Raw genomic sequence first — 236,251 nt, forward strand, 5'->3', positions numbered from 1 at the left:
AGAAGGCGAAGAGAGCAACGGAGATGCCCGAACAGAGAGAAGAACGCCTTGCCAAACAGAGATGCCAGAGTGCCGAGCGTAACAGACGGCGCATGGCCGCCGAGATGGAGCCCAATGTCTCTCATTTCTAAACATACAGTGACCACAACAAGCTCAGCCAGGGAAGCGTACCTCTCGCTACGTATATCCTGGCACAGTCGAGCTAAGCCACTGCCAACTTTTTTTTTAATGTCCTTGCTCAATATACGTTTTTGAACTATTTTCCGAGCAACGACGTTTTCAGAGTAAAGTGTAGGGGATATTCTTATTCACCTTCGAACTTCGAGGGTCAGGCAAAGTTTTTAGCTGCCATTTGACTCAGGTCGTGTGGTCGACCGGGAGAGATGACAAGAAATAATAGTTACTCTTGCTGCCATTGCTGCGAGTCGTCTAGTTTGCCACCCGGTTTCCGCCTGTCCTGGCGTCTTGCGCTCGTTAGGTTAGGATCTTTGGCGCCAAAGTTTCGCAGCCGCGTTGCGGTCCGCGTCGGTGGCCATGTTTGGGAGATTGGATTGCAAGACATTTCGTCAGAAGGAAAAATGCAGATGGTCCGTGCTAGGTGGTTATCAGTCCATGGCTGACAGCGACCTGAGTAGCCCATTCAATGGCCCGGGTTTGAACGCCCAGGTCTGAGCTGACCAACACGGCCTCCCATTGCTCGAGACCAGGAACTTGTATTAGATTCCGGTGGCGGCTTTTCTTTGCAATTCCACAATATGTGATCGGAAGTGGCTATTTCTCCAAATAGTGTACATTCCGGGTCGTAATCACTGGGATATAATTTTGATAGTAAGTAAGCAGTCATTAAGGATCGTGTCTAGAGTCACCTCCAGGAGTTTTGCTCCTTATCTAAGGTTTTATCTGGAGGAGGGAAGATCCTCCTTTCTAGTTTAAAATGGTTAGTAATGTGATATGATGCTAGGCCGTCCTTTGAGAAACTCTCGGCAACTACCGCGTCCCCTGCTCGGCTGACGAATACTAGAGGTTTGATGTGTGCCGCTTCGTTACCAGGATTCCCCGAGTGCGCCGGGACCCATATCAACTCAATAATTCTGCCAAAGTTGTTTGTTTGAGCCAATATGTTCATTGCTGCCTGAGAAATTCTGCCCCTCACATAACTGCATTTGGCGAATTTATAGTCGCTTAGTATAGTATCAGCATTGGTGTTAATGATGGCAAGAGCGATAGCCGCCTCTTCTGCCGTTTCTGAGGATCTCGTTTTAGTAGTGCCGGTGACTAACAGTCTGCCTTGCATGTCCACCGCCGCTAGTGCAAACGCTTGTTTCTGTGGACATTCTGAGGAATCTACATATATCGCTTGTTCATGTTGGCTGTACATTCTGTGTAGAGCTTTTACCCTAGCGTTCCTTCTTTCCTCGTGGTGATGGTTTATGGAGGTTTAATGTCCCAAGGAAACTCAGGCTATGAGGGACGCCGTAGTTAAGGGCTCCGGAAATTTCGACCACCTGGGGTTCTTTAACGTGCACTGACATCGTACAGTACACGGGCCTCTAGAATTTCACCTCCACCGAAATTCGACCGCCGCGGCCGGGTTGAACCCGCGTCTTTCGGGTCAGCAGCCAAGCGCCATAACCACTGAGCCACCATGGCGGATTTCTCCTCGTGGTGAGCAGGATGCATATTCTTAGGTGGCTCAGTGGTTAGGACACTCGGCTAATGATCCGGAGTACCGGGGTTCGAACCCGACTGCAGCGGCCGCATCTCTATGGTGGCGAAATGCTAAGGCGCCCGTGTGCTGTGCAATGTCTGCACATTAAAGATCCCCAGGTGGTCGAAATTATTCCGGAGCCCTCCACTACGGCACCTCTTTCTTCTCTTAAGCCTCTCCTTTATTCCTTTCCTTATGGTGCGGTTCAAGTGTCCGTCCGTCTATATGTGAGACAGATACTGCGCCATTTCCTTAGCCCAAAACCAATTTTCAATTTTAGGTATTTATTTATTCAAGTTACTCACAGGCTCATTTTACATAACAGCATTATGTGAGTGGGGCAGTATACACATGAATTCAGAAAGCATTAGAGCGAATCAACGATTGAAGAGAAACGTTATATAATAGTTAGCAAGAGAGATTCAGCAGAATACAAGAAAATTTAAAAGGCGTTATACAAGCTTCAAAAATGCGGCAAGATAGAAATGGAACATGATTTTTCACTTAAGTTAGCAAGGGCACACTTTCATTCATATTATACAGCAGTAAAACTCTTTTCTGGTAGAACCACATAAAACCAATATATTAGGCGATTATGGTGCTTATCATATCTCGAAACATGGCAGGATTTCTGGTGTTTGTAACTTCGTCAGGAAGGCTATTCCAAAGGCTTATGGCACGTGGTAAGGAAGACAAGGGTTTAGTACGACCAAAAATACGCGTAAAGCTGTTTTAAACAGATTGTGGAGGCGATGTGATGTACGACATGGCCGTGACAAAGGCAGAGTGTGACTCTGAACACTGAAAACCATTTTATGAAATAAGCAAAGGAGTGCAACTGTACAATGTGATACTAAACATTCAAGTGATAGAGATAATACCTGTGCTACAAGGGCATTTCGAATGCCTTCCAAACGAATGTCATTCGACTCGACTGCCAAACCTGCGCTGCTACACGACGTTTTTAACGGCATTTGGTTCACATGACATTCGAGTCGACGGAGCTCCGTGGAGACATTCGAGATTTTGGAATGCCTTCGAGGCGCAAGCGCACTACTCTCTACCGCAGCGTCTTCGCGCCATAGGTGGCAGCATAAGTTTTGAAGAGCAAATACGTTCGTTAAACAATGAAATTCTAAATACTATTTATATACACTACACAGATCTTTTCCAGAAGTTTTGTTAGCAAGCAAATATTTACCGCATACTCTGGAACCCATCATAAGAAAGGCAGCCATTTTGGCCCGGTGCCAGTTTTTTCACTTTGTGCTGTTGCTTTTGCTGTTTTGTCTTTTTATTTTGTGTGCGTGTGCATCTGTGTGTACATTTTAAGTGGGCTTTTTTTATTCAGTGAAAATTATTGCACTTTTTCGTTTTTTACGACACACGCAGGAGATAGAGCCGAATGTAGCCAACAGACTGCACACAAAAAATGGCAGGGCTATGGGCTTGGGCCTCTGTTAGAACAGAGGCATTTAGTAATGAATTAATAGTAAAATTTATTAGAAATGACATATTACTTTTAAAAGTAGCAATTTTATAGCGGACTGTAACTATACAAATTAATTGTTGCTGCTATATTGTTTAAAACAAAACTTGACGGCAGCAGCGCCCCTGTAGCTTGGAGGCAGAATTCTGAAGCTTTTGAATGCTTTTGGAATAGTCGTGTAGCACCGTGCGTGTCCGTCCAGTCCGAATGCCATTCAAAATCTCGAATGCCGTTTGACCCGAATGTCATTTCAACGTACCCGTGTAGCACAAGTATAACTTGATGTTAGTGACGCTGGAATGGCAGTTATAATCGCGAGCGATGAAACGTGCGGCACGGTTCTGTATGGATTCGAGGCTACGTGTTAGATATACTTGGTGAGGTGACCAGATGGGCGATGCAAATTCGTTGCGGACGAACAAATGACTGGTAAGCCAGTTTTCGAGTGTCAGATGGTGCACCATAAAGATTACGTTTTAAGTATCCGAGAGTGCGTGAAGCCTTAGCTGTGATTTTATTTGTGTGTCGACCAGGAAAGGTATGCAGTAAGATGAATGCAGAGATATTTGTATGAGGACGCTGTTGTGACTTGGTGCCTGTTGAGCGAGTAGCTGAAGGAGGAATTTGATAGCTTACGGCTGAAAGTCATTAATTTACACTTATCAGTATTAACCGTCATTAGCCACTTAGAGCACCAGTTTGTTACATGGTCTAGATCTTTCTGTAGAGCAAGATGATCAGCTGGATTAGAAATTTTACGGTAAATAATACAGTCATCGGAAAACGGATGTTAGAGGTAATGTCGGTTGGCAGCTCGTCAATATATATTAAAAATAGTAACCGACCGAGACCACTGCTCTGGGGAAGACTGGACGATACTTCAGAAAGGGAGGATGAGCAATTATTTAGACAGGTGAATTGTTTGCGAAATGAGGAAATTTCTAATCCATGATAGTGTTAACGAGTCAATATTTAACGAGGAGAGTTTCGTAATTAAACAACAATGTGCTACCGTGTCGCACACCTTAGACAAGTCAATGAATATACAATCAGTCTGCTGGTTATCATTCATGTTAGTTAGACAAAACATCGTGAGTAAATTCCATGAGTTGTGCATCACACGATAGTCCTTTTCTGAAACCATGTTGATGAGAGTAAAAAAAGCTGTTTTGTTCAAGATGCTGCGCAACGTTTGAAGCAATGATATCTTCAAATAGCTTACACGCAATACTTGTTAAAGATATGGGTCGGTAGTTACTGATATTACTTTTGTCCCAAGATTTGAACACACGGATGAATCTGCCAATTTTCCAATCAAACAGAAGTTCGCCTGTAGAGAGACACTGCTGAAAAATGTGACACAGCTAGGATTAAGCTACTTGAGTTTAAAGTTAGTTTAAGGATCTTGGCATTAATTCCATCTGCACCAGAGCTAGTGGACATTTTAAGGTTTTTTATTAATGACTTGACACCTTCAACGGTCAATTCAATCGGGGGTCATATATCTGTATTGGTCTTCGGTGGTGGCGGGAATTTTAGAATGTTCTTCTTGGGTGAACACTGATGTGAAATAATTGTTGAAGATGGTCGCACTTCTTTCGTCAGAAATGAAATTTCTGGCATCCTGTAAAACGATGTGGGCCTGCATGTTAGCTGGGGAGATAATAAGCCAGAATTTTCTCGGGTTGCGGTGCATAATAGATTGAAGGTCATACGAATAAAATTTATGCTTCGCTTTACGGATGGCACGGCAGTATTGTTTTTCCCATCGTTTCTGTTGCAGTTGCAGCGAGGGGGATCTAGATTTTTTCATTGCTTTGGATAAGCGCTTCTTTTTATTCCTAAGTGAGAGGAGTGACCTGTGATACCATGACTTAGAAATGTTGACCCGAAAAGAAATTTGGGGTATATGAGCAAACATTAATTCCAGCAACTTTAAACATGGTCCAGTTTTCATTAACAATACGGGAAGAAAAAGTAGAAAAGTATGAGCAAGAAAATCCCTGCAGACCAGTGTTAATGGCACTGCAATCCGCTTTTTTATAGTTGAAGATGAGCTTAGATGTGAACAGCCGTGTATGGGATGGGACGTCAACTGTAAAAGTGAGAATCTGATGGTCACTGAATCCCTCACTAGTAGATATGGTGCTTGAGTTTTCGGGGCATGACGTTAAAACGAGGTCAAGGATATTAGTTCCACTTGTAGGTTGGCTTACTAACTGTGCAAGCGAAAAGTCCTAGAAATGGTGCTTGAGTTTTCGGGGCATGACGTTAAAACGAGGTCAAGAATATTAGTTCCACTTGTAGGTTGGCTTACTAACTGTGCAAGCGAAAAGTCCAATGTTAAGTCGATGAATTCTTTGGAGCAGCGAGAGCTAGAGATGAGGTTATGCCAGTCAATGTCTGGGTAATTAAAGTCGCCCATCAGAAATATATTAGCTTTGGGAACTTTGGCTCTAATGGCAGTGAGGCTATCGCGCAAATGAGATATGGAGACATCAGAAATTTCTGACGGTCTGTAACATGTGCCTATTATTGAGTTAACGAATGATGACTTAAATGCAGATCCAGATAATCTCAAGAGGACTGGGTAGGTTAACGAGATGAGATGCAATGTGTTTCCTGATGGCTATTAAAACACCTCCTCCCCTTTTGTTTTCTCTATCTTTGCGGTAGATCACGTAGTCGTTAACATCGGGCAGTACTTCAGTGTCGGAAATATCAGGGCTCAGCCACGTTTCAGTTAATGCTAAAATATCACACTCACTATTTTCTAGGTACGAACTTAGTTCAACACGTTTAGGTAGCAAACTACGCATGTTAGTGTATGATAACTGTAATAGTGACGGCGTGTGTGTACGACGTGAAGAGTTAGAATGATTTATTGTACCAGCCATCATTTCCCATGCAAGCTATCTTGTCGATCGGACTACATTCCCAGATACAGCGTCAAGCACGTAGGTGGTGTCACCCATGCGCAGTTTCTCTACAGTAAGTTTATACGATGCACTCTGTGGCTTCTCACACTCAAGTAGGCGTTTTCTTGCTATCCGTGTTTTCAAGGAAAAATCTTCTCGTACAGCATAACCTATATAACCTATATCCTTGAATTTGGGCCCCTTTTCCGGAATGTGCTGTTTGTCTTTGAAGTGCAAAAAATTCACAATAATTGGTCTGCATTTTTCTTCTAGGTACTTTCCAAGGCAATGTGCATGCTCTATTTGAGCCGGCTCGGCTGCTCCACCAAGGGTTTCCGAGCATAGGTTTATTACTTTAGTCTCAGCGGATGACCAGGTTTTGTCTGAGAGGTCAGGTAGGCCGAATAAAAGCAACATGCCTCAGTAACATGCTAGAAAAAAGCTGCTTCCATACTGTACAAAAAAGCTTTCTGCAGCAAGAGCAAAGACTAATAAAAGCAGGCTTTCCTGCACATGTTATCAAAGGTGTGTCTGAAAAGCTTCTAAAAAAAAAATGAAAGCCAAACCTAAGGTGATGGAAGAAAGGAAGGACAAAAGAAAGTGTGAAGTTATGCCTTACTTGCACGCACTTTCACACAACATAAAGAAGGTCGCGAGTAGGGACGATGTCGATGTAGTCTTCTCAGCCCCGCGAAAACTGGCCAGTTTGTGCAGAAGAATTGACGACAGGAAGAGTAAAATTTCACAGTGCACGATCAATCTGAATTCAAATACGTCACCTGTGCCACACAGATAGTGTACTGCATACCTATATCCTACGGGAATATGTACATTGGGCAGACTGGCCGCTGTCTTAACACCTGGCTCAGAGAACATGAAAGGAAGCTTTCCACAAATGACAGGGTGAATTTGCCTAAACATTGCAGGAAGCACAAATGCACTCTGCTCTTCAAGAAGGCTTCAATTTTTGGATGCATTAAAACTAAGAGTCAACGCGAAATTCTAAAGGCATACCATATCGCTAAACAAGCAGATCGATGTGTGACACGACGGTTAGTCAGATAAAGAAATTAGATTTTTGAACTCCTTAACATAACGTGTCGCACAATGATTGCGGTCCTGATGGTCATCTGTGATGCTGCAATCTACCTTTTCTTGTAAATCTACCATGTGTGAGCAAGCGTGGTTTGATACTGAACGGTATAAATGTGATCATTTCTGAAATAAATGCAGTCGATAGTCCAGCGTCGTCCTGTGTTCCTGTTGTGTGTCTTCGTCTTTTGCGCTGGTTTTCTTTCTGCAATCATGTACCGACGCGCCCAGCTCACCACTATACTGATTCAACTACTCTATTAGCAACACCTTCCTATCCCAAGTTATGTCGTACAAATAACTCGGAATTCAGCTCACCCCAGATCTCTCACTGTCTTGTCACATTGCAGCTCTCTGCAACAAAGCGTCGAGGACACTGGGTTTCATACGCCATAACCTGTGCAACTCTCTTAGCTCCGTTCGTAAGCTCACATACCTAATTTTTGTACGACCCCAGCTGAAATTCGTCTCATCTATATGGTCGCCCCATCAAAAATATCTCATTAAACTGCTTGAGAGTATTCAAAACAGAGCTGCCCGGTACATTGTTAGTAATTACAGTCCCCTCGCCAGTGTCTCCCAGCTTAAAACCTTTAATTATTTACAGATACTCGAAATTCGTCATTCACTTTCACTCCTGTGTTTATTTCATAAATATGTTTACATACACCCCTCGTTTCTGCCTCTAGAATAACCTTTCCGCTCCTCAGCACGCTTGAATAATCATCTCAGCTTCAATCGTATATATGGCAAAACTCAATCATCTAATTCGTCTACATTACCTAAAGCAATCAAGCTCTGGAATGATCTTCCTGACAACATAATCTCCTGTCCTAATTCTATAGAGTTTAAAACGACCCTATATATGCATTTATCCCTCTAGTACTGCTTCAAATGCTTTTCTACAGTTTCAGTTGCTTTTATATTGTTCTCTAATGTACCACTGTTTTTGTTTGCACCTTACTACTACCTCTTCGCATATTCACAATTCGCAATTTTTTCGTATTTTCTATTGTTTTGTTCAGGTGTTATTTTTGCTCCGTTTTAAATAATCTGTGTTCGTGTTTTATTGCCTTGTACCACGCGTACTGTGCCGTTATTATTTGTTATTTCTGTATATTCCTTTTTCTTGATGGCCCCCTCAATCAATGCTCTTCGTGGATTGTGAGGTATCAATAAATAATAATAATAATAATATATGCTGTTTTGCTTGAATTATTTTGCGTTTTCTGCATTATTTTAATCTTTTTGCACACTCAACATACCTTATGACGTTTTCTGCATTATTTTCATCTTTTTGCACACTCAACATATCACATGACATATTACCGAAGATTAGTAAGTTCGTACTCCCGAAATAGTTAAAAACTGGCTTTAACTGTTTTGACCTGCTGTTAACACCATGAGGACATAAGAACCAGGTGTTCAGTGAAAGCACCCATTCACTACACAAGCCCGAGCACGGCTCAGGACCGTCAGTATACAGGGCTGAGCCCGGCCGCGGCCCGGCAGAAAACTGCTCTACCCGGCTCGGGCCCGGGCTTTCAGGTAAGCTTGAGCATGTGCAGTGCTCTAATTGTTGTTGCACAGGATGTGAAACCACCTATCTCCTGCTGCCGTGCCTCACCCACATTGCTGGCCGGTTTAGGTACTGTTATGTAGTACGGTTCATGCGCATGATGAGCTAACAATCTGATCATGCATACAGCAATTACATACAGAGCGTGAACCCAACTGAACAGACAGGAATGCAAAATACAGGGCGACAAAGCAAAAATCAAGCTCAAGTCCTGGACTTGCCCTTTTTAATTTCGAAGCACGCAATATTGCCTCTCAAAACAGTTTATTTTTGGATATTTTTGGGCTACATACGATTTTCCCATCTGGCTACGTTTGGGCTACCTTTCCGTATCGTTTGGCAGCTCATAAGTGCCAGCTTCCAGTTCGCACCCTACCTGGTCGCCCACCCTAGGAGGTCACCTTAACAAGCAAAAATGCGCATCAGATAACTGCAGCACGGTCTGGCATAGGGGGGAAAAAGGGAGTAGTGATGCACAGCACACACCGTTCTACGCGTTCTATGCGCGGCACCGGCGCGATCCACAGTCCACCGGGTCGCATGTGCCGACAGATGGCGACTGAACATTATTGTAATTCAGGTAGTGCCACATTAACATATGCATTAGCTTTATGGCATTATTTATGTAAGGCAGGGGTTCTCAAACTGGGTTCCGTGAGCACCCACATTGGCCTGTCCCCCCTTTCAGGTACACTTCTGGGGGGCGTGTGCGAAACAGACGCAGTACCTGGTTTGTTAAAACTCCTTTTGGAGCAACAGCTATGGTCTCGTTCCTCAGTTTCGAGCTGCTGGAGTGGGTGCTGTCCACAGCACAGACCTTGGCAGTGCACCAAGATGCTGCACGCCAGTAATGGCGCCGCATGTTTATGTTTTGGCGGGAGTGTCAGGGGCGGTGGCTCTCCCGGCGAACTTGGCAGCGTGCCAAGACACTGCCGCAGCCTGTGGGCATATGCTTAGAACACCGGCAAGATGATGTGGAAGGCGCATGGCGGACAATGCAACAAAGGCGAACGTGTACTCATGCGCGTGAAAGTGTGGGCCGCACCGCTGAGCCCAGACGAGAGAAAAAAAGTGTGCGCGTCTCATGAAGTGTTTTCCCTGGTTATTCAATGGCGCCGGCTGCGCTGGGGCGATGTTTTGACGCAGGGGAACGTTTGTCTTGTGACCGCAGTTTTCTGCGTTCTTATCTTGGGGTTAGATGTATGATTACGAGCAAGAGATGGGCACCAAATAAAAAAAAAACTGCTGAAAGCAAGAACACAAACATGTACAAGAGTGAACGAAAAAGGAAAAAAAAATGAGCACAAAGGGTCCATTCACAAGGAACATGGACAGACTGTGACGACAGACTGTGATGGGGGGGGGGGGGGGGGCGGGGGGGGTCCTTGAGGCAAAAAGTTTGAGAACCCCTGATGTAAGGAGTTCCCCAAAACTCATCTGCCCTAAATCCAGATGAATAAACATGGGGCGCATTAATATCACAATAGTTAATGCCTGCCGAGCTTAACGCTAAGCCACGAAACACCTCAACTATTCATGCATATGAAAATTCATGACACTATAAATTAACCACAAAATTAGCCACCTTTTTATTTCCAACCAGTTAATGTAGCAATTAAAGTCAATTTGTGAAAACAAAAAGATGCTCTATACAGTAGAGCCCACATATATGACGAATGCTCGCTTATTACAAACAAGTGCGGTGCTACCATCAAATTATGCATTATGCCAATAGCAACTAGTCTCAGAGACAAAAAGCTTTGGCCGCACCAATCTCGTCTCAGCCCACGCGACACCACCACGGAAAGAACATGTCAACCCAAAAAGCAATCAAAAGAGGGCATTGAAACAGTAAGTGAATGACGTCCAAGCGTGCACCGATGGGCTACAAGGTCAATCATTGACTGTGTGTTTTCCAGCTGTGCAAGCACCCCAAGCAGAAGTAGAAGCAGAAGCGCGGTGGGCGTGAGATAGGGGCAGCATCGAAAGCGAAACTACTGCACATGGTAGTGGATCAACAAACAGCAACGATCTGAGAAGTCTGAATGCCTTGCTGAATATGTGGTGTGCGTCGCCTGCCCAATCCGCCCCACCTTTTCTGCTGCCACATGCAGGTGGCACCAGATTGCAGACAGTTCAGTTGATACATAGTGTCACAAGTGCTGCGCTACTTCCGTCGCTGCATGGAACCAGGAATGATAGACGAAGGTGTTGCAAACTCACTTGATCAGACACATGCAGGTTTGTGGCTACACGTCGTTGATACATAGCTAGCCAGATGTTTCCTTGGATGACTACGTTAGTGCGCAAGACATCACAGAGCTGTGTGCTCTGAGGAAGCTACTGCATGTCAAGTACGAGCCCTCCCCTACCACTAGGAATCTAATATGGCCGACCTGCAACCACAACTAGTTATACCCTGTCACCAAAGCTGATTGTTGGTAGCAAGGGCCTCGGTGAGGAGAATATGACCGCCCTGAAGAGCCTGGAAAGCGCCGCGGCGGAATCTGCTTTCAAGTAGACACGCATAACACACTTTTTAAAGAAAAAAAAACAGCACTTTTGGCGGACTTAATATTTTTTACTGTAATACCCCCCCCCCCCCCCCGTCATTTTTTTCCATTTTTCCCGCCTATGGGTGGCAAAAGTATACCATTGCCTTCGAGCCTTTTTATTTATTTTAAGATTGGATTAAGGCTGTTGTACGTCAGTGGTGCAGGCAGGGGCTTATTATTTTTCATTCCTTTTAGGTTGCCCCAATCTAACAAATGTAATAAGGACTGTCCGCTTACTACGAACATCAGATAAAACGGACAAAATCTGCGTGACCGTCAGGTTTGTAACAAGTGGGCTTGACTGTACACTGTAGAACGAGTGTCATGTTGGTTTTTTGAAAGTGGTGATAATGCTTGAAGCACATTTCTGTTCAACACAGTATTAATGAAACAGATAGTAGTCCCCACTTTCACATATGCTTTCCTCAGTATCTAGTATACCACGGAAGAATGGCACGTATGGTTGTCTTAATCTTTGGCAATAAACACTTGCACTATAGCTGCACAGCATAGTGACAGCATGGTATGGCATGGGTGGTTTAAGATTCCAAAGCAGTATGTGGACTATGTGAGATGTCATAGTGGAGGACTCTGGGTTTTTGCGCTGTGTCCCCATCAAATTGTAGTTGCTGACCTTGGGCTCAGCCCATCCAGACAAGGGATGTGAGAAGGGATGGGTGGTGTTTGACGAGTGAGCACCTTATACCCATAGCTATCTAATTTTTGAAGATGAAAAGTTGAATTACCTTATCTACCTAGCTCTTTTTGGAGATTTCAGAAACTACTACATTAAACTGGATTGCGTATGTTACCAAAAGCAGCAAAGCACTAAGGAAGGATGCTATGCACAGTCCGGAAATGAAGCAAGTATTTCGAAACTACCCTCACATGGTTCTCTGAGAGGCAACTAAAAGCACAGTCATGTTGGGGCAATAAGCATTACTTTTACTATCATGCAGCACCCACAGTGATTCAGGCACAACTCTCTGTAGCAACTTAAATACAAGCCTTGGATTCAGTTGGTTATATTTTAAGCTATGGTGAATGACGGTCAGTGCTTTTACAGAGATGGTGGTGGTATATGACCAGTAATGACGCAGTAGACTGTCCTCTGTGTAAACTGCATTTTAGCTCTGATATAGCAAGATGCAAATAGGTTCCTTAGCAAGGAGGAAGCAAGGAGGAAGGAAGAACAGTGGGACAAAAGGAGGGGCAGCATTTGTGTGCCTCCATTCAGTCTATTACTTTAGCTGTGTTAAATTTCTTTGAGCTATGTGCCAACTGGACTATGTCAACACTCTTTTGACCTCCTAGCAAGTCCAAAACATCTTTCCCCATTGCAAAATGCCTTTTGTTTGTGGGTATGCCATTGTGGCCATTACTTGAGGGATGCCACAACACAGATTTATTTTTTCAAAAGTACAAATAAAACAACAACTAGGGAGTGGATGTGGGCCAGTTTGTTGCTACCCATAACAAACAGTATGCAAACAGAAGTGAGTGAAAAGGATTACGCAGCACCTACATTGTCCTTTCCACTGTGCTGTTACAACGTTGCTTGCAGTTATGTGAAGTAATTAGAAACACTACAGCTGCACACATTCTGTGCGTCCGAGACCTCCAGGCTGGCAGGTGAATTCAAATCATATCCATAGCAATCAGGCATGTATGTATGCATGGTTGGGATGAAAAGAAAAAAAAAACTGACTGCTTACATCATGACTGTCTAGCACTAACAATTGACACCTTAACTACCACGCAGCCTAGGTGTAGCACCAAAGGGTCAGTTAAAACTATGCATTGCCAAGGCATCAGGAGGGCCCAATCTTAATGTTGCGAGGTACATGATGTCGTAACCCATGAAATGCCTCCAGGGGCCGAATTACAGATTAATCAAATGCCTAACCTCACAAACAGATCCATTAGCACCACCCCAATCGGTCGATATGTCTGCCAGCCCATGCCAGCCAACAAGGGGGGGGGGGGGGGGGGGGGAAGGGGGGCTTTGTGATTTTTCTGCGACTGTATTGAAATTGTGATCATTCCATAATTTGGCCCCAGGTGAGCCTGACAGGGTACCTGGCCAAGGCTTGATGTGGGTCATAGTACTTTGAAAGCAATGCAGACTACAACATAGAGCTCACTGCCCCATTTGTAATGACTTCTGAAGTAAAGCACATGGGGTATGTGTGCCTTAAGCATGACACCATAAAATACTGAAACAATTACGGTGTGAACCAGAGATAGAAAACAATGATTACCATTTACTGTCAGCTGAAAAGACGATGGAATGTCGTCCGCCATGCTTCTGAAAGAAAATGCACTTCTCATGAATAATCACGCACACAAAGAGAAAAACCAACTGCAACACAACACCGGAACTGCCAGACTGGCTTCAGATTGGGTGCACAAGAGCGAGAGAATAAGAGAACAGAACTGACATTTCATGGATATGCTGTAAAACAACACTTTTCGCAAACGCTCTTTATTGCTCACAATATACGCTGATTCAGCGCAGCAAGCTGGGGAAAGATGATGTAAAAGAAAAGTGAAACATTCAGTAAGCTAACAAACTGGAATAATGCAGAACTTTACGATTTGCTTGGCCAAACCCACGCTTGATGATAATACGCCTCCCGATTCGTAAAAGCCGACACAGCCTTTCCCCATTCAATTGTGCCAACCACCACAATATGCAACAGAATATATTATGAAATGCAGATGCTACGCATGATCTGACAGCAGAAGGACCTGCATAGAGACTGCGCCTCATTCACGTAATTACGCGAAAAAGCTGGCACGTTACTGCCATGCACGAACCAAGGGGCACACAGAGTGCGCAATGACAAGCATTAGATTACAAGAGCAGATACAATGGAAATGAACAAGCGTACTTCGCGTAAAACAGCTCGACCCTGAAACAGAGCAAGCAGCAGTCAGCAGTGCGTGCAAAGAAAATTCCATGACGAACGCTTACTAGACGGCAGTCTTCTGTATGGTTTGATAAGGCGCACCGAACTATGAACTCGACAGCAACCGCTAGCAGAACCACTGTTTAGACGGTAAAGTGTTGCCAGACCTTCATTAGCAGCAAGGAGTGCACTTCCGCAGACATCTAAATTCCTATTTAAGAATGTCCGTGATGAATGCTGACCCCAACTCATGTGAGGAGCAGCACCAGTAGCAGACGAGCCGCGTCCCTTAGGGGATGCAAGCCGTAAGGGCGGACAGGCAAATAGGCTAACATGTCGCAAAGGAGTGAAATGAATCGCTATGCACATGTTAAAACGACAGAAAAGCGCACATAGGCCAACAGTTCTTCGAGAAACAGCAAAAATTTGCAGCGAGCGAGCACGAAATGGTGGCAAGCGCTAAACCGCAAAATCTCCAACGAAATCACGTACCTTCTCGATATCGCGATAATGGCGTTTCTTCTCGACGAATTCGAGACAACTGACAATGACGTCATTACATAAAATTCGGTTTTGTTTTTACAAAACATAGAGCAGCAGAGAATATAAATAACCATAATCATTAAAAACGCTTTAGTTAACCTTTAAAATGATTCAATTGTATTTTGTTGACAAGGTTGTTTTTTTTGTTAACACGTTTGTGTACATACAGACACCGAAACTGTAGCTTTTATCCAATGCCTCCTGAAGAACAAGAAGCGATTCGGTGCAGGTGGGCTGGAAACGCTGATTGGTCGATGGGATGCGCTTCTCCGTGACGTTTTTCTGCTTCTCCCTCGTTCTCAACCGGACGTGGGTTCGCCGCGCCTCTCTCGGCCTGTCCCTAGAGTGCCTATGGAATCGCTAGGGCCGGCTGGCCGGCCGCCGGGCGTGCGTGGTCTGCGGGCATTCTCTTCGTGAGCGTAGGCGGCGGCGCGCGCGTTTCGGAAGCTGTCCAGGTATGGCTTTTTTTTTGCGTGGTGCGCTCGTCGGCGCAGCCAGCTGAAATTTCTGTACAGTTCTTGCTTCCACGACATTGCGACGACCCCCAAAAGGCGCTGACCCGCGAGAAATCGCCAGCGACATAAAGGTACGCATTTTATCTCAAATTTCGCTTCATGAAGTGCTGTACCGCTTACCTACATGCCTTGCGCATTCCAGGACCTCGTTTTCCTGCTGCAGGAGCACGTCGTGCTGGTGTTCAAAATTTTGCAACTCCATTACGACGACCCACATAAGGTGCGGTTTGAGGACCGCCGGCGTCGCCATCTGAACCGCCGTCTGACAGCCACGATGAAGCGCTTGTCTGGCGTGCACGTTCTCAATCACGAGGTAAGGGTTGAACAACGTTTTCGCAAGTTTTCTCGTGCAGAACTCGCCAAATTGCGGCGCTTGTAACGTAACTTTTTTTGCAGCATCGTTTCCTGGATGCTTCTGGCGAGCCGATGCTGTCCTTGTTTGCCGCAGACCGGGGCATCGACCAGATGTCAAAGATTATCGTCGCGGCCCTCGTCAAGATCTACGGACCAGGGATAGCGTCGGCTTCAAGGGCAAGACCAGGAGAGGTGTACGTCGTGCACCGGTGTCGTCGGTGCGGAGCCAAAGGGCACAAGACGGACCACTGCTGGGCCTACTGCTCACCGCGCCGCCACGCCGCTGCAGGTCGCGGTTGAAGTGCTCCTGCAAACGGCCCTTTTTAGGGCCACCTCATTGTTTCCTGGCAGATCGCGAGCGTCCCGTTTCGTGCCCGTATTCCCTCTCTGTCGAAATCGACGCCAGACATCAAAATCGCGCGGTGTGAGCTAGTAAATCGCTGGTAGAGACAAAAACTCGTGCTTGTATACAGACTTACCCATCTCCAGTGCGCCTTTGTTTATTTCCGTAGGCACTACTCGCGCTTTGTAGAAATCGACGCCAGCCGCGAAATTTTACATGTTAGACCTCGCTACAGCATTAGCGCAGCGTGCCTTCGTCTCTTTACGTTCTAACTTTTATGCAGCGCACCTTTGTTTGCTCGTTACTTCTGTTCTTTTCAGTCGTTTCCTGAATCCGTCCAAAGAGCCGGGCTAAATGGATGATTATGGAACCACATGGCGATTGCACTGCATACAGCACGACTTTGGTCCCTGTGTTTTTAAATAAAAACATCAGATGTCGAAGGTCATGGTCGTGTCCGAGGATGGCTTCCACAGCTGGGGCCTAACCATAGGGACCGCACACGCTTTGTCGTCGTTGCCAAGTGGAGTGGCCCAAGATGGCTGGCATCCTTAATAAAGATCCCTTCTCGGGGCCGCTTTAGTGTTTCCTGGCAGATCACGCGCTTTCCACCCTGTGCACATGCTCTCATTTCCAATTAAAAAGGTCCTTTAATAACAAGATGTTGCATGGTACTTGAACAATAGCGGCTACAATGACAAAGGTGAAGAAGTGCTGGAGTTACACGGAAATAAAAAAAGGTTGGGGGTGCCCACATAACAACCTGAAATGGTTTTGGACAGGACTTCTAGTTAATTGCATTTGGAAGAGAAAGACAAGGTTTAATTTTGCAGTGTAAGCTTGCTTCTCTAGAATGAACAGAGAACGTTGCCTCGCACTGTTTGGGCCACCTTCCTTGACCCCATGAAAAAAAAAAGGATGCCTCTGGGAAACTATTTGCGGAATTTCCGCCCCCCCCCCCCCCCCGCCCCTTGATTCAGAAGGGGAAGGGGGGGGGGGTGACGGCCTTTTCTTTGTCGGGCTCGGCGTGACGCACGATGGACAAGACGGCGAAAGGAAGGGGGCTGTCAGTGACGCATGTTCCACGCTCTTCGCTTAGCCAGCGTACAAGTCCCTTCGACAGCCTGAAATGCCTTCGGTGGGCATCGTCACGCATGTCGAAAGGATTGTCATGCACGTGCGACCGCCGATAACATTCCTTGCAAGCTTATTCATTGCCGTGAAAATCGGGCGGTGAGCATTTCTGGTGCGAAGTGAAGGAACTTAGTAAGGTCTGCAAGGAAAGACCTTACGCAACTTCACTGGGGCATAGCCGCCTTTCCGAAATTAACCGTGACAAGTGCCTAGCTGTCTTTGGATTCCAGCGAAGTTGCAGCTGTACCTCCGAATCCTCCTCGCCCGTTCCCACGCGGCTTCGCATGCCATGTCGCCATGTGCGGTAAAAAGAACAGTTTGCAGAGTTTAAATGGTTCAAGTATGAAGCTATGCAATGAAGCCAATTACAGACTTCTGTACAACAGCTAGAGGAATTTCAAGAGCATGCTGTGTGATGGTAGTCAAAACTAATGCAGTCAACTATTATTTCGTATTTTTTTGACCAAACAGACATGAAATGTCTTAAGATGAATGTGTACCAAACACATCGGTGCATCAGTTAATTGTGATGCGTGAAAAAAATTGTACTAACATATAAATGCCCATATGTCGTCATAATCAAGAATACTGAAGAATTAAGGAAAATAAAAGGGTTTTTTTTTGTTCAGGCTCACACACCTGCTACAAACATCTTTATACGCGTACGTAACAATTTATGACTCTGTAAGAAGCATTTTGGGTAAAAAGTACAGTATGGCAGAAAGGACTCTTTAGGAAATGCACTGTGTAGAAATAATAATAATAATAATAATTGGTTTTTGAGGAAAGGAAATGGCGCAGTATCTGTCTCATATATCGCTGGACACCTGAACCGCGCCGTAAGGCAAGGAATAAAGGAGGGAGTGAAAGAAGGAAGAAGAGGTGCTGTAGTGGAGGTCTCTCTGTAGAAATAGCCATACCAATTTCATGTGATCGTTCGATAAATGTAACAAATACCATGCAAACAAGCTCGCTGCATAGTATAGTTTTTTTGCAAGTTACTGGTTGCAGACCGCTCTGCAGTCACTGGACTGTAATTGAGTAAGTACTGCATGACAGTGCATGGATTGCACAGCAGTTGCTTGTTCATTTCGTTTACCACCATCATTTGTAAGAAGGGGCCATTTCTCATATACATGTGTTTCTCTGCGAGTGTCGTTCTGCGCAGCGAGCGTTCTTTTGTGCCCGCATGTGTGCTTTCGGTGCGGGAGGGCGTCCTTGGCGGCACCCTCCGTTCTGCGAACGGACCGATGGGCGCCCGCTTCGTTAGCTTATTGGTGTGGTCGTTAGGGCCGCGGGAAATGCCGCCGCTGCCAGAAGTACGAACCGGAGAGCCGTGCGGCGTCTCCTTTCAAGTGGACCCATGCACGTGTGCGCGTGAGAGTGTGTGTGTTTGTGTGTGTGTGCGCTTCCGGTGCACTGCAGGTGCGCGGTAGCCTGCAGCGCTTGGAGGCGACTCAGTCAAGTGACAGACGACAAGGAACCCGTGAGAGTGTATGTGCGATGCTATTTTAGCTTGTAAATAAGTTTTCGTAAATATACCCTTTTGTATTTCCTTCACATGAGAGTTTAATCGTTTCATTTCTTCAGCGCGTATTTGTAACATTAATTTAATCTTAAGCCTCATTTCAAACACAATGAAACAGGACGTGTAACTTTTTGACATGTTCCTTTTTGGCAGCCTCTAAAAATATTTCCGCATGAATGGGCTAGCTTAATTGTTTTGCAGCAATATAACCACGGCACTGCTGTAACTTGCAACATTTTCAAATTGTGTGAGTATCACTGCATGTGAGGGGTCACAACCATATCCTAGCTGTTTCTTGAAGGTCCCGTTGCTTTGATGGCAATGCTTGGACAACCATGACCATCTTCCGCATTCATGCGTACAGGGTATGCCCATTACGTGCATGCCTTTCTACCTATTAATGCCTTACAATGCAAACAGACAACAAATAAAAGGAAGAGCACAAGTACAGACAGTGTTTGTAGCCCACACTCTTCTTCTTCACGTCAGTAAATGTATATGGCACATACCCACGCGGGGGGATTTGCCAAGGTACAGTGGAGATTGCCAATGAAATATTTGCACGGGGAAAAAAAAAGACGTGAGGCGGCGGCGTAGAAGACTGAATCAGGATAAAAATTGGAAAATTCAATAAAATTTAAGAAATATGAATTACCGAGAATAGAATCAAGCATTTTAGACATGCAACCGAATTTTGTATGCAGCTAACAAGGTGACCGATCAGTCGCACTTATGCGATCATGAAGGTAGCCACAAACACTGCTTAACGGGAATTCCTTGGCGCTCGCACCGAACGAGAGAAGAACTGGAAGAGATAGAGGGAGGCCTAACCTCGAAAGAGGGACCTCCAAATACTGCTTTCCTTGAACTGCGAACCGCCGGCGAGAGAGGAGAAAATGACCTATTGTTTCAACTTGCCCACATGAGACACAAAGGTTTGTCGCAGCGAACCCGCATCGGCGCAAGTATAAATTTAAGTGAGGGATTTTGCATCGCAGAAGCGTAACTGACACCTCGCAACGCCTTGATTTACACCACTGGACATTCCATGGGTAATTTAAGTGGTGAAAATCCACGGTATTGAGCAACGGATCACTCAAGCTGGCTGAAATATGTTGGAACCTCTGGAAACGTGAAGTTTCCAACATAATGAGGTGAAGGACAGGAAAGATTACAGGAGCGCTGAGAGCTGACCTTGCCAATAAATCAGCCACCTCGTTAAAATAAACACCCGAATAGGCAGGTACTCAGACCAAGTGGATCTCACGCACTGTGCACGGAACATAAAACCTAAGCGACCAATTCAATAACGATTTTCCGGAATTTTGGAGACTAGAACTGAAAGGCAGTCTGCAAGAATGAGAACTTAAGCTACATGCCTGGGAATTAAGAGAAGAGCCAAAATAACCAAAAACTCTACGAAGAATATAGGAGTATAATCAGGGATACAAACAGAATAGCTCCAAGCCAGATCCTGCGAATATATCCCAATTGTAATGTTTAGTAGCTTCTTCTGAATTTAAAAGTAATGCTACTACTTTGAACTTTAAACTTTGGGGGTTCGAATAATAGCTGATAAATCACAGGGGGACAAAAACTGAATAACGGTAACAGAAACTTTGGCTATATTCCAAGAAACATTACAAATGTCTTCCTTCGACGACTCTTCTTCCCGCACTGCCCCGTCCACCCGTTTTCTTCAGCAACTCGTTGCAAGGAGATCAGATCAACTTGAAGCGGAGCTAACAAATTCTGCGTGAACCTAACTTGCGGAAGCTGATAGCGTGGCCAATGCCTCCCATGCCTACTACGGATGGAATCAATACAAAGTCGAAGAAAAAGTATACCGCAGCACACATGATTGGAAGTGAAAGACGAATTTTGTTGATGTTGTTAGCCTATCAAAAGATGGCACATACCTACACTGGGCGATCAGCCAAGAATCCGGTGGCTATTCACCTGTACTCAGTTAAAAAAAAGAAAGCCGCGCGGGAACGCAATACTGGTGGATGTGCTGAATTTCAGGAACAAACGTATCGTGCAACAAGTAACAAAAATATTCGTGAATCAGATTTTACATTGCATAATGAACCATGACTGCACCAAAGCAATAAGATATAAGTGAAGCATTTCGTTGCTTTCGTGACAGAAATGAGTTATGAGGTTTGTTGAATAAAAAAAAGTGATTTTTGATGGCAGCCAGCATGAGCCATTTAAAGTTATAGCTCAACATTAGTCACATCTGATATAGATGACACGCATGCTTTGAAAACAAGATAATGTTTTTCTTTTTTTTATGAGAAATGCACAGGCAGTTTCAAGGCTTGCTTCACAATTTCATTTCTGGCGTATACACAAAGGCATGCCTATAAATTTTTCGTGTGTTACACCAGAACCAACACTACTTAAGTTGGTAAATCATGTTCATTACCTGGGTGTCATTAATAGCAAACATATACTAATGCTGCTAATCCTATAGAAGAACAAACAGCGGTTTTATGAAGACGTTAAATAATACGTGATACTGCATGTGTCCATCAGGCAATGAACTGTGCGGCAGTTTCAGTTTCTCTTCTCTTATTTTCAGTTTCGGTTGTCTTACTTTCAGTTTCGCTTCTTCAGAGTTTCAGTCACATGCATGTCTCTTGACACCACGTATACGTGACGCAAGAAAAGTGGAGGGGGGGGTTCGGCGGAAACTTGGCGTCATCATGACATCGCTCGCTCCGGTGTGTCGTTCGATCTTGCATCTACAATACAACAACGTGTCGACGAGGTAAACAGTTACTATGAGTTGCACGGGATCTTACGCCCCCTCGTACATTCCTGGAAACACCGGGCCAGTCACCAGTACCATGGAACCAGTGGAAGGCACTGTTTTCTACCTACTTAGAGGCGTCTGGCCTGAGTTTGCTGCAACCCGGCGCAAAGCCATGCCTTTGCAGTCGCGCGGCGTCGAAGGTCAGCGTCGTTCCGCAATTAACGCCTCCTGCCACGAGCGCAAAATGAAGGAGCAGGGACCTAAATTAATGGCGATTTCCACTGGTCGTGCTGGAGCAGCTTTTCTTGCTCCGCGACGACGAATTCGAGTTCAACTGGTCGACCTGGACCGACAGCGCGAATTCCGCTGGTCGATTGGAGCAACTCCGTTCCAACGGAGCTCACAAGGTTGATACGCCGACCAGTGGCGGATCTGCTCCGAGGCGGTTTGGGGCGCTCTTTTGCGATTCGAGCGCCTCACTTCAGATCCACCAGTGGAATTCGCCATAAGTGAAGTTACGAAAGGCGAAGATAAGTTTCAAACCGCGCTCAGCACTTGCAACCGTCTGTCCTCAGCCACGACGGAACGCTACCGCGGTTCAAGATATGTTTACAGAACCCTGGCGAGCCTGTCAGCTGCAGGTTTACATTGCTCAGTTACGCGAACCTGCGTAGAACTGCGACTTCGACAATTCCGTGAACACTGTTGTTCGTGATCAGCTCGTTTCTGGCGTTGCGTCGGACAACTTCATAGGATGAAATTGTTGCTCGAAGGTGCAGGGCGAACCGGGAAAAGGCGATTAATCGCTTGTACGAAGAGGCACTTTTTTTTTAAAATTCAGTGGTCACTTTGGCGATGTAAAGTGCGCGAGGCGAAAGCCTTTCTGCGCCCACTGTGGCTGCTTCTTTAAATTTTTATTTAATTATTTTTAATTTTTCGCTTCTGAAACTGCATTGTCACATAAGTTAATTTTTCCTTTTTATTTTTGTTTCTTTAAAATTGTTATTTATTTTTATTTTTAACGTTTCGTTTTGAGCTATTAATTTACTTCACAAATTAATGTGTAATTACAAACTAATGCGCAATTTCTAATCACCAATTACTTCTTAATTGCTAAGACTATATGGGTTATATCAATTATTATACCATTGATGACGTCATAGTGTGACAGATTTCGCGGACGGATGGATAACGAGAGCCATTAAAGGCTTTCGCTTTAAATGTTTGCATGAAGTCGCCTATAGGCAGCTATTGGCTCTAGATTGCAGTTATTCGTTTCGGGCCCCTGATTATACACCTATATTCGCTGTTCATTTTCTAGGGGTTCAGTTGGCCCTATAGATAAGGTCTCTTGCATCGTTACTGATGTCATTATACTTGCTGACGGCCTTTCTGTCCTGACTCACTCGAAGGCTCGAAGGACGCTCTTCTGGGCCATTCTCTAAGATTTTTCATTCCACTACATGTTAAAGAAATGCGCTTTCACTGGATACCTGGACACTGCGGCATTGATGCTAACAAGACGGCCGATTTTTTAAACAAAATCTGCGCTTTGTGGGCCTGTGGTACCATTTACTCTAAACACTGTGCATTGACAACAGCTTGCTTCCAATGGTTCCTGCATCTGCATTTTTTCAGTCATGAGCCTCTTCGTGCTGCAGCGGATTTTCAACATTCCCTTGGAGTGTGCGCTTAAGTAGTTCATGGCAATTCGAGGTGTCTATGAAGTGGGATTCCAAATGTCCCCACTTTATAGACAATGATTCCAAATATGAAGTGGGATTTCAAACGGTCCCACTTGTTTTCAAGTGGTGCCACCTCAAAACAAGTGGTTTTAACAAGTGGTCCCAATTGTGGTCTCACTATGCAGGTGTTGTTGAGCCTCTGCGCAGGCTCTTGTGACACTACGTTGCTTTCGCTTGGGACTCTGAGGCAGTTCAAAGCTTTCATGAAGTGAAGCAACTACTTTCAACTTGTGACGTAATGCACTTGTTTGATCCGGCTCTACCAGTGGTCGTGATCACAGATGCTTAATTCAGAGCATGTACTTTCTTTTAACTTCAGATACTACAAAACGTTTGCAAAAACTGCTGGGTCAATAGCCGAAGCTAGTATAGGCCCAATGTACACATTTGTTATTACAGCAACAGAAGATGCCAACATGAAACTTGGTTATAAATGATCAGTGAACAAAGTATTAGCAAGCAACACTCAACAGCACAGGGCCTAAGACTGACCCCTGGAGGCACTCCAGCACACACAGGCTGTCGAGATGATTTTAAGTGTTTTATGTGGAAAAATTGTTTTCTGTTAGTAATGTAGCTTGTAAAGAAATCAAGAGTGGAATCCCTAAAACCATAGTGCTCTAGCTTGTGAATTAAAATGTTATGATTAACAGTATCAAATGCTTTCTTTAAGTCTAGGAACAAGGCTGCAGATATTTCATTAGCTTGTGAATTAAAATGTTATGATTAACAGTATCAAATGCTTTCTTTAAGTCTAGGAACAAGGCTGCAGACATTTCATAATTATGCAAAGATGAACATAACTCTTGAGACAATGCCATTACTGCTGTAGATGTAGACCTGTTATTTCTGAAGCCTTGTTGACAGTGAGATATGATTCTAGTTCTCTCCAAGTAGTCATTTAGTTGCTTTCCGACAAGCTTTTCGAACACAGTGTTAATGATACTCAAAACCGAGATTGGACGGTAACTGCCTGAATCATTACTATCCTTGTTTGTGAACTGGTATAGCTGCAGCGATCCTCAAAATATTTGCATAAATACCTTCGTAAACTGCATGATCCATTATTATTGATAGGAGTGGAGCAAGTTGGTGGATGTTCTCTTTAATGCTCTCAAAGTAATCCCGTCATGTCTGGTTGCCTTGTTTGCAACGAGTTTTCTTGATTGCTGTGATGTCACAATCGGCAACAGCTTGCGGTAAGAAGGTGTCATGAACACAAGGGTCATTAACAGAGCATGGTAGATTAGGGATATGAGCTACAAACTCAGGGCCAATGTTTGTGAAGGAATTATCAAACCTATCAACTGTGTTTTCATCAATGTGTTCAGGAACTACGCGCTGTTTTTGCTATGTGGCCCTAGTTACTATCTCGTAATACCCACTTTAACGCTGAAGCATGCAATTGCGTGGTGGAATCCTGGAATGCGATCCCCTCGTGTTATCGTTATTGTCTTGTGGACGTGTGCGCCCGATGAATAAAGTAATATCAAAGGTATTGAAGGCAATGATATCAGTGCATTTTTAAGGGAGCATGGTAGGGTAACCCTCCACCAAAAATCAAATTTGGAATTTTGGCACAGAAAAATCGGCTACACTATGCGGAACAGTCCTGCGGAAGCGCGGCCTCGAGCGCCCGCTCAAAGCGGTTTAAATGAAGGCTACAAGGGTAGACGTGCGGGCTAGTTGGTGCTGCAAACTTGTTTTAAACAGCGCAAAAGACACGGACACAGGAGGGACACACAAGACACACACAGCGCGGTTCAGATGTCGCGCCGAAATGTGCCGCGCGCCCTGGCGTGTAAAAGTGGCAAGTGGAGTTCGGAGGCCGGTTTGTTTATTGTTGTTTTTCGCGGTTTTCTTCATTATGGCGTGTTTTTTTTGCTTGTGTGTGTGTATGTATGGCAAGTAAACGGTGCATACTAAAAGATAATGTATTGTTGGAAATATTTACTTTTATAGCAGATATGCACCTAGTGGTGCTCTTGTAGCGTGTTTCGTCTTTGTTATTGTTTGCATAGGTCGTGATCGCTTATGCACCTTTTTCGAACCTCAAACGTAGTACTTGCCCAGAAGATGGCACGATCAAAAATGGCAGATGGCAAATGGGGCAAAAAGAGAACATTAAAAAAATAATCGCTTCACTAGCAAGAAGGACAGTGGTAAACCGGCACGATAAAGCGCAAGCTTCACGAAACCTGGTGAGAGGATTGGTGGTGATTCCTTCGATGTAGACGGCTCAAGTACAACTGGCTACGTCTCATCGACTTTTCTCTTCCCTGCAGCTTCATGCAAGATGTTGCTGTGAACAACATATCTAATACACGTGCAGCAGGGGATTCCTCCTTTCTGTTTTGTTCATACGCTTCGATCAGTGATTTGATGCTCCCCTGCTCCACGTGTTTTATAAATACTGTCGAAAATCGTACTCGAATATAACAACTTCGAATTCATCAATCAACACTATTCACAAATTAACGGCACAGCCATGGGTACAAGGATGGCCCACACCTACGTCAACATCTTCATGCATAGTAATAAGTCTAAATTTTTGAAAGATTGTCCCATTAAGCCCACCCTATACAAACGCTACTTGGATGACATCTTTTTAATTTGGACTGACACACCTCGTCCACCCCAACATATCTTTCACTTACACGTGCGCCCACACCACAATTAACTTCCTAGATGTTGAGATTTTGGTAAACGAAAGCTCACTCACCACCAGTAAACCGACGGACCGTCAACAATACGTACACTTCCAAAGCTGCCATCCTCGTCACTCTAAAACAAGCATCCCATACTCTCAGGCACATCGATCTAAAGGAATATGTTCCCAAGATGAAGACTTCGTAAAAAATTCCAAACGCATGCAAGAAGTCCTCATTAAGCAGCGATACCCGTCGCCATTGCCGACGATGCCATTCAAAGGACATCTAAACCCAACCGAGAGCAAATACTGGAGTGACGTCGATACAGCGAGCAAACAGACCATCAGGCAAATCTCGTACTCCCCTTCACCAGTAACCAGCCGCCTAACGTACGTAAACAAAATCTTCAAAAAAACATTTCAACATTCTCAAACAAAGCGAGCTAGCGCCTCGCCAAAATTTTCACTGCTCTCCCTCATGCAGTCTACAGACGACCGAAAAACATTCGAAACATTCTAATACACTCAGTCACATAAAGAGCCGGTTTTGGGGTGTCGACCTTGTGGAAAAAGTAGATTCCAGGTCTGCAAACACATTACAAACATCAAGCTGTGAAATAAGCACAGCTTCAGGATTCAAATGGAAAATTAATGACAACTCTGATTGGGATTTCTGCAACGTAATATACCTCCTAGGATGCAGTGTGTGCAGTACGCAGTACATTGGGCAGACCGTTAACTTTATACGAATTCGCTTTAATAACCACCGCGCGCATATTTTATCCCTACCTCCCCTTGTTAAAACACATATATTAATGAGAAAAACGACCCATTTGATGCAATTAAGTTAACAGTCCTACAGGGTGGGTTCCACAACAAAGAGATCTCGAGCAACGCGAGTCGTACTTTATTTACAAATTTAATAACAATTCCTCACGGCATTAATGAAAGTCCGGGTGTATTGACCTCCATCGCCCCTTGCAGAGCCAATGCTGACCTTAGGAATTCCGGCGCGACAAACCTCGGTCGTTTGTCGCCAGCGGCATCTTTTTCAAGCTTCGCTGCCCGCTTACAAAAAGCTCTGAATTCATCCCCCACCCCTGTCTTGCCAGTTCGACGCACCACCTTGCCGAGCGGGGTGTAATTGAAGAACCAAGAACCCTTGATGGGCACAAAAGAAAAATACTAGAAAAAGGAGAAAGAAATAAAGAGAAAAAGAAAAACGCTTTGTCCCCTGCCGCCCAACGAGCTTGCGCGGGAGGCCAGCCCGGGGGAAGAAAGGAATAACGAGGGGAGGGAGGGCATCCGGGCCCTCAAAGCAACAATAACAGACTTTGGCGGAGTCCCGGAGCAGATAAGAATCATAGATGCATGTACTGCCCGTGCCGCCGGCCAAAACGAGCAAACAAATAAACAATAAATTCAGACAGGGCAGGAGACGTTCCAGGAGCGTCTTCGGTACGAATAGTGAAGGCGGAATCAGCGGCGCAGTTAGCTTAACTACACACACGTGCACTGTGCATGAAACACACACACAAAAGAAAAAGAAAAAAGGCGGCAAAACATACGAGTTCGCGAAAGTGTCCTGTGGGGGGGTAAAGGTGAATGGCAGGAGCATTTAATCAAGGGTTCTTGGTTCTTCAATTGCACCCCGCTCGACAAGGTGGTACGTCGAACTGGGAAGACAGGGGTGGGGGATGAATTATGAGCTTTGTGTAAGCGGACGGGCAGCGAAGCTTGAAAAAGATGCCGCTGGCGGCAAACGACCGAGGTTTGACGCGCCGGCACTCCTAAGGTCAGCACTGGCTCTGAAAGGGGCGATGGAGGTCAATAAACCCGGACTTTCATTAATGCCGTGAGGAATTGTTACAAATTTGTAAATAAAGTACGACTCCCGTTGCTCTCTTTGTTGTGGAACCCACCCTGTAGGACTGTGAACTTAATTGCATCAAATGGGTCGTTTTTCTCATTAATATATGTGTTTTGACAAGGGGATGATGGGTAGGAATAAGATATTTACTTATGCAAGATTGACTAGCTATGCGCAAAAATTTCCGTGTTTCAATTTTCAAAACTGCGAACTTTGACCGCAGCGTCCCGGACAAATAATTCCAACTCCCGACCGCGTTTTTAAATTCATTCTAAACGGGGTACGTGTTTACTGGTACCTGCAGTGGTCGGCTGCGCAACTATATATATAAGCTATCGCGTGCAGCTGTCATATTATAAAAGAAAATCCGCACAAAACAAAAATTACGCAGCAACGGGCTGTGGCGAATGATTGCGCGCAATATTTTTTCGCGGGTTAGTGCTAACGAACACTTTTGTTTTAAATCACGAGAGTTGTATCAAAAGCCTTTATATGTCGTCATTAATTACGATAGGTACGACGACACAGTGAATAGGAGTTTATATAGACTGTCGTCCTTCAAAGACCCAATGTTTTTCTCCTCCAAAACGTCGTGCAGAAAAAAACCGGACCGCCAAATTTTGACACGGTTGTACGAAATTTCTGCACTAACTAAAGCTATGAGTGTAGTCTCCTGCATGTAGAGAATGTAGAATACAAGGAAAAATTATAATATGTATGCTGTAGGTCAGGTTCATAGTCCTACAGCACTCGATTGTAAATGCAGGCACTCGACGGAGCGCTGATAGACGGGCGTGGTCACCTGTGGGCGCATTTGCGTGGCTTTGCATGGATAGTACGTGTTTAACCTCTCAGGTCTGCAAAAGCTGTATCGGGTCCGCCAGGCAGTGGCGATTATAATAAATGCACAATGAAGCGCGCCGTTCGAGCGCACTAAAATAATACACCAGCAGTTCAAGGATATCATATATAATAAAAATATAGAAACGCGCATGCAGTGTGTGAAAGCGCGGCGCATCAGGTGCGCTTTTTGAACCCGCGCGCGCTGTCAAAAACGTGGGGAATTCCGAGAAAAACCTAGGGAAAATATCTCTCTTCCCAACCGGACACGACGTCATTAAAAGTCACGTGACTATGACGTCACGTGACGTTTTAGACGTGACGTCACATTTTGTTTGACCAATCAGCGTTTCCAGCCCACCTGCACCGAAACGCTTGTGAAGAACATGCCTGAAGCGTCTCGTCGACTTCTATGGGCCCCTAGATCGCCTCACAATTGCGCAGACTGCCCGCTAGGCGGCGCTAAAAGATGAAAAGAGCTCTTGGGGTGTGGATAAATAACAGTGTTGAGTATCTGACAGAGCATGAAAAATATGTAATGAATAAAGCTAGTAGGAATGCAGCTGTCATGAAAAATAGGGCACTGTGGAATTACAATAGGTATGAGGTGGTAAGAGGGATCTAGAAAGGGGTGATGGTCCCTAGCCTAACCTTCGGGAATGCGGTCCTGTGTATGAGGCCAGATGTTCAAGCAAGGCTGGAAATTAGGCAACGGGGAGTAGGGAGGTTAGCTTTGGGAGCACATGGCAATACACCAAATCAGGGGGTACAGGGTGATATGGGATGGGCGTCTTTCGTGAGCAGAGAGGCTAGCAGTAAGATAGCATTTGAGGAACGATTGAGAAGGATGGAGGAAAAGCGGTGGGCTAGGAAAGTTTTCAGATACCTGTATATAAAGAATGTTGACACGAAATAAAGAAAGCGAACTAGAAAATTGACAAGCAAATATCTGGACAGCAGTAAGGGGGCAAATCAGCATTTATCGGTTAAGAAAAAGGTTAAAGGAACAGAGAGAGCGTTGTGGAAATCAGGGATGCTGACCAAATCAGCACTGGGAACATACAAAATTTTTAAGCAGAAAATTGCCAAAGAAAATATCTATGATAATTGTAGGGGAAGTTCTTTGCTGTTTGAGGCCAGGACTGGAGTTTTGCGGACTAAGACGTATATAGTCAGGTACCAGGAGATAGACACTTTGTGCATTGCGTGCGGAGAGGAGGAGGAAACGGCTGAACACTTGATACTTTTCTGTAAAGGGCTTCACCCTACAGTGGAAGGCAGCGGGGCTGACTTACCCAAGGCATTGGGGTTTAGGGATAGTGAGGGGAAAGTGGATTTTAAGAGGTTAGAAGTAACCAAGCGAAGGTTATCTGATTGGTGGCTAAAAGCAAGACAGGAGTAAAATTTCACAAGACATGGCTAGGTGGCTTGAGCCACCGCCCGATGTAAAGGGTTCAGCCGTATCCATCCATCCATCCATCCAGCTTTCTCTCCTTGTGTGCTTCCATCTTCTTGTTTTTTTTTGTTGTTGTTTTTTGGCCGGGTGCTCAACCTAGTGGTGCCCACCCGTTACAAAGGGCAAGGCCTCAAGTATCTATCTATCTATCTATCTAGCTCGATTACTGGAGCTAGAGCTAGCTGAGGTGCGAGTAAAGCTAAAAGAGAAAAGATACAAACCCAAGAGTTGGTGGGATGAGGAGGTCAAGAGGGCAATAGAGAAGCGCCAGGAAGCGTCCAGGTAACACAGATATTCCAAGAACAGGGGGGAACCAAAATCCGAAGTAGACAGAAAATGGGATACCTTCATAAAGTGTAGAAGGGACACATCCTATTTGATCAATGAGAAAATTAGAAGAAAGGGTGCCCAATGGATGTCAAAAGTAAATAAAAAGGATAGAAAAGCAGCCCAAAAATTCTGGAAACATCTAAATGCAATGACTAATAAGACTAGGCTAGAACAAAGGTTTATTGTTACAGATGAGGGTATTCAACTAGAAGGGGATGAAGCAATAAAACACATAGGAACAAAGATGACGGAAAAATTTGCAGCAAAGCATGTGGTACATAATTTATCGAAGGAGGCTGGACCGGTTGCAGCAATAGCTTCACTTGAGCAAGGAGAGTGGGAAAGGGCAGAGAAGAAGGTTCCTATAGTGGCATATCAACAGGCCCAGATGGTATCCCGATTATGTTGATAAAGAAGTTAGGACCAAAATCCAAGCAAACATTAATACAGGTAGAGAACAAAATGATAGTGGATGAGAAAGTCCCCGATGAATAGCGATTTAGAATGAACATTATATATAAGGGAAAGGGAGACAAAGCAGACTTAACTATCGTCCCATAACAGTGACATCTGTGGTTTACAGGGTGGTGATGCATATTATAAAGGATAGACTGCAGGCTTGGGTGGAGAACGAGGGGGTGTTGGAGGAACTACAGAATGGGTTCCGGAAACAAAGGAGGTTGGAGGACAATCCATTTTCATTGACGCAGCGTATAGAAATTGCGGAAAAGGAACACAGGCCCCTATGGCTAGCATTTCTGGATATTAGGGGAGCCTATGACAACGTTACTCAGCAGCATTTGTGGGACATACTGGGCACATTGGATGTGGAAAATGAAGTAATTAATCTTTTAAAAGATATAGAGGTAACAGAGTGCTCATAAAATGGGAAAAAAATGTATCAGGGCTTGTAGAGATACAGCGGGGGCTTAGGCAAGGATGTCCTCTGTCCCCTTTGTTGTTCATGTTGTACCTGCAAGGGTTGTTGTTGTTGTTGCCTGAAAAGATGATGGCACATTACCCACGGTGGGGGATTGGCCAGGGTTTGGTGCAGGTCCAAACAGGGACTAGGCTTCAAACTCTCTTTTTTCAAGCAAGGGGAATGGATTAAACAGACCTTACCGGGACTAATATACGCGGACGATATAGTGCTAATGGCTGACAACAAGGAAGACTTGCTGAAGTTGATAGACATATGCGGTACAGAGAGAGATAGATTAAGGTTTCAAGTATAGGAAGGAAAAATCTGCTGTCATGATATTTAATGATGAGGGCGGCTAGCATAGAATACAGGAGTTCACGCTAGAGGTAGTGGATGAGTACAGTACTATCTTGGGGCGTGGATAAATAATGGTGTTGAGTATCTGACAGAGCATGAAAAATATGTAATGAATAACGCTAGTAGGAATGCAGCTGTCATGAAAAATAGGGCACTGTGGAATTACAGGTGGTAAGAGGGATCTGGAAAGGGGTGATGGTCCCTAGCCTGACCTTTGGTAATGCGGTCCTGTGTATGAGGCCAGATGTTCAAGCAAGGCTAGAAATTAAACAACGGGGAGTAGGGAGGTTAGCTTTGGGAGCACATGGCAATACACCAAATCAGGGGGTACAGGGTGATATGGGATGGGCATCTTTCGAGAGCAGAGACATTAGCAGTAAGACAGCGACAGCGGCGGCTGCGTTTTTATGGAGGAAAAATGCTAAGGCGCCCGTGTGCTGTGCGATGTCAGTGCACGTTAACGATCCCCAGGTGGTCGAAATTACTCCGGAGCCCTCCACTACGGCACCCAATTCTTCCTTTCTTCTTTCACTCCCTCTCTTATCCCTTCCCTTATGGCGCGGTTGGACCCAACATATATGAGACAGATACTGCACCATTTCCTTTCCCCAAAAAACCAATTATTATTATTATTTGAGGAACGATTGAGAAAAATGGAGGAAAAGCAGTGGGCTAGGAAAGTTTTCAGATACCTGTATATAAAGGATGTTGACACGAAATGGAGGAACCGAACTAGAAAATTGACAAGCAAATATCTGGACAGCAGTAAGGGGGCAAATCAGCAATTATTGGTTAAGAAAAAGGTTAAAGAAACAGAGAGAGCTCTGTGGAAAACAGGGATGCTGACGAAATCGGCACTGGGAACATACCGGACCCTTAAACAGGAAATTGTCAAAGAAAATATCTATGATAATTGTAGGGGAAGCTCTTTGTTGTTTGAGGCCAGGACTGGAGTTTTGCGGACTAAGACGTATAGAGTCAGGTACCATGAGATAGACACTGTGCATTGCGTGCGGAGAGGAGGAGGAAATGGCTGAACACTTGATACTTTTCTGAAAAGGGCTTCACCCTACAGTGGAAAGCAGCGGGGCTGACTTACCCAAGGCTTTGGGGTTTAAAGATAGTGAAGGGAAAGTGGATTTTAAGAGGTTAGAAGTAACCAAGCGAAGGTTATACGATTGGTGGCTAAAAGCAAGACAGGAGTAAAATTTCACAAGGCATGGCTAGGTGGCTTGAGCCACCGTCCAATTTAAAGGGTTCAGCGTTATCCATCCATCTATCCATCCATCCATCCATCCACCCATCCTAGCTCCGCGCCGTGCTGGCCGGGCAGTAGGAAAGGCTCTCCAAGTGTTGAGCCCGTGCGTTTTCGCGCCTCACTACTGTTTTAGGTCCAAATTGTGCATCTCTTGACTAGCTTCATTTATTTACGTCGCACCTGAGCGAATGGGAAAACCAGACTAATGGAATGCAAGGCTTTTATAAGCATGTGGACAGTTGCAAGACTGCGTGTGACACTCTCTAGCGTGTTGTCACTGTTCAAGTATCTAATAGAATGTGTAGGTTTCAGTTACCTGATGACATGTGAGTGAGCAAGAATCCAGCCGGGCATCTTATCAGAAGTGTGCGCCAGTCTTCGTTCTGGCTGCAATACTTATACCCAACACCTGAGCAGACGTTTGTAGTTATACTAGTAATCTGCCTTGCATTTAACAACCTTCCCACTCAGTTTCTGCAGGAAACCTCGAGCCTAGCATCCTCACTGCCATTTTGTACGCAGATGCTGGCCAACAAAGCTGTCCCAGAGGCACACAGGAGATTGATGATAAACTTCTAGATGCAGGCAATGACATATAGATGAGCAGCAGACGCAATGCTTAATTCTGAAAATACTGACATACCATTCCACTTGCACTGTAGCATCAAGTGACAGGCAGCTAATATTCTAATGGAGAAGCTTGGATCATTCTTAAACCAGCGCTAATAATTGGAAGGCGCAGAGACAATACATACACACGAGCGCTGTGCACGTCTCGTCTGTGCGCCCTCGTATTGTTAGCTGTATAGTTATGTAGCAAAAAAAAAAAAATCGCGCGTTGAAGACGGGCTGTGAAAGCTGCCGGCATTTGCTTCTAATGAGCAAAAGTGAACTCAAGCCAGCAGAGTTCACTCGTATGAACGACAAAGGTGGCTTTCTGTATCTCTCTGCAGGGCCCCCTCTACACATTGAAGCTGACCTGCAAAATACTTACACGGCATGCTTTAGCCTCCTATACAGCCACATGCATACAGTATCCTTGATATTGTACAGGTAGTTAAGGCAAAAACGGAGCTTAGACCTGGCTGTCCTGGCCGCTGTGAAAATGTGGCAGCCGAGCTCACTGCTGTACTGCCTAGCTATTACTGCTTTTTACACAACAAAACCGCTTTCCATTTTTGAATAACCGGAAGTGTCAAGATTCTAAGTACCAGAAAATTACTCGGAGCGCTTAGGCCTGCAAAGCACCTGCTAGGGTGAAATTCCATATAACATATAATTTCGGCTGGTTACTCGAAGAATGTGCCTGCCAGGAAGCCAAGATTTGCTATAATTTTTCTTTTACAAATGTTTGCACTTACGCTGCAAGGCTCGCCTAAAATTGGAGTGAAAAGATTTTTAATTGTGGGAAAAATTTTGTGAACAAAATGCGTTTCTGAGGCCGCTGGGCTGCTTCAGGAAAAGTAATTTCCGTACAAGCAGATCACTTGTACAGTGCTCTCACAGATAAATCACTGAGGTAGCTCACAATAGTCGCATGTAAACAAAATTAGCTCAGTAAGAGATGGATCTACAGAAATTACATCTACCAGCAAAACTATGAGCATTTCGCATTGCCCTTTGACAGTAGCAGACGACACAGAACAGCGCGATTTTAAGCAAAAGCTTCACTACGCTACCTCGTAACGATTTCGCGGTGCTTGCGGTTTTTACCTTCAAGTGAGCCAGAGGTCAAACTCCTTATCGCCAGTGTGTCCATGGTATATGTGAGAGACAGTTACTATGCCACTTCCTTTCCTCAAAACTGGTTCGGGCGTCCACCGTTATATGCGAGACAGTTGCGCGATTTCCTTTCTTCAAAACGAATTTCAAAAACCAATCTTTAATTTTCTTCAAAAGCAAAGCAAAGGTGCATAACTGGCTCCCTCGGACGGTGGACACTTCAGTCGAGCTTTAAACTAGTGGCAGTAGTGACAGATATGCGTTGCATGCGTTGGCATTCACAGCGTTGAAGCAGAAATGCGGCACTGAAGCTATAGACCGTCGGCGTTCTGTGTTCATTGGCTCTAGGCTTACAATGCTCCAGACTCCGATGATTTTGAGAAAGGAAGGTACATAACTGGCTCCCTGGGGCAGTGGACGCCTCAATCGCGCTTTCATGTATGTGGCAGTGGCGGTGGGGATAGAGAGATGTGGGCTGCATGCATTAGAGCTGACAACAATGTGGCAGACACGCGCAACTGCAGCAATAAGCCACAGCATTCATTGGGTGACCAACCTCTCGCAACCAACCATTAATTTAACTGCCATCTGGCAGGGTGGGCACGTTGCCTATCCAGTATGTGGAATGTACTCAAGGTTAGAGGCCAAGCTGAGTCTACTTATCCGATACACCACAGCTTTCGCTCTCTAAGTTCAGCAGTAGTTGAACCGCAGCTAATTTTTTCACCATCGCCAAAATGCTCAGAGGCACGGTGGGGAAAAAAAGGTGCCTAGGAGGTTACACTGAATTTAGTTGAAGCCAATGGCATGCAGGTTTCTTAACTAGGGGCGTAATACACCCCTAGTAGCTCACCGGCCCATGATGCTTTGAGCGTCCATGGTGGCTGAGGTGCAGCACCGCCAGCTTTTCCTTTAGTTAATAGTAAGAAACTCTATGGCCGCAGACGAAAGACCTTGGGAAACATGGCATAGTAGAGCGCACGCTTTGCCAACCGAGCGAAATAAATATCCGAGTGGTGTCATATTCCGTATCACAGAGAACTTTAAAAAAACAAGAAGCGAGACTTCATCGTTGCGGACGATGTCGGCACTAGCTTGCCAAGCTGTCCAAATTTGCTCTGTTGAATCTTTGGCTCGCAGATGATTGCGGGTTTCCATTCTACAAATAAAAAAATATTTTCCGCAACATTCAAGAGTAGGGTTTTAATGGTAGGGTAGGGCTTTAACGCAGTTTTTTTTATTATGCCAATATGCCATTCAGCGTAAGAGGGTTAAAGAAACATGTACACGGTGGTGTCAGCTATGAGTGCCAACAAGGCCCGGTATTGAGGCCGATGGGTCCAAATTCGAGTGACCGATGGTCGGCTGGGGTGAGGGCCCTGAATGCTGAGGTGTCGCTTGCGTGCGACGCTTGCATTTAACGCAGTTAAACTGAGTAGGACGTGCGAAAGCACTTGAGGCAACACCACCTCAAAGGCAACCACATGCAAGATCTTATCGTAAGCCGCGCGTGGGGAATGGGGGAGGGTGCCAGTTACATGCATTGACGGAGCAGTTGTGCAAGGCCTCCGCCGCTGGTGATCAGTCAAAGCTGGAGGCTTTACACACACTGTGGGGCTTTCAGCTTTGCCAGTGAAGTAGTGCTTTCGCACTAAAATATATGACATACGTGTACCATATTCATAGCACCTGTACTAGTGCAAATTTAAAGAGAGGGAGTTTGACAAGTACTGTCCATTGCAAAAAGGCAAGAGCCACAGGCCAGCTTTGGCTCATGGTGCTTATTTTCTTGCAACAGACAGCACATGCAAAACCATGCGGTTATATCAAATCTTATTTCAAATCAATCTGCATCTTTTAGATCAACAACTTGGGTTTCATCCCGTTTGTGTTTTATGTACAAATAATGTACCACCTTTCCCAAAAGTTCCCAGGCCAATATGCCAGTAGTCATGAAGTCGCAAGCACATTTTGGTGAAACTTTGGTTGATTTTTTCATGCAAGTTTGCGAGCTACATCAGAATTCCTCGACATATTTCATACAAACTGTGAGTGGCAGCAACCACTGCATTGTCATACAGTCAGCCTTAGCCAAGGAACTTTTGCAACAAATAGTACACATTAAGCTCTGAAAAAAAAAAAAAAGCTTGCAGCCTTCAGTTGAATGTGCCGATCTGAACAAGCTCTAACACCCAATCAGGCCCTGCATATTCAACTTTTATAACATGACCACTTGTGAAATATGCAGTTAATCTGTGCATGCCTTATGCAGTGTCTTAATATCTGGCATGATAAGAAAATACCACAAGATACCAAGTCAGGAACTTTTACTCAATTTTGGTACATAGAAAAGTGTTCCGAAAGACAAAAATACCAGATGTTACCAGTAATGGTAAGCAAACCTTTTAAGTAAAAAATAAGTGAAAATGTTTAATACCCATGAAACATGGAATTGGCAATGTCCATTGAAGGTTGCAAATCAGAGACAATGAACAGATTTACCTAGAGCTATGCAAAAGGTATATCATATAAAACAGTATAAAAATGTCTTTTAATAAGTGCAACAAGTGACAGATACAGGCATTCTTAACAACATTCAGCAGCACTTCATTTAAGTGTTGCTGCAGAAATGATAAGCAATTTCCATACAAAGCATGCTTCTATGTTCAGCTATGTTCAGGGTGCAGCACACTTGAACCACTTAAAAATTTCAAGACACTTCTAAGCAATCCAGTTTCCTTGGAATGATGAACTTACATATGCACAGCAGCAAGAATATTTGCAAAGACATAATTCTTTAAAGGCTGAAATAATATTTGTTGCACCACTGTCAACGGGCAGCTTCGGTGGCAATTGAGACGATCGGGATCAAACTCGATGGAGATCCGGCATTATTGCAAGGCCAATTTGATCATTATTAAGCCTGATTCTGCTAGATCTCAAGGCTGTTAGCCTGCAACGCTGCCCTTGTGCTCAGGAAACAATCAAATGCAAAACAAAAATGAAATGTGCCGAAAGGTGCTCAATAAAGGCTACAAAATTTTACAAGTTTTTATTTTGTCCAGTGCAATTTGATTTTCGATATTGCATTTACACTCAATGCCGCCCACCTGCCTGGGCAGTAAGCACGGCAAGCCCGTGCACAGGCCTGCGGTACAGTGTTTGGTGTGCGTTTGTGATTCCTTTGTCAGAAAACAGGAATGGGGTTTTTTATCAAAAGTGTTTTCGATTATTTTTCCTTCATTACAAACATATCTGCTTGCCACAATGTATACAACTACGTGGGCGTGCAGTACCATCTGTCACGTAGCAGGCTTACTCGTCAATCAGGACAAAGTAGGAACGTGCAGCAGCAATGCACATGGAGCATGCTCGGAAACTTCAATCGGGATCAGACTTTATTGAGAATTGAAGTGCTTATGTAACAGCAGTATTAGGGCTAATTTTGGGCCTCTTTTCTATCCTGACCGTGTGCTGCGCAAAGTTAGCTTCAAGTTTTCTTACAAGAACATCTTGCGCTAAGTACTTTAAAACAGGCAATTTTAGTTGCTACAAAAAAACAGTACAACTGCCAACAAATTTCATGGTGCTCGAATGGGGGTAATGATAAAAAAAAATGACAATGCTAAACGATCATTATATCCTCATAATTCTGAAAATTATAAAACGGCAAGAAATAATTTGAATATCTCAGCATGCCTCCATGATAAAACACAATAGACTCGTCAATATCACATTACCACAGCACCAGAACAGATAAACAGACTAAATTAACCTAAATGCCATCTGGTACCAAAAAACACACTACAGGCACTATTTGTTGGCACATTAATGTCGCATGTAATTGATATCCTGCAACATTCAGTAGTAAATGCAGCGAACCCGGTGAAAAGGCACATGCTCAACTTCATTTTCATGTCGCCTACGGTAGTCCCAAAGGCAGTAGTCCACCAGCACGGAGTTAATTTCCGCAGAAGGCAGCTTTCTTTTCTTCAGTTCTTTTCGGACCAGCTGCAAAAGACAACACTCATCCTCTGTAGAATTCATCTCCAAGGTTATCAGAAGTTACATTACCAGTACAACTTACCAAAAGCATAAAAAAAATTCTACACCTCTACACTGACCATAAAAATCTAATGAGGTCGATAGAAGTTATTACAGAGAAAGCATTATCAGGGAGGTCTTTTGAAGGCTATGGCGCAGCTGTCATTGTGGTATGTCCGTCATAATTGAAACCCCATGACATCATCCCTGAGCAGTGAATGTGACCCAGGTCTGCGATCTGTCTAATATGCATGCTGGCCAATGGGAAGTGAGCCCTCCATGCAAGGGCGCAGTTGTCTCATTCGCCTCTTTGCACTAGGAGAGGGCAAAAATCTAAGGAATTTTTCTGTGAAAAGGAAACAGTTCTAATGCACACACAATTTGGAAAGCACGTGCCTGCTGAAATTCGGCACGAAAGAACACACGAACAGAAATAAACCTTTCCATCAGTCAGATCATTTTTTTGGTAAAACAGGCAAGTTGAAACACACCACAACATAACAAAGCCCAGAAAACACAGACAAAAAACAGTTTTAATGCTTTGCAACATGATTTGGACATAAAGCAACACATACTGTTAAAAGACAACATCTGACAAGCTGCTCATATGTAAAGTGACTAACGCATTCATTTTAGTACATATGACAACATTTTGCCAAACACATTTTACCTGAGAATTGCTAGAATCTTTTGTTTCCTCTGCGAGTGTTTCTAGCAATTGCATAGACTGGCCGGCAAGAGAAGGAAAACAGTGAAGCAACACTGATTAGAAGTGGCAGTAAATGGAATCAAGAAGGGCACAAGAATGAAATAGAACAGTGCAGTGATGTCTCGTTGAGCAAGCAGGGTTTGTCTTACTAAAATGTCATGACTAAAACAGAACACTGCCAAATAACATTGCTGTAAAGTGTTGTTCATTTTCGTCTTCATACTTTGCTTAGTTCTTTGTTTATTCCTGGTGGCATGCAGCTTTATCCCTCTACTAGCTTTACGAAACATGACCAGGTTACACAGGAAAAATCATGATGTTTCCAAAATGTTTGAGACAACTGTCAGTACTTCAGGCATCTTATCTTGAAAAGTTGCTGATACCTTTAAATTGAGCACAGCCAGAAGCAAACAGCATTCCAATCTTAAAACGATCACCAAGCGCACTTGCTGTTATTTCCACCACTGAGCTGCTCTATTCTTTGTGAGCACAAGATTGCCCTAATAAAGTTTTCTTGTTTGACGTAAGTCTAGCCGTCTCCCTCCTGGACTGCCTACCGTCACCACTATGAGACAATAAATCATAACATCATAATGTTCACTGGAGTTCTCTCAATGCCCCTTTTAGCAGGCACTAAAGTAACAGCAGCTGACAGTGCCTGACAAAACAGTATGGCGTACGAGGAGTGCTCACCAAGGTTTGCCTCCTGGGTTATAAAGAAAAACAGGAAAGAACAATTAATTCAGCACTGGCAGTAATTATAACCAAGGGAAACACAAGAATAACAGAACTGAAAACTTTTGTATTCAAATAAAATTTTGCAATGCCTTTCCCAGATGCACATCATTCATCAACATAGCCACCACCAGCAGCAATGCATTTCTGCCACCAGCACACTTTTCTCTGCTTGTCACCATAGAAGAATGAGGGCACCTTTTGGAAGACACCAGAGGTAAAGCCTGAAGTTCAATAATCTTGGCTGTAAGGTGGGTGAGCCAAACAGAAAACCTAATTCTTTTATGATGGGATGCAGAAACTAGGACACCAATGGCGAAACTATATCGTTGGTGGAAAGGACTTTATTGCAAAATGATGAACTCCTGTTAAAGAAAAGACCCAAAACATTTTGAATTTACCTTTTTCAATTCCATCATTTATTAGAAATGTTACACACCAGGAAGCAAACCTTACTCAACACCCTTTGTACAAGTAAGAAATGGTCCACTAAAGCTAGGGTATTCTAAATTAGAGTGCCTCTAAGGCATCTTGTGGCCACATGCTGCACATATAATATTTTGCTCAACATAAAACAGGTTTTTTTTTTCATTTTCAGACATCACCATTGGTTGTTCCTGCCTCTAATAATGCCATAGTAATGGCACTTTAAAGGGGACCGCGGCTGTGAAAGCCCCAAAAATGGCCGAAAAATTGATTTTTTGATAGCTATCGTAGCCGCTTGCACGCCTCAATTTTTTATGCTGTCCCGAAGTTTCATTGCTGAAATCAACTGGAAAGTACCCTAAAAAAATTGTTTCATGACCCACGGTGCTATGCATTACGGGGAAATGCTCAAACAATAGCCGTTTTCTGCCATTATGGCTTTCTTCCTAGATACTCACCTTGCATAGCAGATTTCATGACTGTGTTAACTATATTGACACTGTCTTGTTGCAATCCTAGGACCACAAAGCAGGTCAAGAAATTTTTTTTTTTTTTTTCAAATATGTGAATTTTAAACTTCTTGTATGAAATTATTTTCCTAATTTAGATATGTCAATAGACACTGCTTTGCAAAAGCTTGAAACCAAAATTTGTGTCTTGCAAAAAAAGAAAAAATTACAAGAATGTCTTGACCTGTAACATGCCAGTAGGAATGCAATGAATGTTTAGCCAGCTTTATGCCACATTTTTTTAACTCTGCAGTCTTTTCACAAGATTAAGAGGGAAAATATACATTAGAAAACAATTTTCTGCAGGTATAACAGTGAAATAAACTTCTAATATGCTCAAAAAATTTAATGTAAATAAACTTTTGCTGAAAGCCGCATCACTCCTTAAACGCATCAATTTATCTGCAAGAATATCCAAGTGATATTGTTGTAAAACTGCGATGCAAGCTTCCCTTACACACCGACCATTCCACTACACAGAGTGATTTTTTTTTAACATTTACAGGTTTTTATTTTAAAAGCTGCGAAAGATACATTGGCGTGGTCTATTGAGATGGATTGTACAGCAAGGCAGGCATTATGCACAGTCTTTGTCAAAAGTTTAGAGCCCAGAGGGTTTGCTTTTAAGCCACGTAATAAGGCTCCTGTAGTAATCGTGGAAGGCCTACCGATTGGACGTGGCAGAAGCAAAAAGCTTCCTACTTTCAAGAGATTATGATCACTAAGGGTGCATTACAAGCTGCACAGTGTGGCTCAGAAGCAAATCCCCTGAGCTCTAAACATTTGATAAAGGCTGTACCTCATATGGATCAATAATTAGACAATTAAATAACTTAAACTAATCAACTTTTTTATTTTTCATTTTGGGGGAAAGGTTAAGTTGCAAAATTTATGGCAGTCAACATCGAAGGTGTTTTTAAATTTTCTTAATCGGCATTCTGGTTCAAAAATTGGAGAGGACACTTAAGTTCCGCCTTAACGGTATGAGGCAATAGTGTAGTGGGTTAGGCTTTTCATTCTGAGCAGTTTGACACCTTGGAATGCATTTTCCATTTTTTCAATTCTTTCAATTAGTTAATTTATCAGTTACACACACTAAATTTTCTTAATTTCCATCATCAAGCATTGGATTTTCATTCTGAGTATTTTGATACCTTTGAACCCATCCTTCACATTTTTAATTAATCAATTAATTACACTGATTTAATTAACACACCACCACCTATCACACATCAATCAATCATCAGTCATTGGAACCACAAATTACCACGGTACGATTTTTTTTTATGCAGCCCCTGATTATTTCTGACATGTGGTGCCGACCACTACTGCGCTGACGGCTTTTCGACCGAACGAGCTGTATACACTACCGCATAAAAAACTGAACGTCAAAATACACATTTGAAAGCTTATTGAGTTGGCTTTCACATGTTACCTAATATTAAAGCGGCTTTTTGCATGTGGTATCAGCATCAAAATCAAGTTAACTTCTTCTACACCTTCAAGTAAACCAACTGCGGCTCTATTTGAAGCATAAGAAGTGCAAGAGATGCCAGTTGAGCCAGACAGACAGTGGCGACATCGCTGAGTGTGGGCTTAAGTGCTAACACGCTAGAACTATCAGACCTTTCAAACTCCCCCACTCGGGCCCAGTCCCCAGCCCATGCAGGCCACATTAGCACAGATAGTGTTTTCTCATTCACCAGTGCTCTCACTGGACAGACTGCAGACCTGAACCACATTCATTCATTAGGGGAGACTGATGGAGGCTCTGCAATCTGTGCTATGTTCATGTGACATTATAAACCCTACAAGCCGTCCATAACACGGCGGTTACTATAAACCAGTGCTCTACATAGGGACGCAGTATTCTGACAAAGCCATTAACTGCAGCACAACTCGAGCAACACGGTGACGAATCAGACATGTCACACATACCATAATAGTGAGAACTCAACATGCATTAGCAATAATGCGCATATCAAATATTTTTTCTATGCATAAGAATACTGTGATAAAAGAACTGCAGTTTTTCCCTCTGGGCATCGCAACCTGTTCTATGATCAAAAACATGCAAGAGTGGACATACATAACTTGACATCAGTGAACATAAGAACAAAACAGCAAGTTTTGATGCTCTGAGGTACTTCACAGCATTTTATAACTGCTTACCTCACATGCATGAATTGTTGCTCCACGGATCTCCATTTCCTCTTTACTTCCATTTTGGAAAAGGTTTCCTGTTGGAAGTTACATTACACCTTATTATGTTACACCTTATTATGAAACTTTGAAGGGACACTATAGGGGAATAGTAAGTCTGCTAAATTGCAAAATTAGTGTCCCAAGATTGCAAATAAGTCATTCTGATTGAGAACAAAGTTTAGACAAGCCAGAAAATTATATGAAAGTGGTAAATACGCAGCAATAACCCAACAGAATTCTAATCAAGTGGATTCATCACCAGCTATGATTAGTTCCTCGCTTTAATTCCCATGCAGCACTATGTTGATAAGCAAGTAACATCGAAACAGCAGGAAAAGAGTATGGAGAGTTCTGCCAGTGCCAGTAACCAGGCAACAGGATTTTCTTATGAGCCGTATGTTGAAACCCTTATAGCACCGATGAAGACCAAAAGGTTTCGACAGGTGAGGGCAAGCGTTCTCCTCACCTTCCACAGATTTAAAGCTTAAGGGTGCCACAAGTGCTGCACTACACAGTTAAGAAACACAGTCCGCTGCCTGGTTAATTTTAGGAAAGACAGTACAAGAATGCAATGCATTGCTTGCTTCACATATAGACTAGATGGCCTGTGTAAAGCAGTCATGCACAGAAACTTAATAAGTGTAAACCAAGCACAAGCTCATGGGGTCATTCGTTCTGTCTGAATGGTCTTGTGCTCTCGTCATACTCTCTGAATGGTCATTTGTTGTTAAATATTACAATGAATGGGTATGTAAAGGGTAGGCAAAGCAGTTTCATTTTTCTTCATTTTTTCTGATTTGCTGAGGGTTTCGAGGATTCCACGCTATAAATATGACATAATACTGCTCATGTTGTGTATGAGTGTTGATAAATTAGGAACACTGACACTTAATTTGTAATTTTCTCAGCATTACAATTAACTTTTCATGCAAAAAGAAATGCCAGTAATGTTCCCAAAGCGTAATCTGTTAGACTGGCTTAGCTTCTTTTTTCCAATATTTCTCCTTGGTGTGTATTTATGATGTCATAAAACAAACGCTTCCTTGCATCTTTTCCACTTTCACCAAAGGATATAAAGAAATATTTTAAATTAACATTAAAGCTTAAAATGAATAGCCTCCAAGGTACCATTCGATCAGAAGTGCCAATCTAACCAATATTGTGTGCTATAGCACAACATGCCTTTACACAAGGTTCTGCCCTATCATTGATCTTTTGCATTTTGTACCTTGTACTTTATCCCTTGACCATTATCCATAATACTGCCAATTACTGGACCGGAAATGAAAGCTTTGTTCAACTGGACACATCTGAGACACTGCAATCAAAGTGCAAAGGTAAAGTGAATGTTTTTTTGGCCAAATCCACCTTTTCTCTTTCGATGTTCATAAATTTTTGCACTTAAATCTATATACATTTTGTATAAAAAAAGTTACAACTGTACTCCCGAGCTTTCCACCATTTTCACTTCCATTAAGCAAGCAAACCATCCCTAATTGGGGCACTTCTGGTGGAAGAAGGATTCAGGTCTTTATAAAGTCATGCTAGACATGTGGAGTAAATGGGGAACAAAGAGATGCATGAGAACTCACTGCAGAGCCTTAAATATAGTGTGCTGATATGGAGATATTACAGAATAGTCTGAGTTTATGTTTTGACCATTTTATGATTTTGCTGCATATTTTGGCTACTCAGCAAGGATTCTGAACCGTAGTAACTAGTGTGTGTCTAAAAATCTCAAAATCAAATTTTATACATATGCTTTTTAACACAGCGTTATCAAAACTTTGACCCTTCACTTTACCTTTGACCTTTCACTCACACTACAATATTCATGGGAGGGATATAAATTCATGTAACAATAATGGGGATGACTGCGCTCTTGTCACAAGAAATAGGTTCAAGACTTGAGCAACATGGCCCAAGTACAAAAAGTGCAAGTTATGCTTCAAGCACTTTTTCAATGCTACCAAGACAGGACCATAAGAAAACATAAAATTCACCTTTAGCAAGCAAGGCAGTCAGGCGTGGAGAGTAACGTAAAGCTCCAAAGTAGGCAAGCACTTGAGGCACACGGTAGTCGGCAAATGCGGTTAGTGTGCCTATGTCCTTGAATTCACCCAATCCTTGGCCATTAAAGCAGCTCCAGAGGTCAGCAACAAGAATCTGAGCCCGTTTGTAGAATGACACTGTATAAGTTAAAAAAGAATATGCCTCATTAGCAATTATGTACGGTTCCCAAAAGGCAACAAGGGCAATCTGAAGAATAGAGGTAAAATTGATGAATTAAACAGCACTGCACTAAATAGAGGAAAAAAAAAAAGAACTGATCCAAATATACAAGTACGGTACAGAAGGGCAACAAATGCTCAACACAGCTATAAACCTAGCCCATTTCATGAGCGCTCAGTAAAGTTCAAACAGTTTCATGATATAAAATACAACAGTGAAAAAGCATTCATGTAGTCCCCTTCTCTTATCTAGCGTTTAAAGCCGTTATCTCCAATATGCAGACTTCAGACTTACTAAACTGACTTAAGTTCTACAATTTCATTATTGCAAACTCAAAAAAAAATAGAGGCAATATTCCCTGAATATGTACTTTCACGAGAAAGTGTATTCATCACCTGCATTGCTCTGGTTCCTTATACAGAGTGTTTCACCCAAGACTTTAGACAGTGTTTAAAAACAGCTTTATTGAGCTAGAACAGCGCTTTTTTCGGCATAGCATTGTCAGCGGTGTAGTATATCAGAAAACAGCTAAGACGTGCTAACTACCAGGCTGGTTAACCAATACTGAATAGTTGACTTTTTAACTATTGCTGTTAGGCCCCTTAATTATTTAGAGGTGTGTAGCCCACCATAATTAATATCCACATTAGTTTTAAGAATTTCAAAAACGCGGTAACCCTCGGCGCTGTGGGCAAACAAATTTAGGCTATTTCAATGAGTTACATGCACCACAGAGGTTGCTTTGCCTCCAAGGTTCTCAAAAGCACATATATTTTGGCACGATGTTGACAGAATTTGTTGGGCTACAACGCCAAAAGTTACCGTGTTTTCGAAATTCTAAAAACTGATATGGACATTACTTAAGGTGGGCTACACATCTCTCAGTAATTAAGGAGCCTAAAAGTTTGGTTTGGTTTGGTTTATACGGGTTTAACGTCCCAAAGTGACTCAGGCTATGAGGGACGCCGTAGTGAAGGGCTCCGGAAATTTCTACCACCTGGGGTACTTTAACGTGCACTGACATCGCACAGTACACGGGCCTCTAGAATTTCGCCTCCAACAAAATTCGACCGATGCGGCCGGGATCAAACCTGCGTCTTTCGGGCCAGCAGCCGAGCGCCGTAACCACTCAGCCAAAGCGGCGGCAGGAGCCTAAAAGTAATAGCTTAAAAAGTTAACTATTCATCATTAGTTAACTAGCCTGCTAGTTAGCACATCTTAGCTGTTTTCTGATGTACTACACTGCTGACAATGCTATGCCAAGAAAAGGCGCGCTTCTAACTCAAGAAGCCTGTTTTTAAAAATTATGTAAAGTCCTAGGTGAAGCGCCCTGTAGTATAAAGCACCTCAGGGAAGCAGAAGCAAGTACAACCATTAGTTACGGTGTGATTCGAAGCCTCTTCATGCAGAAAGCAAGGTCATGTATTCAGTCTACTGTGGTAGAAGGTACAATGTGTCAGGCTTAAAGTTCGAAAGCTGCACATGGGCTATGAGAGACGTTGTAGCAGAGAGCTCTGCAGAAATTTTGACCATCTCGGGGGGTTCTTTAATGTGCAATACCATTGCAAAGCACACGGGTGTTTTTTTTTTTAATTTCTCCTTCATTGAAATGCAGCTACCGTTGTTAGGATTTGACGCCACATCCTTAGGCTCAGTAGCCCAAGCACTACTGCCACTACGCCACCACGGCGAGGTTGTCTACTGTATGGTAGAGCTTTTACAATACCACTTCCACCTTGATTTCACACGCACGTGCGCATTCAGTTGCTGCAAACAGACTTTGCATGAACGCTGGAAGAACGTTTTCCTTTAGCTAAAATTGTAAATGAGCCTCTATGAAAACAGCACATACCACAGAGAAAACTTACTGCTCTTGTGAAAGCAAGAGAATCCTTCTCGTGGTGCACTAGAGGCCTATAGGCAACTATTCCATGATGACAGCAGCACAGGGAAAGAATGAGTCACTAAGTCATGCAGCATATCAAGCATCATAAGAACTCTTTTCTCTTAGGAACAGCAACTGTGCTCTAGTTGGGAGTAGTGTAGCAAATTATACCTTAAATGAAATATTAACCTCATGATGAGGACAAAAAACTGCCCTTTTACTAGCATTTATGTTCTTCGTTGCTCTGACCACAACTAACCTTTAACACATATTCCCGTGCAATCGTATCTTCAGAGCTGTCGTTTCCTTCAGGCTCTCACTTTGAGCAGAGCGCTAGCTGCATTAAGCTGCCTTGACACTACAAATGGCCAAAGCTTGCCACATGAAACTGCCAACAATGCTGACATTCCATGGAGTTTGATCTGGCTGCACTTCAGTTATGAGAAGCATCAGATCCCCATGTGTGATATTTAAATTAGCACACACACAGCAGGCTGTTTTGATCTGCAGTGCTGTCCTTGTGACAATGAAAAGGTGCAGAAGAAAAAATATCTTCACAAATAGCGCATTCAAGTGCTTTACCAACATGTGCTACCTAGGAATTCAACTGTCAAAAATTCCTAAATGTAAGGAGCTCAAAACAAATAAAATTTTTTCAGGAACAAACTGTCAGCCTTGGCAGACATCAATTACTATAAAAATAATTCTTATCAGGAACACAATTAACTAAAATATAATAATTATGTTTTAAATTAACACAGTCTGGTGGTCAGCACGAACGGGGAGTTCAAACCCATGGACAAAACAATGGCATTCTCCAAATGCCATTCTCCAAAGATCTGCAGCGTGAGAAAATCTGGTGCTTATTTCTGCACAAAACCGAAACTGGGCGCATAAAGTGCACAGGAAACTCCAGCACAGGAACTTGGAAGGAACACAGGAACAGGAAGCCCGAAGTGCACAGGAACACAGCATCTGTTAATGACATCTTGCAGTGCATGTGGTGCCTAATTCGAGCTGTCTGAGCTATTCTACCATGTCATGCACTTTCATTTCTTTTGTTTTGCTGCTTGGTGTAAGAAAAAGGACAGTCACTGCCAACAGCATGGTCGTTATTTTTGAGATAGATAAAAAATGAGATGCAGACGATTTAGCAGGGTTAGGCCAGATGCAAATTAGGCGCACTCATACTTCGGTATTCACTTCGGTTTCAGTTTGAAGCTCAGTTTAAGAAAGCAATGTGATAATGGTGTGTTCTGCATACATTGCACACGAATGGAAGTTTGTGAAGATGACGACGTCCAAAGCACAGCACGAGAGACTGGCAGTTAAACATCTAGGATGTTTGGCTGCAGTGACGACATAGTGGTTGAATGCAGTGGCCAGCGAAGCCGATCTGTTCATGCCACCGCGGGTTCAAAACCCATTTGCTGCCATAGAGTGTTCTACCTAGTTGGCCATAAAGCCTGTTTGCTGGCAGGGTGCCCACAACCCAGTGGTAAGGTGGGCCACCTTGCCACAGGCATCGAACAGACAAACATCGGCAAAATATGAGATTGGGAATTTAGCGCCAGAGCACTAAAAGAACGTGCATGCTATGGAACAATATAAACGGCAGTTCGAATTTGGTGCTGTAGTCACTGCAAGACGTCATCAGTGGATGCTGCGTGAGCATCGAGCTTCCTGAGCAACTGATGTACTCAGTTTCAGTTTTGTGTGGAAAAAAGTGCTGGTGTTGCATGTGCTGCAGAGCTTTAGGGAACAACTTTTTTCTTACTTTCAAAAACTAACATGGCATCATCTTGTCCAGATTTTGAACTCCCCATTGGTACTAACTCCCAGACAATGATGTTGATTAAAAAGTTAACAAGTTAAATAACTTAGTGCTTAACTTGTTTCATAGTAACCGATATCCATCGTGACTAACAATTTATTTCTGAAAAAAAAAAAAAAAATCATTGGCTTTTAGCTAGGGGCTAATCCTGAATTATCGTGCACCAGCATGGTTAGCCCTTGTTTTGCACGATTTACCTTGACTTTCTATAGTTTTGCTTGATTTTAACTGGCTTCCCTTGGTTGATATACCATATGATGTAAGCTTGCATGATGTTGCACCATTTTAGACTTGTACTGCAGTAGAATTGGTCATTGTCTACATTTATAGATCCCTGGGAGTCCACATACCCCTCCTGGTGCAGTAGTGCAGCGGTTAAACGACACGCCACTACCCTGCGAGCAACCCGGGTCTCACAATCCCACCAATGGCAGCATCTGCCATCAATGGAGCTTGTGGTTCCTAGGGACGAGCAACCTGTCTCATAAGCTCCATTGATGGCCACACCTACCATCAATGCAGCTTGTGAAACTCAGGTTGCTCGTCCCTAGGGACCTCTCGCAACTAATCATAAATGCCACCTGCTATGGCGGGCAGTTTGCTCACAATAGAGTGGGCAGGTTGTGATGACGTCACAAGGTTATGTGACCTAGGTGGCCTACCTGCCACCCAGACAGTTGGCACCCAGCTCTTCGGAGGTACCAGACAGATAATGGCTTTCCGGCCAAGTGAAAGCCCTAATGCGCACTAAAACTCTCCAGTTTTAGCAATTTTTGAGAGAGTTCACTACGGTGTAGCTTATGTATAAGAGCCGAAGTTTTCGGTTCTTCATTTTTTATTTAATTTGGCCAACATTTTAGGTGCTTATCTCAGAAAGCATTTTTCGCACTTTTTTTTGCAAATATTATTTTCTACAGGTCAATTGCAACTTTTCTGGGGGAGATAAGATCTGATATTCCTGCTTAGGTTTTATCTAGGTCTTTTTGTCACCACAAGCAGTCTGCCGTACTTGGAACTGTTCTTGCAGAAGTACTAAGTGCTACCACCCACAAAAAAAAAAAAGCAACGGAAATGAAATGAGGTGCTGTCAAAAAGAAATGAAAGTGTGAGCTTACAGCTATAAACTGGGTTGTGATATGAGTTGAGCGAGAGCGCAGGGCATAGTGTGGTCTGCGTTTTATGCCAGCAATGGCACTGTCTCTGAACTGTTGTGGTAACCAGAACAGCACCGCTTTTCATAACACTTGTGCATAGTTTCACTTCAGTGCCCTTACATGCAGTAAAGAAACTTATACCCCTGTCAAACGGGCACACTAAAGCCACTTTGAATTAATGCTCCTTTACGCTCCCAAAGGAGCACTACTTCAAGGGAGTTCGTTCGTGCTACACGGTCGCAGAACGACTTTCACAAGAACTTTTTAGCGCCCTCATCGGCGAAAAGCGTTATTAAAATTGCAAACCTCACTGCACATGTAAATACATAGAAGTCACATTTTTTTAGTAACTTAGTTTTATAACTGTATTATGTTAAAGCAATGCAATTTTAACTGCAATAATGACATGATTTTCCAAGTACAGAGCATAACATCACAGTGCTGGTCACACTCAGCCCAACACGCTCGTATATCTGGAACGAGAGTATGGCGTGGTGAGACTGCCACAAAACAAATGATCTTTTATTTTAAAACACCACTAATCTTATGAAGTGAATTTATAAAACGGAAATTGAACGTTTCTTTTCTCAATTTATTTATGCTGTTAACTCGCTGGGAGAGAGAGTACTCCCTTGAAGCCTCAAAGGACGAACTCGAGCTGCCTTGTTTCGAAGCTTCTTTGAGCTAGGTGTCCTTTGGCGCGTCCGTGTGGCAGCGCGCGTTCGTCCTTAGAGTAATGGAGCATTAGTTCAAAGTACCTTTACAGTGTCCGTGTGACAGGGGTATTAGTCAGCCAAGTACTAAGCCTGTGATGACAATGGACAAACAGCGCTTTTGCCAACAGACGACAAGGGGGTGCGGCTTCCCGGTTTGCAGAGGTACGTAAGGTAACAGACAATGCATCAAAGCGCACAACTGTATTAATCAAACAGTACCAATGTCGTTCCATGCGCCTGGTTTCCGTACTTTAAATTTTTCCTTTGAGTAACTCCTACTCAGTAGCCAACAAGCTGCAATGTGCCTGTCAAGGATATTGACCTTTATTGGTTAAAATCAAATTTTGAAATTTTAATTCAGCATACTTTTTAGGCCTGTGTGAATAATTTGATAATTTCTAATATTCGGTTCAATAGCAAAGTATTCTATATTCAATTCGATCTGACTGTTTGATATTCAAAATCTCAAAGTATTCGTCTTGAGCAAATGTTTCTGGAACTCTTCCTTCGTGTGGTTTCGGTCAGCGAACCGCCTACGGGATGGCACCGCGACCGTGCTATTAAAGCTCTGACTACACGCCGTGTGCCTGCGCTCCCATGCACATGCCGGAGCCGGTCTGCACATTCTCGTGGCAATAGGCACGAGCAGGCACAAGTGCGGCGCCCAGATTTGTACCTGCTAGGTGTCTGTGCCTGCGCTACCCGCGGTGTGCACGCACCGGAACCGGCACGGCGGTGTTCATCAATAGGCCTTTCCAATAAGGGCTTGTTGGGCGCTGCCACATTGCTCGCTGGCCTGTTGTATACACCCCACCCTACCACAGTGGAAGCAGCAGCAGAACTGGAGCCCGAGGGGGGGGGGGGGGGGAGGTTCAACATCCTCCTCGTCCAATGTAAAGGCCTATATATAGAGATTTAGCACAACGCCATCTGTTTCCGTGTGCATGCACACCGATTGGTCTCGATGGGGCAGGCGTGCAAACAGCTTGCCGGCGCCTGGTGCCCCGTGGCATCCTCAGGGCAAGCTGTGCACGGCAGTGGCTCCCCGTGGAAGCGTATCAAGCCATACTAGCAATCCCTAATCGGAGCAGCACCAGCGAGTTTGACAAGGCTTCAATGCACCCTTTCTTCTTTTCATGTAATGGCCTTGTGTATTAGGAAAATACGTTTTGGAAAAAGCCTATTCTACCTTGGAAAATGCCTACTGTAAAACTAAAAATTTTTCATGTACCAGAAATACTCAAAATATTTGCTTCGAAATTGTTTTTTTCAAAGTTACTAGTCGATTCGAATTCCCTTCAAACCAAAAAAGCACTACTTGCACATGCCCAGTGCTTTTATCATTTTTTAAAATTTAAACCAAAAAGTCCAATCCCTACTTATGTATTAATTTCCATTTATTAGCAAGCACAAGAAAGTGCTATTTTACTTGATGACTCAAGGGAAGTGCAAGACATTTAAATGTGAATACTTAAGAGTAATACATGCTCCTCCAATTCTGTAACTGCCATCCTTCAGATACTCGGAATAACTAGTGTCCCCAGCATGAAATGCCGCTTGGTACTTTTGCCTCATACTTTTCATTTAATTTACGTCCTACAATACTCAAATGAACACTTCAGGTGTTTAACAATGATGTTGCTGCATTATTACACATTTTAGTCCAGCTTCATTGTTTTGCAAATGTGTCGAAATGTTAGAAAAATATGTTTCATAGAAATCGATATCGAGGTGCATCAAATTTGCCTCTATATATCGTCATATTTTGTGGCTCAATTCTTATTAAGGAGAGGGACAACGCAGTGAACATCTGCGTTTGGTCATTCACATCCTACTAACCCCACTGTGAAAAAATGTGAAATACTCGGCCAAGAATTCATTTGGAAAATTTCCTTAGATCTAATAAACTGGGAAGATTTATACAAGCCAACACCAAGCTTCTATCTGAGAGCTATGCCCTTAAAATGTTCTGTTATGGCTTGCCGATATTCATCTGCATATAGCCACTGTTCTCCTTGGTATTATCATTGATCCATAGCAAGCTAAGTGGATGAACTGAGTGCAAATTAGAGGGCCCAAAGCTAAACTACCCTGCAAGGCAGCTAGGGCAGAGCTTTTCAACAAATTAAAAGACAAACCTTTCAAGCCTTCAAATGTTCCTTCATCTTGGAATGAGGTGAAGTTTTTCACAACCATCCTCAGCAGCACTTGGCACCATTTATTGCACTCCCGGATGCAGTTAGCAAACGATCCATCATACATCTGAGTTCAGGAGTGGGAGAGAAGAACTTTAGACTCATCACAGGTCAAAAGGCTAGACAATCGTGCTATAAGTTAAAAATAAATTAACCACCGTGCCAGCAGAAAAGTAGTTCGCTGCCTAACTGCACACAAGGTTACTTAATCTCAGCTACCTATTTGCTTTTTCAGATAGTTAAGAGATGGCAGACGGTGGAATATTAAAGCTGGTTAAGTAGTCTTTTTATTAAATCAAGAGGTTCTTACATAAATAGTATTCAGAAATTAAGCAGTTTAGATAAACCACCCATGCATTGGTGCAAAGCAGAGAGGAATAAAAATTAAAAGGATTTAATGCTTGCGACTGTGCAGTAATGCAGGATACAAAATAAAATGCATTTCTTTCCATAATAACAATAGTCATATTGAAAAAGCCTGCAATCAATCACGCAGAACGAAACTTGTCGAATGAACAAATACAGAAGCAGGTTAGATATCAAGAGGGCAAGGACCAACAGCACACTGATGACGTGACTGGTGCTCCTGGGAAGCATCTCCCATTGTTTGTTCTTCCCCTTTACTGTAGCCTGCCATAAGCTGCCAACTATCAATTACCACTATACCTAAACAGTGTTTTTAACCCTGTTTGTTGCAAGCCAGTCTAAGTCAGTGCATTTGTTCAGGTACAATTTCATTCATCATGATTAGTGCAGAATAACAGGTGTGAGAATCTGTGTTATTCAGCAAACACCACACGACACAGATGTGAACTAAATACAAAGAAAGAAAACCAACAGAACTACCTACATATATTTACAAGATTAGTAAGGTGAGTATTAGGTCATCAGCAGAAATTAGAAATCAGGCACTTTGAACTGTTCCACAAGACCTTGCCACTAAGTCCGGAGTCTCCTGCAGTTTACATGCAAGCTGCATTGTTATGCAGTGGAGAACTACTAACTTTTGAAGCTATCTGTGTCCTTTTCTACCAGACTGTAGGAAACTAATAGTTTTAAAAGCAGGTAACCTGTTTTTATTTCAAGAACTGTAATATTGTTGGCTCAACATCTTTTTGGCCTTACTGACATTATAAAATAGTATCTATGCAAAACAAAGCAGTCACAAAAAATTGGCACAAAGCTCTAAAATAATTATGACCACAATAATTTACTCAGCGTGAGCAAAAGAAACATAAAAACCATAAATTATTAAGAGAGAAAATGTGCTCCAGCATAGCTCACTTAACATGTCTCATTACAAAAATGTGCACATGCATAAGAGACGGCCTGAAGACACCCACACTAGACAATACATGGCCCCACTCTTGCAGAACTCTATGTCTTTCTTCAAGCAGAGGAATATCTGTGCTTGTGTCTGACCGAAATATATGCTGCACTTGCTGCAGGGAAATACTGCGGCAGAAGTCAGCACTGAGGATGGGCACACCTTCCTGAAACAGGCAAAGCATATAAGAAAAGTAGAACTGAATACATACAGCAAGAAGTACACATTAAATAGGGTGCTTTAAAGGCTTGCAACCTTGAGTCGACAGCAATATCAGTTAAAAATGTTTTTATACATCAAATGTACATACTCACGTCCAGGTCCTTTTTTTTTTTACTTGCTACTTAATTTGTATTTGATCAATAAATATGCACCAGCAGCTGCTACTAACATCTGCACAAAATAATGTGGCCCACATTGCCACTACCATATTTTTTCTCAAAGAATGCCATAGTTTGTGCTCAGATTCTCTGCAGGAGTCTAGTAATGCTACTATGCCAACAATCTTTCGTAAAATATGATTGCAGAGTAGATACAACAAAAATCATGCAAACTGTGACTGCTCCCTATGATAAAGCAACTCTTCATTACCGTGCAAATGAAGTGCAGAGAGCCAAAGTGATTGCAATGCCATTTACTTTTTTATAGTCTAATCTTGGCCACACAGTGATTGCATCCCCATTCACATTTTTCCAGTCCTACATTGGCCAGCTTCTACTCAGTCCTGCCTTTAGTACCCTACAAGTAAATCTTTGGCAATAGCAAAGAAAGTGAATGGTGCTTGAAACAATAAGCTTACCTCCAAAGCACGAGCCACAACAGCACACAGCGAGTAGTAGCCACTGTGCAAAGCACCATTCCAGCGCACTGCAAAGTACTCTGCGCTGTTGTCTGCCCAGAAGTTAAAGTTCAAAGCATCGACGAGAAAAACCCACTGAGCAGCAGTATCATCTGCAACCTTTGGATGCAAAGGGTGGTCCCGCCAAGCATGAGTCCCAACGAGTCCTCTGTTGTAGCAATCCAGTACCTGCAACGGCCACACCCCAGAATTGTATACTAAATTTTGAGCCAGTCAATAGATCTATTTTTATAAAAGGAAACTTCAAAAAGAAACATCTGGAAGACAGGTAAATGAAAATGTAAATAAAACAGTTTGAGAGCTGACCACCTGAAATGCAAAAGCTGTTGGCTCAGGTTTGCTTCCTACACAACTAACAAGTCAAACTTACAGTGAAGAAACAAATAGGCAACATGCATGCTAAATGGGCTGGCACAAACAGCTTTCTTATATGCAGGTTTTAACAGTAAATCATGCCAAAGTTCAAAAGCAGTAATTTCATCACTACAGTGGTTCTGCTGTTTACGCCCTCTGCAAAAAGCTGGAATATAAACATCACTGCATTATGAAGAGTGCCTGAAAACCAATTTCATTCTGCTATGCCTAGGGTTTGTACTTGTGTACTCTAAGAGTGACTATGCCGTACAAGCCTTTGCTCACTCAAGAAATTTTCCACAGTAGGTTTTCTGAAGGCATTCCTAAAACTGGAACATTTCACTAATAGAAGTTTTGGAGTGTCAAGTTAATACTAAGCCCCCAGTATCCTCTGCTGCCCTCCACATTTCGATGGAGGCAAAATACAAAAATGCCTGTATACAAGATTTTGATGCATGTTAAAATATTTAAGAACCTTGAAATCAAGAACAGCACTTTACACCACCATGCCCGACTGCTCTGCATGTTTCTTCAGCATGTAAAAAAAGCTTGATATGAATTCCAAGTTTTAAGTCACGGTTAAGAGATCTCTCAAGCTTCCGATACCACTTGCCCACAAGCTTGAACTACTACTAATGAACTTTATAAATACAGCCCATCGTTTTCAGGCTTGTTTTTTTGGAAGTCAAGGGGTGAAAATTAGGAGCCAATTTTTTAGTTGAAATTTAGGCCCAAATCGAGTTATTCAAGATTATGTTCCATACTTCATTTTTTTAGTAACTAAGAAAAAAGCTAACCAACCAACTGTTAGCGTGCATGTGTGTGAAAATTAAGTGCTATTCTTTTTCTCACTATTTTTCATAAACAACCTAGAAATGAGAGGCTGCCCCAAGAAATGATTTTGCTAAATCAGAGCTTTTTTTTTCTAATTAGTTATATTGCTGCATAAGTTACCATTCCCATGTGAAACACCTCTGCATCTATGCAAGACCTGCCGGCTTTTGTTTGCACACTGCAAGAGCACTGAACGCTACAGTAGCCACTGTAATTGCACAACTTTCGAGCATGGTGTTGTTAGGTGTATAACACTTAATATAGTGATACAATTAAGACATCCAGTCAATATTTGCATTCTGGCCTTTTGCTTCAAAACCATAGTTTTAGAACTTATCCACAGATTAAGCCACACCATGAATAATAAGCGTTAAAGGAAGACCAAACTGTTAACAGTTACCTGAAAACACTACTTAGAATTGCTGCAAGTCATCTGCTAGTTTCCATGCAATGCCTTCAGCTCTGTGCACTGACATACTCCATTTTTTTGAAGCTCCATTTTCTGGGCATATATAGAGTTTAAACTTTTCTTTTTTTTTTAAATAAGCTTAGTGTGCAGAAGTCAAGGGACAGAATTATACTTGAAAATGAAGCACCCTATTCATAAATTAAGGCGTCATAATTTTTACACACCCACATTAGAGATGGCTGCTATCTGCGACACTGAAATACATGAGCTTGACTTCTTTTACCGTGTGGAATCAGACCATCATAATACTCTTCACAGATTTTGAAAAAATGATTAATGCTAACTGGGCTGCAGTTCTCACTTGCAGATTCATTCTAATCAGATATTTTTCCATTTCACAGTTCATTATGTGCATTGTTACAATTTACCAGAGTTACAGGACTGCCCTGTTACACACATAAGAAAGCTTTAATACAAATATTACGCCACCTTTCGCAATGATGTGGCAGACAGTGAAATTTTTCTTACTGCAAAAGTGCATTGCAGGCACTGCACACGAGATTTCCACCTATTTTTGCATCGGCACTGCGAACCTCACCTGGGTAACAATAAGCATCACCAGTGTCTTCAAAAACATACACGAAATGCATGGCCACATTAGCATTCACTGCATATAGACTTTGCAGGTAAGAACACTGGCTATCCACGTTAGCCAAGCTTCAAAGAGTATATATCTGATGAGGAAGAAGATAGCTGTGACAAAATACAGGGGTTTCTACGGGCATTTGATGTTGAGTTTCTGCAAGAGTTGCAGAAAGTATTTGCATGCGTACTTGCATATTTAATGAACTTTAGTTGAAATAAAAAGGCATCAGAACTATCTTACTGTCTCAACACTGCGTTCATAGGTGTGTATGCTCATAACCCTCCCCAACCCTGCCCATTCCTGAAACGGCATAATAGGGCTCGAAAGGGGGCAGTATGCTGCCCTCCTCCTGTGTTTTAAACTCCTGTATGCTCCTACATTTTAAGCTATGGTTGGGCTAGTAGATATAAACCATATGACATACATGTCCATAATTGTGTTGATGGAACTTGCTGGGTAAATATGCTGTCAAAGAACAGCGATTGGAAATTAAATGATTCAATAATACATAGTATGTTATTTGCAAATCCACAATGCATAAATCTGTATGCATATTAGTGCTGCACAAAGAAAGGCTCAAACAAGTAAGCAACTGTAACTACTCACTGTGACCCTTCTGCTTGCGAGTGGACACATTTTAGCACTACTGAAAGCACCTAAGTCTCTATGCATAGTCTACTAGCACCATTCTGGCAGCTATGCTGAATACAAGCTTTTCTTCTATATGCTCAAGACACACATGGCACGCATATGGCGTATATTACATAGGTCGCGGGTTCGGCTCCCACTGACGGCATATGGTTGTTTTTTCTTGTTTTCTAATTACCATTAGGCGATAAAATAAATACAGTATTAATCTCCCATTGCTCAACACCACAAATTAAAGAACAAGAATATAAAAATTCCTCAATACTCTTATGGTTTCAGTGTCTGTTGGCTTCCTTCATAGCGACTGTTCCGTCGATCAGGGAAAATCGAAAAAAAAAATTATCTGCTTAACCGCCCGTTCCTGCGCGCTCAAATTTCGCGTAGAGGTGGCATTTTTGGCGGTGTTTTATTCTATATTACGTTTGGGTTGAGTACTTGCCCGATTCGTAAGCATGTCATAACGAGCCCCTCATTTTCCTTCCTTTGTCTGCTCAGTGTTTTATATAATCGGGTTCTTCTGTTATTACGCGCATATTACACCTAATACCTGATAAGGGGCACTACTACTGGTCTCGCTTATGGGAAATAGGAAAATGCACGCTTCTGACAGCTGCCCAAGCGCTGCAAGACTCCAAAAGGAAGCCACAGCGTCATATGTGTGCCGACTAGTCCCCGAGCTCGTATACTGGTGCAATTCGCGCTTGTTAGTTTTGCCCCAAGCGCGAACACATATATCGAACCATGTATAACGTGGGCTTAATTGTATACTAGCACTACCTTCCATTTTAATGTGAAATTACTCGCTACATGACAATGCAATCACACTCACCACATTCGAAACCTTGCTGATGCCATTGGGATCAATGGTTACATCCCTAGCGTTCTTGACAATCAACTCCGCCGAGTCCTTCGGACTTAGCACGCTCATTCCTAGAAAACAATGCGATATTTAAATGAAGTATCTCGACAACAACCAACAAAAATGAAAATGGCGGCGTATACTATCACTTGCTTATTGTCAAAGCACGTGCAAGGCGTGTGATGAACGCCACCACAGCGGCACTGCCGAGCCTTCGTCCTTCGTTTCGAGCTCTTCGGGGAAACAAGTGCCCAGGCTGCGTAAGGAGCTCTGACCTTTTACCAGTTTTAGTACGCTCAAACCGGCAAATATACTGCTTTCACGCGTGTACTACCCGCACCACTTCTGGTGCTACAGAACAGAACTCTGACAAAGCCATATGCTGACGATGGAGCCCCTACATTGGTTGCACGCAACGCACGTGACGAGCGCTCCACGTGACTGCAGCGATCCAGCCGCAGTCAAGTCGACAGGCTGATTTAAAAATGGCGGCGCGCAACCGGCGAGGCGGCGAGGGGAACCACAACAATCCTTGCGCAACCACCGGTGCACGGCGGCAAAGGGCAAGCGTCACGTGACGGCGACGTACAATAACCCGTGAGGGGGTGAATGTCCGGCGGTCACCTGTAAACAGTTGCCCCGCGGTCCGCCGGGCGGCCCACGATACCGCGGCGGTGGCGGCTGCTGCGACCCGAGCCCGGAGCGAGCAGCCAGGTCAGTGGCCGTGATGCTGTCGCGCAGGTGTTCCTACGTGGCGCGCTGGCTTGCCCCGCTGCCGCCGCGATGACCCCGTTCGCTGCCGGCTAGCCATGGCGCTCAACTTCTCGGGCGACGACTACGGCAGCTTCAAAGGTCGCCTGGGCCGCGGCTGCTCGTGGACACGCGAGGAGACCCTGCTCCTGCTCGACCTGTACGAAAAGGAGCGGCTCACTGACGAGCGCGCCGACTTCCCGCCGCACAATACGCCCAAGTACCAGAAGGTGCACCAGGCCATCTCGGGCTTCCTGGGTGCCCACGGCTACAGCAGGACGCCCATGCAAGTGCGCGAGCGGCTCAAACGGCTTAAGCGCGACTTCCGAGAGAACCGTCACGGCGAGTTCACCGACCGCGTCGGCACAATCCTGGCCAAGCGTGCCGCGCTAGGCGCGCCGGCGTCTCCTCCTAACGGGTCTGTGGCCGCTACCGTCGCCGGTCCGCAGAGCTCGCCCGAGCACTCCCTCGAAGCGTGCTGCCCCGCCGTGCTGGTCAAGACGGAGCTGGGTGCGCCCGAGCAGCCTCAGCAAGGTAGTACACTGCGCAAACCCAGGACTGATTGGCAGCCACTGCCTATCGCAGGGGTGCGAGCGCCCGAACCCAGCGGCAAAGTGGAGAAGCAGCGGCCCACCCTTTCCGAGGAGCAGGCTGCCGAGCGACCGGCCGCATCGAGCAACGGTGGCCCGCGCGCTCGTAAAAGCCTCCAGCAGCGGGTGGTGCGCCTCTTGGGTCAGCTGCTTGCCGAGAGCCGGCGACAGACGCAAGCGGCCGAGGCCTTCCAGCAGCAGCTCCTCTACCAGATGCACCTCATCTCGTGCTCCCTCCAGGTGTTGGCTGCAGGCAGCCCCCAGGGCCCGCTCAAGCGCGACGATTCCAGCTGACCCTTTTCTCCGTCCACTACTGCAAGCAGGGGCCCGGGACTACCTCTACGGGCCAATGGCCAACACTAACTGCGTACAGGGTTTCTAGCTCAGGCCAGCTGCCACCCTCAAACACAAGTGTACGGAACTGCAGCCCAACACCGTTAGTGACTACTGGCACTTGCCTCGTCGCCAACTTGGCAGAACACTAACTGGACACAGTTGGTAGGGCTGTGCGCTGCAAGGCAAGATGTGAGCAAAGAGGGTAGTGTGCAGAATGTTGCATGCAAATGGAAGCTGTGTTCTGTCCTCCGTACTTGCATCCATTATAGTGCATAAGTTGCACTCCCACAAACCCTTTTGAGCTGTTTTTCAGTTGGCACACGTGCATATACCTCATGGTTCTGCTGTTTTAGAATGCAGTTGTCATCTCTTGATAACTGCATTTCATGTTTACTGTGAGGCAAAGCTTGAGCCATTACAAAACCTTAAGGTGAGGTTGTTGCTGTTCTGTGGTTTATTATGAATATCTATTTTTCTTAAACACCTGGGATTGTATGGAGGCAGAAACCAGTTCTGTGGAACTCTCGGGAGATGTGACGCCTTCTGTGTATAACAGCGCCTTGAAGAGAAATGTTATTTATGGTCAGATGGTTGGCAAGACTAATATTAGTATATGTCTGCATATATACATTATATTTATTGAGGGGCAATACTAAGAAATGCAGTTTGTATTCATAAATCTGTGGTGTATTTTTAATGCTATTTCTTGAGCAACCAAAGGAATAATTGCAGTGCAATTGGAGAAATAAAGCAAGTTTTTACATTTGTTGTACTTGTTATTATAAATGATTAACAGAGCTCATATCGATGATGATATTGAAAAAAATCTGGTTGCATGGCTAAAAGAATTACAAGCGTATAACAGGTTGAACAGTGTCTGCTTAATGAAGATAACTGGTGCCTGATGCAAGACTGCTTAAATGTTTGAACATCTGATGTCATCATTGTGCCCTGATGTTTTGTTTTTTTTTTGCTGTCCGGACTTGCAGCACTGAAACATATTCTGCTTAAGGCTTCTGCATGTAGTCATTCAGACTGGCCTGCTGAGGTGGTACTTGAGTTTTAACCCAAACTATGTACTGCCTTCCCTGTGGTTGGGTGAAACGCAGTGCCAAGAACTCTTGCTTTGTTTCATGAAAAGTGGTGCAGTTTGATGCAAGGGGTTGGTGCTCCAATCATGCTTTTCCCTTCCTGCTAACCAAGATTGTTGCAGCAGTTTGACTCAACTGTAAGCCGACATGAATAGCTTTGAACAGTTTTGCTTGCAAACGGTTGTCATTCTTAGAAGCCTAACAGGAGTGTTGGAGATTGTGATAGGTCTTTTCACATTTAAAAGGATTGAAGTCGGCAGGTGTTCCAATATTATGCTTGCTGTTCAATGTTCTACCAGGCTAGATTCAAATGTGAGCAATCCATACGCAGTATTCCTCCAGCATGTCGATCAGCATCAATATGTAACCCGCGCCATTTTGGCTATGGAGTTCGGCTGCTGAGCCCAAGGACGCGAGATTGAATCCCAGTCACTACAATTGCATTTCGATGGAGGCAAAGTGCAAGAACGCTCATGCTCTGTGCAATGTCAGCACACATTAAAGAACCACAGGTGGTCTAAATTAATCTGGAGCACCTCTTAGCCCACGTGCAGCTTTGGGATGTTGAACTCTGCATATTATACCATTGTGCAATCAGTTCGAGAATACATAAGAACCTTTTGCATAGATCAATGAATTGCATTAGTCGCTCGCTCATGCTGAATGTAAACACTCGAAAGTTAGTGTTTTGGTCATGGGTAGTGTTCATGTTTGATTCCAGCGTGGTAGTGCTTAGTGCTTTTCTCTTTTGGCAGTTTAAGCTGCTGTGGCACATTATGGTACCTAGTGGTAGTATAGAACTGCTACTGTCAACATTTGGCCCATAGCTGAAAATTTAGCACTGGAGCTTTTTGGACAACATATTTGAAGAGCTGTTGCATTGATGTCCATGCCTGAATCTGCAATGCAGGTGTTTTCTTTTGTGTTCACGCATTTGCTGCACACTTAAGCAGCCTCCCCTTAGCATGGTGGAACACCATTATCTTATGTTAATACACGAAAAATGGCATTGCTGCGTAGTTCCTAGAATGAAAATGCCTGAAGAGTCGCACCTGTGACAGTTTCATCTGCTTGCAGTGAAAAAAAATTTTTCGAGTATAATTCAAGTCTTAAGTTACCATTGGACAACTTACCAATTATCTATTTGCTCATTCCTGTTGAGAGGCAAAGACCTCACTTTCTGTTATAACTTGGAGAGCTTCTTGCAAGTAGTTCTGGGCAATGTGGTTTTGCATGAATTAAGGTAGACTAAAGGCAATTTCACCCATTGTTTATTTTTTGCCAGTAACTGAAGTGGGTTCTGCACCACTCCTACTTTTTATGCCCATTTAAATGCTATTCCTAATAAGGTAAGAACCTTGAACTCGGCTGTTTGCATTTCCTATGCTTAAAGTTGACTTTAGTACATCACCTGCGACATTGTTACAAATGTCCGTATGGACAAGTTTCTAGTTTTACTCTCGACAGATGCTGTCTGCTTGGCAGAACTTCATCACGCTGGCTTAGCTAGCTAACAGGATGAACCACTGCTTAAACCAGCGTACTCATGCTAACATGGTCAAAATGTTGTGCAAGGTACCGGTATGTCACATGCTATAGGTCACATTGATTCGAGTTGCATGTAATGGCATTTTTTTTTATGAAGTAAAAAAGGGCTGTCTGAGTGGTATCAACCATTTATGATTGATGCCACTATGCTTCCTGGCACTGCTTTTCTGAAAACAAGGCTGAGCCATGGCAGAACTCAGAAGATTGTGTTTTTATAAATTCATCAGCCATGGGAGCAAAGTTGTCACATTACAAGCAGCTAAAGGAACTAATCATAATATTGCATGTTGTATTTTTGAATCCCTGCATTGGTTCGAAATCTATAAAAGTGGCTGTTCATGCTTAGAGAAAATTTGTCTTGTGATGGCAAACATAGGAAGTCAGCTGATTCTACAGCAGACTCTCTGTGTCTGTCATTCATGTAGGTTAACCGTGGATGCATCAGCATTATCGTTTGTAATCAATTGAGCTACTGCAGACAGAGCTGTGACAATATTAGTGTTCAAGTTGGAAGCCCCCATCCCCCCAGACTTGATAACTTTTAATTTAATTTTACTTTGCTGTGCTCAGCAGCAACCATGCATGCTGCAGGTGGCGAGCTGCTGATGTGCTTTTGGATCCATACTTATTCTTTATTCTGTCATTTGTTACAAGTGGCTAAAGTGGTCCAAACTGTTAACTGAACTTCCTCTTATCAATTGTTGTTTCAAAGCATAACAGAATCATCATGGAAGTTTGCTTTGACAACATAACACTTGAAGTTTATTCTCTGATCTTTCGAAATGTGTTCAAATCTTTAGTTACATACCCTACAACACTCACCAGTACTTTTCCATTGCATGCACCTGGCATCCCATCGAGGCAATTACAGATGCATGCCGCTAGCTTCAAGTGTGCCCCAAATGAACCTATGTCATTTTCCACTTTTGTTGAAAGCAAGCTGCTTCTAATTTGTAGGTATCACTGGTGTACACTAGTCCATCTCATGGCCTGCAGTTAGTTTTTGAGGATGGTGGCGATGGTATGATTTTAGTGGTGCAAGAGCAGCTTGGCCAAAGAGCACCATGGCTGACATGCTTTTTGGTATGCATGATCAAGGTGAGATCACAGACCCATTCTACCAAGCACTCCATCCCAGGGAAAACAAGCACCGTGCCCAGGGGAAAGCCTGCATGCATTGAAAAACAAGTTTACGTGGTGGCATTGGACATCAAGCCTATCATTTCTCGCATCAGAGGTGGATGTTGAAACCACTAGGCCAAAATTGTGGTCAACTGCCACTGACACAAGTGCCCTTGCCTAGCCAAAGTTCCATGCACCCTGCAAAAGTTGCATCTCTCTCTCTGTGTCTCCGTAAAACATAACAGATGTATTACATGAGTGAGGATTTTCTGCTGGCCTAAAAATTTATTTGCTTTGTGAGAGGTAAAGGTTCACAGAAAGTCATCTTCCAGTGTACTGGAATGCAAACGTTTGTTGATTTGGCATTTTGAAACTGCCTGTTCATGTCTTCTTTCCAACAGAGGCTAGCCCTGTGTAAGTACAATTATGGAAAACTACTTGTAGACATAGTTGTTTCGCAAAGCACTGTGTGAGAATGTGAAATAAGATGCCATTCTTGCTTTTGCATTACTAGCCACCACATTTCACCTCTGGGCTGTAGTAGCTTAATCTGTATAGGTGTGCTGGTTACTTACCATTTGAGAAATACAAAGTGATCAGTCATGAATTAGCCTCCAAAATACCCAATAGCAATCTGCAGGAGTTATAATCACCTGTAAAATGCCCTGGAAAGTAACTGTGACACGATTTAATGGCACCTCAACAGAGTCCTAAAGCAAACTCTTGGAAAGTAGAAAAGAGACTTTCTGGATTTTGCAAATGAAGTTCTGCAAAAACAGCGACTGTGAATTAGTTTCTACTGTAGTTGCCGCTGGCAAAGCTAAAGGTCAAGTTTAGTTTTATTTTGTTTGGAAACCATGCATCATTAAAACTGCATAGGCGAGGTGGGCTCTGTGCAACATACAGTGTAATGTGTTTCGCACCACATAAAGGTGAACTAAACGTGATATGTATGAGGTGTAGATTAAAAAAAAAAAGAATGTCGATCGTCGCGAGAAACGTTAAGCCCGCGAAGTTTAAATCAATGCCACGTAACAGCTTGCCTGAACGCGCCGAGCACCGCCGCCGATTCTTCAAAGATAGAGACACAATAACAGTGCTCTCAGCATAGATCTAATGAAGGGGCTCGCTTTGCGTTTTCTATGCTACCCATGATAGGCCTTCGCGCTGGCGCTGTATCCGAGATACAGCGGGAACTGATTTCTGCTTTGGCAGTAAAAGCGAGATGTGCCATCAAAACGAGGCAATAGTTAAAACTGTCCTATTAAACTTAGCAAAAAGAAAAGTTTGTAATATTTCGTCATTACTCTCATCCGTAGTGCTGACCTTTTAAAGCAGAACTGTAAGGATGCTCTCGCGTGCCCGGCTAAGCAGACGTACAGAAGTGCCGCTGGCAGCGCAATTTGTATGGTCCGTTGTGGCGGTCTTCTTGTGAAGCTTCAACCGAACTGTTCGCACGACGGTGCAGAAAGCACACTCCACAATCGACTGAGATGAAGAGCGTCAAGAAACGAGGACGACCTAGAAAACTGCCTGGAGAGCAGAAGAAAAACTACCGGCCGGTCTCCGCAACTGTCCGGGCAAGGACCGTCGATGTGTCGAGGCGCGGTGGCGACCTCAACCAGCTCACTGCCGCACTTGATATAAATATAAAGACTGTCCGGTCGATTGCAGCGACTCATAGAAAAGAGGCAAGGAAACGCGGTGGCTCAACCCAAAAGTTCGGCCAGACTGTCAAGAGGGCTTTGTGCGACATTGTTGACAGCATTTCTGCTTCGACACTCGATGAGATTAGAAACGCCCTAATTGAGAGGTTCCCGGAGATTCAGATCAGCAAGTCCACTGCTGATCGCCTTCTCGACGGGCACGGCTACACGCTTAAACTTGCAACGCCAAAGCCAGTTGAAAGAAACCCGATTGACGTGAAGCGCGACCGCAGAAATTACGCGCAATGGCTGCAGAACCAAGGAACTGCTCTGGCCCGCTACTATATGGATGAAACGAACTACGATGTTTGGTGCGCACGAAGCTTCGCGAGAGCCCAGCGCGGCGTGCCAGCTGTGCGACTCGTGCCAAGCACGAAAGGCGCAAACCTGAATATCTTGGTTTGCATGTCGTCAGAAGGACTGCTCCACTACAGCATAGTGGCCAAAGTTCACTGGGCCACATTCAACGACTTCCTTGCCGAGGCTGCGCGGAAAGTAAGCAAACAGGACCCCGATACACAGGCAGTGTTCATATTCGACAAGGCGCCAGCGCACAGCCGCGCCGAAAGTGCAATCCTCGCTGCGGAAAACTACTCTGAGAGGCGGCTTCCTCCATACTGCCCGTTTTTCAATCCCACAGAAGTATTTTTTTTTTCAAAATTAAAATCCTCCGTAAAAGGCTTCCTCCGTGAACAGGAACACGATTTGCTGACAACCCCAGCGAATATCACAAAGGAAGCCAATAAGCGCGCAATGCTGGCCAGTGCCGCGGAAGGATCCTAAAGCAATTTAATGCTTAAGAGGGCACCGCATACGACAGCCACAACTTCACCTTCGTGTCTCCCGCGCTGAATTGTAATGACATGTGACATGGAACACGCAATGCAAGGCGACCGACACACGTCCACTGTGAACTCCAATTAAATCATCCTTGGCATGTAAGTAATTTCACTCTCTCGGCTAACGAACCAGTCCTGCCTCGTCTCCCACGAATAAATTTGTCCACTTCCGGAGCGCATGTTGAGTCATCAAATTCTCATGCAGATGAATATATACAAGATTTACAAAAAAGGTGAACTCCTGTAAATCCATGAAAGGCTAATACTTCACACTGACGCTGATTTTTCGGCGAAGTATTCTGGATTATTCTGTCTGTAAGTCATTCAAATCATCCACTCTGCGCCGAACCGGCAATACCTGTTGTGGAACAAATTTGTCTTGCTTCCACAAAAATGCTGTGGTGCAGACCTATCCACAGTTTATTTACTCTCTGAAAACAGATTAGTTTCATAACAAGCATACTAGGATTGCAAAAGTGACGTGTTATGGCGCACGACACCACACGTCACTTGGTTCTGCAATTCTGCAAAAACGCATCGTCCCTAGACAGCCTTATTACTCTGAAAAAAAAAAAACGATTCATTTCATACCAATCTCTCTATTGACGCTAATATGCCCATCATGATAAGTTGCTTAATGTCACCTGACAACTCGTAAAGACGATGCGAAAGTGCTTGGGCACATCGATAGAATTATTCCGCACGAAAATCCGATTATTTTCACACCTAACATGATAGGGTTGTCAAAGTGACGTATCGAGATGCATGATACTGCAAGTCACGTGACCCCGAATGACCACTCGGCGAAAATGAATGATCTTTACGACAGCCTTATTCCGCACGTAAAACCGATTTGTTTGATACCCAACTTTATAGGGTTGCCAAACTGACGTGTCGTAATTTTCGATCCTCCATGTCACGTGACCACGGCCGATGACTCGTCGAAAATGTATCATCTTCACAACAGCCTTATTACGCTAGGAAAACAGATTGGTTTGATACCCAACATCATAGGGTTGTCAAAGTGACATGTCGGGATTCACGATCCTTCAAGTCACGTGACCACGGATGATGACTCGTCGAAAATGTATCATCTTCACAACAGCCTTATTACGCTAGGAAAACCGATTGTTTTGATACCCAACTTCATAGGGCTGCCGAATAGACTTGTCGTGATGCATGATACTGCAAGTCACGTGACTCCCGACGATGACTCGGCGAAAATGAATTATCTTCACGACAGCCTTATTCCTCTCATAAAACCGATTGGTTTGATACCCACCTTCATAGGGTTGACAAAGTGACGAGTCGTGATGCATGATACTGCAAGTCACATGACCCCGGGTGATGACTAGGGGAAAATGTGTCTTCACGACAGCCTTATTCCGCACGTAAAACCGATTCGTTTCATAGCCAACTTCATAGGGTTGCCAAAGTGATGTGTCGTGATTCACGATACTCCATGTCACGTGACCTCGCATGATGACTCGGCGAAAATGTATCTTCACAACAGCCTTATTAAACTGGGAAAACCGCACCGTTTGATGCCCATCACTGGAAGGTAGCAATAAAGTCTCGTCATGATTAAAGTCGATCCATGTGACGTCACAGCTCATAGTGCCGCATCAAAAGTGTTTTCGACCTAACGACAGCCTCATTCCGCACGAAAAACCGATTCGTTTCATACCCAACATCATGGGGTTGCGAAAGTGACGTGTCATAATTCATGATACTGCAAGTCACATGACGCCAATTGATGGCTTGGCTAACTCGTATCATCATCACGACAGCCTTATTACACAGGGAAAATCGATCGGTTTGATACCCATCACTGCATGGTTGCCATAACGTCCCGTCATGATGAAAGCCGCTCCTTGTGACGTCACAACTTGTAATGACGCGGCCAAAGAGATTAGAGTTAGCGATAGCGATAACGTTGCAATAACGACTTGATGTGATGCATGATACTGCAAGTCGCGTGAGACCGGACAGTGGACTCATCAAAATAGCTGTGTGCAAACGATAGCCGTATTATCCAGGGAAATTCGATACCAATGTTGTTGGGTCGCGAAATTGCCTCCCCTTTGCTGAAAGTCACGTGACTTTATAAGGTGGGAAGAATTGCACATCTTTGTGCAGTTTATTAATGTCATGTAGGAACACACTTAATGGGCTAGCTAAAGGTGTGTCGAAGTGATAGCGTCATTACATTCGGCATAACGTTTCGTTCCATACCCCTCATGACTTCGGTTGAGAATGTGGGAAGTCAGGTTGCAAGTGATGCGAAGTCATGTGAGTGGACTATCGGCTGATCACAGGGAGTTTATCTTAGTCATCACCTTAGAGTGAGTCGCTCATCTTATCATGATAATAAAGGTGTGACATGTTGATGCGAGTTGCTGGACACCGCCGATGCATATCTGCAATATGCTTCGGGCTCCCCTTGTACTTCGATTGATGTGGTAGGTGGTATAAATACCAGGCCCTTATTTGTTATGATTAAAAAAGTTATTACTTGCTCATTGAGTGTCTAATGCTTCGTCAGTAACAACTCATCGACAACGCGTCTGGGATTTTTAGACCGTGTTTTAAGTTTGAGCGGTCTAGTGTGAGAATGCATGAGGATTAAATTCGCTGGCGTTTGGATTAAATGCTTTGGCGCTTCGATTAATTTCTTTGGCGCCTGGATTAAATTGAGTGGCACTCGGATTAAATATTCTGGCGTTTGGATTAAATTGAGCGGGAAATACTGTGGTACATTATCGCATTAACTAAGCATCATATTCAATAATAAATATCGACGTCCGGCGCGGTTGACGGTTTATGCCTGAAAAGATTTTTCTTCTTTTTCGACCACCCTATATTTAGGTATTTTTGAAAGTGGGACACATACTTTTGATACTTTATTAAATGCATACTGCACCAAAGTACCAGGGAAAGCAAATGGAGGAGAATAGACACGACAGGGCAAAAAAAAAAAAAAAGTGGCGCAATGCGACCGACGACGAATGTGTGCAAGACGGGCGGCGTGGTCGTGTTGGCACAATGCATTTCTTGACCTTTTTTCGTTGAAAAAAGTGGGTGGCGACGCGATTTTCCTACAAAAAAATTCTAGTTTTTGGGTAGCACAAAATGAGATAGAAGACGTCTTCAAAGCAACTATCCGAAACGAAACAAACGGCTACAGAACGTTCGGAGAAGATAAGTTTTGGGCAATGTCCGGGTCAAAAGACGACGTAGAATCCGTGTCCTACCCGCCGTCAAGAAACTTCGAAACATGGACCACTAGCAAGACCTTTCCCATGTCCAACATTATTGGACAAAATATTTGAGTATTGGAAAGCTGTAATGTATTGATATGGAAATATTGAAGGTAATGGTCCATTAATATGATATGTAGCAAAATCTTTCTTTTTCAGTGTTTCCATCGCTCGCATCGAGCAGTCAAGACTGCCATAGAAAACTATGGCAGAATTATATGTGGAAAAATGCGTTCAAAAACTCTTTCATGTTCAAAAATGCTTTTATCCAGAATTGTTTGGTATGATACGAATACAAGCAGTTTAGACGACGTCTGCAATGCGGCACCCTTTTGGTGCACGCGAAATGAGAACAGTACTATTTATTATGTTCAATAAAAGATCACATCCAAAACAAAATGCCCAATTGGCAGTACCCGAGTTGAATACAATTTTGAATGGTGCAGCAGAGTAAAAAGAGTGTACCTAAAAAAATCGTATCACCATCACCTGACGCAGATGAATTGTGCAGCAGAATAAAAAAAGGAGCATTACCACACGAGCTGCTAAAATCCCATTGGGAATCTCGTGAGACCTGCATGCTATACATTTACTCCATTCGCGTTGACACATGCATGTATGCCCACGCCCGTAATGTCGTGAAACAAGCAGAGCACGACTTTTACCGCCTCTTTACACAGTGTTGGAGGGGCCCTTGAGTAGGCTGACTCGTTCAGCACCGCAGGTCCCGTCCCCGAATGACGTCGTCGGACTCCGTTAAGAAGTCCGACTGTACAGAGGGTTTATTTACATTTTTACAGGAGTAATGATCACAATGGAGAATGATCTTCACTGCACTCGCTGAGGATTTTTATACAGTTCTTCGTCCCTAAATTCCCTAGGTTGAGGACGCCCTCGCCGGGTGGGAGTGGCCTGAAACTTGCTTTCTCGTGCACAAACTCGCACCGCCGCACATAGGGACACGCCCCCGTCACATGTCGTGCCTGGGAGAGAGGAGGATGCCGGGGTACTCGGGTCGGGAGCGATCCGCTAATACAGACGGGTTGTCGCTGAATGTAATAGCACCTCCGCGGCCCGAAAAATCTCGAATGGCCAGCGTTGACGACCGCTGGGCAGGAAGAGATGAGGCTGGAACCGTGCTGAAGTGTGGCTCCCAGAAATTACGTCCAAACTCGAACATTCAATAAAGGAAGGCGTCAGCGGACTGCTCCCCGCGACAGTGCGCCACCACACAAGCAAGCGCTCGGAATTCGCCAAAGAACCACTAGGCTTCTCCCATTTACAACAAGACAGTTAAAAGAAGTGCGTTTAAATTTGGGTTAATTTTGTGCCGACAGAGGGCGAAATATCCCCTTTTGAAATCGCCATAGCCGGACTACTCGGAACAAAGATAAGAAAAAAAAACACACACATACAGGAGGAGAACCCACTAAGTTCTCCCGATTACATCAATCTGCTCAAGCCATCAGCATTTCCGTGCAGTTTCTCCTTCTTGTAACGCACCGAGAAATTGTACTGTTGAAGAGCTGGACTCCATCTGAGCAAGCGACCATTTTTGGGGGACATCTGTCGCAGCCACGTTAAAGGACAATGGTCAGTCTCAAATACAAACTTTGCTCCGTACAGGTAACACGACAACTTCTGTGCCGCCCAAAATAAACATGCGCACTCTTTTTCGGAAGCGCTGTACGCTTCCCCTCTACAGGTCAGCTTGCGGCTGATGTACAGAATCGGGTGTTCTTCATGGTCGTAGCCAACTTGGCTTAAGACAGCACCCATCCCTCTACCACTGGCATCACACTGGACTATAAACTCTTTCCCATAGTCAGGGGTCCTGAGCAAGGGTCGGGACATGAGTGCTTCCTTCAGGCTCTTGAAGGAGTTTTCTTTTAGCTCATCCCAACTTACGTCAGTAGGTGCTCCCTTTCGCAAGGCGTCAGTTAAGCGACTAACCCGCTGTGAGTAGCTAGGAGTATATTGCTGGTAGTACCCAACTAATCCCAAAAAGGAGCGAATGTCCGTTTTCGTCCGTGGCTGCGGCAATGCTGCGATCGGGGCAACTTTTAATTCGGATGGGCTCCTAGTTCCCTGGCCTACAACGTGGCCCAAGTACGTCGCATGAGCGCAAGCAAACCTGCACTTTTCTGCTTTCAGTGTCAGGCCGGCCTGTCGCAAACTAGAAAACACGGTCTTTGGGTGTTCTTTCCAGGTTTCCGAAAAAATAGCGACATTGTCTAAATAAGGGAGTGCAAAGCACTGCATGTCCCTCAGTACGATGTCCACGAGTTTCGAGAAGCTGAAGGGGCCATTCTTCAACCCAAAACTAAGCATTAGGGGATTTGGAGCCGGCACGCTTGCCGACATGCGCCTCACGCTGCTGTTGCACATGCAGGTCTTTTTTACGCTCGGAACCTCGGCTGTGCTCGGCCCGACAGGACAGGCGATGTCCCCTTGCCTCATCGAGCCTTTTTCATCGGCCGCGAGCGGTTGGAAGCTGACCGTCGTGTCGACCACCGTCGACAAGAGGGGATCGCCGGTTATCAACGTTTCCAAGCTTCACTCGGACACTGATTCCATTGACTGCGACCCACCAATCTTCTTCGAGCATCAGGAGCCACGTGACTACAACCAAGCCTACTTAAACCCGCTGCGCTTTGGCTACGTGGGATTTGGAGCCGGCACGCTTGCCGACATGCGCCTCACGCTGCTGTTGCACATGCAGGTTAGTTACCGCTATTCTATTGTGATACGAGAACCTCTGTATGCATTGCCGGCTCCACCCACGCCAAGTGCTTTTGTTGGTCGTAGCAGACGAGTACGCAAACTTGTATGTTGCAGGCAGTTTCGCCTGATTGTGAATCGGGTGTTGTACCTGGTGCTTCTACTGCTACTTTCCGGAGATATTGAGCTCAATCCTGGCCCTCTTAGTGAATGTCAAGTGGAACTGCTTAAGAGTTTACAAAGCGGTCAGGCAGCTATTATGGCTAAGTTAGATAACATCGATGCGAGGATCGCTAAGCATGAAGCCATCATAGGGGATATAAGCAGTAAACTTGACAAAGCTGGAGGACAGATTGACGCTCTCGACAAAGTGGTTATTGAACAGGCTAATGTTATTGAACACTTAACGCGAGAGGTAAAGGATCTGCATAGCAAGAATACCGATCTTGAAAATCAAAGTCGGAGGCAAAACCTTGTCTTCTATGGCGTTAAGGACAGCAACCAATCAAACATGGGAAGAATCTGAGAACCTAATCAAAAGCATCTGTCAGTCAAGGCTAGGGATCGAATTGAAAACTGTACAAAGGGCGCACCGTGTCGGGCGTTTCAGTGATAAGACTGCACGACCTATAATAGTGAATTTTGCCGCCTATAAAGAGCAACAAGAAGTCATGAGTTGCGCGAAAAAGTTTAAGGGTTCTGAGTATAGCGTGGATCAAGATTATTCAACAGAGACACGTAATGTTCGGAAGCGACTGTGGGAATACGCAAAAATTCAGGAGGCCGACAAAAGCAAGATAAAACTAAAGTACGACAAACTTATTCTGAACGGAAAGGCTTTTATATGGGACAAAGAAAAGCAGGTGGTTGTTCCCGCCATGAAACGATGACGCCCCATTCATCCAAGGAAAAGCCTCCAACGAGATTTAGTTGCCGTAATCGTTAACTGCAGAAGCATTGTAAATAAAGTCGATGAGTTTGCTGGACTTCTAGAGTCTGTAAAGGCAGACATAGTATTTGGTACTGAATCATGGTTAGATGCATCAATCAGGGATAGCGAGGTGTTTCCTAAAGAATTCATTGCTTACCGCAAAGACAGATCCCGGTTTGGCGGGGGCGTCTTTCTGTTGGTGCATTCCTCTTTAAGATCATCATTACTAGATGTCGATTACAATGATGTTGAATCAATATGGTGTACACTTACGCTGCACGACAACTCGTCATACGCTGTTGGATCATTTTATCGCCCTCCCGGTTCTGATCTGAGCACTTTGCAATCACTTTATGAAATCATTTCCGAGGTTTCCCAAAAACCGATATTGCTCGGGGGTGATTTCAATCTGCCGGATCTGCACTGGGGTGATGGCATGTGTGTAACCACAACAGGTTGTGGAATCGATATAGAAATGAAGAGCATCATAGATACTTTTGGCTTAGTACAGTACGTTCAGGAACCAACTAGGGATAAAAATGTTTTAGATCTTTTCTTTTCCAACTCTCCGGATCAAGTTAATGCTGTTCATGTTATTCCAGGCATTAGTGATCATCAGGCGGTCATTGCATGCATGAAAGCATCGCATAGTAGACAAAAGAAATGTGAGTCAAGGCGAGTCTTTTTTTACGATAAAGGTGACTATGCTAGAATGTCCGAAAAATTACAAAATCACTTGCCCGTTTTTGAGTGCTTTTATGATGAGTGCGATATTCATGAATTATGGCGTTTATTTGAGCAAAAACTTTTTGAACTGAGGGATGCACACGTGCCAAGTATAGATTCAGCTAGACTGAAGAAACGCAGAAAGCCGTGGGTGACTGCCAGTTTGATAAAAATGATAAGGAAAAGAAGGCGTGCGTACCTCAAGTTTAAGAGACCAAAACGTGAAGATGACTTCAGCAGATTACTTGTACTAACGCGTGAGCACAAAGAAAAACTAAAAACTGCGAAAGAGGAGTACTTTAAAACGCTGGACGTTAAAATGAAGAAAAACCCTAAACTTTTTTTGGCACTACTTAAGGGAGTGTGGAACAGATTCATCTGGTGTAGGTGAAATCGTTTATAATCAACAGGTCATCTCAGGTGACTTAGAGAAGGCAACGTGTTTTAATAATCACTTCAAGTCTGTTTTCTCCCCTAACCATATCAACAGTCACCAACATTACACAAGTTATGCGCCAGCAATGCCGCCAGTCGAAATAAGTGTAAGAGGGATTCTATCGCTCCTAGAGGATATAGATGAATCAAAGGCCTGTGGTCCCGACGGCATATCACCCCGGTTGCTAAAGAACTGTGCTTATCCTATCTCACAGTATCTATGCCTTATTTATAAAAAATCTTTGGATACAGGTCTTTTACCACGACTGGAAGATAGCTCATGTGGTCCCGATTCACAAAGGCGGATCAAGAAAGGATGTATCAAATTACAGGCCTATTTCTCTAACATCAGTTTCATGCAAAATTTTTGAGCACATCTTATACACAGAAATAATGAACCACCTGGTAAAGAATGATTTGCTGATGAAGGAACAACATGGGTTCTGGAAAGGTTTATCATGTACTACTCAACTTGTTGAATTTTATCACGAACTTGTATCTGAAGTTGACCGCGGGGGCCAAACAGACTGCATATTTCTGGATTTCCGGAAAGCGTTTGACACTGTGTCACACCCACTCCTTCTCTATAAACTAAAAATGTTGAATCTGGACACAGCTGTTATAGTATGGATTCAGAATTATTTGCTCGGCCGCCGCCAACGTGTAGTCCTTAATGGTGTATGTTCAGATTACGTTGATGTGACATCAGGGGTCCCACAGGGGTCGGTCCTGGGGCCACTCCTGTTCTTAATCTATATAAATGATATTTCACTCGGTATCTCCTCAAGTATACGTCTGTTTGCAGATGACTGCGTTTTGTACAGGAAAATTAACAATGCCAATGACGTCGTTCAACTCCAAACTGACTTAACACTTATCCACGATTGGTCTCTGAAATGGAAAATGTCTTTGAATACGGAGAAATGCGCTCATCTTTGTTTTTCACGAAAAAAAATCAAAGTCCGAGCTCAGTATCGCATAAGTAATGAATTGATCACACAGAAATGTACTTACAGATACTTAGGTGTTATACTAACGGATGACTGTTCCTGGAATGCTCACGTGGATCATGTGGTTACCAAAGCCGGTAGGGCACTAAATTTCATACAGCGGAGTTTAAGGTCTTCGCAGCCAAACCTCAAGAAAACTGCTTTTCTCTCTTGTGTTCGACCTATCATTGAATATGCCTGTATTGTATGGGACCCTGCACATCGGGTGTTAATTGAAAAACTTGAAAAAATTCATAACAGAGCAGCAAGGTTCGTCTTGGGCAGGTACGGGCGAAGGGATAGTTGTACAGCAATGAAAAAAGCATTGCAATGGGAACCACTCGCTTCCCGTAGAAGAAAATTGAGGCTAAAATTGCTGTACTTAATCGTTCACGGAAAAACGGGGATTGATTTTGAAAATTACTTAAAACAGCCCTTTTACGTTTCTCAACGACATGACCATTCCCGTAAAATTAGAGACTACCGTACCAGGACGAACTTGTTTGCAAATTCATTTTTTGTTAAAACAGTGCAACAGTGGAACCGGCTTTCCGAGGAGCAAGTGTGCTCTGCAAGTGAAGATGTATTTTTTGCCAATCTGTAACCCCCCTGCTATAACGCCTTCGGGCAAATGCGGGGTAACTCTTGAATAAAGAAGAATAAAGAGAGGTGCCTGCTTCGACTTCGCAGCAGCGGCGGCGGCGGAAGCATTTCGTCCTGACACGTGCGCTTGCTATCTTTGCAGATCGTTGCTGGCTGGAATCGCTGACAGTTTCCTGACCGCTCTTATCAGCTGACTACTCCGGATCATCTGAAAAGAAACGTCATCAAGAGTGCCGCCACCAGGGGCAAAGCCTATAAGAACAGCACTGCGGACCAGCGATCACTTGGCAGCAGCGGGGGCGGCGGAAGCATTTCGTCCTGACACGTGCGCTTGCTATCGTTGCTGGCTGGAATCGCTGACAGTGTCCTGACCGCTCCTATCAGCTGACTACTCCGGATTATCTGAGAAGAAATGTCATCAAGAGTACCGCCACCAGGGGCAAAGCCTATAAGAACAGCACTGCGGACCAGCGATCCCTTGGCAGCAGCGGGGGCGGCGGAAGCATCTCGTCCTGACACGTGCACTTGCTATCTTCGCAGGTTAGACACACTTTTGCCTTATGTTCAAGTCACGCTAATTGCGCTGCCCTGGTTGCTGCCCTTGTGTTTCCTGTTCTATTTCCTAACATGTCGGAATTTACTCGGTTCCGTGACGAACCGCGAAAAGAAATGAATGAATTCAAAGGAAAGCATGAGCGTGAAATGAGAAAGGAAATAAGGGAATTTAAAACTAGTTTGGAATTTTGCAATAATGACCTTGAAGAGCTAAAGAAACAAAAAACCCAACTCCTAAATGACAACAAAGCTCTCAAGGAAGCTAACGAGGCACTGCTCAAAGAATGTGAAATGTTAAAAAAGAAAACCTCGGAACATGAACAACGCATGACTGCTTCAGAGCAGTACTCTAGAAAATGCAATCTAGAGATAAAACCCATAACAAAAGAGACAGACAAAGATCTTTCCAAGACCTTGAGTCAAATCGGCGAGCTGATAAACGAACCGATAACCGAATCAGACAATGCATCCCGGGAAAGGATCCAAATACAACTCCTAACGTCATTGTGCAGTTTAAGAACCGTTCCAAGCGCGACACGGTGCTACAAAAAGCAAAGAAAATGAGAATTACAATAGAGGATTTCGGGTATTCAACCAAAACACCAATATACATAAATGAACATCTCTGCCCTGCTCTCAAGTCCCTGTTGAGTAAGGCTGTAGCACAGACAAAATCCACAGGCTGGAGCTTAGTTTGGACAGTTGGCGGAAAAATCCTGGCAAAGAAAGACGAATCTACAGTGAGCATTCGAGATGAGCAGGATCTGGCAAAAATTGCATGAGTAAGCACGCCGGGTGCTTCTTCGTTTTGTTTTTAGCATGGCAGTTTTACCCCGTAATGTAAACGCTGTAAAACACTCTTACACCGATGCATATCTAGCCTGATTTCATCTAAACATTCGGTCTGCAAGACACAAAGAAGACGAACTATCCGTCTTTCTTGATGATTTCAGTTTTGAATTCGATGCCATGTTTTTGGCTGAAACTTCGTATACACGCACCACTGAAGTTTACAAACGAGACTGCTACCAAACCTACTTCCTAAATCGGACATCTAAACATGGGGGTGGAGTGGCAATACTAATGAAACATGCTCTAAGCTGTGATATTATACCCGAATTTTCTTTCATAAGTGATCATGTAGGATGTTTAACAGTTGTGTCGCGAAGAAATGTTCTTTCAGTCATGTACAGACCACCGGATTCTTCTGTTGATGTTTATATCGGTCATTTAGATCACTTGCTGAATTAGTCAGTCAAAAAAATCTTAACCTCATTCTCGGTGGAGATCTCAATATCTACTTATTGAAGCCATCTCCTGCTCAAATGAGGTTTGTATCAACGGTAGAGTCCAGTGGCCATCTTATATTAACCCAAACTGCAACCCGGGTCACAATGCAAACTGCTGTCCTTCTTGATATTTTTGTAACCAACAAAAATAGTAATTATGTTTTCTCCGGAGTTTCATGCTGTGATATTGGTGACCACTACCCGATTTATGTACTTGTACGAGGCATCAAAAAGCAAACAACTGGTTTACTCGCTGTGAAAAAAACACAGTGCATCACACCCGTGACCCTTGAAGCGTTTCGTTCAAGTATTATTAACGAAAGTTGGAATGATGTATTTTCTTCCGATGATGCATATGAGCTATTCATTTCTCGTTTTAAGTCATTATATCATGAACATTTTTAAGATAAGGTGATCAAGAAGAAATCGTAAACCTTGGATCAACCGCGAATTTCTAAAGATGATTAAAAAGAAATCCAAGTTGTTCAAGAAATTTATGAAAACAATGTCGCTGGCTGATCGACAAAGATTCAAAGAGTATCGAAATAAATTAACTACTCATTTAAGAAATGAAAAAAAGTATCTGCATAACGAGTTTATGAGCGAAAATTGCGATGGAAGCGCTCAAGTCTGAGTGAAAATAAACAAACTACTCGATTGCAAATCAAGTTCTGCGGGTGTTGCTAGTCTTACTCTCGAAGGTCATAAGGTAGAAAGAATCGAGCTTGCAGAAAAGTTCAATCATTTTTTTAAGGATGCTGTTTCACAAAACATCCCCCCGAAAACTGTAAATCCCAATATAAAAGCCAATGATCACAGTGTCTTTTTAGTACCTACCAATGAAAATGAAGTTTGCAGTATTTTTGCCTCCTTAAATAATGGCAGAGCTTTTGATATAATTACTTGTGAGCGGTTATTTATCTCTTGGCTGGGGATACTTTCTGGGCTCAAGTAACACGGCTTCTGTTAGTGGATTGTAGCAGATCATTGGGCGCCGCTAATACTTTTGTTCTATAGTAACATTCTCGGAAAATGCAATGAAGAAAACCCCAATAACTTTCAAACAAACAAAAGACAAACAAGAAAGCAATGGTTCGTAAATGCGCTTGCGAATGATTTTGCTGACGTGTGACAAACCAAAGGTGAAAGGGGGTGGGGGAAGCCGTTTTTACAGGCGACGAGGAAAGCAGCAGCTGCACCATGGAATGGGAGAAGACATTTCCTCCTCTCGCTGGCGTGGATGATGGACTAGTGGCTGCGCTGCATGGGCATGGAAACGAATATATTTCTTTCATTTTGAGCGCGTTTTAAACCAACATGATTTTCTTCATAGCATACGTAGGTCCCAGATCAGCTTTCCGCTCGAGTATGTCTCCCTATTCGGATTTATAAATACGTATAAAAACTGCAGTTGCTCTGCTCGTGCACTATTGCGTTGTCGCGCATTAAACAAAGAATCAAACCGGGCTTCCACGGATATGGTTGCTATCCAAAGATGATGTCTTCTTTCTTCTGTATTTACAAAGGTGCCGGCAAATTTCCGTGGCATTTATGCACAGACAATATTGTTTTTTGATGAGGCTTAATGTCAGTATAAATGGCGACTTCAAACTGTACTTGCGCCAGCGGAAGAGGACAAGAAAGTGATGTAAAGAGATGAAGCTTACAAATGAAGGATATTTAAGAGGAGCCGATTCGTTGGCCGCATTATGTGTATCACTGGAAGACTCATTAGGTAAGAAAAATTAAATCTGTTTTGAGAACTATCCGGCTGGCGACTAAACGCTAAACTGAATCATTACGCGCGAGTATTTGCAAGAATTCAGAATGCATGTTCTTTGAATGTATGCTATATATTGTTGATTTGCATCCGGAGCGCCGAACGTACCATGCCACAATTACTGTTCCACTGTATCAACACTGCAAACTCTGTGGAGCGCCCTTCTCAAGTTGCTGTTTACACAGAAAGCATTCGCCTCGCTTTAAATGTGAATGAACATTCACTCGCACAACGGGCGGCCTGTAAGTTTTTCCCGCACCATCAGTGCGCGCGACTCATCATCTCGCAACTCTTCCGCTAATTAGGCCACATGCTGCATTCTTCCAAGTAGATGCAGATTGCTGGTCACTGGCCAAAGTCAATGACCAGCAATCTGCATCAACATGATTCCTGACCAGACGGTATGCCGTCAAACCCTCGACTACATTCTTCCAAGTAATCGATGCTCATCGCGGCAATCTTCCATCGCAATTCACCCGTGCCTCAAGACCGTGCTCGCCCTTATAGAGTATTGCCGCGAAGCTTGCTTTTTGTCTGGAACCTGCTGCTCTCGCTCGCGGGGCGAACTTTTGGCTCAGTCACCCCCCGGCGCTGCTTCGCTTGGGGATCTTCTTATCGCGGCAGGCACGCCGCATTATCAATTTTCTGGGACGCGAGACGCGACCAGAGTTATCTCGATTTTTCCTAGCCTCGCGCAAGTGTGCCTACTATGTTCTGGAACTTTCCTTGCCGCCTTTAAAATCGAGCACGGCTAAGAGCGGCGGGCATTCTGTTAGTCGACGACCGCCGAGCACGTTCGCTGCTATCGCCGCCGCTGAGTTTTCAGAGCTGTTCTTAGTGGGCGTAAGCCAGCCTATTAAAGTATTCTCTTACGAGCTGCTCTGTGCCTTCCTCAAGACCGGACCCCAGTCGGTGCTACGTGACCCCGGCGGAGTTCCCGTCACCACCTCGTGACAGTATGCATAAACGTCTGGTGCACCTTGCTATTCCTGTAATTACGAAGAATGCTGGTATATCATTGGCTGCTCTCCAACAGGTCACGTTGGAACGTCTGCATTCCAACCACAGTCGCCGCATCCACGTCTACACAGATGAAGAGATCCCGGCGAGGTCCATGATCAAAGTGATGACCTACCACACTTCCTCAACTGGTGCGGAACTAGCTGCCCTTCGGGCTGCAGTTGAGTTCATCAGCCAATAACCTCCACAAGAGTGGTAAGTTTTCACTTATTCCAAATTAAGCAGCCCTTCGAGGCCTGCAAGCTGCTTTACGCCGCGAGTCGCATGAACAACAAGGCTGCAGGGATTCGCGAGGTGTACCACTGCGTAATATCGATAGGTCATATCATTTTTCAATGGCTGCCAGGACACTGCGCTATCAATGGAAATTAGCGCGCGGACGAGGCTGTCCGATCTGCCCACAATGACGGACTTCCCAAGTCTGTATTCCTATATCAAGAGTTGAAGCAGAGTATGAGCTACGCAGGTTGGCGCTGGAGCTCACACTTTCTGCGTAGAACACTAGCCAGTTTTTCAACCGTCGCCTGAAGGCACTGGATCCTGGACTGCGCCTTCGTCTTCCCCATAATATACCGCGTCGCGAAGCAACGATGCTTTACCGTCTGTGGCTCGGTGTTGCATTTACAAAGTAATATTCGTTCCGGATTGAGATGGCCGACAGCCCTGCCTGTGAAAGACGTGGCTGTGATGAGACAATTGCACATCTCCTGTGTGAGTGTCATGCTTTGGCGACCGAAATAATTAAATACGCTGCGTTGTGCCCTGGACCGCCTCGATCCTCGCCCTTTAACAGATGATAACATCCTGGGGACGTGGCCACGGCAATCGACTGCCCTCGAGGCCTAGGCACTGTTTATATAGCTTTCTGAGAGTGACTGGCTTGAGAAGCCAGCTGTGACAGTGCCCCTCGCCCATTCCCTTCTCAATCTCATCATCCCTCTTCCCCAGACATCCTTCCGGTTAACATCCCTGCCTTCCCTCTGCCTCTTTATCTCTGTCTCCCCACTATCCATTATGATTGCACCCATACATCTCCTCTCGGCTTATCGGTTTCTAAGCACACCGACGAGGTCACTATTGACCATCCCATGGCAGAGTTGCTGGCCTCAATAGATCGCCTCAAAACTAACACTACTCCCGGACACAATGGCATACTCAACTCCTTGTTCTGCAACCTAAAAGGGAGTGCTTTACAGACCGTACTTGATACTTTCAACCAAGTGTGGCTTTCTAGTCTTATGCCGGGAGAGTGGAAACATTCTGTTCCAATACCCAAGTCGGGTCAGCCTCCAGTACCTCTCTCGGCTCTCCGCCCTATTTCCTTCACGCCTACAATGTGCAAGCTTAACACATTCTCGCAGCTCGCTTGTCATCGTGGTTGGAGTAGTATGGTCGTTATCCCCAAATCGGTTTCCGCCCACAAATCGGAACGAAGGCCGGTCTTGCTGCTTTTGTTACTTCGGTCACCATTATCCTCACGGTCACCTGTGCGCTCTATCCCGGCCACTGGTAGTGTACCAAGCACAATTTCGTCGTCTCACCCGTAGACAGCGGGACTCTCTTGAAGCTATCAGTCATGAGGCTACGCGCGCCATAACATATATCCACCGTCTTACAACCATACCCCTGCTTCAGGAGTACGCTGAACTCATCGACCAGCGTGAGGCAAACAGCTAGAGCTCGTAGACTGTCTCTTCCACTTCATCATTTAAAGATACTCCCTCCGTGGTCGTACCTTCGGCTTACTGACAATCGTTCCACTGTTTCCCCACCGGTATCAGCTGCGCATTTATACCTCAAGGGGGCCTAATGTATACCGATGCACCACACACTGCACAACGGGGAGTTACCGCTGTCTACAGACCCTTCCCATCCTCGTCTTAACTCCTGCGCGACATATAGTGTGGATACGTGTACCCCTCTGGCACTGAAACTTGAAGCTAATTAGTGTCATTGCTTCCCTTCCGCTCGTACCCACATTCAGCATACCACGTATTTACCCGAATGTAATGCGACCACGATTCCAACGCGAAGGCCGACTTTGCGGGCGCGTAAAGGAGGAAAACGAAAGAACGGGAATGGATTGTGAGGAACGATGGCGCAGTATATACAGAAATATGAGTAGAAGTTTACGAAACAAAACTACCTCAACAAATGGCTTTCACGCGCCCTTTCTGTTTCAGGAGAGCCGCGCAAAAGATTATCCGATAAGACCGATACGAAAACAAGTGCGGAGCCCCGTCGCGCCATCACCGCGTCAGAGGCGTCGTAAGAAAATTGCTGGCGGTGTAACATTGCTAAGCACGCAGTATTGTGCGAAATCAGTTTTGTGTAGGTGCACACCACCGCCACGCACCTGGAAGAGCGACCGAAGTGCCCACTGACCCAGGGAGCCAGTTATGCGCCCTTACTTTGCTCAAAATCAACGGAGATCTACAACATTGTCCACGCCAACGTCAATGAACACAGCGAGCGCCGGCGGCCAATTGCTCCAGTGCCGCGTTTCTGCCAAAACTTTGTGCACGCAAACGCATGCAGTACACATTTAACTGTCACTACCGCCACGTAGCTCAAAGTGGGATTGAGGTGGACAGTGACCCAGGGAGCCAGTTATGCGCATTTCCTTTCCATTCTTCTCTTGCTGGGCTCTAGATAAGCGTCGTTGCTCTAGGCGCGAGGCCATTCCGATTGTTAAGGAAATGACTCGAGCACCGCAGCGCGGCAGACTACACTGTGGCGGATTCCACGCTATCTCATTCTGTAGAAAACGCGACAGCGAAGGTCATGGACCGCTTGGTGGAATTTGTCACTGCATGCACCTCTCAGGACATGATGTCACAGAATTCCTCTCAGATGTCAGCTGTGGATCCTGCTGCAGCTACCGCTCAGAGTGTGGTCAGGACTTCTATTTCTTCAGTGCAAACGCAAAAAGAACGCTAATTTCCAACTTGCGCCTGAGAAGTCTCGGCTGGTGCAACTGTTCAGTGTGTTCACGTGGTGGAGCTAGATGCTCCAGCCCAAAAACGTAGCCGGTCTCCTTTGGCCGTCGCTGGATCGTCTAGCCTTCAATCTAAAACAGAAAAGAATAATTTAGGCACAAATGTTAAGCGCAGCGGTCTGGAAAAGGCAGTTGCTGCCGCAGATCTCTCGGCAGAATAGGGCCTCTAAAGGCGCGCTCACACTAGCGGGAAGCTTCCCACAGCGGGACAGCGTCAACGTCGACGCTGCCTCGCAGCTCCTCGGAATGGCGCTCACACTGCGCGCGTTTTCTCGCTGCGGTTGTCTTGGAATGTGGAGAGAGGAGGCGCTGAGGGAGGACCCGAACGAGCAGAAAGAGAAGGGGATAGTCACGTGACACCAGAGAAGACTGGAAAGCGCGCCCTTTTCTTGCGTCGTCGTCTTGATCGTCTGCTAGCTCTCCTCCCGTCGCCCTTTTTGTCTCGAGGATGACTGGTTCGAACGATGAGCTGTTGGCTACGGTAATCGTACTTTATTTGTTTGTTCGCTGCTTCTGCACCGTCTCAAGTCGCATGTCCATGCTGGCAAAGCAGCCGCCTCGAGGATGACTGGTTCGAACGATGAGCTGTTGGCTACGGTAATCGTACTTTATTTGTTTGTTCGCTGCTTCTGCACCGTTGCTTCTGCACCGTCTCAAGTCGCATGTCCATGCTGGCAAAGCAGCCGCCGAGTGCCCGGCCGACCGGACGCGCGCAGCCTCCGCCGACGGGGTCACTGAACTTGCACCGACGTCACAGTTCACGGTCGGCGCCCACTGGCTGTTCTCGTCAGCGGCACGGGAAAAATAGGTACCGGACCCATCGCTCTGCGGGACGGCACAGCAGGCTGTCCGCGGGAGAAAAACCGGCTTGTGCGGGAAGCGGGACGCGGAAAACGTCCTGCGTTGCGCGTTTTCCCGCTAATGTGAGCGCGCCTTAAGAGCATTGCAGTGGAACTGTCGTTCCCTTCAATCAGCTCACACTGATTTAATCTGTATTTAGAATCGAGTTTTACCCGACGTTATAGCGTTTCAAGAAAGATGGTTAACTAAAGAAACAAAATTTAGTGTTTATTTCCCAACTGGAGTTCACGGCACGCGTTCTCTGGATTCTTTATTCTCTGATCGCATGCGTTGCCGGTCGGGAGTTCAGTTCACACCACTCCACATGGGCATTTCGAACGGGTCGGTGAGGCTCTCGAGTGTGGGACTGGACCAGTGTAAATAACCTAACCTGTACGAACTCGGATTTACCAACTTTTTTTCTGGGCCCATTCACGCTCAGTATTAGATTTAAAGTTCTCTACCCCAGGGGTAACATCTTCCTGCTGGACTCCTGTTGACTCTGCATCTGATGACTTTGATCGGCAGACTCAGCTGCTTCTTAATAAATTATAAGAATTTCAAAAGCGCACTCACTACATAACTAACAACCGTGCCGAATTTATCTGGTGAGCGCACGGGGCATTTGCTCCGCTATAAATCGAGCACGGAAGCAATCGGAATTTATAGTGCGGGCTGGTAAGGGCATTTCTCCGAATCCTTGCTGGAAATCTGAGTGCATACAAGGGATTATAGGTGGCGGAACAGGCTGCCATTAGCTCACAACATTCCCTCATCTGTGCTGAGGCCTGCAGAACTTCCAAAGCCATTCGATGAATTTCCTAATGATCTATTGGAGCTTGTAAATTACTCGATTAGAACACCATGGATTCTGAATGTCTGGCGTCTTTAAAAAGTTGTCCCTGTGCTTACAAAGCAAGGCAAATGGTTTGTCTTAGTCAATATTAGACCAAATTCTTTGGCCTCGTGTGCTGTATGGACGAGTGTTACGTTCGAAGCCTACCGCAAGGTCACCTGAGCACCGGAAATGCGCGGTTTCCTCGAGCCAGCCTGGGTGCAATGGAAGAACGTCATTATAATGAACGTTCACCCTCGACTGCAGCTGGTCAGCAGACGACGTGGCAGCGAGACTTTCTCGTGCAGCAACGTACGGAGAAAGGCCCGGAGGGCACTGCATGAGAAGGGCCACCTGCCCCGGCGCAGCGAAACAAGTGGTGGCGACACGTGCACAGTCGTCGCCGGGGTCTAAAGGGATCAGCGCTGGTGTCGCGCAGTTCGACAACCCCCCGTGTGCCGGGCGGGGCGCGGTTCGAGTGTCATGCGTGAAGGCTTGGCGGTTGTGCTACTCCATGGCCGATCTCGAGGGGGCGCGCGCGCTCCCCTCGAGACCGGCCGTGGCTACTCCCGGGTGGCCGTGGCTACTCCCGGGTGGCGCCATGTGGCGAAAAATTGGCGGAGACTCCAGCACTGAAGTCATTGCGCGGGTGCAATACGCGAAGGTTCGCGCCTGACCTTGGCGGAGACGGGGCCGGCGGCGATGATAACAGCAGTGAGGGCAAGACAACCTCTTCTCAGAATTAGAGAACACACAGATGAGGGCCAGCTGTGCGATATGGTGTCACCTGTGTGGCGAGGGTGTTGTGCATCCGATGTTGATTTGCGGCCATCTCCTATGGAAAGAAGGAAGGTTGTCGGAGGGCGGGCGTCGCCGCCCTGGAACTGAACATCGGACCCTATTGGTGGGCATTGTTTGTGAAGGGTATTTAACCATGTAGCATGTAACGATGAAAGGAGACTTTCGATTCGTATGATGACGTGAACGAATAAATTTCAACCTGTAACCCGATGTTTGTCTGGGAAGCCTCTTCCACGTGCCGACAGATAGAAAGAACATATGGAACATATAACTAAGAGCCGCGCCCTTGATTACCCAAAAGATGCTGCTGAACCTCTGTCAGATTGGTTTTATGTATGGGTGCTCCGTATGGTGTGCGCATATCGACCTAGAGAGCCGAGCCCGTTTAGCTCGCCGCCTTCAATATGCTGCGCTTGTTACTATTGGCGTCAATGAAACGTAAGACAGTGCAAAATATGGACCCTTGATGCTCAGACCAGAAACCCTGGGCTTGCCAAGATACTTTGCGCCACGGGTGTCAGCATTCCTGACCGACAGAGAATTTTATTACTGTCAACGCGGGGTATCTCCAGCTAAATTTCGTCAATCTAGAGGTGTGCCCGAAGGTGCATTTCTTTCCCCGATGCTTTTCAATCTCTTACTCAGTTGTATTCCGACCACTCCTGTCGTGACTACGTACGTGTATACAGACGATACAGCTTTCTTTACTGCTGCGAGTGACTTTTATGGTGTTTACATGTTGTTGCAGTCATATTTAAATGCCTAGAATTAGGTTTGCGGTGTGATATAGTAACGCTTCAATTTTTTTTTGAAGCGATGTTTATTACCTCAGGGCATAAAAACTATGAAGTGAAAGATGAGTACGATGCTTAAATAAATAAAAAAAGTTGAGCTGATCTGCGTTAGTAATTGCATGTATACAATGTTTACCTATTATTTAATTGTGGTTCTATTTCTATACCACAACCCATAGGGTTTTATTTGCCTACCAAATTCGGTATACAACTGTCCCCGGATGGGTGCCCGTTGTTGTCGGAATATATATATATATATATATATAATCTATCGGAATGTATAGCGGTGGGACAGTTTTCCTACCGGTTTTAAGATATGTTTTGGTGAGGGGGGAGGAAGGGATGAGAGGGCACAGCCAATCTTAATAGCCGCCATATTGGATTCGAGAAACGGAAACTATGCCACCAATTAGTCCCCTGACGTCATATGCACGTAGTTCCACCTTTATTCACCATATTGGACAGTGACGTCATAATCGGCACGCGGTAGGTGGGTATTTCTACAATGCTATTGTAGATGGCGCTACAAGTTTCAATGCGAGATGCGCTGTTTTCTAGTTGCAGCCACAGGTAGTGTTTTGATCTCAGGGTAGTAGGAGACCTCACGAAATCACAGAACGTGAGTAGTTGCTGCCACAGATGGCGCTGTGATCAAGGGTGGTAGCAGGCCCCATGAAATCTCGAAAGGTGATGAGTAAGAGCTAACCCTTTTAAAAGGAAGGTAAAAGATTTATGCTAACCCCAGCATCTGCCATCACTACGGCGGCACCTGAGCTAGGGCAGCGGAAATAAAGGATAGCAGTCAGTTTGAAGTTAAATGAAAGATGTGAGGGGACAGTAAGAAACGATAGAGAGAGAGGTGATAAATACACTATTAAGGAAAATAAAATTTCTGACAACTAATCATAGATTATAGAAGAATATCGACTAAACAATGGCCGGGGAAAGAAAAAGCCAAAACTGCAATTCCCTCGACTAGCCAAACATTTGGGAAAGGAGAGGTTGCAACCGAACACACAGACAGCACAATTACCACACAATTTCCTACCCCACAGAAGTTACTACATTCCTAACCTTGGTATTTGTTTTCTCTTTCGCGCAGGTGCATGCGAGACAATCATATGCCGAAGGAACGATCACTCAAAAGGTCATCTGGTTCTCTACCGAAAAAAAAATATAGTCGTCAAGGGGGTAAGCACTTCATGGTCACTTGATTCTAAGAAGTGCCTCTCACTCATGCCCGAAGCCCTTTTGGCTTCACACAGGGACTCCGGAACTTTTTTGGGAGTGGGGGGGCAAGCCTGGTCGTGTTTCTATGTCGTATTTACTTATGTATTTATTTTTGTGTCAATATTTTATAATTATAATATTCTATTGTTATTTATTTATGTTACATTTCATTAATGATAATGTTAATATTATCATTAATTAATATTATTATTAATTTAATGAGTAATTTCAACAGTATTAAATTTTAGATATTTGCATTCTTGCTTATTCTGCATTATCATGCACTTTAAAAATGGTTTGAAATTTCTGAAGTTCCCAAACCATGCGCAGACTAAGCAAATGACCCGTTCGAAACGAAAAACGAACGGGTGCGAAAGCTGAAAAAAGTCTTTTATTTGTTTCTGCATTCGCTCCCACAGTAAGGTAAAGCTTAGGCACTAAGTACAAGAATATTCCCACGCATTGATGAGCTTCGTGGCTGGTATGACAAGGGGGTGTCGGGCAGGAGAGGATATCAAAGGAGGCCAAAAGTTGCTGTTCGTTGTGCCGTTCTGGACACGAACTCTTTCATAATGACATCCAGTTGCAGGTCCGCAGCTTTCCTCTTGTGCACGTGCAGCAGGAGAAGGTGCGTCAGCCTCCTCTGCGTCATTCGATTGCGCAAAAATGTTTTTACTCGCCTCAGGGCACTGAAAGAGCGCTCTCCTGAAGCAGCTGACGCAGGTACAGAGAACACGAGTTGCAGGTGCCGTACAACTTGATCCATCATTTCACGCATGCCTGCAGACTTCCCCTGTAGAATTTGCAAAATGCGTTCGCTTGCGGCCGGGCCCTGGTCACGCAGGAGCGTTGGGAGAAGCACGAGTTGCGCTGAAAGTCTACTGGTGTCAAAATCTGCAGCGTGTGCTCCTAAAAGCTCATTTAAGTCGTGTGCCGCGAAGTTTCGGCCTCCAGCAGCGTCAGTCAGAATGCGCTCCAGACTAATCAGCTGCTCCATGCCAGGCTGTTCGAATCGCCTTCGGATCTCGCTGGTAATCCGATCGATAGCGGCAAAAAACTCTTTTCTATGTAATGACTTGCAGTCAAGCGCTGCAGGCTCCTGAGGCTTGTCTGTGAATTTAATCCTTCTCGGCGGCTGCGAGACTCGGGGCACTCGAGGCTCCTTTAGCCCTAACTGTGTTGCTCTTGAGTGCGTCCGCTGCCATAGGACGCCAAATGCGGCGTCAGACCGTAGCCTGTACAAGCTGTCACAAAGAGCCTCTTCTGCCTCTTTTGCTCCTGCAGCGCGATAAACTGGGCGTTGAAGCATCCTCGCTAGCTCCTCGCATGGACCAAATAGGGCTATAGAAAGGTTGATGCCCAATAATGTTTCGAACTTCCCCAATACTTTCTCATATCCTTTCAGTGCTGTCTTGCTGGTGCCAATGAGAGAGCTTTGAACTTGTACCAGTTCCTGCAATGTCGCCTGCACCCTTTCATAGTTCTCGATAAACCTTTCCATTGATTTCACTCTTACTGTCCCCCTCGTTGGACACAATGGTAGCAAAGTGTTCGGCCTGGAACAATCCTGCTCATTGGCATCATTACCCGGAGGAAGGACAACGTTCGAATAAACAGTCTTCCTGTTTTTAGATTCGAGTATTGCATGGGAAACATCCTTTACAATGTTCAGAGCATCGCCGACAACCTCGCAGTTCCTTGCGACCTCCTGGAGTGCCAAGTCTAGACAGTGGTTACTGCAGTGTACAAATATTGACCGCGGTTCAGAGTCCGTGATCCTTTTCTGCACGCCGGTAAATCTGCCTGCCATATTCGCGGCCCCATCAAAACAGTGCCCCCTTAGGTTATGGAAGTCCAGACCTAAACGCAAAATCATGTCCTTCACGGCTCTATACAAGGTCTCAGCTCTACTGTCTGGTGCATTGTACATGCCAAGAAATTCCTCACGAACTTCCAGTGCAATCCCATCTACCCACCGCACACAAAATGTGAACGGCTCATTCCCTGTTACATCGGTAGTGCCGTCAGCGATTATCCCATAGAAGCGAATACATCTGACGTCTCTTATGATGCCCCGCTGAACGCTGTGAGCCATAATTTCTATGAGCTCGTTCTGTATGTCGCTGCTCAGCCATCTATCTCGCTGCTCCATCCATCTCTTCAAAGCAGGCACGTCTTGTGATCGTTCATCTAGCAGATCAAGAAGGTTTCCGTCATCCTTTGTTTGCCCTTGCAAAGCTTGGCCTGTGCGGCATAAGTAGCGGACTGAGCTTACTATAGCGCGCAGTGCCTGCCTGGCTTCCTCTTGCTGTCTGCTGCTGTGTTGAGATAATAGCTGCACTACGTGCATTCCTTTTTCTCTCGACAGTTGGCGACTTGCGGAGACGCAGTGAAATTGGCTCTTCTCGTGGCACTGAAACTTTTCGATAGCCTTTTTCCAGTTATTGAAACCAGCGCGAATAAAACATGGTTCCACTCCTGCAACGGTTCCTCCTCTTTCTTTGAAGGCTATGAGGCACACAGTGCAAAAGACGACGTCGCGCTCATAGTCGTACGACAACCATGTGAATTTCTGGAACCATGCATATTTACAGGACCTTCCGGTTTGGTTGCTTGGAAATTTGTAGCCCTTGGGAGGCAGTGATGGGACATCCTGGGGCGAGTCGTCGCGTCTTGCGGTTTCCACCGGAGCGCAGGCGCCGGAATTCGATGTAGTCCGGTCCAAGTCTGTTGTGAAGGAGGGCTCTCCATCTAGTACAACCTCTGCTGGGTTCTCTGCAATAAGTGAGATAAAAGGAATTCTTAGCCGACCACTGTATGGATCTTTTATTTTTATTATCCCTTCAAAGAAATAGTAAGAGAAGTTAAAAAAATGCATCAAGCGCTAAATGTTCATGAACTGCTCATGAAGAGCATGGTATAAACAAAATATTGCAAAGACGTACCGTTAATACTTGTTGCTCCTATCGCACGGTCAGCTGGCTGACTTTCGTCAGAATCGTTTCCCGCTGCCAGCCCGAAGACAAATACAAAGGGGCATTAGAAACATATCGATAAACAAAATGGCGACAAAAATGTGGCGCAATATACCTTGTGAACCCTCAATTCCAAGGCATAAACGCTTCTGTGCCGGCATGAAGAAGTTGTCGATCTTCTTTTGAGACCCCGGCATCTTCCGAGGCAACGGCATTGTAAATCTGCAGTTAAATCAGCAGGCGGGCGCACGATAAAAAAAAAAATGCTTCCACTTGGGCGCACGCTGTACACAAACAAACGAAAAAGAAGCGGAGCTACGCGCACAGCAGCCCGCCGCTGTAGAAAAAAAAAAAAGGTGCAATAAAAATGAAACGCGCCACTGTTAAGCCCCCTAGGCTAGCGTAATTTTTTTTTCTCTTTAGTCCCGCGCCTCCTCTCCAGTGCGGGCGTTCTACACTGTGCGCGCGCACACGTGAGCGTAAAGGAACAAACAACCACAAACAGAAAGCGCAACCGCGTGGAAGCGTAGCATGCTGGCACTGCTGGCCTCTGTGTCCAGGCTACATTCCAACCAGCATTCAATCAGAATGAACAACCAAAATTGTTGGTTACCACGTGTTTTCAACCCTTTCTCAAGACAAAAGAAAAATAGAAGAACAAGATTCCTTTTCTACGCCCGGGGCGCGTCTCTGCGCCTACACGCACGTGCGCTTCCCACGTTCGAGTCAACGGAAAGAGGAGGGGGGTGGGGGGGGGGGGGGGGGGGCGCAAAGCCAGCAGACCCCACCCCTGTCAACCACGCTCCACGGTAATTGCATCCCCACTTGGTCAAAGTGCAGATATGGCGGCTGTCTGAGGTTGTACGCTCCTCGTAGAGCATCTGTCGACGGCTGCGTATTGGCATGGCGGTGCGGCGCCCCTGACCCTCGCGAGCTGATCTCTTCGTACACTCTTCGTTGTTACTCGCTCGTCTGGTGGAGACATTGCGGTCGGGTGTGATGAATGACATCGGACCTTGTCTCTACAACCTCATCTTCTCCCTTGCGTCCTTTCCGTCCCCCTGTTCCCAGAAGAGCACGTCCCGCCACCACCGTAGGGTCAACAACCTGTTTTGTCCCCAAGAATGGGTCTCTCTGGCTAGCCGACGGAACAGCGGCGCTCGCCGCTCCGTCTGAAGCGCGTCGCCTGGCGCCCGCAAAAACTGGCGCCACGTGCATTCCAATGCCCACGTAGCGAACTTAAAATAGCCTCTCAAGGTCCTTCGGTATCATCAACAAATATAGAAATCTTTTACCTGTCTGGCTTAAAACATTCCTGTACTATTTGCTTATAGAATCTCGACTCCAGTATTGTTTGTTAGTTTGGTGCACCACGACAAAACAGAATACTACTTCATTCCTCTTTGTAAAAAAAAAAAAAAGGCGATTCGTGCCATTTAGTGTTTAAGAACTGAAGATCACACTTTGCATTACTTAGTAGATTCCAAAGTACTTCGTTTAGAAGACATAATTTTACTTCGAACTGCTGTGTTTGTTTCCAAAGAAATAAAGTCAAACTTGAATTATTTCAATACAAAAAACATGACGCATACTCCCTCAGACTCACACGCCCTCATACTCATACTCAGACTCATACTCCCTCAGTTTTTAATCAAACTCCCGTTCATTACACCTTATCTCAGGATTTTAAAACTATTCGTTCCTTTAAAAGCATTATTAGACTTCACCTTCTTTCAACTGTTTGTACTTCACATTTGTTTTAATAATTCCTATTTGCTCGATGCATTATGTTTGGTATACCTGGCACTATGGTTCTTTGTTATTTTTTGCATTATTCAAGGAAAATTTTCCTTTTAATAAATGCCTTGGTTTCTATTTTAAATTGATACATGTATCTTTCTTTTAAACATTGCCCGCAGTGCTGCTGCTGCTGCAGTAAACGTATCTCTGCACTTGATATTTCCACCGGGTGGTGCACGAAAGCACCCGATGTCAGAAGCCCCGTGTCAAATGCCCCGCGCCGAATGCCCCGCTGCATTTGCCCCGTTTTCAAAAGCCCCGAGTTCAGAAGCCCCTGGCACGATTGCCCCTTTTCAAATGCCCCTTTTAGTGTTGAGAAGCTGTCGGCGAGGATGGTGTTTTGATTGGGAAGTGGTGGCTTTTGTGTATTCAATGGCTTTGATGATGGCCACAGCCTCGGCCTCAAAGTTAGAGCTGTATTCAGAAAGTTTAAATAGTTTATACTGTGTGATTCGATTCTTTTTTTTTGTGAGAACGTTATATGCTAGGCCACAGCATGCCTCTGTTTTCGATCCGTCGGTGTAAATATGCAGGTCTGGTGGTGTAAGGGGCCCGGAAGAGTAGTTGATTTTGATGCGTTGCGTTGGGTGGGTGAGGTGGAGGTCCGTTTTCGTGGTGATGACTGAAGGGGGGATAGTGAGGGTGTCGTTTGTAAAGGAAGGGTTGTTATTAAGGGCGTTGAAAAGTGCGTTTTATCTTTCGAATATTGTGAATGGTGGGTACGTTTGTAGTTTCCTGCGCACTTGTGATGTTTGTTTGTACCAGACTTGGAGTACAGAATGAAGCGTTCAGTCGCCCTGGTGTAAACGTCCTTTAGGTGTTTTGGTGCCATACCTCAAGTGTGTCCTGTGAATCGGCTGTGGTTAATTGTTAGTGTTGAGATTTTTTTCTTGGATTCGTTGTGAGATAGGAAAGGAGAGTTTAGTATATTTAACTTTTTCAATATATCGAGGATATATTGTTTTTTTTTTCAGGGGGGGGGGAGGTTACATTTGTTTCCTATGATGGGAATTTGGCATTTGTGTGTGCTGAATGATTTGTTTGTTTGTTGGCCATCTCTGTACTATGTCAATATTCTTTAAAATTATAAAGCACTAGAACTTCAGCACTTATCGAAAATTCGATTTCAGCGTAAGCGGTCGGAAAGTGAGGAGGGGGGGGGCGGCGCCCCCTGGATAAATGTTGGGGGGGGCGACCGCCCCCCCTGCCCCCCCTGTTCCGGAGTCCCTGGCTTCACACACATGTAGACCGCCATACCTTCTTCAAGACGGGTTATGCCCTTGACCACCTGAAGAACACAAAACATCCCCTGCAAGATGGGGAGATGGGGACAGGACTGGTCCCTTTGTTGGCGACGCGCTGACCACAATACAGCGGCTGCCGGACAACACCCTCTAAAGTACTTAAGCCCCCCCTCCCTCCTGAGCTATGTCACGCAGAAGAGGCCTACAGAAGTTCCGTGCAGCACGTTTCGAAGCTACGAGCGATGTAGTTGTGTTGAAAATGAGGCCAGGAATGTATACAATGGTTAACCCCACCTATTCCGGGAAGTCGGAGTGGGGGACGACGGCGACAGCAATGCGATCGGTTCCGCATAGACACTCCTTTGATTGCCTCGGGGAAAGCAAAGTCGTGGCACGTCGCGACATGCTTCCGAACGCACTTTTTTTTTCTGTACCCTGACCGTGCATGCAGTCTGCTTTGCGCTGCGGTTGTGTCCGCCAAGGTGCTGTGCTAGTGCCTTCATTGGAACGGAACGTGGATTACCCTGCTGCCAGGATATGCCTAACAAGTGCTGCCTGCCCAGTTGCCGGATTAATTTCAAATCATGGGACCAAAAACCACGTTCTGAAGTTTCCCCGGGGTGAAGAACAGAACGCCTGGATGAGGGCTATACCACGAGCAAATTTCGTGTCACCGCACTCCAAGGTAAGACGTTTGGAACGTCTCCAATCATAGAGGTTTAGTATAGCGTACGCAGACATACGCAAAGGCATAGCGTACGCTATAAAATAGCGTGCTTCGTACTGCGCATGCGCCAAATGCTATTCCAAATCGAGGTTCAACGTACGTGCGTGTTACGCTATCTCTCGAATTTAGCGTGCGTGCTCTTGCGTACGCTAGAAAAAATAGCGTTGTCAAGACGGCGGCGCCCATGTCACCCGCTTCGGCGAGAATTCGTCAATGTTATTGGGTTTTTAGGCATATTCATTGCCTTTAAATGGCACACGTGATATTCGCTTTGCCTCCCCTCGCCAACAGCATAACGAATGAGGGATAAACTCGCCCAATTTTTTATTGTGTGACGATTCCGCCGTTCTTAACCCTAACAAGACGCCGCTGACTGTGGATTGGCTTGATTTGGATTTTTACGACAAGGCAATCATAGCCTTTTCGAACTAGTGTTCCTGTATATGCTCCCGCAAGCGGGAACATATACAAGAACGCTATACCAAACGCAATCGTTTCGGCGGTAGGCAGAAGTGTCCGAAAGACCTCAACATGACGTTTTTAAAACCTTGCTCGGTTCAATTACCTGAATGAAATTAGGCCTTGACTCGACTGAACTGGTGATGAACTGGCTATCTACGCGCTACGATTTGGATAACCTTGGCTAAGTGCAAAAAGTGTGTCACAAAAATCTTTCTTTTATATTTTACCACCAGATGGCGCCACTGCGGCCAGCGGTATCGCTTTTGGGTATTTGCGCTTGTACAGTGGCGACTTCTCCACCGTCCTACACGGGAGGACGCTTTTTCCGGAGCTCCAGCGACTATGTCCGAAGCTAAGTGGTTTTTGGTATTTCCGCTTGTACGTGCTGTCGGCACTAGTTTTAAACCGAGTTAAGGGTAGGAAGGCTAGCAGAAGTGTGTGTGCCGAAGGTTTTTGTGTAGGAATTTTGGCAGGCTTTTACGATGCGTAGTGCCGAAGGTTTTTTTCTGTAGGAATATTGGCGGGCTTTTACGTTGCTATATGCGGTACAGAGGGAGATAGATTAGGTCGAACGTTTAGTGCGGAAAAATCTGCACTCATGATATTTAATGATGAGGGCGGCGAGCATAGAATACAGGAGTTCACGCTAGAAGTAGTGGGTGAGTACAAGTATCTTGGGGTGTGGATAAATAACAGTGCTGAGTATCTGACAGAGCATGAAAAATATGTAATGAATAAAGCTAGTAGGAATGCAGCTGTCATGAAAAGTAGGCCACTGTGGAATTACAATAGGTATGAGGTGGTAAGAGGTATCTGGAAAGCGGTGATGGTTCCTAGCCTGACTTTCGGTAATGCAGTCCAGTGCATGCGACTAGATGTTCAAGCAAGGTCAGAAATTAAACGTGGCGTAGGGAGGCTAGCTTTGGGAGCACATGGCAATACACCAAATCAGGGGGCACAAGGTGATATGGGATGGGCGTCGTTCGAGAGCAGAGAAGCTAGCAGTAAGATAGCATTTGAGGAGCGATTAAGAAAAATGGGGGAAAAGCAGTGGGCTGGGAAAGCTTTCAGATACCTTTATATAAGGAATGTTGATACGAAATGGAAAAGCGGACTAGAAAATTGACAAGCAAATATCTGTACAGCAGTAGGGGGGCAAATCAGCAGTTATCAGTTAAGATAAAGGTTAAAGAAACAGAGAGAGCTTTGTGGAAAACAGGGATGCTGACGAAATCGGCACTGGGAACATACCGAACCTTTAAACAGGAAATTGTCAAAGAAAATATCCATGATAATTGTAGGGGAACTTTGTTGTGTGAGGCCAGGACGGAAGTTTTGCGGACTAAGACATATCGAGTCAGGTACCATGAGATAGACACTTTGTGCATTGCGTGCGGAGAGGAGGAGGAAACGGCTGAACACTTGATACTTTTCGGTAAAGGGCTTCACCCCACAGTGGAAAGCAGCGGGGCTGATTTATCCAAGGCATTGGGGTTTAAGGACAGTGAAGGGAAAGTAGATTTTAAGCGGGTAGAAGTAACCAAGCGAAGGTTATCTGATTGGTGGCCAAAATCAAGCCAAGAGTAAAATTTCATAAGTCATGACTAGGTGGCTTGAGCCACCGCCCGATTTAAATGGTTCAGCCGTATTCATCCATCCATCTATCGTTGCGTTCGGTTTGGCGTACGATAAACTAAGTGTTTATGCGATTTCCACCGTAACCTCCCGCTAAATGCGTGTGTATAACGCACGTAAGCGCTCATACGCTATACTTAAAATCTCTAATAGTTTCTTCTGAAAAATAGGATTCACTTAGCGTTGCATTATAGAAAAGTGTTTGTAAACCAGGAATCTTGTTACAGTTGTAAGCAGCGAATCCAGCACTTCATGAGAGCTCTCTTGCCAAGTTTCAGCTCCTATTGAAGCAAAATTGAACTTCGCTCTAGATTTGCGAACTTCACTCGTGCGAGAGCCCTGCCACATGGACGAGCTTGCAGAGAGCACCACAACTGCGCCGCTTTCGCACAGCCACAATCCCAATAAAGTTTCCAGAATGCCCGTCTGATCTTTGTAAGACATGCACCTTAAGGGATGTCCTCGACTCGAAGCGAACGCGCCTTGAGTATGCTGCTTTGAAAAAAGCGCTTGAACAGTCTGCCGAAGTATTCCGAAAAGAGCAGGAAGTGGATAAGATTCTAAACTTAACAGGATATGAAACCAGCAGGATACATTCTGGCATATTATCTAAGGAAATGAACGCCTTATTTACTGCACATATTGAAGAACAGGCTCCAGGCATCAAATATCCAGCTGCAGTAAAAGCTGACTTTATCATGACAGTTTACTTTGTAAAGACGCCGATAATGAAAATGGGCACCAATTTCATCATTCCATCTGCAGCAAAACAGCAAGAAATCGGCGGTGGAGTTACTTCCAGCTACGGTAGAGCTAACTCTACCTCAAGTGACAGCGACTGAGGGCCTCTTTTCGTGACGTCACGGGAGGGGTACTCAGGCTTTGCGCCGAGTCCCCGTCGGGCATCCCTCTGAGCCTAAGCGCCACAAAAGCGGCCTTCCTCGCGACCAAGAGACTGAATGGCGCCATGGAAAGTTCAGCGAGCTTCACATCCACTTACATGTATGTCTGAATGTACAAAAGTGTGCGTTGGTAATTGCCCGATTTGTTATCAGTTAAACATCTCACTTGCTTACTGGCATCACATGATTCCACAAGTCTGTTCTGTAAAGTATCTCTGGTTATATTTGACATCTATCTCTCTCTTGGCGGTCAGGTTGCTGCGAAATGGGCTCGGACGGTCGGACTGCTGCGCAGGCTGAGCGACCACGGCTGAGGTATGTGCAGACACGCTCTTCTGATGATTTACAGAATGTATATCCTCCGCACTTAATTTAGAATTTGGCTGCGTTTTGTTCACTGGAGCGGCTGCATACAAACTGCGCCCTCTTCTGCTCTTAAAGCGAGAAGCACTGCGTCTCTGTTTGGGACTTCCAAAATATGTGGCCAACATGTTCTGTATCTTGAAGCGCGGGTGCTACCTCTTATCGTAAGGTTTCGCCTTCGTGGCAGGTATGATGATGCTGGGTAGGCGAACGGGCTCGCTGCAATACCCGCTCCCAAGTCCTCGCTGTGTTTTGTATACGACCGCCGGCCGTGTTCTTGCGTTGCATCGTGCGCTGTGCTTTCCAATGCCGCAAGTGGCCTTTTCTGGTTTTATGCCCATTAAAGGCTTATAGAAATACGTTGTTCCCGCCGCTCTCAAGGGCCTAATTCTGTTGCATTTTATTTTATTGCTCAATTTTATTCTTTGCCATCAGTGGAACGTACGACTGCAATGAGTAGTTTTTTCTCTGTTTTATGACTCGGGCTATGAGAGACGCAATGAGTAGTGTATACCATGGTTGTTATATCGGATGATTATGAACCGTCTCGTAAGGCCCTGAGTGATGAAATGCAGACTGCTCTTGCCAAGAAAATATTGGAAATTCAGTATGAATGTTGCACGTACAGCGATGCTCCTGGTATTCTTGATACTTTCTTTGACTATTATTGGAAGCTCTTTGGGGGTTGCTGGGGGCAAAAGTGGGATATCAGATAACAGTTACTTACTCGAAGCCTTTCCTCAACGTGACGATGAGCTGTATAGTGGAGGGGCCTATCACTTTGGAGAGAATTAAATCTGCCATTACTGACCCGCAGGGTGAGAAATCTCCTGGCCCAGATGGTACTACTAGCGAGTCCTATAAAACATTTTCCCCTTGCCTTGCGCCTGTTTTGAAGGATGTTTTTCAGGCATCCTATGATGATGGTTTTTTGCCAGCCGCATTTTATTCCGGGCATACTATATTAGATCCGAAAAGCAGATACCGATCGGTTGAAAACAGTTGAGGGATATCATCCAATTTAGATTACAAACCAATGTAGGCTACAAACTTTTCGCTAAGGTTCTTTGTGGTCGTCTGCAGTTAGTTGTCGCTGACTTAATAGGCTCGCATCAGGTCTGCAGTATCAGAGGCCGCAGGATCCAAGCGCATATTCATATTGCACGTTCGGTATTGGAGATAGTATCAGATGAGACTGGCTAAGCTCTTATTCAGATTGATCTTGCAAGAGCATTGATAAAGTCCGCCACTTTTTCGTGTTTGTGGTCTTAGAGCATGCAAATATTGGAGACGTTTTGCTAAGGGACTATGGGGGTTATTCTTGTAGTAGCTCAAAGCGTTAGGAGCAGTAGTCGCTCTCTAGCACCAGCGTGCCAGCCCTAGCAGTCAGAGCTGTGACCCCCAACTCGCGGTGCGGTAAGTCGCAACCACGGCGGGTTCGGGCCAGAGGGGACAAACACGAGTATGCTACTCCGATGAGCGTTTATTGTTCCCGAGCAATACGAGCAGCAGCAAGCAACAAAGCAACCGCCGCAACGAGGGAGTGTTCCGCTCGCCTACGGGGGTGAAATGCACAGAAAGGGTGGAGCGCACACAAAATGGTGGGGGAGGAAGGTTCCGCTCACCTCGCGTGGCTCCTCGCTCACGGCCCGCGGCGGTCAGTTCACACACGGTGGCCGGGCGATAACGGCAGCGGTCTCCGTGGCAGATCTGCATCCGCGCGGCTCCCGTCAGAAGACACGCGGGCCCCGGGAGAACCGCGCCTTCTCCCGGGATGTGGAGAGGAGGTCTCTCCGTGATAGGAGGGGAAAGAGGGAAAGTCTCCGCGGCGGCGTCGCAGCGGGGGCGCGAAAGGAAGCGGGGGCGGCGTGAGTGCCCTCCCTCGCAAACCTCCCGAACGGCGCGCGCATAACATCGCGTGATATAATTACGCGCGGCCGTTACTATGGGACAGGGGATTCGCGTGTATCCCCACAGGGCATAAGACTGTGATATAAGGAATTCTATACAAGGCTAATTGTTAGCCAAGAGCTAACTAAACTTATACCACTGAAATCATCTGTTCGCCAAGGCTGTCCATTATCGCCTTTGTTATTTGTCCTATATCTTGAACCTCTTTGCGTCAGTATTATTAACTGCACAACTATCCGTGGTATTTCCCTGGCGCAATGTGAAGTTAAGGTTTTAGCCTATGCAGATGGTGTTGCCCTCTTTTGTTCTGACAAAAAGGGTGTGCTAGAGGCATTACATTTGACCGAACAGTTTTGCGAGGTATCACGTGCTATTCTTAATCTAGATAAATCCAAGGGGTTTTGATTAGGTCATTGGAGTACAACGCCAAGTCATTATGGTGGCATAAGCTGGGATTGCGGGACCCATCACTACCTAGGGGTTCCTCTTCACCAAATTCGCAACAGTGGCGCCTACTGGGATTCACAGATAGTCTCCGTGATGCGACAAACCCAGGCTTGGATGGGTAGGGAACTGTCAGTGTTTCCTCAGGCTCAAGTCCGCAACATTTTTTTTATTTGCAAAACTTGCCTATACACTACAGGTGCAAGGAAGAAAGTGCAGGTGATGCGCAGAATACTCAAAACTTCATATGGCGCTCCCAATGGAAGCCCATGCGTCGTCACAACCTGTTTCTTTATCTAGAGTTTGGTGGAATAGACCTTATTTCGCGTTTTTTTTTCATATCGGCGAATCACCCTTCTTAGTAGCTGCGCTTATGTGCTCATTTGCCTTTCCTATTCGCACCAAGTGGACAGACTGACTCGTGAGGGGCCTTTATGGGGATTACTTAAGGCAGTTGCTGACACCTTCAGTTTTCTCACAGTGCGCTTTGTTTTTAGACTACCTGTATAGCCTGTCCAGAAGGCAGAGGACTCAGGCACTTGCAGAGTATTTGTTCCCTGTACCGTTGTATCGGCAACCTTTTTTGAAGTTTCTTGACGCCAGTGTTTCAAAGCGTGTCAAGCGAGTGTGCCTTTCGTCTGCTGCAAAAACGTTCTTTAAACTGTACACACATCGATGCCGCCTTTCAAGGCATGGCTTCATGCTAAGGAGTTGTTTGTGCCATCATACGCAATAATTCTGGACAGTCATTACATTCATCTCATTTAGCGCAAAGCACCCGCCAGACAAAAGAAAGGCACACACAAGACGAAACGCGGGTACTACTCATAAATGATTTATTCAAGGAAAGGACAAAGCATATATGCGGTTCGCTGACCTGCGCAGACGCCACATTGCAAGGGATCTTGGAAATGAGCACGCAGGAAGTTAACAGACGAGGCGTGAAAGAAGCGATCTTTTTATCGTAGAGAGCAAGGGAAGCACCACTGACTCTATCTTGTCCCGCTTTCCTGATAAAATAAGCCTCCAAAGTTTCGCGATCGTTTTTTTTTCCGTTCTTCTGCTTAGGATTCTTACGCAACGGAAACGCGGTGTCCAATCAGTGCAAGCAATGCAATGGTCCACAAGGTGCGTGCGCTCATTATTAGCAGCATCTTTTCCGTGTCCCTGAGTCGGTCGTTCACACATCGTCCCGTCTGGCCGATGTACAATTTTCCGCAGGACACGGGTATCTCGTACATGACGTTGGTGGCACAGTTGACGAAACGCTTTCTATGCTTATTCATACAGCATTGCTTTCTGTTATCGCAAGTGAGGCGACTGATCAGCTCCTGAGCAAGCTTCTTTCACACCTAACTTCTTGCGCGCTCATTTCCGAGATCCCTTACAAGGTGGCGTCTGCGCAAGTTAGCGGACACATGTATGTATGCTTTGTTCTTTACTTGAATAAATCAGTTGTGAGTAGCGCGCGCGTTTCGTCTTGTGTGTGCCTTTCTTTCGTCTGGTGTGCGCTTTGCACTAAATGAGATGAATGTAATGACAGAAAACCAACTAGCCCATCAGTTGGCTCTTCTGAATTCTGGATAAAAATATTTTTCAACGAGAAAGAGTTTGTGAACGTATTTTTTTTTTCGTATAATGTAAGATTTGACTATAACAATCAATAGATCCGCAGATCTCCCATCGCCAGGCTTTGCGTTTTTTTACTATTAACGTTTTAGCTACCTTCAAAAGCGTTCCCCATTGGTTTTATGCGGCAGTCTTAACTGCTCGATGCAAGCGGTGGGCAAACTTCAAAAGAAAGATTTCGCTACATATCGGAAGAATGGACCATTATGTTCAATAATTCCAAATCAGTACTTCACAGTTATCCAATATTCAAATTTTTTGTCCAAGAATGAACATGGACGGTGAATTGTGGCGTGTGCAATACGCCAGAGACCTTTGACCTTTGTTTTATTTTGTGCAGTGGTGCTATGTTCTTCATCACATTTCCGATGCGCCGATTCCGCTCTCGGTACGTAAGTGCGCCGTCTCCGGTGATGACATTGTGACTCCGCTGTTTCGGCAGGTGTTGATCACTGTTTGTGGCTTGAAGCTTCCGTTGGTCGACCAATGCGACACTTTTTTTTCGCTTCCCGAAGTTGGCGGCCGACCTGCACAACGCATCGACAAGTATACGGGAGTAAATACGGCATAATGTGCTCTTGCCTCTGCGTAATATTCGATGATCACTTCTATTATTGTAAAAAAAAAAAAACAATCGCGTTACATTCGAGTTAATAGGGCAGTTCACCTCTACACCTGCTACCTCTCTGCCCTTATGCCCTTAAACAGCTGTTCGGCGCACATTCCTACTTACACAATTCATTCATCAGTTCTGCACAAGGTACCCTTGCCGTGTGTGTATACACTGTATTCGCAGCGATGCTAATGATCCACATAATATTCACGTGGATATTATGACACACCTTGACACAGCAGACGGCGACCCGCCACCTTCCCCCTTCCCCCATATTGGTTGCCGTCCCACTTATCCGAATTACAAGCTCTGTGCCAGCGAACACGCGCTCTAATACCTTCGTGTTCGCACCCTCTCCGACGCGCCGGATTCTGGCAGGGGTGGTTCTGACCCCTTCTGTATGTCATCGGTAGTGGCCTTGGACGATTGTGGATTTGATTTCGTCGCCTCTGCCTTTCATCCTCGAAGATAAAGGACGTCTTTGCTTAGTTCAGTCTTTCCTTTTTTTTTATGCTGTACTGTGATGCCCTTTACCCTTGGCCTTCGGATGCTGTTTCAGAGGGCATACGCTAGCCGACACACTAAGCAGCGTTCCGAGCCACCGTTCAGGCGAAAAATCGCCACTTTCAGGGGCAAAACACTGCGTCAGAACGCAAAGACGCCACATGCGAGACGCCATGCTGACGCGGTCCGCCGTCCGCCGATTAGGAACGCAGCTAAATAACGCAGCTAAATAGCACCTTTGTGCTCTCTGGGCACTGCCACATTGCGCACTGAACTGTTGTGAGCACCTCGCGCTAGCACGGTGGAAGCGCTAGCGGAACCGGTTTTAGACAGTCTAGAGAGGAGGTGTTTCGACAACTACCTCGCCCGATGCCAAGGTCTTACCGGGAAACAACGTGCACGATGTTTTGGGCATTGAACGCGGCCAGGTACAGGAGTTACTTTCAATTTTTCTCCCAGCGCCCACTTCATTGTTTTCGTCCCGTCACATTCGCGGCCGTTCACGAAATCCGCGTTCGAGAGTCCTGTTGTCTTGGCGCGCAAGTGCATAGGCATCTGGGATTTTTTTCATATTTCGCGCACTTTCTTTGCGACACGGGAAAAAGTAATCTCTAGCGCACAGCAAACTAAATCTTATTAATCAGACGTCGGAATTTTCGCCTGAAACGCAGCAGCTTAAAAGTTTTTTTTATAGTTTATTTATTCAGTCGAACTAGAAAAATGTTTTGACTTTCTACATATAGGGGTCAAGATGCAGAATTTGGCTGCACCTATTATGCTATGGTGTATTTTTAAACTTTGTCTAAAGTTGGCTGACACAGCTGGTGTATATTGCCTGTACTAAAGCTTTAAAGTGTTAAAGGGACTATGCAATAAATTAATTGAGATTACGTAAAGCAGACGAGAAATAGGCATTCGATCACTCGTCACCCCAGTGCAAGAATTTTTGAGCTAGCATCAACAACAGCGAAGATATAGACGATTAAAAATTACGCTCCTCCTCTCCCCCTCAACTCGTACACGAGGAGCGCCAGAAAAAAAATAAAGAAAACAGCTCTGGGACTGGGCCCCGCCCATAAATACGTCATCCGCTGACGTTTATTTTGCAACTTCCGGTTATCGCTCCTAGCCCCCCAGCAGCAGCATCGGCGGCGTGGCGGCATCTTTCCGGTCTCTTCGCCTTCCTGGATTGCGGCGCGCGTCGGGTTTCTTTGCTTGTCATCTGTGGTAATTAGCAGTAATAAACCCGGACCTCGAGGTGCGACTGCTCGCTTTTACGGCCGCGATGGGCATCGAGCCCTATGCGTGCGCAAGAGCCGTGCGAGTGTCTCCGGAACTCCCGACAGAAGGAGGCGGCAGAGGAAAATTGAAGCCATATGCGCGAAGGCAATGCCCTCTGGCTCGCGCTTGCCCGAGAAGGTCGCGCGGCGGCACGAGCAGACGATTTTCACGGCTACCGGAAGTGTGTCCGTGACGTCGTGGCTGCCGTGGCTCCAGCGAATGAGAGCGTGTGGTGGCCTGGCGATGTCATTGGTAGTGTGACGTCTTTCTTCCATGATTTTAGTTCCAAAATCGGTCACTACGAGCCCACCAATCGGCCCGAGAATTTTAAAAAAACACGGTTTTTAAAAGTTCATAAATTGCCGGCCCAGTTCTGAAGTCTCATACTTGGTGTGAATGCTTCTTAGCATCATTTCTAAGCATTGAAAACATTTACAAGTGACTTTTTATTCGTTGCATAGTCCCTTTAAAGAGTTCATTTTTCTGAAAGTACCTGCTTGAAATTGAGCTCAAAGCCGATCTACAATGACGAGAAAAATGAACCCACATTCAGGAACCGTGAATACATATGCTAAGTGTGAAAAGCAAACACGCTGCCCATGGAATCGCTGTGCTATTCTTTGTTGAATCAAATACACACACAGAAAAGAAATGTTATAGTTGCCACTGAGGAGGTGGGTTCATTGGTTTGGTTAACATTAAAGTGGTAAGCATTTGGATGTTTTGATAAGCAAGTTGCTCTGATGTAGATGGCAGAGGTCAGCTCACCAGGTGTTCCCAGAATCACTTCTCTTGCAAGGAAGGTGCCAATTAGAAGGTAACATTGGGAAGATAAATTCAGCTCTGTTCAGCAGCCTGCAGAATAAGTGAAAAATATTAGGTGAACCAAAAGCACAGTTAGGTGCGCCTGAAATGTCTAATCAGCAGTTGGAAGCCAGTAAGACCAGGCCACGGCAGGGGGTAACAGTACAGGCAAAAAATAAGCCAACTAAAAATATAGGTGCATATATCTTTGTCAGTGGCATTTGTGCATAGTCCACTGATTCGCCATAAACTCAAGAAGCCACCCGATGTAGGCCTTAACAGAAGCAAAATTCAAACAGCCTGCATAGACACAGAAAGCCATGAAAACAATAGACAATCTGCGAAATGCGCAGCGACATATCTCTGCGCTCCGGGAACTAGCCCCGCAATGTTGGTTCGCAAGAAACCGCTGCCCGGCAATGGTGGCTAGCCCGGCGTTGGGTAAAGACGGCTGCGCTTCGTGTGAAAGGCAAAATGCCGATGCACTGTTGCGCTATATGCTATGTATTCTGCGAAGAGGGTTGGCGACCTGTCAAATTTCTGCGCGATATAGCCCAAAAGTAGCCAGATGTCGGCTCATAAATATAGCCAAAAATATAAAGACCCTAAAACTTCACACATTTTATTTGAAACGTTTATTCGGATGTCTGTTGTGAAGGTGAAGAATTGGGATTATTTACAAAATGAACGCAAAGTAACCAAACATCACTCAGTGTGCATTACGGCGGTAATGAAACGCGCCAAAAAAAACCTCTGATGGTATAAAGTCCTCGCAACACTTGCCATTTCCCATTAGTCTAAACATGAAATGCAAGATCTCAGAGGTTCTGCCGACATTCTGTTCCGCAAGTCAGTTTTTGTTAGAGCGACCTGGCTGAACACTCCAACTGTAGCATTGTGCACTGGCAGCGTGAGCAATGAAGTGGCTAGTTGTGACAGCTACAGAAACAGGCTGACTGCAGCGCTGTTTTTGGCACCCAGGACATTCTTCTAAGATACTGTAATGGAGTCGTCGCAGAGGTCATTAACCCTACAATGCAAAATACAATATTCGGGCTTCACAGGGGAAACAATAGAAGGCTGAATGAACTTGGCAAAGAGCCGCCGCGGTGGCTCTGTGGTTGCGGCGCTCGGCTGCTGACCCGGAAGACGCGGGTTCGATTCCGGCCGCGGCGGTCGAATTTCGATGGAGGCGAAATTCTAGAGGCCCGTGTACTGTGCGATGTCAGTGCACGCTGAAGAAACCCAGGCTGCTGAAATTTCCGGAACCGTTCACTATGGCGCTCCTCATAGCCTGAGTTGCTTTGGAACGTTAAACCACATAAACCAAACCAACTTCTCAAAAGCCTTGAGAACATCAAACGACAACTTGTTTATACTGTTGCAGTGTACGAGGTGGAGCCCGCCTAACAGATCCAAGAGGCGAATCAGCCGGGCCAGTTGGTGCATGACCAGAGAATTTCAAAGCGATAAAGATGGGACAAAGTGAAAGGAGACGCACACGCCAGCGCTACTGACAACTGAAAGAATTTCATTGCGTCAAGAACAATATATACCCATGGGCAACGGCCACTGCATAAAAAGATAAAAACAGTAGCAAGGTTCTGTGCATGCTCATCCATCGAGGAATCTAATCTATTTTCTTCTCAGCGTTAAGGAGGGCGCGCTGACACAGGTTTTCCCTCTGCAATGAATAAGATGGGCTTCATACATTTCGCGCACACGCTGGTGCTGGTACACACTTAGAACCGTGCTTTTGTCAATATTGCAGTGCGCTTGCATGTGGTCACGTGGTCAGGTAGGTTTTTCTTCCTCCTTCTTTTAATACCTTGTTGTTCTCCCGTAGCCTATCGTTCAGGCAACGTCCTGTCTGCCCCATGTAAGATGACCCACATGATAGTGGTATCTCATACAGGACTTCTTTTTTTCAGTCAGCGAACTTCTTTTCATGTTTCTTTTCGCATTGTTTTGACGATGGGCGATCCTTGTTTGCTAACTTGCGAAGCTTTTCCAGCTTGTTGGAGGCAGCCTTGTTGGGAGCATAACAAAGCCTTAAAAGAAGGCGCAAGAAAAAAACCCTACCTGACCACGTGATCACATGCAAGTGCACAGCAAACATTGACAAAAGCACGGTTCTAAGAGTGTACCAGCGTCAGCGTGTGCGCGAAATGTATGAAGCCTATGTTATTCATTGCAGAGGGAAAACCTGTGTCAGCGCGCCCTCCTTAACGCTGAAAAGAAAAGAGATTAGATTCCTCGATGCACAGAACCTTGCTACTGTTTTTATCTTTTTATCTTATGTTTTTAAGCAGTGGGCGTTGCCCGTGTGTGTATATTGCTCTTGTCGCAATGAAATTCTTTCAGTTGTTAGTAGCGCTGGCGTGTGTGTCTCCTTTCACTTTGTCCCGCCCTTGGCGCTTTAAATTTCTCTTGCCATATAACAGTTTCACGTTTTATGGAAGCGGCTCCAAAGGCTCACTTGCCACACGCGGCCAAAAATGCACGGCACCGCTGAAGAATGGTGGTCTTGTCCTCGCTGAGGGAAGACTTTTCTAAGGCGTCACAGAGGACACTTCCCAGCTGGCAGGCTCTCAAATGCATTAAATTGCTTACCGCTGCGCATATTTTTTGCCAGCCAGCGTAAACGTGGCGCATTTGGTACTTTGGGACGTAGTGTTTCAATAATTATTAAAAATTTGAACGTCGAAAGCAAGGGCACAGAATAGCTCAAAGATAGCCAAATAGCCTACCAACAATTTTTGCCGCCAAAAACAAATTCAAGTAGCCCAATTTGGCTATTTACAGCCCAACCTGGCAACCCTGACTACGACGCGTGCGAGAACCCGATTCTGGTTTACTATTTTTCTACTGTGTGCGAACGTTTTAACGACACCAAATGGAACGCGAGGTATCGCGATATATCACGTGTAAGCGCGCGCCGGCCCATCTACAGCTTTCGCTTTCTGCGCTGATTGTTCACAAAGCTTAGTGGGCGATTTGTTTTCAAAGCGCAACATTGATCAGATACGATAGCAAGGCGGGCGAGTTGGTGATACATATTTGAAAAATTACAGCGCGGAAAACGGGGACTTCAAGTGTAGAAAACACAGGACAAGCGCTTGATCAGAATATTTCTTTTTTTCTCATATCAGAAGAGGAGCCAATTTCGTGCACTTAGTAATGCTCTGGCACTGCATGGTTGATCGGACGCAAACGTATCGACACGGACTTGAACGGCGAAATAGACGGGACAATTTCTTTTTTTTTTTTTTTTAGCCGACGTGTGCCGGTGTTACTCAGGCATCTAGTCAGGCCGCAGAGAAGAGCTTTCATTATTTACCTGCAAATCGTGGCTATATAAACACTCGCTGCGCTCCGACTACAGGCACCGATCGGCCGAGCCGTGAGGTATATGTCCTACAATGCACTCAAAGAACCATGCGCCGATTGCAGCTTAATTCTCTACGCGTTAAGTTGCCGATTTCTCCCGTGTTCAGTTATTTTTAGAGAGCTAGCAAGGCTCTCTTGACCGTGCAGCTGTTGCAAGGTGCCAGGCTCTATTTCCTTCAAATGTCGTGCGATTGTAGCCGCATGTTATGCGCGTTAATGCGCCCTTGTGATTTAGCATACGCTGTGTATAAAAAAAAAACTGCTGGTGGTTTAGCTCTGGTTAACCCTCGTCGAAAGCGAAAAGCTGCATCTCCCTGTCTGCGTTTGTCGTCGAGCGACTGGCGGTTTCCATAGATAGCCATACAGGCACAGTAGGCATTTTGTTTGTTTGTTAAACATCTTACTGCTTCTTCAAAACGGCATTAAAGGCGCTCACACAAGGCAGTGTATATATTTAACGTAGCTTCGGTGATATGTACAACTGTATTATTGCTCATTGTATGCGGAGATATGGAACCAAATCTGGTTCCAACCGACGCGCAAACCCTGCAGATAACTTCAGAAACCAAATTGAAAAAGAAATTGTTTTTTTGGGGAAAGGAAATGGCGCAATATGAGACAGGCGTCATTTCCTTTTCTTAAAATCAACTTTCATTTTTCTTCGCTTTCGGCGTCTTCGGGTGTCCACCGAGATATGCGAGACAGGCGTAATTTCCTTTCCTTAAAACTTTCATTTCGGCTTCCTTTCCTTACGGCGCGGTTCGGGCGTCCACCGAGGTATGACACAGACGCCATTTCCTCGTTTGACCTCTAGCTACATTCAAGGTCAAACCTGCGGCCCCGCTGGCGGCTCGAAAAGCCGGCGTAGTGAAGCTTTTAGCTTCAAAACTGACATGCGAGTATCGTATTTCTACAGGCTTCCAACAGTCGATATCCACGCGATGAAATTTATCCAAAAAATGGAGGTTCCTTTTCTAGCCATGCGCGCTTTTCATGGCAGCAGGGATTGTCACTACTACATCGTCAGTAGGAAACCTTGCAAATATGCGCCTGCTTTTCTCTTGTTAACATCGAGTGTGCACTATCCGTTGCACGTCTTCCGCTTCGTTTAAAACGCGGCGCTAGAAGCTAAGCCAGCGAAAATGAACAAATGAAACTGTGCCGGGCTGTGCAACGGTGACATTGAAAAGCGTGGATGTGCGTCGCACATCATAGGTGAAGGGATGCCTGTCCATGTGCGATTATATACGGAGCTGTGCGCGCAGCTGCGAGCGCCGGAGCGCACGAAATTTTCCCGTGCCACTGAAGTTGCCCCAGGCCACGATGCTGCAGGCCAACCGATGCCTAAATGCACATATTACAACGACAACGGCCATAGTTCGACTTTTCTGCGCACCTCCCAATGCCGATTATTGCCATCGTCAGCGCCAAAATTCAAGCGAAGCAGAGGACGTGGTACAAGCATGCTGGCGCTCACTAAACGACTAGAACTTGGCGTATACATTGGGAAACGATGAGCGGCATAAGCAGTGCAGCGGCTGATTTTGAAATTTCACTCGCGAGATTCATGACAGCTTCGTCAATGTCAAGAAATCACTCTAAGAAACGACGCACCTGATCTACCGCACCAATATTTCCTGGGAAGCGGAAGCTGCAAGTGCGGTGTGGTGTTGTCACACCTCCGATCAGTTTCGCATATCGTCTATTGCAAGTGCACTGCCTTACCATAAATGCAAGTTGAGGACGTTTGCCTTTTGTGTTTTGTGACTTGCCTGGAAAAAGAGGTGCCTGTCGGGAGTCTGCGACAAAATTAGACGAAAGAAAAGTGTGCACTCGCACAACCACTCGAGCTTTGTCTTGCACACAGGCTTTCTCTTACCTGCACGATGTGACTGCGACAGAAGTGGTGCACCTTTGCACCAAAACATTAGCAGAGACGCTCCTGTCCTCGCATCACTTCAAAACACGCCTGAGGAGGGTCAGTTAGGGCACTGAAGGCAAGCGATCACTTGCAATACTACTGCACAAGAAGCATTAGTCCAAGTGCTCACCTCACAAGTGGGACCATCTCCAGACCCTGCCTTAAAGATTGCATCCCATTGCTATCTAAACAATCCAGTACAAGGCGCCGCCATTTTGCATGAAGCTAGCCAAAGTCCTTGCTCTTCCGGCCAACACTAGCAGTTCTAAAGGTCAAACAGACAATGGGGCTTGCACGTGGAAGCAACGGTAGCAAACAGCCTACGCCTATTTAAGAAAGCATGAAGTGAAAGCAAAATAGTATCAGCTGTGAGGAGTGCTTACCACAAGTTCAGAACACCAGGAGGTCCCCTGGCAGCCACTGTTGAACAGCCTGTGCCAAAAAAAAAAATTACTAAGTGGAGCAGCTAGGGACAACGCCAGTTGTGCACAGTGCAGTGGCTTACCATAAAATTCAAGGAGCCCTGCCTGCCAAGGCGCCACTTCATGACATCGTCAAACAGCCGGCGCACATACTGAACACAACTAAATAGACTGTCTCAGCGCCGGAGCTTTCAATTATAATGAAACCAAAGCTTGACAAGTCCATGCAGTAATGCACCTGGATTGCCACAATTTCCTCATATCCTTTATTTATCCTCTGGGTTAATAACTGACCTCAGACCTAAGGGAAAACACAAAGCTTGCATAAGATTTAGCAATTAGGCATTGAACGGGCAAACAGCAGATGAAATTGCTTAGGGCAGCCCCGCACAAATAAACTGAAATCAGGAAATCGGTGTTAATGGACAAATTATTCCTAAATACATTCCTAATTATTCCTAAACTACACATGGGCTATGAGGACAACGTGAGCAGTAGTGGAGGGCTCCGGATTAATTTGGGCCGCCAGGGGTTCTTTAATGTGCGCTGACTTCGCACAGCACACGGGTGTTTTTGTATTTCGACTCTATCGACATACGGCCGCCGCAGCCGGCATCTAATTACCCGCGACCTGGGATCAGTCGAACGCCAAAGCCACACAGTCACCGCGACGGATTTCATGATCACTTTATGATAGTGAATACCTACTTTTTCGGAAAACAATGTTGATATTTCAGCGCAGCGTTGGTAGTAAAAGATGTAAGCATAGCAATTATAACCATAACCATAGCCTTCTTAGCACGAGTGTTACTGATGGCAACCACAGCAAGGTGAATTGGTACATAGCGATTATAAGCATAACCATAGCCTTCTTAGCCCGAGTGTTACTGATGGCAACCACAGCAAGGTGAATTGGTACACTCACGCGTAGCAAGAAGAGTTGTGGGCAAAAATAAAATCCTGCCTGAATGCAGTCCAGCAGATACTTCAAACAATGTGCAGAAAATATTCGCGCCTTTCGTATACCTGTGTTTAAACAAAGCTGGTAGCTTTGAAGCTATGTCACGTTTCCATCACAAATGATGACACTTGATTTTACTATAGGTTCAAATTTCTTAACAGCATTCGTAAATAGAGCAGGTCACAGAGGATACTAAATATGCGAGAGCAACCTGTACCCACTTAACGAAAGCTCAAACACATGCCAACACACTGTTTTAATAGATCCAACGTTACACTATTACATGTAAAATTGATAAAAAACTCGCTGATACTGCTTCGTGATTTGCAAACCAAAGGAGTGACACAGTAGCCGATGGTTCACCCAGGCGCATCAGCGGCTTAGTCGAAGTAAGTTTGATGCTTTCACCACATAAGAGAAACGGAAGGTGACCAGCTTTTTCGGAAAACAATGCTCACATTTCAGCGCAGCGTTGGTAGTAAAAAAGATCGCGGGAAAACTGCAAACAAAAGCGTGAAGCGCCAGCGAGCGCGAAACAAGGAGCGCACGTAAACGTGCGGTGCGTTCAGTTTGCGCGCGTAGCAAGCAACCGCTAACGTCTGGAGCATTGCAGCGCCAAATGAGGCGCTAAATTTCTAACACTAAAAATAAGCACGGCAACAACATAAAAACAATGATTAAAGTACATCATACGTTTATGGAAAAATAAGCCCTTACAGCTTGCAGAAGGATTAATTTCCTTCGAAATGGTCGAAACCATCCGAACGAGGCTACACCAAGCAGCATTACTGCCATTCTTTCCTCCCCCTATGCCAAGCAGCAAGCTGCGGCGTGCAGGAACAGGACGCACGGATGAATGCTCTCCAGCGGTCGGCGCCGACTGCCCGGGACAGCCGAGCCGGAACGAAGAGGCGTTCGCAACGCAGGACAAATTTCATCGCTTGTGTATCTACCGCCGGCTTCCAGGACCCGCAAGCTGCCCAAGTCCGGCCTTACGAGTGGTGGGTTAACTGCACTCATGTGGACTATGATTTCAGGCTGCGTAGGACAACTTTCAGAGCTTGAGTACAGAGTCGATCACACTTGTCTAGAGCGCTCGGGCGATATCGTCCGGAGGAAATAAAGCGAAATTCTAAAGTAGGTGTTAACTTTCACTGATAATACCTGCGCTGGAGAGCAGCCTAATAGATATGTTAACGGCACAGGCACATGCCCCTTACCCCCAGGAAAGCAGCTGCGATAAGATTTAACTTAATTTCCTCCGCCGCACACCGCTCGAGGGCTCTAGACAAGCTTGAACGACTCTGGACAAAGAGTGGCCTCTGCACCGGCGCGCCTGCTCATCGAAAAGTCGAGTGGAAACTGTATCGTATGCGCGACGGGAATGCTGCGCAGCGCGCGCATAAAAGGTATCTGATACGCACGCAAGGACTTGCCCTTGCCCTCTTTTGCTGCTTTCAGTATAAATACGCGCTGCTCAATAAAGATGGGCTCCCCCCCCCCTTCCCCTTTGGCTTCGGCGTACCTGGACTTCGATGCACAAACATCGGAGTAACGCAGTCATCTGATAGTTTGTGCCGTACTTGTACATGTCTTATTCAATGGCTGCAATAAAACGTGAATGTTCAAAACGCTTTCCGTGATCTACAAAATATTTAATCCAAGGCGGCAACTTTCTCCAAATCGCTTCCAACGTATACACAGCCGCGTACGACTTCTGGACGTGGTCTCCAGTTAAGTTCTTCAGAGACGTTTCTGAGGTAACGTCTTAAAGTGCAGACGTTTTAGAGAAGTTCCCAGGGAAATTTAACGTCTGACTGCAGACATTTCAGTGGGGCCGTGCGGGGGCCCAGGGACTTGTGTGCCCAAACTACCCTGTGTACAACAACAGTGGTCACGAACTTCTAAGAAAACTTGTTGCCGACGTCCATGAGATGGTTCGGTCTAGCGCAAGACATCTGTTCCCATTTGGAGCTGTTTCAGGAAGTTTGTAAGACGTCTTGTGTTTAATGGGTAGTGAAAAATAATGCGGCAGATGTGCGTACTTGGTAGTACTGGTGCTTTCGGATGGTTTGCCGCGCACTTGATAATTATCGTGTGGCAGTGAGGGGAGGCACCGTCTGCTCTTGAAGTAACCGGGCTGCATGCCGTGAACACGAAGAAAGCGGACTGGTGGCGGAGCGGCGACGCTGCATATGGTCGTCAGCCGGCTGCGAGGATCTGTGACCTGAACCAGCCCCGTCACCACCTTCCTCGTGATGGTATCAAGTCTCTTGATTGAAAGACCTGCGGTTTACTTCCAATCAGGCACACGTCTGCAGTGTTCCCCATGCTGCATTTCACGCCGACGGTCTGCGCTATTTCCCGCCCCATCGCTAACAACTTTGACAACAGCTGCTCTATTCTTGCGGAGCTGCACAACTTGAAACGCTATTGATTGAACGAAACACATTGGGCGGAGCGCTTCTGGCTCAAAGCCGGTCACCGGCTGCACCCGCCTTTTGCACACAGAGACGGACATAAGTAGCATGCATGGTCGGCCAGCTGACTCGTGTCTTTCCTCACGACTGCGCTGCAATCAATGAAACCATCGATATTACGCGTGCACTTATATAGTTAACAATGATGACTGGTCATCAGGAAAGGCAAGGTGCAGCAACTGTAATCGCGCCCAGAAGGATGGGATAAAGGGGTTTGTGAGATGAGGAAAGAGAGGGCAGCCGTATTTGAGGGGTCATGTCGACCACGTGAGGATCTTTAACGTGCAGTGATATCATATACAGCACACAGGTGCCTCTAGCATTTCATACATGTTTTTGCTTTATCTTATCCCAATTAGCGTACCTACTGTTTCCTGATAAAGTTTTGGCTTGCATGTGATTTTGGATTGTCGCCACAGCAACACTGTTAAAGCCATATTTGCTTGAAGTGTCCTTCAGTTGCAACCGTTGCAATTGCCAAGAATTGCACGCTTTCGACGTATATGGCCGTCAACACGCTATGAATGTGCCTCGGATATCTTGCAAGGATTCCTCAACATCACCTGTCACACACCAGCTGCTACGCTGCTAAAGCTAGCGCTCTTGTTTGCGCTGCCTACATACGCGGTGAAAAAGTCAAGTCCAGCTTTCTCGGGCAAAAAAAATCTGAAAATTGAAAAATTGTAAGACACCGTTATGGAAATATTGAAGGTAATGGTCCATTATTCTGATATGTAGCAAAATCTTTCCTTTAAAGTGTTTCCATCAATCGCATTGAACAGTTAAGACTGCCTTAGAAAACCAATGGGGAACGCTTTTGACGGTAGCTAAAACGTGAATAGAAAAAAAAGATACAAGACTGCCGTCGGGTTATCCGCGGATATATTGATTGTTATAGTGAAATCTTACATTATATGAAAAAATTGTGTTCATAAACGGTTTCCCGGTCAAAAATGCTTTTGTGCAGATTTTCTGGGTATGAGTGCGGCCCTTCTGCTGACAAAAAAAATGACAAATGCTTTTCCTGCAAGCTTATTACGTGATACAATTGTCGCGAGCTTGATTAAGTGCGCTCTTATTGTTGACGACAACCTGTCGCTTTCTCATGCCTTAGACCAGTCGGCCACAATACAAGCGCAGAGTAACACGCCTCCCTTGATTTTTTTTTTATGCGGACTGTACTTCCGTACAATTCACAGCGTTGCACCTGATGTATGAAACGGAGTATAGTTTCCTTGCCGGCACAGCTCCGCAAACAGCATTTTCAAAGGCAATAGCAGCCACCAGTCGTCTTTCCGATCACAGTTCTCCCCAACGGCGCGACCTTTGTATCCGCTGTGTCTGCGCCCCATGTGTGCGCACGTCCGACTGTACTGGGGGTTGTGGAGAAAGATGACCTATCTCGCTTGTCCTAAAGCATGTGAAACTTCCCTTACTCCACGCAGAGTATACTGACCGTTCCAACGTATACACAGATCGCTCGGTCTCACCCACTACAGTTCAGCATGTGCCGTGGTAATTCCGGCCAGACAAACAAACTTCACACAGCCGTATTGAAAATGTATTTACATAAGTCAACAAGCAACTAGAGGTGGGCTGTGTTCTGCGATTCGAAAGTAGCCCTGTAATGTCTTAAATCAGCCTTACGCCATGACAGTCACGAGCAACTAGTTGTATAGATCGGACAAATACAACACCAAGCACTGGAAGAAGGTCACAGAATCATATTTGGGCGGCTACCAGGGCACAGTGGCATTGTTGGTAACGACTTAACTGACAGTGATGCTCGAGTGGTCCAACGGAGCGCGTATCTTGTCCCAATTCGACTTTAACGGAAGCAAAAAATCCTGGGGCTTGGCCCGAGCCTTCTTCTGAGAAGAAAGTCATCAAGGCGCTCTTCAAATATCTAAACGACCCACGTACACGTTCCCTACTGCGCTATGATCTCCCATTCGTGTTATCTGTTTCTTTTGCCCCCCCCCTCATACCTGTTGTATCTTGCCAAAGATTATCACGTGTGTTATAACATTGTTACAGTGCACCGCGTATCTGATGTACGCGGTTAGTGTGCACGTGTGCTATTGTATCGCTAACCAATGGCATGGCTCGGTTGCACCCAGGCTTCCTTTATAAGGCGAAGCCCCTGAATCATTACGCTGTTATGTTCGAATAAATACTTGACTTCACGGCGTCTCTGGTCAACATGGCGACGAGGATGGGATCGTTCGGGCTGGGGCAATGACCGAGCCTGCAGAAACGACGCACGGCAAGCGAGGACATCAATGATGACCACCACCCTGGGACCTCTGACCGAGTTCTGCCCTGACAATATCGACGCCTACGTGGAAAGGTTCGACCTGTATGCAACCGCCAACGGAATAGACGCAAGTGAGCCGAAGAAACCCACGGAAGTCAAGTACGAAGCTACAGAAGCTCTCCGAAACCACTATGCTCCAAAACGGTCTGGTTACTGAGCGTTATCACTTCTACCAGCGAAACCAAGAGCCGAACGAGAGCCTGCAACAGTTCATCGTCGAGCTGAAAAGACTGGCTGCTTGTCCCGTTCGTCTCTGTCCCTTGTGTTTTTTGTCGCGCTACAAGCATCCCCTCGAGCAAAATGAACCAACTCGCCCAGCAAAATGTTTTATTGAACTGGCTGCAACGTGTTCGTTCGGAAGTTTTTTTGGAAGAGCTCCGGGATCGACTGATTGCTGGAATCGGAAATGATTCCAGCAATCAGTCGATCCCGGAGCTCTTCTTGCCATGTCGGATGACGAAATCACTTGGGAGCGAGTCTGCAAAATCGCCAACGCCTTGGAAACTGCCCAGAAAGGCCCCTGAGAAATGCTGCCGGAGGGGTCAACCGCCATCCTTCCGACGTTTACTGGCATCGGGAACACACCACGCCAGGAAAGCGACACGCAACGAAGGACAGGACCGCTAGCAGCGGGCCCCCAAAACAGCGCATGGAAGCAACGTGGGAACGCGAGGTTCGCACCTGTCATAGATGCGGCGGACTGCGCGTGCCAGTGAGTTGCTCTTCTCTCAAAAGTACGTGCTTCAAGTGCTCAAAGCCAGGTCATGTAGCGAAAATGTGCAAAACAAAGGTCGTGCACAAAGTTGAGGAGACAGTGTCTGCAACCGATTTGCTTGCAGTTAGTACAACGAATAAGGTTCATAGCTCTCCGCCTATTATGCTTAAAGTAAATGTAAACGGCAAGCTGATTCCGATGGAATTGGATACAGGAGCCGCTGTGACCATAATGTCTGAGACTGATGCAAATTTTCCTAACCACCCATGTTCCAAAGATGACGTGAGTCTAGGTGTGTATAACGGCACTGCATTCAAAGTGAAAGGTGTTGCGAACGTCAATGTCTCTTATCAGAACCGAAGCTACAACCTGCCTCTGATAGTAGCAAAGCAAGAAAATGAAGCTCGCATGCCGACGCTTCTAGTTAGCGATTGGATAACGGCGCATAAAGTTGACCTGAACAATGCTGTGCAGCAGTTGCAACATGACGTGGATAACGTACAGGGTGGCAGGCAGATGGTAGCTGCGGAAGCCGACAAGAGGTTAAAACAGCTGTACGGTGAAGTGTTTGAGCCAGGCTATGGTTCGATCGAAGGATTCACTGGTAGCATCCAAATGAAAAGCGATGCGCAACCAACCTTTTGTAAGGCGAGACCAGTTCTATATGCTTTGCATGAACAAGTGGAGAATGAATTGCGAGACCTCGAGAAAGCTGATGTGGTGTGCCGGGTCAGGCACAGTGCTTGGGCTACCCCACTCGTAATTGTGCCAAAGAAAGCAGGAAAAGATGAAGGCACTAGCAAGGTCAATGGTTTGGTGGCCACAAGTGCATGGGACAAACTGTGAAGCAGTGTGAAATTTGTCAAAGCACAAAAGCTGTGGGGCCACTTGCATCTTGGAAATGGTGTACAGACAGTTGGGAGAGGGTACATTTTGACTTTTCAGAAAAAGAAAACAAGATGTTTCTTTTAGCTGTCGATTCCTATTCCAAATGGTTGGAAATAAGTCATGACGTCAACTACCGCGCAATGTACGATCGAAACAGTGCGCTCGTTGTTCGCAAGTCACGATGTACCGACAGAGGTAGTTACAGATAACGGGCCGCAATTTCGCACGAAAGAGTTTCGGGCAGTTCCGTTGCCAAACGGGGTTACGCACACGCTTACTCCGCCATATCACCCTCAGTCGAGCGAACAGAACGACAGAAAGTGCTGCCCAAACAGTGAAACAGTCGCTGTTAAAGCAATTGCTCGAAGATCAGCGGAGTAAAGGTTCCAGGCCACTGCAGCACAGAATCGACAATTTTCTGTTCGCTTATAGAACAACGCCGCATACATTCACCGGCCAAACACCAGCTGAACTCTTTTTGAGGAGGAATTTGCTCACACGGTTATCGGTATTGAAACCAAATCTGCAAGATGGTGATGCAGTGTTTGTGCGTTCGGTGAAGTGGCGTCCAGGCAAGGTTGTGGATGTGAAATCGGCAATGAATTACCTTGTGGTTGTGGATGGACAGGCATGGTTTGTGCATGCGGATCACTTGCGACATTCTTGTGTAAAGCCCACTGTTGTTGTAAAAGAAAATGGTGTCCCTTTACCACTTGCAAGTGACCTGCTCGAAAGTGAACGTTTCCTTTACACCCACCTCAAACCGGCCAGTGTTGGATCGAGGTGACGGTTCTCCATTCGCAAGCGCAGCCCAAAGTGCATCAACGTCGGAACAAAGTGATGTCGGTTCACCTGTGCTGCCCAGGCGCAGCGCTCGTGATAAGCGGAAGCCAGACCGTCTGGCATATGACAGATTCTGATCTTGTTCGAGGGGAAGTGTTGTATCTCGCCAAAGATTACCACGTGTGTTATCACATTGTTACGGTGCGCCGCGTATCTGATGTACGCGGTTAGTGTGCACGTGTGCTATTGTGTCCTAACCAATGGCATGCCTCGGTTGCACCCAGGCTTCCTTTACAAGGCGAAGCCCGTGAATCATTTGGCTTTTTTATGGTCGTGTCTCTGTTCGTACAAATACTTGACTTCACGGCGTCTCTGGTCAACGATACCCTTCCCACGTGTAGGGGTTGCCTAGTCAACCTCCTTGCCTTTCCATTATTCTGTCTCTTATCTCTCAGTTTCTGGGTTAGGCGACTCATGCTTGGGAGTGGTATCTGTCGCTAGTTCAGAAGCTTGTGTGCTCTTGAGCTTGCTATAGTCGGATACAACGTGAGTCTGCAGTGAATCTCCACCCACATTCAGGACCGGTGCACAGAATTTCTCCACGACAAAAAACTAGTCCGTTGTTAAAACTTCCCTTGTCAGCTAAACAAGAACCCAATCACGAGAAAAATTTACAAGCTCTAGAATCTTTATACCTGGCTCGTTCAATAAGGTCACATTAAATAGCTGACTTCGCTTACTTTTGTGACTGGCGAGCGCACTAATACAGTACGCCGTGGCCCAGTGTTAACTGCTGGTTTTTTTTAAATTTTTATGCCCGACAAGCATGCACTTTGGTAGCCTCATCCCAGACGGCACTTTGGCTGTTATCTACTGAAATGCAGTGATTAAACCAACTGCTGCAGATGAGGGAGGTCATTTAGGTGACTTTCTAGCCATCCTTCTAAGCTCTTTTCAAGTTTTCTCTTTCAACTCCGATATCCCGCCCTTCCTCTCTTGCTTTTATCTGCCGCAGCTGGTACAGCCAGTTAGATATTGCTCTCCCTTTGTTCTGCTGGAGGGAAAGGTCCGTTCTCAGGCATGAACTTCGTGCATCGCTGGCAACCGTAAGGTCCACATGCATGGCTTGCTAACACTTGCTGCTCTAGGTCGTGTTGTTGAAGTCTCCCGTCCAGTGTCATCTCACTTACCTTATAGAGGCTGTTTCAGCAAAAGTAACCCTGATTTTTTTTAAATAGGCTTTTTGGGGTATCGAGAGGGCTTCTGCGACATTGTAATACCAGCGTCGGTGAACATCAGAAATAGTTTTTTGCCTATTACATTTAGGCACTGTTATGATCGGGATGCACACCAGCCGAAGAGGATTACAGCGAAGATTCCATCGACCGGGACGACCACGCAGTAGCGGCAATTTCGACAGGTCGTTAGACCCCACTAGGACCCCACGAAAAAAAAAGGATTTGCTGGGAACCTGCCTGCGGAATCCTTCCCGCGCTCTTCAGGGAGAGGGGAGATGGCCTTCCCTTTGTCTGGTTCGCAGCGAGACTCGACCGACGACGGAGGGGAGAGGGCAACGGCGCCTTCCAGTAATTAACCGTGACTGACAAGTGCCATCCCAACCGGAGAGAGAGCCCGTCGAGGCTGTAGCCACGGCGCCGCACCTATGTTTGGATGGACACGTGCAGCTTGGGGAGAAGTAGCAGCGCACCTCCGAATCCTCCTCGCACATTCCCACGGTGCCTGCGCATGCTATGTGCTGCGTCACTCTTCCGATCTGGGCCTCGTGTTCAATTGGCCACCGCCTTGTGAAGGGGCGGAGCCTTAGGGCATTAAACAAGCGTCCATTGGAGACCCCGTAGAATATTTGTTACGGGTCCCAATTGGACTTATTTTTGGAAATGTGGCGGAGAGTTTGAAGGTTGCTTCACTTCCGCCACCGGTTGGCCCGGTAATGCGCACTGCCTCCGGGATCGGCCTTGGTTTTTATACCGCGCGTCTTTACTATCCTGTCTTTCTATCCAATTTTCAACTCTCCTACTATCTGCACGTGGTAGCGATGGTGGCTCGGCTTGAGCCAGTGGGCAGGCGTGTGTACTTTCCTTTTCTTTCTTCTTGGCAACAACAGACAGAACGAACGCTCTGGGCCTTGGCGACAAGGCTCATCCAGTCGCTCGACGTTATGAACTCTAATTTGTGACTGTTTGGTCTTTCTTTCATAAAATATGTAAATAAGTTTCCCTAAGTGCCAGTAAACCTGTTTGTGTTTTCGTTGTTCCAAATGTCAACTTCCATCCTTCCTCATCCCTTCTCCGACCAAACAACGCTACCCAGCATCAAAACAACTGGTCACGATGCCCGAGCCGTGACAGCGCCTGGTTGCTATGGGAAATTTGTTGCCGGCGTTTAGTAATAACATTACTTTTTATAATTTCGAAATCGCGGTTACCTTGAGCGTCATGGCACAACAAATTATCGCCGCCGCGCGCCGTTTTCGGGAATGGCGTCTTCGTCCCTCTTGAAGCGACGTCAGCCACTACATGTCACTCTGTGGCGCAAACGTCACGTGAACTTCTCTCTCCTGTGTGCGCTGGAGGAGCAAGCAGCGCCGAGGGCAGAGGAGGTCACGTGGAACGTGCATCTGTGATGGACATCGCTTCGCATTTAGAAAAGGATGCGCGGTGGCCGAAATTTCCTGAGCGACAGCGCCGAAAGCAATCACGTTTTCGAGATTATAGACACTGATATGGCTATTACTAACAGCTGGCTGCAAATCTCCGAATTAAATCAAGTGCCCAAGTGTAAAAGTTCAGTTGTTGGAAATTGCTGGAATTGGAAATCAGTTATGCATGTGTGCTTCTACAAAAACGTCCCTACCACGGCGCTTTACAGCTCTCCGGCGCGGTCATGCACTCCCCACTGAGATCCTTACTGACAAAAAGGTGCTCTAGAGATGCGGCCGTTGAAGCGTTCACGGCATTTGCTGGTAGGTCGGCGTCATCGTGTTCGTCAGACTCTTGGCAGTCGGGAAATGTCGGTACCTCGCGTGGCGCCGTCAGTTCGTGGCTATCCTGTGTCGGCGTCATCATCCGCACCAACGAAATCATCGCAAACGGTCCCGCCAGCTGTGCATCAAAAACGGGTTTCCACAAACCCACGTGCTTACGACCTCAAGGATGTTCGACAGCATTAATTACCGTTCCTGGGCCCATTCCGCGACGAAGCTAGCTCAGCGGACAGAGCCTATAGAACTACAGTGCCTGTACGCGATGGCAACGCAGAAGGCGGAAATCCGACTGGGCAGGAAACGCAAGTGCCACGTGAGCGGCTGGACCAACAAAACCGCCGCTCCAGTCCGGCTACATTACTGGTATCCGAACGTCTCATATCATTGCCTTTGGTTGATCACCGACCGTGAGCAGTACTTTCGCTTTCAACGCTGCCGCATCGCCCCATTCTCACACCGCTTCCGCTTCTTCAGGCGCTTTGCCCAGCCAGCATGGCACACACGGGGAACCGACTGACCCCTGCAGGCCGCTGACGCGCGCTTGGCCGGCGGTTATGAAAGATTTCGATGTCGCCTTTTTATAGGATTTTTTTTCTTTTGGTCGCCACGTTCTATCCGAGGTGATGCCAAGGGGGATGGGAGAACCAACCATTCGGTCTCCGCGCTCGCCGGAAGCGTGTGTTTTTCGACTGCAGAGGAGAGTTCACGGCCAGTGGCATCACCGGGGGATGCAGGGAATGAGGACCGTACCGGGTGCAGCGCTGAGGGTGGTGCAGCTGTAGCAGAGAGGAGGGGGCATTGACCGCGGTGGGAATGCTGCGCTTGTCGAGCAGCCTTATTTAAACCTGGATGGGCTGAAAGTTTCAATTCAGAACACACACTGTCACAGCTTTCTATGTCTAAATGTCTGACAGCGCATTTTCCTTCAGTGTACCTAGGCTATAAATACATCTCAGAGCGACAGGCACTGACAGCGCCCGTCCTGTGTTTCTTTGCTTCTGCTGTGTTCTGTGCCGTTCTTTTGCACTGCTCTCTAATGTTTCCAATATGAACCAACTATCTCAAACTATAGCTAGAAAGTGTGCCTGTTAAACGCAAATAAATTATTTTCCACGGTTAGCTATATTTGACGGCATGAAGAGAAAGCCCTCTCTCACCATGAGCAAATTCGGTGAGCGTTTACGCCTATCTGCTTTTCAAATCAAATAAGTTTATTCGGACATGAAACATTACATGATCACGGGATGAGGCAAAAGGAAAGCTAATAGCATACTTCCTGACGCGGCTTCACCCTGGGTTACACATCAATGGCAAGATGGACAAATCAGTTTTCCTCAAAAGAATAAAGCTCATTTATTGCAATGTTCAGTAAGCATATATTATTACAGAACATATTGATTGTAAAACAATGCTTCCTTGCAACATATGTTGGACAATTTGTATGTCTGCGTTCGTAGTTAAGTTTTAGGGCTAAGCCAAGTACGATACGGTGTCTTCCCGGCGTTCCCACGGTGCCCTTTAAGAAACTCGCATAGAGGGTGGCGCCACCTTTCCCTCTAGGCAATATTTAGGGTGCGTTTCAGTTCTCTAGACGTCCGACAAGACGTCTAGGAAGCCGTCTACATGTCCACATATTGGGACTTGTCTACAGCTCATACCGCCTCGCGGCATAAAAATGTAACTAAAGTTTATGGACAGTTATACTGCAATTTTTCTTAAACTTAGGCATGGTCATCGAAAAGCATGGAAGAAACGGCGAAACCATCGCCCGTCTCACGGCAAAAGCGGCCAACTTCCCGGAAGGATGGCATGAGGGAGGAGAGCCTAATCAGGCTCGTCCAATCCTTCATCATCAGCCACGTCGCGTACGTTGCAGCCTACCACAGATGGCTGCAACACGAACGCAACAAAATCAATGTACTCATCAGAAGAGCGTACAAGACGGCGCTGGCCTGTTCGAGTCCACGAGCACGACCCGCCTCTTACAACTCGGGATGCACAACACGCTCGAAGAAAAAGCCGGGAGGAAGATACTGGACGACCTGGGAATAGGACACTCGAACGAGGCGGAGATGAAGCTCCCCGTCCCCGAAGAGGTCCGATGCCAGACCAGAATCGACCCCATACCCAAGAACATGAACCCCGAGTTTAACAAGGGAAGAAGAGCGGCGAGGGCCAATGCTCTCATCGACCCGCACGTCAACGACGAGCACGCGCGGTACGTGGACGCGGCCGAATGCCAACGGAACGCCTTCGCAGCGGTCGTCATAGTGGCGTCGACAGGCGCCACGAGGACGGCAGCGAGCGTGAGAAGCGCCGGAGCGGAACAAGCGGAGGAGGTGGCCATCGCCGACGCAGACTGCTACACGGTGCTGAGTGACTCGAGACAGGCGGTGCGAAACTTCGCCAAAGGCCAAGTCTGCAGGGAGGCCGAGCGACCAGACTGCAACACAGAAGAGTACAAATCAAGTGGTTTCCGGCGCACGCGGGCGACGCGTCGGAACGAAGTGAGAACCACAATGAGACGGCACACGCAGCGGCGCGGGCGCTAACCAACCGCGTCCCGGCAACACACCGTCCGACGTGGTTCGGAGCCAAGGACCGCATGACGGACTACAGCGAAATCACGAAGGCCTACCGCCTGGCTCGCAGGACTCTCCCACCCCCGCACCCGAGGCTGAGTCGAGCGGAGGCGGTACTACTGAGACAGCTCCAGACCGGATCGCTACCGAGCCAGGGACTGATGCATCGCATGTACCCCGAGACCTACCCGACCGATACGTGTAGAGCCTGCCGGAGGGAGACGGCAGATCACACGCACATCTTGTGGGACTGCATCAAAAATCCAAAGGAAGCAAGATCAAGAACAATCCCGCCGCGGCTGTAGGCAGCCGCGAAGAGCACGACCAAGACCAACAGCCATGGGCCGTCCAGCAGGTCCTCGGGGCGCTCGAAAGGCAGGGACCCAGCGAACCGGCAACGGCAACGGAGACCCGCGCCGAGTAACGGCAACCTCGTAGACGACGTAGGCCCTCGTCGGGGGCACAAATAAAGTTTGCTCCAATCCAATCTTAAACTTCGCAATGACGATAATTAAAACGCGTTTTCAACAGTTCGCACATTTTTTGCTGCAATAATTTTACGCGTAAATCATACTGGTGGCGGCGCCTATCGGTCAGTCTACCTGTAGCAGACGGTAGTGCCTGCTCTCCGAATACGACGCTAAAGACATATGCCGTTATTCTTTTACTATAGACGCTATTGTTGTTGTCCTCAAGAGGATAATGCTCCTCGAACGTGCTCGTCCAGACGACCATGCAAACATAAAGAATACGAAAGACTGTAAACACAAAATTAATATGCGCGAAAGGTGATACTGCAACCGAAAAACACATGCGTGCCATTAAACCTGCTGTCTGCCGTATGTGGTACTCGGCGGCGGTGAAAAACCTAAATACAGCAGCGAGCTTTAATCCTGCACAGACACACAGACGCATGCTTGCGCAGAGCTCCGGAGCGGTGCGTTAGCGAAGTAGTACACCAGACCAGCCACGAGCGCGCTGCGCCTGGGCCTCCACACCAGGTCATTACCGTTACCGCATCGCTAGCCGGCAACAGCGCATTGGCGAAAGCGCTCGTTTTCCACAGTCAGGCTTCTTGGCCTACCTGCCTGCGATGGGTGTGCTTGTGATGTAGATTTGAGTCTGTTTTCTCCTTGTTCCCCTGGATTACAGAAAACTAATTTTTTTAAACACTCCATACGATGACAGACTGGTATAAAACCTCATATCATCACTGTGCTTGAATCAGTCAATAGAAAACTCTCTTCCAACTTTCTTTTCAAGCTTGTCTGCTGTTGCTTTGGTGAGTTCCAGTTCTCTGCTGGTACGAAACAGCATTTTTTTGCTGATTTTATTTCTTCTTCCTTTTCTTCTGCTTCATCTTCTACTCTTTGAAATTCGACATGAGCCTGTCGGAGTTGTTCTTCGGTAACTTTCAGCTCATTCTTCACTGTTGTGAGTGATTGCCTCAGATCTTGTGCTTCTTTTTGTCCGGTGCAATCCCGTGTACATTGAGGCGGCTGTGATTTCAAGGAGCTGAAGTCCATTTCAGCATCCAGACATGCTGTTGGTACATGAGGCATTCCAGAAAGTTCACAAATGTCGTCTGCTCGCATTCCACTGGCTGTTGTCACTTCTCCATTCACAGCAACATTCTGCACGCAACGCTCTTTCGGTGGCTTCCTTTTGCACCTTTCTTTGCTTGTGTGCGAAACTAAATATGCTTGGCACTGCATCATCCTTGAGGCGCCTTGTGCCGGTAGCATAGTTTGCATAAAAGTCACCATCGGCGAAGTGCTTTGAGCACACCTTTGTGTGCTTGTTTATGCGGAACTCCTTGCCCTCGTCTCTCCTTATTGCGGCAATCCATTTTCTTTTTTTTTTCAAACCAGGATTTGTGGGGAACCAACCCTAGAAAAGAGACCTGCAAGAGTACAGCCCACTTAGTAATTGGTCAAGGTGCAGGTGTAAAAGCATCAATAAACATGCACTTTGAAAAATCGTATCAGATGTCTTCTTGTGTATTCATCAAGGTGAAGAAATGAAAAATGAACATTTTCACCTCTTCAGTACATAGAGTTGAAGACAAAATAATGTGGACCATGCTTGTGCGATCAAGCTCGTCTAAGCACCATTTAGCAATACTAATGTAGTGTCTCATACTTCTGCAAGTGTCACGTCCACTTGCACATAGAGGAAGAAAACCTTCGCATGTTCATTAATAAATGTGGAGTTGAAGCCACAGAGTGTGGCCCATAATATTTTGTCTGCGAATGTGCTTCAGTCTGGCAGAGAGCTCCGGGGATGCGTATGCACAGGAAAAGTTTATCCGTCGCGCGGTAGCAGAGTTAGGTGCCTAAGCGCACCCGTGTACCGTTAGTTACTGCTAAGCTAGTGGGACGACTTTGAACACACTAATAAGGCTGAGCTCTATGCACACGAAATTTCGAGCGAAGGCCCTAGCGATGAACGGCGCTGTCGCGCTATTTCGCCCGTAGCCCAGAAATGCATGCCGCTTGTGCTTTGTTTAAGGCTTCCAGTTTGTGCGCTCCTCCCCATGATCTGTCGTCGCCTCAGCAAGCGGACCGGACTGGGTCAGCGCAGTTGCCGTAGAGAAAATATTCCTTTTGCCGTGACTGTGAGGCAGAGCTGCAAAACTTAGCTTAACTTAGTAAATCAATGTACTGCCGTTAAAGGAAGGCTAACAACACTTGGAGCGGACTAGACTACGAGCAGGCGCACTGCAGGGCGAAATGCGCGTCGATCCGGGTACGGGCGTTCGATCAGCAGATGCGGTGCGCCTAGCCGTCGGTGCAAAATCACTCGCGGTTTGCTCACTTCAGATCAAGGCGACAGATTACGGGAGTGTTTGCTAAGCCGGAGTGCGCAGGCACTGACCCAACGAAAACACCGCTGCAGCTGCTGCACTCCGCTTATGTCGGCGTCGTTTGCTGCAGGTTCGCAACGGAGAGAACGACGGCGCTCCTCGCCGCGCCACATCGTCGTGCTTTTTCTCCGTGCCGAACAGCGCTTGCGTGCGCGGTCGCAGCAGGTTGGCGAGAACTTCACGAGTTACATCGAGGATGTCGTCGATCTGTGCAAGAGGGTGAACGCTCAGATGCCCGAAGCCGACAAGATCAGACATATTCTCAAAGGCATTTATGACGACGCCTTTCAGATGTTGGCGCGAGACCTGCGCACCGTCGCGGAAGTCGTCACCCTGTGTCAGAGCTTCGACTAACTAAGCAAGCAGAGGGCTCTGACACGCGAACACACCACGAACGTCGACTCGCTTGCTGGCCTAAACGATGCAAGAGACCAGTCATCGCTCCTTCCGCGCATCAAGAGCTTCATCCGTGAAGAAGTTGCTCGCCAGCTCACGCTTATTTCACGCCATCACCACACAACTCCGAATGTGCGGCACATCATTCAAGAACAGGTCGCTGAGGCTCTCCCGCAAGCCCCTCAGCCCACACCTCTTGCGGCCCCGCTGACATATGCGGACGTTGTTGCGCGACCTACCTATGCTCCGCCTCCTGGTCCCGTTCGAGAGCCCCCAGCTTTTATTCCGCCGCCTGCTCATCTGAGAACCTCCTGGTGCACGCCTGATAATAATCGACCGCCTGCTCAACTGGGAAACTCCTGGCGCGCGCCTGACAACCGCCCGATCTGCTACTTCTGTGGCTTAATTGCCAGGTCATGTGGCGCGGCTTTGCCGTCGACGCATGAACGTCTCACGAACACCTCCTGAAGTTTCCGGTTACTGGTCCCAGCGTCAGTACTCACCTCCTGCTGAGCCGCCCCTAAGCCGCTCTCTGTCTCCTGAGCGCACCTCCTTCTCTGGATGCCGTTCGCCTTCTCCACATCGGCGCTCCATCTCTCCGATGCGACGGCGTCCCTCGACCACTCAAGAGGAAAACTAGGTGCCGCAGTTCCTGAAGCGAGAACTGCGCAGTCATCGAAATTTGAAAGGCCTCGTTTGTCTGCCGCCAATTTAATTGAAGTTTTTGTAGAGGGCGTATCTGTGATGGCGCTTGTGGACACCGGTGCTGCGGTTTCTGTCATGGATGCAACGCTTTGCCGATCTTTGAAGAAAGTGAAGACGGCCCTTTCTGGCCTGTCGTTACGAACTGCAAGTGCGCACCTCATCCAGCCGTTAGCAGCGTGCACTGCTCGAGTAGTCATAGCAGACATTCTATATTTGGTTGAGTTCATCGTTCTGCCGTCATGTTCACATTCGATCATCTTGGGCTGGGACTTCCTATCGCTTCATGGCGCGGTCATCGACTGTGCGCTCTCTACGTTGCCGAATCCCGTGCCAGGGACTGAAATTTGCGGTGCCCCTGTTCCTGCCAAAGCTTTTGTCGCCGACAGTACCGATATTCCTGCGTGCTCTTCCGTGATTGCGCCTCTCTCCTGTGCTTGTGTTCGCGATGCCAGTGTCCTCTTCACGTCGTCTCCTATTTCTCTGCGTCGCCATTGCCTGCCGCTACCTTATGCCCTGCTCAATTTCTCCGCCGGCCTCACCGCACTGTGGGTCTTCAACCCGTTTTCAAGCCCCTTCACTTTGCGCCGTGGAGAATGCGTCGGCACCGTGCAGCTCTTTGATTTTGTTTTCAACCATCCCGACGCTGCCGCAGAATCACCACCGTTCGCCATGGACGCCCTCATCTCACCTACTCCTGCGCCCGCCCCATTGTTGACCGACCTATTCCTTCGCTCTATCGACGCCACTCTACCTCCAACTCAGCGAACGCAGCTTCTTGCGCTTCTTGAGGAGTTTCGCTCCTCCTTCGATTGCCACCAACGCGTTTTGGGGCGCACGTCGACTGCCGAGCATCGCATTGACACCGGCGCCCATGCCCCTCTGCGACAGCGACCATATCGTGTTTCCGCCACTTAACGACGAGTTATTGAAGAACAGGTACACACCATGCTTCAGAGCGGCGTTATTCAGCCTTCCACCAGTCCCTCGGCCTCCCCGGTTGTCCTCGCCAAGAAGGATGGCTCCGTTCGATTTTGCGTCGATTACCGTCGCATTAATAAGATCACACGCGAAAACGTCTACCCTCTGCCCCGTATTGATGACGCTCTGGACTGTCTACAAGGCGCGGAGCTCTTTTCTTCCCTTGATTTGAGCTCTGGTTATTGGCAGGTCCCAATAGCAGCTGCAGATCGTGCCAAAACCGTGTTCGTGACCCCTGACGGCCTCTACGAGTTTACCGTCATGCCTTTCGGCCTGTGTAACGCTCCTTCGGCCTGTGTAACGCTCCTGCTACTTTCGAGAGAATTATGGATACCGTTTTGTGTGGCCTCAAGTGGAAGACGTGCCTGTGCTACCTGGACGATATCGTTATCTTTTCACTCGACTTTCAAACGCATCTATCTCGCCTGCGGACGTCTTGACATGCCTCACAAACGCAGGCCTGCAGCTAAACTTAAAAAAAATTCACCTATGCAGCCCGTGAACTGACAATTTCAGGTCACGTTGTGTCGAAAGACGGTGTACGCCCTGACCCAGCGAAACTTCGTGCCGTGACTGAATTTCCCAAACCTGCCACCACTAAGGAACTTCGCAGCTTCCTAGGGCTCTGCTCTTATTTTAGGCGTTTCATTCGCAGCTTTGCCTCAATTGCTGCCCCTTTGACTCAGCTGTTCGGCGCCAATGTCGATTTTTTCGGCTTGGTCACCCGCCTGCGACGACGCCTAGAACACCTTAGGTCGTCTCCTTACGGCACCTCCCATCTTGCGCCATTTCGACCCGGCGGCCCCGACTGAAGTTCACACGGATGCCAGTGGTATTGGTCTCGGTGCAGTGCTCGCTCAGCGCAAATATGGATACGACGAACATGTCGTTGCCTATGCCAGCCGCATACTTACAAAGGCTGAGTCTCACTACTCTGTGACTGAAAAAGAGTGCCTCGCCATTGTGTGGGCCTTAGGCAAGTTTCGCCCTTACGTGTACGGCCGTCCTTTCGACGTCGTTACGGATCATCACGCCCTTTGTTGGTTTTATTCTTTGAAAGATCCTTCCGGCCGCCTGGTGCGATGGGCGCTGCGTCTTCAATAATATAACGTCCAAGTCGTCTACCGGTCGGGCCGCAAACATCAGGACGCCGACGCCTTGTCTCGCTCCCCGCCGAACTTGCCAGCCTCTGCGAAATCGGAGCCCCTACGCCGTCTCCCACCGTCAGTGACATGCCTTCTGAACAGCGAAAGGACCCCTGGATTCGTGCTCTTCTCTACTTTCTCTCCGACCCATCGGCGGCTACACCATCCCGCGCGCTGCGCCGTCAAGCTTCCCATTTTGAGATTCGAGATAACCTGCTTTATCGCCGTAATTATCATTCTGATGGATGAAAATGGCTCCTCGTCATTCCTCGCCACCTACGGTCCTATATCTGCTCATGTTTTCACACTGACTTGCAATGCGGTCACGCAGGCCTTTTCAAGAATTACACGTACGCGCCTCCGCCTCCGCTACTATACTGGCGTGGCATGTACAATTTCGCTTTGAAATGCGTACGCCCGTGCCTCGACTGCCAACGCCGCAAGACACCCACTACCCGTACTGCTGGCGAGTTGCAGCCGCTATCTTGTCCACCTCGCCCTTTCGTCCGCGTTGGCATGATTTATATGGGCCCCTCCCGTATACTGCTTCTGGCAAACGATGGATCATTGTTGCCGTCGACCACCTCGCGCGGTATGCTGAAACCGCCGCGCTCTCTGCTGCCACGGCACAGGATGTGGCATCTTTTCTTCTGCGTCGGTTCATCCTTCGACACGGTGCTCCTCGGGAACTCCTCGGCGAAAGAGGCCGTGTCTTCCTATCTGATGTCATCAAAGCTCTACTCCGTGAGTGCAACGTCATCAATCGGACTTCCACCGCTTACCACCCTCAGACCAACGGCCTCACTGAACGCTTTAACCGCACTCTGGGGGACATGCTGGCTATGTACGCCGGTTCGAAACACACGACCTGGGACCTTATTCTCCCGTATATTACGTTCGCGTACAATACTGCTACGCAGTCTACGACAGGATTTTCTCCTTTCTTCCTCCTTTATGGCCGCCATCCCTCCGTTCCAATTGATACTGTCCTCCTCTACCACCCTGACGCATCTGAGTGCACCACCGTTTCCGAAGCCGCCAAGCATGCCGAAGACTGCCGCCAGATTGCCCGGTCGCTCACGACAGCTGTACCCAGTCCCTGCAAAAAAAAAAAAAATGCATGTGGTTTAGCTCTGGTTAACCCAAGTCGAATTGCGAAAGCTTCGTTTCCTCGGCACGTCGTCTACGCAGCTTCTCATTCCGACGCTCTCGAGAATTCAAAGCGGTCTCTTCCGCAGTTGAAGAGTGAGTCACTAAGGGAGGTGTCACTTCTAGCCGCATCTGCGTTACGACGCTTCTCGAGTCTTGCGGCGCGTTCTTCTGGCGTCTCTTGAGCGCGTTGTCTCTTGCTCGCTTCGTTCTGTCGTTGTTGCGTCTCTTTCGCGCTCTCCATAACGACTACAATATGCACGCCGTTTAGCTAAACGTTGTTCCCGCTCTTCATCCGTTTCTTCCGCACGCCGCCGCTTCTTAGCTGCAGCACATCGTTGCAGCTTCACCTTATACACATCATCCGACATACCGTGGAGGACTCGCTGGGACGACTGCGACGAGCCGAGTTGGGGGCCGCTTTTCCACAGCTGGCATGACGTCACGTACAGCGAGCGCCCCTCGCGACAGCGGCGCGCAGCTGCAGCATGGAGGATTCGCTGGGACGATCGCGACGAGCCGAGTTGGGGCCCCGCTTTTCCACAGCTGGTATGACGTCACACATAGGTCACGCTAAAGGTCAATGGTGGATTTTCCGGGACGACGGCCAAGAGCGGAAACCTCGAGCAGTATTGCTTTCGCAATAAAACGCGCCACGATGAAGATCAACGTCCCCAGCATATCTCGCCCGGCTCTCTTGTCTGGCTGTGGATACCTCCCAGTACTCCGGGCCTCTCCCGGAAACTGCTGGCTAAATATCAAGGGCCCTATCGCATCTTGGAACAAACATCTCCAGTCAACTATATTGTTGAGCCCCTCACGCCGTCACCCGATCTCAGACGCCGCGGCCGTGAGACTGTACATATCCAGCGCCTCAAGAGATACTACGACCCCGCTGTCTTGTCCGCCCCCTAAGTCGCCAGGATGGCTCCTCTTCTGTCCGGGGGCCATTGTAAGGAAGACGACGAGCATATGCGCGAGCCGCATGGTCATCGCCTGGTGCACACTCTTGGCTGGACTAGCTGACCTCGGACTGCTGTTGGGCCTGCTCCCGTTAGGAAGCTTCTCAGAATAAACCCCACATTACACGTGAAAACGAACAGGTCACGGACGAGAAGGGGCAAGCATGCAGCTGTTTCATGCGCTCCGTGCTCTGGATACACACCTTGTTTCCGTGCGCGTCTCTTACGCCGCGCTGGCTGCAGAAGGGCACACAGCAGCATGCCGGCATCGCGACTGTAGCTTGGAGCAGAGAGCTAATGTCAAGGAAGATGTCTAGGACACAGAAACAAGAAAATTGCGCTTCTTGTGGCTGCGCTTGGCGCCGTACCTTTCAATGCGGCCCGAGCGCAGTCCAGCAGGCGTATGCCCAAGTAATGGCGGAGGCACCGCAGTTCGCGCGCCACGTACCAGATGGCGCTAAATTTTCTAAAGGGTGTATTACGCATGCGAGACAGCGTCTCTCAGCGTGAAGCACCTCCCTCGTGTGACGCAGCTGTTGCGTAAAGCACTCCGCCTTGCAACAGTGTGCAGCGAGCGGCATCGCGCCTTTCTACCGGCTGCAGAAGCGATCGCTTAAAGAAATAGCTCTCCCTTATCGCCGACCCATCAGTTCATTGGTTTCGATCGCCGAGAAGGAAAACGGTGGCCTGCTATAAATTAAATTGTTTTCCATTTCATTGCCTCGCGGAGTTAAAAAAGCATGCATGCAGCATATATGAAAATATCCGAGAAAGATCCGGCAACGGAAGTCCAACAGCGAGACAAACGTATACCTTTGGACTCCTATCGGACGGCCGACGAACGTCCACCGGCTGTTTGCGGATGTTCAGCAGACGTCCGGAACATCCGAAACTCCAATGGATATCTGAGGCTAGATTACGCAACTGTTGGTGAATTACAAACGCAGGCCCGGAGCGGTCTGCATGCTCTGTGGCAGAGCGCCTGAATCCGGCGGAGAGCGTGTGACCTGAAATTGCAATTGGAGTACGTTTGCTCTGGCCGGAGCATGTAGGTGGCGCTCGCGAACTGCGGGAGGAAGTACCCGTCATTCCTTGCGCTTGCCCGCGCTCTTCGCGCGATTCACTTTTGAGTCCATAGCGGCGGGCGAAGCTGATCTTCTGCTACGGAGCCCGGAGATGAGCCGGCGCGGCGGACGCGACAAGCCGCCGGAAATGCAGGGCGCCGCTGAAAAAGAACATCCCGCAAACTTCCGGTCGGATCCGCCGATTTCGGCGGAGCAGTCCCGACTGCTCCACGGAGCAATCTCGGCTCGGCAACCGCTCCCTGCCTACGATTGGAAGACGCGATTCATGGCTCAGATCTGCGTTTGGAATACAGTTGCTCCGAAAAGAGCAGAAAACGTTGCTCCCAAAGTGCTCCAACTCTGCGATTGGAAGTCACCATGTGACAAATTCTGTCACAAGTTATTGACAGTGACGTCAAAATGACGTCACGATGAGACGTCACCACGTGACGCAATGAGGAATCAGCCAATTACAGCAGGGCAGTGCCCCGAGAACATTCGAGGGGCCGTCTGCTTAATTTTTTGTAAAAAGAAACAATAAGCAACGATGAAAATAACTAATATTTTATTTTGTCAAAACATTGTGTTTTAAAGTTTGAAAATATTAAGCAAAACAAAAAGCGTTCGAAGTTGTGCTATTAAATTGACTTGGGTAACTTTCGGTGCCGCGGGGGTGTGCTGACGGCAGTAAAAAGGCCGCTTTGCACAGAAGCAGCTGTTTCACGCCGTGTTTTTTTTTTTTTGCGCGGCATCTGGAATCGAGCTACTGTGCGGTTGACCTAAGTGCACAGAGAAATTTCAACGAATGCAGTGAAGGCTACATGACTACCGAGCGAACTTGCAAGAAGCGCTTGGTACGAAATCGACGAAGACGGCTCTTTCGATCGATGACAAAAATGCCAAAAGGTGAGGCGTTGCAGTATGTGACGAGTGGTTGGTTGTTTCTTTCCCTTGGGAAACAGAAGACGACCACGAAGTGTCATTTGCTGGGAAAATAAAGTGCTTTGCCAGCTTATAAGCGTGTCTTATTTATATGTAGCTGTGTGTCAGAGGTGACGACGGAACCCACCCCTTCTGCGCACTAACTTTACGAATTGCCTCCAATACCTGCCGCACGCATTTGCTCACCGTCGGTTGTGCGATGCCGACGTGCGCCTCGCTACCAACGGCAGCCTGAAAGCCGCCCGTGGCAAAGAACCGCAGTGCACACAGCACCTGCCGCCGCACCGACAGCGCACTCGCACGCAAACCTCCCAGTTCATCGGCGTGTTCGTCGCACAACGACTCCACAGTCTGCTTCTCCAGTCGAAAAAGGCGTCGAAACAGCTCGATCGTCCGGCAAGTCAAACGCGTCTTCGTGCGCCCTCCTTCGCCGTTGATCGCGCCAGCGCAGCCGCCTCAGTCGTACGGCCGCGTACACCGCCGCCATTTCCTGTCACAAACTCAACGGTCAAATTGACAGCCTCAGAACTGTTGGTGACTTCCAATCGCAGAGTTGGAGCACTTCGGGAGAAACGTTTTCTGCTCTTTTCGGAGCAACTGTATTCCAAACGCAGATTTGAGCCAAGGATCACGTCTTCCAATCGTAGACGAAGCGGTTGCCGAGCCGAGATTGCTCTGTGGAGCAGTCGGGACTGCTCCCCCCCGACTGCTCCGCCCATAGAGCTACTACTACCAACACTAGAGCGAAAGCGGCGGCAGCACTCCCATGTAAACCCTCTCCACTTTTTTTACAACCGTGGACGACAGCCATCTTGTTACTCCGCTCATGGTTCCCTGCATGGTCCAGGCGACCTAGACCAGGTTTAACGGCAGTTTGCAGCGTACTAATCTGGCAACCTCACAACTTCCCCCAGTATGGCCGCACGCTTCGTAGTGCGCGTCAAAAAGTTGTACGAGGAATGGTGCTGCGGCTTGCTTAGGTACTGTGTTGATTTCCTTTCTAGTTCATGCGCAAAATGTTCGCGATGGTGCGCGCACGAAGATACTTCAAGGTGGCGGCGAATCTTGTGCCGCTCATTACGTATGATTTGTGTTTGTGTGAGCCGAGATCAACGAGGATGGTTGGCGAGGTTCAGCAAGGTTTGTTTTGATGTACGGGGTATTATAAAACGTGCCTGCCCCATGCCTTTTGGCGTAACCTGGAGTTCCTTTAGTAAAGTGTGCACCATCGCCACCTCCTGTCTTCTCCGGCGGTCAGATCTCGTTGGTGTTCCATACAGCAGACGAGGCAGAAGGGAGACGACACTCGCGCGGAGTGCAGCGCATGCCTTCTGTACCGCTGCCTGTTAAGATGCGAATTCTGTTTGAATACAACGGAAGATCTGTAACAGACTCCGTTCCGAAAGGTTTAATCTGCTTGCAACGAAGCACCAAAGTGTACATACATGGAAGAGCTTTATGCAAGAGACATGTGGGATAAGTCGCACTCGGAGAGCACTAACAGAGTATTGTGCAAGGTGATTATAGTAAAGAGAAACGTTGGAATGCGGTTTGCTTGCGTACAGCTTTGGAAATATTAAAAATTCAGGCCATATTCTGTAAAACAAAAAAATTGACACAATCTGCACAATTACAAGCATGTGAGATTATTATGCAACCTGCCACTGCAAAGTTACAGCTGGTTTCATAGTTGACAGTCATTTAACTTCAGCAGTTATGTTTGTGAATGCCTGCTTTTTATTTCTGCCATAAATTCACTGATGTTACTGTTTTACACACTAGACAAATAAAAGTATCATAGCTTGTAAATGTCTCAGTCATACACAATATAGCACTAAATACTTTGCACATCTTTTCACACACTCAAAGAATGCACATGAAAAAAAAAATAGAAACAGTACCAAGACCTCTGCTCTCATTTGTTGAACACCTAATAGGGCAGCCTTGATGCAGTACTGAGGGAAACTTGAAAAAAAAAAACACATGTTCAACATAGTATCAATACAGTGATTTTGCATGAACAATGTTCGAATAAATGTTCGATGTCACTCTTCATCATACTTGTTATCTATAGCAGGACTGTGCATTTGGTGCAGATCCCTTCAGAAATAGCATCCCTCATAGCCTGTGCCACTCTGGGATGTTAAACCCCACAAAACCAAAAAAATAGAACCTTCAGAAATGCACATGAACATCTGTGTAAAAGCTGAAATGTGCAACTGCTTTGCATTTAGATTTCTTTAACGCGAATAAATGTTTGAGTACCTGCTGAGAACTTCAGTGATCTTAGCTTCGGAAACATTTTCTGCACTGAACATTGCACTGGTGAAGAGTTGTTGCATTACGCATATAAGGTGTGTTTTAAGAAACTTCAACAAAAGGATTCTTATTTCTTCTACTACAATCAACAGACATATTTACCTTGCGTGTCATGCATCATTGCCATTTATCTGACATAAGGCGCGACAAGAGATCTTTGCAAGGTAATGGAACGCAGTCCTGAATTTTACACTGCGATACTACTCTATATACATGTACATTGGCCAGGTTCATTCCTACAATGCACTGGTGAAGCTGCCCCACTACTGTCGCTGTATCAACAGTTGTTGAACGCCAACTTGTGATAATGTAAACTCAGGAGTATTTAAGAGAATATGCAATGCGGCTAGTTGGAACAGCTGGTACTCTGTATTTTGTAATAAATTTTCGGCGTGTGTAAGACCCCCAGGTATCAAAATTATTGAAGAATCCTCTTCTGCAGCGTGCTGCATAACCCAAGTGCGCCTTTGGCTTGTAAAAATTTATTATTATTAGTTTATTCGTGTTTCCTTCATTCCTTGCTTTGAACTAAATAATTGTCATTAAGTTGCGGTGCAGACAAAGGGAGATAATTGAGGGGCTCATTATGACATATACACTGACAGTTCATTAACTTTGGATTCCTTCATGTATATGTCGCTAAGTTGATTAGTGCAATTGGAAATGGTTGTTATTGATGCTGAAACAAGATTTGCTCTGTAAGCAGTGCTCTAACATATGCCTCTCTTGCCTTTGTTATCCTTCTAGCCTCCTCTCTGACTGAGTGTCACATATTTCTTCAAAACGAACTTGATCACTCCAATTACATGTGCTGGGCTCTGTTTGTAATGTTCTACTTCATTCAAGCTCTTCTCATGTCGTTGGCAGAACTGCTGGAAGGACTGTGGCCAAGCGGTCAACGTTTTTGTGCCCTTGCTCATCACTGCAGCGGAAAATCTGGAAAAAAAACGCGACAGTGCCGTTATGAATTTTTCAGAGAAGAACAGTACTCACACATAAAGCACGATGGCGGCATTCTGCGGAAACTCTGTGCACGAGCGAGACAAAGCGGTAGATCGCGACGCGCGGAGCCACAGCGCGCTGCGTGCTTACGGCATCTACTGAGCAACTGACAGGCGAGCGTGTATAAGCGGACGGTTCTGTTCTCTGTATTATCTTGTTTGTTATCTGTGTTCTTATGCTTTTGAGCGAAGGCGGACTTACTCGCCCGGCCGACTTCTATGGTAGTTTCGGGTGTCGCTCTGAACGCTGCCGACGGGTCCAGAGTCCCGATTCTTGTGTGCGATCGATCGACCGCCGTGCGCGCAAGAGATACGATCGGCCAACGTGCGCACGGGAAACGACTTGCGTGTGCAGCGCTTTCCTGGCACAGAATCAGACATCCAAAACCAACACCAGCAGTGAAAGCAACGTTCGTGCGAAAGACTGCGAACCGAGCGGCGGGAGTGAATGAGCCCAAAGTGCGAAGAGTGGCTAGAACGCACGGTCGAAAAAGAGGGAGACCGCTCTCAGTGGATTATGCAAGGGAGTGCCTTGAGCAGACACATGGGGTGGAGAGGTGTGTAATGCAGCGCGTATTGGGCGTATGAAACTGCCGTATCTTAATTCTGTCCTGCAGTCTACGCCGTAAGTAGTAATAAACTAGCATACGTAGGTAACCTACAGCTGCTACAGCAGACGAAACGAAAACGAAACTTTCCCAAGTTTTCTTGTACACTTTTGCATATTTCAAATTTTGAAACAACAAAAAGAGTTTGGTGTAATGCTCAAACATGTTCTTGGATGTTTAAAGTTTTAGAAGTTTATATTTAATGTAGCCATATTGAAAATATTCGCTTAATTTTCAGTAGCGCAAACAACTAATAAGTACAGGCAACTATGGGAGTAGCAAGATGGCGCTGCCCGAGTGTATGACAACCTCCTCTCCGCGCTTTACCCCCCTGGCTACAGTGGCTGTTCCAGCCACTGTACCCTGGCTCCGCCGAAATCGGCGGAGTCGACCGGAAGTTTGCGTGACTTTCTTTTTCAGCGGCGCTAGCGGCGCCCTGCATTTCCAGCGGCTTGTCGCGTCCGCCGCGCCAGCTCCTCTCCGCGCTCCGTAGCAGACGATCAACTTCGCACGCCGCTATGGGCTAAAAAGTGAATAGTGCGAAAAGCGCGAGTAGGCGCAAGGAATGACAGGTACTTCCAGCAGTTCGCGAGCGCCTCCTACATGCTCTGGCCAGAGCAAATAATAATAATAATATGCTCTGGCCAGAGCAAGTCTACTCCAATCGCAATTTCAGGTCGCGCGCTCTGCGCCGGATTCAGGCGCTCTGTCACAGAGCGTGCAGATTGCTCCAGGCCTGCGATTGGAATTCAGCACGTGACAAAAAACTGTCAATAGACAAGCGTCATGTTTGTAAACAAAGGTGGCGCTGCGGTCGGCAGCGACGCGGGGTGTAGGCAAAACGCAGCGCGCCTACACTGCGCCAAGCTATGCTGCCTTCGAAACCAACAGGTGTATGCGAATATTTCAAAGCATGCGCGTCGCTTGTGGTTAGAAACATTTTTGTTGGTGCTCGGAGAGTAGTTCTGTACTTTTTGAGCCTGTTCGCCAGACGGAATTAGTAGGCAGAGCGCTGCATCGGGTGCTTCTCCGCTCCTAGTTGGCGGCAAGTAACAGCGCAGTGCTACGGCAGATGAAGGCGCGATGATTCTGGTGTGGGCTAGTTGATGCATACTTTCTATGACAAAGATTGACACAGCGCAACGGAACGAGGACGAGAAGAAGAAACACGAAACACAGGGTGGGCGCTGAAAGTACGCACCAACTAGCCCACACCAGAATCATCTTAGAACGTATTTCTTCTACATTGGGCTCTTTTTTTCTGTCAACGACCTATGCACGATTGTGACATAGCCCTGGTCAACTGGTAGCTGTCACCACCTGCAAGTCGAGAGTCAGCGCCCGTCCTGTGTTTCGTGTTTCTTCTCGTCCTCGTTCCGTTGCGCTGTGTCAATCTGTGTCGTAGGAAGGCGCGAGGTATGGAGAGGAACTAATCGTCTACAGTTCTCAACTTAAGCTATGTTGCTATGCTATGTTGCTACAAGTTATCAACTTATGGGCCGATAAAGCATATCCGATTGCTAGTGCAAGATAGGACGACGTGATGCACGACGCGAATCAGCTTTCTTACACGACGAACCTTGTAATGTGCTTCCTATTTTCCCATAGCCGCTTCCCTCCGGATAACTTGGAAATTAATGAACACTACAGCTGCTTTGAATAAGGCAAATGTGATCCGAGAGCTCCACGAGCGCATGTATAAACGTTTTCCTCGCGCTCCAAACGAAATTTACGCGCACTCTGCTAAGCTACAAAATTTTGCTTCTTATTTTAGAATTTATTCATGTGTGCGCATTCTGCTTGATTGGCTGGCTTTTGGCGCGGAATTTTCTGTGTTTGCCAGGTTCTGATCGACCTACAGTGTGAAAATTCAATCAAGTTGGGAAATAACACTGCGCGACATTGTCGAGATCCTATAGCGTCGTTGGACCGGCGTAGAAACGACACACTTGTTGAAATTCGCGACAATTAATACAGAGAAAAAACCGTCGTGCGTGCTACTGCCCGAGTGCGGTGCTTCATCCAGCGCGGCACGGTGTGGACGCTGAATTAAGGCGACTGGCGGCAGCTTAATTTTTGTATTTACTTTTGCGCAAAGTGACACTCGGGACGCTGTCCGGGTGATAGGCATCTGAAAAAGGCCCCCCGAGTTCAACTTACGATCCCAAGCACACAGAATATCGCGCCTAAACTTATGCTGAGAGCACGACAGAATGAGAGCGAGTTGCATGCGTGACTTGATTTTTGCACAGTTCACGCGACCGAACAACAACGATGCGAAGTCAGAGACACGAACCACCTTATTAGATTTGAATGCAGAAACGCAATGTAATAACCCACGGGGTGAAATGAGCTCGGCGTAATAACCCACGAGCTCGGCTGTAATAATTATCCGCGAAGCCGATCCGTCGCCGAACTTGTCTTGCTCCTCGGCCCCTGCCCGTCGCTTTCGCGTCTATCTGACTGCAATAAACTTGTGGAAACTTATGCCGCTTCCTTTCTTCTGCATTGCGGCTCAACCAACCGCACCACAATTTGTCGGCACGCCGTGAATTGTGCCCAAAAACACGCAAGCGTGGCGCACCCAATGCGGAAGGTCCCGCTTTTTGCCTACACAACGAAAGTCACTGCTGACGCCAGCGCCGCCGCATCTCTTTGACGTCACGGCCTGACGCTTGTCTATAACCGCCTGCATAATTAGGTGTGCTACGTCATCACTTCTGTCATATTCGTGACGTCATCAGCAGCCACCCATGACGCAAAAAAGCATTAAGGCCACTGGCCACAACCGACCAATAGGAGCGAAGCTTATTGACACCTTTGTGACAAGTTTTTGACAATTTCCTAATTGACAGTTACGTAATCTAACCCCTGTTCTCGCTTGGGTTTTTTTATTTCCTTTTTTGGGCATAAGTGATGAGCAGAAAGAACAGAATCCTTCAGTCCGTGTCCTCCTTTTGCGTTATCAGTAGATAAGCGTTGGCCGATATGAGCATCTAACATTTTGTAAAAAGCAGGAGCTCAACTCAATTTACTGCGTCCGCGAGCATTCTAGCGCTAGATCGTTATGTTCAGTTCTTTCGTCTCAAAGACGCCACTCAGACACAGGAAAATTCTCCCGTACGCCACACTCAGTGCACGCCACAGCAAGGGATCCAAACCCTCCTTCATATGTCACTGACAGGCCGAATTCGAAAGACGGAAGGCCCCACGTACTTGCTTGATATGATTCTTGAACTAAATGCTCACGCTGCGCAAGTGCGGTCATACAGGCAGTGCTCATAGCGGATAACAAAATTAAGGGCGCCGTAGAAGATTTGCAATACACTGTGAAACGAGCATCAATGGTGGCTCCATATCGTCCATATGATTTCGAAATGCACCACGTCTTAGCAGCGCTACAAGCAGATCATATGGCTACAGAAACTAACGCAAAGCATGGAACAGCAGAAAAAGCCGGCCTGCACAAAGCTAGAGGTCAGAGAAACAACAAAAAAAGATAAAAATGTGCCAGCCTAAAAACTTCCTTTCAGACCCCACTCTGTCCTCTTCGTTCCAGCTCATACATACACACGCAGGCTGCACTCTCAATTACACCCGCATGGTGGAATGAATTAGGTAAATATATCAGTTTCTCACATCAGAAACAAAACAGTTCAGCTACAAGAGCATGCCTAAACAAGCTGCTGCCACCTCAGCGGCTGAGCATTCTTTTGCTAATGTATGACCATACACTTGAAGAGGATTTTCACGATTAGACAATCACTACATAATAAATTTAACTCAAGTTATATGCCTGTGCTAGTAATCGTACTAAACTGCAAATGATTATGCGCAACCTCCGTCAAAACCGTGGCTCAAATCGGTCAAGGTCACTACGTTTATAACTCCGTAAATGATACATTAGTGGTACCACTGCAAAAAAAAAAAATCCTTGTGAATAACACATCGTATGTACGTACGTACATCACGTTCAATAACCATTAATGAAGGTATGTATGCGAAGTAGGCCAGATATTAAAAGACTAGTAAACAGCATGCAAACGTCTCGCAGCATCAATTTACTTGCATGTTTGCTCGCTCCTGAGGTATTCGTAATGTGTGTTTGCTTAGATTTTTTTTATTTCCCACCTTCAAAGGTCTTTCAACACTACAGTGGCCAATCGGCCCGTCTGTACGTCAGCTCACGGTCTTCACGGAGCTCAGCAATGACTACACTTCCCGGGGTCAGCGCTGATATATACAGGTCACTGTTGTTATTGACAATTCACCAAAACGCCAAGAAACACGCGTCAAAACAGGCTATGCACGCGCGAAAGCATTACGGAGACGGACGGACGGAGACACGTCTGCTGGCAGTGCCTCATGCGAAGAAGCCACAGGCACTTGGGCCTCTAGCGCGGCTTACACAAGGAGAAGGTCACGTGATCCTGACGGAGCTACCACCTCGAGTGCGCAGAGCGAAGTCAGGCCGGGCCCACAGCGCATCCTCGGACAGGTCGCTGCTAGCGATACGCACGCTTGCGTCGCGGAGGTGCGTTCACTCAGCGTCAAGAATATATACGGTGCGACTAGCTCACTAACAACGCAAGGACCCTGCAGCCATCCGTAGGAAGTGCCGAAGATTCTTGCACTGTTGGCAAAGACTGACATGGCACCTCGGGCCTCCTCTGGCCAGCTACATAAGTGTCGCCGCTGCTCGCATTGACACCGGAATCAGGTGAGCCGTCCTTTCAGTCATTAGTGCACAGTTCAGAACTGAAAGTGGTAGCTACGCAGGGCGACCGTCAGTTCGCACCTATGTGTAGCCATGGTACCCACCGGTGCCGCGTACCGGTGGACGTATGCTCGTCCGATCCATGCGTTGGACGGGAGCCATGTTTGGATGGCGCCGACTCGTATCGACATGGCGTCCCGCTGCGGAACTTTGACACGTTGACGCTACGGGCATGTCCGTTGTCGAAGCATTACAGAATGTAATCGGAGGCGAGGAGCTGTACCGGGGCCACTATGAAGCTGCAAATCCGCCTTGGTGCATCGGCGAGAAGAGCTTTACGCTGTAGCGGGGTACACTGAGCGAGCTGCTACGGTTTTTTGTTTCGTATTGTCGCTCGCGACGATCAGCCGGGGTTGGTCGGGAGCAGCTCTTTGCATCGGCAAGCGGTAGCAGACAACGTTGGACTCTGGGAGCATGCTCGGTACTCTTAAATAATGCGCCGTGAATGCGGCAAGCGTTTGCAAGCGCGTGCTGGAGCACTTTCAGTGATTTTTCGGCGTGGATTAAGACGGTACGCAGCGGTTTCAGCGAGCGCGCGTTCTGTCCGCGTCTGGATGGTCCAAGCAGCCTGCCTGCGCCCATGACCACACCGCGCAGACAGGGGGTCTGTATATCGCTTCCGAGCAAAAAACAGTACCGCATGGCCATTGCCCGCTGCACTGCTGTGCTCATGAAACAATAGGTTGATTCTCTGATAAGATAACTTTGCAGTCCTTGTGGCCCGCTGTGGGTTATTTCGAGCCGTGGATGCCTTCACCATTCGCGAATGATGTGTGACTGAACTTAAATATTGAACTGCATTTTATTTTTTCTTCTCCCCTTCCCGTCTCCTTATATTGCAGGCCGAATTCAGGACTCGTTGGATAATAGAGCTCATCTTGAGATAAGCTGTGAGTCTTTACAAAGGAAATGGTTGACTTGTGCCTGACGTACCTGGCTTCCTTACAGGGTTGCAGAACTCATCTTGCTGGCTGTTGTATCGTGAAGTGCAAGTCTGCCTACACCAACAGTGAAGTTGACTGCTTTGTCCTATGTTGCTGTGGTTGGAGACAGGACAGCAAGCAACATGAAGCCTGGATTCCCCACCATGCCTAGTTATAGGTGTGAAAGCTGCCCATTTGTTGGAAAGAACAGAAAGCACCTATCGAACCATGTAGCCTTAAACCACAGCAGCCGCGTGTATAGGTGCAGCCTTTGTGCATTTGTTACTCGCTACCAGGCCAGCCTTTCTCGGCACAGACGTAGTATCCACAAGATTAATAGTGCTAACGTTTGTGAAATGTGCGGCCAGCTGTGTGACAACCAAGATGAGCTTGTGGCGCATACGTCTAATGAACACCCGCAGTTCTCGGATGTGCTGCTGAGGAAGCTGGAAGCCAAGAGAGTGCGCTATGCGAAGTATGCTGCAAAAATGAACAGGGAAGATGGAGACACTGCCCGTGCATCTGTTGAAAAAATAGTTGCAAACAACCTTGAGCCAGAATTGGTCACGGGTGATGTTAGTGATCAGATTCACCTGCAAAATGGTGTTCCTGAAGAGCAGAATGAAAGTGTTGAACGGTCAAAAAAGAGGCCCCACGAGAGTTCGCCACCTGTGTCTAACAAAAAAGGGCGTACAGGAAGACGAACCTATACCTGTGCTAAATGCGACTTGGTAACCAAATGGCCACGAGAATTTCTCAGCCATAGGAGAGACGTTCATGGGGATCACATTAGCATTCATGAATGCCCTTTTTGTGAGTATGCTTCCAAAAAACTATATTTTATAAAGAGGCACTGCAATGTTGTCCATAAGGAAGAGATGTATGTTGAAAACTCGCGGCATTTGTTCAAAACAGCATCGTCTGCATCATCACCAGCCCCTTCTGCTGAAATCAATGTGAACATTCAAGAGAAAGTGTTCAAGTGCAACAGTTGTAACTTCATTGCAAAGCGCAAAATTCATGTGGAAGAACATGAAAAGAAAGGGCATCTGAAGCGGCAGTCTTCAGATGGTGAGTTTCATTGCAGCAAGTGCAGTTTCATGACCATGTCTCGTAAAAGCCTCAGTGCCCATTGCTTGCAGCACCACAATGAAGTTTTGAAGGATGCTACCAGTAGTGAGGGAGAAAACACTGAACGTGAAATTGTGGATGATGATGAGGACAGACTCGTGATTGACGAAGATGCTGCTGAGGACTCCACCTCACCACCATCACTCAAAATGACTCTGAAGCAAACTGAAGAGATTGCTGTGGTAGAAAACATTGAAGGGACAATGTGGAAATGTCGATACTGTCCTCAGCAAGTCCTGTGGCCATCGGAGCTTAAACGACATGAGGAAACTCATTTTAAAATGAATAAGAAGCATGGATGCCTACTTTGTCATATACGTTTTGACCAGCTTAATCACCTTGAGCATCATGTAATGCTAAACCACCAAGAAGAGCCGAGTGATAAAAGCAGTAGTGATGCTGTTGCTACTGGGAAGACAAGTGCATCAATCATTATAGAGCTGGGCAAGAGTGATGATTCCACTTCCCATGCTAGTTATTCTGGCTCTACCCAAGCACATGACATCTCTATCAAGAGCAAGCAGCCCATTCATGTTTGCCAACACTGTGGCTATATTACGCGATGGATTTCAGGACTCAGAAAGCATGAGTTAACCCATGAAAACTTGAAACCCTTCAAGTGCGCCTACTGCTCCTACACAAGCCGTTGGAATAGTGACCTCAAGCGCCATGCCAAAAAGCACAATGAGAACACTGGTGCAGCTGACACAAATCCCAATGAAGATCCAGAACATGCCAAGTCCAGCCATGTCATGCACTTGCTGTTGGAACCTAAAAATGCTGATCATGACTATGACTCCAAGGCTGCAGAACCATCCCTCAGCAAGGGTAGTGAGGCACCGAGTAGGAAGCTTCTTCCAAAGCCTGCTGAAAGTCAATGTTCGTTCGAAGTTCCTGTGGGAATACCCAGGATCGTTCAGAAATACAAGTGTCCACAGTGTTCATTTCTGACCCGAACAGCGTCGCACTTTCATACCCATATGATACAGCACCTCAATAAAAAACCCTTCATGTGCTCAGTTTGCAACTATCGCTCCAACTGGCAATTTGAGGTCAACAAGCATATCAAAGGGAAGTCTGGCAATGACGCAGAACACAAGAAGGCAGAGTTGGTAGTTATAGATGAAACCGGCTTCAAGAATTATGCAAAGTACAAGATTCATCTTGTGGATGTAAAGGAATCCTCAAAAGGTGACAAAGTTCTTCAGCCTGCACAGCCTTCCAGGCTGAATCAAGAGGAAGTGCAACTGATTCGTCCTGATGAGACTGAGAACATAGTGGTAACACCTGATATACTCTATGGAGACCAAGATTACCAGGATGACTTAGGAGCTCCTATCCCTGAATGAAGTTCTAACCAGCAGGTTCTATATTGTGGCCACTGCAACTTCAATCACACTAAACGCAAAGCAGTTCTGTCACATTTGGGCTCGCATGCGTCAATGAAACCCTATCGTTGCCGTCTTTGCAACTTTGTTTCCAAGTGGTACCACATTGTCCTGTTGCATGTCAGACATCAACATAACAAAGGTCAAAAACACATAGAAAGTAATGTTTCTTTCGTAGAAGAAGGCAACACATTTCGTTTGAAAGAACCTGCTGGTACCTCCTGCACAGTAGAACGCTGAGCCATTTCAAATGTAATGCTCAAAGGTGTGCCACATGGAGTTTCACATGAAGCAGCAGGGCTTCAGCGCAGCACTCTTGTCCCAGAGCTAGCCTAAGAATGAAGAGTTAAACATTGACACTAGGGGCAAACCATGTAAATTGTACAGGGCACTCCTACATCAGTGTTCCATGTATGCTGTTTGCGGATGTGTAATGTATCTGTGGAAGGGTAATTGCAGTGATCTTGCAAGGCATGTAGGTTTTGTGTAGTTGTGCAGATTATGTGCAACGCTTTGTCACTTTACTGCCCTCTTTTGTTTCATTGTTGGAAAGATTTCATGCATTTTTTTCCTTTAGCACATTGAAGAAAGCATGCACACTTTTTGTGAACATTTTATGATGGTGCAAAGCATTTTTTTGGCCTATTGTGCACAAATACAGTAATTTGTTGTTCAGTAACATTATTTTGATGTTTTATAGTTCAGTTATGTGTGGCAGGATCACATTGTGTTGCACATTATCAGTTTGTTTTATATAGCATTGTTTTGGCGTTTTTATATGTGAAGTCTTTTTTGACACGTACATGCATGAAGGAAATGCATTCTTCAGTCTGGTCCTCTTTTTGGACCTTCACACTATGTTTACTCTCATCTTTGTGTTTATATAACATTGTTTTGCTTTTTCATGTTTTAGTGCTCATTGTCGTATACATTTATTGTGTGTATGTACAGAACAGTTTTGTAGTTACTGATTGTGTTGTGCCACAGCTCCTTTTGTAAGTTAATAACTTACTCTTTAATTTTCTGCAGCAAGTACGCTCTTTCATACTTCTTCATAGCACTGTGCCTCTTTGCATTTTAAAGTTGAATTGTGCAGCAATTTCTTTGTATGTTTCAAATGTTGAATTGGACAGTAACCTGCATATTTATCTTGATACCTATCAGAAGTTTTCTTCTGTACTACTAGCTTGTTTGTGCTTGAATTTCACAAACATTCATTTTCAAGCTCTACTTTGCATCGTAAGGCATTTTGTGTGGTACTTGCCTACTTTGTGTGGTAGAGTTGGGAAGCTCAGTCAGCCGAGTGAACTGGTGTTGCAGACTTTGGGGTGGGGAACAGAAGCTGCGAAGACTAGCAGCACTGTCGTTACAAGCAGTTGCCAGACCTTGCCAACAACAATAGTTTTCCATTCCCTGCTGTGTGAATCAATCTTGTACCCATTTCAAATGCATTACTGTTCAAAGCAGACCTCAATATGTGATCTATTCCGGAAGTTTGAAAGCGAACAAACTAATGATATAGAAGGCAGAATTTACGATAGGTGTCAAGATGGATTTATTATGTAATACCCATTTCTTATTGTTTGTAGATTCAAAGTGCTTCTTTACAGCATCATTTCATAGTTATTCAATGTGCGACATCTCTCCCATATGTGCAGAAGCTGAATCCTGTTCAGAAAACTTTTTTAAAAGCACTGTGCTGTACAACAGCTTAGCCTAACAAAATTGTCAACAGTACGACTGGAGACCTTAAGCCTCTTGAGCTTGCAAGTTTTTTACTAGTCAAGTTGACCATATCTGGTATGTAGTAACAGGACTATGACATGAAACTTGTGGTTGTGGGTTAATGTGTGCATTTGGTCCACAGTGTATACATTTAAATATGCAGTTTGTACCTGAAGCATTCTGAATCTGCCCCCTTCCCGTTTTCTTTATTTAATCACCCTTATTTTGCTGTAGTGTTGACTGTAACAGCTGTCTGTCTTTATGTTGGTATTATAGGTACACCATAATACATGCACTGTATGTATAGTTATTACTGGCCTTGTGTGCACAGTGAGTGTACATGGGTATATGTGTAGCACCGTTTCAAGTGAAAGATGGACCATTTGTTTTAGTCAACAGTTGCTGATTTATTACCTCACTTGATTTGTGCTTGCATCTAATAGCATGAAAAACTAAAGAGAGCAGCATAATTGCTTAAGATGTCACAAGTGCTGATGAACTTTAGTTTGGTGGCAGAAAGGACCTTGCCACTTTCAAGGGCTCAATATTTCATGGTGAAGCTGGTTCAACCAAATTTTTTGTGAAGACCAAAAGCCTTGTAGACAAACTGTCACGACTGTGTGTTTCACAATTGATAATAAAGGCATCTTATTTCTTTTTATGTCACTTCGTGCAAAATATTGTTGTTTGGTACATAGGCAGCTTTCAGAGCATGCATTGATGTGACGTCCTTGTGTGCTTGGTGAGAGTTTACTGCGCTGCTGCCGCTAATGTTGCTGCTGGTAGTGCCGCATGCTTCTTGGAGAAGGATGTGCAAGGATGTGCAGTTAACTGTGCAATACTTTTCACTATCTAAATTTACTGTTTCGATATTTGACCTGCCCACAGGCATGCAATTTCAATAATGCGCATTCATTTATATGCAAGAACAGGTGCTGGCAGCAATTTTCATGGCTTGAATTCTGCAAGAAAGCTGAACTTCCTGGTAGCCAAATATGCAGCAAGGATACAAAGGGTGCTTTCTGCACTTGAGTGCACAACCTGATTAATGCACCTCTTAGCTACAGGATGTGTAACAAGAATAAGGAAGTCCAGCTTTATTTGTGGCTTTTTCATCGTGCAAACTTCTGGGGCTGCAAATAAGTCATCAGGTATAAATACACTGAGCATGTTGAGGCATAGACTCCGTGCATGCACTATGCATCGAAGTTTGGCGCATTTGTGCATGCATTATTACTGGTAGTGTCAAGCATGAGGCTGTCATGTCACCAGATTCCTTTTAGAAGACACACGACTTACTGGGAGTGCGGTGTATGCTGTGTTCACTGTGTAAAATTGGATAAACAAATAAGCAACGTAGAAGTGGCAAACTGCAAGAATAAAGAAATCTGCCAGAGGGCTTACCTAGCCACTATTTGAATACTTCTGTAAAATATACTGCCATACAAATTTTTATCAGTGCTTTGTTTTTGGGTGCACAAGTGGGTGTGCATGATTACTGCTAAACCCATCAAGGTGGTTTGTAAACAGTAGTGTGACTACAAACTTGCAGCTCTTTCTTGGTATGTTTGTTCTACCTAGCAAAAAATTTTGTTTCAGGCTAATTTAGCACCCTTCATCTAACAAAAAACTGCAAATATTCCTCAAAACAGTGACCATGGTATAATACCTGCCACGATATTCTTGCAGACAGATTTTACCCCCAGTACCAATGTCAACCTATTTCCTGAATTTCATGCCTTATGCATCTCTTGAAAATAAAAACTTTTACAATTCTTAGGATAAAAAATTCATAAACTTGTTTTATTTAGTGTTTCCAACAATTTTGAAGGCTTATAAGAAAGTTTGTATGTGTGTGCAAAAAATTAACTGGTCTTTTCCTTTGCAAAACTGAAGAATTATGTTTCCTTGAGGCCTGGATATACTATTGAAGTGGAAAAACTCCGGTTTTGAATCAGAATGACAAATTGCTTTTGAAAAGCATGAAAGGTGCTGTCAGGTTTCACTGTGGGTAAAACACTACTTAGTACTTGGGGTGCCAGTCCATCTAGTTGCCAGAAGTAGGTGAGCATGAAATGCATTGCATTTTTTAACTTTACACCACAATGCTACTGTCCTAATGAGACTACACCATGGTAGTTTAGCATACACTGGCACTGTGCTAATGTATTATTCCATTAGTATACTACAAGAGCTTCCACACCTATGCCGCTTGGTGGCTTTTGAGATATCAAGGTGACCAGATACAGCTCGGGTGTCCAAAAAGCTCATGTAAGTAGTGTGGCTTCTACCGAAAAATAGCCCAATGAATGTTGCCACTTTAGTGGACAGTGAAAAGTTCATGACTTGGAAACAAGGATATATTAATATGTGTACAAATTATGATGACCAAAATATTTTCAAAATGATTGATTGAAGCTTACTGAACATTGGTTAGGACATGCAAATGTGAAATACAAATGTGCCTTGTTACTCAAGCTTGCATGAATCCAGACACTGTGCTTAAGCCTGGGAACAGTCTCGAGCAGTTGAAGAAAAGCTGGTTGAAAGTGACAGCTGCACCTATGTGAGTGGTTGTCTTTTGAACCGAAAGCTTCACTACGCTAGGTAAAGCCACTCTTCACATGTTGCTAAATTTGATCGCTAAATTTGAGCCAGAGGTCATGCTCGCGGATGTCGAGATCTGAGAGCTAATGCGCCCTTTCTTTTCGTCAAAAATGTTTCCTTCCCTCAAAACACATGCCTCTTCACTCCTCCACGTAAGCAGACTTAAGTGCCCTCAGTTGCGTTTCGCCTCCATCGAAACGTGGCCGCCACAGTCGGGTTCGATTCCAGGTACTCCGGTTCAGTAGACGAGCATCTTAACCAATGAGCCATCGCGGCGGGTACCTATCCAGTGTGTAGAATGCACTGAACGTTAGACACCAAGCTGCGTCTGCTTGCCTGGCACATTGCAGCTTTCGCTCTCTAACCAGGTTCACTGGTAGTTAAACCGCACCCAATTTTTTTGGTAACACACTTTTGAACACATGTACATAAGAATTGGTACTTGGAGCCAGTTGCACAGTGAGATGGTTGTCAATTAAAGAGCAAGCTCTATTTATTTCAATTACGCTTCTCCTACTGAATCAGTGAATGTTAAAAGCTTCCTAAAGGAGTGAAAGTATGTTTTCAATGCCTAAATTTCATCGATGCTAGCACTAGCTAGAAAGGCACGACTGTATGCCCAGGATAGATGCAGCTACTGGGCTGCAACTTCTGGATAAGATTAGAAATACAAACATCCTAAGATTACGAGGGTGCTGTTGCAGGCTAGTTGATTTGACAGGATTAACACCAGTGCCTGTGTTGTACGTTCCTCTCTTCGTCCCGTGTTTGCACTGTTCCCTTTTCAGCAGCATCCTAAGAACCATGACAAGTAACAAGAATTTTACTACAGATAACAAAAAAGCCCAAGTCCACTTATAAATGAAAGGGGCCATTCTGCCTGGCCTCCTTCAAGGTTATGTTGCAGATCTGTAACTTGTTCACAGTCGTTTTACAACTCTAGATCGAAGTGGCAGATGCCCCTCAAACGAGGCCCTCCAGCGAATGGTGTCGACCGATATCATGACCCCGCAGCCATGGTTAATCCCCTTTCATCTGCCACCCCTTCTGGTGTCTCACTAGCATGTCCAAGGGGATAATACATTGCCATGAGAATCAGTCCGTGCCATTGGCTGGAGGGCCTCCTTTGAGGGTCACTTGTGGCATTGTTCTTCAGTTCTATCCAGCTATAGTGGACTCTTTTTGCACACTTATTTTTGATAACCTCAAATTGTTTTTTATACATGGTTAGCCCCAGTGTCTAACCTAACCCACTCTGAACTAATATGGGTAATGGGTGAGGAGTTGGACCCACTGTTAATATTGTTGAACTGCCCATGAACATGTGACGACAGTTAACGTGCACAGTATGTACTCGACATGGCCATGAATGTCTTGATCAAAAGGTACTTTCCTGTGTTATGCAGGGATTGTATAAATTGGTTAATAATAGTTATAATTGATTGAGGAAAGAAAAAGTGCATTAACTGGTTCGCTCAGGGTGAGGACCAAAACTGCACTCAGGAGAGGGAGAAAGAGCCACTTCTGCATTAATTTCCACCTGGTGTTTTTAATGCGTTTACTGCGTTGAGGGTCACCGGTGGGGTTGCTTAATTTATGCATGCTCTGAAGCAATGCATCCTGGGTAAAAGGATGAAGATATGGGCCAGATTTTATTGCGAGGCCTAAGAAAGAATACATCACAGTAAAATTTGTCCTCTGGACTCATCATGTGGCCCGGTATTTGTGGCTGCACAGCATGAATAAATAACGAGATCCCCCGGTGTCCACGACGGTGTGAACCTGTTAATGTGGGCTGACACTGCAATTCACAAATTGTTTAGAAAGCTGAGGAAAAGGCTGTGCACGCAATTTTTAACTCGTGGCCACAATTTAATTACTTGATCAGGCAAAGTGGTCTGCTGCTAGAATACTGAGAAACCTTGAAATCATATATTGGCTGCCATCAGCTAGCCAATTTCATGTAAAATGTTTCCCCAATTTCAAGGCCACATAAGGTTTCTTTACATAACTGTCCAGCCATATCACACAAAATTGGCAATATATTGCAGTGGTACCAATAATTGCAAGAAGTAATAAATTCAAATCTTTTATGATTCAATTATGTCTTGAAATGAACTTACTAACATGTACAGTACTTAATGTTGCATGGAGGCGAAATTCTAGATGCTTGTGTACTGTGCGATGTCAGTGCACATTAAAGAACCTCGGGTGGTTGAAATTTCCAGAGCCCTTCACTACGGCATCCCTCATAAATGCCCATAAGCCAAACCAAACAATGTTGCTATTTAAAGCATGCCTACAATGACCATTTTCTGGATTTAGTGTCTGCAACATTGTTTTGTTGATTGTATACCCTGATCCTTGTCTTATTCATTCCAGAAATCAGTGTGAATACCCTGTAATGGTCTGGTTACAAGACTGCAGAAATTGCAAATAAAATAAGTGTTGTCATCATTCCTTTAAACTTAAATAACCCTCTGTGCGTCAAAGCTGTTTGGAACATCAGGAAACTAGTGCATGCTTAAGACAGTCAATTTAACAAAAGAACAAGCTTTGCAGAAAGAACAAACCATAAGCACATGACACATTGTGTGAAAGGACAGAATGAGACTATCATGGCAGTGTCATTTCGAAAATAAATGTAATGTGGTAGTGCTTTTTTGGAAGTGCATTTCTGCGATTTCAACAGAAGCAAGATGCAGAGAAGACAAGAGCAATGAAACTTCAAGCTGCTACAGCTTGCTGATATACAACATATTAAATAGCTTTGGGGGAGACTTTTGCATAGTGCCTACCTAGAATACTGTAGAACTCCACTGTTATGTTTCTTGTTGCTTTATTTTATCACTTTTGTTGTGCAGCCAGGCTTTGTCTAGCTGCATTATTCAGACTTCCATGAAGTGACATTTCTGTTCCTTTGTCATTCATCATTACAACTTAGTATTTTTTTATTTTTTGTAGCATGCAGGTCTTGAAAATACACTTGCATACAAGGAAAGTTGCAAAGGTCCATTCACTTTGATGCTAAGAATATTATGGCTCATTTTTCAGTGTTTCTTAACCAATATTCTAGCAGCTTGTTCCCGAATTTTGTAGGTTTGTAGTTGATCACACAAACATGATGTTAGTGTTGCTAGTGCGCAGTTTCCTGACTGCAATGAACATGTGTTCATGCTTTATTTGCCATGAGGCTTTTGAGGGCTGAAAACACCATGAAGCTGCATGTTGTCGTAATGATGAAGCACCAACTCAAACTACTGACAGGTGGTTTGCTAAGTCAGAAATTACCTATGATGATTGAAGAAGATCTCGGAGACTGATGATCGTAAACATCAAGCTTTAGTTACTCGGGTCAAGAAAACTGCGATAAACAGCGACAAATCAGCCCCAAAAGCCTTGAAAAAATAACCATGATTGCAAAAAGAGGCCTCTATTTAGTCTGCGCCACAGAATTTGACTACACGAAAAAGTCTTCTCACTGCAGCGAGAATGCTGGTTGGTTGGTTAATGGGATTTAATGTCCCAAAGCGACTCAGGCTATGAGAGACACCATAGTGGAGGGCTTCCGAAAATTTTGACCACCTGGGGCTCTTCAACTTGCACTGACACCACACAGTACATGCGCCTCTATCATTTTACCCCTATCAAAGTGCGACTCCATCAGCTGGAATCGAACCCTCGTCTTTAGGGTCTGCAGCCGAACGTCATACGCAGCGGGCCACCGTAGTGGCTGCAGAGAGAAAGCGTTTGATGGAGGAAGAGATTGATGCTTGAATGCAATTTGCAAAGAACTCCCTAAAAAAGCTGTGAAAATTCACCAAATCTCAGAGAGTATTGTAAATGGTGAAGCCTTCTTCTTCACATTGGACCAAAAAGGCCAAAGCACACAGTATGTTTTGTTAAGCTAGTGGTCCCACTTTGACAGTGAACGAAAAACATTTTCGGTGATCTTTGTACGTCGACTGTACCTCGATCGTTAGATTCATAAATGTGGTTTAGATATTTCCAAAAATCAAATTTTCTCTGCTTTCACAAGATGCATCTGGTTTAACAATAACTGTAAATTTTTTTCAACTGTAAAAGAACTCAGATGAAAAATGGCAGTTGAGCTCAACTCGTCTCAGGAAATGCAAAGTTACGAAAAACCTATTGCACCTAGAGAAAAATCTTTCAAGATACTTTGAGATCTGGTCCTAATGAGCATGTTTAAGAATTTAAAAAAAAATGTGTATAGCTTAGTTTATTAGCCAGATGTTTGAAATGCATAGAAAACAGAACGATGCAATCTGCAATAACTTTTGGGATATGCATTATCCTGCCACAAAATTTTGTACAGTTTGAGATCATGCAATCGTCCTTCCTTTCTGAAAGTATTATTCATCTGCCTCATTTAGTTTAAAAGTTATTCCTGATCAAAGCGTTTTTCGAAATAGTTGAAAACAAAATGCTATACTGTTCAGGCAACAAGCACTTGACAATTCTGAGATTTTGCTTGAAGAAACTTAATACTTTGCTCTACATGGCTAAGCTTCGCCTTTACTCTATGGCTTTTGGAGAATGTGCACTGTGTAGTTGATTTTAGCTACCCTTTTCGTTGTGCTTATGAAGGGCACAAGCTCTTGAAGCGTTCTGCGGCTTCTTTTTTTCTGGTAAATACACTCTTAAAATATCAGGCACTCATTCTTTTTATAAACATGCAACAAATATAAACTACAAAGTCCACAAAATATAAACAATAATAGCAATAACGCAGCGACGATGGATGGATAAATGGGTGGGCGGGCAGGTGGACGAACGGATGGATGCTGAACCCTTTAAATAAAGCGGTGACTCAAGCCACCTAGCCATAACTTATGAAATTTTACTCTTGTCTTGATTTTAGCCACCAATCAGATAACCTTTGCTTGGTTAGTTCTACTTGCTTAAAACCTAGTTTCCCTTCACCATCTCTAAACTCCAATGCCTTGGATAAATAAGCCCCACTGCTTTCCACTGTATGGCGAAGCCCTTTACAGAAAAGTATCAAGTGTTCAGCCGTTTCCTCCTCCTCTCCGCACGCAATGCACAAAGTGTCTATCTCCTGGTACCTGACTATACGTCTTAGTCCGCAAAACTCCAGTCCTGGCCTCAAACAACAAAGAGCTTCCCCTACAATTATCATAGATATTTTCTTTGACAATTTCCTGTTTAAAGGTCCGGTATGTTCCCAGTGCCGATTTCGTCAGCATCCCTGTTTTCCGCAAAGCTCTGTTTCTTTAACCTTTTTCTTAACCGATAATTGCTGATTTGCCCCCTTACTGCTGTCCAGATATTTGCCTGTCAATTTTCTAGTTCGCTTTCTCCATTGGATGGATGGATGGATGGATGGATGGATACGGCTGAACCCTTTACATCGGGCGGTGGCTCAAGCCACCTAGCCATGTCTTGTGGAATTTTACTCCTGTCTTGCTTTTAGCCAAGAATCAGATAACCTTCGCTTGATTACTTCTAACCTCTTAAAATCCACTTTCCCTTCACTATCCCTAAACCCCAATGCCTTGGGTAAGTCAGCCCCGCTGCTTTCCACTGTAGGTTGAAGCCCTTTACAGAAAAGTATCAAGTGTTCAGCTGTTTCCTCCTCCTCTCCGCACGGAACACACGTGTCTGTCTTGTGGTACCTCCCTCTATATGTCTTAGTCCGCAAAACTTTAGTCCTGGCCTCACACAACAAAGTTTCCCCTACAATTATCATGGATATTTTCTTGGACAATTTCCTGTTTAAAGGTTCGGTATGTTCCCAGTGCCGATTTCGTTAGCATCTCTGTTTTCCACAGAGCTCTCTCTGTTTCTTTTTCTTAACCGATAATTGCTGATTTGCCCCCTTACTGCTGTCCAGGTATTTGTTTGTCAATTTTCTAGTTTGCTTTCTCCATTTCGTGCGAACATTCCTTATATACAAGTATCTGAAAACTTTCCTAGCCCACTGCTTTTCCCCCATTTTTCTCAATCGCTCCTCAAATGCTATCTTACTGCTAGCTTCTCTGCTCTCGAAAGACGCCCATCCCATATCACCCTGTACCCCCTGATTTGGTGTATTGCCATGTGCTTCGAAAGCTAACCTCGCTACTCCCCGTTTAATTTCTAGCCTTGCTTGAACATCTGGCCTTATACACAGGACTGCATTACCGAAGGTCAGGCTAGGAACCATCACCCCTTTCCAGATCCCTCTTACCACTTCATACCTATTGCAATTCCACAGTGGCCTATTTTTCATGACAGCTGCATTCCTATTAGCTTTATTCATTACATATTTTTCATGCTCTGTCAGATACTCGGCACCATTATTTATCCACACCCCAAGATACTTGTACTCACCCACTACTTCTAGCGTGAACTCCTGTATTCTATGCTCGCCGCCCTCATCATTAAATATCATGACTGCAGATGTTTCTTTCCTAAATTTGAAACTTAATCTATTTCCCTCTGTACCACATATAATATTATCAACTTCTGTAAATCTTCCTTGTTGTCAGCCATTAGCACTACATCATCGGCGTATATTAGTCCCGGTAATGACTGTTTAATCCATTCCCCTTGTTTGAAAAAGGAAAGGTTGAAGCCTAGTCCACTCCTCTCTAGCTTGGTCTCCAACCCTTGCAGGTAAAACATGAACAAAAGAGACAAAACATCCTTGCCTAAGTCCCCGCTGTCTCTCTACAGGCCTGGATACATTTTTTTCCATTTTATAAGCACTCTGTTACCTTTATATATATCTCTTAAATGATTAATTACACCATCTTCCACATCCAATGTGTCCAGTATGTCACACAAATACTCTTGAATAACGTCGTAGGCTCCCGTAATATCCAAAAATGCTAGCCATAGAGGCCTGTGTTCCTTTTTAGCAATCGCTATACACTGCGTAAATGAAAACAGATTGTCCTCCAACCTCCTTTCTTTCCGGCACCCATTTTGTAGCTCCCTTAGCACCCCCTCGTTTTCCACCCAAGCCTGCAATCTGTCCTTTATAATCTGCATCACCACCCTGTAAACCACAGATGTCAGTGTTATGGGACAGTAGTTATGTCAGCTTTGTCCCCCTTTCCCTTATATATCATGTTCACTCTAATTGCCATTGATCAGGGACATTTCCATCCACTATCATTTTATTCACTGCCTGTATTAATGTTTGCTCGGATTTTGGTCCTAGCTTCTTTATTAACATAATCGGAATACCATCTGGTCCAGTAGACGTGCCACTAGGAACCTTCTTCCCTGCCCTTTCCCACTCTCTTTGCTCAAGTGAAGTAATTGCAGTAACCGGTCTATCCTTCTTCGATAAATTATGTGCATTTAAATTTTTCTCTTCACGTTTCTATGTGTTTCATTGCTTCATCCCCTTCTAGTCAAATACCCTGATTTGTAACAATAACCTTTGCTCTAGCCTAGTCTTATTACTCATTGTATTTAGATGCTTCCATAATTTTTGAGCTGCTTTTCTATCCTTTTTATTTACTTTTGACATCCATTGGGCACCCTTTCTTACAATTTTCTCATTAATCAAATAGGATGCTTCCCTTCTACTCTCTATGAAGGTATCCCATTTTTTGTCTAATCAACTTCTGGTTCTCCCCTCTTAGAATATCCGCGTTCCTTGAACGCTTCCTGACATTTCTCTATCACCCTCATGACCTCCTCATCCCACCAACTCTTAGGTTTGCGTCTTTTCCCTTTTGGCTTTACTCGCACCTTAGCTAGCTATAGCTCGAGTAATCGAGTTAATTTGGTATAAGTCCATTGTGTTTCACTATTCTCAAAAATTACTTTCTCAATTTGGCTGCTGCTTCCAATTGCTTTTCTGAGTAAAAATTCCCCTTCGATTGTTAATCTCACTTCAATCCTGCATTGCTTTCTCTTCTGAAACTCAACTTGATACATTTGTGGTCACTACCTAGACTTCTGGAACCATGTTTATCTATGCTAATTACTCCTAATTTATTATACATCCTATGTGACATAATCTCCTGGGGGTGCTCTTGGGGTTTGTCAGGAGCAGATCCTTGCATCGGCATGCGGTTGCAGACAACATTGAACTCCGGGAGCATGCTCGGTACTCTTAAATAAAGTGCCATGAATGCGGCATTTGCAAGCGCTTGCTGGAGCACTTTCAGGTACGCAGCGGCTTCAGCGAGCGCACGTTCTGTCCGCGTCCAGATGATCCCAGCAGCCTGCGTCCATGACCACACCGCGCAGACTGGTGGGCGGTATATCGCTTCCGAGCAAAACAGTGCTGCATGGCCATTGTCTGCTGCACTGCTGTGCTCATGAAACAGTAGGTTCATTCTCCAATAAGATAACGTAGCAGTCCTTCTGACCTGCTGTGGGATATTTCGAGCCGTGGATGCCTTCACCATTCGCGAATAATGCTGTGTGACTGAACTTAAATAATGAACTGCATTTTATTTTTTCTTATCCCCTCCCCCCTTTTTTCCTCTTATTGCAGCCCAAATTTAAGACGCTGTATCATGGAGCTCATCTTGAGAGAAGCTGTGAGTCTTTACACTGGAAGTGGTTGACTTGTGCCTGATGTACCTGGCATCCTTACAAGGGCTACAGAACTCATCTTGCTGGCTGTTGTACCATGAAGCACTAGCCTGGCTATGCAGGCAGTAAAGTTGACTGCTTTGCCCTATGCTGCTGTGGTTGGAGACAGGACAGCAAGCGACATGAAGCCTGGATTCCTCACCATGCCTAGTTATAGGTGTGAAAGCTGCACGTTTGTTGGAAAGAACAGAAAACACCTAGCGAACCATGTAGCCTTAAACCACAGCAGCCGCGTGTATAGGTGCAGCCTTTGTGCGTTTGTTACTCGCTACCAGGCCAACTTTTACCGGCACAGACGGAGTATCCACAAGCTTAATAGTGCTAACGTTTGTGAAATGTGCGGCCAGCTGTGTGACAACCAAGATGAGCTTGTGGCGCATACGTCTAATGAACACCCGCAGTTCTTGGATGTGCTGCTGAGGAAGCTGGAAGCCAAGAGAGTGCGCTATGCGAAGTATGCTGCAAAAATGAACATGGAAGATGGAGACACTGCCCGTGCATCTGTTGAAAAAATAGTTGCAAACAACCTTGAGCCAGAATTGGTCACGGGTGATGTTAGTGATCAGATTCACCTGCAAAATGGTGTTCCTGAAGAGCAGAATGAAAGTGTTGAACAGTCAAAAAAGAGGACTAGCGAGAGTTCGCCACCTGTGTCTAACAAAAATGGGCGTACAGAAAGACGAACCTATACCTGTGCTGAATGCGACTTGGTAACCAAATGGCCACGAGAATTTCTCAGCCACAGGAGAGATGTTCATGGGGATCGCATTAGCATTCATGAATGCCCTTTCTGCGAGTATGCTTCCAAATAGCCACAGAACCTAAAAAGGCACTGTAATATTGCCCACAAGGAGGAAATGTATGGTGAAAAGTCATGGCATTCGGTCAAAACGGCATCGCCTGCATCATCACCAGCCCCTTCTGCTGAAATCAGAGTGCACATTCAAGAGAAAGTATTCAAGTGCAGCGGTTGTAACTTAAAGCAGCATGTGCCTTAAAAAGGGACTATTTACAAATGTAAGTATTGCCCATACTATGCGAATGTCAAAGACTTTGTCCCGTCACATGAAACTGCACAAAGAAGAGCAACAGCCAGCCATCGAAGTCCTTCCTCACTTGCTTGTGAAAGCAGATATGAAGAAACATGCTTGTGAGCATTACCCGTACACCTCTGATAATAAAACTCGGTACCTGCACCACAAGCAGTTCCATCGGCCCAACAAGAGCACCCCTTGTTCAGTCGAGGAAAGTAGGACCGTTGAGACGCCAACCGGACAGCTTTATTCCAGCCGGGCAAATGGCGCCACGGTGGTGGTGATGGAAACATTTATTGCCAAATACAGAGGGGGGAAAACCCCTTAACATGGCACGAGGCAACCCTTAGGGGGCTGCCCTTACACGGCAAAGGACAGCCCTTGGAGGGCTATCCACTTGGGGGCGTTGGTAATTATCCAGCGCTGGTCAGCAGCAGCGGAGCTGGCCAGGAGAGTCTCCTAGTATGACTCCGCCGTGGTTGGGGTGGAGGGTCTGGGAAGGTGAGACATGTGATGAGGACATGAAGGAAGTCTCCCGGTTTCCCGCAGAGCTTAGAAAAAGAAAGGAATTGATCGGGGTAGCGGGCATGAAGCAGAATAGGGTAGGGAGCACTTTGGGTCTGGAGTCGGCACCAGAGAAAAAGCCTGGGTTAAGGTTAGGGAGGGAGCCAGCGGTGCGTAAATGTGCCGGGTATCTCGGTAGTAGTTAAGAATATCTTTGAATGGCAGCACGAGCCGAGACGCGTGCCCCGCCGGAGCCTCTGCGAGCGCGCTGCCAAGCCAAGCCACGTAGACAGCATAGCCACTCCATGTGGCTACTGCCTACAACATCTCCCCTGATAGAAAAGCAAACTCTTGGAAGGAATGACGACACGTCCACACCTGGTGTGCCGGTGGGAGGCGTCAACGCCCGTTGTTTGTGAGTTTCCTTGAGAAACTTAAGTCCCAGGGAGAGATTCGTCGTAGGAGGCGTGGGCACAGGTTGTTTGTGAATCTTCTTGAGAAATTGAAGTCCCAGGGAGAGATTTGTCGTATACGACGTGTTGGCTGTTGCTCTCTTCTTCAGCAGGCTTGAGAAAAGGGATAAGATGGGTTCGATTTTGCCGTATAGTGTCGTTCCCAGTGTCAGCTATATATGACCTAGGCTCGCTTGCGGGTGCCACCATCTTCCCTTTTAACTTTAAGTATGTAACCCAGACTTCATCTTCTTCCAGAAGTGTCCGAAGTTGCCGTACGCCATGCCGTCTATTGTAGTCTCTTCGCTGCTGTTCGCGGTATTGGATTTCAAAATTCCGAAGTTTAGTGGCGTCTGGCGAACGGGGAACAAGCCTTCCGGGAGTCAGAGGAATCTTTGTCTGCGACTGCCTCCCCATCAGTAGTTCAGAGGGGCTGTAGCCATTTTGCAATGGAGTGGACATGTAGGACAAGAGGGTCAGGTACGCGCCAGGTCTTGGGTCTTCTTCGTTGAAGTTTTGATGATTTTCACCGCAGCCTCAGCAAGTCCGTTGCTCTGAGGGTATTGTGGGCTTGATGTAACGTGTTTGAACCCGTATTCTTGAGCAAACTTAGCGAAGTTAGAGGACAAGAACTGTGGACCATTATGAGAGACCACCACCTCTGAAATGCCGTGCCGGGCGAAAATTGATTTGCAGTGATTGATCACTGTACTAGATGATAGCTTCTCTAAACGAGTCAGTTCTGGATATATGGAGTAATAATCAGTCACGATTAACCACCAGTGGCTATGAAGAACAGGTCCATTGCAACTCTCTCCCATGGTCTTGAAGGAAACTCGGTGCTTCGAAGGGGCATCTGGACGTCTTGACACATTCTGGACAATGTTTTATTGTGGTAGCGATGTCTTTGGCCACTGTAGGCCACCAAACGGTGTCCTTGGCGCGAGCTTGCATCTTCGTAATGCCGAAGTGGCCGTCGTGCAGAAGACGGAAAATTTCGTTCCTGCACGTGGGTGGGACCACCACCCAGGCTGCGAAGAGTAGCAGATCGTCCTCTACAGTGAGTTGGCCATGATGCTCGTAGAAAGGCCTGACCTCAAGGGGCAAATCCCGTCTGGGCGGCCAGTTTTTCTTGCAGAGTTCTCGGAGATTCAAACACACGCGATCTGATTTTTGGGACTCTCAGCCACTCAAGGCAGTGCTGCTTGATGGGAAGAGTTGTCCTTAAACAGCGGACGAAAGCTTCGACGTCGCCCTCAAGCTCCTCATCCTCATCTTGAGCCTCTGTAGTCAAGGTGTAAGGTCATCAAGACTCTTTGACATAAAGATTGGTACCAGCGGCTTGTGGTCGGTCTCAAGCGTGAAGGACTTGCCAACGAGATAGTTGCTGAACTTTCCGCAAGCCCAAAACAAGGAAACAACCTCTTTCTCTATTTGTGCATAGCGTTTCTCTGTGTCAGCTAGAAGCTGGGAGGCATAAGCAATGACCAAAAACTTGCCACTGGTCTGTTTCGGTTGAACCACCGCCCCCAGTCCATAGGAAGAAGTGTCTGCACTGACTACTGTATCCTTTGCAGGGTCGTACAGCCCTAGCACTGGGAGAGACGAAAGTAGTCGCTTCCACTTGTCAAACGCTTGCTGCTGAAAAATGTCCCAAACAAATTCCTGCTTTTTTGACAGCAAGCGAGCGGTTGAAGCGCGTCATGGAGGTTGGGGACAAAGCGGGCAAGATAGGTTGCCATCCCAAGCACCCTTTGCAGCTCGCTTCTGTTGGTCGGGCTTTTCATCTTTAAGATGGCCTCAATCTTTTTGTCGCCCGGTTTGATTCCTTGCTGGTCAAGCTTGTGACCCAGGAACGTGAGCTGGTCAACGTGACACAGGCACTTGTCCTCGTTTAGCGTGACACCTGCCTCAGTTAGTCGTTGAAGAACGGTGCGGAGTGTCGCGTTGTGCTCTGTTTCATCTGAGCCCCAGATAAGGATGTCGTCCATATGACACACAACTCTCTTGACACCTTCCAGAATTTTTGACATCTGCTTCTTGAAAAACTCGGGAGCAGTTGCGATGCCAAATGGAAGCCTGTTGAAGGAAAACCTCCCGAATGGCATGATGAAAGTAGTAATCTTCTTGCTGCTTTCAATGAGTGATATCTGCCAGAACCCTGAACTGGCATCGAGCTTCGAAAACACCGTGTCTCCATGGAGCAGCCAGAGTGTATGCTCAACAGAGGGAATCGGACGCCACTCTTGTAGGACATGACGGTTGAGCTCGGTGAAGTCGACGCAAATTCTAACATCACCGTTTGGTTTTTGGACTACCACCATTGGTGCACACCATTCAGTCGGCTCATCAAAAGGTGAAATGACTCCAATATTTTCCATTCGCTGCAGTTCAAGCCTTGTTTTCATGTAGAGCAGAATTAGTATGCGGCAAGGGGTGCTCAAAGCAAATGGTTTCGCACCCTTGCACAGGCGAATGTGGTGTTCTCTTAGTAGCTTGCCGAGGCCTTGAAACAACGACGGAAATTCGTCTCTTGGGCTCACCTTCTTTTCGACGGTGCTGATGAAGGTTAGCACCTGCATGTCTCTGATGGCGGGCTTGCCGAGTAAGGGAGTGGGGACATTTTCCAGCATGTAGACGTCTTGGAGCACTTCACGTCCACGGTAGGCGAGCTGAAGATGCGCTATGCCCTTAGCTGCAAGAGGTCTCCCATCAGGACCGTAGAGCTGCTAAAAAGCACACGAGCATGTGGGAGCATGCTGAAAGTCGTAGGTGGGAGAACAGGTTCGTTGGCACCTTTGTCGATCTTGAATTTGACAGGACGGCCTTGCACGAGGATGGTTGTCTCGTATGTCGACGTATCGAAGGACGAGACGGTTCCGAGAAATCCACCTTCGCTGTCGGGTCCTGATGCTTCAACGATGTCAACCCAGCTTGACATGCAGACCGACGCACAGTGGCCCTTTCTGTGGCAGCCCCTGCATACCTGCGTCCATGCTGGGCACAGTGAACGCGGGTGTCGTTCTTTCCCACACCAACGACACAATGTCGGAACGCTGTCAGCTGGACGTGGATGTGGCCTTGATGCAAAGTGCACTCAACCGTCGCTGACATGAGTAGCGTTCGTGGGGTGCCTGACTTGCTGTTGGCCTGATGCAACTTTGTTGATGGTCAGCGTTTCGGAGTGAAGCTCCACTTGCTGCTGACGAACGCTTTTGACCTGTCTGATACTCCCAAGCGCCTTCTGAAGAGTAATATCAGCGTCAATTGCAGTTTCGCTGACAATTTCTGGTCTTGAATGCCGACGACCAGACTGTCTCGAACCAGTTCCTCTCGGAGGGTGCCGTACTCGCAATGGCTGGAAAGTGTGTGAATCGCAGTTACGAAGTCTTTCACGGATTTGCCGTCGGTTTGGACCCTCGTGTTGAAGCATGCCCGTTCAAAAATGACGCTGCGCCGCGGTATGAAGTAGCTGTCGAACTGCTTTAGAACGACTTCTAAGTTCTGAGCGTTCTCACCGGAGAGTTTGAAAGTTCCGAAGACGTCCTCGGCCTGGTCGCCCATCAAGTAAAGGAGCGTGTCAACTTGGTGTGGCCCTGAGGCAGAGCGCGGAAGCCTTGCAGAAATGCTCGAACTGCTTCCTCCATTTTGGCCAGTCAGCAGGAGTCGTGAAGCAGAAGGCCTTAGGCGCTTGAATGACGAAAGACGCCATGTGCTGGCCGCATAGACCAGGCCGTAGATGCTGCTGTGACGTGTGCCACCGTCGATGGGTATCCTAGTGAGAGGACGCAGCCCCGGCTGGGCTTACTAAGGGAATTCCGTTACTTCTGGCGCCATGTTGAGTCGAGGAAAGTTGGACCGTTGAGACGCCAAGCGGACAGCTTTACTCCACCCAAGCGAATGGCGGCACGAGCCGAGACGCGTGCCCCGCCCGAGTCTCTGCGAGCGCGCAGCCAAGCCAAGCCACGCAGACGACCTAGCCACTCCATGTAGCTACTGCCTGCACCATTCCTCACAAATGCACTCATTGCAATTATTACTGTAGCGGGAGCTACACTAGGCTACCAGTCGAGCATTTCGCGGTAAACGCGAGAGGCCAGTTGTGCGCATCCGCCATTACCATGGCAACCGGGGAGGAGCAGTGGGTGCGCCGCGCGCTTCACCTCCTCCGAGATGGCGGAGGAAGCGGCAATAGCCTTAGCTATAGCGAACACGCGTGTTGATATTATATTCAGCGACTCCAAAACAGCCATTCGCAATTTCGTGAGGGGCCGTTTCGCATCTACCTCACTCCGCATCCTTCAAAACACCCCCTTCCGATTAGAGAAGTTGAATTGATCTGGGTCCCGGCCCACTCGTCTAATCCAGGAAACAAGGACGCTCGTGCGCAAGCCCGACGTTTTGTCGAGCGGGCAGTGAGTGCGCCCTCCGACCCGAATTTCACGAGAGACGGGTTGATCTCATTTCATGACATCACCCATCACGTTAGGCTGGAGAGGCATGCATATGCCCCTCCCCACAAATTGTTAACAAAAGCGCAGGAGTTACCTGGCGCTGAATGCAAACACGCTCCCTTCTGAATCTGGCAGTGCTTTCCCTCATGTACCCTGGCCCGTACGACCCAAACTGCCATAAATGTGGTGAAGGGCCACATACGACCACATTCTCTGGAACTGCGCAAATGACCCGCCTCCAGCGGAGTTGATACAGCTCCCTTCTCCCGAGCGGTGGGAGGCCGTGCTGGTCAGATCGGACCCTAACATTCAGGTACGGGCAATCGAGCAGGCCAATGAGGTCGCCGCCAGCCATGCGCTGGCGGCTATCTAGTATGTGTCTCCTGAAAACTGCTCTCGATGCAATAAATGTTTTACAATCCAATCCAGTCGTCACCTCTTTCTTCCGGAGTCCCTCCTTTATCCCTTCCCTTATTGCATGGTTCCGCCAATATGTGAGACAGATACTGCGCCATTTACTTTCCCCAAAAACCAATTTAACCTTATGGCCGCAGTCCACAGTGTCGGTCTCCACGGCAGGCATCGCATAAATCATAGCATAAATCATACCTACCGTTTCGCTGAACGTATCAAAGTGCACCGGTGTGATAATGGAGGGACTGAGAGAAGAAAGGAAGAAAGAGGTGCCATAGTGGAGGGCTTCAGAACAATTTCGGCCATCTGGGGATCTTCAACGTGCACTGACATCGCACAGCACACGGGCACCTTAGCGCTTCACCTCCATTGAAACGCAGCCGCTGCAGTCGGGTTCGAACCTGGGTACTCTGGATCCTGGACCGCAAGGATTGACCTTGTGTATCTGAAAGAAAGCAACCAGTCTAAATACTGTATAGGCAGCATTGAGACAACTGCGTGTTACTTTACCGATCATCGAGCAGTGTTTATCTCTGTCAAAACAATTGAATAAATAAACAATGTGTCTCACCGAATACTTCTTCAATGTTTAACATTTTAGACACAACAACAAACTCGACAACATGCGTAACCGATGGGGAACACAGCTCTCGCTACATATATCCTGGCATAGCTAAGCTAAGCTAAGCCACTGCCAACTTTTTTGTGACATTCTTGCTTCATTTGACTACTGCTGCATTTAAGCTTACAAGAGGATACAGAGAGGAAGGTACGCAGAGAAAAAGGAAGAATGCAGCGGTACCGCAAATTATAAGCACCAGCAACTTGCCAGAGAATTGCCGTCACAGTCAGGTGCTTCGTCACCGCCTGCCTGCTTCGTTTCCTGGTGGTGCCGGGCGTTTCTTTCAGTGAGGCCGTTCCACGTTCATGGGGTTTTTGTCAGGGTTCAGGGTAGCTGTGCTGACTCGGGTGATGTAAGGTTGCCGGTGCACTGTGTGCAGGCATGTCTTTCACCTCCCCGGAGGAGGCTCGGCAGCCTGGTTCACCAGCCTGCCGGCCGAAAGCTTGCCTTTGAATGCATTTCTAAAAAATGCTGCCAATTCAATTCCCATGGCGCTTGTACTGATTGGAGATGGAATTCTCAAAATAAAGAATCCGAAAACAACACAGCATCAACTAAAAAGTCTAACCAGTCACTATCTCGACATCTCTGAAGTGCGACTTTTTGGAAGGCGTGGCATTGTTTGTAAGTCAGCAAACATTGAGTGTATGTTGGATCTGCTCCGGTGTAATACCTTCACTTCTCTGCCGGTTAAAGCCTTCATTCCTGAGCAGCTTGCATGCACTAACGGCATTGTACATGGATTGGACCCGTCATCTTCAAGAAATTTTGGGGGAGTTCCAGGAACCCGGCACGGGAATTATTTCTGTATACCGCTGTTCTCGCAAGATGGCTAGAGTGCATGTTGCAATGGAGTCAGTCATAACTTTTGCTGGTCGCGCATGCCCCTCGGAGTTGAAAATTTGGCCAATTGTCTACCACGTGGACCCGCTGCATCCTTGACCCCTGCAGTGTACCAACTGTTGGAGATTTGGACATAGTGGTAGAACCTGTAAGTCGGCAACCAGATGCCGAGTGTGTGGCGAAGGTCACTCTTCTGACAGCTGCACCGCTGAACAACCAAGCTGTCTTCTATGCAGTAACAGTCACAGCACCGGTGATGCCACTTGTGGAAGTCGGTCACAGGGGCAAAGTTTATTGGAATTAATTGAGCAGAATAGCTGCACACGGGCAGACGCTTATGCACTCCTTAACTGCAAAAAACATTCATATGCCAGCCATGTGCATTCTACTCCTGACCTCGAGGCCACATTGTCTACCTCAATAGTGTCAAGCGTCGAAAAAGCACTCTCAGTTGTGGTCAAGCGCATGCTCAGCAGCTTCACGCAGGCGTTGTCTGATATTGTCGCAAATCAGGCTATTTCTCAACCTCAGCTTGTAGTTCCACCAGCATCAACATCACAGCAAGCCTGTGCTCAAAGTTTCGTTGCCACATCATCACCCAGGGTGCCGTCTCACATGCCGGCTCTCGACAGCGTCCCTGTAAGTCTGTCTCGCAACACTGTTTGCACTAATGATGTAGAAATGGCTTGTCCTACGCAGAAGCGTCATGCTTCAAACTCTCCTTCCAAGTCCTCCGTACCCCAGCTCAAGACCAAAAAAGGGCCTTCTAGAGTGTCTCCCAAGTCAGATATGCTACAAGAGGCTGTTTCAGCCTCTATTCTCGAATAGGCATCATGGCGGGTGTAAAGGTTCTCCAATGGAATTGCCGCTCTATTGCCTCTTCTCTTCCTGATTTAAAAATTCTTCTATCTTCTCATAACCCAGATATTGTACTCTTGCAAGAAACTTGGCTCTCCCATTTTTGAGTCACTTTCTTTAGACAGGTTTCGTGTTTTTCATGCGGAACGCATAAATGGTAGGGGTGGCGGGTTGGTAACCCTGATTTCATCAAAATTGTCATTGGGCATTAATAACTAAAAAAGTAATGCATTCTGATTGCGAGTTTCTAGCCGTAGATCTCACTTTGCCGCACTGCTCTACTGTCACAGTCGCAAACGTGTATTTTCCAAATGGAGTATGCAGAACAGACCACCTAGACAGCTTACTTGCAAACTCTAGCAGGGTAATCATTGCTAGGGACTTCAACTCACATCACGTCGTCTGGGGTTCCTATACTGATTTACATGGACATATGTTATGGGCATGGATGTCAGCAAATGATGTGTGGTGTTGCAATCCTCGGGCCATAACCTTCATCCGCAGACACTCGCGCTCAGTTCTCGATCTGTCCTTGGCAGCAAGAGGAGTAGGTATAGGGGCATGGTCCCCAATCGACTGTAGCACATCTAGTGATCATCTGCCAATTACTTTCACCATATTGGTGAGCCCCCTCCAAGATCACGGTTCCGCCCGAAAATTAGTTAATCTTGCAGCCTACAAATCATCGTTGTGCGCCTCCCTTACATCTGACCCTTGTTCATGTAGGGCCGACAGGGCTCAGCAAGTGTTTTCTTCAGTTTTGAAGGCTATGGAGAACTCCCAGTTTACTGTGCGTTCTGCTATTTGCAATAAATCACCATCCCCATGGTGGAATGACGCTTGTGAGACAGCTTTCCGTCGTAGGAAAGCAGCGTGGAGGACCCTTTCACATAATCAGAGCCCGGAAAATTGGATCAACTACAAATTTTTCTCAGCCTAATTTAAAGGAGCCATAGCAAAGGCAAAGGATGACTACAATCAAAATTTGAACACATATTTGTCAAACCCAAAAAATAGGAAGGCTTTGTACCATTTTATGGAACGGAATCTGAACTCCTCAGCCATGCAGTTAACCAGCTCGGTGGTGCTCTCTCCATACGAGGTGAAAGGTGAGTTAGAGCGAATTGCTCAAGGGCTTGCTTCACATTTTCAGCAGCAGCATAGAGTCCCTCTGTTCGCCCCCTACCCCTGCTCAGACTATGTTGTGGTTGACAAGTCAGACAGTTAACAACTGCAGTTTCTTTAATGCAATCCTCAGCTCCGGTTTGGGATGGTGTTACAGTCGGTATGTTGAAAATCTTAGTGCAAGACTTCACTCAGGACCTCCTCAATTTGTTCAATACATCATTGGAAACTGCATGGTTGCTTCACTCCTCGAAGGTGGCAAAAATAATATTGCTCTTAAAAGATTAAAAGAAAGGCTTCCATATTGATAACATTCGGCCGATAGTTCTAACATCCAATTTGGTAAAGCTCATAGAAAGAATTGTGCACAGCCATCAATGAGCGCATGTTTCAGTAGTGAACGCATTGAGCTCTGCCCAGATTGGCTTTCGCAGCGGATGCTCCATTTGGTCTACCCATATCGATTTAGACAGCAGACTCCGCCTTGCTATGCGCAAGAAAGAAGTATCAGCATTAGTGATGCTTGACATTAATAAAGCGTACGACAGTGTTAAATATTCGATCCTTCTCTCTAAATTGGCATTATTACACCCACCGTACTACATTTATGCATGGATCCACGAATTTTTAACAGAACGGCAGTTCTTTTGCTCTGACGGTTCCTTCACCTCAGACACCTATGCCCAAACCAGAGGCATGCCACAAGGTTCTGTACCTTCGCCACTTCTATTCAACCTGCTGATGTGCGGCATTCCAGTACACCCTGATGTTACAGTATATGTTATGCTGATGTTACAGTATATGTTTATGCAGACGACATAGCCTTCTTTGCTTCTGCAGCAGACGTTCATGCCCTATATCGTTCTCTCCAGGATTACCTCAATGCGCTCGTGGTTTGGCTGGATACATTAAATTTGGTATTAAATGTGCACAAAAGTAGCGTACTGGTTTTTAAAACCAACATGCCTCTATATATATCGCTACATTATCGCTCGGACAGCATACCTCAGGTAGAATCGTTGAGGTATCTAGGCGTCATTCATGATGCCAGTATGGATTGGCGGCCCCACATCAAGACTAACGTTGAGAAAGGTGAGCATGCACTAGGTAGGCTGCTACGAATAATAGGAAATTTGGCATGCACCGGGACATGCTTGTACTTCTCCACAAAGCCTATGTCAGACCTATTTCGGAATTTGGCTGCATACTTTTTTCTGGCTCCTCTAAATATAAGCTTCATTCGTTGCTGCTGTTAGAAAGGTGCGCACCGCGTCTCTGCCTAGGTCTCCCTCAATCAGTTTTCACCGCAGTTCTGCACTTGGAGGCTCGTATTCCCGACCTGAACTCCCGTTTTCTCTCGGGACTTTTTCGCGGGCATCTGAGTCGGCTCCTGGTGTGGCTACACCAATTTTCATCTCGCACCCAGCCCTCTTTCTCACTCCTCATTGGCGAAGGTTCCGCCTACCTCAAGTTGTATTTACTCAGAACCTTTTATCCAACATTGGTGTGGATCTCAATTTTGTATGCAGAGTTGGTTGGGCAGCGTCCTCTGTGGATATTGCTTTTGATTATATTTTCCCACCTAATGCGAAGCATCTGCCTGCAAGGACATTAACTGGACTCCTCTTTGATCACCTTTTCCATTACCCGCAACATACTGTGATTGCTACAGATGCGTCTGGGGCCGACCTGAAGGCAGGGGTAGGTATTTTTTCAGTCTCTCTCGTGGAGCTTTTCAGTTAAGAGTCACAAATTACAAAACCATATTTCTAGCAGAGTTTATGGCTCTTGGGCAGGCCGCTTTGAAAATTCCCACAACTGTTTCTCAGGTGATATTCCTCTCAGATTGTCTCTCTGTTTTGTTGGCGCTGGAGTCCACACGAAATGCTTTTTTGAGACGCTCACGGAAGTTTTTTATTCCTGGATGGGTGAAAGAGGTGCGCTTTGTTTGGATACCAGGCCACTGTGGTATTTTACAAAATGAAGCAGCAGACTTTTTGGCAAAATCAGCTCTAAATGCACCAGTTGCCTGTAGCATCCCTAATCTTGTACTTTTCAGTACGACTCGGTTTCAGCGTTTTCAGTTTATAACTGCCACATACAATGATCCCTTACTCTCTACTGTTGACTACAAACATCTCATGTACCCATGAAGTGCTCGTGCGTGTAAAACCCGGCAGTGTGAGATAGCGATGACACTCATGCAGTGCAGGACTGCCCGTTTAAATCTTTACTTATGTAGATGCGGGTTCAGTCCCACATACCTTTGTGCGGCTTGTGGTGAAGTCGAGACATTGGAGTATTTCCTACTCTCTTGCTGGAGGTTTGCACATCAGAGGAGAGCACACCTAGATATTCCCATTATGAAGTTGAGTCTCACTTTGTCGGTTCCCCTCCTGCTCTTTTTTGGCACGAGTGCCAGGGGTTTTGCATTGCATCAAGTTTGCGAATACTTAGCTTGACACCGGTTTACCCTATTCTATGGGGTCTCCCCACTGAACCCTAGCCAATCCCCCGTCGTGGGTATGTGCCATGTCAACAAAGCAACAACAACAACAACCGGCAACAGCTATTACATGCAGCTTCCTATTTCTTTAATGTAGTACTTAGAAGATCATCAATGCTGCGATTGAAGTAACAACGCATGCTCTGGAAGTGAGTCATCATGAGCAGTTATTTAGTTTATTTTCACTTCAGATATTAATCATGTGCGCAACACAATAAATCGTGACTGACTACGACCGACGCTTCGGCAGCTCAACCGCTCAACAGGCGTCCATATGTAACCCTGCAGCTTTGCTAGCGAGAGTATATTTACTCTCGTTGCGGGGCGTCTGCCAATGAGTGAGCGACAAGTCTTCGACTCCAGCTGAACACTCAAGTGGGGTGGAGTCGGTTTTATTTCTGTGTGTTCTTCGCATATATTCAAGCACCGAAAGGTACTTGCACCCTCCGTAATCACTTCCTTTTCGGCGCGCGGTCGCGGGAGAGCGCGATTCGGAATTCACATCAACATGATTCGGACAAGTATTATTCTGCATATCTTCCCAAGTTTTAGGGGCACTTGCCATGCATTGAAGGGGCCTACTAAGCCTAATTATCGCTTAAATTGGCCACTTACTTCGGTTCAGCTTATGTCTTGCGAGCACTGCAGGCTTTGACGACTGCATCCAAGATCATCCAGTCCCCGTTTTTCATCGATGAGTAGGGCAGTTTACACGCGAATTATCGCGATGTGCTGCTCTTTCAAGAACGCTGATGTGTCTCTACGTACGTAGACGATATTTGCTTTTTAACAGCTTGTAAATAACTATAGATGCTGCGCTTCTTAACCAATAGTGATGTTTCTTGGCATAGTGCACGAAGTTCTCCTGTCACATCACCGTCAGAGTCGTAAACCATGGCGATTCTTTGAAAAAGCAGTCTGATGCAAGATGAGATAGAAGTCGTGGTTACATACGCTGGCAGCTGCGCACAATCTTTTTCTTTTTGGCTCTGCGCTTAGTGATAAGCATTCAGGCTGCGTTGGCATCGCAAACTGAGTGAGCTTTGTGTCTGCTTTTTTTTTCTTTCCTCCTCCGGGCAGTGAACGTGCAGGTCGCGCGCATGCATTCTTTTGTGTTTCGCGGAGGCTAGGCCCATGTTGATTGAAAGGTTCGCAACTCTGAAGCTCCGATCCTGTGCTTCAAGGGCAGTGCATAGAACAGTTAAGCTAAGCCTTCTCATTATGTGCGTTTGTGTTCAGTGCTGTATGTGCAGCGGTGAAACGTCGCTGAGTGTCTGATGTTCGGAATCTTGACCCTTCTATGATTTTTCGCATCTAGTATGCGACCATCAGGAAACTGAAGAGTAAACCAATGCCTATGTCCTTAGCGTGCGCTTAAGTACTACGTCAAGGAAACTCATTCTTTTTTTAGTCAGCCCACAGCAACCTGATGGCCCAGCACCAAAAGATACACAGATCTGCAGATGGGAGGCCACTGGACGGGGTGCCATAAAGTGGTGGAATCCAGACAATGACAACAATGGTGAATGGCACTGCCCACCGCACGTTCAAATGTCGATTCTGTCCCCTGACCAACAAGCGCAGGGCTAATGTGAAGATTCATGAACGCATGCATACTGCATCAAAGGGGGCCGAATTCCAGTGTGTTCTTTGTAGCTACCAATGCAACAAGACGGGTTCTCGCCAGCCACATGAAGCTCCACAAAGCAGATAACCCATCGCTGGACTTGAACCGTAGGAAGCCATTTTTGAAGAGTAAACCAATGCCTATGTCCTTAGCGTGCGCTTAAGTACTACGTCAAGGAAACTCATTCTTTTTTTCGTCAGCCAACAGCAACCTGATGGCCCAGCACCAAAAGATACACAGAGCTGCAGATGGGAGGCCACTGGACGGGGTGCCATATAGTGGTGGAATCCAGACAATGACAACAATGGTGAATGGCACTGCCCATCGTATGTTCAAATGTCGATTCTGTCCCCTGACCAACAAGCGCAGGGCTAATGTGAAGATTCATGAACGCATGCATACTGCATCAAAGGGGGCCAAATTCCAGTGTGTTCTTTGTAGCTACCGATGCAACAACACTGGGGTTCTCGCCAGCCCTATGAAGCTCCACAAAGCAGATAACCCATCGCTGGACTTGAACCGTAGGAAGCCATTTCGTCAAAATCTTAATGCACTGCCTCCCAGGCCAGCAGTTGCCAAAAAGAGTGTTCCTGAGTCAGCAGCTGCACAGAGGTCCAAGATCTCGGCATTAAAGGACAAGCTGAAGACACCATCACGCAAGAAGATATTCAGCAACTTTTGTGACAAATGCCCTGCCATGTTCAAAAGCCACACTGACTTGGACATGCATAAGACGTACCACAATTCTGCTCATCTGTATCCATGTCACCTATGTGACTACAGAGCCAAACACAAGCCTCATCTGCACAAGCACCTTCTTGTCCATACACCAGAATATGCAGAACGCCAAAATGGCTTTACATTAGCTGAGATTCGCAGCCAAGATCGCAGCCAGCAGCCAGAGTCTGCCACCCCTCCTGCTGCTCCAGCTGCTGCTGATCAGATGTTACTTCTGGTGAAAGCCGAGACTCGTGCCTTTGTGGATGCAGGCTCTCAGAGCATGGGAGTCCAGTTGCACCGCTGCATTCACTGCCCTGCAGCTTTTAAGAAAGAAGCAACGCTGGAGTATCACCTAAGTCTGCATGGTAGTGCTGTTGTTGAAGTAGTTGTTGAAGAAAAGCGTGTGTACATCTGCAGCAAATGTCCGTACGCATTCCATCGGTGTGAGACTGTTGTGAATCATCTTCAGCGCCACGGTACTTCAGGACTGTGCTGTACTTTTTGCGATTACCGGACAGTACACATTTTCAGCCAATGCATCACTACAAGCCTCAGGCTTATATGAAATGTGATTCGTTGGAGATTTGGAGTACTGCCAGTGATGGCACCAGGACACTGGTGTTACGAGATGATGGAGATGAAAAGTATTTCCCTGAACTTGATGACTGTGATGATGCCGGTGAGGATGACACATTATCGAGCCCTGCTTCCACACCAGCCTCCTCTGGATCATGTTCAGCTTCAACGGCTTCCAGCTCTCCTCAGCTACAATTGAACAATAAAGATCTCGAGCCTGCAGTTTTGAAGCCTGTCAAGCATGAGACAGATGATGTGGTTCTAGCAAGCAAGGAAATGCTCGAAGAATTGGTGAGCAATGTTGTGCTCAACGATGAAAAAGAAATGCCTCCTGGTTGCAAGACGCAAGTAGTCAATATTGTAGCTTTAGATGGCACCAAGCAGTTGAATGAGGTTGGAGGAGAAGTTGCACAAGCAGAGCACAAGTCTGAAAGTGAAACTGACTTTAAAGATGATGGGAAGAGTGCACAGGATTTCTTCAATTGTATTTGCAATCCTGATTTCATAGAGTACGAAGACCTGGAAGACGAGAAGGATGTGTACTGTGGAATACTCAGTGAAGATCCAGATGTTGCTGATGAAGTTGAATGTGAAACTAGAGGATTCGATGGAGCCTGAAACACTTGCAGCAGATGCTGATCCCATGATGAAGGCTCTCAATAAGCACGCTGAGCGTACTGAATTTGGATATCACTGAAACAGCTGATTGTGAAATGTTTGCAGAGTGCAAGGACATGCTTCTGTACAGTGTACTGTGTGAAAGTGAACATGACCTTGAAAGTAAAAGTGACCTTTCCAACAACAATAGTTTTCCATTTTCTGCTATGTGAATCAATCGTGTACCCATTTCAAATGCATTACTGTTCAAAGTAGACCTCAATATGTGATCTATTCAGGAACTTTGAAAGCGAACAAACTAGTGATATAGAAGGCAGAATTTACAATAGGTGTCAAGATGGATTTATTATGTAATACCCATTTCTTATTGTTTTTAGATTCAAAGTGCTTCTTTACAGCATCATTTCATAGTTATTCAATGTGCCACATCTCTCCCATATGTGAACAAGCTGAATCGTTTTTTTTTCTATTTATCTTCATAAAATAGTTTAAAAGCACTGTGCTGTACAACGGCTTAGAATACCAAAATTGTCAACAATACGTATTGACTGCAGACCTTCTGCCTCTTGAACTTGCAAGTTTTTTTCTAGTCAAGTTGAGCATATCTGGTATGTAGTAACAGGACTATGACATGAAACTTGTGGTTGTGGGTTAATGTGTGCATTTGGTGCAGAGTGTGTACATTTTAATATGCAGTTTGTACCCGAAGCATTCTGAATCTGCCCTTTCCTGTTTTCTTTATTTAATCACCCTTATTTTGCTGTAGTGTTGACTGTAACAGCTGCCTGCCTTTATATGTTGGTATTACAGGTTCATCATCATGCATGCACTGTATGTATAATTATTGGTGGCTTTGTGTGCACTGTGAGTGCATGGGTATGTGTAGCAGCGTTTCAAGTGAAAGATGGGCCACTTTTAGTCAACAGTTGTTGATTTATTACCTCACTTTGTGCTTGCATCTAACAGCATGAAAAACATAAACAGAGCAGCATAATTGCATAAGATGTTACAAGTGCTGCTGAACTTTAGTTTGGTGGCAGAAAGGACCTTGCCGCTTTCAAGGGCTCAATATTTTGTGAAGCTGGATCAAATTTTTTTGTGAAGACCAAAAGCCTTGTAGACAAACTGTCATGACTGTGTGTTTCACAACTGACAAAAAAGGTATCTTATTTCATTTTGTCACTTTGTGCAAAATATTGTAGCTTGGTACATAGGCAGCTTGCAAAGTGCATGCATTGATGCCATGTCCTTGTGTGCTTGGTCAGTTTACTGCGCTTCTGCCAACCCTGCTACTGTTGCTGCTGGTAGTGCCACATGCTTCTTAGAGGAGGATGTGCAGTTAACTGTGCAATGCTTTTCACTACCTGAGCTGGCCACAGGCATGCAGTTTCAATAGTGTGCATTCATTTATATGCATGAACAGGTGCTCGCAGCAATTTTTCAAGGCTTGAATTCTGCAAGAAAGCTGAACTTCCTGGTACCAAAAATACATAGCAAGGATGCAAAGGGTGCTGTCTGCACTTGAGTGTGCAACCCGAGTAATGCACCTCTTAGCTACAGGATGTGTAACTAGGCTAAGCTTTCCAAATATTCCTCAAAACAGTGAGCATGGTAGAATATCCGCCACCATTCTCTTGCAGACAGATTTTACCACCAGTACTAATCTCAATCTATTTCCTGAATTTCATGCCTTACGCATTTCTTCAAATTGGAAAATTTTACAATTCCTCAGATAGTAGCTTCATAAACTTGTTTTATTTAGGGTTTCTAACAATTTTGAAGGTTTGTAACAAAGTTTGTACATGTGCAAAAAATTGACTACCGGTCTTTTCCTTTCGAAAACTGAAAAATTATGCTTTCTTGAGGCCTGGGTATACTATTGAGGTGGAAAAATTGCGGTTTTGAATCTGAATGACGAATTGCTCTTGAAAAGCATAAAAGATGCTATCAGGTTTCACTATGGGTAAAACACTACATAGTTCCTGGGGTGCCAGTGCATCTAGTTGCCAGAAGTAGGTGTGAGCATGAAATGCTTTGCAGTTCTTAACTTTACGCCACAATGATGCTGTGCTAAAGAGACTACACCGTGATAGTTTAGCATCACCTGGCGCTGTGCTAATGTACCATATCATTAGTATACTACAAGAACTTCCACGCCTATGCAGCTCAGTGGCTTTTGAGATATCAAGGTGACCAGATGCAGCTCGGTGTCTCAAAAGCCCATATAAGTAGTGCGGCTTCTGCCTTAAAATAGGCCACTGAACACAAAAGTGTTTGACAAGTTCATGGACAGTTTGGTTGAAATTCCATGCTTATTGAAAAGTGCATGACCTGGAAACAAGGATGTGTTAATATGTGTACAAATTATGATTACCAAAATATTTTCAAAACGATTGATTGAAGTTGACTGAACATTTGCTTGGACATGTAAATGTAAAATACAAATGTGCTTTGTCATTCAAGCATGCATGGGACTATGCAGGGACTATGCTTAAGCCTGAGAACAGTCTTGAGTAGTTGAAGAAAAGCTGGTTGAAAGTGACAGCTGCATCTATGTGACCGCTTGTATTTTGAACCGAAAGCTTCACTACGCTAGGTAAAGCCACTCTTCACTTGTCGCTAAATTTGACCGCTAAATTTGAGCTAGAGGTCATGCTTTTGCGAGGTTGAGGTGTCCACCGAGATGTCAAGATCTGAGAGCTAATCTGCCCTTTCTTTTCGTCAAAAATGTTTCCTTCCCTCAAAACACATGCCTTCGCATTCTTCCACGTAAGCAGACTAAATTGCCCTCAGTTGCGTTTCGGCTCCATTGAAAGGCGGCCGCCGCGGTCGGGTTCGAACTGGGGTACTCCAGCTCAGTAGACGAGAACCTTAAACACTGAGCCACCGTGGTGGGTACCAACCCAGTGAGCGAAATGCATTCAACGTTACAGACGCCAAGCCACTGCCACCTTCCAGGGTGGCAGGGTGGACATGCTGCCTATCCTAGTGTGCGGAACACACTCAACGTTACAGACGCCAAGCCGCGTCTGCTTGCCTGATATACTACAGCTTTCGCTCTCTAACCAGGTTCAGCAGTAGTTAAACTGCACCTAATTTTTTTGGTAGCAAAAGTTTACAACACATGTACACAAGAATGGGAACTTGGGGCCAGTTGCACAGTGAGATGGTTGCCAATTAAAGAGGAAACTCTGTAGTTACTTTGAACCACCCTTCTACTGAATCAGTGGATGTTAAAAGCCTCCTCGAGAATGAAAGTATGTTTTCAGTGCCTAAATTACATCGATGCTAGCACTAACTGGAAAGGCGCGACTCTGTGCCCAGGATAGATGCAGCTACTAGACTGCAACTTCTAGATAAGGTTAGAAATACAACCTTTCCCCGTAAGGTTTCGAGACTGCTTTATTTTCTTCTCTAGAAATGATTCCTCAAAACAAATGTTGGTGCATATGTGTAGCGCTGTCTTTTCAGGCTAACCTGAGATATTTATGTAAATTACTATGGCAGCGGCTAGATGGCACTACATGTAGAAAAATACGTTGTCACTAGTCGCCTACGCGTTCTACTGTGAGTGAATGTGGAGAGATGGACGTCCACCTTGAACAGCGTGTAAGCATAAATTTCTGTGTGAAGCTTGGCATGACAGCCACAAAGACGTATGAGCTCCTTCGTGACGCTTAGAGCAACGAGACATTATCAAGAGCGCTAGTTTTCGAGAGGCACAAGAGGTTCGTTTCGGGGAGAACGTCGCTGGAAGACGACATAAGACAGGGGCGCCCTTCAACCTCACGGAATGAAAACAACGTGGCTCAGATCAGAAAAATTGTACAGCAAGACTGCATCATTACAGTCCGCATGCTATCAGATGCTCTCGACATTAGTAAGACAACATGTCACCAAATTTTGAGTGAGAACTTGGGGAAACGAAGGCTGAATGCCAGACTTGTGCCGCACTCCCTCACACAGGACAAGAAAGACACGCAGGCATCAGTGAGCGCTGATTTGCTCTCCGAGGCAGAGAAGGATGCTGCATTCATCAACAGCGTCATTGCTGAAGGCGAAACATGGTGTTTTCAATACAATTCTCAAAGAGGCAGTGTCGGCAGCCCACAAGCTCTCCGGCGTCGAGAAAGGTGCGGCGACAGAAGACCAAAACAAAGAAAATGCTGATAGTTTTTTCGATGCCAGAGGTCTCATACAGCACGAGTCGTCCCATAAGGGCAGACGGTGAATCAGGAGTTTTATATCCGCGTGCTCCAACACATACATGATGCACTGCGACACTGTTGCCCTGACTTATGGGCACCTGGACAATTTAGCCTTCTGCACAATAATGCAAGTCCGCACACTGCTCTCAGCATGGCTAAATTTCTCGCCAAGCACAGCATTATTGTAATTCCCCATCCGGCATGCTCGCCCATGCAATTTTTTTCCTGTATCCTCGTGTGAAGAGAGCCCTAAATGGTCGCTGGATGGGAAGCGTGCAGGCTACTCAAGACGCCACGACAAAGGAGCTGATAGCCCTGCCAAAAGAAGCGTTCTCCAACTATTTCTAAGACCTCAAGAAGCGTTGGAAGCTGTGTATAGACTGTAAGGGAGACTATTCCAAGGGGGTGCTACACAAATGATTTCAATGTTAAATGCATTTTTCTTAATAGACTCAGTCTTGGAATTTTACAGACAAAGGTTGTACATACATCCTAAGAACCATGATAAGAAACAAGAATTTTACTACAGATAAAAAAAAAGCCAAAGTCCACTTATAAATGAAAGGGGCCATTCTGGATGGCCTCCTTCAAGGTAATGTTGCAGATCTGCAACTTGTCACCGCAACGGTGGCCGAGTGGTGGAGCATCCACCTCGCATGCGGGAGGTGCAGGGTTCGATTCCCAGTGCCGCTGGGTACCCGCCAGTGATACAATGGGTACAAGCTTTTTCCTGGTCTGGTGCTCGGCTTATTTAGGATGAAATGCTTGGGAAATGGGTCTTTGACCTCAGCTTGAGAAGTCGAAAATATCTTTTGCCATGGCGCTCTTTGGCCATAGATGCCCTTGCGCCATAATATTCCGTAATCATTATCAGCAACTTGCCCACAGTCGTTTTACAACTCTAGAACGAAGTGGCAGATGCCCCTCAAGCGAGGCTCTCCAGCCAATGGTGTCGACTGATTTTCATGACCCCGCAGTTAATCTGATTAAGCCGTGGTTAATCAATCCCCTTTCATCTGCCACCCCCTCTGTCTCCCTAGCATGTCCAAGGTGATAAAACAATGTCATGAGAATCGGTCCGTGCCATCGGCTGGAGGGCCTCCTCTGAGGGGCGCTTCCCGCATTGTTCTCGAGTTTTATCCAACTATTACTATTATTATCCACCTACAGTGGACTGTTTTTGCACACTTATTTTTGATAACCTCAAATTGTTTTTACAATGGTTAGCCCCAGCGTCTAACCTAACCCACACTGAGCCAATATGGGTAATGGGAGAGGAGTTGGACCCAATGTCATTATTGTAGAACTGCCCATGAACATGAGACGACAGTTAACGTGCACAGTATGTACTCGACACAGCCATAAATATCTTGATCAAAAGGTACTTTCCTGTGTTATGCAGGGATTGTACAAATTGGTTAATAAGTTATAATTGATTACGAGGAAAGAAAGTGCATTAACTGGTTCACTCAGGGTGAGGACCAAAACTGCACTTAGGGAAGGGAATGAGGAGGGAGAGAAAGCCACTTCTGCATTAATTTTCCCCTGGGGGAAAAACGTTTACGGTTTACTGCGCTGAAGGTCATGGGGGGGTCACTTCATTTATTCATGCTCTGCAGCTACGCATCCTGTGTAAAAGGATGAAGATATGAGCCAGATTTTATTGCAAGGCCTAAGAAGGACTACCTCACAGAAAAATTTGTCCTATGGCCTCATCCTGTGGCCCGGTATTTGTGGCTGCACAGCTTGAATAAATGATGAGATCCACCGGTGTCCACGACGCTGTGAACCTGTTAATGTGGGCTGACATTGCAATTCACAAATTGTTTAGAAAGCTGAGGAAAAGGCTGTGCATGCAATTTTTAACCCGCGGCCACAATTTAATTACTTGATAAGGCAAAGTGGTCTGCTGCTAGAATACTGAGAAACATTGAAATCATATATTGGCTGCCATCAGCTAGCCAATTTCATGTAAAATGTTTCCCTAATTTCAAGGCCACATAAGGTTTCTTTACATAACTGTCCAGCCATATCACACAAAATTGCCAATATATTGCAGTGGTACCAATAATTGCAAGAAGTAATAAATTCACATCTTTTATGATTCAATTATGTCTTGAAATGAACTTACTAACATGTACAGCACTTAATGTTGTATGGAGGCAAAATTCTAGACGCTCGTGTACTGTGCGATGTCAGTGCACGTTAAAGAACCTCAGGTGGTTGAAATTTCCAGAGCCCTTCACTACGGCATCCCTCATAAACGCCCATAAGCCAAACCAAACAATGTTGCTATTTAAAGCATGCCTTCCATGACCATTTCCTGGATTTAGTGTCTGCAACATTGTTTTGTTGATTGTATACCCTGATCCTTGTCTTATTCATTCCAGAAATCAGTGTGAATACCCTGTAATAGTCTGGTTACAAGACTGTAGAAATTGCAAATAAAATAAGAAGTGTTGTCATCATTCCTTTAAACTTAAATAACCCTCTGTGCGTCAAAGCTGTTTGGAACATCAGGAAACTAGCGCATGCTTAAGACAGTCAATTTAACAAAAGAACAAGCTTTGCAGCAAGAACCATAAGCACATGACACATTGTGTGAAAGGACAGAATGAGGTTATCATGGCAGTGTCATTTCGAAAATAAATGTAATGTGGTAGTGCTTTTTTTGAAGTGCATTTCTGCGATTTCAGCAGAAGCAAGATGCAGAGAAGACAAGAGCAATGAAACTTCAAGCTGCTACAGCTTGCTGATATACAACATTTTAAATAGCTTTGGGGGAGACTTTTGCATAGTGCCTACCTAGAATACTGTAGAACTCCACTGTTATGTTTCTTGTTGCTTTATTTTATCACTTCTGTTGTGCAGCCAGGCTTTGTCTAGCTGCAGTATTCACAGACTTCCATGAAGTGACATTTCTGTTCCTTTGTCATTCATCATTACAACTTAGTATTTTTTATTTTTTGTAACATGCAGGTCTTGAAAATACACTTGCATACAAGGAAAGTTGCAAAGGTCCATTCACTCTGATGCTAAGAATATTATGGCTCATTTATCAGTGTTTCTGAACCAATATTCTAGCAGCTTGTTCCCGAATTTTGTAGGTTTGTAGTTGATCACACAAACATGATGCTAGTGTTGCTACTGTGCAGTTTCCTGATGGCAATGAACATGTGGTCATGCTTTACTATTTGCCATGAGGCTTTTGAGTTCTGAAAGCATTATGAAGCTGCATGCTGTCTTAGTGATGAAGCACCAGCTCGAAGAACTACTGACAGGTGGTTTGCCAAGTCAGAGATTACCTCTGACGATTGAAGAAGACCTCGGAGACTGACGATTGTAAACATCAAGCTTTGTTTGAAGCAGTTACCCGGGTCAAGAAAACTGCAATAAACACCCACAAAGCAGCCCCAAAAGGCTTAAAAAAATAATCATGATAACAAAAAGAGGCCTCTATTTAGTCTGCGCCACAGAACTTGAGTACACGAAAAAGTCTTCTCACTGCAGCAAGAATGTTGGTTGGTTGGTTAATGGGATTTAATGTCCCAAAGCGACTCAGGCTATGAGGGACACCATAATTCCGATAATTTTGACCACCTGGGGCTCTTCAACTTGCACCGACACCACACAGTACATGTGCCTCTATCATTTTACCTCCATCAAAGTGCGTCTGCATCAGCTGGAATCGAACCCTCGTTTTTAGGGTCTGCAGCCGAGCGTCATAAGCAGCGGGCCACCGTAGTGGCTGCAGAGAGAAGGCGTTTGATGGAGGAAGAGAAGGATGCTTGAATGCAATTTGCAAAGAACTCCCTCAAAAAGTTGTTAAAAGTCACCAAATTTCATAGAGCATTGTAACTGGTGACGAAGAATTCTTCACACTTGACCAAAAAAGGCCAAAGCACACGGTATGTTTTGTTAAAATAGTCATAACTGCAAAAAACGCATGAAGGGTAAAGTTCCCGAGTAAGGGGATATTGGCTATTTTATGCTTCAGCTTGAATTAAATTGTGACCACAATTCCACTTCAAGAATGACAAAACCATCACAGTCAACGTTTATGCCACAAAAAGCATTGGAGGTTTTTTAGCAGCTGATAGGCCATTTGAAAACAAAGTACAGTCAATGGCTCTCACCATGACAGCATGCTTCCCCATTGTTACATCGCCAACTACTCAGCCACAGGCAAGCAGACGCAGACACAGCTAGCGGGTAATCAACGTTTATTCTGGCAGCGCAGGCCAATATTTAAGCATAGGTAGAGAGAGGGGTCAAGAGGGAGAGAAGAGCAGAAACCGGCTATCGCTCGAGCCATCGACATAAACACAAAAGAAGGAATGGGGGGGGGGGGGCGACGTGAAAGATGTGCTGTTCGCAACACTTCTCTCTTCTTAAAAATGAAACCGCTGCACTGGCTTGCGTTTCCCGGTAGATCGCCGTAGCACTTGTCCTGGGTTGCCACTTTTGCAGGTAAGGACTGTGGCACAGTTGTCACCAGACTCTTGTGGGGGCTCATGATAACGACCTCGGTCCGAACCCCGCATGCTGGATCCGGCAAAGAAACGAAAGCGCGAATCGAAATAGCAGCTAAGCATGATAAGGGTTGCAGAGGGCTACAACCTGTGGCTTGTAACTAGGCCGTGTACATCACAGTTCTAACCGAAAAACACCAAAACAACCGCCAGAATAAAAAAAAATGGCTGGCGGTTTAGCACTGAATGGAATATTGCGCAAAAGCACGGATTTTTGCTGGTGGACACCACCACCACCACCACTTAATTCAATGCGAGATTGAGGTAACCGCAGAACCGAGGAGCCAGTTTGCGCCTTTCCTTTCCTGAAAATCAATGGAGTCTAAACCTTTCGCTGGTGTTGAGAAAAGGAAAAGCGCATACTGCCACAATTTGTAAGTGGACGCCGCCGCCTACTCACAAGGTGACTGAGGTGTCCGCTGGCCCAGTTACACTTTCTACTCAGAAACATCACAATGACATCGCTGAAACACGGGAGTGCGGCTAGAAGTACTCGTTCAAAGAGCTGACTTGGTCGCTGAGGGGCATAAGCTCTTGGCCATCCGGCGGAGTTTACCTACTGCGTTATGAAGGGCTCCGCCCCTCGCACTCAGCTAATAGTTTGTCTGTCCGTTTCGGACTAAAGAAAAGTTTGGAACAGGTTAAAAGAGAAAAGTACCGGTTTTTGCACATTGAATCTAGCTCACAGCCATTTTCACCAAGTATAACTTCTTTACTCATTTCCTTTTAAAAGCGTAGAAATGCTGAAGAGGCACACAGAACAGTACCACCGGTATTTGAAACTCGCCTCGATGAGGTCTCTGCAAGGCTGTGCCCTCCTTCAGAAAGGACTGTGTAAATTGCGAAGCATCTAGTAAGAGCAGGGATCGAACTTGATTCCAGCAGTTTTTTGTCAGCAGCGAACTTATTGGTCGATGCTGTTGAGATTGCACTTCCCATCGCTGCCACCAGTTGGCCGGAGCGTGGTCGGGCCGGAGAAGGGACGAGGAAGATCGGAGACATGGTTACGTGGTTATAAAGAAAACTTTACTCAACTACTTACTTTATGTAAAGTACGGTGCAACGAGAGGGTCTCTCAGTAAAAGGGAGCGTCTTAGCAAACGGGAGTCTCGATGAGAGGGAGCTTCTCGGCCGCACTCGCTGCCGAGTTTTATAGGGTTTTCCTTCCCTGAAATCCCTAGATGGAGGCCACTGGTCTGCCGAGAAAGGCGTGTCCTGAAAAGTTCACTGTGACACTGATCACTCACTCTCTCATTAAGGATACATCCCCATCACGTGTTGAGCTTGAGGGTGAAGAGGATGCCATCTATGTCGCGCATACACCAGAAAATCCGCGAGTGGTGTTTCCATGGTCTGCAGGTGGTCGCACGTGTGGCCTGCACTTTTCTTCAGCGTAAGGCCACAAGTCCAAGGACAAGGCAACGTGCAAGGGCACAAGGGCACACGGCACGCTTGCCGGAAACTGCTCCTATAACGACGAATGGTGTGGCCAAACACGGTGAATGGACCCAGCTGATACCCGGGTCCTCTCTTGAAGATTCATTACGGCTGGCTTTGGCAACTATCTTCGTCATGCAGATGAGGGTGCACTGGCAGAGCTGCGCTGGCTGCTTTCAGGGGAGGCTTGCTGTCGCCGCTGCCGTGGTTACGCCAGACGAGAGTCCGCGTTTTAATCCACTTTGGCTGGAGGGAATCCCGGGCATTACAATGCGTGAATCCATTTTTTTTAGTATACTATACGGCGGAAAAAAAACGGATTCGGCTGAGATCATGAGCAAAAGGATTGGCCATCTCAGCGGAGAATACTGGATCACGGCGTTCACGAAGAGTTGCCAGGATTTACGGCATAAGCTTGACGCTCTCTATCATTTATTAGGTCTTGAGGAAAAGATCCTCCCCACAATGAGCGTCGCATGATGGTATTTCCTATAGGCTCTCACCGATGTTGATATTCAGCGCTCTACTTTGCCTTTTTTCAAGAGTACTAACGCCATCACAGAGAAGAGCCAAAAGCAGAAAGCACTTGTCTAAACCGTAAAATATTCTTAAAAACTTCTGAAAATGTCCCTGCTATACGAGACATTTGCCGTGTTACTTGAAGCTATGAAGACACTTCGGTCAGAGAACTTCGTATATGCGAGATGCATCGTCTCCTTGGTATGAAACTTGTCGTCCTGCTAAAGGAGTGGAATCGGGCACCAGCAGCAGGCCACTGAAGCGTTGACAGCCCAATGAACATGGTAGATGCAGGCTTAACAATGTAGCTCACAGGATTTTAAAGCCTCTATAGAAGATAGAAAAAGTCCAAAAACGAAACGTACCTAGCTGTCACCATCACCGGCCGATTTCGCAAGTAGTAAATGCGTCCGTGGACACCGATATCTTTCCTCGCGGTTCCCAGGGGATATAAGCTATACCACCATTCACTTCAAAACGGTGGCTACCCGTCTTCTTCAGCAAGGACGCTACATGGTTGATTCGACTGGCATATTTGCATCTTTTGCTGCCGGACAAATGTGAACAGGGCCAGAGAATCAATTTTTACTAAGAATAATAGCAGGGCAGAGTTGCCCTCGATGTCCTATTAAGAAAAAGGAACACCCACTATGACTGTTCACAGGACCCTTACATCGACGTTGAAATAGTTTACCCTGCTGAAAAATGGAGCTACCAGAGGCATTGGCGCACTACGAATAGACCTACAAACTCGGTACAGCGGGGCTCATGCAGCCTGAAGAAGTTTCAGTCGGAGGTCCAAACCGCCATAAAGGGCCCACGCTGCTGTCATGGCTTCTTTGTTTTGGAAACTGCAAGCATGCGACTAGCCTGCACTGTCCCAAGCATCTTTTAATATCTCGAATAATATATGCTGAATGCGCGTTTCCTAAGCTCGAAGCTGTCAGCACAAGCATGCAACAAATTTAGGTCAGCAAGGTCAACAACCCTACTGCAACTACTACTGCTGCTATTACTACTACTACTACTACTACTACTACTATTAAGAGTGCAGTGTGTACGCACCAATGAGGAAAAAAATTGCTCTTCGCTTCTATAGCCCCTTTTGTAAATGTTGGGAATTTTTTGTTTTGTTGATAACCATCGCTTTTAGTGTTTGCACTATACAACTAGCCAAAGAGCATAGTTCCCCCCCACCCCCGCCCCCAGAAAAATAAAATGCCTGAAAACATACATCACAAAGTCCACACCCTACTTGTACTTGTAATGGAAGTTGTGGAACACACAGTGGTTTAGAGGGGTATTTTTCTCACTTGGTCCCCAGCCTCCCAAAGAAAGGCCAGAATGGACTGTGCTTGTCTTTAGCAGAAGTTGCCGAGGGGCATGGCATGCCTCCTTGGCAGATTTATTCGAGTGATCCTCCCTGCCACATGGTTTTCACGTGGGCGCCGGAGGACCCGCGGTAGTGAGGGATGATTGGCGTGCATTTGTACTGCACCGTTGAGCCTTGACAGTGCAAATGGATGCATGGGGAACGAAAAGCCACAATCTCGACAGCCTGGAACCCTCGCCTAAACGGACCCGTAAGGCACGAAGGATACCCTGGGTATGGTCCCTACCCTGAGAAGCCTGGGAAGCGCAAAGAAGCCAAAGAGCGAGCCTTACGAATTGCTTTCAAACTTTGTTCCCTGATTGGTGGACACCGAGCGATGGAGAGAAACCCTGCCTAGCAATCGCAGGAGTGAGGCTTAGACAAGACAGGGAAGGAAAACCCGGGAAGCCACCAAGTCGGCAGCCGGTGGAAACGCTCGAGATGCGGCAAAGATGCAGGCGAGATGATGCTGCTCCCGCCCGGCTTGCTGATCGATCCCCAGTGCGTTGGCGACACTCCAGGCGTTAACAATTAACCATTAACTACGTTAGTTCATGGCAGTTTACCCTTAAATTTGATTAGATTTAGCTTTTAATGCAGACGTCAACTATCAGTTGGCAATTAATTTCGTGGGTTAATGGAAGTGTACCGTAGGTATGGTTAGGGTTTGGTTTAAGGCTAGGTTTGGGCTCTGTTAACATGCTGCAAAGCTTCATTGCAGCGAGTTTTAGTCCAGAGTTACAAAAGAAAGTGGTAGGCTGTTTTCCGGATCAGTCCGAAATTGGCGAGCTTTCTCTCCTGCAGGACTATCAAAGCCTCCCTCAATGTAGCCGTATGACACGGTCACCCGCGTTGGGCGAGCCAGCCACCACACACCTCTCATTTCTCCAGTCTCTAATCATTATGATCTCGCTCGTCTATGCTCCGATTCATACAAGTGCAACGGCGTGAAAGGTATGGAAATCGTCCGCATTAAAAATAGAAGGAAGCGTGTTAGTCTGTGCTCGTTTTGTGGCCAGGAGGGTTAAGGCACGACAAAGTGACTGAGTAGTCAGTAATGACAGTGCATTTAAACGAGCTCATGATCAACATTTCATGAAATAGGCCTACAGGCAAAGCATTTATTTTTCGGACAGCACAAGGAACGCACTATATTTTGGTCGCGGATGTAGGCAGCGCAAACAAAAACTCCACGGGTGCTTCCTGTGCGTACACGCCCAGAGCCGGCGCTCTTGGTGTACGCTAGAACCGGTCTGCACATGCGCAGGAGACGCCAGCGAACTTCAGCGAGTGCTAGATATGGGCGCCAGCGTATGCGTCGGAAGCAAGGTCCGGTTTACAACAATCGGAGGATGGCGGGGCTCTAGGCGATTCCTCATGGCTTGAAGCTACTTCAGGTTCCCCGAACTCTTTTCACGGTTTGAGTTGTCCCTTCAGTGCCTCCCCAACCCCTTTCTTTCATGGCCTGAAATTCTTTCCGTCGCTCAAGAGGGGGAGGGAGCCAGCCCCAGGAACATAAAGATGCATGCCCCTTTTCGACGGCCGGGAAGCACCCTTGGAAAACGGAGTTCCATCTGTCTGGGGGCCGCGCAGAGTTTCCGACTGCACCCATGCAATGTAATACCCCTGTCACACGGCCAGTTCCAATGACGATCGAGTCGAGAGCCTTCGAAATTCTCAATCGCCATCGAACTCGAAGGAGTTGTGTCGCTGCTACATGCCAAATCTCAATGGTCATTGAAATGGTTCTCGTGTCTTACGCCAAGCTTGTGTGGCGCCACAATCGCAACTTAGTATTTTGCAAAAATAACAAAAATATTTGATAACTGTATGCTAAATGCTTAAATACATGCATACACACGTCGTTTAAAACCCTTTTAACTGCACGTACACGACGGACAGATCCAGACGCTGCTGTACTCACTCTAATACGAGACGAGCCAAAACCAAGCCAGTCCAACTGTGTCGGTACAGTGAACTAGAATAGGGGTAGTGTGCTCAGTGGCCGGGCTGGAGTGAACCCGCCGCTGTCGCAAAATGGCGGCGGCGCTGCTGTCGTGTTCACTGTAGGAGGGCAGGGAAAGCAGTCCATGAGTATACGAGATAAAATGCCGTGTTACTGCCAAAAGATCGTGCCTTCGCGGACTAAACTAGTTTGCATCATGTGCGTTGTTCAAAATTAGCGGATGAAGGGTTAACAATATCATTCGCGCGAAGGCAGGGCAGAGAAAAGCGCGTGGATTGCAGGTGCACAGCGGCCGCTACTTTGTGATTCCAAGAACTCATCAGCTGAAACTGTGGACCCGACACTCCGCATCGTCCAATCAACGCAACTTAAAAGCATATGCTTTGAGCACACCAGATCTGCTAAGGCGTGTTGCTTTATTTCCAACTTTAAGGTAGACAAATATCGCTTCAGATCAATGCTAATGACAGCTGTGAAACTTCACACGTGCTCGCCGATTTAATTCTGGCTTTCCACTACCATGCAGTTCATTTCGTGAGTCGTTCGCTCTTTTCGAATTGCCTGTACCCACCCATTCCTTTGAACTTGCATGCTGTAACTCTTCTGCCATAGCATCAACCTGAAGGTGTTCAGCGCTGATTTGAAATTATGGTTTATGGGGGTTTAATGTCCCAAAGCGACTCACGCTATGAGGGACGCCTCAGTGAAGGGCTCCAGAAATTTCGACCACCTGGGGTTCTAATGTGCACTGACATTGCATAGTACACTGGCCTCTAGAATTTCGCCTCCATCGAAATTCGACCACCGTGGCCGGAACCGAACCGTTTTTTGAAAATTTGAAATTAAACAGTACACGAAGCCCTTCATCTGCAAATGGGGCAAAGACAAATTTATTTATATTATTTGAGAAGCGCACAGAGAAAGCAAGTGTCGCAGTGGTTCAGCTGCGGCTCAACTTCAAGGGCTTGTCCTGTTCACGTCTGCCAGGCCTCTCAGTGTTCACTCCTTTCACAAAGAAGTGAAGCCTGACTACGATGTAAAATTTTAAAATTAACTTGGAAAGAACCGCGTGAAGATGGCAACCAACCTCTTTACACAGCCTTGCCCTGACCACATCCAGCCCATCAAAGATGCTCTCTGAATGGAGTTGGCTTTGGCTGCAGCATTCTGTTAAAAGGTTCTCAAACTACAGCACAGAATCATAGAGCTGTGCAGAAGGGTAGATGAGTCACATACCTTGTCGCAGTATTTTTCATGCCTTGCAAGTTGAAAGCTGTCATCAGAGGCTGGCATAGTTAGGAGGGCAATGCCGCTTTCACACTTTACCTTTACAACACATTTTCGTGCTACATAGCCTACGATGTGAAAGTCTAGTCGTGAATCACTCTTGGCTACATACTAACTATAGCACGACACGCTCCTGCCTGATAACCGGCAACTTCACTATCATTCCTGCTGGCATGATCTTCCACATCAAGCAAGGAGGCCAAATCTTCACAGTTTCCCTGAGAAATGCATTTCACCAAGCCAAAAATGAAAGGCAGTTTACTATGATTAAAAGCTGCAATTATGATTATCAAAACTACAATTAGAAACTCAGCACACTGAAGAAGGCTACCTTCGAGCCATCTTTCCTGTAGGCATAGCCAGTCGAAACCCTGCGCGCAGCAATGGTTCTGCAGGCAACCCGGCATTTTTTTTTCCTTCATGGAACACTCTCACAATCTGTCCAGGATGCTACATCCTTGCATTGCCACCGCCGCGGTGGCTTAGTGGTTTAGCGTTAGGCTGCTGATCCGAAAGACGCAGGTTCAATCCAAGCTACGGAGGTCGAATTTCAATGGAGGCGAAGTTCTAGACGCCCATGTACTGTGCGCATGTCAGTGCACATTAAAGAACCCCAGGTGGTCGAAATTTCCAGAGCCCTTCTACGGCGTCCCTAATAGCCTGAGTCGCTTTGAGACGCTAAACCCCCATAAACGAAAAAAAAACCTCGCATTGCAGGTTCGTGGGAGACGAAAGAATATTCTAAGCACGCACTGAATGCTACAAAGCAAGCACGAAATGAGCACAACAAGCAAAAAAGACCACAAAAACGACTCCCAAGCGCATGACCATACCTAGTTGTGCCGCAGCGACTACAGTGTTCGGAACAGCGGTGGCACCTAGCAGACAAGCGGGAAACTAAAAATTGTCGACACCGGCGGCTTCACCTCGGCCTATGGAGACGCGGCGCAGTGAGCCCACTACCCAATATTCTAGTTCACTGTGGTGTCGGAGCGCTGCAGGCTTAACACCTGCGAAATCGCCTTGATATCTGAAAAACAAAAGCTATTTGTCTTTTGAAACTTTATGTGAGAGTAAGGACGGGCAAATCGAAGGCGAATACACCAGTTTAGAACACGATATTGCTTTGAGAATTAGCGACGAAGCTGTTATCGCTGTGAAGCAGGCGGGCAGGGCGCCGCCATATTGTCAACGCTAAGTACGCATGAAACGCAAAGACCGCAACGTAAAATTAATGCGCTTAATGAACTGAAAATCAGTCTGATACAATTTTATAATTATTTTACAGACTGCTTGTAATAATGTTAGGGCGAATAATGTTTATTCATGCTTTTGTACCGTGAATGTATCGTGTACGAAAGTGCACTTGGCGCCGCTCGAAGCAAAACTACAGTACAGTGCTCTAGAAGGAGTTGTAGTGCCAAGAGCATACTGAACCAGTATTCTAGTTCACTAAAGGAAAGAGCGAAGCGGGTTTCGATGGGAGACACTGAAGCAAAATAAGCGGGAAAGTAGTAGTGGATGAGTACAAGTATCTTGGAGTGTGGATAAATAACAGTGCTGAGTATCTGACAGAGCATGAAAAATGTGTAATGAATAAGGCTAGTAGGAATGCAGCTGTCATGAAAAATAGGGCACTGTGGAATTACAAGATGTATGAGGTGGTAAGAGGGATCTGGAAAGCGGTGATGGTTCCTAGCTTGACTTTTGGTAATGAGGTCCTGTGCATGAGACCAGATGTTCAAGCAAGGTTCGAAATCAAACGTGGCGTAGGGAGGCTAGCTTTGGGAGCACATGGCAATACACCAAATCAGGGCACAAGGTGATATGGGATGGGCGTCGTTCGAGAGCAGAGAAGCTAGCAGTAAGATAGCATTTGAGGAACGATTGAGAAAAATTGAGGAAAAGCAGTGGGCTAGGAAAGTTTTCAGATACCTGTATATAAAGAATGTTGACACAAAATGGAGAAAGCGAACTAGAAAATTGACAAGCAAATATCTGGACAGCAGTAAGGGGGCAAATCAGCAATTATCAGTTAAGAAAAAGGTTAAAGGAACAGAGAGAGCTTTGTGGAAAACAGGGATGCTGACCAAATCAGCACTGGGAACATACAGAATTTTTAAGCAGAAAATTGCCAAAGAAAATATCTATGATAATTGTAGGGGAACCTCTTTGTTGTTTGAGGGCAGGACGGGAGTTTTGCGGACTAAGACATACAGAGTCAGGTACCAGGAGATAGACACTTTGTGCATTGCGTGCAGAGAGGAGGAGGAAACGGGTGAACACTTCATACTTTTCTGTAAAGGGCTTCACCCTACAGTTGAAAGCAGCGGGGGCTGATTTATCCAAGGCATTGGGGTTTAAGGACAGTGAAGGGAAAGTAGATTTTAAGCGGGTAGAAGTAACCAAGCGAAGGTTATCTGATTGGTGGCTAACATCAAAAGATGAGTAAAATTTCATAAGTCATGGCTAGGTGGCTTGAGCCACCGCCCGATTTAAAGGATTCAGTTGTATCCATCCATCCATCCATCCATCCATTGGAGGGGAAATGCCGGCCGTCTGTGTTGCTGCGTCGTTGCATTCAGCGAGTTTGAGCATTGTCGTTGGGAAAGGGTGGCGCTTTAAGCTCGTTGGGATAACAAAAGCGGGTAAGCGCGTCCCTCGGAGACATAAACATATGCAAAAAGTCTGCAAAACGCGGGTATTACTCCCCATCCAGCCGACCGCGAACATTTCGCCTGAGTGGGGCGCCCTGAGGATGCATTGCCAACCAAAGGCACATAGAGCAAAAGACCATCTAGGGCAGGGAAAGTGCACAGTAGAGCAAGTAGGCGGCCAGCGAACACGGACAAAGTTGACAAACAATAACAAGCCATGAGCAGTGAAGCTCGAGGAGGAGGTGAAAGAAGATTTGCTAGGTGAAATGGAGGTGAAACCACTCGGCAGCAGCACGAAACGACGGTAAAGCAAGAATGAAAGAGTGGACGAAGAGTAAAAGGATCGAACAGAGGTGTTGGAGAAGATAAAGTGAAACGTTTGGACACTGAGACTGGGGAGTGGTAAATTCAAGACAAAGGGACAAAGCACATAGGAACACCACGAGACGTGAGCACAAACTTTCAAATGAGCTTATTTCCAACATGGTGCATATTTATACGCATCTAATAATGGGACACACAAACAAAACAGCGTTAAAACCAGCCGTTTGGATCGGCTTATGGGGTTCGACCTGGGGTTTAACCCCGTAACCTGAGTCGCTATTGGGACAGGTGACCGGGGTTACGAAGGACGCCGTAGTCACTCCGGATAATTTCAAACCCCTGGGGTACGTTCTTTAACGTGCACTAACATCGCACGGTACACGCATGCCTTTATAGCACTTCGCCTCCATCTAAATATGCGACCGTTGTGGCCAGGATCCAACCCGAATCTTTCGGGCCAGCAGCCGTGCGCGCACTACAACCATTGGTCAGTCATCACGGCGGCGAAAGAAAAGGGAAGCGTGAAAAAAAATACAATAAAGCAAGTGCTCATTAATCAGGAAAAAGATGGCAATAAATAAAACTATGCGAAGAGAGAAACAGATCAGAGACCTACATCCGCCGACACGGACAAAACGACATTTCCCTTTCTGTGAGAATGAGAGAGGGCTCACTGATGCGGCAGAAGTAATTTGAACGGTTTCAGTTATTTCTTTGATAAGGTGGCCACTATTTGTGATCACTGAACAGCTCTCAAAGACTGGCAGGCAGCTGCAGTCCCTGCAGTGACACCATTAAGGCGTCCGCCACGGTACCTTTTAATCACTCTTTCCATCACTTGAGCACCAGTACAAAGTGGAAACGGGGCAGTTTTCTGCATATATGTATTATGTGAACATAACAGCTGTTACTTTATTGGTGAATATGTCCCATCTGAGAATGTACGTCCAAGCCCGAAATGAATGCTCTATTAAAAGTGGAAGTTTGTTGCGTTGTTAACTGCATCAAAATTAGCATTTTATAATTCTAAAACTGCATTTATTTTGCTTGTGGTTACTTTAACGTTAAATTTGAAAAACGGTCATTTCTAAGATTAGACAGGAGCGACATGGAACTCAATTATAAGGTCTGCATTAATTAAACAGTAGTGAAAAACAGAGCTTTGAGAAACGAGTATTAGAAGAACCAGCAACAGTATGGGTTGGGCATTATGATTAATGGTGCAATGAATTTAATTGAACTTGGGCAAAGAATAAGCACTGACACCATGGGTAGAAAATGGCGCACTATAAGGTGATTTGCATGAATGCATGAATGGCCTTCATTTTGAGAATAGTGGGCGTCGTACTCCCATGCAGCTGATGCTACATCCGCCCATTCCATCAGCCATGAAATGTCCAACAATGGAAGAGTAGCTGTAAAATCTCCTAGTACCATTATAAGAATGCCTTGATCGCATGATATTTTAATGGCATTATAATATTTTCACGAATAAAACTACGGTCATAACGGCGGCGAATTATTGCATAGGAAAAAAATCAAGAATCCGGTGTCCTGTGTTGCGAACCTCAACGAGCATAGAGTTTGTTACTATTAACTAGAGGGAAAGCTGACAGCGCTGCACCTCAGCCACCATGGGCGCTCAATGCATCATGGGGTGATGATTAACTTGGTGCGGAACAGTCGGTTTTTTTCAGGAACAGAGAGTGGCGTTACTGAGATGTCCTGTTCCGTCCACGGCGCAGACAACTTTACCGCAAATGTATGCGCAAAAGCCAAAGTAGCAAAACGTAACAGCACACAACGCCAATAAAAGGTTCTTGGTTTCCGAAGTGCCATTAAAAAACTTTTCAAAATGTTGAAGCGACAGAATTTTTTTAAAAAACATAATTCTTTTTAAAAGTGCACCTCTTAAGCACGAAATACTGGCTTTTGTGGACAGCAATACTTGGCCAATAGGAGAGCAAGCCATCGCTTATTTTGGGCAAACTTTATATTTACAAGCTTTTCTACTCGTTTGTTGCAATTTATAGACAGGATATTGAGTGTTAGAACATTCTTGATTATCGAACAACGTCTGTATTTTCATTATTTTTTGGCCAAAAGTTGTGGTTCTGAAGTCGGTAGCTCTCCGCCCCATGATGCTTAGAGCACCCATGGTGGCTCAGGTGGTCTCGAGGAAGCTCCATGCAAACTCTGCCAGACGGGCACCAGCTTTCCCTCTAGCTAAAAGAAACTTTATATCAACGAGTGAGCGAAACAGTAAAAGGCACTTGCGGACTCATCGATCAAGCGCTATCCTATTTCGTCTGGAAGATATTCCACCTGACCTTTTTGAAAAAAAAATAAACAAAACCCCCAAAAAACAAAGATTGGCCGTTGCTTTTTTTTTTTCAAATAGAACAAACTTGCAGCCAAAAGTTGTAATTTTACCATTTCAAGGGCTGCCCAGGATATCCTACGGGGGTGGCGTACGTCGAAGGGGGAGTTAATTTTTGGGCACTGTTCCTCATCAAGACAAAATAAAAAGAACAAATTGCGCCACTGAGACAGCGATATATTGGTTTCACATAATGCAACACAAAGATTAAGCTGCTTAGGTGCTTGTAAGCAAACAAAATCAATTCCTCCAGTGACAGAAAAGAGCGCCGGGCAAATTTTCGAGGCAGCGGCCGCCATCCCTTGCCTCCCACTGGCGCCGTCACTGAAACACAGCCACTGATTTCCTTTTGAAAGGTTCAAAATAATTATCCATTCGTATTTTGCATCTTCAGTGGCAGCCAAGCGGTGATGCAATAAAAAGATAGGATACTTATGTGATAACACTATAAAAAACAGCGCGAATTTCCTGTAGGCCCCCCGTAGCTGCGCAGCGCACGTACCGACGACGCACTGTTTCTGCTCAAGGAGTCTACGCCAGCGCCGCGCAGCGGCAACCGTTTCTAAAGCCTCATGGGGAGAGCGCCGCTAGGGTGGCTAGAATGGGGAGGTGTGAAGCGGTAACCGCATGAGGCGATATTCCTTCGCGATACGTCGCGCGAAGTGACGGGACTCGGCGTCGGAGCGGCGCATTTTCAGTGTTGCTCGATTGCGCCAGCTTCAGCGTTCAGTCATTTTGCGTTAATTAACGCGTAGAACAACGCTCTTAAGGCTTCATACAAGATAAAACACAATAAAAACATTGAAAAATATATTTAGGTAATTTTATATTTAGTCTACACAAAGTCACGTGACGCAGAAAAGTGCGCCTGAGGGACGCTGCGATAAAGCGCCAGGCGACATTCCTGCGCTCTTGCGACTTATAGTGCGTGTAGGACATACCCACAACACCCTTTACTTTTGAACTTCATTAATGAGCATTTCATTAAATTCTTGCCATGGTGAGGGATGCGTCGGCTGTTGCTCCGCGGAAAGCCCGCTGAAAAAAAAAATCACTTTCGCGCGCAAGACGGATCGGAAGTTACTCACCCGCAAGGCCTACCGTCATTGGCTAGTCTCGCACGGCACTTCCGGGCGATGGGCGAAATTTTTTGCCTACCTAAAACCTGGGCGACGCGATGAGCGACAGTGCTTCGGCGGCCCTCAACCCATCGCGCAATGCCATCGCGCGGCGTGTCGCCGCGAATTTTCGCCTCATGCGGTTACTGCTTGAACATCGCGGCGCTTTCCCTCAGCCGCGCATGACCCCTCTGCACACCGATGCCGCCAGGGGGAATACGGCACTGCAGCTAGCGGCGCGGTAAGCTGAGCCGCTCAGCCACGTCGGCCTTGCACACGCCGTTGCAGTTTTAGTCAGTTCAGTTCGTTTCGTCGCCTGTGTTGAAGTGTCTATAGCAGCGTTTTTTATGCGAGGGCGAGATGCCTTCAACAGCAAAAGTGGCTGCGGGAAAAAGTGGAAGTGGCTGTAGGCCATCACAGCTATGCTGAGCGATATAGCAATGTGCGGCTGATATATTACATTACAGGCTATGTGGCTTATACCCCTGTCACACGGGCGCTGCAAAGGCCTTTGAGAATCGGGTCCTTATATCCAAAGGCGTAAGGAATGCAGCTACACGGCACAAATGCTGCGCCCTTGCCGCTAAGGGCCTTGGAGGCGAAGACGCCCGTCCGCAACCTTTGAAGCCCGAAGGCGCAGCCTTCGAGAAGCTGCAATTGCAGTGCCATCAAACGTCAGAGTAAAAGTAATGAAAAAAAAAGAAGGTGCAGCCAACAATGTTTAAAAACATTTTTTTAAAATACGAAAGATGTCTCTTGCTTTGCTTTTTGTACGGTGCTTATATTTTATGCCCAGATTTGAAGACAGTAAAGTGTTGCAGCAACGCCGAGCGCTCCTGGTGGCCAAGGCCATACACAAAACCTGCTGCTGCTGATGAAAGTAGCTGTTGCAGTTCTTTTAAGCAAGCAAGTAGAATTTAAAAAAAATGTCTGAGCTCAACAAATCAAACAGAACTCCCCACTTTAATTTTAAAACACTCACTTCAGCCAGCTCGAGCACAGCAACGGGGATGCTAAGCCTCGACTGTTTCACCTTTGGGCTGCACCATGTAGCAGCATCACTACTCCTTTAAGCTTTCGCTCCTTTGGTGAAAAAGGTGCCTTTGCTGGAAGGGCTTGCGAGGAATACCGTGTGACAGGGGTATAAGAAGGGTGTTTTGACAACTCATTGTGAAGCCTGCAAAAGCTCCAGGGACTCCAGAACAGGGGGACGGGGGGGGGGGGGGGGGTCGGTTGCCCCCCAGCATTTCTCCGGAGGGGGCAGTAGATCAGGGGCACGATTACGGATCGCTCTCAATCGAAACTGTCTCAAAAAGTGTCTCATTTGCCCCTCTCCTATTGGTCGCCTGTGGGCGGCAGCCATTTTGCTTTTTTGCGTCACTGACTGGCGTCGTAGATAGCCCAGAAGTGTTGACGTTGGCCTCCTGATTATGCGGGCAGATTGAGACGATTTTTTGAGACTGGGAAATGTAGCCTCAACGCGTTTGAGACACAAAATGGCGGCGGTTTATTTTGCCATACGCGGCTGGCCGCGCGAGCAACGGCGTAGGAGAGTGCACGAAGACGGTTTTGACTTGCCAGACGAGCTGTTTCGTCGCCAATTTCGACTCAGGAAGGAGACTGCACAGTGGCTGTGCGACCAACTCGTTGATGAACTGGGAGGTGAGCGGGCGAGTGCACTGTCAGTGCAGCGACAAGTGTTGTGTGCGTTGCGCTTCTTCGGCACCGGCGGATTTCAAGGCGACGTGGGCAACGTTGCTATAGCCCAGCCCACTGTCAGCAAGTGTGTGCGGCGGGTGACAGCAGCTATTGTCAAAGTGGGGTCGCAGGACGGTTGGGTGCGGTTCCCGGCGAGCCCGGAAGAGAAGGCAGCGGCGAAGGAGGGCTTCCTTCGCCACGGCAGCATCCCCGGCGTCGTTGGGTGTGTGGATGGCACACTTATCGCCATCAAGGCGCCACGGGGCGATGCTGCACACAAGGCCGCCTTTTGGAGTCGTAAGGGCTTCTACGCCCTCAACACAATGATAGTGAGTAGGCTTCGCTCTCCGTTTTTGACTGCATGTACGGCTACAAGCTCGGGCCTTGACGGCGGAAGTTCACAACTAAGCTTGTGGTGTGCTTTCTCTCACCACGACGCCTTTTCGTGGCGCTATTCGTGGCAGCGGCACGAGATAGAGCAAGGACTGCTGCAAGGTGGCGAGTTTCTTCTGGGTAAGCAATAAGAAACCCCCACCTCGGTTACAAATTCCGTGGTGAGGCAAAGATGAAAACCGAAAGAGGTTATCGAGGCTTACTTCACCTCCAAAAGGGGTGACAACTGTGTCGGTTCGTCTGAATTATGTCTAGCAAAGAAACATCGAAATCTTACATGGGTACATTGGGGCTTTCCATTCCTACTAATCACACATGGCCCTGTCGATAATGTATTCGCACTGCACACGGTGTGTTTACGTGTGTACCTTGTTTCCTCCTCCTTTATAAGTGTCCCTGTTTCCACAAAATAGTCAGTCGCAAGTTCTGCGCTTTGTGTGTGCATATTTGTGCCTCTTGTTGACCGGTCGTCTTCGCGTTTTTTTTTTTTTGACATTGCTATGAATCTGCTGCCATTGTATCAAGAGTGATGAGATTGAGGACGACAGAGGCCACGCTTAACTGCACACCATTTCTGTTATGCAGGGGACAGTGGCTACCCTTTGGAGCCCTGGCTTTTGACACCTGTGCCAGGGCATCCCAGTCTGGCGTCTCCAGAGGGGTTATTCAACTCAGCGCATAGCTCCATGCGATCCGTTGTGGAGCACGCCATCAGCGTGTTGAAGAGCCGCTTCCGGTGCCTGCAAAGGTACCGGACGCTCCAATACGAGCCGGAGTGAGTGGCCTTCATAATCGGAGCATGTGCTGCGCTGCACAACCTGTGTTTGAATGACCCCTAGCCAGAAGAAGGAGACGTGGATGCCGCTGACCCAGATGACAACGAGCCACCTCCGGCTACAGTCCACACGCAAGGCGCTGCAAGGCGCCTTACCTACCTGCGGGGGAGAGCCGTGCGCGACGGTATTGTCGAGCTTTTTCGGAGAACCCGTCTCCAGAGGCTGGCATACCTGCGCACGGTGCGTCGTCAGTTGCGGCGGCAACTCCAGCGTCGCCAGCACTGAGCCCATCGACACCACCTCGTAGGGTAGCTGGCCAAGGTGTTCATTTGTGCAACACAGCAGCCATGGTTACTGTTGGCAGCGTCATCCCCTCGTGTCAGTGTACGCTTGTGTGTGAGCAACTCTGCATTGTGGGTGTGCCCTTAGCCGCAGTCCGCAAAGTGCCGACTTTTATCTTTTTGTTTCCTGTGTGTGCCTACAAGCTGCCGGTGCCGAAGAAGCGCAGCGTGCACAACACCTGTTGCTGCACTGACAGCGCACTCGCCTGCGCACCTCCCTGTTCATTGGCGAGTTGGTCGCACAGCCACTGTGCAGTCTCCTTCCCGAGTCGAAATTGGCGACGACACAGCTCGTCTGGCAAGTCAAAACCGTCTTCGTGCACCCTCCTACGCCGTGTGTGTGTGCATGCGTGCTTAAGTGGGTGAATAAAAAGTGTACTCTGAAACAAAGCACCGAATGTTTGTGATGCTTATTGAAATGAGGAAGTCCCACTGAAGCAATTTTTTTGCTCGATATGCATTCAAGGGCTGAAATGATTTCGATGGACATATTGTAGTGCAAGAGACGTCAAGTGCTCATTGTTGATATTTCAGTTAAATTTGAAAGGTGTGCTTGCACCCTGTAATTTAGGAATAAATAAAAGACACAACCAAAGAGGACAACAAGCCTCATAGCGCATCCCCTACCGTGATGACATCAGTGGGCAAAAGGGCCATCCTTCAAACTTATCCAGTCTGGCAACTAGCGTCATCGAGTTAGGGGACGCGCAGTGAGGTGTGTTGTCCTCTTTGGTTATGTCCTACTGTGAGGAGGATTTTTTTATTTATTCCTAAATTACAGGGTGCAAGCACACCTTTCAAATTTAACTGAAACTGAAATACCAACAAAGAGCACTTGACATCACATCTCTTGCATTACAATATGTCCATCGAAATCATTTCAGGGTTCCTTTCAGCATGCACTTTTATTTTTTTAGCAGCATTTATCACAAGTGTTTTTATTTGAACAGATAGGTGCAAAATGCACTGCTTGTAATACCATGAACAAGTAACATCTTCACGTGTGGTACACAAATTGCAACATACAAACATGATAAACATGACAAGACTAGTGGCCTATGTGTTACCACAGCTTCTACGTGAGTTATGCAAACATAAAACGCACTTCAGCCCATATTAAACCATGGTACACATCTAAAGCAATGCGCTGTACGTGTGTAATACATTTCGCCTGACCCACAAAATGCATGAATATCAATACGACAACGTGTGATGAAGTTCTGCTCAATGGCAAACCCTAGAGGTTCCGAGAAGATTGACGCACAACGGAATGCATCATGAATATGGCAAGTTGTGCTGTCACAATGACTTTAACATGACAAAATTCTGGTTCATCATCATCAGCGTGACTACACCCATTACAGGACAAAGGCATCTTCCATGTCTCTCCAATTAACCCTGTCCTTTGCCAGCTGTGTCCACTGTGCCCGCAAACTTCCCTCATCCGCCCACCTAACTTTGTTCCGGCCCCCTTGCTATGCTTGCCTTCTCCTGGAATACACTCCGTTACCCTTAAGGAGCAGAGGTTATCTTGCCTTCCAATTACATGCCCTGCGCAAGAGATATTGGTAAACTGCCATTCATGATCTGAGAGAACCGGCCATATCCGCTCCACCCCATTCTTATCCGTATAGTTTTTTCCATCTCACGATCAGCTGTCATTGCCAATTGTGAACTGCTGTTCCCGTGCTAGACTGTAGAACATTACTTTGGCTTGCTGCATGTTATTTTTAGACCCACCGTTCTGCTCTGCCTAACTCAGTCATCACCTGAGTGACTCAGCAAGGCAATGTCATCAGCGAATCGCAGATTATTTAGGTACTCTCCATTTACTCTTATTCCCAACTGTTCCCTATTTAGGCCTCGGAATACCTCCTGTAAACAGGCGGTGAATAGCATTGGCGAGATCGTGTCTTCTTGCCTGACGTCCTTCCTTATTGAAATTTTAATGCTGACTTTATAGAGGACTATGGTAGCTCTACAGTTCCTATATATATATCTTCCAATATTTTGGCAAAAGGCATGCTGAGCCCCGTCGTGGCACCTCAATGTTTGTTTGAAGTATTCTGCTACCGATGTGGAGCAGGTTAACTGTCAGCCATGGCGGTCACACTGCGACGGACAAACAGTGTGCGCGTGCTACGCAATGTGTAGACACATTCAAGAACCCCGTGGTGTAAATTAACCCGGAGCCCTCTACAACACTGTCCCTATAAGCACGTGTGTCACAACGTGTTGTTAAAGCACACAATTAAGTGAATGTGCGGAGGAAAATTAATGAACATATGAAAAACCAAACAGTGACTAGATATAGCATACCTTGTGTGTCTTGCAGAAGGTAAAAAGGTAACATCTAAAAACGAAATCAAAGTACAGTAGCACCCCGCTGTTACGTTCCTCACTGCTGCGTTTTCCCGGCTGTTCCGTCGTTTTCGTCCGGTCCCGGCATAGCTCCCATAGGATCCAATGTAATGGGTACCCCGCTGTTACGTTGTAGCTGTGAAAACGTTCCTGCAAGATACGTCGCAACCTGTCACCCCGAACCCGGCCGGGCTACAGTGGCTAGAATTGGGAAGTGTGATGAGCGGCATGCAGCGCCTACGGGGCGCGTTGAAGCCTTCGGAGAGGAGCCGCGAGGGGGCGCGCGCTGTCGCTTATACGTTGGCCGATCCGAGTCGCGCCGTCTCTTCTGCACGCCGTCCGCCGCTGACCGCTGTCGGAAGTCGCGCTCGTTTCTTTTTGTGTTACAGCAACAGAGAAGTCTCTATGCATACTCATGCCTCGTAAACAGAGTCATTGTTTTGTGCCAGGATGTACTACAGGCTACAAGTCGTGTAAAAAGAAACTGTCCTTGTTCGGGGTTCCGAAGGACCAGGCTGTGTTGGCGCAGTGGCGGCGAGCTATTCCACGTGCTGACAAGGAACTCGAAGAAAACTCCGCCGTGTGCGAGCTACACTTCGACGAGAGGTATATATCCCGCCACTTTGAACACATCGTGAACGGTGAAATTGTCCGGATTGACAGGGGTAGGCCTCTCTTGCTTCCGGGAGCTGTGCCTACACAGTTTCCTAATCTCCCGCATTACCTGTCAAAGAAGTTGCCTACAAGCAGGAAACGCCCAGCGAGGACTCCACTTTCAGCTCCACCTAGCAAGAAGAGTGCAGGAGACGAGCTTTCACCAGTGAGTGTTGAGACCGAAAGCCTCTCCAGCTCAGTTTTATTTGAGGACTTGGCCCTGCCGTCAGCTGCATGGGGAAAGCATACGTTAAGTGTTTCGCCTCTGACTGTGGCTTACAGCGTGTGTCGGACTGCAGTGGATAAGCGCATCTTGTTCGCAGAAAAGCTAGTTTTGTTTTCAGGACAAGGGGGCAGTGTGACGCATGATGTTTTTGTCAAAGGAGTGCAGCAAAAGAATGTCGCGTGTGAAGACCCTGCATCGCTCCTCGAAAGAGTGGACGCCATGAGCATTTGTCCGGGTGCAGGCACTATACACGAATTTCCATTCGTGCTTGGCAATAAGAAGATTGTTCTTTCAGATACGGCCATATCGAGCCAGAAATGCCAGGGCATCACCACTGAAGGCAAACCATGTATTCAGTGCAAGCATTTACGGAAAGCTCTTCTTAACCAAAGATCAAGAAAACGGTGCAGTCCGACTGGAGTAGCCCGAACTTCAAAGCGTAGAAGAGCACAAGCCCAAGCCACCCGTCGATTAAAAGTCAAGGTAGCACTTTGCACTCAAACTATTGAGAAGCTGAAGAGTCAAAGTGCAGAACTCGAAGAGGGCGTCCTCGCAGACCGGTTGAAAACGCTTCCACCAAAGCAAAGACTTGCTGTTATGCAATGTTATCAAGCCGCTCGCCGCAAATCAACAAAAGGCATGCGCTACAACCAGGACTGGTTGCTAGAATGTATAATAATGAGAATGAAAAGCCCGAGGCTCTATGAGCATATCAGGCGGGAAGGCATACTCATTCTCCCAAGCAGAAGCTGCTTAAAGGTCCACATGCGCAAGTACAGAAGTGGGTTCGGATTTAACCCTGCTATAATCACGGGGATCGCAAAGAGAACTAAATCTATGGATGCATTCAAGTGTCACGGCGGCCTCATCGTGGACGAAATGAAGCTGACGGAATGCTTGAACGTTTGCACAGGAGGGAAAGTGGAAGGTCTGGTTGACTTGGGAAAATTCACTTTGGAAAACGACAGACATCTTCTCTGCGATCACGGTCTCATTATTATGTTTCAGCCTCTCACTGGTTCCTGGCACCAGATACTAGGAGTCTTTGCTTCCCGGGGCAACGTAAAGGCTCCGCTTTTGTCAAAAATTTTGATAGAAGCGGTTTTACTTGCTGAAAAGGCTGGGTTGAAGGTGGATTATATCACGGCGGATGGAGCATCATAGAACCGTTCAATGTGGCGTCTTTTTGGGATTTCCGGCTCCTCGACGTTCATCAGGCCATCTACACCACACCCTGTTGACGCAGCAAGACGCCTCTTCTTCATTTCTGATTTTCCGCATTTGGTAAAATGCGTTCGAAACGGCCTTCTCAAAGCAAGGTATAAAACACCTGAAGGTTCCGTATATATTGAACATATCAGAGCAGCACACAACGAGGATAAGTGTGCGCTTACTCTCAAAGTGATGCCAAAAATCACTGCTGCTCACGTGAACCCGAACAACTTTGAGAAGATGAAAGTGAACTTTGCTTTTCATCTTTTCAGTCCGCAAGTGCTTCGTGGCCTGTTCTTCTACCAGAAGCAAATTAAGGAGCAATGGGGTGATCCCGCACCAACGGAAGCCTTTGTTTTGCTGATGTGGAAGCTTATAAAGGCCATGACAGCACGCATACCATCTGAAGGATTAAAACCCGACTCTACAGCTGAGAAGCACATCAAGGATGTACTAAACTATCTAAACAGGTGGGAGGTTCATGCAAAAACTTCACCAGCAGGATTCCTTTCAGCAAGCACTGCCGAGGGGCTAAGAGTCACCCTTCAAGGTACGCTTGATCTAATGAGGTATCTTCATGAGAAACTTGGCTTTAAGTACCTGCTGACGTGCCGACTGAGCCAAGACTGCCTAGAGAAATTGTTTGGAATAATAAGACAATTTTCTGGCTGCAACGACCATCCCACTGCTGCGCAGTTCTTGCTCACCGTGAACTGTCTAAGTTTCTACGATTTGGTTAAAGCGCCGAGCAGCGGAAACTGTGAAGGGGGAGATCTGAAGTTTCTCCTTAGTAGTGAAGATTCAAATCAAGAACTGGATGCATTGCTGGAAGGTGGGAAGATTGAAGAAGCTTCTCAGATTGTAAAGAAGTCCTTAAAGCTTTCTGACCATGAGTACCCTGAGAAGATGAGCGACTCACGGCTGGTATTTTTCATGGCAGGGTATGTTGCCCGCAAGACAATTCTGAAAACTGGGTGCAAGGAATGCAGTGATAAGCTGCTTGTTTCCGCTGATGACGCCAATGAACAGCTGGCCATGTTCACCAAGTTCTGTGACAATGGGGGCCTCATTTACCCTTCGGAAGAGCTATTCGCATTTGTCGATGCCCTCGAGACCACTTTTACGATGTGGTTCAGTTATAACGAGCTCCGCAGTGACAGCTTGGACGAGCTCGTTTCCTGCCTCCAAAACAACAATGTCACACTGGGCTGTGCACAACACGGCCCCAGCCTTAGCAACCAGATCAAAAAGTTCTTTCTAGTCACTCGTCTGCACTTCTACACGAAAGCCCTCAACAAGGAGAGAGCGTCTTCTCGTGAAAAGAAAAAGCACTTGAAGCTTAGGCGCGTCACTTAGCGAGCATCGAAGCCTGAGAATTGTATTTTGAACTGTTTGTGAGAAACTTTTCAAAGTTAACTTGTATTTCTGATAAGCGCTCAATAAATAAAATGCTTACTTCAGAGAACACCGAGGAATTTTCCGTTTTGCGTTCTGTAACGCGTGAGCGGGAGAAAATCGGGCAAAGCAAGCTTCCGCCAACCTTCAAAGCGCGCTCAGTTGGATTAACTTCGCACCTTGGAATTGCCAGTGGGTTAGCGTGACTACTCTATTGCTGTTTCCCGCCATGTTCCAAAGAAAATATATGTTACGAAGCATTCTTTAAGCGTTATCGCGTTTTAGACTGCGCATGCAGGGCTGGCGGCTGCGGCGGCGGCTGCTGGAGCTGACGTGTGAACGAGCGTCAGCGCCATCTGGTGGTTTCCTCTCAAGGCGCCACGCGCGAACGGGCGCGGTCGTCACACTTCCCAATTCTAGCCACTGTAGCCGGGCAACGCGCGCCAACCGCCATTTTGACGAGTCTTAGCCAGGCTTGGCTACGGAATTGGCTACAAGACCATGGCCTCCGAGATCACCCCCTGCATGCGCGTGGGTTATCTCGGAGGCCATAAAAAGCTGCATGCGAGTTGGAGAGATTGCCACTAGATGGCCACTGCCTCGTCAGCTTCACCCTACAGTGGAAAGCAGCGGGGCTGACTTACCCAAGGCATTGGGGTTTAGGGATAGTGAAGGGAAAGTGGATTTTAAGAGGTTAGAAGTAACCAAGCAAAGGTTATCTGGTTGGTGGCTAAAAGCAAGACAGGAGTAAAATTTCACAAGACATGGCTAGGTGGCTTGAGCCACCGCCCGATTTAAAGGGTTCAGCCGTATCCACCCATCCATCCATCCATCGAAGCGAGTAAAACCCGCGGGCCCGCAGCAATCCAGTCTTTCTTGTTTGTGCGGTTCAACCCATCCGAGTCGTCCGTGTCCTCCCGTCAACACCTACGCTGCCTACGCCTCGTTGGGCCTCGTTAACATCGCGAGCGATTTGTCGTCCTTTGATGGCATCGCGCAAGCGCAAGGCGCTTTCCCTCGAGGGAAAGCTGGATGTTCTCAACGCAGTCGACAGGCAGCCAGCGCGGAAAAGAGTCGACATCACCAAGGATCTTGGTCTGCCACCCTCGACGCTTAACAGCATCGTCTCGAAGCGTGCCGAGATACAAGGGAATGACGCGCTCTTCGGCCCGAAAGCTAAGCAGGCTCGTGTCGCCAAGTATGGAAACCTCGACGAGTCGCTTCTTACTTGGTTTAAACAAGCTCGCGCTGCCGGTGTTAACTTCGACGGCAGCATTTTGCGCGAGAAGGCGATGGAAACAGCCGACCGACTGGGCATCAGTCAGTGACTTTGCGGCGTCAAATGGCTGGATCGACCGTTTCCGGAAGAGGCACGGCATTGCGTATAAGACGGTATCCGGGGAAGCAGCAAGTGTAAACTTGGAAACAGTCGACGATTGGAAGGCCACACTATCTGCCATAATTGAGGGGTGTGAGCCTCGTGACATTTGCAATGGCGACGAAACGGGTCTTTTCTTTCGGGTGCAGCCATCCAAGTCGTTAAGCCTGAAGGGCGAAGCATGCCACGGAGGCAAATGCAGCAAAGAACGATTGACAGTGCTCCTTTGCTGCAACATGGATGGCTCAGACAAGCTGAAGCCATGGGTAATTGGAAAATACCGAAACCCACGGTGCTTAAAGAACATTCGCCTGCTGCCATGTCACTATAGAAGCAACAGTCGTGCATGGATGACGGGTTCTTTGTTCGAAGAATTTCTTCGTTACTTCGACAAGATGAGCTCCCAGTGCAGGAGTGTTGTCCTTTTTTTGGACAATTGTGCTGCCCACCTGAGAGACCCGTCGGTTCTTCGGAACGTTAAGCTTGTTTTTTTACCTGCAAACACTACAAGCCACTTGCAGCCGTTGGATGCCGGCGTCATAAAGAACTTAAAGCACTCGTACAGGAAGTCCCTCGTAAAGCACTGTCTGGCGCGTATTGATCGCGGACAGCAGCCTACGATCGTTTCAATACTGGACGCCATGCACTACGTCGCTTCAGCATGGACTGCAGTGAGCGCGTCAACTGCACAGCACTGCTTCGCGCGGTGTGGCTTTCGCATGGACGGCGGACAGGAAACTGCCACGGAAGCTGAAGAGACGGAAGCAGCCTCTCATGATCAAGAGCTGAGTGAAGCTTTGAATGCGCTGGGTGCCACGGGAGTCACGTATGACGACTACGTCGCCGTGGATGCTGCTGTCGTGACGTCCGAGTGTCAGAGTATCGCCGAGATCGTTGCAGACTCGGTCGCGAGTGAATCCTCAGACTGTGATGACGACGAGGAGCATGAGCAGCATGATTCCGGGGAGTTGGCGGACCCGAGCTTTGGAGAAGCCGTCGTACCTGTGGCTCTGGACCTCCTCCGCAGGTACGTCGCATCTCAAAGCGACGCTGAGAGCAATGCGGCTTTCCAGGCCATTGAGAAACGCGTGGTGTTTTCCAGCGAGCGGAAAAAACGGCAATCGACCATTCTCGATTTTTATAAGACCTAAGCTCACTTGATGTTGAAATAAATTGTTTCAAGGCAAAAGCTGCACTGTTTTCATTAATTTTCGGACCTTTCCTCACTGTTGCGTTTTCCCGGCTGTTACATTTTTTTTCCGCGTTCCAGTGAAAAACGTATGAACGGGGTTCCACTGTAAACAGTACATATCACACACCTTGTGTGTGTTACAAAATGTTGCAAGGTACCATCCCAAAAAATATGCACACACACTTCAGACTGGTTATGTGCAGGAATGTGAAAGCACGTGCATATGACACCACCTGGAACACTGCACAAGAAATGGTTAGTTGCAATTTTGACACGAATGTAGCAGGGAAAAGTTGCGCCATATTGAACTCAGCCAGTGGGGGGTGTATAAGGCGAATGTCGTGTATATGACCGCCAGGAAAGGCTGCCCTCGGCTTGCCGTGTGCGCCATGCGACCACGTGATGACGGCAAATTTATCCTGACATGACTGGGATTTTCTATACCGTCTGCGAGTGCTCATACGTGCCGTCAAGTTTTCTCGTAATGGGACTAGCAATGCTTCCACATTGAAACACGAAACCAAAGTGGACAACAAATATTGCACAGCCTGTACACTTCACACAAGTTAAAAAGTACAAAAGGAAAAAAAAACATTCATACATAAGCCCCGTGCACCTGGCAGGAAAATAAAAAAATATTCTGCACCTTGCAGAAGGAAAACAAATATATACATAATGCCTGCACCTGGCAGGGAAATAAAAAAATAGTCTGCACCTTGCAGAAGGAAAACAAATATATACATAACGCCTGCACCTGGCAGGGAAATAAAAAAATATTCTGCGCCTTGCAGAAGGGAAATAAATATATACATAACGCCTGCACCTGGCAAGGAAATAAAAAAATATTCTGCACCTTGCAGAAGGCAAAAAAACGGAAAAAAACAGGTAAAAAAGAAAAAAAAAAGCCCCACCGAACAAGTTACTGCGGTGGCTGTACCTGATTGTTCCAAGACACGTACAATCAAGGCCACCGCAAGTACCATTTGCTCGGTGAGGCGCACTGTGTCGGCCCGTGCCTCATCAGCAGTGCGCATCATATGGCCCCTGTTTCTGTGACGGCAGCAGTCAGTTGTGTCACTGCCACCGTGAGGCTGCGCAATGCTGCTGATGTTTGCCTCTGTTCCTGCACATAAAAGGAGCTTCATTTGCACACTTCACAGACATGGAGGGCTGGTTTCACATAAATATGACCTACTGAAATGTCTCTAGAGGTCAGGCATAGGTTTCGAACTGTGAATGCAGATACAACATGTTGCATGCAGCTGCTTCTCCTTCACTAAATGTGGTGGGTGTTGTCTGCACATACCTCCAGGAGGCGTGCATGAAATGCGACGTCCTCAACACTGCGGGCTTCGAGGAGGTCGTTGGTGCGCCGCGTCTCTGCTAGCAGCTGGTGAACCTCCTCTGTCCACGTGCTCCGCTGCTGCTGAGACGGATGGCCCGCCACCACACCTGGCTGCTCCTGTGTAGCTGTCAAAAGGAGAAAGTGACTGAATGTACACTTGTCATATAGTGGAGCACGATGTGCAATAACCTGACTGTTTGGTGCAATATCTCAGAGGGCTGTTGACATGCATACTGGGGAGCAGTACATAAAAGCATTCATAATCAGCGGTATGACAAAAACAGCATTGTTTCAATCTGCACATTTGTGTAACCATCGCAGACACCACAGTTTCCGTTGTAAGAGGAAAAAAGCTTGCACAAAGTACCAGTGGTGCATATGAAAGACACTTCTGTGGGTGGCCGCCACGGTGGCTGAGTGGTTATGGCGCTCGGCTGCTGGCCCGAAACACACGGCGGTCGAATTTCGATGGAGGCGAAATTCTAGAGGCCCGTGTACTGTGCGATGTCAGTGCACGTTAAAGAACCCCAGGCGGTCGAAATTCCTGGAGCCCTTCACTATGGCGTCTCATAGCTGGAGTCGCTTTGGGACGTTAAAGCCCCATAAACCAAACCAAACTTGTGTGGGTATTTTAAAGTGATACTGATAGTCTGCTCCTGCGAATGGTATTAATGTTAGGTAGCTTGCGAAATGGATAATGTGCAGCCTGATATTAGAACACCAACTCACAGGCTGTGTCAAAAGGTGCGCCCTCCTCCTCCAGCTCCTCTTCTTCCGGGGGGGGGGGGGGGGGGGGGGGGGGGGGGGGTGCCATCTATGTGAATTCATTCCACAAGACAGCACTGCTTAGTGGACAGTTTCAGCAGAGCGTGTATTGGTGCAAAACACACGGTTACTATAGTCGGGTACAACTTTAGAAGACAGGAGAGGCCCCGCCCAGGTGACCGAAGCGCAGCAGCCAATTGCCTCCGCGACTAAAGAAATAGTCCCGCTCAAAAAATTGTGACTGCTTCTAAAACGCGTATTTCTCTGTATAAATAAGATTTGTGTATCTTGATGAGTGGTTTAGTAAAACTATCATGATGCAAATGCTTCAGCACATGCCGGATCGCGAGAGAAAAATAACTCCGTGCCTTCTACAACGCTGTGCGTCGTCTGCTACGGAGCGAGATCGACAGCACCGGGCGTGTAATTACAAAACAGTCTGGCTCAATAGCATAGGATTCATATGTACTTTTTGTGTGTTTTCACAAGCTTATTTTTCAATTGCTACTTGTTTCTTTTTTTTTGCGGTTGCGAACCTACAATATCGTGAGTTCACGCACGTTCGCACACGGCATTCCGTACCTCTTTTCCGCCATGGAGCCCAGCGAGGCGACATCGGAACGCGAGCCTTTGTTGCCGAACGAGCCTTGTGTCGCATCGATGATCACACCACCAAGGAGCCTCAGCAAGAGCAAGAGCGGCCGCATCCTGGACAGCGATTCACGCAACATAATCTTCCACTGCTACACGTTTTGGCGAAACGGAGCCTGAACGCAGCGTAAAAGGGGACGAGCAAGTTTGTCGCTGACATGCTCGGTGTCAGCCAAAAGACTGTGTTCAGGGTGAGGGAGGAAGTTAAAGCTTCGCATTTTTCGGGTGGCAAACTGACGACGCCGTCGCGAAAGCGCCCACGCAATGCGGAGAAGAGAAGACGCAGCGCGAAGTTTGACAGCTTCATGTTGTGCGCGCTGAAGTCATGTGTGCACGATTTCTTTCGCCGCAACGAGATACCGACGGTCGAGAAGATCACTACCGAGTTCTCGGAACGTATGGAACTCCCATCACTAAGGCGGTGTACTGTGCGTCGCCTGCTTGCCGAGATCGGCTTCAAGCACGAAAAGAGAAGCCGCAACTCGCTGCTTATTGACCGGGATGACATCACCGATTGGCGGAATCACTACCTCCATGACGTGGAGCGCTACCGAGCGGAAGGCCGAAAGATCTTCTACCTGGACGAGACATGGGTGGCGGCGGGACATACTCGGTCGATCGTGTGGACAGACACCGTGGTGCAGAAGCGCGGACGCCTGTTCGCTCGAGCAAATGGCCTAACGACGGGTCTAAAACAACCTTCTGGGAAAGGTCAACGCCTGATTGTCATGCACATCGGCAGCGAGGATGGCTTCGTCGACGGCTGCTTGGATGTATTGCGAGGCCAAAAGACAGGCGACTACCACAAGGAAATGGACGGCAATCGCTTTGAGGGCTGGTTTAATGGCGTTCTGCAGAAGTTGCCAGCTGGTAGCGTCATTGTTTTAGACAATGCACCTAACCATAGCCGGCGAGAAAAGAAATTGCCAACGACGGCCTGGAAGAAGGAGAAGATACAGGAGTGGCTCACAAGCAAGATCACCTACGCTGAAAGGATGATAAAGAAGCAGCTGCTTGAGCTGGTGGCATCTGTAAAGTCACGCTTTCTGAGCTACATCGTAGACAATGCAGCTGTAAGCGCCGGTTGCATTGTACTCAGGCTCCCGCCGTGCCACTGCGAATTTAATCCCATTGAGCTTGTTTGGGCCAAGGTCAAAAATGGCATCGCTGCGGACAACAGAGACTTCAAGCTGTCCACGGTCGACGCCATCTTGAGGGAGAAAATCAAGCACGTAGCGGCGGAAGACTGGGCGAAGAGCATTCAGCACGTGATGGACTTGGAGGCAAAGTTCAGACTTGACACGTCTGGGAGTGAGCACATTCAACCCATCATCATCCAGCTGGGTGAAGATGACAGTGAAGAAAGCGACTCCGACTGCGAGCTGTCTGGCATTGAGCCACTCGACGAAGCATAACGGCTTCTTTTAACGAAAGAACAGCCTTTATTAGGGCGACCAAAATTTTTCCCGTTGGTTCGCAACAGACAACCATCTATTCCGTGACCTCTGAAATAAATAAGCAGTTCCATTTATGGCGTATTCCTTATAATGGAAGCTCAATTCTGATAAGCAACGTCCAGTACACATTGTGCTCGATTTAAGAAGTGGCATAGAAACATGTTTAAATGCTGGTATATCTGAATTGAAACACAACTGTTAACTCTGATTATCTTTGGCGGGCTCAAAATGCTCATTCAGGCAGCCACCATCTAGTTTGACGGGCCCCATGTTGAAATAACAGTATTCAAGGCACGCTTTATAGCTCTGTTAGCAGTCTGCACTGGAAATCGAAGTCATGTCATAGCCAGTGCTGCTGCGATACCAGTAGTGAAAACGAAACTGACAGCCACTGTTAGCAGCTTGCACGCCAAAGCACATTCATGTGGTTGCATTGTTTATTTTGGTTATCTGGCTCACACAAGTAATGAGAATAAGAGAATAAATATAAAGCATCATTAACTTATTCAGGCAGCCATCGTCGAGTTTGACGGGCCCCATGTTGAAATAACAGTAGTCAGAGCACGCTTTATGGCTCTGTTAGCAGTATGCACTGGAAATCGAAGTCATGTCATAGCCAGTGCTGCTGCGATACCAGTAGTCAAAACGAAACTGACAGCCACTGTTAGCAGCTTGCACGCCAAAGCACATTCATGTGGTTGCATTGTTTATTTTGGTTATCTGGCTCACACAAGTAATGAGAATAAGAGAATAAATATAAAGCATCATTAACTTATTCAGGCAGCCATCGTCGAGTTTGACGGGCCCCATGTTGAAATAACAGTAGTCAGAGCACGCTTTATGGCTCTGTTAGCAGTCTGCACTGGAAATCGCAGTCATGTCATAGCCAGTGCTGCTGCGATACCAGTAGTCAACACGAAACTGACAGCCACTGTTAGCAGCTTGCACGCCAAAGCACATTCATGTGGTTGCATTGTTTATTTTGGTTATCTGGCTCACACAAGTAATGAGAATAAGAGAATAAATATAAAGCATCATTAGCTTATTGAGGCCCAAAATGCTCATTCAGGCAGCCATCGTCGAGTTTGACGGGCCCCATGTTGAAATAACAGCAGTCAGAGCACGCTTTATGGCTCTGTTAGCAGTATGCACTGTAAAGCGCAGCCTTGTCATAGCCAATTTTTAATTTATTTATCTGACATTAACGCGAATGCAAGCACAATTATTAACGTGAATAACTTTGCTAGCATTTTTTTTTGTCATATTTACGTACCGGAAAAATGCTCAGCAAGGTTGAACGTGTTTTAGTGAGTTACTTTGTTCATTACAAGCCGTAGGCAAAATGACGGCCAGATTCAGACAGTGATATTGGTGAGGTAATAAATGGTGAAAGCTGAAAAAGCTCTCACAGCACTGCTTTGCTGGACTCCATTCACTAGAAAACTGCATTTGTAATGATGAAAGCTTCAAGACAGGAAATGATAATCCACTGCACAATGTTATGTGTACCCCCACATGTGACGGGCAGCGAAACCATCTATTTATTAAGACTGAATGCAACAACATCGCAAGATGTTGTTGCACAATATGGCACCCTTTCATGTGCACTCCTGGCGAGCTGCCGTATGCACTGATGCATAAACACATTAACAGGGGTAAGAGACGAAGTTATTGCGCAAGCCACGTGATGCTTTTAACATTTTGTATCGGTCAATGTTTCTGTCGTCACAGCTGATAGAAGTTTCTTTAGTGCAAGTTGGTTAATCACGTTGCGACAACAGCACAAGAAGCAAGGTCAGAATAGTAGGAGAAAACACAGCAAGATGGCAGACTGAGGAGGCAAGGTAGACAAGAATGTAAGGATTTAATGACATCGAAGAGGCCAGCCCTGCTATTCACAGGACTTCGTGCTTTGAATGAGACGAGTTAATGAAATTGTAAAGGAAGAGGTGGATGCAGCATGCTTACAAGAACAAACACAAAAATAAAAGGACACAAATAGGAACAATAAACACATACACGCACAGAAGCACTCACATATTCACACACATGCACACAAACGCGAGCACGAAAACTAAGATCTAAAATGCAAAAAAGGGGAAAATAACAAATATAAACAAACACAAGAAAACAAGAACACACATTTAATGCAGACGCGAGTAGAGGTATTAGGAGTCAGTTCACAAGCAGCTGTGCCTACTTTGTCGTACTTTTATTTGATGTACATAATGGCTCTGTTGCCTTCACTGTCTTGGAATTGTTTCAGTAGCAACATATCATAACAATCGAAAAGCAGCGCAAAGCTGTGTTGTGGGAAAGCAAGTCGAGCGCTGGCAGCACAACTGATGTGCGATTGTGTCACAGCAGGCATTCTACAGCTGGCGCGTGCAGTGAGTGAAGAATTCTAAGCCATACAGAGACGCGAATTCATGCCAAGCTCCCTTGTAAAGGCACCAGTGTATCGGTCATAATTTTATATTAGTACTAAGGCTGACATTAAGGAAACAAACACTGCTCCCACACGCCTGGCCGTTAATAATCCAATGACATTCGCTCAAGCAGCGCGTGTTAGTCACTGATTGTTAGCACTGGTGGAAAGTGATCAATCGACGGTGCTACACAACACTCGAACGACGCCCTGCTAGACGCTCGGCTATCTTATCATACTGCTGCCAACGATCGATCGTTTGCGCGCTGAGCTGGCAGCAACAAATCTTTGCGTTGGAGGTTGCTTCCGCAAATCTTTTCGGTTGAGGAACTCGTAGGTTGGTTTCATCTGCGCACGCTTGTCTCATTTATCCTGAGAATGGTTTTGCTCCATCACTTCGCCACGTCCGACGTGAAACGCAAGGGCACAGTACACTAACACACCCGCCACTCACAGTAGGTACCAGACTTCGGCAAATTCTCCTCATCGTAACTTCACTTAGGAGCAAAACAAAACACCATAGAACAAACACGCACAATGTTTGTTTGCAGCGGTGTGCCGCTGTGGGATCCTGTTTCCAGACGAAGCGCAGCGCAGTCACCGATGTTCGCTGTAACCTTTTTTCGTCGCCTCATGGCTCAGAACAAACGCACACAGCACAAGTTGTGCATCGTAAGCTTGCAATAATATTTCCGACATGACAGACGCCCACAAACAATTCGAATTCACTCTGACGAAGGGAGACGCACACAGCTGACGCGACTCGGCCCAGTTCGAAGCGAGGGCGGCCATGTTAGGCATGTTCTCCGTCGGCGGGGTCACCGGCCGTCCGGCTCATGACGTCACCTGAAGTGCGCGCCTATTGGCGGAGGCTCGTGTGCATCCGCCTTTGAGGGGCAAATGCCGCTGCCTTCTTAAGTTGTACCCGACTATAGGTACTGAGACACAAGAAGAAACATAGCAGTACCAAGAGGGCAAGATAGTACAAGGTACATAACTCGTGGTTGCATTTGTTAGCTCAGCATTCGCATCCCTCCCTAACTAAAAGAAAAACCACAATGAGGTCAACAATGTGCACAAGTTGTTAGGAGTACATATCAAATGACTAAAAATTCACTTACCAGATGGAGAGCGCGCCTCTGCCTGCTGCAGGCCGCTCGTCCCTGGCATCTCCCCCACGGACACACGGGGCTGGTTCTGCAAGAGGCAAAGCGCCCAACGTTCATGCACGAGTGTCTCGAAGTTCATTCTGTGTGTGCATTGCTCACAGTACATGGCCCCGAGGTTAACATTCATTATTCTTCATTAGCCTCCCCTATCATTCGCCCTTCATTATTAGTAACGTCACCGCGGCTTACCACATACCTGGCTGGAGGAAGAAAACATAGGAGCTGCGACGCCTAGCACGAGGCCCGGCGACCGCAGCTTACACACACTGCCTGCCAGCCCCGGCAGCCTGCCGCCTCCAGTGCCCCTGCGACAGGATGCGGAGAGAGATATTCAAGGGCCATTCGACAGACCGTCGTTGACACGCTCACCTTCCCGCTGCCAAAAACTGCGCCTCCTGCTTCTTGCAGCGGGTGCACCACACTTGCCAAGTGTGGCGCCAGCGGAGCACACTTTTGGCAACGGGGCCCGCGGCGTTCAGCAGGGCCGCAAGCTGCTGCCACAGCTCGCGCCTGCGAGCCGCCGTGTAGCCCCCGGAAAGGGGTGAGGCAGCGTGGGCGAGCGCCGGGTGCTGCTCCATGAACTCCATCATTAACAACGATTGTTCTTTTGAGACACGTGCGCTCGTCTTCTCAGACATGATGGCCGTTTCAAATGATAACGGTCTATCATGCCAATTCCGCCAGCGATTTTTTGGTATCGGTCAGGGAATGAAATAGGGAATAATGGGGAACGTACAGCTTGGCTCCACGTGGACGTGCGCTATATATAGCTTGGGTTCACACAGCAGAGCATAGACGTGCGCTCTATTGCAACAACGTATACAAGGTTACGAAGCAGCAAGGACGAGCAAGACGGTTGGTAGAGTGCGCCTAATCGTTTTTCTCGTCCTTGATCGATCCTTACTTACACGCCTACACACAATGAACTGACGATCACGAAGCCATACAACTTTATTTTGCCCCATATGTCACACTTCCCCGTCGTCTTGTATTTAATAAACAAAAAACGGAACTACACATCCCACACGTCAACCGAAGAGCATCTTTGGGCCATTGTTGTCATCGATAATAAGCAAATACACACTTACCAGAATATGTTGTCTTCGTCGATTTTCCAGCCCAGCGCTCCTTGTAAGTTGATCTCCGCAGGCCCGTAGCATTCACTGCCTTCAATCAAATTTTTCTGCGCACTTCAGACATCCGCAAAGTACCTTGATTTTAGACGACACGCAAAAAAATCGGGAGCTAGCCGTGGAATCAGCTAATTTCTTGCAGGCCGCCATGTTCACGATAGATAGATACTTGAGGCCTTGCCCTTTGTAACGGGTGGGCACCACTAGGTTGGGCACCCGGACCAAAAAAAAACAAAAAAACAAAAAGTTGGAAGCACCAAAGGAGAGAAAGATAAAACGCACAAAAAGGAAAAAGAGGAAAAAAGGAAAAAACACGCAAAGGCTAAAGGAGGTGACGTTGTGCCACTGCCAGCGCGCCCTCATGGCGGAAGAAGTTACCCTGCAGCAAAATTATTTGAAAAAATAAGAACGCTTCTAATTTTCCTTCTCTTATTAACTTTACAACACAGTTTACTACCAAAATAAAACATTACTTGTTTTCTTCATTGCGTTTTTGTTCATTTTCAGACTAACATGTTCACGCTTTACCGCTGACAGCACACCTTTGCGGCAAAAAAAGTGAATGAACAGCAAACTTAATTGCAATAATGAAAACACTGCTTCTTTTGCTTGGTGCTGTTGAGCTTGAAATACAGATTCTTAGCAAAATAAAACATTACTCGTTTTCATTCACTGCGTCTTTACAGCAAAACATTAGTCTACGGTCCCTTGTCGTGCGAATAGTGGTTTCGGGGCGGAGCCCTCCTACTAGCCACCGCAACCTTGCTCTGCATTGGCCGAATAGACGGTCGGCATCACTCGGTGTCGTCATTTTGACGTCACGACCTCAAAATTGAGACAGTTTTTGAGAGCGATCCGTAATCGCGGCCCAGGTTGCTGACAAACGTTTCAATTTCAGGACGTTATAAATGTAAAGCACAGTGAGGCTGAACTCGTTCGCTTCATGCCCAGCCTGAAAACGTTTTATTGCAGTAACCTAAACCAATCATGTCCAAGCAGTAATTGTTAATTGACTGAGCTCTGTTCATGAGCATGCTACTAGCATTGAAACAGTATGAACAAATATTTTTAACGCAGTCGATCACTCCTCATCTGTACATCTTTAATATATACATAGCCCCGCCGCGGTGGCTCAGTGGTTAGGGCGCTCGACTACTGATCCGGAGTTCCCGAGTTCGAACCCGACCGCGGCGGCTGCGTTTTTATGGAGGAAAAACGCTAAGGCGCCCGTGTGCTATGCGATGTCAGTGCAAGATCCCCAGGTGGTCGAAATTATTCCGGAGCCCTCCACTACGGCACCTATTCTTCCTTTCTTCTTTCACTCCCTCCTATATCCCTTCCCTTACGGCGCGGTTCAGGTGTCCAAAGATATATGAGACAGATACTGCGCCATTTCCTTTCCCCCATATATAAATATATATATATATATATAATGTAACGTGCTTCCACAGAACCTCGACGGAAGAAGCAGAAGATGAAGGACTGACCCGCGGAGAAAGAGGAAGAAAAAGAGAGAGCTGAAGGACGCTGCTAGGCTTCCTGCTTCCATCCTGCTTCGACCGGTCCCCTCTTTGAATAAACCCCCGTGCGTGCAAACAGCGAACAACTGGCCACATTATCGAGAGCCCCGCACATTTTTTGGAAAACCTGAAGAGGACGTTGACGAGTGGCTGAAACACTACGAGCGGGTGAGCAAATACAATCGATGGAACGCTGCTACTAAACTGGCTAACGTTGTGTTTTTCCTTGCCGCCACTGCCCTTGACTGGTTCGACAATCATGAGGATACACTGAGTTCATGGGCTACCTTTACGACCGAGATAAAGAAAAATTTTGGGGATGAATCGGCAAAGAAGAAGCGTGCGGAACAGACATTGCTTCACCGCGCGCAAGTACCCGGAGAAACTTGCACGGCATACATCGAAGCCATCTTAAAGTTATGCAAGCTAGTTAACTCCAGAATGCTTGAAGAAGACAAAGTCGGCCACCTTCTAAAAGGAACTGCGGAAGATGTTTACAATTTCCTGATTAGCAAAGAGAGCCTGAGCACCACCGCTGACGTTATAGAACATTGCAGAACATTTGAAGCTCTTAAGCTGCGTCGAATCACCCCTAAATTCGGAAGATTGGCCAATGTCACCTCTATAGCCAGTGTTGAAGCCAGTCCTCCAAATTCTATGGCTGATATGATTCGAGAGATTGTGCGCGAGGAATTGTCCAGATCCCGGGATACCTTCTGCCACACACAATATCTGCGGCACAGTTCTGCACCGGAGGAAGATGTTGCCGCCCTGTCGACTCCGTGGGCTCCACCCAACGGTACTTTGCCCATGGACGATCGGAACATTGCCCAACGTTATCGCCACCAGCCGACAGAAAGGAGGCCCACCTACCCAGAAGACGTGGTTCGTCAGCAGCGAGATCCTGGCTTCAGCCAACGTCGCGACTTTGTTCGCCAGGACTCTTATGGCGGTCGCTGGCGCTCTCAACCTTTGTGCTACCGGTGTGGCATTGCAGGGCATATCGCTAGATATTGCCGCCGTCGTTTCCCAACTTCTCAAGACTGCCAACCCCCGGCGAATACTTACGGGCAACTGCACACCGCGCAGCAGAGACCCCCAACGTCCGCTTGGGACCCGTACCGTCCGAGCAATTTGCGGAGTTCATCACCCGCATCCGACCGCAGTGTGACGCCGCCACCTCAGCGCCAACGGCGGTCACCTTCTCCTCGACGTCGTGCATCCCCTCCGCCTCCGGGAAACTAGGAGGCGCGGCCGATGGAGGTGAGGCCGCCGGCGAGTCGATGACGTCCAATCTACCTCTGCCCGTGTTTATGTTGAAGAACAAACTGGAAGTGTTTATTGATGGTGTGAAAACAATGGCTCTTGTGGACACTGGTGCTACCGTATCCGTTATGAGTTTGAGGTTTAAGAATCGTTTAGGTAGGAAAGTGATGTTTAGTGGTGACCGTGCAGCGTTATTCCGTGGTGTCGGTGGTGAACCTTTGGTTCCACTTGGTGTGTGTGCTTCGGATGTTGTTATTGGTGGTCTAACGTTTAGAACAGAATTCGCAGTGCTACCACGGTCAACGCATGATGTGATTCTTGGGATTGATTTTCTGCAAGAGTGTGGTGCAACTTTAGACTGTCGTACGGGAGAAGTTGCTTTGAATTCTTCGTTACTTTCAGCTCTTGTGGATAACTCGACACCGGATTTTGGAGCATTTGCGGTGGAAGAAGATACTATTGTACCAGCTTTCTCTGCAGCATTCGTGCGGGTTTCCTCTATTCACAATCAGTGCGAATCTTTTGAAGCTGTGGTAGAGCCTACGACACTCGCCTGCTCTAAGAAGAGTATCGTCGTGCCTCGTTGCGTCGTTCCCGTGGTGAGAGGCCGTACCGAGCTGTGGACAGTGAACCACTCTGAAGAGCCAGCTGTGTTGCCCCGGGGCCTCAAACTCGCCCGTTTCGAGGAAGGTGTGTCAGGTTTCGTCGCGGCGTTAACCAACTCTGTCAGTGAGCAGCACGTGAAAAGAGATATGGAGACCCAAGTTAAGGCTATGATTAATCAGGCTCTTTCCCCAACCGAGCGTCGCACTCTAGTGGAACTCCTTCTGAAACACGTGTTCGTGTTCGACTTTGCCAAAGACGATTCAACACCACCGCCTACCAGTCGTATTCATCACACGATCAACACCGGCTCCGCACCTCCTATACGCCAGAAGCCCTATCGAGTCTCAGCCACTGAACGTAAGTTAATAGATGACCAAGTTCAAGAGATGCTAAAGCGAGGCATAATTCGAGAATCCTCCAGTCCTTGGGCGGCTCCAGTTATCCTTGTTAAGAAAAAAGATGGCACATGGAGGTTCTGTGTTGACTACCGTCGCTTAAATACGGCCACGAAGAAGGACGTCTACCCGCTTCCACGTATAGATGACGCAATTGATTGTCTGCACTCCGCTTCATACTTTTCTTCTATTGATTTGAGATCCGGCTACTGGCAAATCCCCGTGCACGCTGCAGATAGGGAAAAAACGGCATTCATTACACCAGACGGACTTTACGAGTTCAACGTTATGCCTTTCGGATTATGTAATGCACCTGCAACATTCGAGCGGTTCATGGATACAATCCTGCGTGGCCTCAAGTGGCAAATTTGTTTATGTTATCTGGACGACGTTGTATTTTTGGCAAAACGTTTAGTGAGCACAACCGCCGTCTGGATATTGTGCTTGATTGCATGGAACGAGCTGGCCTTATCCTCAATTCCAAGAAATGTCATTTTGGGAACCGTGAAACAATTGTTCTTGGTCATTTAGTTGATAAAGAAGGTGTTCGACCAGATCCAAAGAAAATTGAAGCTGTCAAAAGTTTTACGGTGCCTCAATCAGTGAAAGAGCTGCAGAGTTTTTTAGGGCTCTGCTCGTACTTTCGACGCTTTATAGCTAGGTTTGCGGACATCGCTTACCCACTCACGTGTTTGCTGCATAAAGATGCACCGTTCAATTGGACCAGCGAATGTGACGCAGCTTTCCGGCATCTGAAATTTCTTTTGACCTCGGGCCCCATTCTACGCCACTTCTGCCCATCTGCACCAATTGAAGTGCACACTGATGCAAGTGGTATCGGTATCGGCGCTGTACTTATACAACGCCATGGTCACGATCAGCACGTGGTAGCATATGCCAGCCGTTCGTTGAGTAAGAGCGAAAGAAATTACACGGTTACTGAGCAAGAATGTCTCGCCGTTGTTTTCGCTGTACAGCGCTTCCGCTCCTATCTGTACGGGAATGCTTTCACCGTCGTGACCGACCACCACTCGCTTTGCTGGTTAGTGAGTCTTCGTGACCCCTGTGGCCGGCTTGCTCGATGGGCTTTGCGCCTACAAGAATTTAATTTCACTGTTGTGCATAAAAGCGGCCGTAAACACTCAGATGCCGATTGTCTTTCCCGGTTGCCGCTTCTAACGACTGAGGACGACGCAGACAACTTTGATGAATACTTGTCGTCACTTTCACAAGCCTTCCCCGATCTTCAAGTTTTTCGAACTGAGCAACGCAAGGACCAAACATTAACCTCTTTGTTTGATGCCGCTCAAGATTCTGTAAAGAATACTTTTTGCATTCGCGACGGTTTGCTTTATAAGAAGAATTTCGCTTCTGGAGGAGCACGCATGCTTCTTGTCGTACCCGAAAGCCTACGCATCACAGTTCTTGAAATGATGCACGACGACGCCACGTCTGGGCACTTGGGAGTGACACGCACACTCCACCGCACACAACAACGATTTTACTGGCCTAACATGCGTTCAACCATCCAGCACTATGTAGCCAGCTGTGTGCAATGCCAGCGCTTTAAGCTGCCGACTTCAAGTCCACCGGGCAAATTGCGGCCAATCACACCTCCAACAGCCCCGTTTGAGCAAGTTGGCATTGACCTCCTTGGACCTTTCCCACGATCCTCTAAAGGAAATCGATGGATTCTTGTGTGCGTAGACCACTTAACCCGTTATTGTGAGACAGCCGCGATACCAGTTGCTACTGCGTCTGAAGTATCTAACTTCTTACTTCGATTCGTCATTCTTCGGCACGGCCCTCCTGCAGTTCTCATTAGCGACCGTGGACGTCAATTTACAGCGGACGTTGTTGAAGAACTTCTCCGCCTCAGCAGCTGCAGTTTTCGCCACTCCACGCCATATCATCCCCAAACGAACGGTGTGGTAGAACGCACTAATCGTACGCTCACCACCATGCTTGCCATGTACGTCGCTGCAGATCATAAGGACTGGGATGGCGTACTCCCGTTCATCACTCATGCGTACAACACCGCGCAACATGAGACAACTGGCTACAGCCCCTTTTACCTGCTCTATGCTCGCTCGCCTCGCTGCGGCCTTGACACCATGCTACCATTTTTCATCCACGATGAACCTTCTCTTGCGACCACACTCTGCAGAGCTGAAGAAGCTCGCCAGCTTGCCCGCGTTCGGATTTTATCTTCGCAAGAGCGTTCCAAGAACCGCTACGACGTCCAACACCAAGAAGTTTCTTATGTTCCTGGTGACATTGTGTGGTTGTGGACCCCTCTACGCAAGCGTGGTCTGTGTCAGAAACTGCTATCCCACTACACTGGACCATTTGTTGTGTTGGAGTGCATAAGTGACGTTAATTACGTTATAGCACGACTAACTGCTAGTGGTCGACGGTCACGCCAATCTCAGGTGGTGCATGTAGCCCGCCTCAAGCGATTCCATCCCAGACGGTCTGTTTAACTCGCCCGACGGGCATCGTCTGCGAGGAGGGAAATGTAACGTGCCTCCACAGAACCTCGACGGAAGAAGCAGAAGATGAAGGACTGACCCGCGGAGAAAGAGGAAGAAAAAGAGAGAGCTGAAGGACGCTGCTAGGCTTCCTGCTTCCATCCTGCTTCGACCGGTCCCCTCTTTGAATAAACCCCCGTGCGTGCAAAGCACGTAACAATATATATATATATATATATATATATATATATATATATATATATATATATATATATATATAGTGTTGTGCGTTTTTATCGTGAACACTTTAAAAAATTTCCCCGCTTCAACCGCTGGCTCATTTGCCGCGAAACTACCCATAGAGCTTGCGTATTATGGTAACTTTTGTATCGTAGCAAGTTTGACAACGGTACTCACTTAGTTGAGCCATGCATGATGCGAAAACATAATCGTCTACGTAGAGATCGGCAACCAAAACCCGCATACGATGCTTTTTCGTTGAAGGGCGGCAGTGGCGCCATCTGTTTTCGGCAGTGGAAGGCGTTACGACAAGGCCGCCGAGACGAGCGTTGCAAACAAATTTTTTGAAAGGTAAAGCCTCTTTAAATCTGTTGTTCTGATATTTTTTTCCGCTCAATTAGCCGAAAATGTTGCAAGCGCTTCAGTTGAAGCAGACGAAACGGCCGGAACGGCATATTCAAAGGGCCGCGCTTTTCGAAACGCTCGCCTCGGCGGCCTTGTCGGACGCTTTCGACTGCCAAAAATAGATGGCGCCACTGCCGCAGCTCAGCGAAAAAACGTTGTCTGCGGGGTTTGGTTCGCCGAACTCAACGTAGACGATTACGTTTTCGCATCATGCACGGTTCAACTAAGTAAGTACCGTTGTCAAACTTGCTACGATACAAAAGTTACCATAATACGCAAGCTCTGTGTGCAGTTTCACGGAAAATGAGCCAGCGGTTGAGGCGGGGAAACTTTTTAAAGTCTTCACGATAAAAACGCACAACACTGTATATATAAAGTTGCCCATTTCAATTCAGGCTTTATATGCAACTTTTGAACAGCAAAATATGAGAATATTAACGAAAAGGAAATAAAATTAATTAAACATTTAAATAAAAGATGAAATAAACAGAAAAACAACTAAAAAAACTCGAAGACCTGCCCCCCACTCGAAAATACTTCCGGAGTCCCAGCAGAACAACATGTCTCTGTGATAAAGGCAACATACCCAAAGAACTTCCAGCTGAGGCAACTAATGAGTAGGACCTTGGGGGCTTTTACAACCGTCAGTATCATTTTACGATCTTGTCAACGTCCTGGAAAACAAACTTGTGTTCAGCCGAACGCTCTTGCATGCCGAAGCTACGGCAGAGATTCTACAGTCAATTGGTGATGTGCCAAAAACTGGTTGTTCTGAGCATTCTGTTGCGCTGACAACATCAGGTGTACGTTTTTATTGCCTCACAAGGATTCACTTCTTGCTTAAGGGTATGAAGATAGTGAGAAGAAACGGAAAACACTGAAACCTAATTGTGTGTTAATTGTAGATCAAATTCTGCAAATCCCCCCCCCCCCCAGGTGAAAATTTGTTAAAAGTATTCTGCTTTCTAATGGTTTCATCTGGTCCCATAAGAAACCCGTAGACCTGGTTTGCTGCTGATTGAAATAGTCCCTGTAGGGCACCCAATGGTGTTTTGCTTGATCTACTGGTCCCAGAAGGAAGCCTTCTGGTTTTGAGCTGGGGTCTGCTGGTCCCAGAAGGGAGCCAATTCTGGTTTGCTGCTTGTTGAAATGGGGCCTTCAGTTGTAAATAAGCGATTCCATGGCCAGATGTGTTGCTTCACTGTCTAGAATCGTCAGAGATTGCTTACATGAGCGTCAAGATGCATACGTGCTACGGTTCACAAGCGGCGACAAAAACAGGTAAGTACGTTGGGGCGCCTTCAGCCAATGCGACTGCAGTTGCGAGGTCCTACGGCACGCATTACAACGTGCTATTCTCGCCGTAGTGGCCGCATTTTGATGGCGGCGCAATGCACAAAGTCAGTGCACGTTAAAGAAACCCACGTGGTTGAAATATTCCGAAACCTTCCACTACGGTGTCGCTCACATCCTGGGCAACGTCTCGAAATGTGCATGCACAAAACGCGCTTCAGACCAGCTACGCAATGCAAACTGCATGGGTTTGTGAAGCAGCATATTTCACGGGAATAATGGTGAGAGTTGACGAAACATTATTGTATGGTAAAGATTCATTCTTTGACACTCGCAGAAAATGCGGGGCAAGCAAAACAGGCTCATTTTCGCCTCAGTGGTAAAAATTTATCCTACGCGATGCGCTCATTTTGGCTGCACGCCTTACCGCGCCTCTACAGTCAGCGACGCCATACGGCATCGGCGCGCTGCGGGGCCATGCTTCCCCGGCCGTTTTTCACACCTGTTCACTCTAGCCACCTTAGAACCGCTTTTGCCACTACAAAACCCTAGAACACTGAAGCTACAGTGAACAGAAGCGTTTGCGGGTCGGTCAGTGAACTAGTAGCAACGCTAGCCACCTTGGGCGCAGTGTTGCCAGATTTGGCAATTTGTAGCCAAATTGGGCTACTGAAAAAATTTTTCGGCTGTTTTTTTTAGATGGAAACAAAACATGTTGACAGATTTTCCAGTCTGGTTGGGTTTGAAGACATAATAAACTGCACATCTCCAACCAAAAAAAAAAATTGGAGAACGCTTAAGCTTCGTCTTTAAGAGTGAGGCGCGACAGCAAGGCTCAGCGTTGCCGAGTACACAGATCGCGCCGTAAGGGAAGGAAAAATCGATCGATCGATCAATCAATCAGTCAATCAATCTATCAATTCAATCCTTAACGCTGTCGCGTTAAAATCCCTTCCCTTACGGCGCGGTTCAGGTATCGAGCGAGATTCGCCATTTTTCTCTCACGGCCAAAGCCGCAGACGCCGACGACACCGGCTTTTCTGCGACACGAGCTCCTTACCGCTGTCGCGTTAAAACTAATTTTAACCCACCGTTTCGAAGCTGCGATGCTAAAGTTGTGGGGAGGGGGAGGAAGGGTGGTTAAGGATGTTACCCCTGCCACAGGGTAAATTTAATGCCATTCCCATCGAATGACATTAGCACCTAATGCCATTAATCGGCTGCTACGCAGGAATATTTAATGTCATAAGCTTGGAATGACATTCGCCATCGAATGAGCTTGGGGAACTCATTCGCACTCGATCTCGAACCGAATGTGTGCTCTGGCATCGCCTCCTCTAGAAAGATGAATGCCGCGTGCGCCAGAAACCTGCTGCCCTTACCTTTCTATTTTTCCTCCTTTCCACTTGAGGTGGTCGCTAGCGATCCTTGTGGCGGCCGCTTGCAATACCTGCGCGCATGAGTACATTACCGCGCGGTCGTGGCGCGCCCGTACGCGCGCCGTAGCCGTAGCAGACGACGTCTCTCTGGCAGACGGCGCCTTCGCGCGTTTTCGACAGTTTAATAAGCAAACGAAAACATATAAGCGCGCAGAGCTGAAAGTAAAAAGTCGCAAATGTATGCGCCTGGCCAGAACACAACGACTTCAAGAACAGACGGGTCGCCGCGCATGTCGAGCAGCGCCGCCAATGCCGCTACTGACAGCTACTGCCGCAACACCACACCACTAGCCACCATAACGCCACCCTGTCCACCCACGCGCATTGGCGCAGATAGGGAAGTAGCTAGCGCCATCTCTTAACAACCGTCCGCAACTCAAGGCACGGCGACTACAATGGGTGAGCGAGCGACGCCGCAGACATCTTTTATACACTCGGGCAGCGCCATCTTGATACTCCCATACTTGCCGGTACTTATTGTTTGTGCTACTGAAAATTAAGCGAATATTTTCAATAAAGCTACACAGAACACATTAAAAATAGACCTCTAAAACTTTAAACATCCAAGAAGATGTTTGAGCATTACACCAAACTCCTTTTGTTATTTCAAAATTTGAAATATGCAAACGTGTACAAGAAAACTTGGGAAAGTTTCGTTTTCGTTTCGTCTGCTCTAGCAGCTGTAGGTTACCTACGTATGCTAGTTTATTACTACTTACGGCGTAGATTGCAGGACAGAATGAAGATACTGCAGTTTCATACGCCCAATCCGCTCTGCATTACACACCTCTCCACCCCATGTGTCTGCTCAAGGCACTCGCTTGCATTGTCCACTGAGAGCGGTCTCACTCTTTTTCGACCGTGCGTTCTAGCCACCCTTCGCACTTTGGACTCATTCACTCCCGCCCCTCTGTTCGCAGTCTTTCGCACGAACGTTGCCTTCACTGCTGGTGTGATTCTGTGCCAGGAAAGCGCTGCACACGCAAGTCGTTTCCCGTGCGCACGTTGGCCGATCGTATCTCTTGCGCGCACGGCGGTCGATCGATCGCACACAAGAATCGGGACTCTGGACCCGTCAGCAGCGTTCAGAGCGACACCCGAAACTACCATAGAAGTCGGCCGGGCGAGTAAGTCCGCCTTCGCTCAAAAGCATATGAACACAGATAACAAACAAGATAATACAGAGAACAGAACCGTCCGCTTATACACGCTCGCCTGTCAGTTGCTCAGTAGATGCCGTAAGCACGCAGCGCGCTGTGGCTCCGCGCGTCGCGATCTACCGCTTTGTCTCGCTCGTGCACAGAGTTTCAGCAGAATGCCGCCATCGCGTTTTATGTGTGAGTACTGTTCTTCTCTGAAAAATTCATAACGGCACTGTCGCGTGTTTTTTTTTTAAGATTTTCCGGTGCAGTGATGAGCAAGGGCACAAAAACTTTGACCGCTTGGCCATACAGTCCTTCCAGCAGTTCTGCCAACGACATGAGAAGAGCTTGAATGAAGTAGAACATTACAAACAGAGCCCAGCACATGTAATTTGAGTGATCAAGTTCGTTTTGAAGAAATATGTGACACTCAGACTGAGAGAAAAGGCTAGAAGGATAACAAAGGCAAGAGAGGCATATGTTAGAGCACTGCTTACAGAGCAAATCTTGTTTCAGCATCAATAACAACCATTTCCAATTGCACTAATCAACTTAACGACATATACATGAAGGAATCCGCAGCGGTGGCCAAGTGGTTGAGCATCGGCCTCGCATGCGGGAGGTGCGGGGTTCGATCCCCAGTGCCGCCGGGTACCCACCGGTGATACAATGGGTACAAGCTTTCCCCTGGTCTGGTGCTCGGCTTATTTAGGGTGAAATGCTTGGGAAATGGGTCTTCGACCACACCTTGAGAATTGAAAGATACCTTGTGCCATGGCGCTCTTTGGCCATAGATGCTCTTGCGCCATAAAAATCCATCATCATCATCATGAAGGAATCCAAAGTTAATGAACTGTCAGTGTATATGTCATAATGAGCCCCTCGATTATCTCCCTTTGTCTGCACCGCAACTTAATGACAATTATTTAGTTCAAAGCAAGGAATGAAGGAAACACGAATAAACTAATAATAATAAATTTTTACAAGCCAAAGTCGCACTTGGGTTATGCAGCACGCTGCAGAAGAGGATTCTTCAATAATTTTGATACCTGGGGGTCCTACACACGCCGAAAATTTATTACAAAATACAGAGTACCAGCTGTTCCAACTAGCCACATTGCATATTCCCTTAAATACTCCTGATTTTACATTATCAAAAGTTGGGGTTCAACAACTGTTGATACAGCGACAGTAGTGGGGTAGCTTCACCAGTGCATTGTAGGAATGAACCTGGCCAATGTGCATGTTTATAAAGTAGTATCGCAGTGTAAAATTCAGGACTGCGTTCCATTACCTTGCAAAGATCTCTTGTCGCGCCTTATGCCAGATAAATGGCAATGATGCATGACACGCAAGGTAAATATGTCTGTTGATTGTAGTAGAAGAAATAAGAATCCTTTTGTTGAAGTTCCTTAAAATACACCTTGTATGTGTAATGCAACAACTCTTCACCAGTGCAATGGTCAGTGCAGAAAATGTTTCCGAAGCTAAGATCACTGAAGTGCTCAGCAGGTACTCAAACATTTATTCGCGTTAAAGAAATCTAAATGCAAAGCAGTTGCACATTTCAGCTTTTACACAGATGCTCATGTGCATTTCTGAAGGTTCTATTTTTTTGGTTTTGTGGGGTTTAACATCCCAGAGTGGCACAGGCTACGAGGGATGCTATTTCTGAAGGGATCTGCACCAGATGCACAGTCCTGCTATAGATAACAAGTATGATGAAGAGTGACATCGAACATTTATTCGAACATTGTTCATGCAAAATCACTGTATTGATACTATGTTGAACATGTGTTTTTTTTTTCAAGTTTCCCTTAGTACTGAATCAAGGCTGCCCTATTAGGTGTTCAACAAATGAGAGCAGAGGTCTTGGTACTGTTTCTATTTTTTTTTTCATGTGCATTCTTTGAGTGTGTGAAAATATGTGCAAAGTATTGAATGCTATACTGTGTATGACTGAGACATTTACAAGCTATGATACTTTTATTTGTCTAGTGTGTAAAACAGTAACATCAGTGAATTTATGGCAGAAATAAAAAGCAGGCATTCACAAACATAACTGCTGAAGTTAAATGACTGTCAACTATGAAACCAGCTGTAACTTTGCAGTGGCAGGTTGCATAATAATCTCACATGCTTGTAATTGTGCAGATTGTGTCAATTTTTTTGTTTTACAGAATATGGCCTGAATTTTTAATATTTCCAAAGCTGTACGCAAGCAAACCGCATTCCAACGTTTCTCTTTACTATCATCACCTTGCACAATACTCTGTTAGTGCTCTCCGAGTGCGACTTATCCCACATGTCTCTTGCATAAAGCTCTTCCATGTATGTACGCTTTGGTGCTTCGTTGCAAGCAGATTAAACCTTTCGGAACGGAGTCTGTTACAGATCTTCCGTTGTATTCAAACAGAATTCGCATCTTAACAGGCAGCGGTACAGAAGGCATGCGCTGCACTCCGCGCGAGTGTCGTCTCCCTTCTGCCTCGTCTGCTGTATGGAACACCAACGAGATCTGACCGCCGGAGAAGACAGGAGGTGGCGATGGTGCACACTTTACTAAAGGAACTCCAGGTTACGCCAAAAGGCATGGGGCAGGCACGTTTTATAATACCCCGTACATCAAAACAAACCTTGCTGAACCTCGCCAACCATCCTCATTGATCTCGGCTCACACAAACACAAATCATACGTAATGAGCGGCACAAGATTCGCCACCACCTGGAAGTATCTTCGTGCGCGCACCATCGCGAACATTTTGCTCATGAACTAGAAAGGAATTCAACACAGTACGTAAGCAAGCCGCAGCACCATTCCTCGTACAACTTTTTGACGCGCACTACGAAGCGTGCGGCCATACTGGGGGAAGTTGTGAGGTTGCCAGATTAGTACGCTGCAAACTGCCGTTAAACCTGGTCTAGGTCGCCTGGACCATGCAGGGAACCATGAGAGGAGTAACAAGATGGCTGTCGTCCACGGTTATAAAAAAAGTGGAGAGGGTTTACGTGGGAGTGCTGCCGCCGTTTTCGCTCTACTGTTGGTGGTAGTAGCTCTATGCTAGAAGCTGTCGTTCTCAGTCCCAGCAGCAGCCAACGGCAGCGGCCGACCATGAAGCAGGGCCTTTCCTGCGACCGCCTATCATTTCGGGTTCCGTGTTTCTTGTTGGTTGGCGTTTCATGTTCGTTTAGCTGTCAAGTACTTAAAGATGTAACTGAGCACTTCACCTTTTGGAAGTCATTTTCACGCTCCGCGCGCCGCCGCGTCAGCCATTTTGTTTGTTTACGTTTATCGGATTTGTGGTTGACTTTGTACTTCGCTTGGCTTTTTATGGCTAAACACTGTAGAATTGCCGGAATTAATATTTTAAGCTTGTATTATTCTACAGAAATGTTCTCACCCGCTTTTGAAACACGACATAACAATTTCAAACATCTTTTATGTGCGCTGATGTCCTTCAGTTGAACTATTTTTTTTTTACTGATCGTCACTGTTATCATTTTCGAATGATTTTTTTTTCACCGTGCAGCACCGAAGGATACCGCACGCCGCGTCTCTAACAAGCATGGGGGCCTCAGAAGGATGCGATGCGACTCGCACATGCTTTTGTGACCATACCTGCACTTGCGCAAGCATGATGAAGACATCTTGGAGGTTACTCTCCGCAAGATGATCAAAAGGGCGCTCGACCTCAAATGCGAGGCTCCTTGCACTGGGGGTGATGAACACCTTCGGGAGCTGCGCGAGGCGCACCTCGCTAATCAATACATGCGTGTTGCCCAGACCGTGTCCGGTCGTCGCCTCCTTGGCCGGCTACATATACAACATGACCATCACATTGAGGAAAGGGTACGAGTGCCAGAACTATGGAAAGGCGCCCTCCGTGTTCGACCCATTCCTACCAAAATGGACAGAGAGAACCACAATGGACGGCGTCAGGCGCGGGCGAATGCCCTGCACCGCCATTATGGCTCCAAGCACAGCGTTTTCTATGTAAACGTTGCGGGCCCACATCATTCCAGGGGAGGATGGTACACGGCCGCAGCCGTTCACGAGGAAAGACAGGTGAACGGTCTCACTTTTAAGGCACTTAGCACAACCCACGCGGACGAGGTAGCAGTCGCCCTAGCCGCCTCCCACGCTCAATCTAAATTCATCATATCCAACTCGCGAGGAGCTTGCCAGAATTATGAACTGGGAACAATGGATAACGCCAACAGAGTAACGAATACTTCGGAGAGCAGCTCGGGATCAGGGCCCCACGACCCGATTTCTCATTTGGACTCCAGGCCACCAGGGCCTACCAGAGAATGAGGCCGCCAACTCGATCGCCCGCGCACTCACTAACCGTGCCCCCGATGTAGACCCTACCGATCTGGACCAGGACACCTATCCTCAGCTGTTAACTTTCAAAGATATCTCCGCTTATTACCGGGATTCGCACCGTCAGTACCCGGCTCATCTCAAGGGGCTAGGGAAAGCGGACGAGAGAATACCGCTTAGACTTTTTGCTAACACTCTACTGCACGGCAGTGCTCAAACATTTCGACACTTTTTTCTCTGGCCTATGCTCTTTCTGTGGGGAGGTGGCTGGCACGTTCCACATGGTCTGGGCATGTCAACAGAATCCTTCTCTTCCGCCCCTAACCCGTTCCCCTGCCCGAGAAGACTGGGAGGCGGCCCTGCTCAGCATGACTGGACCTACCGGCCCAACAAGGCCTAGTTCAGCGAGCTCGAGTGGCGGCCCAAACCAATGGAGTCCATGAATAAGGGACTCCACTTAGTACTGCAAGGAGAACGGCCCACAAGGGATTGCTCCCCACGCAACCTCTGCAATTTTCAAATAAATATGCGTTCAATACCACCACTTAAGCTTGGTGCTTTCCGCCCAGTGATCAAGGCTTCCGTATGGAAGCCGAAACGTCTTCGTTTTAACCTTTGGTCGGCGTTCCTTTCTTTATACATGAAGGAGACCGAATGACATTCGATGCATCGAATGACATTAAATTTACCGTGTGGCAGGGGTATAATGTCCCGTTGTTGACCGCCTCCCCACAGTGCCTATTTTTGAGCTTTACGCTCCCAAAAAATCTGATTGGTAAAAGAAACGCATTTCAAGAGTGCGCTACGTTTGGTTAGCTGTTGATGCATTTTTTTTTGCTTGCTCTCTTTACATCCATACATGTAAAATTTGGAGACGCTTAAGCTCCGCCTTCAGAGTGAAACGCGATAGCGTACCTTCATGGTCGAGCACCCGCTGATTTAAATGGGGCATCAGCATTCAGGGAAGGCGCAGACTCGGAAGATATGCGCGCCATCTGACGGGCCAGCGCCGTGCATGGCGAATGGGGGTTTCAGTGGGTGCCCACAGGATGGCGCTTCGACTGCACGCCGAGAGAGAGAGAGAGAGAGAGAGAGAGAGAGAGATAGATAGATAGATAGATAGATAGATAGATAGATAGATAGATAGATAGATAGATAGATAGATAGATAGATAGATAGATAGATAGATAGATAGATAGATAGATAGATAGATAGATAGATAGATAGATAGATAGATAGATAGATAGATAGATAGATAGATAGATAGATAGATAGATAGATAGATAGATAGATAGATAGATAGACAGACAGACAGACAGACAGACAGACAGACAGACAGACAGACAGACAGACAGACAGACAGACAGACAGACAGACAGACAGACAGACAGACAGACAGACGGACGGACGGACGGGTGGACGGATGGATGGATGGATGGATGGAT

The 236,251-nt window shown here is 46.4% G+C and overlaps 7 protein-coding genes and 1 pseudogene across 14 annotated transcripts; 5 read left to right on the plus strand and 3 right to left on the minus strand.

Annotated features, from left to right (window-relative positions):
* Nucleotides 1-15,167: 15,167 nt before the first annotated feature.
* On the plus strand, nucleotides 15,168-16,295 carry LOC144136365 (uncharacterized). 2 transcript variants are annotated; one of them, XM_077668648.1, is made up of 3 exons: nucleotides 15,168-15,382; nucleotides 15,454-15,624; nucleotides 15,708-16,295. In XM_077668648.1, exons 2-3 carry the CDS (start codon nucleotides 15,586-15,588, stop codon nucleotides 15,963-15,965), a joined length of 297 nt encoding a protein of 98 aa, XP_077524774.1. In that variant the 5' UTR covers nucleotides 15,168-15,382; nucleotides 15,454-15,585; the 3' UTR covers nucleotides 15,966-16,295. The 2 variants fall into 2 exon arrangements, with proteins under 2 accessions (XP_077524774.1, XP_077524766.1); XM_077668640.1 differs by having other exon boundaries at nucleotides 15,168-15,624.
* Nucleotides 16,296-37,090: 20,795 nt separating this feature from the next.
* LOC144113848 (queuosine 5'-phosphate N-glycosylase/hydrolase) lies at nucleotides 37,091-59,923 on the minus strand. Of its 4 annotated transcripts, none has more exons than XM_077647190.1 (9): nucleotides 59,786-59,923; nucleotides 59,132-59,232; nucleotides 55,352-55,579; nucleotides 54,569-54,718; nucleotides 53,169-53,292; nucleotides 45,213-45,398; nucleotides 43,177-43,244; nucleotides 39,296-39,352; nucleotides 37,091-38,592 (listed from the first exon to the last, which is right to left on the minus strand). In XM_077647190.1, exons 2-9 carry the CDS (start codon nucleotides 59,228-59,230, stop codon nucleotides 38,443-38,445), a joined length of 1,062 nt encoding a protein of 353 aa, XP_077503316.1. In that variant the 5' UTR covers nucleotides 59,231-59,232; nucleotides 59,786-59,923; the 3' UTR covers nucleotides 37,091-38,442. The 4 variants fall into 4 exon arrangements, with proteins under 4 accessions (XP_077503316.1, XP_077503315.1, XP_077503318.1 ...); XM_077647189.1 differs by lacking the exon at nucleotides 59,786-59,923 and adding an exon at nucleotides 59,315-59,603; XM_077647192.1 differs by lacking the exon at nucleotides 39,296-39,352.
* On the plus strand, nucleotides 49,850-97,023 carry LOC144113852 (uncharacterized). Of its 2 annotated transcripts, XM_077647196.1 has the most exons (6): nucleotides 49,850-51,192; nucleotides 72,796-73,125; nucleotides 76,951-77,348; nucleotides 88,823-88,911; nucleotides 94,856-95,654; nucleotides 96,392-97,023. In XM_077647196.1, the coding sequence occupies exons 2-3, from the start codon at nucleotides 72,847-72,849 to the stop codon at nucleotides 76,972-76,974; spliced, it is 303 nt and encodes a 100-aa protein (XP_077503322.1). In that variant the 5' UTR covers nucleotides 49,850-51,192; nucleotides 72,796-72,846; the 3' UTR covers nucleotides 76,975-77,348; nucleotides 88,823-88,911; nucleotides 94,856-95,654; nucleotides 96,392-97,023. The 2 variants fall into 2 exon arrangements, with proteins under 2 accessions (XP_077503322.1, XP_077503320.1); XM_077647194.1 differs by lacking the exon at nucleotides 49,850-51,192 and having other exon boundaries at nucleotides 72,744-73,125.
* LOC144113851 (uncharacterized) lies at nucleotides 59,971-61,605 on the plus strand. Its single transcript, XM_077647193.1, has one exon. The coding sequence runs from the start codon at nucleotides 59,971-59,973 to the stop codon at nucleotides 60,793-60,795; it is 825 nt and encodes a 274-aa protein (XP_077503319.1). The 3' UTR covers nucleotides 60,796-61,605.
* A 363-nt stretch (nucleotides 97,024-97,386) lies between the features above and the next one.
* On the plus strand, nucleotides 97,387-150,447 carry LOC144113854 (uncharacterized). Of its 2 annotated transcripts, none has more exons than XM_077647200.1 (5): nucleotides 97,387-98,795; nucleotides 98,950-99,010; nucleotides 113,759-113,939; nucleotides 145,462-145,509; nucleotides 145,568-145,686. In XM_077647200.1, exons 1-4 carry the CDS (start codon nucleotides 98,753-98,755, stop codon nucleotides 145,504-145,506), a joined length of 330 nt encoding a protein of 109 aa, XP_077503326.1. In that variant the 5' UTR covers nucleotides 97,387-98,752; the 3' UTR covers nucleotides 145,507-145,509; nucleotides 145,568-145,686. The 2 variants fall into 2 exon arrangements, with proteins under 2 accessions (XP_077503326.1, XP_077503325.1); XM_077647199.1 differs by lacking the exon at nucleotides 113,759-113,939 and adding an exon at nucleotides 143,982-144,562 and having other exon boundaries at nucleotides 97,411-98,795; nucleotides 145,568-150,447.
* On the minus strand, nucleotides 102,975-120,232 carry LOC144113858 (uncharacterized). 2 transcript variants are annotated; one of them, XM_077647215.1, is made up of 5 exons: nucleotides 120,096-120,226; nucleotides 119,946-120,015; nucleotides 111,939-111,987; nucleotides 106,209-106,295; nucleotides 102,975-103,569 (listed from the first exon to the last, which is right to left on the minus strand). In XM_077647215.1, exons 2-5 carry the CDS (start codon nucleotides 119,968-119,970, stop codon nucleotides 103,281-103,283), a joined length of 450 nt encoding a protein of 149 aa, XP_077503341.1. In that variant the 5' UTR covers nucleotides 119,971-120,015; nucleotides 120,096-120,226; the 3' UTR covers nucleotides 102,975-103,280. The 2 variants fall into 2 exon arrangements, 1 of the variants encoding a protein (XP_077503341.1); XR_013310891.1 differs by lacking the exon at nucleotides 119,946-120,015 and having other exon boundaries at nucleotides 120,096-120,232.
* An 11,389-nt stretch (nucleotides 150,448-161,836) lies between the features above and the next one.
* On the plus strand, nucleotides 161,837-202,284 carry LOC144116381 (uncharacterized; annotated as a pseudogene).
* A 9,460-nt stretch (nucleotides 202,285-211,744) lies between these two features.
* Nucleotides 211,745-219,667, minus strand: LOC144113857 (uncharacterized). Its single transcript, XM_077647214.1, has 5 exons — nucleotides 218,943-219,667; nucleotides 218,770-218,878; nucleotides 218,526-218,601; nucleotides 212,065-212,228; nucleotides 211,745-211,881 (listed from the first exon to the last, which is right to left on the minus strand). Exons 1-5 carry the CDS (start codon nucleotides 219,209-219,211, stop codon nucleotides 211,792-211,794), a joined length of 708 nt encoding a protein of 235 aa, XP_077503340.1. The 5' UTR covers nucleotides 219,212-219,667; the 3' UTR covers nucleotides 211,745-211,791.
* Between the last annotated feature and the right edge of the window lie 16,584 nt (nucleotides 219,668-236,251).

The sequence above is a fragment of the Amblyomma americanum genome, chromosome 1 (genome assembly GCF_052857255.1).
Source record: "Amblyomma americanum isolate KBUSLIRL-KWMA chromosome 1, ASM5285725v1, whole genome shotgun sequence".
NCBI lineage: Eukaryota > Metazoa > Arthropoda > Arachnida > Ixodida > Ixodidae > Amblyomma > Amblyomma americanum.

What these genes read in the sequence shown, in the direction of transcription:
- LOC144136365 (XM_077668640.1), top strand. Translation starts at nt 15,436, where the DNA reads ATGCCTTGCGCATTCCAGGACCTCGTTTTCCTGCTGCAGGAGCACGTC. An exon ending in TGCACGTTCTCAATCACGAG is followed by an intron (nt 15,625 to 15,707) that starts GTAAGGGTTGAA and finishes CTTTTTTTGCAG; the next exon opens with CATCGTTTCCTGGATGCTTC.
- LOC144113848 (XM_077647190.1), bottom strand. Translation starts at nt 59,230, where the DNA reads ATGAGCGTGCTAAGTCCGAAGGACTCGGCGGAGTTGATTGTCAAGAAC. An exon ending in TCAGCAAGGTTTCGAATGTG is followed by an intron (nt 55,580 to 59,131) that starts GTGAGTGTGATT and finishes TGGCCGTTGCAG; the next exon opens with GTACTGGATTGCTACAACAG. An exon ending in CAACAATTCATGCATGTGAG is followed by an intron (nt 39,353 to 43,176) that starts GTAAGCAGTTAT and finishes CTTGCCGGCCAG; the next exon opens with TCTATGCAATTGCTAGAAAC.
- LOC144113851 (XM_077647193.1), top strand. Translation starts at nt 59,971, where the DNA reads ATGGCGCTCAACTTCTCGGGCGACGACTACGGCAGCTTCAAAGGTCGC.
- LOC144113852 (XM_077647194.1), top strand. Translation starts at nt 72,766, where the DNA reads ATGCGCCTCACGCTGCTGTTGCACATGCAGGTCTTTTTTACGCTCGGA. An exon ending in CGCTGCTGTTGCACATGCAG is followed by an intron (nt 73,126 to 76,950) that starts GTTAGTTACCGC and finishes CTATCTTTGCAG; the next exon opens with ATCGTTGCTGGCTGGAATCG.
- LOC144113858 (XM_077647215.1), bottom strand. Translation starts at nt 119,970, where the DNA reads ATGCCTGTCCATCCACAACCACAAG. An exon ending in TGTCCATCCACAACCACAAG is followed by an intron (nt 111,988 to 119,945) that starts GTAATTCATTGC and finishes TTTTTGGCACAG; the next exon opens with GCTGTTCAACAGTGGCTGCC. An exon ending in CCTGGTGTTCTGAACTTGTG is followed by an intron (nt 106,296 to 111,938) that starts GTAAGCACTCCT and finishes CTTATTCTGCAG; the next exon opens with GCTGCTGAACAGAGCTGAAT.
- LOC144113854 (XM_077647199.1), top strand. Translation starts at nt 145,686, where the DNA reads ATGAAGCCTGGATTCCCCACCATGCCTAGTTATAGGTGTGAAAGCTGC.
- LOC144113857 (XM_077647214.1), bottom strand. Translation starts at nt 219,211, where the DNA reads ATGTCTGAGAAGACGAGCGCACGTGTCTCAAAAGAACAATCGTTGTTA. An exon ending in CAGTTTTTGGCAGCGGGAAG is followed by an intron (nt 218,879 to 218,942) that starts GTGAGCGTGTCA and finishes ATCCTGTCGCAG; the next exon opens with GGGCACTGGAGGCGGCAGGC. An exon ending in TGTTTTCTTCCTCCAGCCAG is followed by an intron (nt 218,602 to 218,769) that starts GTATGTGGTAAG and finishes TGCCTCTTGCAG; the next exon opens with AACCAGCCCCGTGTGTCCGT.